Source organism: Sus scrofa, chromosome 9, assembly GCF_000003025.6.
Source record: "Sus scrofa isolate TJ Tabasco breed Duroc chromosome 9, Sscrofa11.1, whole genome shotgun sequence".
Taxonomy (NCBI): domain Eukaryota; kingdom Metazoa; phylum Chordata; class Mammalia; order Artiodactyla; family Suidae; genus Sus; species Sus scrofa.
In genome coordinates this window covers 2,178,955-2,467,312 of record NC_010451.4, presented here as the reverse complement: position 1 = coordinate 2,467,312, position 288,358 = coordinate 2,178,955, and the positions used below count along the sequence as shown (strand labels likewise).

The 288,358-nt window shown below is 47.2% G+C and overlaps 1 protein-coding gene across 7 annotated transcripts; it reads left to right on the top strand.

Moving 5' to 3' along the window:
* On the top strand, window positions 72,156-275,556 carry SYT9 (synaptotagmin 9). 7 transcript variants are annotated; one of them, XM_021062309.1, is made up of 8 exons: window positions 72,156-72,259; window positions 73,622-73,758; window positions 138,432-138,783; window positions 148,507-149,053; window positions 221,453-221,624; window positions 223,298-223,469; window positions 225,428-225,557; window positions 230,399-231,557. In XM_021062309.1, the coding sequence occupies exons 2-8, from the start codon at window positions 73,668-73,670 to the stop codon at window positions 230,411-230,413; spliced, it is 1,479 nt and encodes a 492-aa protein (XP_020917968.1). In that variant the 5' UTR covers window positions 72,156-72,259; window positions 73,622-73,667; the 3' UTR covers window positions 230,414-231,557. The 7 variants fall into 7 exon arrangements, 6 of the variants coding, with proteins under 6 accessions (XP_020917968.1, XP_020917969.1, XP_013854400.1 ...); XM_021062310.1 differs by lacking the exon at window positions 72,156-72,259 and having other exon boundaries at window positions 73,110-73,758; XR_002335511.1 differs by lacking the exons at window positions 72,156-72,259; window positions 73,622-73,758; window positions 230,399-231,557 and adding exons at window positions 75,301-75,735; window positions 273,423-275,556 and having other exon boundaries at window positions 225,433-225,557.

The window sequence follows — 288,358 nt, the reverse complement described above, 5'->3', positions numbered from 1 at the left end:
GTGGTTTCACGCGTGCTGAGCTTTTCTGCCCTAAGCGTGTCGTTAGCATACTACCTAGAAGTTTTGAAAAAGGAATCTCATTTCATTTCTTCTTCAAGGGAAATGCAATGTTTTATTAATGAAATAAAACTTTAGGTATGGGGTGGACATTTTGAAGATGATTTTTGGGAAACATTTCCATTGTGATTTTGTTGCTGAAAATGTTGTGTCACCCTTAAAACTCTCCTTATGCGTATCTTAAAAATGTAGGAACAGTTTTCTAATATTCAAAAAGTGTTCTAAGGGTTTTCAGTTTGTTTTAAACTCGGCTGTTTGAAATAGATAAATGTAGCACTTTGTCCTTCATTTCCAAGACCAGCTAAGGATTTTTTCCTCTCAAATTTATATGAAAGCCTCTGTCGATAGTGGAGAGGATGGGAAAATTAATTATTTATTACGTTTAACCGAAGAAACTTGTTCCCTTTGAAAGAGTTATGCCATTTAGATCTCTGTAGTATTGTGAGGTATAATTTTCATTTATGAATGTCATTAAGAACTAAAGATCAAAATACGTGGAACTTAAAACCAAACTGCTGACTCGATAAATTCCAGCGTGTTAAACAAAAGTTTTTAAAAAGCTATTACTCTCACTACAATTTACTCCTAACATTAATACAGTATAGTTCCAGTAACATTGCATTAAAATATTATTAATTTTATAAGGGAAAAAAATGCCTTGTATCTTTAAGGAACAAAACAGAATGTCCGGACATTATTCCTTATTTCATCTTTACTACATGTTTTTAAAACAGCTTTATTGAGACGTAATTGACATACTGTACAGTTCATTCACGCAAAGTGTACAGGTCAGCGTTTTGGAACAGTCATGGTCACATTCAGTTTCAGGACGTTTTCATCACCCCCAGAGGAAACCCCATACCAACGAGCAACTGTGCCTCATTTCTTCCCCAAACCCCCAGCTCTAAGCAACCATTGGCCTAATTCCTATCGCTGTAGACTTGTCTATTTGGGAAATTTTATGTAAATGGAATCCCATAATATATGTCTTTTTCATACAGCACCGTGTTTTCAAGGCTTTTTTGTATCGTGACGTGTAATGACCGAGCACTAGTCCACTGTGGTGGCCGTCGCACCGCTGGTTTATCCATTTTCCTCTGGTGGTTATTTGGGTTGTTTCTGCTTTGGGCTGTTGTAACTACTGCTGCCATGAATATGCATATACAAGTCTTTTTTTTGAACACTGGTTTTCAGTTCTTTTAGTTACATACCTAGGAGTAGAATTGCTGGATCTTACGGTAATTTTATATTTAACTTTTTGAGGAATTGCCAAACTACTTTCCATAGTGGCTGCAACACTTTAAATTCCCACCAGCAATGAATGAGGCTTCCGTAAATCTACTTGCATGCCAAACGTCTTATATTCTGATTTTTCTTTAAATTATAGTAATCCTAGTGGGTATGAAGTACTATCTGCCTCATTTGTGGTTTTTAAGTTTTACGGGGGTGTGGTTGATGTACCGTGTTATGTTAGCTTCAGGTTTACAGCAAAGGGAATCAGTTGCACATACACCTCTATCCATCCCTTTTCCCATAAGGGGTATTGCAGACACTGAGGAGACATCCCTGTGCTGTACGGATCTTTGTGAGTTATCTGACTTATGTACAGCAGTGTGTATATGCTAATACCCCTCCCCCCAGTATTTTCCCTTTAGTAACCATAAGTTTGATTTTGTAATCTGTTAAGTATGTTTCTGTTTTATAAATAAATTCTTCTGTCTCATTTTTATTAGATTTCACATATAAGTGATAGCCTGTGATATTTGTCTTTCTGTCTGACTTCACTTAGTATGAGAGTCTCTAGGTCCATCCATATCACTGCAAATGGCATTATTTCATTCTTTTTTTTTTCTTTTTGTCTTTTGTGCTTTTATGGCCACACCCATGGCATATGGAGGTTCCCAGGCTAGGAGTCTAATCGGAGCTGTAGCTGCCAGCCTAAACCACAGTCACAGCAACGCCAAATCCGAGCTGCCTCTGTGACCTACGCCACAGCTCATGGCAACACCGGATCCTTCACCCACTGAGCGCGGCCAGGGATCGAACCCGAAACCTCATGGTTCCTAGTTGGATTCATTTTCACTGTGCCACGACAGGGATGCCTCATTCTTTTTTTTATAGCTATTCTACTGTGTATATGTACCACATCTTCTTTACCCATTTCCCTGTCGATGGGCATTGAGGTTGCTTCTGTGTCTTGGCTATTGTGACTAGAGCTGCAGTGAACATTGGGGTGCATGTATCTTTTTGAATTATGGATAGATGCCCAGGAGTGGGATTGCTGGGTCATGTTGCAGTTGTGCAGTTAACTTTTGAGGAAGCTACATACTGTTCTCAGTAGCAGCTGTATAATTTGCCTTTCCACTGACAGTGTACGTGTTCCACACCCTCTCCGGCGTGTACGGTTTGTACGTTTTTTGATGACGGCTGTTTTGATTGGTGTGAGGTGGTACCTCCTTGTCGTTTTTATTTGCATTTCTCTGATGATTTGCACTTCATTAGTGAGGCGGAGCATATTTGCACGTGCTTTTTGGCCATCTCATCGTGTTTTTGATGTGCATTTCCTTAAGGACTAATAATGTTGAGCATCTAGTCAAGTACTTACTGGTTGTTTTGTAAATCTTCTTGTCCAAAGGACAGATGATGTCCTTTGCCTGTTTTTAATTGAGCAGTTTGTCTTTTTGTCATTGAGTTAAAGGCGGTTTTTATGTATTCTGGATACTAGACCTGTCCAGTGTATGTTTCACAAATACTTTCTCCCGTTCTGGGGGTTGTCTCTTCGCTTTTTTGATCATTTCTTTTGATATACAAAAGTTTTTAATTTTGACGAATCAGTTTGTCTATTTGTTCTTTGGTGTCATAGCTCAGAAATCATTGCCATATCTGAGGTCCTAACGACCTCATTTTTTCCCCATGTCTTCTTCTGAGAGTTAATTTTTGTGAATAGTATATGGCAAGATGCAACATCATTCTTCTGCATCTGGTTATCCAGCTGACCCAGCATTCTTTGTTGAAAAGACTGTCCTTCTGCCATCGGATTGTGTTGGCACCATTGTCAAAAATTAGTTGACCTTAGATACATAAGCTTATTTCCAGACTCTCAGTTTCACCATTGATATCTATGTCTGTCCTATTACTGTCTTGATTACTGTTGCTTTGCATAAGTTTTGAAACCTGGAAGTATGAGTCTTCCTGCTTTTGTTCATCTTTTTCAAAATTGTTGGCTATCTGAAAATGCCATGTACTATATTCCATTTATATACCATTCTGGAATGGCAAAACTATAAAGAGAGTAAGAAGATTGCTAGGGGAGGGTTGAATAAGTGAAACAGAGAGGATTTTGGGGGTGATCTAACTATTCTGTGTGAAACTGTATTGATGGATATGTGACACTCTGCATTTGTCAAAATCCATAGAACTTTAGAGCAACAGAGTGAACCTCAAAGTGTGCAAATTAAAAAAATTGTTTAGGAGGGGATCCCAAGATAGAATGCAGACTTTGACAAAAGACTCTAATTGCATTACAGTTGTGTTACAGCCTAATCATAGTACAGTTGTATTGCAAAGGGGGCTCCTTATAAAATTCTCCTTATTTTGTGAATATTAGAAAATTGTATTCTGCTTTGTAAGAGTGGATGAAAATTTAAAAACATTGTTTGTAGTGTATTGTGCAGGATGTTTATTAATGAATATCCTCGGAATCAACACCTGGGGAAGAGAGGTGAAGGAAGTAGGAATGCGTGGAGGGGGACGTCAAGCTGCAGTGCAGGCCCTGTCGCAGGGGAGCTCAGGAGCCAGAATGGCTCTTTGGACATGAAGCCCAAGAATGGATGAGGCATTCAGCACTGCCGCTCTCTGCAGGCTCTCAGGGGGCCGACAGGTGAAGGCTGTCACCTGTCAGCACTCCAGGCAGCTGGCACAGCAGGTCCTTCCTTGAAATGGACCTGAGCAGGGCCTCGTGGGGTCCACCGCAGAGGGAAACCTGGTCACACAGATGCAGGAGGTCAGGGTGAACCCGGCTCCGTAACCGATGTGAGAGAAGAGCCGTGGGGCGGCTCTAAGATCAGGCAGATCTGGAAGTCCAGGGGGTGTACGAGAGCGTGGTCCATGCCCTGGCCAGTCAGAGGGAAGGAGCAATCCGAAAGCCAAAGAAGCAAACAGCAAAGGCTCCACAGTGCCTCAGAAGGTAGCCAGCTTATAGCCTAGCGAGAAGATGACCCCCTAAAGGCCAAGAGCCAGCGGTTGGCGCCGGCAATGGGAAGGAGGAAGGAAGAAGCGGAAGCTAAGAGCTTTGAGTTCCATAACTTGGGGAAAATTCCGTGCTCATCCTGCTTAGTGATAATACTGAGCCACTGCCTGACAGGAGGGGAAATGCTTTAACTGGTGGCCAAGCCTCTTTCCATCTGAATCTCTACGTAACCCTAAAAGACCTCTCATAGATTCGTAGAGGGCGCAGAAGCAAACGCCCGTTCGCTGCGCCTTCTCATTCTTTGCTGGTGAAATCCAGCCCCGTCTCCTGAAATCCAGGGAGGTCTTAGCCCATGTACTCCTCATTCCTGGGTTCATAGAGGCATGAGGTCTGAAGAGCCATGTCCATTTTTCTTTGTGTTGCTGTATTTAAAACTCCCATTTCCAGTGGAAACCTGGAGCATCCATAATTTGTTTTCCAGATCTTTTCCCATTCCCAGAAGTTCCTTGTTGCTAAAAGTGAAAGACTCCAGTCAGTTCCCTTCCTTTGTGGATACTGCTGGTCACCCCATACTGGATGCTTCGTTTCTATCCAGCAGCCTCCTTGTATCTTGCATCTTTCACTGGGACACTGCCTCTGAGTGACAGATGTTTCAGGTCACCAGGCAGATCCCAGTGACTAAGCCAATAACACCTGGGTCTTCAGCTCCTTGTGCCAAATGACTCACTTGGGCTGTCTGTCTTACTGACTTGTAGGTAACATTTCTCAGTGTCATGACGTTGTGTCTAGATGGATAGGATTTTGCACAACATCAATGGAGAAAACTTGACGTCTAACTGTAGGGAACTCACCCCTTTTCTGTATCACCCCTTCCTTAATATTGCCTGTTACCTGCTGGCCAGGCATAGATGCCAACTCTCCTTCTCTTATGTGGTTATCAGCTGGAAAGACCTGCCCTGGTTAGTTCTTCCATTATCTGCACTTGGTCTCTCAGGCTGCTTTGCCAGGAATGTCTTGCTTTGTCTCCTAAGCCTGTGGCCAAGCAATGACTTGTATTTCTCAATGGCCATTTCTCATTTGAGTTTTTTATGCTATACTTTTTTATTTCTTATCAAGGAAATGTATTTTAAAAGAAATATTCCAAAGGAATATTTGACTTCCTTAAATTTTCATTTCAGTTAATAGAGATTTGTAGAAAGATGCTCTACAGAAGGCTTCCCGGCAGGAGTCCACCTCTGACTGAGATGTCTCTCTCCTTCACATTTCTGTAGCGTTAGCGTGCAGTTTGCATAGAGGGATGGATAAATAGGTAGATAGATAGACTGGCTCATTCAAATTCACAATCATCTATAAGAACGGAGTCTCTCTTTCTATAGATTAGATATTTTATCATATTCTGTGCAGAAGGGAAGGCGTTCCCTCCCCATGTAATTTGCCGTCTGTTTTCTAAGCTATGTGACAGGTTGGGACGGGGCGGGGCTGGTGACCTGGGGAATGACGGGCCTGCATTCCAGGCAGTGGGACGCTGACACCCAAGCCTCAGAGGAGCCGGGAGGCCAGGAGTGGCGAGGAGGCTGGGCCTGGGAGGAGGCTGGGCCTGGGAGGAGGCTGGGCCGGCTGGGGCTGGAGCGCAGCGAGGGAGCGGAACGTGGTCAGGACCAGAAGTTGCGGTGCTGGGGTCAGGTGAGGGCGGGAAGTGCAGAGACCACGGTCCGCACGCGGGACGTTTTTGCTGACCTGTTCTCCCTCGTCTCTCCTTTCTTTCTTTTTTTTCTCCCAAATACTTTTATTTTCAGTTTTGCCGATTCTTTAAATTGGGGCAAAGTGCATACAACATAAAGCTCACTCTCTTAACCATCTGAAGTGTATAGTTCAGTGATTTTTTATATTTATTTATTTAGTTAGTTAGTTACTCATTGAATTTGTTAAATTTATAGCTGTTCAGTGATCATCACAATCCAATTTTATGGGATTTCCATCCCACACCCCCAGCGCACCCCCCCACCCCCCACACTGTCTCCTTCGGAAACCGTAAGTTTTCAGAGTTGTAGTTCAGTGATGTCGGGTGCGCTCATATTGTTGTGTGACCGTCACCCCACCACCTCCGGAACTCATTTCATCCTGCGGAACTAAAACTCTGCACCCATCAGCAGTAGCTCCCATGATTGCCTCCCCCAAGCTTTGACAACCATCATTCTACTTTCTTTCTTCTTCTTCTTCTTCTTTTTAATCTCCCCCTTTCCCCAGGGCTCCAGCTCTGGTAACACTACTCTGCTCTCTGTTACTACAAGGTCAACATTTTTATTTTTAATTCCAAATGTGAGATCATGCAACGTTTGTCTTTCTGTATCGGCTTTATTTTGCTTAGCATAATGGCCTCCAGTGTCATGCACTTTTTCAGAAATAGTGGGATCTCCTTTGTTAAGGCTGGATAGTAATCGTGTGTGTGTGTGTGTGTGTGTGTGTGTGTGTGTCTCAGCTTATTCTTCCATTCACCCACCATTCACCGCAATACTCAGGTTGTTTTCATATCTTGGCTACTGTGAATGACGCTGCAGTGAGCACAGGAGTGCACACACCTCCTCAAGAAAGTGGTTTTATTTCCCTCTGATAGAACACCCAGAAGTGGAATTGCTGGATCAGATGGAGCTGTTTACTATTTTAATGAAACTTCGTAGTGTTTCCTCCACAGGGACTGCACCCCACACACAGGGCACAAGAGTAAGGGTTCCTTTTTCTCCACATCCTCACCGATACCTCTCTTTTAGGCGACAGCCATTCTGATTGGTGGAGGTGATATCTCATTGTGGTTTTGATTTGTGTTTCCCTCATAGTTAGTGATGTGGAGCATCTTTTCATACACCCCTGGGCCATTTGTACGTCTCATTTGGAAACGTCTATTCAGGTCCTCTGCCCATTTAAAAATGGAATTATCTGGGTTTTTTTTATATTGAGTTGTATAGATTCCTTATATATTTTGGGTATTAACCCATTGTCAGACATATAGTTTGCAAATAATTTCTCCATTCCATAGGTTACCTTTTCATTTTGTTAATAGTTTATTTTGCTATGTAGAAGCTTCTGAGTTTGATACAGTCTCATTGTTCATTTTTACTTTTATTGCTTATGCTTTAGGTATCATATCTAAAAAGTCTTTGCCAAGATCAATGTCAAGGAGTTTCCCCTATGTTTTCTTCTAGGAGTTTTATGGCTTGGGATCTTATATTTAAGTCTTTAATCCATTTTGAGATCATTTTTGTGAACAGCATAAAATAGAGGTCCAACTTCATTCTTTTGCAGGTGACTCTCGAATTTTTCCAGCACCGTTTATTGAAGAGATTATCCTTTCCCCGTTGAGTATTCTGGGCTCCCTTGTCAAATATCAGCTGACCATATATGTATGAGTTATTTGCTTCCAGTCAGTAGTTTGCCTTTTCATTGCTGCAAATGAATTTATATTCCCAGCTCCATTCACTAACTGTATATAGATGGTCCGTCCACAACTTACAATGGTTTGACTTAGGACTTACCAGCTTTATGATGGTGTGAAAGCAATATGTATTCAGTAGAAACTATGCTTTGAATTTGAAATTTTGATCTTTTCCCAGCTGAGTGATATGTGGTAGGATATTCTCTCATGAAGCCAGGCATCATCAGTGAGCAGAGCTCCTAGTCGGCCACGTAATCGGGAGGGGAAACAACCAATATAACCATTTTATACCCATAAAAACATTCCATTTTTACTTTCAGTGCAATATTCAACATTTTACATGAGACAGTCAGTACAATGCTTATTATGAAGTAGGCTTTGTGTTAGATGGTTTTACCCAACCGTAGACTAATGGAAGTGTCCTGAACACATTTAAAGCAGGCTGGGCCGTGCTGTGACCTGTGGTGGGTTAGGTCTATTACACGCATTTGCTGTGGATGATATTTTCAATTTATGATGAACTCGTCAAGACTTAACCCTGGCTAAGTCATGGAAGATTTGTAATGTGTGAGTTGTCCACTAAGGCTAATCGCCACTAGGATATGGAAGTTATTCTGTTTTTCCTACGTCTTACCTCTAATATTAAACCCTGGCAATACTCTTTGTAAACAACCCTCCAGTCTCTCACCTCCTCGCAGTTCCCAGGATCCCTGCGTGGTGCAGGTTATTGTTATGATAACGCTACTGAAAGGGACTAGACTGATCTGGGCCAGTGAAGGAGCGTGGCCCTTCCTTCCCTAAACCTTCACTGCACGATCACCGCAAACATGTTGCTTTACAGCAGTGGACATGCTTGTCCACTCACTGATGTCCTCTTATGGCCATGAGAGGAGAAAGTTCAGAGAGATTAACCGTGTCTGTGGGTCCAGAAGTAGGCGACGTAAGCAGTGATCCAAGTAAAAATAAGACAGAGCTTGTTGTTTGTACACAAGTAAAGAAGGTCTCGTGTGTAACCGTCAAAGAGAAGCAGAGCTGGGCGGTCATTAAGGTGGTGAATCATTGCGGTAAAGTAAAAGACGCCTCTGGGCTGAGTTGTGCGCAGTCCCGAATACAACGAAGACGGCCAGGGATTTACAGTCACCAGGCCAAATGGGGGTCAGCGGATGGGACGAGGTAGGAAGAAACCTCAAAGGTGGGGGTTGTTGCTCAGCCGACTTGGCAGGAGTCCTGCTCAAGGCAGAACGGGGTAATCGGACCCCAAGGCTAGTAGCGATTCTCTCTAAACTTACCCAGCAGGATTCTAACTAGAACTGGGCTCTGAAGGCACCCCCAAGTATGGGGCCAAGGTTGAGGTCTCGTCTGAAAGAGGGCCCAGTGGAGCCCAGGCAAAGTTAGGTCCTGGAGAGTGTCTTTGTTAATATACAGACTGTCAGTAATGTGACTGTATCCACATTCGACACATTTCCCATCAAACGAATCCCAACATCAGTAGAACGCCGAACAGGGATTTGGCCTGTTTCAGAAATAAATTGTTTTAGGCTCTGTTTGAACAAATTAAAGGATGTCGTCTTCCATTTTTTAAAAAAATCCTTTTTACCGGTTCATGATGTACAGGGGGAAAGCCAGGCTGTCTTGTCATGTCAAATCCATTAAGATTTCGCCATGGGTATCTTTCCACTCTCATTTTCAGCCTCTTTTCAACATGCTTGTGAGTTGTAGGCAAGCCACATTATATGTAACCTTTTTCCTTTATGTGATCTTTCTTAAATTCCAGACTGCTCAGCACGTTCCTTCTTTTTAGCGTGGCTTTGTCAGCTTGGTAAACTCCAGGTATTACCTTTCAGGTCTCTCTTCCGCGTCACCTGCTCCAAAAGGCTTTCTCTTGCCTTCCGAGTCACGTTTAAAAGTGCTCTCCTTGTTATCCCCTAGGGTCCTGTCTGCGTGGTTAGAACACCCATAACATCATGCTGCCGTTACGAGTTTCACGCTTACCTGTCCCCAAAGACCCTAAGTCCAAGGTGCTGTGTTGCTTCGGTCCTCGCTGTGCACCCACATCTGTCTCAGTGCCCAGCGCCAAGTGGGTGCACAGGACAGCTTGGCTGAATGAGTGAATAAACAAGGATTTTGCTGCTGGCTGACTTAACCTGCCACCTGGCAGTCGGTAGAAATAACTGTTGGAATAAACTCGAAGTCTCTATTTCTTGCATATGCAGTGAGGAAGAGGCTTCTGCAGGGGCAGCTCTGCAGGACCTAGAATCACAGACAGAAATGGGCCACTGCCAGGCATTAATCCCGGTGGGTCTCTGGCAGGCATCGTCATGGCCCAAACTCCTTCCAGCGTTTTCTATATAAGTTAAGGTTTTCTAACTCAGAGCTTTATCTCATCAAGCACCCAACCCATTATGCTCTTGGGGCAAAGAGAAAAGAGGATATGCAGACAGAACTGGGCTCAGGGTTTTGTTTGTTTGTTTGTTTGTTTGTTTTTAACAGGGGCCAGAAGCAATTATTTTCAAAAAGCTGTTCACAGTTACAGCTCCTTTCCTTCCCCAACAACCCGGCCAGCTGACGGACTAACGGGGTAGGATCTGCCATCCCAGCTTTAGGTCTAAAGGTGGAGTCCAGGGAAAGGGGGTGGAGAATATTCTTCAACAGGCACGAATACAGACAGGAAAAAGAAAACAGCATCTGTGCAAACTTTGGTCACAAACAAAGAAATAAATAAATAGAGCGTGTATAATTATGGATGTAAAAATATGCATGAAAACCTACTCCAGAAAGTAGATAAAAGTTTTGGAAAACAACTATCTTGCATGTTCAAGAAATTAAAGAGATTTCGAAGCTATGATAACAAAGACCATAAAGATTTGAAAACCAGAGACAGAAGATAGCAGGAAAAGCTAGAGAGGAAAGGAAGGGGGGGAGAGAACCTATTTTAAAATAGGTGAAGAAACATAGAAGATGGATTTAGAAGCAACAAAGAACAGAAACGTTATAGACTATTATACTAGAGGAAGAAAGGCTTGAGATAAAAGTTGCAGGGATTAAAAGCTTTTTTATTCTTTACTGTCATTTTAATAGGTTTTAGGAAGGAGAGAAGGTAAAAAGCTGTGGTCGAAGAACCACCTTTAATTAGAAGTCCCCGTCTTTACTTTTGAGGAAGAAAATTGGACTGTTGGAAGAGAAAAATAGGACATGAGCCATTAGTAAGGGCTAATGAGCCCTAAAAACACTGGCTGGCTGTGTGTGAAAAGGAATATTTCTAATCGAGACCACAGACAACTTTTCCATTTTATCAGAAACCCTTGGCGGGATACTGTATGGCTCAGAAACTCTGCTTGAGGGTCTTAAACATTTTCTTGAACTTGTCTCATACATGTGTCATCAGCTGCTCAAAATCTGCTGCACTCTGATACCTGATGGCTTTGTATGTGACTTCCTTCTTCTTTAAGAAGGCGCTCGTCTTTCTTGTCAGCATCCTGAAATTTTGCGGTCATGTTCTTTAGCTTGAGATGTCTTTCAGCTCTTGTCCTGTGCACTTTGTGGGCCTTTTGGTCCGGACATTCATGTCTTTCAGTTCATGGAAACGTTCTCGGGTTAATTCCTTGATAACTTATTTCCTCCCTTGCCTCTGTTTTCTCTTTCTGGAGCTATTATTAATCAGATTCGAGGGGCCCTCTTTTTTGTTCTCTGAACAAAAGAAAATTCAGAGAATTGTGTACCCTCTATTCTTGTTTCATAAATATAATATATTCTTTCATCTATTTCAGGATGTTAGTTACATTTTGAAAACATCCCTTCTGGTCTCTGCATTGTTCTTACTCCTTCTTGAGTCCCCTTTTTGCTTGGGTTTATGTCATTCCTGCTAGAAGCTCTCCTTAGGCGTCTTGCAGTCGATGGCTGTCCATTCATGTGCAGGGACAGCGCGGTGCTGATCGGAAGCTTTGCGTGCAGAGGGCTGTTTTAGACGCTTGGCTCTTTCAATTGAGTGAACAGGGACGTGCAAATCTGTTCATCGGGGGACCACCAAGGGTCGATGCCCAGATGTTTGCTCTTGACCAGGTGTTTACCCATAAACCAACCCTCAGTCTCCTTTGGTTATGTGTGGGAGGGGCGTGATTTTGTTTGTCACCAGTCAGGAAGCTGAGACGTCAGAAGGGGTTGGGAGGGTCTTGTTTAATTTCATTGTCCAGCTTTCACTGTGGAACGCCAGCTGTCATGTGGGCTGGGTGTCCGCATGTCAAATCCCTCTAGTGTATCGTCTTCACACACTGATTTCCAGTCTTCTGCTGAGGAGGAAGGCCAGGCCGCCATCTGTGGAAGGTCAGAGAGGGGATGTGGACACCTAATTGCTTCTTTTGGGAATCTTTCTTTTCGAAGCCGTGTTCTGTATCACACACAACTCTAGAGCCTTTCTGGAGTTTGGGGGCGTTAGCCAGTTTACTTTTGAGGTTCCCTCATTTCTGGATGTGGTTGCAGATTTCTTTTTCCAATTGGCAAAATCAGTTGTTTTCCAGGCCCCTAAGTTCTGCTGCTGTCACCTCCAATCATTAGCTCTTCCTCCCTGTGAATTCTGTCCCTCTTCTAGCATTGGAAGCCGCGTGGAAGAGAGGCGAGCTGGGTGCGTTTAGGCAATCACTAGAAGGTCCTAATCAATGCTTGCTCCCAACTTTCTGTTTGAAAAACCAAACATACATGAAAGTTGGAAGAATAGTAAAACGAACACCCATATACCCTTAGCTCAGATTTTCCAGGTGTTAGCCTTTTGCCATAATTGTTTTTCTCTGTTTTTTTTTTTTTTTTCTCCTGCTTTGTAGTAAGGTGACTCTTCTGGAGAACCCAAAACATTTACCGAGTTCTTTTAGTTTGTCACCGTTTGAACGCCAAACTTTGCCTCCCACGAAGATGCTGAAATTCCTGCTCAGCTCTTAGCCTTCTGCCGCTTTCTGCTTCTGTTGGACTCTTGCCTTGTGCCTGCACAGCTGAAGAGACAGTCGAGGATTTGCAAAGAGCTGCACGCGGATTCTGAGACCCTTGCCTTTAGCTCCCTCTGTGCTAGGATTTCTTCTCTTACTTTCCCATCACTCCAGCAGCCCCAAACGCTGACTCTGAATCCTTGCCCAGCAAGCCTGCTGCTCTCTTCCTGAGCTCTGTTCCTGCGTGCAGCACTGAATTAGGGGAGCCCTTAGGTGCGAAGTCAGTACGTGTAAATTAAGCCCGTGCGTTGCCTTTCTTTCAAGGCTCATGTGCCCTGTGATGTTTGGCTGCACTGGGTCAATCTTGGGTCAGAGTTGATGACCATTACTAGGCAGAGATCATTAGAAGGTCATTCTGATACAACCTATTCTACCACTCCTGGAAATGGAACCTCTAATTTGCTAATATTGCTTGGAATTTTGCATTTATCTTTATTAATGAAAATGGCCTATAATTTTCTTTTCTTATAATGTCTTTGCTAAGCTTGGGGGTCAAATTTATTCTGGCCTCCTCAAGCATAGAGGGAAGTGTGCCCCCTTTTTTCAATTCTCTGGAAGAGCTTCCACTGCTTTGGCTTTATTTCTTCCTGACATTTGGATAGAATTGATTCACTAAGACATTTAGGCTCACATTTTTGCCTTTAGAAAACTTTCATATTACAGATCAAATTTACTGAATTGTTGCAATACTATTCAGATTTTTCTCTTTCTTCATAAGTCAGTCTTATTAGGTTTTACTTCCTCTCGCTTTCTGTCTGTCTCTCTGTCTCTGGTCTTGGTCTCTCTCTGGCTAAATTTTGGACGGTTTGAGCATTAAAAACATAATAATCTATTTTTACTGATCCATTTGAAAGTAAGTTGCGAATGCCATGGACTCCACCCCAAAATCCACACATAGCCTTAAGTATCCGAAGAACAAAGAAATCCTCCTATGTAAGTACAATATCATTGCCACACCTTAAAAAACTAAAAATAATCTACAGCATCCCCTAATATCCGGACCATGTTCACCTGACCCCAACTGAGCTAGAAAGCTTGTATGTGGAATCATTAGTTCATATTAATATTTCCCATTAAGATTTAACATGTGAACCAGTTTATTAGATTTGCTTATATCCTGTTTTTGTTTCTTTTTTGTTACAGTGCAAACCTTGGTACCTACATATTCTCAATACTAATATTACTACTAAAAACCAAGTATTGTAAATAGCTCGGGATTTCTTTGCAGTTCATTCTTTTCCTCAGAGTAGATGCTACTAGAGGAGGAAAGCCAGTGCTATGTTGAAAGTCTTTCGAAAAAAATTCCGTTTCCCACCAACTTCGTTTAGTTAGATTTATTTCCTTAACCTTATATTCAATTTAGGTGTTTTCCTTTTAGATACTTGTTATTTAGTTTTATTTTTGAATGTAAAAAGCATTCACATTTTTTAAAAAATCAAAGCTGTATAAAAATGTATACTCAAATAAAGGTAAAGTATGTGAAAGGTGTCTTTAACTAAAGACACCCTTAGGTACTAGCTCCTTAGGTGCTGGCTCCTTAGGTACTAGCTCCTTAGGTACTGGCTCCTTAGGTGCTGGCTCCTTAGGTGCTGGCTCCTTAGGTACTGGCTCCTTAGGTACTAGCTCCCAGCCTCATCTCCTCTTCTCTGCTCCCACACTCCGCACAACTATTGAAATGAGCCCTCATCTTAGGTAACTGCGGTCAGTAGTTTCTGGTTTATCCTTCTCGTGTTTCTTTTTGTAAAAGTAGGCATGTATTTATAGTTTTATTTTTTCTTCTTTCTTATACAAAAGGAAGCATTCTCTGTATACGTTCTTTTGCACCTTTTAAAATCTTAAATATGGAAACTAAAACAGAAATGACTCCATATGTCAATTCATATAAATCTTTCTAATTATTTTTTAGCTGCATAATATTCTATTAGGTGGATGTAGCTTGTTTAACCGTGTTCCTACTAACAGGAATTTGTATTCTCTCACCTTTCAGTAGATTTTGCTGTGATAAAAATGCTTCGCTGAATAACCTTGTGCCTTTGTCGTATGATGTTTGCAGAGATGTAGGTGAAGGGGAGATTCTAGAACTGAGATTTCTCAGCCGAAGGGTAACTACATGAATATTTCTTTAGTCTTCTCCACAGAGAGCTAATTAACTTTTAAAAAAATCTAAGCTTCATACCTAAATATGTTTATTTAATTTCGATGTCTTTTAATAAATAGTTTAAAATATTTGCATATACCCTTTGCAAACATTAACTGAAAATGAATCACAGATCTAAAAGTAAAACATAGGAGTTCCTGTCATGGCTCAGAGGTTAACGAACCCAGCTAGCATCCGTGAGGATGCAGGTTCGATCACTGGCCTCTCTCAGTAGGTTAAGGATTCAGTGTTGCTGTGAACTGTGGTGTAGGTCATAGACGTGGCTTGGATCCCACGTTGCTTTGGCTGTGCTGTAGGCTGGCAGCTACAGCTCCAATTCGACCTCTAGCTTGGGGACCTTCGTGTGCCGTGGGTGTGGCCCTAAAAAAATAAATAAAAGTAAAACGTAATACAGTAAAACTCCTAGAAGATAGGAATGGCGCAAACCTAGATAATCTTGGGATGAGGATAACTTTTTAGATACAACAGCAAATACATGGTCTATGAAAGAAATAATTGATAAGGTGGACTTCAGTAAAATTAAAAGCTTCTGCTCTTCCACAGACAATATCAAGAGAATGTGAGTCCAGGCCACCAACTGAGAGTAAATATTTCCAAGAGACACATATGGTAAAGAACTGTTATCCATGATATACAAAGAGCTCTTAAAATTAAATAAGAAAACAAATAACCCAATTTAAAATATGTCAAAGACTTTAACAGGTGCCTCATCAAAAAATACATATATGGATGATGAATAAGCGTATGGAAAGATGCTCCACATCATATATCATCGGGGAAATGCAAATTAAAACAGCCAGATACCCCTATACACCTATTAGAAGAGCTGAAATCTGGAACACTGAGAGCAGCAAATACTGGCAAAGATGTGAGCAGCAGGAACCCATGTCTATTGCTGGTGGGGATGCAAAGTGATGGACCCACTTTAGAAGTCAGTTTGGTGATTTCTTACAAAACTAAGCACAGCCTTACCGTATGATCCACAGTTGTACTCCTTGGTATTTACCCAGAGGAGTTGAAAAGGTATGTCCACGCAAAAACCTGCACAACAGGTGTTTGTTACAGTCTTATTCATAATTGCCCAAACTGGGAAGCAACTAAGATGTCCTTCCGTAGGTCAGTGGGCAAGTAAACTGTGGACCCTCCAGACAATGGAGTATCATTCAGTGCTTAAAAAAATGAGCTATCAAGCTGAGAAACTATGAAGGAGACTTGACTGTTTACCACCAAGTGAAAGAAGCCAGACTGCGAAGGCTCTATACTATGGGATTCCAACCGTACGGTGTTCTGGAAGAGTGAAAAGGTCAGTGGTTGGCACGTGTTGGGACAATGAGTAGACAGAGAGCATGGAGTATTTTTAGGGCAGTGAAAATACTGTGTGACCCTGTAATGATCGGTACATGTTTTCATACGTTGGTCCAAACCCATAGAATGTAAACCCCAAGAGTGGATTACAATGTAAAGGATGGACTTTGGGTGTTGTGACATATCAGTGTAGTTTCATCGTTTGTAACAAATGCTCTGTTGAGATATTGATAATGGAAAGTGGGGTGGGTTATGCATGTGTGGGGCAGGGGCTATATGAGAAATCTCTGTCCCTTTGCCCTCAGTTTTTCTGTGAACCTTGTATTTCTCTAAATATATAGTCTTACTTAAAAAAAGAGTCATTGCATGGTCTTCGGGAGAACTAGAGTTTGTTTTATTTCATTTTCATTTTATTTGACTAATTTAGTTCTTTTTCCTTTACTGCACACTTACCCACCTGTACCTAATCTTCCTTGTAATTTCTCAATAATCTTGAAACCATTTATGGCCCCATTTCTGAGGCCCCGAGGTGAGCAGAGTGTATTTTGCACGTCACAGTGGCCCGTTAGCCCCCGGGTCAGGATGGTGGCCATTGTCCCCCCGCCCCCATGATCCTCTCCGTAAAACCAGCTCAGCGCATCATTGGGTATTCGCTGGAGGCAGGGACTTTTCTCTTATTGTGATTTTGGAAATGCTTTCTTCCTTCAAAGAGAACAGCAACTTAGCAAGGTAATTGATCTGTGATGAAAAAACACATCCCATGAGTGTTGTCTAAGTCTCTTCATCCTCTAATCTTTAAATTATAAAAGGAAAGATTTTCTTTTCTTCCCACCTTTGAATGTCAGGTCTCCTCTCATCTGAGGTGCCTGAATTTCAGGTTCTTTGCATTTGTTGTCTGAAACCTAAGTAGCGTGTTAGTAACTCTCTCTTCCTTTGCGTTAGTGAGGGAGACAACGCTGAATCTCCAACTCTAGGACACACACTTTCATCAATGCAAGAGCCTTATTTTAGGTTGGTGTCTTAGTTTCATAATTGTGGCTTATTTTCGCTTTCCCCCATGTCTCCTCCGATACCACAGTTGTGCGCAGATTAGGTTTATACCTGTGATCCTCCTCAGGTTTTATTTTCAACGGGCCGTCCGTGGTTAATGTCCGTTTAAATGGTGGCGTTTACTGTGGTTGGTTGGTACCCAATCCACGCAGCTGTCAAGTGTTTTGACATCTCCCTGGTGTGATGTCCTTACACGGGTCAGTGGACCCGCCAGACCCTGATGAGGTGCGCATTTATCTCTGGCTAATTTAGAAATACCAGGGCAATAAAGTGAGTTCCTGATGAAGAGGAGGGTTTTAATTTATAAAACTCTTCTTTACTCATAGCCTGTGCCATTCCTAAAGTTTTGGTTACGAAATGTTTTTTTTCTCCTATGAACAAGTGGTCATTTTTTAAAACATTCTTCTTTTTTTTCTCCTATGAACAAATGCTAATTTTTTAAAACAGTCTATGTCAGTCCTTAAAAATTTTTAAAGGAGGAATAAACCAGTTTTTTAAATTCTAAGGTCTGGGAAATTCTAAACCTTTGCTTTCTAAGTTAATGTTTAGACTTGCTAGTTGTTCTTTATGTCATTTCTGTAGGATTGAGGTTTGAGATTTCACTTTATCCTTAACTGACTCTTTGCCTTCTTCTTTGCTATTTCCAGGAAATCTGTCGTTCTTCATTTTTAGCTCTCACTGAAACGGTTCCATTCTTGTGTATTTTCATAGTTGATGTCTGCTTTACTTCCTCTGGTCACAAAGGGCATATCATAATAAACGGGACCTAGGAATAAACTAGATTTTTTGGGCTCTGGTCTTCACCTTCCATGTGTATTTCCCACACTGAAAATTCTCTTACTATTTCTAGAGGTCCTCAGTGAGCATCTTAGTCCGTGATTGCATGTACCTCCATAGCCTCCATCACTGAGCAAGGTGCTTTGTCGTCACCCACAGCACCAAAGCTCACTCTTGTGGGTGTGATGTCTGGACAGTGATGCTGTGCCCTGTGCTCCCATAGATGAGGACAACAAGCACTGGAGAGGATGAAGCAGTGTTTTATCATCTGTAGGTAGAGCCCATATACTTAGAACCCTTCCGAGAATTGCTAAAAACTAATAGCAGTAATGTTTGAATGGAGAAGACATGTCAGTTTTAAGACAGAAGACATCAGTAATATTTTAATCTAGTAATAATAAATGGAAAGGCAAGAGGAAGGACCTGCCCTCCGTATAACACACACCCACACACCTACACACACAAAAGCACTGTGATAAAAATAGCAAGACATAGATTCATAATAAAAATAACAAAATATTGATAAGTATAAATGTTTTGCACAAACATAGTAAGGTGCATCAGTACCTGGGAGGGTAAACATCTTCCGGCTCTGGCTGGAGTTCTGGGGTCTAGAGCTGGAAGAGGAAGACAGGGGAGTAAGATAATCGCATCAAAGCAGTAGAAAAAAATGGCACCTATTAGGGCCCCAGTTGGAAATTAAGCAACATGTCAAAAGGATGTGATGTGAACGATAAAAAGGGAAGTGAAGGAAAAAGAATAAGGTTCAAGGCCAAAGTCTACACGAAAGCATATTCCAACCAGCTAGAGAGTGGCCTGGAGGAGGTGGCAGGGAGGGAATGTGGGGGCCCGGGGAGACACATGGTCAGGCAGAGCCTAAAGGGCTTCCCATAAACACTGACTCGAATCCCCATTTCCTAGTGTAGGCGGAGGCATGTGCACAGGTGTTACAAATGATAAAGTAATTCAATAATAACTTTCAACAGCCAGTTTAGAAGTTATGCATAATTCAGATTGAATTCCAACAAGATTTTCCTCTCAGAAAGCCACAAAATGCTTCTGTATTTCATAAGAAAAAATGAGTAAGTCGCACAGTCACAGAACTTACGCGGGAGCAGTGGCAGTACCAGTTCTGCCAAGTCTTAGAGCGTGGCAGAGACTGAAGTGCTTGGCTTCCATTTCTGCCGTGGAAAATAGGAGATCATTGGAGTGGGACAGAGCTCAAAAAACTATATAATCAGACAATCGGTGTCACAAAAGAACTGAAAAGGAGCATTTATTAGCCGTACATAATTCAAGAAACTAGTAATTGAAATCCAACACACACTAAATATATATCTCTTACCAAAATGAATTCTGGAAATATAACTGCATAAACATTTAGTAATGTCAGCTCATAGAATAACCAAATGAAGATGTGCAAGATTTCATTTGGACATTTCCCTTGCACGTGTACAAGATTCTTTTAAGGATTTAAATCATTAAAAAAAAACCAGGCTCAATATATCACATTTCTTTAAAAAAAAAACAAACAATTTTTTTGGCTATGCCCCACAGCATGTGGAAGTTTCTGGGCCAGAGATTGAACCCGAGCCACAGCAGTGACCCACGCTGCTGGAGTGACAAGGCCGGATCCTTAACCCGCTGAGCCACAAGGAAACTCCAGGGTCTCACCTTTCACATTTGACCCTTTTTGACCTCTCTGTCTCTGGCCACGGTTCCTCCTGTGATTGATTCTCACATGTCTACATCTCGTTTAGGATTTTGAACTTCTAGAAGAATTGATATCAAACATACCAAACAAAAATAGCAGGAACTCTAAAGTAAATGAAACATTTACAATCAGCTGTATAACATTTTTATTTGTGAAGACAAGATACGTACATGTATTTGTGTATAAATATGCTTTTGCTTTTATAAGCCTGGGGGGAAAGCAAGACACCTAAGAAATCACACATACGTTTACCCCGGAGAGCAGGATTACTCTAGGATAGTGATTAGGATGCTTTTAAACCTTCAAAATTACCGAGGACCCCAAGGAGCTTTGTTTCTGTGAGTTGTACCTATAGGCAGTTACTGTATCCGAAGTAAAAACTGAGAGCTTTAAAAATATATTTATCTATTTTTCATTTTAAATTACAACAATGAACCCATAAAGAAGATGTTTATATTTTAAAAGCCACATCTTCCAAGATTAAAAAAAAGTAGTGAGAAGATAACATTGTTTTACCTTTTGTAACTCTTTTTTAATATCTGGATGAATAGAGACAGGTGAATTTTTATTCTGCTTCTGAATGCAATTAGGCATATCCTATACTCCTTAGAGAATTAGAATAAAAAAGGAAAATAAAATCTTAGTATTAATATGAAAATACTATTGACCTAGATCCCCAGACGACACTTTGAGAACTCGTTCTGTAGAAGAGATTTTTGTTTTCACGATAGATACTGTATTTAATAGTTCTCTGAGCCTTATCTTTTAATTTGGAAAAATAATACTGCTTTGTAGAATCTTTGTGAGGAATATGTATAATGTGCTTAGAAGAGAAATAAACACATTTCAGGCAAGTAATAAATGATAGATGTTATTATAATAATTATTTATTATGGTGATGGTTACATTTAAAGCCAGGATGAAAACTTGCGAATTAAATCCAGTGCTCTTTTCACTGAAGCCACAATATGGCTTAGAGGCTGTGGACAGGAATTCTAGGTCTTATATATAAGACCTAGGGGTAGAGTGGGGTAGGAAACAGTGGGGTAGGAGGCAGACAAAGCCCTGTTTGTGAGTGGGGAAAATGCCGAAGCCATTCTTGGACACAGATAGGCCTTAGAACACTAAGGCTCTCGGACAAAATGGAGCAGAAAGGCTGCCCGACCTCCGAAGAGGAGGGAAGCCAGGGAGGGCATGAGTAGGGAAACGAAGCCAAGGCCATCAGTTAATCAATCAATCAATCAATCAATCAGGGCCCCGTCTATGAAGGACACCCAGGGCAGGACTGAGCAGAGCCCAGAAAGATGCTGGGGCTGGTAGCCTAAGAAGCGACGGTTGCTATGGTAATGTTGACAAGCAAAATGGACCAGAGCACAGACATTGTTAGGGCCGTGGCAGAGCAGGGGCGAGCTCCCCAAATTTCACCTGCTCCCCCACATTCTCTGTATGCTTGTGGTTAACTGGGGCCACCATGACTGGCTTTGGACGATGGACAGTAGAAAGGGATAAAGAATTTAATGTATACAGTGTGAAATGACAGTTAAAAGCATGAAGACGTCTAAAAACCTAATGGAGGACATGAAAGATAAATATCAGAGCGGGTAAAAATTGAAAATTTTGGAGCCAATATGCGTCTTTAGATTGAAAGTATACTCCTAGTAGAATCAGACCGGATACGGTAATGCACTACACGTAGACATTTCTATGTGTGGTGAACCTGCAGCGCATCAAAGATAGAATCTTTAGTACTATTAGAGAGAAAATACAGGTTGCACATAGGACAGTGATATCTTGACAGTAGACCTCTCAGTAACAACAGATGGCAGAAGATAAAAGAGTAATATTGAATGATAAATTTTAATTGACCACAAGAAAAATAAAAATATTTTCAGCTTTTCTTTAGCAAGGCAAAAGACTGGAGGAAAAGAATTTTGACTGAGGTTAATATTAACCTGAGGCCGTACTACTAGACCCTACAGGCATCAAAAGCCAGGAAACTTGGAACACAGCTAAGCTACCAGATTCTGTCACCACATCTGCCAAATCCCCAATATCACAGTGAAGCAGCAAGTGAAAGAGTCATTAAAAGGCCCTGTACTAGACCAGAGAACTGGAGAGACGCAATCAGAAAAAGTAAGAACAAAGGAAAGGGATAAAATAAGAGGGGAAAAAATCCTTAACATTCGCAATGGAGCTTGCAAACCCAAATTCAAATATGTGGAGAGATTTAATGTTAAGAGAACAGGTGTAAAATCAACAAGCGAGAAATCAAATCCTTATAGGTGATGCTATATTTCTAGAACAGATGTTATAAAGTAGTGTATTAAATGTATTTGAAGTGGTAAATGAAGACAGACCTCCCCTTATAAAAATAAATGGGGCACTGGATATTTGGAAGAGTTGAATTTGAACCTCATCCAGAACACAGCCCAGAAAGACAAGAGACCCAGAAATTAAAAAGTACATTTGTTAACCAGGAGACGAGGAGACAAGAAAACGACGCCAGTTTTTGTCATTTCTTTTCAGCATTATACCAAAGGTTCTAGCCTGGGAAATAAGGCAAGAAAGAAAAACAAAAGACATCCAGATTTCAAAGGGAGAAGTACAGCTACCACTCTCTACAGATGGCATGATCTAGTATATTGAAAATCTTAAGGAATTCACACACACATAACTATCAGAGCTAATGGACAAATTCAGCAAGGTTGCAAGATGCAATAGACAAAAATGAATTGTATTTCTATACACTAGTAATGTAAAAAATGAAAAGGAAATTAAGAAAACCGTTTCATTCACAATGGCATAAAAAAGTGAAATACTTAGGAATAAATACAACAAAAATATAAGACTTGTTACATTGAGAAGGACGTAACATCATAAGACCATGTGATACTGATGGGGGGTAAACATAAACATCCCTAGACTAGAATGGAAAGTCCAGAAATAAATCCATATGTGTACAGGCAGTGTTCAGCAGGGTAGCACGACCATCCAGTGGGGGAAGAAGAGTCTTTTCAGCAAATGAAGCTTGGACAGGCAGGTTGCCACACACACAAGAATGAATTTGGACCCCTACCTATACCATATTACAAACAATGAACTCAAAACCAAAGGCCTACATGTAAGAACTAAACTATAAAACTCTTGGATAAAAACATAACAGTAAATCTCTCTGACCTCGCGTGAGGCCCTGTTTTCTTAGACATGACACCTAAAAGCACAAGCAACCAAAGACAAAATAGATGAACTGGATTTCATTGAAGCAAAGGATTTATATGTGTTTCAAAAGGCACTATGAGAAAGTGAACAGACAAGCGAAGAAATGAGGGAAATATCTGCAGATTGGGTCACGGAAGGTTCTGGCATCTCGGTCACGTGCCGGTGGAGAGGATGATGTTGACACTGGGTTCCCGTCAGCATCACAGACTGCAGGAAGCCCTCTTCCTAAGGGGGGGACCTTGGAAGCTTGCTCTTTTAAGACAGAGCAGAAGATGCTGCATGTGCTCATGAAGAGGAAAATGCATTCCAACTCCATCTATTAATTCAGTGAAATTTCCGTTAAAACAACTACAGAACGTTTTTACAGACGTTACTAAGCTAATTAAGGGCCAAAAATAAAAAAGCCATTTTCAGAAAAAAGCAGGAGAAAGATCCGACTTATCATGGTGAGATTACTTTATGTCCAAATGATGTCTATGGAGAAAGAGGAATAAATACTGTTATTTAAATTAGTTTATCTTCCAATTTATTAATCATATGAATCTAGAATTCATTAACTATTAATAACATCCCACTGAATATTTACAGAACTTGTATATAAACTGATAAATGAAATATGGGCTTAAACAGATTAAATTTCCCCAAACATTTAAGTGCTGATTGCAAACTTAATCAAACACTTCTAAACCTTTAATTAGAATCCCTTTGAGTATATGAGTCTCTTGGATGCTCTAAAATTTCAAAAAGCTGTCAAAATGCCCATGCAGTATAACTATTATGAAACAGATAATCAGATAATCCCCAGAAAACCTGCGTGTAAGGTGTTTAAAACAGGGTTTTTAAATTATTTCTTTGTTAACTCCATTATTATGCCTATTTCTTACTGGAGTTCCCTTCAAGTTGAAGTCCAATATTCTTTTTACACTTTCTTAAATTTTCATTAAATTTTCAGACCCAAAAGAAAGGAGGTACTATATGAGAAATACTAAGTTATGGAATCTGGATAGGAACTAAAACAGATGAACTTGAGTCCTTTATGGTAAAGCTTTCTTTGTTACGTCGTGACATTTTTCCATTCTTCGTCTATCATGTCGATACTGACTTCTGACCCTTGATATCGTTGCCAGAATGATGCATATTCTTTAAGTTTCAGAGGGCCAACAGTGTGGTCCATTGTCCTGTTCTCACGATGTGTATGATAGATCTGGCCTAAGATTTTCTATTCACAATGAGAACTCTAAGGCACAAAGGCACGACACTGACCAAGAGATCAGAACAGACAGCCCACGAATAGAGCAAATAACACATGGAAACTTTATGGGACATGTGGCCATAATCGCTGGAGAGAGTGAATGGCTGACTGACTGCCTGACGCTGGGATGCTTGGTTACCCGCTTATAAACGGGATCTTAGCCCACAGTATGCGTAACACAAGTTCTTGGTGCATTAAAATGTAAATGCTAAAAACAAAGCTACTATTCGGAGAAGAAAATACAGGAGAATAGCGGTGACGTTGGGCTAGGAAAGAATTTCGTAACACACTGCACAGAAACAAATATAATAAATATTATGGACATATTGTACTTTGTTAAAACTTCTCCACGACATAGGCAGACTTTCATTTTATTGAATGAGCTGGACTTCACAGAGGGACTTTCATATTCCTCAGTGAAATTTCAGTGAGTTCTCCTCCTGGGGTTTGATTACTCTCAGGGAATAAAGTAAATCTTTTCTTATTTTTGGCATTTAAAATACCAGTTCTCAGGAGTTCCTGTTGTGGCTCAGCAGGTTACAAATCCGACTAGTATCCATGAGGATGCAGGTTTGATCCCTGGCCTCGCTCAGTGGGTCAGGGATCCAGCATTGCCGTGAGCTGTGGTGTAGGTTGCAGACGAGGCTTGGATCTGGTGTTGCTATGGCTGGCAGCTGTAGCTCCGATTTGACACCTAGCCTGGGAGCTTGTATATGCTGCAGGTGCAGCCCTAAAAAGCAAAAATAAATAAATAAAATGCCAGTTCTCTGTACTATGAACTATAAACTCCTATTAAATACAGTTTTTCTTGGCGTTCCTGTTGTGGCGCTGCGGAAATGAATCTGACTAGGAACCATGAGGTTGCGGATTCAATCCCTGTCCTCGCTCAGTGGGTTAAGGATCCGTCGTTGCCGTGAGCTGTGGTATAGGTCGCAGATGAGGCTCGTATCTGGTGTTGCTGTGGCTGTGGTGTAGGCCGGCAGCTGCAGCTCCGATTGGACCCCTAGCCTGGGAACCTCCATATGCTGTGGGTGTGGCCCTAAAAAGAAAAAAAAAAAAGTAGTTTTTTTTTTTTTTTTTTTTATTTTCCCACTGTACAGCAAGGGAGTTTTCCTTCTCATTCTCAACTTGAGCTTTGTTTCAGACTTGGAACCCTGAGTAGTGGGGTGCGTATCTGATTTCTCTCGTCCCTCTCTCTTCCTCTTCCTTTCTTGATTCTCAGATGATGTCTGTGGCCTTTCCAGGGTGGAGTGAGAAATAATGAAACTTAGAAAATTATAAGATTTTACCAAAGTACATAAATAAATAAATCCATATTGCTTTAGGATAGAAAGACTTAGTGTATGAAGAAGGAGGTCAGTATCTGATGTCTTGTACATAGATTCAATGCAGTTCTGGTAAAATTCCAACAGAATCTTTTGACCTTTACAAAACAATTATGAAGTTATAGACATGAATGTGCTAAAAAAAAGAAAGAAAAAAGTCTGAGACGAGAATTAGAGCAGCTTGCTTCTGTAGATATTAAAATGCGTTGTAGGAGTTTCTGTCGTGGCTCAGCAGAAACAAATATGACTAGCATCCGTGAGGATGCAGGTTTGATCCCTGGCCTTGCCCAGTGAGTTAAGGATCTGGTGTTGCTGTGGCTCTGGTGTAGGCCAGCGGCTACAGCTCTGACTTGACCCCTGGCCTGGGAACCTCCATATGCAGTGGGTGCAGCCCTAAAAAGACAATAAAATAAAATAAAGTTAAAGCGATTAGAAATATATATTACTGGTACAAAGACACAAAGAACAATGGGAAGAATGCAATTCCAGACTTGGGACTAATGGTACATGGGAGTTTATGTTTGATAAAGGTAGCTTTTTAAATTAGTAGGGAAAACAAAGATTCGTGAATGATGTTACAGTTAGCTAGCTGTTAAAAGAAAATCTGTGTTCTTGCCTCACTGACTGTACTAAAATAAATCCTCACTGAAACCATAAATACTGAACCATTGGTGAATATTTTTATAATCTTGGGTTGGGGAAGGCCTAAGTTTGCCTTAGCGTCAGAAAACACAATAGGAAAGTTTGGTAAATTTGACTACTTAAAAAATGACACTTCTGTGTAAAAATAAACACCATAAAAAGTTGAAAGGTTGAAAGCAAATTGGAAAAGTATTTGCAAAATGTTGGACAGAGAATCAATATCCCAGGTAAATTGAGAGCTCTTAAAAATCAATAAGGAAAATATTTAATGTTTTAATGGAAAATGGGCAAAATCCTCTGGGGTAAGTTACCAAAGAAACACCAAAGCATATGATAAATGTGTAGCTCATGAATAATCAAAGAAATGTTATTAAAAATGTGAATAAAGTTTTCCCCTCATCAAATTGGCAAAGAATTAACATTGTCGTCAAACTCAAATGTGCAGTCGTGAGGGGTAGCAGGTCTTCTCCAGCTGTGGAGAGTAGAGAACAGCCGTGTCACCTGCGGAAAGGAATCCAGCAGTATCTGTTGGGTTGTGGAATTTACCCTAAGGGGAGAGGAAGGCGGATTTCTGCTCCACTGACAATATTGAGACCGTCCATCACTAAAGGATGGTCAGGTAAATTATGATACAGGAGTGTCATACAGCTCTAGAAGTGGATTCTATATGTATGGACTGGAAAGACCTTACTGGATGGAAAACGAAGGTATCAACAAAACGAGAAGTCACTTTTGATGGGCTCTGGGCTAGTGTGCCGTCTAGAGTGCTTACGAGTAGCGCTGCTGGGAACACTCTTGTGCGTGTCTTTGGGGAATCATGCACGTGCTTGTCTGTTGACTATAAGCCAGAGAGTGGGATACTGGGTCATAGAATATGCTTTTCAGCTTTGTATGCTCTTCGAAGACATTTTCCAAAGCCCGTTTGCATTCTTTGTGATGGTTAAATTTAGGTGTCACCTTCGCTAGGGAACAGTATCCAGATATTTAATCAAACGTTATTCTAGATGTTTCTTGGAAGGTTCATTTTAAGTGAGACTAACATTTAAATCAGTAGACTGTGAGTGAAGCAGAATACCTTCCTCGAGCAGGGGGTGGTGGCAGGGGGGATGCCTCATCTCTATATGCATGTCTGGTTGGTCCTATTTCTCTACATACTCCTACGAGCCAGGGATTGAGAATTGCTTTTCCTCCTCCACATTCTCCCTAAACTTGGTATCTGATGTCCTTGATTTTAGCAGTCGGGTGGATACAGTACCGCTTGTTACAGGTATGTGGACAGCATTGCACTCATATTTGACTTTAAGGACTGTCGCTCTTCCATTTGATACATACATAGGTGTACATATATATAGTATATACACACACGTACGTGTAGCCTCCTAATAATGGATATTTACATTACTTCTAGTTTTTTGTTATTATACATAATTTAAACCTTAAAATTTTTAAAAATGTTATGAACGTTTCTCTCAGCTACATTCCTGGAACTGAAAATTTGGACCATGAATACATGTATTTAAAATGATGGCCAATAGTTCAAAAATGGTCTCCAAATATACACCAGTATGTATTCCTACCAGTGACAAATACGAATGCCTGATTCTCCATATCATTTCTAAGTAAGATGTATTTTTAAGGCCTATCTGATGTTCCTTTTTTATTTTATTTGCATTTCTTTGTTTATTTGGTATGTTGACTTTTTAAAAAATGTTTTAGTTGTTGTATATTCCTTTTATGATTTTTCTGTTTAATCTATTTTGCTTTTGAATCAGTTTGTGTCTTTTTAAACTATGTATGAGTTCTGTAGGCATTATAGATTTTATTGCATTGAATATTTGCTGCAAATATTTTTCCTTTTTTTGGTATTAAGGAGGCAATGTAGTATGCTTATTAAGCAGATAGGTTTTGGAATCCAAACTGTGTTTAGAAATCTCAGCTTTGTCACATAGTGACACTTATGAGGAAGGCTATTTAAACCCTCCCAAAACCTCAGCTTTTATAGTTGCAGAGTAGAGGAAGTAGTACTTTTCCTCGTGGTGGGATTGTTATAAGAATTCAATACTGCGTGGAAAATGTAAACACCTAGCCGTTATCTGTCATTCAAAATGCTTCTTATTGTTACTACGATTATTGTCTAACACCTTTGTGTGTGATTTCTTGAGCAGTTGAGACCGTTTTCATTTCTGTGCGAGTCAGTCTTCTTCCTGGCTTCTAGGTCTTATGTCATCTTCTCTCTAAGATAATAAGATGTTACTCTTTGGTTCTTCTAGTGTTCACATAATATTCTTTTAGGTGTTCCAGCCATATGGAAATTATTTGTATGTTATAGAGACTTCCCCTCATCCTCTCCCAAATAGAGAGCCAGACACCAAATGCCATTTTTCTAATAATCAATCATTTCCTCATAGACTTTATTTTTTTTGGTCCAAAATTTATTTATTTATTTATTTATTTTTCTATATAATGATTTTTATTTTTTCCCATTATAGCTGGTTTACATTGTTCTGTCAATTTTCTACTGTACAGCATGATAACCAGTTACACATACATGTACACATTCTATTTTTGCACATTGTCATGCTCCATCATAAGTGACTAGACAGTTCCCAGGGCTACACAGCAGGATCTCATTGCTCATCCATTCCAAAGGCAACAGTCTGCATCTCTGAACCCTGAGCTCCCCGTCCATCCCACTCCCTCCCCCTCCCCTTTGGTAACCACAAGTCTATTCTCCAAGTCCATGATTTTCTTTTTTTGTGGAAAGGTTCCTTTGTGCTATATATTAGATTCCAGATTTTTTTTTGTTTTTTTGCTTTTTTTTTAACTTTTGGCCACCCTGTGGCATATGGAGCTCCTGGGGCCAGGGATCAGATCCAGGCCACAATCTTGACCTAAACTGCAGCTGCGGCAACGCCAGGTATTGTACCTACTAGGCTGGGCTGGGGATTCAACTCCCATCGCAGCGCTCCCAAGATGCTGCTGATCCCATTGCACCACAGCGAGAGCTCCTAGATCTCTGTTTTCATGAGAAAATAATATTTGTACTTGAATGTGTTTTGGACTCTCTTTTCTGTTCCCATTGGTCTAGTTCCTTATTTTTACACTGGTACCACATTGTTTAATTTTTAGTTTTATGGCAGTTTTTTGTAATTTCTGCTCAAGTCAGCTTTTCTTTCTCTTCTTTACAGCAGGTTCTCAGTGATTATTGTAGATTTATGCTTTCAAATAGAATGTAGAATCGATCAGCCAAGTCCACCTCCTCTGGCGTGACCCCACTCCTCCTTGCTGTTGTTTTTTTTAATCTTATTGATTATTTAATGTCTCCGTTGACGTTTGATTTAAAAAGTACATCCTCTTTAATTTCTCTGAGAATGTAGAAATTTCACTTCAGGTTTTTCTTTTTTGTAGTTTCTATGCATGTGTTTCATGTTATCTCCTTTCTGCAAAGCATCATCTGGAGTGGGAGAGGGAGCCGCCGTTTATAGCTGTCTCGTTCTGTCCTCCACGCTCAAGGGGAGCTTTCCATAGAGGCAGTGCAGCTCGGCCCCTGGAAAAACAACCTCCCTCCTCAAAGTCGAGAGTTCTGTTTTATTCGGGGACCTTACTGAGAATGACAGGCTGGGAAACCTCGCAGATAGCTCTCAGAAACAGTTCCAAAGAGGTGTGGGGGGGAGTCAGGAGATGTAGCCGCTTTTGCTGGAAAGCAAAACAAACAAAACCTAAAAATATGTAGTCAAACATCAAAAATTACAATAATCACAAACCGCCCAGACTTCTCAAGTTAGTTTTAGTACTTTTCTACGTTTGGAAGAAGCAAGACTCTGGGCTCATTGAAATCATTCCTTTGACGTGCATCTTTTTTTTTTCTTTTAATTTTTTTTAATTATAGGTAATTTACAATGTTCTGATAATTTCTGCTGTATAGCACAGTGACCCAGTCATACATATATATATACTCATTCTTTTTCTCACATTATCTCCTACCATGTTCTACAAGTGATTGGATATAGTTCCCTGTGCTATACAGCAGGACCTCATTGTTTATCCATTCTGATTTTTTTATTTTATTTTATTTTTTTTCCCACTGTACAGCAAGGGGATCAAGTTATCCTTACATGTATGCATTTTTCCCCCCACCCTTTGTTCTGTTGGAACATGAGTATCTAGACAAAGTTCTCAATGCTACTCAGCAGGATCTCCTTGTAAATCTATTTAAGTTGTGTCTGATAAGCCCAAGCTCCCGATCCCTCCCACTCCCTCCCCTCCCATCAGGCAGCCACAAGTCTCTTCTCCAAGTCCATGATTTTCTTTTCTGTGGAAATGTTCATTTGTGCTGGATATTCGATTCCAGTTATAAGTGATATCACATGGTATTTGCCTTTGTCTTTCTGACTCATTTCACTCAGTATGAGATTCTCTAGTTCCATCCCTGTTGCTGCAAATGGCATTATGTCATTCTTTTTTATGGCTGAGTAGTATTCCATTGTGTATATATACCACTTCTTCCAAATCCAATCATCTGTCGATGGACATTTGGGTTGTTTCCATGTCCTGGCTATTGTGAATAGGCTGCAATGAACATGCGGGTGCATGTGTCTCTTTTAAGTAGAGTTTTGTCCGGATGGATGCCCAAGAGTGGGACTGCTGGGTCATATGGAAGTTCTATGTATAGATTTCTAAGGTATCTCCAAACTGTTCTCCATCGTGGCTGTACCAGTTTACATTCCCACCAACAGTGCAGGAGGGTTCCCTTTTCTCCACAGCCCCTCCAGCACTTGTTATTTGTGGACTTATTAATGATGGCCATTCTGACTGGTGTGAGGAAAGCAATCTACAGGTTCAATGCAATCCCTATCAAATTACCCATGACATTTTTCACAGAACTAGAACAAACAATCCAAAATTTATATGGAACAACAAAAGACCCAGAATCGCCAAAGCAATCCTGAGAAACGAAAACCAAGCAGGAGGCATAACTCTCCCAGACTTCAAGAAATACTACAAAGCCACAGTCATCAAAACAGTGTGGTATTGGTATCAAAACAGACAGACAGACCAATGGAACAGGATAGAGAACCTGAAATAAACCCTGACACCTAGGGTCAATTAGACTTTGACAAGGGAGGCAAGAACATAAAATGGGGAAAAGAAAGTCTGTTGACGTGCATCTTAACTCTCTAGGGCCAGCATCCTCTTTTTCCTCCTCCTGACTTCCCCTCAGAGGGCACACTCAGGGCGGCTGCGCGGGCTGATGGCTTGAGGTCAGGCGGCATTCCTGGTGTACTGAAGTGGCTGGCAATATTCTGCGTCCACAGATCTGGCAAGGTTGACACAGCAGCCTCAGGCCAGTTGTGTGGGTCTTCTATTTACTCAGGAACAGCACATATTTATTCTCCTTGAACCTCCTTCCAGGAACCTGGACACAGTTTTAATTGTGCCAGTGTAAACTGAGCTAGAGAATCATTTGGGTCACAGCTTGTATCTCTAAACAGTATTTCAGTTGTTGTCAGCGGTCAGGAGGCAAGACTTGGAATAGCCAAGTACTGAGGCAGACTCTCCTGAGGAAGGCTGGGTCACAGCGCTGCTCAGAGACCTGATGAGCACACACACCTGCTCTATGCTGCCAGCTCCCATTGACACTAGGTGTGACCACGTGACACACGCTCACCAAGGGAAAGTGAGCTCAGGTCATAGGTGTCGAGGCCGAGATGAAGTGGTAACAAGGCCGATAGGCCTTCTCCACTTAGTGTAAGGAAATACGCATATGACCAGCTGTTCCGGCACAGATTCCTAAAACCGTGGGAATCACCTGCGTGAGAAGTGTGTTTTTGGTAGACTAATGAAATGATTCCTGGCCAGCAGGGCTGGGAAGGCTAGATGGTTTCAGGATAGGGGCTGGTGGCGTGTATTCGGAAGTCACAAATGCAACACATTAATTCTCAATACTTAAACGCAGCGCGTAATTGCCAATTCTAAACTGGACTCTTCTGCAGTTGGGACAGTGGAGAAAACTGAAACGGTATCTGAGGCTGAGACGATGTCAGAGCACCGCCTGGTCCCCTGGCCTGGACGCGCAGGCCGTGGTTACTCAGACGATGTCCTTGCTTGTAGGAAACACCGAAATGTTGGGGGAGAAAGAGGCATCAAGGCAGCAGCTCACTCTCAGTTTTCCGAACTGTACACACTGCCTTTCTCTGAGTTTGGAGTCATTTCAGGGTGCAAAGTATATGCCGACCAAAGACTAAAATGGTGCGTGGACTCTCTGTCGCCGTTACATCAACCACAGAGCATCCACACCCAGTCCGAAGTAGGGTCTCCCACGGTGCGTGCTCAGCTCCTTTCTTCAGCGGCTCCCAGGCGTGAGCACACTCAGCCCTCCCACCTCCTGAGAGGCAGGTAAAAATTAATAAACAGAAACCTCAGTATGAACGAGTTGGGCCAGAAGGGGGAGCGCTCATGATCTATGACCACAGCGGAACCACGAGGAAGAAGAAAGATTCCTTTTCTTGCCTGGCGAGAGCTCAGGCAGAGACCGTCGCTAAGTCAGTCAGTGACAAGCGCTCTCCTGCAGCATCTCGATTCCTCCGGTAGACTCTGTGCTTATGACAGCCCTGCCCTGCAAGAGGGGTCCCCTCTTCTTCTCGGGTGGGACTTGCATTGCGGACTTGCAGTTGGAATTCGTTGCTGATCCCCAGTAACCCATTCTTGCTGGAGAAATAACCGGCAGCCTGCTGGTTTAAGGTCCACAGGGGTAAGTGCCTCAGGCACATTGCACGCATCCTGCGTTCTTGAGGTGAACACGGAGACGTGAGGTCAGGTTGTCAGAGCCCTCAGTAGACAGGATGTTATAATGCATGGTTTTATCCCATGACATGATATTGGGTCTCATGGAAACCTCTATTTATTATGTAAACCAAATGATGTCGCATTATGTATTTTATCACAAAAACTCAGCCCATAAAAGTGTACATATGTAAAAATGTCTTCTATTATTTTATTTTGATAATGGAAATATTTGAAAATTATCAATAATGTCTTTAAAATTTGCAAATATATTGAACCTTAAGAAGTGAAAGATAAATGTTGCTATGTATTGATGTAAACATAATATATTCTGTCTGTAGGAAACCAAATTACGTGTCAGTGAAAACACAATATGTTTATAGCCATCTGCCTAAATAAGTAAATATGTATATAAATGAGGCAACTGAAGGAAAAATGAAAAGCCAGAGATATTCTCCCCTTATGTATTACGGGAAGAGTATAATTGCTCAATTTGGGGGTCCTTCTCTGGAATGAAGGGACTTATGTACCTTCGAACTCAACTTGAACGGAATGTAATTCTTATTAGCACTCTGTGGTTGTTTCATGTAGGAGCTAGAAGTATACATCACTAGGCATAAAGTAGGAAACTCATTTGGCTCCCTTATTTGTCACTGTAATGCACTTGCATGTGTCAGCCTGTTACATGGTGACATCACAGATGACACTAAAGCAGCCCACTATGATTGCCCACGTATCCCGTGATGGCCTCACCTATACCACGTCCGCCCAAAGCATCACACACTGCAGCAGCCCCCACCCGTCCGTCTGCATGAACTGTGACAACCAAGCGTCTGTATGACAGCATAACACCCATTAGCTTGTGGGCACCCTGAGGGCATTTTACACCTGGAAGGACAGGTGTGCATCAGTCTCGTCTCCTGCGATGGGCTGGTGTTTGATGTAACAGCTCGGAGTAGGTTGGGATGTATGTGTCACGACGGCATAAACTGCGATGGTTCAGAACAGTTGGCCGGCAGGCACTGTGACAGCCTTCTGCCTTGAGAGCTCAGCAGGCAGGTGACAGCCCTGCAAGAACCACAGTAGCCGTTTTACATGAGGCGCCAGGCATTTTGTGTCAGTCTCCATGTATCGTGACCGCCCAGGAGGTGTTCTAACACCTCAGCAGACCAGAATGCCACATGACAGCCCAGCAGTTGTCAGCCTGCTTGTATCCTGGCAGTTCGTATACACTGTGACCGTGCCTCGTGCATCGGCCTGAATGCCCCACGGCGGGCACGCGTGTTATGAACAAGCCATGTTGCCTGTGCGGTAGCAGATAGAGACTGTGGCCATCCAGCGAGCAGAAGTCCTTGTGGACCAGAATGATCCCGGCATACCGGGACACCTGAAGGTGTGTCCAGCCTTTCATTCTAGCAGCGCAGTTTGGCGTGGTGTCTGCGTGCGGCACACACAGGTCTGCACTTTATTTACCTGCACCAGCTCTCACTGCGTGCATTTCCATCACCTTGGCTTATCTCCTGCTCCCATTTCCTCCAGGTGGCTGTGTCGTGTTTTCTCGAACGTCTCTCAGCATGTGTCTTCCTCACTCCAGAACGCTGCCGCAGCTCACGGACCTCTTAAAGTCTTCTTTTGAACTCGGGTGCAATATAAATAAGTAAGTAAATAAGGTCATTTGGGTGGATGACGAATTTTACGTGCTGGCCTCCTTTGCTCTCCTCCGTCATCTCCAGCTGCAGTCGCCGCCAGCGTCACCATCGTGGCACATACACACCGGCACGCAGGAGCACATCCATCCCATCCTTAAAAACCCTCACGCTTGCCCAGTGCCGTCACCTCCCGTGTTTTCCTTCACCTTTTCACTTCAACCCACTTTGCATCATGCTCTGCCCCGTTCTGTGAACTACCCCTCACTTCCCGTGTCCGCCCCGTGGTCTTCCCTGTGCCCTCTCGGTACAACGTACATCTCCGAACACTTCCTTATAAGCTTGGGATCCCCTTTCACTGACTCCCATACCTGGGTGCCTTACAGGAGAATCATATTTCACTAAAAGAATCGAGCTCCCATGAAGCCTTTGGTTGTAATTGCGAGGGATTTTAGAGCTAAATCAGTCCCGCACAATTTCCTCTAATAGGTGGCATATCCCCTTCCATCTTCAGGTTCAAAAGGGAAGATTTCTCTGTTTGAGTTCATCTGTTAACCAGGAACTGTTCTGAGGGGGATATGCATGAGGTACCACCTTGAGTTTCATTAGCATGTAAGAGGAAGAGAACGAGTGGTCACACCTATTCTGTATCATTGGAGTCAGTTTTTACAACTTCCCGACCCTTTGGAAGAAATCACTATTATTCACAAGTATTGGAGTTCCCGTCGTGGCGCAGTGGTTAACGAATCTGACTAGGAACCATGAGGTTTCAGGTTCGATCCCTGGCCTTGCTCAGTGGGTTAAGGACACGGCGTTGCCGTGAGCTGTGGTGTAGGTTGCAGACTTGGCTCGGATTATGAGTTGCTGTGACTCTGGCGTAGGCCAGCAGCTACAGCTGTGATTAGATCCCTAGCCTGGGAACCTCCATATGACACGGGAGCCTAGAAAAGGCAAAATAAATAAATAAACAAACACCAGTATTGTGTATAACTAATATTTTGTTTAAGTAATAAAAGATCTAGCTGTTATAATCTGGGGCTCATAATTTAAAGACGTTCAGACACTCATGGTAATTTTCAGTGTTCTATTCAGCATACTAACGAATTTGAATTCTAGCTCCACTGCTTAATAGCTCTTTGAATGTAGGCCAGATAATATATCTAAGCCTCAGTCTCTTCATTTGTAGCATAAGGAATTTGATAATACCCATCTCATAGTGTCGTGAGAATTAAATGCGATCATTTATTCACCCAATGAATATTATCAAAAACCTGCTACATGCCAGTAACTGTGCTTAGTACTGGGGATATATTGATATACAAAATAAGAAAAAAAATTCCCTGCCCTAAAGAAACTCGCATTTCTAGTTAACAGTGATAGTTATAGTACACTGGAAATACAGTGGAGACACAGCCAAGTTTTAGAGAGACTACGAGTTGTAAGTCGGAGGTGAGGGAAGAGAAAGTAACATTTCATCCAAGTTCAGAAAAATGCGTTGGAGCAACCCAGACAGACACTTGCAGGGAGTGGGGACCAGCCTCTGCAATGCCTTAAGGTCAAGGAGCCTTGAGCCTATTGAGGAACGGCAAGGAGCCCGGTGTGGCTGGAGAGGAGTGTGCAGGCGGTAAAATCACAGAGGCAGCAGGGCCCCAGGTCATGTGGGGCTTATTAGTCACTTGGCTCCAACCCGAATGAGACGAACGGCGGGTAGAGATTTTCGTGCATCGACATTTTAACGGATTCCATTGGCTCCTGTGTTGAGAATGAAGACTAGAGGAACAGCGTGGAAGCAGGGAGCCCAGCTAGAACGCTCGGCCGTGAGAGAGGCCGCAGTAAAAGTGAATGGAGAGAAGCGGTCAGAGTCCAGGTGTGTCTGGAACACAGAGATCAGAGGACTCACCAGGGGAAGACGTAAAACGCGAGGCAAAGAGGAGGATCAGTGAGAACTGCAGCATTGGGCCTGAGCAGCGAGGGGCTGCCCTTAGCTGGGCTGGCCTGGAATCCAGAGAAGCACAGTGAGGCTGGGCGAGAGCAGAAGCTCAGCCTAGACAGGATAAATCGGAGGTGCCTATTTGACATTCAAGTGTGGCTGTCGAGAAAGCAATTGGATGTATGAGTCTGGAGTTCAGAGGAGAGACATAAATTTAGGAGCTGTCCTTTTGTAGGTGATATATAAAGCCATGAGACAAGTCCCCAAGAGAGGGAGTGCAAATAGAGAAAGAAGTCTGGACTGAGCCCTGAGCTATCCCAGCGCTGGGAAATCAAGACTGGAGGAAGAGCCAATACCGGATGCTAAGCGGTGGTCAGCAGGGTGGAGAGAGACCGGGAGACGCTGGAAGCGAGGCTCCCACACTGTTGATTAGAAGTAACATGAGGTCATGGAATTCAATTTGGATGGAATGGATTTTAAATTTGGAATTAAACTTTGGATTATTTGATTTAGCCACAATGAGGTTATTATTGATCTTGAAAAGAGTTATTTCAGTGGAACGGTAGAGGCAGAGTCTGAGTTTGAGTTGGAGTAGGAGGAGAGCTACATGGAGCACGTGTTTGCCACTCCTCACATTTTGTTTTTGTAGAGGGGTCAGAATAAGGGTGTGGGAGCCGAAAACAGAACTAGGGTTCAGAGGGGGTTTTTTAGTAGGAGAAATAGTAGTATGTTCGCAGGCTGATAAGGACGTTCCAGAAGAGGGAGTTATTTCAGGAACAAAAGGGAACTGCCAAGAGTGCGTTCCTTGCGACAAGAAGGTATGTAGTCTTCCAGGTGCAGTAGGATCCTTGAGCAGCTCATTTGGGCTCACAAAAGCAGATCACGAGCGTTTTTTCCCAAATCCAAGTTCAGTGACGTCATCTGGCAGCTTGAAATAGGCCAAAGTGGAACTGCTTATACCTCAGAAACCAGCGGATGCTGCACATCTGGGCTTCTTGCTCCAGGAAGATAGGGTGTTAAACACGTATGAGCGTCTGTCACCGAGTCCATCCGTGGTGTTAAACACGTATGAGCGTCTGTCACCGGGTCCATCCGTGGTGTTAAACACGTATGAGCGTCTGTCACCGGGTCCATCCGTGGTGTTAAACACGTATGAGCATCTATCACCGAGTGAGTCCATCCGTGGAGCAGATGGCATTAGCTCAGCACCCTCCTCATCTCCGCAAGAGAAAGAAGAGAAGGAACGAAGGTGCGGAATCTCACAGGGAGGCGTGTGTAACAAGTTTGTCCTAATGACTCGCACACGGTCAGTGATTAATTACGACGTGTGTCAGTTCATGCAGTTCATGCAGTCCTCCCACGTGGCCTCTGGCTCGAGCGATGCTTCCAGGATGTGCGGCACTGCAATATGTCTTTGAAAGGAGGAAGACAAAATATTCAGTCTCTGCAGACTAAAACTTTAAGCTCATTGATTTACTAATGTATTCATTCAGGAAACGTCTCTTGAGTATCTATCAGGTGCTCCAAATTATGTCTTAGATTTAATGAAATAAACCAGCAAAGATTTAATAAGAAATGACAACAGGCAAAATATTTTAGTGGGCACAAGGAAAGAGCAAAGGTGAATCCTAGGGAAAAAAACCCTTAAATTTATGTTTAAGTTGTAAATAAGTTACATATAAATAAATAATAAAGTTTATATAGAAGTTGTGCATGTATGAGGTGAACATGTATGACAAATCAGTAGTCAAAGTGCTTATCCAGAAATAAGTCTGTTACGTAAAATTTTACCAGTTTTAGGCAGAGGAGAAGCACCACTTAGAAATACACATTTAATAAATATAATAATTCACTGAGAATCTAATTCTACCCAATGTGGGAATAGAAACTTCTGAAGACACCTAGGAGCCAGGAGAACGTTTCACACAGGTGGTTGTTTTCTAATCCTTATCGTATTGGACTTGTCTATAGCATGTGTCCTGTTAGGAAATGCTATTACTCCATTTCTGGAGCCCTCTCACTTGGTTTCTGTAATCACACCTTATTTTGGTTCTTCTGTATCACCAACCTCTGTTTTGAAGGGTCCTCTTTCTCTGACCCCTCCTATTTTTTTTTTTTTTAAATCCTAAGAATATGGCCTTTCTTGACCTCTTTTCTTTGCATGACGTCCCTGGGCCAGTGCAGTTTCCAGTATGATCTGTATGAGGCGAAGGGTATCAGGGTCTTCCACTTTGTGAGTCCCAACCAGCCACTTGCAACCCCCCTCAAGACGTTCCTTAGGCATCTCAGACTCGGTACGTTCACCTCCTAGAAACCAGGGAAGCACCTCACCTCCTCCTCTCTCTCCCTGCCACGTCTGCCTACGCATTCCAGCCGTTACCCTCCCTTTAATGTCCATTGTCCCTGCTACTTCCTTAGTCCAGTAATGATTATCTTGTCTGGGTTGTTGCTCATAGTCTCCTATTTTGTTTACCTATTTCCAAGTCTTTTCCCCTTTTATCAGAATTATATTTCTAAGATATTGAACTGGTGAGATTACATTCCTTCTTAAAATTCTGCAACTGTATCCTCAGGATATAGTGTAAATTTAACACGAATGTAAATGCATTACGAACGTGTAAATCAGAATGTGATATTAGGGAAGAATGGAAATGACCTAAATTTTCAGTAATAAGGGAATAGGTAAGTTGACCGTAATGTGTCCATTGTATGGAATATGCAGCCACCAAAATTAATAATTTTCTGCAAAACTAGAGCAGACTACATCTCAGGGATGCGTATTGGAGCTGGTGCAAATTTATGTTCTGATTTTCCTAGAATCTGCACACACTTATCATGATTGAATACTGCAAGAATGTCACTTCCTGCCCATGAAGGTCATATGCAGCCTCGTTAGGTCTCAGAAACTGCAGATTTTATCCCAGTTACTCTTTAAGCAGTTTTATAAAGGCTGTCACCAAACTTTCATACCTGTTGCTCTCGTTTTCTTCGTCACTTATTCCTGTCTGTTGGCTCCTTGCCCCAGATTTATTATCCAATTCTAGTCCCATTGGGTTTTCACAGATTTAGGAGATCCCTCTGACTCTCGTCATAGTTCCTGTTCCCACATGGGCTTCATGAGATCCCTCTGACTCTCGTCATAGTTCCTGTTCCCACATGGGCTTCATGTGTGCCTGTGGTTTGGGGGCCCTCTGCCTCTATTTTGTTGTTGTTGTTGTTTGAGCTAAGATTTCCTGGCTCGAACTCCTGGTTCTACATCATGGAGTCCATCTTCAGAATTTATACGTGAATTCCGGATTCCCGGTCGTCGGACAGCAGCTGATGAGGAATGGTGGCTGTGCCATTTCTGCAAAAGAGAGCAGAGCGCAACTGCCTGAGAAGGCGAAGTTATGCAGACAGGAGACTGCTGTCTGTCGCCACGTAATGGACCACTATGGAGTTTAAATTCATGGTGGAACGTGCACAAGAACTGCAAGAGAAGATGTTCCTGGAGTTCCCGTCGTGGCGCAGCGGTTAACGAATCCGACTAGGAACCATGAGGTTGCGGGTTGGATCCCTGGCCTTGCTCAGTGGGTTAAGGATCCGGCGTTGCCGTGAGCTGTGGTGTAGGTTGCAGACATGGCTCGGATCCTGGGTTGCTGTGGCTCTGGCGTAGGCCGGTGGCTACAGCTCCGATTCGACCCCTAGCCTGGGAACCTCCATATGCCGCGGGAGTGGCCCAAGAAATAGCAAAAAGACAAAAAGACAAAAAGACAAAAAAAAAAAAAAAAAAAAAAAAGATGTTCCTGGGAGGGGAAGGCATGTCTAGAGGAAATGCCCAGACTTTCTCTGACGTAAGTGACCTGTAGTTTGTAGGGAGCCCTGAAAGAGAGGCTTTTCTTGCTGGCTGCTTATCTAAGGAGGATGAGGAGTAAGTGGGTGGCCTGTACCGCCAGCAAAGGGAGGTTCCTTTTAATAGGATGCATGGGATTCTGAAACCTGGTGTGTAGTTGACATCCTATGTCCCATATATCCCATGTGAATCCTCTATATCCTATATTCAGGACATACTGAATGCTGGTAAGATAAACATAGCTCTCTGGCGAGGTAAAGAAAGAAATTACATCCCAGCATTTATCCTGCTGATTTAACATCTAGAAAGAAACCTCTCTCTCTTGTGGGTTGAGAAAAGACTTCATTTTTTTCATGGTTTAGGCAATAAGACCACATGGGGAAGGGAGTGCATATTCTTTTTGCTTTAAATTGGAATATAGCTGATTTACAATATTATATTAGTTCCAGGTGTACAGCGCAGTGATTCAGTATTTTTGCAGACTATACTCCATTGTAAGTTATTAGGAGAACGGCCATAATCCCTGCACTGTGCAATATATCCCTATTGCTTATCTTTTATACATAATAATTCGTATCTGTTAATCCCATAACCTGAATTTCTCTCTCCCCTCTTCCATCTGGTCTTTGGGAACCACAAGTTGTTTCCTGTATCTGTGAGTCTTTTTCTGTTTTGCACATACATTCATTTGTAGTATTTTTAAAATCGCACATTTAAGTGATATCAGACAGTGTTTGTTTTCCCTGTCTGAACAATTCTCTAGGTTCATTCCTGTTGCCGCAGTGGCACAATTTCATTTTTTTAATGGCTGAGTTAATATGCCATTGTGCACACACACACACACACACGCGCGCGCGCACACACCCCACATCTTAATTTGTTGATGGGCACTTGGCTTGTTTCTGTGTCTGGGCTGTTATAAACAGTGCTGCTGTGAGCATTTGGGTGCAGGTATCTTTCTGAGTTAGAGTTTTCCTTTTTTCCAGATGTATACCCAGGAATAGAACGACTGTGTCGTATTCCTGCAGACTACGGAAGGTAGTTCTGTTTTCAGTCTTTGGAGGAAACCCTCATGGTATTTTCCACCATGGCCGCGCCAATTTACCTTCCCAGCACGAGTGTCCTGGTGTCCCCTTTGGGAAGACACAGCCTCCTCACCACTGCATTCCCAGAGCCTAGCCCAGCATCTGGCGCAGACGTGTGCGAGAGCATTGGCTGAATGGCGCAGTGATGGTCTCTTTGCCCCGGGCCCTGTGTCCTATTCTCAGAGTGTCGTTTCTGTCTCTGCGCAGAGACAGCAACATCCTTCCCCGACTGTAGCATTTCCCAGGTAACGTTATTAAGTCTAACCATCCGATTCTCCATCCTGCCGGGGTTCCAGTCGACTCTTCAGTCTATTGTAACAGAACTGGTTTTCAGCAAGTTACCAGTGATTTGCGAGTGGCTGAATCAAACTATTTGTATCAGATCTTTCTAACGTACGTTACCCTGGCCTCTTTCTTGAGATCCTCTCATGCTTTAACTGTATCTCTGAATTTCCCATATTCAAAAATATATGCCCTGATCCAGGTCTATCTCTTAAATTGAGTCCCAAGTATCTGACCAACTGTCCAAGAAGTCTCTCAAATTCAGTATGTCCAAAATTTGGGTTATAATCACCCCCTCAGACAGGCTCCCTGTCCTCTATGTGTCATCTTGGTTAATTCACTGGATTAATTAATTAGTGTTTGTTCCCTTTATCTCAGTTGATTTCAAAGTCCTATAACCTGTTTCAAGTTTTCTACTGGTTTGTTTAATTTAAATAAACATTTTGAACCTCTGTTATTCCCTAGTGGTATTAATAATACAATAGTAACTGTGTTTCTGCCCCTCACTGATATAATAGTAATAACAGCAATGATGATGGTAGATGCTGTTTATTAAGCACCTACTATACGCTGAACTCTCTTCTCAGCCCTTTATATGTACTAATTTATTTATTCTTCACAACAACCCTATGAAGCAGATGCTATTATCAATCCTATTAAATCAAGGCACAAGAGGTTAAATTATTTGCTCTTGATTAGAAGAGCTAGAAAGTGATAGAAGCAGCAGTTAAGCTTGAGAATTGGCACACTTGAATTTATTCTTACACTGTAATTCATTTTTTACATTATGTTTTTGCTATTTCAAGAATTGTTAACAGTTCTCACATATTTCAGGACCGTAGTACCAACTGTTACTTAGATTGAATTACCACTAGTCTCACTGATTGCTACTGTTTCTTGAATATTAAATTTTCACCATCTTGAGGTCTTTATGCTAATGCAATTTTCATTTGGCTAGAGTACTTTATGAATATCTTTTTTAAGAAAGAAAACGTGGATGTAATACTTTCTAAGTGCTTGTTGCATGTCTGAAAATTCCTTGCCATCCCGAACAAAATCTGATTGGTTCCTGTCTTCTCAGAATTGTAAATATCCTTCATGCTTTATTTTTCCTAACTTCAATTTTGATGTGATGGTCATACGTTTCTTTATCTCTAGGAATTGACCGTAATCTCCATTCATCTTTTCCTCTCCAATCACATGTGGCATAGAATGGTTGGGTGAAACCTGCTGTCAATGAAAAACTGAGAAAGAATTGGAAATTTTATTTGAGTCAAGGTTGAGAATTATAATCCAGGAAGAGCATCTTAGACATCTCAGACCTGTCCTGCCCGTTGGGAATCAAAGCGCAGTTATGTACGTCTCTTGAGACAGAGGCTCTACATCCAACGGCATGTTCTTGACGGTTGTGTGACCCAGATTCAAGCATCATCCTGATGGGTGACTTACCAGATCAAGAAGGAATGTTCTCTTCTAAGGGTGTCTGCCGGTGCTGGGAGAGTGGTGCTCTGTGTGCTGAAGCAGGTACTTCTGCCAGCGGGGGAGGTTTGGCCGACACATAAAGCAGACACACAGTGCACAGCAGGGGAGGGAGGAGCCAAAGGGCAGAGGAGAATTTTTATGTTTAAATTTTTCTTGTCTTGCCGTAAAATATGAATTTCCTTTCGCATTACCTCCTGGCCCTCACCTCTATACCTCTTCTCCTTGGACAGTGTGACCAGGTGAGAAATGCTAGGAACACATAACTCACTTCTGAAAAATCTCCATGTGTGAGAAAAGATGTTCCAACCGAATCAGCAGAAACAAGGCATGGGGGTATGAGAGACATGACAGATTCTGGAAGTCACGCGAGATCGGTCCGGTCTACAGTGGAGGGTGGGAAAGATGAGGCTAGAGAGCTGGGAGGCGCCAGGTCGCGAGGTTTCTGAAATGCCACGGCGAAGAGGGTGACGGTATCCAGAAGGCAATCGGAAGTTGAAAGCTTCTAAGGAAGGGAGCAATAAGATTAGATGTGTGTTTTAAGCAGATCATTCTGGTAGCAGTGAGGAAAATGAGTCGGATGAGGGGAGAATGGAGTGAGGAAACCCATTATGAAGCTATTACATAGGTATAGTGAGAATTTATGAGGCCTCAGCTGAGCCAGTGGACATGGAGACCAGAGAGAGATTCAGAAGCTGCTTAGCAAGTAGAATGGGCAGACTTGGTGTTTGATTAGATGCAGAGCAAAGAGAAGCCAGAGCCTAGCGTGGCTGCGTGATGGGTGTGCCTCGTGATACCATTACTCCAGGCAGGGAGTAGAGGAGGAGAATTCGGGTTGTTGGGAAAAAGGGCATATTGTATGTAACTTGTCTAAGATATTTGTCTGTAAGTGTCCAAATACGTCCACTGCGTCCACCCACACGTCACGCACACACAGCCTTCTTATTCCCTAAGGACGCACGAGCCAGATTTAAAGATATGGGCATCAACAGCATATGGTCCATGTGGAAAGACAGAATAATACCGGCAAATACAATTTGGGGGTTATTGCTCTAGCTGAGATACTATTCTGGTGCTTTAGGGATAGACAGAAAAGAGGAACCTAGACTCTCAGAGGTAAGATCAGGTAAACGAGTATAAAGAGAAATGGGGAAGGAGAGAAGGGAGTTTCCAGGTGTAACATAAAGGCATTTTCCAGAGACGCCAAACAAGCAGACGGCGTGCCTTTGACAGTCAGAAGTTCCTGAAATTCTTTTTTTCTTATTTTTTTAATTATTATTTAAAAATTTTTTTAATTTTTTTTATTACGCAATGAATTTATTACATTTGTAGTTGTACAATGACCATCACCTGACATTCCAAGGGAAGAACAGACAAGGGTTTGTAGCCATCCCGTCTCTGCCCTTAGAGCTGTGTTTGACTTTGACGGGTCACCTTTTGGAAGGTTTTGGAGGCAGTGCCTGAGGTTGGAAGGATGTCTCCAAGAAGAAAACGCACACTCGTGGCTGCCGATTGTGAGAAGTGAATCAAGCCACATTCCTGGAGGCGAGAGAAGCGACGAGACAAATCCTCTCCCCAGAGAGCAGCTAGAGGCAGATGAGCTAAATCCCCTCAGTGTTGTGTCACAGCCACCGGACCTGTGGGTCGGAAGGGCTGGCCAAGGCTGGGAGCCCTGAGTAGGCTGGACCTAGAGGAAGGGAGGTCAGTGCTCTGGTTCTGAGGCCGCTCGTCTAAGACCCGCTTCCAGGAGCGAGGCGCTCTTTTTTCTAGTTGTCAGGAAGGTTGAGTGCGAGCGGCGCATGGCTGGGTCCCCTGTAGAAATTATCCTTGTTGGTGGTTAGGCTTCCTCCCGGGGGCAGCCTGCAGTCACTGGCCGATTGCTGCAAAGATTTCAGAACCCAGTCCCCTTGCCTCTGTAGGACACCTCTGTGGGGCCTACAGAGGCAAGGGGACATCCTTCCAACCTCAGTCCCAACTTCAGTGCTGTGAGAAGATTGCCTGTAACCTCCGTGCAATCACATGCCACTCCAACCTCTTTCTTGGCCGAGCCCAGCTTCTCTTACTTGTCAGCAGGTACTGTTCTCAAGAATGGTCGTTGGTAAACCTGCGGCATCAATGTTGATTGCAGTCTGTTTCTGGGGAGCCCAGCCTGAGCGAGTGGGTATATGTGTTTTAATCAGCTTTATATCTCCCAGATTTGGGACTGACTGGCAAGAACAGTTTTGATTTCTTCCTTTAGAGAGCTGATGGAAATCCTCAGCAGTGAGAAGCTACCTTGGCATCATCCATGGAGTAGGCCTCACCTGAGAGCGGAGGCTGGAAAGGACATGCCCACAGCCGTGCCCGTCTGTGGCCTGGGTACCGTTCTCCCCCAAATTCTGGACCCACACGGATCCCAAGACCTCCTGGAGGAACACTCTTCTAATACTACAGACCTGTCTGCACACAGCGGTGGACGTGTTCCTGGCGGGTTTATTTCCGCTCTGGATGGAAAAGTCCAGTTGAGAGAGAGAGAGGTTGTGAAAACAGGAGACGGAAGAAATAATTAACAGAAGGAACACGTTGCCTGAAAAGACCCGATACCAACTGAGACCTGTAAAATTTTCTGCAGTGGTTGCACCTTCACACTCAATGCTGAGCTCTTTCTGCATATGCAGAATCCGAGTTCCCGTTTCCAAACCACCTACACCTCTAAGATTGGAAGTTGGTGGTATTTGATGGGAACTTCCAATGTTTTTCTTCTTTTTTCTTAATAACGAAGAGAAAATAGCCTTAGGTATTTATTGCCGTTTTTATGGGCTCTCTTAAATTGAGGTACAATTTCAACATTAAATTGTACACATGACATTATATTCGCTTCAGGTGCACAACTTAATGATTCGATAACTGTGTACATTGCAAGTCGATCATCACAACCTGTATAGTTCGTATCGGTCAGCGTGCACAGTTACCAAAAATGTTTTTCTCGGGGGGAGGACTCTTAAGGTCCACTCTCTTGCAGCTTTCCAATATGCAACACCATGTCATTGACTGTGCTTTATATCCCATCACCATGCCCTCTTTATTTCACAATGGGAAGTTTGTACCTTTTGACTGCCTTCAGCCCATTTGACCCATTTCTAGCTGACCCGGTCACATGTCTGCCGGAGGTCATCACGAGACCGGCAGGGGCAGCCTCTTGGGAGACCTGTTTTGACTCTCCGTCCTTCTGGCTGACAGATTTCCTGGTGGTCTGGGTAGTTTCGCAGTGGTCGTCCTTCCCCTTGAATCACAACCCAAAGGTTAACAAGTCCCTTGCTCTTTAACAGCTGGTATAAACTGTACTTGCAGTGGCTCAGGACTGGGAGTCCAGGTGAATGCTCTTCCCATGTAAGGACGTGTGTGTGCAGAGGGGGCTGGTGATAAGGCCCCCCCCCCCCGCCCCCGTGGCTAGAACTCGCTCCTGCATGTTGACACCTGGCTCTGAGTTTAAGGGGGAGAATCCGCTGGATGGGAGTAAAGGGTCAGGACACGTAAGAGGAGAAAGAACATTTTCAAAGACGTCAGACAAGTCACAGGTTGAAGGTTGAATCTTTTTTTTTTTTTTTACTGCTTCAGGAGATGGAAGCAAATTTCCTTGGTAAGAAATGATTGCCTTATAGGATCGGCTTGGGAGCTATTAGCAAGCTCTGGCCCAAGTGCAGCATTCCCCAGAGGTCATAAAGATGATTATAGGCAGGGAGTGATCATTAGAAAAATGATTAAGACTTATTAACGCATTACTCAATTACTTATTAATTACTTTAAAACGTGGCTAAAAAGGAGGCAGTGAGGGGTTCACAATTTTAATGGGTATTTGAACTCACAGAGGTTGAGTTGATGAGCGCCAGCTGCTGCGACCTTTTGCCTGGTGATGAGCTACTGAGGGACAGGCTGGGGAGCCGCGCTCTAGAATCTCTCTCTTCACAGCACGGCCCCACTGCGGGAGGGCAGGCGCTCCCCCGGGAGAGTAGAGGAGCGCTCGCACCTGCATTCGGCTGGAGAGCCATGAAGTCAGGATCAGGCCAAGGCCGGCAGCCCTGGTGGAAGGCGGGAGGAGAGCTGTGCTTGGCGTTTCCCATAGTGGACACCGGATCTAAGGCTGCACCAGGACAAGTGAGATGAATTCAACATGAAACTTCTGGAACAAGCGGGTTCGTAGCTAGCCAGGCACAGTATAAACACCAGTGATACAGCCTTCAGGCCTTCTTGCTTGGTGAGAGTAGGAGGGCGGCCACTCAAGACACCCCCATCCCTCATTCAGACCTTGAGAGGCCTTTTGGTGTCTTTTGAACATGTGTCCATCCGCTCTGTGATCCGGAAAGTGCCCCCTTCTCTGCATTCCCAGAGGTTTCTTTCTCCAGGGAGCTGTCTTTATGGTGTCACATATGTCCTGCTGTTGTTTGCTCATCTTTCTGGTGTCCTCATAGATGTTTTTAATCATACCCTCTGAAACAGGAGGAACAATTCGCATTATATCATAGCTACGGAGCGTTTGTTTTCTCATGTTCAGTAACTGAGGCAAAATGATGACAGCTTTTCCCAAGAAGAGTAGAGTTATCTTTTTTAACCAAAAAGGACTTTGGTTTTTATGGGAAAATACAGACTATTGCGGAAAGAAGCATGTCAGAAAGGAGAAGAGGGCATAGAACGTAAAGAGTGAAAGAACAAAAAAGGAGCAGAGCAGAGTGAGAAGGAGAGTGAGACGGTGGGAAGCTTCTGAGCTGTGCTCCCCGAACAATCTCAGGCATGTAGAAGCAGGGCAGCTACCTCCCTGTGCCCATCTGCGGTGGCTGATCTCAGGTCCGCTTGGGTCAGAGGGTGCTCAGACCTCTGGTCAGACATTGTTCTGGGTGCGTCTGTGAAGGCGTCTCTGGGTGAGACTCTTAGACTGAGTAAGCCGACTGCCCTCCGCAGGGCGGGCGGGCCTCGCCCGTGGCACAGATGTGTGTGTATTGCCTATGTCTCCCGAATCGTGTTTCCATGGCCACCCTGAGGGTGTCTCTACCAGCCCAGAGCTCGTCCTTCCCTGTGTGTTGAGGGAAGAAGGCATTTGTCTCACGTGGACTCCTGGGCCAGTTCAGATGAAGACCTCCTGTTGTCACCTCGTGTCTCTTAGCGGCTCTCATAGAGTCCTCAGGCCTTAGGCGTCCACCTGCTCTGCTGGGGGCCGGCCCCTGGAGCTTTGGAGCCTCCCTCCTGCATTATGTTGGTCTCGCTACCACCACATCGGCCTCCACAGAAGGGTGATTCAGGGAAGGCCGTCATTCCTCAAAGGCCCCTATAAATTCTCCAGAGGAGTCCTAGTCATGGAAAGTTTAGGGAGAAGAAGAAAGAGTTTTGAGTAAACTTGCACCTGCCAGTTGTGCTGACCAGCTTTCCTCTTGGTCCAGGAGCGGCACCCCTCTTTTGGGGAAACCACTACTTTTCCCTCCACCTGGTTCCAGTAGGATATCATCTCTTCATGGCAACAGTACTTGGTCCACAGAATAGACACAAGACCTGAACAAGGAGGTCAGAATGCTTCCTTGGGATTGAATATGGACACTGAGAGAAAGCGTCTGTCTTTCTCCTGGGCTTATGAAGCTCAGACAGTATAACCTTGGAGCAGCTAATAATCTGTCTTCCCTAACTGCATAGAAAAAGTCCATCTATCGAGGGAGAAAATGAGGCCGACACAGATTAGCAGAACCAGAAAGCGAGCAAGTGGAGGAGGAGGAGGAATCTAATTCAAGTGTGCAAGATGCTGGGTCAAGCCATGCCTGAAAGAGCCACTAACCCCTGGATTTTCCAGGTGTATGAGCCAGTGTACTTCATTTCGATTCAAGGTGGTTTGATTTGAGGTTCTGTTATCCATAGTATAAAGCCTTGTAGTTAATACCACAAGCGGGTTGGCGGGTTACAGGTGACAGACTTGTAATTGCAGACCTTGTGGTTGTAGACTTGTAATTGGGTCCCGGGTAGTGAGTGGGGCCTGTGCTGAGAAGCTGATGATCTTAGTGAGTGATTGTCAGCTACACTGCTGTCTGCTGGGCCTTTGAATCAGATTCTGTGCCTACCCTGCAGGGGAAAAGAGGGGCCACATAATCAAAAGTCTTTTGAAAATGCCAAAGCTTAATTATCTGCCTCTACCACGTCAGGGAAGCGGGCAAAAGTGGGAAACACGAATGGCATCTGAGAAATTTAGTGTATCTTGTGGGATTTCTGCTTCCTTCCTTCAAACAGGAAGAAAGATGGCCTTTTCCTGAGGATGGAAAGATCCTTGGGGCCTCTTTCCTAAAATATTGTGCTTTTTAAGATAAGGAAAAACACAAGGAATAACATGGCAAGTGCCAGTTCTCCACGACCCAGAATGAATGCTGGTTAATTGCTTCTAGACATAGGTAACCTATATATGGTTCAAAAATGTTATGTATTGTAGAGTATTTCATGACATGATTATAAACATAAATTTTGTCTATTTCCTTTATAGTAGATATTCATGTTGTCCGCTTTATAGGACAACGGACTAGTCATTTCCCTGACATATGTTTTGTTGTACATATGTGTGAGAATATTTTCTAGCTTGTACGTCTTGGAATGGACTACTGGAGCATAAAGTTTACATGGTTTTAATTTTGCGAGCCACCGTCAATTGTTTTCTGAAATGGTTATGCCAATTTTTATTCTTACCAGTGCTGTGTGAAGATTCCATTGTCCCCAGTTTTTTGCAAATAATTGACAGTGTCAGACTTTCTAGGGTTTGCAGGTCTGATGAGACAGGACCGCATTATGTTGCTGCTCTGCTTTGCATTTTTGCAGGGTCCAGGTGAGGGCGAACATCTTTTTTGTCCGTTCAGATTTCTCCTTCCATGGTGATAAGCTGCGGTGGTTCTTCTGTGTGTCTCTTCTTCATTGGTGGGAGTTCTGCATGTATTCTGCCGACGAATCCTTTGGTGGTAGAATATTGGCTTTGACCCAAGCTGCCTGTGTTTGAGTTCTAATTTGTCACCAATCCAGTAAATGACTTGTTTCCTCTGTGCTTCAGTTCTATTAGCTGTAAACTAGAGCTGTTGATAGTTTCTTACGCATGGTGTTATCCTGAAGCTTTACTGAATGCATGTTCATAAAAGGGATTTCGGACAGTACTAGATAACTTATCAGAATGTGGAGGGATAAAAACAAAGAGAAAAATGCAAGGAGCTCACATTCTTTCCAGTTCTTTTACAGCAACAGAAACAAGACAACCATCAGTCGGTCAATAAATTATCCCAGTACACTTTATGGCAGTCTTGCTGAGTTTCTTAATTTGTCAGATGGCCCTTCTTTGCCTGAGCCTATTTTGTGTGCCTTTCAAGCTTCTCTACATCTTTGCAAATTTAGCGTAAATAGTGTCTACTTAAGAGAATTTATGACATGGTCTCTCTTTTGGTTCCCAGTGCTCCTTAAACAAACCTTGAACATAACCCTTAGCTCACAGCGTTGTAATATTCTCTACACTCAGTTCAACCCTGTAAGGGAGATAAAGGCAGACTGCCTCATTCATCTCCATGTCCCCAGTGGCTAGGGTCGGTAGCGCCACTGAGAAGGGATTCAGGAGATGTTGATTGACTGCCTGACAAAAGCTGTTTCCACCTGGAGGGAAAAGATGCTTTAAAATCCTGCCCAGCTAATCAGTAATTAAAAGGGCAGTAGTGTTGGTGAAGGTGAATTTTGGAGTCATTTTTAAATGCATTTCCATAAATTCCAAAGTTTCATTTGGGGACTGGAGGACATACGGATTATGAGTATGGCACACCTGTGCACTAACTAGCGCATCGTGTAAACACACGTACACACTATAGTGTGGAGAGAACAGTGAAATCTGGGAGGAAACGTAGCTCTTCCTAAACCCATCTTGAGCTTGTTTAAAAGAAACAGTTCATTCCTTTAGAGACCTCAGCGCAGAACTCTGCTAAACGGAGCTCCGGGGCTGATAACACATCGCAGAGAAAGGAAGGTGTCATTTGGCAATTTGGCTGCTGCTGCTGACAGTCATCTTTCAGGATAAAAAGTTAGCTCCAGGGGAGGGCCGCCTAGGAGAGCAACAGGATCAGAAGTTAAGAGAATTGGTTGCTAGGTTTTCTTTGCAGGAAAGCAAGCTTTTTTTTTTTTTTTTTTTTTTTTGCTGAGTATACGAAAAATGCAACCCATTTGACTGAGATAATGCTAGAGAAGAAAAGGCTGAAAACTAGAAACACACATCTTCAGGGGCACAGGCACTGCAAGGTCATTGGGAGAAGGAGGCATGCCTATTTCGTTGATCCTTTGTATAACGGGGACTCGACACAGCGTCTGGCACAAGTAGACGCTTGGTAAATATTTGTGCCGTGAGTATATGAATGAATGTCTCCTAGATTTTAGGAGCAATCCCTTATCCTTCATCTCAAAATTAAATTATAAAACTGTAATACTGGATGAAGGTAGCTAGGAGGTACAAACCTCCAGTCGTGAGATAAATGAGTACCAGTGATGTAATGGACAACATAATGAATGCAATTAGCACGGCTGTATGTTACAGATGAATATTGTCAAGAGAGCAAATCCTAGGATTTCTCTTTGCAAGGGAAAAATGGGTTCTTTTTTGTTTTAATTTTTTACCTATATGAGATGATATTCACTAAACTTGTGGTGATCTTTTTTTTTTTTTTTTCTTTTTAGGAAATTCCTAGGCTTGGGGTTGAATCAGAGCTACAGCTGCCAGCCTGCACCCCAGCCACAGCAACACGGGATCCAAGCCACATCTATGACCTGCATACACGTTCACTCACAGCAATGCCAGATCCTCTAACCACTGAGTGAGGCCAGGGATGGAACCCGCATCTTCATGGATGCTAGGCAGGTTCATTACTGCTGAGCCATACGGGAGCTCCCAAACTTGTGGCAAGCATCTTATGATGTACAGAAGTCAAATCAGTATGCCGTACACCTTAAACATATGCAGCACCATATGTCAATTATGTCTCCTTAAAACTGGCAGGAAGAATTATGTAAGATCCTCAGTGTTTAAACAATTACAAAAAACAAAGAAATTAAAAGACATTCAGAATCTGCCCATAAAGATAAAATTAGGCTTTGAATATTTTCCATAGTCATTTTTATGTATGCACGTGTGTTGGTATTTGCTTGTGTGTGTGCACAGATATACACAAATTTGTCATTATGGTTTATAAGCTATTTGTCATTTCCATTGTCACTATTTTTCAATGTTATGACATAGTTTCATTGAAGATATGATTTATACTTGCTGAAAAAAATTATTATTAATCTGTCAATATTTAATGATTCTTCCCTATTGCTAGATAATTAAGCTGTTTTAAAATAGCTTCTATTTTAGAAACATAAATTCCAATTAATGAGTCTACTTAAGTCAGAGGACATTAATATTTATCTGTTTTGGTATATACTGCCCCAAAATCATTTTCTCTATGACCTAATGCTACTATAAGCCCTACAGCAACAGTGAGTATGACAGCTTAACATTTTTTGTTTCAAATTCGAAATCAGGAAAACATTGTTTCATTGTTATTTGAACCCATGTTTCTTTCATAACTAAGAAGATCAAACTATTTTTTTCTATCTTTTGGTTTCTTATGCTTTTTGATGAATTATCTGTCCATGTCCTTTATCCATTATTATCTATTGAGGTAACATTGTGCTTATTCTTGGTTTCACAGCAATGAAAAAACATACGTTAAGAAGACTAAGTCTTTGCTTACAAATAATTTCCCAGGATGTCGAATTTTGTTTTAGTTTTATTTTGTGCTAACTTATTAGAAAAAGATTTTAGATTTTTAGGTAATTAAAGCTGCTGTTTTTTGCTTATTTGGTCAGTTTTTGCTTTGTGATTTCTTCTATATCATTTATTATTAGAAAAAATTTCCTCTTCCTGGGACTGACAACATGTGCTTTATAGTTTATGCTATAGCTTAGTTCACTTCACTTTGCTTTAGTTTCATTGTGTCTTAATTTCAGCACATCACTAAGATGTTTCAATTTAGCTTTGTTTTTCCCCAAATACCTAACCATGGTATTTAATACTCTTCCCTTTACATACTGATTTATGATAGAAATTTAACTATGAATTAAATTATGAGTGTTAGTTTCTGAAGTGTTTCTATTACTCCATGGGTCAAACTGTCAATTCTTGCCCTAATACACAGCATCTTGCTAACTGAAGGTCTATTGTATGTAGTCTTTACAATCTTGTAAGACAAATCTCTACATCTCTATGCATCTCATTTTGTTTTATATTTTTGCAACTTTCTTACTATTTAAAACTATATACTTTTTAAAATGAGCCATATTTCATTATCATTTTATCAAGTAAAATTTAGAAGAGCTCTGGAAAATTTTTATTAGAATCACATTAAAGCTTTAAATTATTTGAGAAGAATTAAATAATCACCTTTATAATATTTAGTATTCCTATTCAGGAACATGGTATGTCTCTCTGTTTATTCTCCTATTATAGCTCTCCATATATTTCTAATTCTCTTCATAGATAACATAATTTTCTGAATGTTTTTCTCTGATTCTTATTAGTTATTTATAAAATTGCCTAATTATTTCTTTTTTCCTTATATATGTTTTTAATTTTTATTACAGCTGATTTACAATGTCCGTCAATTTTTGTTATACACCAAAGTGGCCCAGTTATACATACATACATATATGTGTATATAAATATATTTATATATTCTCTTTCTCACGTTATCCTCCATCATGTTCCATCACAAGCGACTAGACATAGTTCCCAGTGCTACACAGCAGGATCTCATTGCTGATCCCTTCCAAAGGCCATAGTCTGCATCTATTAACCCCAAGTTCCCAGACCATCCCACTCCCTCCCCCTTCCCCTTGGCAACCACAAGTCGGTTCTCCATGTCTATGAGTCTGTTTCTGTTCTGTAGTTAGGTTCGTTTGTGCCCTATATTAGATTCCAGACATAAGTGATATCGTTTGGTATTTGTCTTTCTCTTTCTGACTTACTTCACTTAGTATGAGAGTCTCTAGTTCCATCCATGTTGCTGCGAATGGCATCATTTTGTTCTTTTTCATAGTTGAGTAGTATTCCATTGTGTATCTGTACCACATCTTCTCAGTCCATTCATCTGTCGATGGACATTTGGGTTGTTTCCATGTCTTGGCTCTTGTGAATAGTGCTGCAGTGAACATAGGGTTTGCATGTATCTTTCATCTGGAAAGTTTTGTCCAGATATATGCCCAGGAGTGGGATTGCTGGGTTGTATGGTAGTTGTATATTTAATTTTTAAGGAACCTCCATTCTGTTTTCCATAGTGGTTGTACCAATTTACATTCCCACAAACACTGAAGGAGGGCTCCCTTTTCTCCACACCCTCTCCAGTATGCTATCTGTGGACTTATTAATGATGGCCATTCTGACCCGTGTGAGGTGGTACCTCATAGTAGTTTTGATTTGCATTTCTCTAATAATTAGTGATGTTGAGCATTTTTTCATGTGCCTGTTGGCTAGCTGTATGTCTTCTTTGCAGAGATGTCTGTTTAGGTGTTCTGACCATTTTTCATTTGGGTTGTTTGGGTTTTTTTTTTTTTTTTTTTTTTTTTTGCTGTTGAGCTGTATGAGTTGTTTGCATAGTTTGGAGATTAAGCTGCTACCTGTAGCCTCGTCTCCCATTGCCCCGCCCTCTGAGAGCCCCTACATGCGCAGGGAAAGAGATTCCTGTGGCGGTCCACCCCTCCTCCTCTCGCCCTCCCAGCAATGCTGCCTTGCTTCTCCTGCAGGGCCCAGACCTCCTCCAGGTTCCCTCGGCTGTGGCTTTCTGCTCCCCGGCCCATGGCGCACTGCTCCCTAGCCCCCCAGGCTGAATCCACACAGCCAGCCGTAGTCCTCGGACCAGAACTGACCCCAGAGGAGCCTGAGTCTCAGCATCCACCCCCTCTCCCGCCCCCAGCATCTCAGGCTGTGGTGTCCAGGGCGGGGGTGCAGATGATCTGTGCCGCTCTCACTCGGCTCTGCCCTCCTCAGTCCAGCGGCCGCGTTTTCTCAGTGACTTTGAGGTCCCTCCATCTCGGCCGACCTCCCCGTTGGTTAGGTGGCTTCCCAGGGTGGGTTCCTTTCCTCTTTCAGGGCTCCCTCTGGGGAACACAAGTCCCGTCCTGATCCCTTTCTCTCTTTTTTTTTTTTTCCCCTGTTGTTCTACCCAGTTATGTGGAGGGTTTCTTGCCCCTTTTGGAAGTTTAAGGTCTTCTGCCAGTGCTCAGTAGATGTTCTGTGTGAATCTTTCTGTTTGTAGATGGGTTTTTTGTGTGTGTTTGTGGGAGAAGGTGAGCGACACGTCTCACTCCTCCGCCCTCTTGCTCCCTCCTCTGCCTAATTATTTCTTATGACACAGAATAAAATAATTTCCCCATCATAATTTTGACTAAATTACTACCGGTAAGAAGAAATAACTATTCATATTTTATGTTTATGTTTGCATCTGGACATTTTCCTAACTTATCTAATTAGTTGGAGTGATTTTTGTTAAAACTTCTTGAGTCTTCTAGGTCAACAAATCAATAATTTGTAGACTATTTTTCTCCTTATTTTAATAGCTATAGCTTATTTCCCTTTAGCTTTATTGTTGTTTTGCAGATTTGCTAAGTAATGTTAAATAATAATTAAAACACAAAGGAAATTTTCGTGTCCTTGAATTTTAAAATAGATATTTCTGATGTTTCAGCCTTTATTTTTTTATTTTTATTTTTATTTATTTTTTTTGTCTTTTTGCTATTTCTTTGGGCCGCACCCACGGCATATGGAGGTTCCCAGGCTAGGGGTCGAATTGGAGCTGTAGCCACTGGCCTACGCCAGAGCCACAGCAACGCGGGATCCGAGCCACGTCTGCAACCTACACCACAGCTCACAGCAACGCCGGATCGTTAACCCACTGAGCAAGGGCAGGGACCGAACCCGCAACCTCATGGTTCCTAGTCGGATTCCTTAACCACTGCGCCACGACGGGAACTCCTGTTTCAGCCTTTAGAACGTTGCCTCTAGATTCTGCTAGTCATTCAAATGTTAAGGAAATTTCCTCCCTTGTTTATTTTCTAAGACTTTCTCAGAAATGTACTATTAATAAGTGACTCTTAGAATAAAATCTGCATACTCTTCTGGTAATACTGTTTTTCAAATGGACTATTACTTTCATTGGTTTATTTAAGATTTTTCCATCTATCTCTGAAATGTCATCCTCTAGATGCCTCTTATCAGAAATCTCTCTTTTTGTAAATGGGACTAGCTAGCATACTAGGTACCTAAAATGAAAGTTCTGTAAGAGCAGAGGTCTTTGTTTTATTTGCTAATGATGCTTAAAATTGTGCCTGACATACAACTGGTATTCAATAAATATTTGATGAGCGGATTAATGAATTCTCTTTTTTGTTGATATTTACATCCTTCTTCAGCTGTTTTATACTTGAATTGCACATTCTTTGATTCTTTGAGTCTTTACCTCAGCAGCTGGAATAAAACATAGAGTACATGCATCACACACACACACACACACATACACACACACACACACACATTTTCTTTCCTTGTGAGTATGAGCATAGTGTACTTTCTTAGCCTTTGAATATTAGAGGATATCTTCCTGTTACTACCATGAGTGGAAAAAAAAGCTGGAGACAAAATTCTTTTTTTAACTCAGTGAATTTTATTACATTTATAGCTGTAAAACAATCATCACAACCAAATTTTACAGCATTTCCATCCCAAACCCCCAGTATATACCTCACCCCCCAACCTGTCTCAGTTGGAAACCATAAGTTTTTTAAAGTCTGTCAGTATCTGTTCTGCAAAGAAGTTCACTGTGTCCTTTTTTAAGACTCCACATATCACTGAAAGCATTTGATGTTGGTGTCTCATTGTCTGGCTGACTTCACTTAGCATGATAATTTCTAGGTCCATCCATGTTGCTAAAAATGCCGGTATTTCATTCCTGTTAATGGCTGAGTCATATTCCATTGTGTCTATGTACCACATCTTCTTTAGCCACTTCTCTGTCGATGGACATTTATTTAGGTTGTCTTGGCTATTGTAAATAGTGCCACAGTGAACATTGGAGAACATGTGTCTTTGTGAGTCGTGGTTTTCTCTGGGTAGATGCCCAGGAGTGGGATTTCTGGATCCAGTGGGAGTTCTATGTTTAGTTTTCTGAGGCATCTCCATACTGCTTTCCACAGTGGTTGCACCAATTTACAATCCCACCAACAGTGTAATAGGGTTCCCTTTTCTCTTCACCCTCTCCAGCACTTATTGTTTGTAGAGTTTTTGATTTGCATTCTCTAATAATGAGTGATGTTGAACATCTTTTCATGTATTTTTTGGCCATCCATAGGTCTTCTTTGGAAAATTGTCTGTTTAGCTCTTCTGCCCATTTTTGATGGTGTTGTTTTTTGGGTTTTTTTTTTTTTTTTTTTTTTGGTGTTGCACTGCTAGAGGTGTTTATAAATTTTGGAGATTAATCCCTTTTCAGTCGCATCATTTGCAAATATCTCCTCCCATTCCGTGGATTGTCTTTTCGTTTTGTTTAGGGTTTCCTTTGCTGTGCAGAAACTTTTAAGTTTAATTAGGTCCCATTTGTTTCTTTTTATTTTTATCGTCATTACTCTATGAGGTGGGTCTAAGAAGATATTGCTGTGGTTTATGTTGGAGAGTGTCTGGCCTATGTTTTCCCAAAATTCTTCTCACATACTTTTTTCCATCAAAACTATAACCGACCATTCCATTATTTTCTGGTGCTCAGCATTGCCGAGGAGTATTATGAAGTGGCATTTGTTTCTCTGTCTACAGCTTTTTGTTTAATTCCAGGATGCTTTATTCCTAAATACAGAGACAAAAGTAATACAGATTATTTTTTAAAAACAGATATACATATATCTATACAAAGTAAAAATCCCTCTTACGACGTAGTCATTCTTATTCCTTCTCCCACAAAACTCCTTCAACATACCCTTGCTCCTCAGATGTAACTTCCTAACAGTTGGTTGTGTTTTTCTCCTAGGATTGTTTTATATTTTTATATAAACATGGACTTTCTTCTTTCTGAAATGAGATGACACTCTTGTGACAGGGTGCCTGTAAGAGAACCTTGAGAATGTTTTAGAATAGAAGCTACCAACTGTCTTTGTCTAGATAAACACAGAAATTCACATCAAAGCAAATTTTTTTGACATATTGCTTGAATGGCACCATAGGCACTTCTGTGTCTTTTCTAAAGCTGCCTTTTCTCAGTGCCCCAGATGTGTAGTCATGTCTCGTCTTTGAGTGGAAAGTGGAACGTTTTACATAGGCCTCATGAAGCCACCACAGGAGATGAATGGACGCGCCAGCCCCTTCCCATTCAAGAGTCAACACTACTAAAATCTCAGAGGTGAATTAGAATGGCCCCACCTAGCACAAGCGTATCGAAGTAAACAGACGAAGAAGAAATTTTGAGTTTCAGAAAGAGGAGGAAATAGAGATTGTGTAACAAGCTGGAGAGGGAAAAAGCCCCAGCGGCAGGTCAGAGGGGTAAGACGGTGCAGAGGCTCCCAGGCCGCAGACGTTCTAACGCTGGAGAACGACCAGTGCATTTCTAGGAGCTGCGATGTTTCTGCTTCTGTTGAGGGCGTCTTCTGTATTGACTGTAATTACTTCCTCTTAGCTCTAAAACTTCAGTGGACGTCTGTTATATAAAATAACCCAGCAGCAGCGGTGCTTTGTGGATATGAAAGAAGAGGAAAAGAGGCTGCAGACCCAAAAGTGGAGAAAATCTGCCAGGAGCAGGCCGTGATGAGGAAGCAGGATTCAGATGGCCTCGCTCATCTGAAATAAGACCCCCCGGCCATCGGAGGGTTACTCCAGATGCAGAGGTAATAACCCCTCCCCCGGCCATCGAGAGTTACTCCAGATGCAGAGGTAATAACCCCCCCCCCCGGCCATCGAGAGTTACTCCAGATGCAGAGGTAATAACCCCCCCCCGGCCATCGAGAGTTACTCCAGATGCAGAGGTAATAACCCCCCCCCCGGCCGTCGGAGGGTTACTCCAGATGCAGAGGTAATAAACCCCCCCCCGGCCATCGGAGGGTTACTCCAGATGCAGAGGTGGATTTACTCTGCACAGTATTGGGACTATCTTACCTGATGTTATAAAGAGGGTAGGACTCAAAAGATGGAGGAGTTTCCATATGGCTCAGTGGTAATGAACCCAACTAGTATCCATAAGGATGTGGGTTTGATCCCTGGCCTTGCTCAGTGGGTTAAGGATCCAGTGTCGCCACGAGCTGTGGTGTAGGTCACAGACACAGCTCGGATCCCACATTGCTGTGGCTGTAGCATAGACCTGCAGCTGCAGCTCCAATTCAACCCGTAGCCTGAGAATTTCCATATGCCATGGGTGCAGCCTTAAACACACACACACACACACACCCAAAAGAGGGAGAATTTGGGGAGTGCTAGTTTACAAATACTTGAGCAGAAATAATCCTCACCTTTAGATTCGTTGAGTGATAATAATAATAAAAAAAGAAAGAAGTCTCGCCGTTGAAATGACTTTGTCCCGGTGGCTGTGGTGAACAGCCTCCAGGAGGGTCCCAGTAATCCCACCTCCCGATAGTCATTTGTGTAGGCCCCTCCCCTCCCCTTGATTGTGGGCTAGATTCAGTGATTCGCTTCGAGCACATAAAATGCAGCAGAGATGATGAAACGTCACATCCAAGATTAGGTTATAGAAGGACGGTGGGTTTCATTTTAGGCATTTTCTCTTATGCAGCAAAAAGCAAGCTGCTATGTTGTGAGGTGCCCAGTCGAGAGACGCACGTGGCAAGGAATTGAGGGAGGTTTCCAGCTAACAGCTAACGAGAAACTAAGGCTCTCAGTTCAACAGCCAACAACCACGAGTGAGCTTCGAAGGGCTTCTCCTCCTGTCAGACCTCCCGATGAGAACACAGCCCGTTTATAGCTTGACTACAACCATGTGAGAAATATTGAGCAAATACCCAGCTAAGTAGGAGTTCCTGTCGTGGCTCAGTGGTTAACAAATCCAACTAGGAACCATAAGGTTGCGGGTTCGATCCCTGGCCTTGCTCACTGGGTTTAGGATCCGGCATTGCTGTGAGCTGTGGTGTAGATTGCAGACGCGGCTAGGATCCTGTGTTGCTGTGGCTACAGCTCTGATTAGACCCCTAGCCTGGGATCCTCCATATGCCATGGGAGTGGCCCAAGAAATGCTGAAAAAAAAAAAAGAAATACCCAGCTAAGTAACACCTGTATTCCTGACTCACAGAGACCAGGAGAAAGTGAACGTCTGTTGCTTTAAGTTGTGCGTCACAAATGGTTGCTATATTTGGGCGGGGACTTTGATTTTGGATTCTGCATGGAATCAAATGTTTGATTAAGTCATAGTGTAGGAAATAAACTATGTTCAAGGATGCATCAGAGAAAGCATCATGCCTCAGGCTGTTATACCAAACCATCCATTTCCGTGTTCCCTGGTCTGTTGAGACCCGTGTGCGGATCCGTTTTAGAAGGAAAGGCTCCAGTAGAGCCTCGTAAGACGATGCCGACTTGCCCTCCTTCCCTCCCAATCGCGTCCAATGAAAACCTGAAGTTACACAGGACTATTAGTCAAAAATCCAGTAGATCCTAAGGAAAGCCACCACAGAATATAGAGGGGCCTGAAATGAGAAGCACGCCCAGTGGTCCAGGGCTTTCACCTCCCAAGGGCTGCAGGAGAGCCACTGTCCATACACCCCTGCCCCCCAACCACATACAGCAGTCTCCTCATTGATAAGTGAGGCTCCTCTCTCTGCATGCGTTTAGGGAATTCAGTTCCCAGGGTTCCACAGAGCTGAGGGCATATGTGAACAGACGGCAGGCAGTATATCCAGAGATACCCAGTTGATAGTACAAAGAAGTAGAGGCAGAAGAAACACCAAAGCCTCCTTGCTCTGATCAGTACTTTTTTTTTTTCTTATAGCCATGGGCTCCTACAAGAAATTCTCAATGTTTTTCATCATTATATTTGTCTTGCTATAATCCTAAAAATTAATCCATCTATAAATACATAATTGCAAAATTCTATTCTATTTTAAACTATGATTTTATGCAATATTCACATTACAAATCTATTTCTAGAACCCGCCTACCACGGGGGCCTGGTCAGTCGGATGATGTGGTGTTGCAGTTTATAAAGCCAGTTGTAGGTTCTGGACCGCCTGGGTTCATACGCCAGCTCCCCTGCTCACTGGCTCTGCCACCTTGGGCAAGTGGCTTAATCTCTCCGGGATTCAGCCTCCTTATGTTTAAGATGGAGGTAATAATAGCACTTACCTGATAGCATTATGTTGAGGCTTCAGTGAATTATTCCTTGTTAAAGTGCTTAGAACAGCAATAGTTCCCCAGATGGCTTTGCTATGTTAGCCATTAGTTTCGTCACAGAACAGCAGATGCCGGGGGAGAGTCAGATCGTTGGTGGACCAGAAAAGAAACCTTGAACTTCCCCAGTACAGAAAAGTTCCTTTGCCTCAGGAGTCCGCCTGACCCAGAAACAGTGTTCGTGCTGTGGCCTAAAGCTGTTTCGCATTCCCTAAAAACCCCAGATTAATATTAATGCTCATGAGACGGTCTCTGGAGGAGACTCGGACCTGCTGCCGCCTTAGCCCTGTTGGGCCTTCATTCACGCATAGTCACTCAGACAGGTATGGCTCACGTTGGGGGGAAAATCAGCTTATTCGGCCTTTGCTTTTTGTTTTGTGGTTGTGTCTTTTCTTTTGGAAAACAAACGATTTATGCTCTTGCCCCTCTGGGAGCAGAGCAGGTCATAAACTGAAAACAACTGTCTGTGGAAAAAAACTTTGCAGACAGCAGTTCTAATGGAACATCATCTATTCAGTAGGAAAACCAGGCTTGCTTGCTAGCTGTTTTTTTTTTTTTTTAATACTCTAAAAACAAACACAAGAGCCCCTGATACTGGTAGATTTTCCACGGTGGCCTTTATCTCAAGCTTTGCAATGAGTAGAATCCTCGCCCCCCAGGAGTAGAGATGGGGCCCCAGTCCTGACGAGGAAGAGGCATGCCCCCCACCCCCCACCCCCCCACCGGCTTGTTCTCTGCTCCCTTAGAGGAGGGCCTCCAGGCGGAGGCTGGGCTGAGAGTTCTGCGGAGCCCAGCACACTCTTGCTTCCCTGGAGCCGTCAGCACACACTCGCGTGCACACACTGCTACACTCCCCAGGTCCTCTCACAGTTTGTGTATTTGCACGCACACACACACTCTGCTCTCCCGTAAGTACTTGCGTCTTTGAGATATGTTCACACAGACAGGCAAGCGGTGGGCCCGATCCACAGGGTTAAGAGTCGGAGAAAATCGTGGAGGGGAGAGAGGCTCGCGCCAGTTCAGAAAAGGAAGCTTTTTGGTAGATTGCTGCCAAAGCAGAGCTGGCACCCAGCCCTTCTCAAGCCCTTTGGCAGGACTCAGAGGGTACAGTGCTAAGCCAGGAAGAGCTCCTTCAGGTATTTAAAACTGATCTTTTTGAAGTCAGTTTGAGGCAGGGAATTCTACCTGATGCTGAGATGTAAGAATAGGAGAGGACGATGAATTTCAGTCACCAGCCAATCAGCACGCACTTAACTGATGCCTGCAGCGGAGCCAGGAGGGAGAGGCGACTGAGGCCCAATTTTTACCCCATTGAGGTTTAATGGGGGCAGTGAGACAGACACACATGAAGCGGACTAATCCAAGGTCATCGTCACACTGTCACTGCCAAAAGACCGTGTCTTGTCCGACATACTCATTTCGGCAATGGATTGTTGATATCCAGAGTCACTTTCTTATGGCCACACAGCCAGATAATAAACAAATGCTTCTTGATAGAATTACTCTCTCCATCCTTCGACACTGCTTTGTAATTCTACGGAAAACCTTACCATGACGCTGTGTTTTAACCAGATCCACCGTCTGTCCCCACACGCGGACTGCGAGGTCCCCCAGGGTAGATACCTGAGGCCATACATTTTCAAAGCTCGCAGGACTGACAGGGTCATAATTGTCGAGAAGGTGCTGAGTTACCAGCCTAACGTAAGCTGAAATAGGCTGGGTGATTCTGCTCTTGGCCCAGGCTCCATTCCTTACACAAGGAAGCAAGAGTGAAAGACTAAATCCTGGATACAAACTCAAGGACAAATATGTCACCCGTGTCATAAAAATTACAGACATGTTTCCAAGTCCTTTTGCTTTCTTATCCATTTTGACCTCAGCTCTTGTATAATTTTGCAGACAAAGGCAATGCATTTTCATTTCAGCCCGCAGGAAAAGGTCAGATTCCTCGGGTGCATTTGACCCTTCCTATTCGCAGACAGAATCATGGAAAGGTTTGGATGTATTTCTCTTAAGGGTTTTTTGAAATTCTACCAGGCCAGCCAATCATCAAACATTTATTTCAATAAGAATTTTTAAAAATAATCTGCTCTGTGCCAAATACTGGACAGACAATTGGCCACAGACTTGCCTGGCTGAATTATTGAACATTTATTTTATGCCCAGAAAAAAAAAAATAACAGCAGTTGCATTATTTTCCTGGGGCTGCTATAACAAATTACCACCACTTTGGTGGCTTAAAACAACAGAAATTTATTGTCTCACAATTCTGGAGGCCAGAAGTCCGAGATCAAGATGTTGCAGGCCACACTCCTGGAAGCTCTAGGAAGATTCCTCCCTGCCTTCTCCTAGCTCCGGTGGCTCTTGGCGGTTCCAGGCACAGTGCTTGGGTCTCCGCCTCTGTCCGCTCTGTACACCCCTCTGTCCTCTCCTCTTCTAGGGGGAGCCCACCCCACATCCAGGATGGTTTCCTCTCCAGATCTTAACTGATCCATCTGCAAAGACCAAACAAGGTTCTGGTGGACAGGACTTTGGGGGGACCCTGCGGGACAGCCATCATTGCACTTTGCTGGCGGGGGTCTGCCTTGATGGAACTGGCATCCCAAGCGAGATGACGGCAGAGGGGGCTTGGTTTGTTTCCTGAATGAGTTCCTGCTGTCTTTCTCCCGGTTCTCCCCGGTCCTCCGCCTGTCTTGAACTTATCCAGACCCAGGCTGCTCCCTTGGGTACTGAGCCCCAGACTCACGTGACTCTCACCAAGGATGCTGGTTCTTGTGTGTCTGCCAAGCTATGGTTCATGCTCTCACGAGTACCCCGGCCCATGTGGGCCCTTTGTTATCTGCATCCTCTCGTTCAGATGATACTCACTGGACGCTTCCAGTGTCAGGCACTTTCTTGGATTGTGGGTTCTCAGCAATGACAGATGAGGAGTGAGGGGTGGGAATGAACACAAAGCAAAGAGACAGGTCCTTGGTCCCCGGAACGGTGTCTGGCACAGAGTAAGTCTTCTATAAATATTTGTGCTTTGACAGTGAGCAGGAAAGATTCAGGCTGTAATAGCGACATGAAGGAGCTGGCTTAATGTGAACTAGAACATAGGGAAGGTTCCTCTAGGAAGATGGTGATTAGACTGAAATGTGAAGGGCAGGACGGAGCCGGCCGAGGAGGTATCTCTAAGGTAGAGGCGAGAACAAGGGAGACGTCACTGAGCTGAGAACAAATGGATTGTTTGGGGGACAGAAAGACAGCAATGTGACAGAGGCAAACGGAGCAAGGAGGCGACTAATCCGAGGTGGTGTCAGAAGGGTGGAGGAACGCCCACGTCTACACGGTGGACCCGAGGAGTTTGGGTTTAACCTCCAGGGCAACTGGAAGCCACTTGAGGTTTAAAGAATGAATCAGTGCAATTTAATTCATGCCTCAAAAGGTCGTCGTAAGTGCTCTGAGGAGAAAGGATTGTGGGAGACAGGATTTGAAGGAGGAAGGCTGCTTAGGATGTTTTCACACGTCGCCAAGTCATAGGTATAAAAGATGCGGACCCTTCAGGCCCTAGTGTAACCAGGAGAGGACAGGGCTGGCCCGGCTGCGAATAGACCCAACCATCGAACTGAAAAAAGAGCGTCACGTTCCACGGGAGAAGCGCGGAAAGCACGTCTCTGAAGAACGTTGTTTATGCTTTCTGGCCTCCAGGCTCCCTTCACCTTCTCCCTGTGTGTTTGGAGCATTCCCCACTGTGGTGACCAGCCTCGGAGGTGTCCTTCCCTGATCTCCGCACCCTGCTGTTCTTTCGCCCGGTGTGGCGCTTCCCACGTGGTACCAGGGTTTAGTTGGTGTAAATAACAGAACGAGCCCCTTCGAAGATTAGCTTGCGAAAGAATACGGTTATGTCTTGGCCTCTCTCTTGGATCATTCGCTCCAGGCAGCCAGCTGCCTTGTCCAGAGATACCCAGGCGTCCCTGTGGAGGCCTCATGGCACATGAACCGAGACTTACAGTCAATGGCCAACCAGCCAGCCTTCTGGAAAGCAGCCCTGGTCAAGCCTTCAGGTGGAATAGCTCTGGCCAGCAACTTGACTGCATCTCAGGAGAGACCAGCTAAGGCGCCCTCAGACTCCTGAGCTCAGAAACTGTGAAATAACAAATGCCCGTTAAGTTGCTCAATTTGGGGCTGATCTGTCACACAGCAGTAGGTGACATACTTCCCCTTTTGAGCCCTGCCACCCCAAGGTGGGAGCCCAGACTCCAAGTGTCCCTTGCAGCTAGAGTGAAGGCAGATGGCCTGAGCCTTGCCATTTTGGCCCATGTGGCTGTGACTTGATTCAGGAGATGATGACAGGAAGAAGGGGGTGCTGCAGAGAACTGATTCGGGCCAGGTGGTGGAGGGGGTTCGGGTTTCAGGGGGGCAGAAGTGAAGTTAATCGTGGAAAACCTCACACCCAGCCCCCTTCACTGTGGACGGCTGGGCCTGCCCCCCAGTGGTGGCAGGAGTGGTGAGGTCTCCACTGGGGGCTGTCTGCTCATCCAACACGAATTTGTTCCTAGACTCTAAAGCTGATTCACTTCTGGACGTTCTTTCGCACATTGTGTTGAAACTGTCTAGTGGGTTTTGTTGTTGGCAGCTGGGAATTTGGACACAGAAGCCTCTGAAATCAAGAAAACATTGCCTCAAAGTGGCTTAAATAATATGAAAATAAACTCCCTTCTGTAACAAGAGGCACAGAGGGAGGAGTCCGCAGAGGTGTGCCCTGAAGCCCCTGGGTCCACTGTCTTTCCTAGGCTCTCGGGGCTGTGCCTTCTCTCTGTGAGTTCCATCCTCTTCTGGCTGGTTGTGGTTTGGCTGTGGCCGTTCCGGGCATCAGATTAAACATGACAATGTCCAGAGGTAGACGGAGGCTCTATATTCCTTGTATCCCTTTGTAAGGGGGGGAACGAGCCATACTCAGGCTTCTCGGTCACCTTTCCATCATGTCTCATTGGCCATAATCTGATCAGGTGCGCCTTCCTAAAGCAGTCGCTGGTAAGGGGAATGCTGTCACACTGTTGCCTTGGATTAATTAGGTTCTACCTCTGGGATCCGGGGATGGAGCCAGACTCCCCTGAAGCACCTGGCCAGAAGGATGAAGGCGGCTACAAGAAAAACATTAAGCTTTTCCTAGAGATTCATGGATTCTGGGTAAGTAACCAATGGTCTGCTTCTGGAGGTTATGGCAGTGGCCTGGCAGGAGATAACAGTGGTTTATATTAGGGTAATAGAGGGGGAGCAGAGAGAAGAAAACAGGCTGGGATATATTACATATCTAAAAGCAACAAGATTTGCTGGTGGATTGAATCAGGCAGGCGAGCAATGGGGACAGATAAAGAGACCGATGCATTGGTTTAATCTGAACATTTCAGTGACTAACTTACTTCAACGAGGAAGGTGGGGAGAAACAGGTGAGAATGAAGTTACTCATTTAAGCGATTAGCAGGTAGACAGTTTCACGTGTGAATCTGGAGCTAAGAGGGAAATCATGGGTGGAGGTCTGATGTGACAGCCATCAGTATGTGGGGGGAATTCGAGACCCCGGAGCCAAAGGAAATGCCTCAGGGGAGCACAGCGCAGGAGCACCGAGAACCCAGCTCGGGGCATCCGAGAGGTGGAGGTCAGGTCCAAGAGGAGACGCCAGTAGAGAAAAATGAGATCGAGAAGCCTGAGGGAAAGAAAACCAAGATAGAGCTCAGAGGACGGGAAATGGTTCAGGTTGTCCTGCAGCCTCACCTGTCCTGATGCTGCCCCACCTCCCCCACTCCATCCCCAGATGTCTTTGTTTGCAGGTAACAACTTCTGGGTTTTAACTTGTATGTGTGCTTGAAGTTTCATGTAACAGCTTTGACTCTCTCCCCCAGTTGAGCCTAAATATCACTGGAGATGGAAGGAAAATCAGAAGGTAATTGAGGAAAAAACATTTTGGAAAATGTGGCTTCTTCTGTCTTGAATAATATATGCAAGACGTTTTTCTTATAAATGGCATGGTAAAGGCTAAACAGTAAACCCACAAAACAAGCTTGAAGGGAGTTCCCGTTGTGGCTCAGTGGTAACAAACCCGACTAGGATCCATGAGGATGGGGGTTCGATCCCTGGCCTTGCTCAGTGGGTTAAGGATCCATCATTGCAATGAGCTGTAGTATAGGACACAGACAAGGGTCAGATCTGGCATTGCCGTGGCTATGGTTGCTGTGGTGTAGGTCCGGCAGCTGTAGCTAATTCGACCTCTAGCCTGGGAATTTCCATATTCCTCAGGTGCAGCCTAAAAAAGCAAAAAAAAAAACCCAAACGAACTTTGAATATATTTTTTAATACCTTGAACATTTACAATTTTTTAAAAAAAATGAACAAGACCACCTCTTACCACTTTATTGAGGCGTATCCTTAAAAGTAGGAATTATTTTGCAGTTACTGAATGGGAGGAAAACCTGTGTCCAGTTAGTGGAAATTCTACAAAATCCCAGCTCTAGTGGGTGCACCCAGAGACGCTGAGTTCTCTGTGTTGGAGGAAGGCACTTCTAATGCCTGCACAAAAGGCCTAAGTGCAGAAGAAAAATAGCAAAAGAACGCAAACCACATGGCATTCCCACTGTGGTGCAACGGGATGGGTGGCATTTCCGAAGCAGCAGGTTTGATCCGTCCCCAGCCTGGCCCAGAGGGTTAAAGGATCTGGCCTTGCCGTGGGGCCCTGGGAACGCCACGTGCTGCAGGGCAGCTGGAAAAGAGAAACAAAATGCAAACCAAGAGCAGGCAGTGGAGAGGATCCCGACCACAGTGGGAGCTGACTTCTTACTCAGGGGGACTGAGTGAGCAAAATAATAGGCGCACAGGGCGTTTTGCCCGTCGTTTGTCATATAATCACCTGGGCTTTAATCAATTCTTTAGTAAGCTTATATAATTTATCTTAGAGTGTGGATGTGGTTTTCCTGCAGTTACTCGGGGGGTTCATAAGAGGTTCTAAGAATGTATATAAAACTGGAAAAATCCTGTCTGGCAATTCTGATGTGAAATTCACGGGGAGGTATTTGTATGATAGTTACATTCCAGTCTTTGGAGTTTCTTTAGCCTGGATTTAAATCTTCGTTGCATCACTTGCTAGCTGCATGACCTCGGGCAGTAGTGTTTCAGTGTTCCCATCTAAAATCAGGGTTGAAAACAGCCTAAATGTCCACCAACAGGTGTGTAGATAAAGATGTGGTGTGTGTGTGTACACACACCCACATAGTGGAATATTACTTAGCCATCAAAAAGAATGAAAAGTGCCACTGGCAGCAGCATGGATGGACCTAGAGATTATTATTACTAACTGAAGTACGTCAGAAGGAGGAAGACAAATACCTCCTTATATGATATCACTTATATGTGGAATCTAAAATATGACACAAATCAACTTATCTACAAAACAAAATCAGACTTGCAGACATAGAGAACAGAGTTTTGGTTGCCAAGGAGTGGGTAGGGGATGGAAGGACTGGGAGTTGGGAATTAGCAGAGGCACACTATTATATATCGGTTGGATAAACAAGTCCTGGTGTTCCTGTAGGGGCTCAGCAGGTTAAGAACCCAACGCTGTCTCCACGAGGATGCAGGTTCAATCCCTGGCCTCGATCAGTGGGTTAAGAATCTGGCGTTGCCGCATGCTGGAGCACAGGTCACAGATGTGGCTGGGACTGGTGTTGCTGTGGCTGTGGCATAGGCCTGCAGCTGCGGCTCCAATTTGACCCCTAGCTCGTGAACGTCCATATGCCACAGGTGTGCCCATAAAAAGAAAAAGGAAAAAAAAAAGTCCTATCGTAGAGCACTGGGAACTATATTCAATACCTTGTGATAAACTATAATGGAAAAAATACATATGTAAAATATATTGTCACTTTTCTGAACAGCAGATATCAACACAACAGTGTCCATCAACTGTACTTCAATAGAATTTTTTTAAAATTAAAAAAATTCAAAGATAAAAGGGTGATGTCACACTCTCTCTCCGATGGCTGATTCCGTTAAACTAAGCGTGGAAAGCACAGCAGACTTTATGTAGTGCAAGCAGTTGCTCGGCTGGTGTTGGCTGGAAATGGCCCGTCTGGAAAGACCGCATGGGCTGCAAATTGATCAGGCCCTGCCCATCCTCATATGCAGAGAACAAAATCAAGGTGTCGATCTGATTGCGTCCACTGGAGGTGGTAAAAGCACAATGCCAGCGCTGCTCCTCGGGCCAGTGGGCAATTCAGCTTCAGCACGGGGGCTCTGTGCTCTCCCGGGACCCACCTGCAGAGGAGCGCCCTGCTGCTAAGGAGTCACACAGCCCATCGCTACCCCCGACTAGCGGGGTGACCTTAGAAAGGCCACTCAGTGTCGATGCTCGTGTTACCTCTGTCGAAAAGGGGAAGACAGTTAATAAAAATACCCTCTTCATAGGGCTGTTATGGGGATTTTAGGAGCTCTTCTATTTAGAGCATTTTTAGAGTATCTGGCACACAGCATGAGCTCAAAAACTATAGTGAAAACCATTGGAATATGATAATAATGACTTTGAAATAGACCTCTAAAATTCTGAAGTCTACTTTGCTTCCTGACAAAAGCTTTGCAGAATGGATTTATGGGGAGGAAAAAAAATAAGAGCAGTTCGGTTAGAGGTGGGAAAGAAAAGTCAAACAAATTTTGCAGTGAGGATAAGTCAAAGTACAAGCAATACTAAAAGGATGACGTTTTAATTAATGAATGCAAGCTAGAAGAAGAAAGCTTAAAATATGGAGATTTAGTATTCAACCCAGAAGTTGTATCAAAAAACCCTTGCGTTGAGTCCTCAACAGACATTTGATGAATTGATTGGTTAATTAAATGTGATTAAGTACTAAACTCTTGAGCTGATAACCTGAAGCCTGGTTCTTGAGACAGAGCTAGGGCTGAGAAAAGCATGTGGTCTGCTTGCCATCTTCTGAACAAGGCTAGAGGCAATGGCAGTGAAAGGGGAAGGATGCTTCTCCGACTCCTTGTGTGTGTGTGTGTGTGTGTGTGTGTGTGTGTGTGTGTCTGTGTTCTCGGGTTTTTGTCAAAGCCATTTGTCACTAAGCAAAAAGATCAAGAAGGGGGTTGTTGGAAAATGCTCACTCCCTTCATATCATCGTCCACACACACGCACATGAGCTGCTTCTCTCCATAAACTGGCACCTGAGCGCAGGGCAGCCTGCTCTGGATCTGTTTTCAGCACTGAGGGGGGCGGGAAGCTTGCCGTGGAAGAGGAGGGAAGGAGAGGGTTGTTTGGAATCTGATCTTCCGGCCCCTCTTCAGCTAGTCGGCCGCTCCCTGACCACCGTGTCAGAGCCTGGCCCATGCGGGGCTCCATCCTCTCCTCCTCCCCGCATCCGTCCATCATGACTCCAGCCAGTGCCCAGACCTGGACAGGGCGCATGGCATCAGCCACTTTGAAAAGCAGCTCTAGGGACACAGTAATTTTTAAAAAGTTATTTGGTGATGGGGGCCTACTGAGTCCAAATTTCTCTCAGTCAGTGGAAATCTGACCTCTCTCTTCTCTGGCCTTGTTCTAAAAAGATGAGCAAGTGGAGAACCGAGAGTTATCTACTAAGAAGAGAAGAGTGCCCGGTCTTCTCACCTGGAGCATCGTCTTCTGTCCTTGCAGTAAATCCTTTTACGTCCATCGGTTCAACAGAAAGCTAGTCAACCTCTACCTTCTTTAAACTCAAAGAGGTTGGAATTATGACTTTGTCATTGGCAGCCATAAACTGGGAAGGAACCCACACAGCCCAGAAAGGAAGGCTAAAGAGAAAGCAGAGCGACCTGCTTCTTGGTTCAGTGATAATAGGCAGGTGGGCAGAGTGACGTTACCCAATCCAAAATTGGCTTTTCTTCCATCTTTCAAGAAAAACTGACTACAAACATGGACGAACCAAGCTTACAGGAGATCGAGGCCCAAGAGGAGAGCTCCGTTGTCACAGGACACGACCTCAGTTCTTGTCTGCTGGTCCAGTGGTTTTACTTCAGGCTTGGGAGCAAGAGTGAGGACAAATAGGATAGTTAAACAGGAGGCTGACTGCATCATGGGAGCACCCCTCGCTTGGAGAGAGCGTGGGTTCACCAGGAACGAGTCATGCCAGTCGAATCTTTTTTTTTTTTTTTTTTTTTGTCTTTTTAGGGCTGCACCCTGGGCACACGAAAGTTCCCAGGCTAGGGGTTGAATTGGAGCCACAGCCGCCCGCCTACACCAAAGCCACAGCAACACGGGATCTGAGCTGCATCTGCAACCTACACCATAGCTCATGGCGGTGACGGATCCTTAACCCACTGCGCGAGGCCAGGGATCAAACCCGGGTCCTCATGGACCTTGGTCGAATTCGTTAACCACTGAGGCATGACGGGAACTCCATGCCAGTCAGATCTTACTCTCTTTTTCTAAAGGCCACTGCCTGGCAAGGAACCGAATCAAACAGAATGCCTATTAACACCGGGTTCTGCCGTCGAGAATCCCAGCCACTTCCCAAGCACGGAATCTAGATCTTGGGAGTAGGGTCAGGATATGGTCTACGAGCAGCTGAAAGACCCGTGGGACTTTTTTTATTATTTTTTCCAGCTTTATTGAGGAATACGTGACACATAAAATTGCATATATTTCAAATGTGCATGACGGCGTGAGTCCATGTGCGTCTCGAAGTGACGACCAAGATCAAGGTCAAGGTAATTATCACACCCATCACTTTCTATTAGCCTTTTTGTGGTGAGAGTGCCTGAGAGCTCCTCTCTGCAAAGTTCGAATACACGGTATTCTAGCATTAACTCCAGTCAGCGTCACCATCACCGTACGTGCCTCGGGTCCTTACACCTGAGAATTTGAACCCCTGCATCTTCCCATGTTACCTGCCCCTAATGCCTGACAACCATCACTTTACTCTGTTTCTATGAGGAGCATTTTTTTTTAGGTTCTGCATGTGACACTGTACAGTACTTTTCTTTGTCTGAATTATTTCACTAGCATGATGTCTTCTGGGTTTATCCATGTTGTCGTAAATGGCAGTATTTTCTTCTTCTCAAGGCTGCATAATATTCCATTATGTGTGAGTGTGTGTGTAATTGTATAAATACACACATTTTCTCTATCCATTCATACAGTCCCGGACACCCAGGTTACTCCCATGTCTTGGCTGTTGGGAATATGCTGCAATGAACACAGAGGCACAGATGTTTCAGGTAGTGATTTCATTTCCTTCAGTTAAATACCCAGAAGTGCGATAGCTGGATCATATGGTGGTTCCGGTTCTGAATATTGGAGGAATGTCCGTCCTGTTTGGTGTAGCTGCTGCCCTGTTTACGTACCTACCAGCAGGGCTTCGGGGTTCCTTTTCTCCACCTTCTGACACGGGCATAGCACTTGCACACGTTTCACTGGTTAAAGTAAATCACAGATCAGCCCAGATTCAGGGGGAAGGGAAACAGCCTCGGTCGGCTTCTGCTGGAGGGAGAGGTGAAGTCGTTGCCAGCGGCTGGGCCGCATGGGAAGGCTGCCTGTGGCTGTCTCTGGGAGCAGTTTGTCCTCGGGAAAATGATTGAACCACCTGATCTTACTTTCTTCACCTGTCAAACAGGAAATAACATCATCTACCACTTAGGGATGTTCTAAGTCATGAATTAAGTGGTGCGTGTAGCCCCCAGCCGGTTGCGTTAGATTTGCAGCGGCAACAACAAAAGTCCATCCCCTCGTTGCGCCTGTACTGTGTGCTGAGACTATTCGAAGCATTTTATGTCATCTTCCTAACAACCCAGCCCTGCACATAGCGGTATATCTGATTAGAAGCCCTGGGTGCCAGAATGTTCGCTTCCACACGTTGGGTGCACAGTAACTAGTCTCTCTAAACCACGACACTCTTACTGTCCGCTGCATCCAAAGGGCACGTCTTAGGTTTTCCTTTTCAGATTCTGTTGACAGTGGATGCTGTTGACTGACTCTGTGACTCCCCTCTGCCTGATCTTCCTCTTCTCTGGTTGCTCTCAGTCTCCTTGTTAAGCTACATCCTGAACGGCAAATTCCCATTTTTTTTCCAGCTTTTCTTTCCTGGAGGAACGCATCCACTGTGGCAGCTACCTTTCCATGGATGAGGGCCCGTCTCTCCTGTCCTCTCTCCTGAAACTCTGGGCTTGCAGTTCTAAGCATCATCAGGGACTTGCCACATCTGACCCAGGTTCGTTTGGGGAACTTTTACGGCTTTCATTCTTTCTCATTCCATGAGTTGCAATCTTGTCAATTCAAACTTGAAACGTCTTGCCAATTTGGATATTCCTGGCCATCAAGCAAGGCTTTTGGCCTGATCTAGGCCTTCATAATATCTTGCCTGGCTTCTCAAAGTAATTTCTTAACCGAACTTACTGCTTGCAGTTCCTCTCCGGTGTAGCCCTGTCCGTGTCACTGTTTTCTCATGCTTTACCCCAGGCCCCAGCATCCACACTCTGGTGCCACCTCCACTGTCACACCATCTTTCCCTGCTTCTCCAAGAGTTCGCACCTTTCAAAGACCAGCTTCTGCCCAACCGCCTCCAAAGGCTGTCTCTCGGTAAACCTATTTTCCCTGCTGATTTTCCTAAGGCAGAGAGAGTCTACTTGCCTTTCCACCGCTCTCTGACGATAGCTTTGCCTTTCCAGCTCTGCGTTTTCTCTGCTCTCCTGATAGAAAGTCCTTGAGGGCCCAGCATCTTTCACAGCAATATGCCAAAGCGTATCTGTTGGGTGACCACTCTGTGGCATCCTGAAGTACCTTTCTGCACAGCACAATTTGCTCTGAGATGCCCCTAGCAACAGCACAACCTTATGGCTAAGCGCGCCCGCTGTACAGATCCCACAGTTTATAGAGTCGCACACTGGTATTAAGGAAAGTTGAGAAAAAAGTCATGATTACCCTGCCTCCCCGTGTATGACCTTGGGCAGGTGCTACTTTCCCAAGTCGCAGGTTTGTCATCGGTAAAACGGGGTTAACAGTTACGGAGACTTTGTTGGGCCATCGAGGGAATTAAATGAGATTTTCTAGCTAACAGACCTGTGGCACAGTGCTCGACACACACACACACACACAGTCACACACACGCACGTTCTAGGCTTATTGCCTAGAAGAGGTGGGTATGAAAGATGTCCTGTGTTGCACACCAAACATCCCAGCTGCCCTGATACTCTTCCTTGGTGGACGTTCCCATCGGTTGCTTAGAAAACCGGCCACAACCTACGAAGCTCCGGGTAAGTCCCAGCGTCTTTCTCAGGAGCCGTTTATTTGACCTTAGTTCTGATCTGAGAGCCTCCACGGTGCCAGAAAATGTCCTGTGCTTGAGAAATCTTCCCTTTGGTGGTGAACCTTGGGCCCAGACCCCGCGTTGGGGCGTCTAGCGTCTTTAGGCCCGCGGTTTGTGCCCAGACGGCGCTTTTCAAGTTCACAACCGCCGGGACCCGGTTCTCCAGTCCCGGTGTGGTTCAGACATCACCTTTGGCGCCACGCACCCAAGATCGTGCTTTGAACTTCGGCGGCGGGGGGCGGCGGGGGCGGCGGGACTTTGCTTCAGGACGGAGCGCGCACCCGCTCCGCTCGCCGAACCTGGGCGCGGCCGCTCTGGGCGCGAGGTCCCGAGCCGAGTGCCGCGCTGCTCCAGGGGCCGGCGAGCGCCCCGGGGCCGCCGCGATCCACCCCGCGGCGCGCACCCCGACCCGCCCCGCCTCCCGGCGGCCGCGAGTGGCGGGCGGAGCGCGAGCCGAGAGGCGCGCGGGGCTGTGCGGCGCCGCCTCTCCTCGGTGCCGGGGGAGGGACGGAGGGGCCGGGCGGGAGAGAGAGACAGCCCGACCGGCCGACCGGCTGGCCCAGCGCCGCATGCAACCGGTGGGAGGCCGGGCCGGCTGGGGCTGCGGCTCGGACCGTTTCTCGGCGGGTCCCTGGCGGCGAGCGCGGACGGCCCGGAGGCAGCGGCGCTGAGCTGGCAGGCGGAGGGTTGTCTCCCGCGCCCGCCTGCCCGGCGCGGTCCGAGGATGCGGGGGGGCGATGCCCGGGGCCAGGGACGCGCTCTGTCACCAGGCGCTGCAGCTGCTGGCCGAGCTCTGTGCCCGCGGGGCCCTGGAGCACGACAGCTGCCAGGATTTCATCTACCACCTGCGGGACCGCGCCAGACCCAGGCTCCGCGACCCAGGTGAGCACCGCCGCCGCCGCTGCCGGGCGCGACCGGAGGGCCCTGGGCTGGGAGTTGGCGTCGCACCGGGGCCTGGGGCTGGAGAGCGGCGCGGGCTGGAGCGGGGAGGGCGGGTGACCACCGACCTAGGGGCGGGGATCGGGAAGCAGCGCCCCGTGGCCTGATGCTGGCCCCGGGCGGGGACCCCCGCTGAGGCTGCTGCGCGGAGGCCGAGTCGGGGTGGGCTGGCGCGGGCTTGGAGGGACCACGCCCGTCACCTGCGCTCGGGTCGCCCGGGCTCCTGGGGGCGGCACCCGAGCTCCGAGCTCCGCGCTCCACTTCCCCGGGCTCTGCGCTCCAGGCGAGGGGAGGCCGCGGCGGCCTCGCGAGCCGTGGGAAGGGGGACGCGACCACAGGAAACTCTGGGAAGTTGGGAGTTGGGGACGGCCCCGGGCTTGGGCTCAGTCCCACCAGGCGCTCCCATCCTCTCCCCCGAGCGCCCCTTTCCTTTCCTGGGTCTGGGGTGAGGAGGGCGGGGCGGGAGCCGGCGTTGGGCCGGGCACTGGGCGCTCTGGGTCCTGGGCCGCCGGGCCGGAGCCGGTCCCCTGCGGGTCTCTGGGCGTGGAGGCGGCCTGGGCCCGGGCGGCCGGCGCCACCAGCTCCCGCCGCCGGGCACAGCGAGGTCGAGGGGCTGGCGGGTCATGGCTTGTGCACCTGCACGTCTTCCTCGTGAAAGTTTGGAAGCTCCTAACTTTGGAAAGTTCATTTATTTTGGCCTTTGACCAATTCAGGTTGGAGGAGGGCGTTTTAGTGCAGCCGTTTTTTTCCCCCCCGAGGGTCCTGGGCCTCGCTCCCAGGTCTCATCATCCAGCGCTGGCTCCTGGAAGATTCCTTCCACATGTTTACTTGAGATTCTTCTCGCCTTGAGGAGTCATTTTCTCGAATAGTCTCTGAACCTGAGTACTTAGGGAAAAAAGCATATTGTGGCTGAAGTGTTAAAGATGGGATAAGAAAATGGCCTTTCCCCAGGACGTGTCGCTCTCTGTATGAATATTGCAAACGAGCTATTGCCCTGCAGATTATCTGGTGTGATTTTGCCTCATTTTAAGCCAGTCTATTCTATAAAAATCCATAGACCCAAAGGATCAATTAGAGAATTATTTGATTCATAAAGAGGTATACAGCAGGCTGATTTAAATAGCATCTCCTTGGTAGGATATTTTAAATGGGTCTGTGGAGTGAGGTCATCTATTAAAAGTTTATATCATCTTTTTCTACTCAAAGGCTTTTTTTTTTTAATTGAAAAAGAAAGATTATTGTTCCCCATTGGCTGTGGTTACATTAATTAAGCTTGTGGGCTGATCACTAATGTGGCCCTTCAAAGTGGAGAATTAAGTCCAGAAATAGTGTTGATTTCAAGTGGTTTCCCCAGAGGCGTAAAGCCCAGCCTTTGTGTGACTCCATGCTGGCTCCACGTGCGGTGCAGACTGCAAACACAAATGAGGGCACCTCATCTGCTCAGCTGGGGGCCCAGGGTGATGTCCGAAGAGGGAAAGGCTCTGTCTTTAAGTGGCAGGAACAAGAAGATTGTCTAGCTTGCTTCAGCCAGAGCAAGTGTTCGTTGTTGAAACGCGCCACTTCTTCGCCTGTGACTGTGCCAGGGGTTCCCTTTGTTATCTGGAATAGCAAGAGAAGATGGATGAGGCCTCGTGGAGTTGCATGCTTAACCCTCCACGTCTTTTGGGCTCATTTTGTGCTTCTGCTCCTTTTAGTCCACGAGCTAGGTGCCGTGTTCTTAGGTTTTCCTCATCCTCTGCACTGGGAAGCCCTTGAGGAAGAATCACTCACCGGGAAGACTGCTTATTAAAAGACACATCTGAGTCCTTGGCTGAGAAAAAGCCACAGATAATGAGTGTGCTGTGCTCTTCTTTGAATTCCTGAAAGCACTGCTTTGCTTTCTTAAACTACAGCACGGTGCTTTTGAGGTAACCCCGCGACCCTCTGGATTCTTAGTTTGGATCAGGAAGTCGCCTGTCCACGAGGCAGGCATGGGGAGGGGGCTGTGGTACAGGGTCGGAGGCGCTGAGCCTGTAGCCAACGCGCAGAGTGCCCTCTTCCAGGGCGTCTCACCTCAGGCCAGAATCTCTCCACTTCCCTCCCTCCTCTTCTGGCCCATTATTAACTCTTACATCAGATGCATTTATCTCCATCCCTCTGAAGCCGTTTGGTTGTCCAAGCCAAGAGTGCCTTTAATTTCTGAGCCCTAAAAGCCGAGTGGTTAGAGTAGCTGCACTGCCCAGTGCTGCTGCTGTGTAGTGGGAATCAGAGCAACGATGCCCAGCGGCAGCCCGGGGATGCGGGTCCCTGGAGAGGGCCATCTCTGTAAGTGGGTGACGTCCTTGTCTGTAAAGGAACCCGCCTGAATGCCGTGTTTCGGCTTTCTCTCTCCGTTGTCCATCCCTGGCTAACCCTTGGCAGCTAGGTTTTCTCAAGCTCAGCTGAGGAACTTTGGTTTTAAAAGGAGAAAACAGCCCAGTGACTCTGCATCTAGGATGTTACTCACTTTTTTTCAGGGGCGGGACAAGCCTGGGATAAGCCTGACCATGGGGTATGAGCAGGGTTACTTTCTGCCCAGGCAGGCGCGGTGCTCTGAGGTGGGAGTACAGCCCCCTGTCTTCCCCTGACTTAGAATTAGAGAGGATCTGATGAAAGTGTGGTTTCAAAAAATGCAGCTAGGTCATAAATTGGAACTAGAATGCCTCACCCCATCCTTCATCTGTACCAGCTATGGAGAGTGATGTGCTGAGGGTGAGCAGTTTTCGGTAGAGAGCAATAGGCGTCATTGTATTGTTTCAGGGTTGGCACTGTTGGGCATACGCATGTGAATCTCAGCACACAGCCCTCACAGCAGAGGAGAGAGCAAGTGCAAAGGTCCTGAGACGCATGCCCTTGATGTGACTCAAGGGACAGTTGAGTTCAAGGGTGGCTGGTGCAGAATGAGTAAGAGAGAGAATAAGAAATATGGCTCATAGGAGGGGAAGGTCATGCAGGGCCTCTCTAAACCATCGTAAGGACTCCGGTTTTTACTCTGAATGAGAAGGGCTTGAGCAGAGAAGCAGCAACGTTCCGCCTGCTGTGCTAAGAAAGTACGGTTGAAGATCAAGGGCAAAGAGAGGGAAGCTTGTGAGCAGGCTCCTGTAGTACTTCAGACAGAGGCCATGGTGGACAGTTTGAAGAGTCAGTGCTCGGGTTTGTGGGTAGAATGGTTGTGAGGGTGAGAGGAGTGAAAGGTGATTCCAGAGCCCTTTGACCTAAGCAGGGCTCTCTACTGCATGGGGCAAGACTTGAGGAGGAGCACAGTTGGCGTGGGGAGGAACACAATGAGGTTTTTGTTTTATTTAAAAAACGAATCTGTACGTACTAGACGTAGCGTGTCTCTTAGGTCGACAGCGACCTAAAGCGTGGAAGCTTCTGCAACGTCGTCTGTTGGTCCGCGCTCGGAGTTTTAACTGGGGGCTTAGCCCTCTCTGGGGAGAGTCAGAGGATTGCAGGGCAGCATGACCATCAGCAGGTTTTGCTGGTGTGGAACGAAAAGCCCTGACTTCCACTCGGTGACCTTGGTGCTGCCTTTCGCACTCAGAAAAGAGTGAGTCTCCTCTGCCTTGGGCTCTTGGAGGGGAGTGGTTGTCACTTTTCTCATCCGTTGTCTCCACATCTGGAAAAGGGGACTGGGTGAAGGTATTTCTAGGTCTGAATCATGTCTTAGTATTCTCCTCATCCGTCTTGTCTTCGGGAGGGCGCCAGCCGCATCTGCAGGCACTTTACGTAGGTCATCCCACCTAATCCTCTTGATGACTTCTAAGACCTTGCTGCTCAAGGAATTCAGCTGCGCACCAGCAGCATCGGGAGCAGCTGGGAGCTCATTAGGCATACAGACTCTGGGGCCCACCCCAGACCTACTGATGTGACTCTGTGCCTTAAGGAGAGCCTCAGGTGGTTCCTAGGCACCTCAGGGCTTGAGAAGCGTGACTGCAGAGCCTGGCGCATAGGAATACATTGAAGTGCAGAGAGCTACACTAGCCTAAGCCCATGGGTTCCACTTTTAAAAAGAGTTGAGTCTGAGAGCAGCTTCTAGGTAAACACATCAAGTATTCTAAGAATTTAGGAGTCACTGTCCATAAAAAATTTCCTAGGTTTATTGCATTTAGATGTCCTTTCTCTATTCTGCGTTTCTGTAATGGATTTAATCTCTAGGCGCAGGTTAAATTCTATGCATTTACAATGTCATGTTAGTTTCAGATGTACACACACACACACACACACACACACTCATTTTTAGTGAGTGTTTGCACTATAGGTTGTTACAGATGTCGACTCTAGTTCCCGATGCTGTACAGTAGATCCTTGCTGTTCATCTGTTTTATGTCTAATAGTGTATATCTGTTAATCCCAGTCTCATAATTTATCTTCCCCTCTTTGGTAAGGTGTGTTTTCTATGTCTGTGTCTGTAAGTCTATTTCTGTTTCATAAATAAGTTCATTTGTGTCATTGTTTTAAGTTCCACATATACGTGCTGTCATCTGACATTGGTCATTCTCTGTATGACTTCATTTAGGTCCATCTGTGTTGCTGCAAATGGCATTATTTTGTTCTTTATATGGCTGAGTAATATTCCATTATATCTATATATAAAGAGAAAGATACCACATCTTCTTTGTTCCTTCATCTGTCAATGGACCTGGCTCAGAATTTTCGTTGTGAATTCTTTATTCAGGCCCTTGATTTTCCACTGCCATTGCAGCTTTATATTTCTTGAGACTTTTGTTGTCATTTCTGATGGACTAGGGAAGGTGTACCTGCCTGGCCAGGGTGTACGACACATCAGTGATGGTCCTTCTTGCTAAGTGGACATTAACCCTGTTCAGAAAAGGCAGGAAAGACTTTTCTAGACCATTGGTTTTCAACTTGGCATCACATTAGAAACATTTAGAGAGCTCAAACAAACAAACAAAAGTGAAACAAACAGGAAACTACCCATGAGCTCCACCCTGAACGATTAAATCAGAATCTCTGGGGATGGGGCCTGGTTCAGTTTATTTTACACGAGTTCGTCGGCTGGTTCTAATGGGCATCGAGTGAAGGCAACCATCGAGGCCAGCAAGTGAAGGAAGGACCTCACTCAGCTCAGCTCACGTTTCTTTTCTGCAAAATTAGCAAAGCTGTTCACGTGTCACCTTGACTGTTAAACCTTGTTCAGTTACAGCCCAAATAACTAGCTGATCCGTACCTTTCTGTTAACAATATTACCCCCGATTTTTATTTTGAGGACTCTTTAAATATATCCTGGGAATCTATTTTATCCACTCAACTTGGGGGAAAAAAAGAACAAATTGAGAAAATCATGTCCGGAGTGTTTGATTAAAAGGCTGTAATATGACTAGAGTCAGCTTATATTGATTTAGAGTGAAGTAACTTATTCAAATATACACATGTAAAATCATCATTAAATACAGGTTCTGAGGAAAAATTTCTAAAATAATCGAGACTGAACATCAACCCAAATTCAGATTTTCAAAGAAAGTCAAAAGAAAAATCAGCCCTAAACCGCTCGATTTTTGTGAATAGACTTGGGTGTGATCATGCACAATGGGACTCATTTTTAAAAATTAATGCTACTTCCTTTCAGCAAGGAGCGCGTCTTCTAAGGAGTGAGTGGTATGTTGGATGCGCAATATGTGAAGGTCGGATTTGCATTTACTTCAGGGACATTTTAGGGCTTCTTCATAAATATTTTATTTAAACAAGTGTGTTTTCATCTCTGTGGGATTCCTCTCCATGGACCCGTGAGTGGTTCAGTCGTGCGGTAACGACCCAGAGGGACAAGCAAAAGCCAGCTGTGGGAAAGGCAACGCCGGCAGCCCCGTGGCCAGCTGCCACTTTCAGAGTAAACAAAAGCACACACTTTCTGACGTGGGCGGCACTCGCAGGGAAGACTTGGACTGACACCTAAGGGAAACCAGCCCAGCGTCCCCCGGTGTGTGTGTGGCAGAAGCACGCCTTTGGCACTTTTGTGTTTGTGTGTGCGCATTCTCAGGTGATTGGCTTAAACACAGTCACAGTCCCCTCCTCGGTGACTTGCTTGAGGGCATCAGAGGTTGCCATGTTTAAATGCATGGAGGAAGGGGGGAGCTGAGTGAGAGGTAGCCACGGGGCCGTCGTCTCACTTTCAAAATGTTAGGTGTGGAGCCTGTATTTCTCCTTCCTCAGTGAAATCACAATGTAACCCATAACTGCTCATAAATTCTCTTTTAAGAAGTTGGGTTAGCCCAAAGCATGGCTTTAAACCAAGGCAAAGTCAAAAGCCGAGGTCTTGCAGATCTGCTTGAGATAGTCATGTGTCCTCGAGCATGTATTTTATCACACAAAACGTGTATACCAGCACTGATAAGAGTTCTGGAGTCCTAATGTGCAGCACATGGTTTTTGTTGACAATAATGTGGTATATTGAATCTTGCCAAGAGAGTAGACCTCAAATGTCCTCAAAGAAATAAATGGTAATGATGGGGGGAAAAGGAATATACATATGCGATAAATACTTGTGTGTGTGTGTGTCTTTTTGCCATTTCTAGGGCTGCTCCTGCGGCATATGGAGGTCCCCAGGCTAGGGGTCCAATTGGAGCTGTAGCCACCGGCCTACACCACAGCCACAGCCATGTGGGATCCGAGCCGCGTCTGCAACCTACACCACAGCTCACGGCAACGTCGGATCCTTAACCCACTGAGCAACGCCAGTGATTGAACCCGCAACCTCATGATTCCTACTCAGATTCGTTAACCACGGAATGGGAACTCCTACAATAAATACTTAATGGATTAATTTTTTAAAAAAGAGAACTACCCTCGAAAGAAAAAAAAAAATCTTACCCAAGAAATCAGGATGACAAAATGGAATAAGCAGGAACTTTGGAGTCAGACTCTGATTCTGACCTTCTAGCTTTATAGCCTTGAGCAAAATAGTTAACGCTTTACTTCATTCACCTGTAAAATGGGAGTGGACGGCTGAGGCAGCCCAGCGCCCAGAGTAAGTCCTCAAGGATTGCTCAGCAGATGGATGTTGTGGTGGTCGTACCACCTGTCCAGCCTTCCCCCACCTGTGAGCCGTTGGCACGCACATGCTTACACAGGCACACCTTCAATTTACAGCAGCTTTGGTTCCCGACCACGACAGCAAAGTGACACGTGAATTCTGTGGTTTCCCAGGGCACATAAAAGTTGTGTTTACATCATACTGTGGTCTCTTAAGCGTACAGTAACATTATGCTTGAAGAAAAAGTACATTACTTAATTTAAAAATACTGTATGGCAAAAAAAATTCCAACCACTGTCTCAGCCTTCATGAGTTGTGATTTTTTGCAATAGTAACTCAAAGATCACAGATCACTGTAACAAATATCATAATAATGAAAAAGTTTGAAATATCGGGAGAATGATCAAAACACGACACAGAGACGTGCTTGAGCAAGTGCGGTGAGAAAAATAACCCACTAGGAGTTCCCTTGTGGTGCAGTGGATTAAGGATCTGGCATTTCCACTGCAGTGGCTTCGGTTGCTGCTATGGCATGGGTTCAGTCTCTGGCCCAGGAACTTCTTCATGCCACAGGTACAGCTGAAAAAAAGAAAAATGACCCCGTAGACTTGCTTCATAACAGGGTTGCCACAAACTTTCAGTTTGCAATAAATAAAAAAAGCAGTGTCTGTGAAGGGAAATTAAGTGAAATACAGTAAAATGAGGTATGCTTATAATCATTCAAAGACAGAATTTACTATTCTACTTTTTTTGTAAACTTAGCATTTTATCACCACTTTTTAGCTGTATGACCCTGGAAAGTTATTTAATCTCTGTGTCTTAGTTTTCTCATTAGTAAAATGGAGTGCTGTTATCCAAATAAAATACAAGATGCCCAGTTCAATTTGAATTTCAGATAAACAATGGGTATATCTGTTGAACTCTGCCTCTTATATATTTATTTGCTGAATCTGGCAACATTACATTAAGATGTATCGTAATGCATGTGAAATACTTATCATAGCACTGGACATAGAGAAACTGCTCAATAAGTATTGCCATTATTACTGTTATTATTATAATTTCTGATGATACAGTTATTGCAATGACTATATCCCAAAGGGTAGATGAATCTTGTTTTACTCAACATTTATTTTTGGGGGCATTTGTAGTAATTTTTCATTTCTATAAAAAATTTATAGCCAAGTTCCCACTCCCCTTTGGGAAAATTTCTTAGTAATTAATTATTGCCAACGGGTTCCAATCATTTTCCGTTATATCTATGCCAGTTAGTCCTGCTACTTGTCAACAGTCAGTCTACTACTGTTAGGTGGTGTAACGTGAAGAAAAGGTTACTAATTTAAAAGTTTTTAAGGGGCCTGGTTGCTGTTTCAACCTGTACTTTTTTGTTGGTCGTACTGAATGTTTTTAATGTTTTAAACCAGTTTATATTTCCTGCTATGTGAATCTTTTATGTTTTTTCCTACCATGTACAAATTTATTTTTTGAGAATCTTAATGTTTTTCTTACCAGTATACATTAGTTGGACCATAAACAGTCTGTCAAATTAGCTTATAGAAGGAGCACTGTATAGTCAGTGGACTCACGTTGTCTGACGGTAATCAACCCGTTATACCAGACTGCCTTCTGAAATGCTAGGAGTGCATCCAGAAATAGGAATTCAGGAATTGCTGTTGCCTTCCTGTATGCATGAGGATGCGGGTTTGATCCCTGGTCTTGCGCAGTGGGTTAAGGATCCAGCGTTGCCGTGAGCTGTGGTGTAGGTCACAGATGCAGCTCGGATCTGGCACTGTCGTGGCTGTGGTGTAGGCTGGCAGCTGCAGCTCTGATTCGATCCCTAACCTGGGAACTTCCATATGCTGCAGGTGCAAGCTTTGAAAGAAAGAAAGAGGAATTCACTGTAACATTCTTTCCAGTGCACAGTGCTTGCTGCCTTAATTTATGTGAAATATGAAAAACAGGGTTGTTGTAGAATTTGGATCTCTTTTTCTTTGTTTCCTTTCCCTCTTTCCAACTCCCATCCCCTCCTAGCACTTTATTGTAGTAGCCACACTGATCTGATCACTCTTCTAATTATAATTAAATTAAATTCAAAAAAACATCCATTGAGTGCCTCTTAAGTGCCAGGTACTAGGTTAGGCATCACTGACTCCAAGATACATTAGACGTGGCTACTGCCCCTGTGGAACAGAGATTAAACAGTAATTGCAATTAATAACATAAAGATCGAAGGGAGATATGTACTGGATGCAGTGCAAGAAAATAGGAGAGAAGTAATTAGCCGCTTTGAGTGGATCTCAGTAGAGGACTGCTGGAGAAATTGGTGCTTGGGTGGTGCCCTTTGCCTGGAGTGTGTGTTTGGGAAGGACATTTTAGGAATTTACACATGTTCTAAGATAGGAGACAGTGGCTCTTTGGTCGTAGCTGGTGGGCATCACTGGGAATGTTGAGAGACGAGTCTGCTCCAGGAGACATGGGTCTTCCAGTCGTGGAAGCCCTAGTTTGCTGTGGTCGACGTCCACTAGGACTTGGGGCTGGAGGACTTGGTGCAGAAATCTCGAAGGAAGTGCAGTTTCCTGCGATGAGCCCAGAGGCTCACCATCATTCTCAGCAGTGTGGTCCAGGAGACTCTTCGGGAAGGGGAAGCTCTGTGAGTGTTCTTCCAGGGCTTCCTGGTTCCTCAAGGGAAGGAGCTCACGTTGCTGGCGGTGTTCTTCCTGACAGACGGGAATCACTGCACACGAGATTACCTGTTCAGATCCCCAGTCATGTCACCCTGAAACTCGAGTGTAATTACCCCGCACAGCTGTAAAACTGCCTTTGGCACGTTTAGTCATCTGGTTCAAACATCTGGGTTCCAGACAGAATTTCAGACTATGCCAGCAGTGACCTCGTGCTTCCTTGCCTGTTTATTTAATAATGAGAAAGCAACGTGTTTGGTTGCATCGCAGCTACGTAGCTTGAAGACATGCACAGTATGTTTTCTCTGATGCTATAGGGCCAGGAGGAAATGAGCATGGGAGGCCTGCCCCGTGCCCACCAAGCCGTGCTGTGGGGTGGTGGTTGATTCTGTATACAGGGGCTGCCAAGTGGCCAGTACAGCTCTTTCAAGTAATCGAGTCAAATGCCTATAGGCAAGTCTTACACTTTTCACTGTTCATGTCTGCTTCCCCCCCCACACACACACACACATAAACTTTTCTTATCACATTTGGGGCTATGCCCGGCCACTAGAGACATTGCACTTTGCATCACCTATGGCACTGCAGCCCCACCGAAGGGCTTTAAACTAAAAAAAATCAAGCAGGCAGATTTGTCTCTTAATCAGATGGCTCTGAAGGCAGGGCGGAGGTAGACTGGAGAGATTATGATTAGAGATGCCATTCACTCACTCATCCAAGGCTTATTGACCCTCTCCCGTGTTCCAGGCTCTGTTCTGGGTATCAGACAGACCTAGGTACCTGGATACAGTCGAGAACCAAACAAAACATAAAAAGCTTGCCCTTGTGGAGCGTCCATGTTGGCAAGAGGAGGATGATAATATGTAATTTAATTAACTACCGAGTACGTTAGCGATTAGTGGTAAGGAGGACGACAAAGCACGGAAAGAGAGTAGACGTGGAAAGTAAAACGGCATCACTGAGAAACTGACCTGTGAGTGAAGGTCAGAGATGTGGGAGGACGAGGTGGACAGAGCACTCTGGGGGGCGGGGCAGCAGGTGTAAATGTCCCGAGGCAGGCACATGTTTGATGCGTGTAGGGTTAGCCAGGGGCAGGGGCAGTGGGACTGTGGAGGCGTTGGGGAAGCAGATGAGGTCAGAGAGCTTATGGCAGGCTGACTGGAAGGCCCTAGAAGCCATTGTCACTTGTACTCAGAGAAGCATGGGAAGCCATCAGAAAGTTTTAAGCAGAGAGGTAATAATAGACTTAGGAATAGCAAGGATCCCTCTGGCCAGCATATAGAAAACAGACTGTAGGAGGGAAGGGTGGAATCAGGGAGAGCAGTGACACGGCTGGTGTGGGAGTTGACGGTGGCTTGGACCAGACTGATAGCAGTGGAGGCAATGAGAAGTGGTCACTTTCTGGGCTGCGTGAAGGTAGAGCCAACAGTATTGACCAACGGACAGATGTAGAGGGTAAAAGACAGAGAGGAATCAAGATTTGGGCCCGAGCGAGAGAATCGAGGAGAAGTTTGAAGGGAATAATTAGGGGCTTAGTTGGAACTGCTTATTAGTGAGTCAAGAGGGGAACAGACCAGGAAGCTGGACATATGAGTCTGGAGTTTGGGAAGGATGGCTGGACTAGAGATACAAACGCGAGAGTTGGAGGCATGGAGGTGCTATTTAAAAGGAGTCTGTCGGAAATGGTCTAGGAAGGAGATGTTGACGAGAGGGGTGAAGAGGACCAGGATGAGCTGGGAACTCTCCGAAACTAACAGGATGGCGAGAAAGTGAGGAACCAGCAAGGGAAGTTTCGTAAAGATAGATCAGAGAATTCAAGCCAGAGAGTTGACCTGAAAGCCAAGATGGAGAAGAAGGTGTGAGAAAGAGGAGAGAATAAACAGCTGGGTCAGATGCTCCCAAGAGATGGAGGAGAATGAGTGCCGACCGCGAACCGGAGCAGCTAGGTAAGGCGGGGCTCATTGGAAGTGATGCTGACAAGCCATTTAGGTAGAACGGTGGTAACAAGAGCCTGATCAGAGTGGCCTTATAAGAAGTTGGCAGGAAAGGAGTCATGGGCTCTTTCAAGAGTTAAGGACTCTTTGAAGTTATTCTGCAGGTGAGGACAGAGAAATGAGTTAGGCACCAGTTAGGGAAATGAGATCAGGTTGTTTTTTTTTTTTTTAATTTTGTTTAAGGTGTAAGAAATGACAGCACTTAGTTGGTGAGAGTGACCTGGTTGAGAACATAAATTCATGGTGTGAGATAATGAGGGGAGGCTTGCTGGAGGGATTTTCTTGAGTGGGCTCTTGGATGTGCATCCTGGAGTTCAAGGACAAGGTCGAGTCTGCAGGTGTACATTTGGAAGCCATCAGCATAAAGATTATATTTCAAGCCAAGAAACTAGATGAACTTACCAAGGAGTGACTGTAGGTAAAAGAAGTCAAACAATGAGTCAGAGATGAGGGAGATGGGAACGAAGCAACCAAGGAGACTGACTCTGACCTCTCATCTGAGCAAAGAGTCAAGTGGACACGTGGGGGGTCAGGGATGGTGAAGAGGTGGTAGCATCAGTGGACCGTAGGTGCTCTGGGGTGGGGTAATTACTGGGGGTTCTGGGAGGAGGAGGGGACCAGAGAGGACGGAGGAGCTGCCATTGCTGGATGACTGGATCTAGGCTGTGATCGTGGGAGTGAGGCCGAAAGGTAGGGTGGAAAATAAGTGATGGAAGGAAACAGGGAAAAGAATGGAAAGGCCAGAGTTTGGCAAGTACTGAGTTAACCAAAGTTAAGACAGAAGTAGTGTTGGGGGAGGGACAGCAGGCCGGGAAGGGGGCAAGTGACCTGAGGAAAGTGGGGCGAGGCGGGATGGTGACAGTGTCGAGGTGCAGTCGGGAGACTGGAGAGTCAGAGCTGACGGCACCAGGAGTAGTGGACTCTTAGCATTTATCCAGGCAGAAGTGTTTTAAGGCAATGGAGTTGGGGATGTGAGGAGAAATATAAAGAAACACTCAGAGGTAAAATAGTTGGTACCTTGATAGGAAGCAGAGGGATGCGAATTCCCACACTTCTGGCAAAGGTGCCTGGGAGGAAGGTTTACTGCAGAATGGCCACCATGTTTTGTGGGAAAATAATACGATTAATTTTAAATGCCTTAAGTCCAAGGATGTATATGAGATCTGATGCCGATGTGAGGGCAGGAGGCTGGTGGATCCTCAGAGAGAAGTTAGTGGAAATAAAAGGTGAGGAAAGCTTGAATTCTAAGGCCCCTTTAGGAACTTGAAGGGTATCGGAAAGTGATTCTCAATTCCAGTTATGCATCAGAATTCATCAGGGAACTTGCAAAGACACAACTCCCCAGCCTGGCTAAACCAGAACCTTCAATATCTCTATACCTGAGTCTGGTTTACAGCCAAGGATGCAAATGGCACGTATTTATGGCCTTTATGGATTGAAGTTACTTTTTACAGCCCCATTGTCAAAATAAATGCTCTAACCACCTGTATAAACCCCTCATAAAATATTAGGGAAGGAAATCTAAGCATGAGAGTGCATTTACTACCACCATTGATCTTTTTTTTTCTTACCACAGTGGGAGTCCTCTCCAGTTATTAGTAAGTACAGCTGCCCTGGGTGCAATTAATAATAAACTCTGTAAAAAACAATTAGCCACGGGAGGTAACTGTAGCATCCTGGAGCTAACTAAAATCGTGGTCTTCCTTATTGCTAGGCAAGTAATACGGTTATCACTTATTTTTGATGTAGGGTAACCACAGTGTACATAAACTCTGTAAAAAATCTAACCAGGCTCCGAGCTTTAAGGATATGGTGGCTCGAGTACTTCTTGCCAACATGTTCACCTCCTGTCAGAAAAACCTGGGAAACAAGGAGGAAGACGCATGAATGAGGGGACACGTTAGAGCAGCTTGTCCCACTTTAGTCAGAAGATCTCAGTGTATGTGTTTTCAGTTCTGATGGTTTTGAATAGTGTGGATGTCAGTTGACAGCACAGCTGAGCTAGCTCTAAAGCCTCCCCAAATTATTTCAGAGGGCAGGAGAAAACTGTTGTTTGCGCTTCTCTCATCTATTCCACTGTGACTTAGATTTAATGTCACCGTACTATCCCGAGTTTATAGGTCATCCTTCTGCCAGGGCTTTGGAAGTGCTTTGTGGGTAGTACTTTAATTTTGAGGGAGCTGAAATTCGTCATGTTCCGGAATCTATTTCAGAGAACTCTCCCAAAGTGTTTCTTTTTTACTTCCAAACGCTGTGGATAGAAGCCTCCATTGAGTCTGTCTCCACGCTGCTTTAGAGGCCATTTATGTGTGGATTCCTGAAGGCTCCTGGGGGAGTCTAATCCCCACAGGCTCTGTTCGAGAGGATCCACTCTGCAGCTGATAATGATTAAAGCTGCAGCTCTTTTCCATTACATTGGTTTTCTGATCTTTTAATTTTTATACTGTCCCACGCCTCAGTGACTCAATCACATCCATCTTCCAGTACCTCAGAATGTGGGAACTGGGAAGTCAATTGGGCAGATTCACAAAAAGCTTGAGAGCTTGTGCCTTGACAGTAAAAGGTGATGCTTTAGGGCAACAGACAGTCATCGGATTTGGTCCAGGGAAGCACATGCAGAGAAATGGATATTACATAGTGCCCTTAATGATGCAGCTTAGAGCACCGGGATGAGAAGTGGCCATACACGACGTGGTTCTTAAATGTTCAGGAAATAGTTTCATTAACTACATTAAAATAACAAGCACAAAATATCCGTGGATTTTACATTGTCTTTACCTGCTCTTTTTTCAAAGCCTCATGCTAATTAAACTATCATTCCTATAATAAACATACTGGATGTGACCTAAAAGTCATTAAATAAGACTTGTTTTAGGCTGATAAATGGTACAGACTAAGTAGGCATAAATTTTTACTTTTAATGAATGAAGGAGTAGTTAAATATATAGAACCAAGTTTGTTAAAACATCAGATGTTAGGAAAATTAGAAGTAGAGTGGGAGTCTACCATACTTTGCTAATAATTTGACACATAAAATAAAAAATGAATAACTTGGAGGCTAGAATAATGTAGTTAAAACTTTGATTTATACGAAATACTTATGGAATTTTCTACTTACCAAGAGAAAAATAATGTTCATGGAACACTTCAAAAAAATTGATCACTATGTGACTAGACCATAAAAAAGGAGTGTTAGTTCCAGAAGATCAAAATTGTATAGACCACATTTATGGATGGTAATGCAATAAAACTATCAATGAGTGAATAGCAAGTAACAACACCACCACAACCCTAAACACCCAAGAAGAGAACTCTTTCTGAGGTTCTTGAGTAAAAAAAAAAAAAAAAGCAAAAATGGAAACTGCAATTATCGACCTTGAAAATGGAAATGAAAGCACATATATCCAGATGGCCCCAGCCAAAGCTATATTTAAAGGAAAATTCGTAACTTTTATCTTGTGATAGGAAATAAACAGAAAACAAACCAGTGTTATACTTAAGAACTAGAAATATAAAAATAAACCAAAAATATAGGAACAAAGCATCAGTAAAGCCAAAAGGAGAAATTCATAATTAGGAAGTGAAAAATAGAAAACAAAACCAACTTATATAATATCATACAGCAACTATAGCTTAAAACAAACAAACAAGGAGTTCCTGTGGTGGCACAGCGGTAACGAACCTGACTAGTATCCATGAGGATGTGGGTTCGATCCTGGCCTCATTCAGTGGATGTGAGCTGTGGTGTAGGTTGCAGACACGGCTCAGATCCTGCACTGCTGTGGCAGAGACTGGCAGCTACAGCTCTGATTTGACACCTAGCCTGGGAACTTCCATATGCCATGGGTGCAGCCCTAAAAAGACAAAAAAAAAGGTGGTATTAATAAACAAAAAAAGGAGTTCCCGTCGTGGCGCAGTGGTTAACGAAACCGACTAGGAACCACGAGGTTGCGGGTTCGGTCCCTGGCCTTGCTCAGTGGGTTAATGAGCTGTGGTGTGGGTTGCAGATGTGGCTCGGATCTGGCATTGCTGTGGCTGTGGTGTAGGCCGGCAGCTACAGCTCCAGTTTGACCCTAGCCTGGGAACCTCCATATGCCGTGGGAGTGGCCCAAGAAAAGACAAAGAGACTAAATAAATAAATAAAAATAAACAAAAAAAAGAGATGAGTTTCTTTGAATTATAAATAAGTAAATACTTTGCTTTTTTGACCAAGAAAAGTTTATGAGAATACATGAATATAAAGCAAGGGGAAAGGGGGGATTTAATAATACGTAGAACAGATTTTTAAAAAACATAAGAAAATGCTGTATATGCCAATGACGTGGTGATACAGATTGAGAGGAAGATACAAACATCTCAGAGCAGGTATAAAAATATTTAGAGGACACTGAAAGGTAATCCAAGAACTATTCCCCACAACATTTTAGGGCCAGATAATTGTATAGGTCGGGTCTATCAGACTATCAAGTAATGCATCTTCCTTTAATTTGCTGGAACTGTGGTAGTCATTGCAAGGTTGTTTTAAATTCTCATTGCAAAAAGTAAAAATCAAAAAGAAAAACATTTTAAATGAGCCCAGGAATTAGGTATAGGTCACCAGCATTCCGCTACCCAGAAATAATCACTGCTACTATTTTTTTTAAGAAAACTTTCTAGATCCAGGTTTATGCACATTAAATATTTTGGTACAAAAGTATCAAATTGTCCTCTGAAGAGGCTTAATAATTCATATGCTTATAGAACTATTCCGTAGCATAGACAAAAGATAAAAAGCATTCCGGTTCATTTTAGGAGACTAGTATCATACTGATATAAAATCTGACAAAGATAATGGAAAAAAATTCAGGCCAATCTCAGTTAAGAACATACACTCATGAATTCTATGTTATGTAATAGTAAAGGAAATACAGTTTTGTGTTTAAAATACGGTATACTACAACATAGCAGAGTTGATTTCAAGAATACAAGAATGGTAAAGCTATTATCACCCTAGTGGATTTGTTACTATTGTTTATAATTTATAAAAGTTTTGACTATGTTTACGCAAAATTAGTAACATAAGCTTCACATATTTTCCTCAGTGTATCTCTACTCATTCCCTCATTTAAACAACTTTATTGAGGTATATTTTATATGCCTGTAACTCAGCCCCTTTAAGTGATGATGATGTAGTGAATGGATGAAGTTGCACAGGCATCACTATCATCACTAGCGTTTCCATCACCCCAGTAAGATCCGTCATCCATGCACGGTTAATCCCGGTTCCAAGAGGTCACTAATCTACCTTCTGTCTCTATAAATTGGCCTTCTCTGGACATTGCATATAAATGGAATTTATAATATACAGCCTCCTTTTTAAAAAAAATGCAGTCACTTTTGTAACTGGATCCTCTCATTTAGCATACTGTTTTTGCTGTCCAGTCATATTATAGTATGTATTATTCTCTCCTTTTTATTACTTATTAGTATTCCATTGTGTGGATATACCACAGTGTATTTATCCATCAGTTTATGGGCATTTGGATGGTTTTCAGTTTAGGGCTATTATGAATAATGCTGCTAAAAACATTTGGGTGCAGTTTTTGCACAGGTACATGCTTTCATTTTTCTTAGTTATATACCTGCAAGTGGAGTCACTGGGTCATAGGGTAACTGTAATGCTGAGCTTTTTGAAGAGCTGCTGGACTGTTTTCCAAAATGACGCACTCTTCTACATGCCCATCAGCTTCCTGTTTCTTTACGTCCTTGCCAACCTTTGTCATTATCTGTCTTTTCTATCACAGCCATTCTATGGGGTGTGCAATTGTGTCTCATTCACAAGACATTTTTGGAGAAACAACCATAATCACCTCAAGTGATACCAAAAAGCATGTGATACAGTTTGGCATTATTCCTGCCAATACCTTGGGGAACCCAAAGTCACTATCTTAATATGTGAAGACTGATGATGATGACAAGAACTGTTGCATTATAACTAGTATTACTAATGAATAATAATAATGGTAATATGTAATAGAAGATGATGCCAGATACGATGTTAAGCTTTTTACATAATAACTCACCTAACACAGCAGCCTCGAGGCAGTTCTCGTGTCCTCTCTGCATTTTACAGAAGACAGATCCAAAGCATGGACAGACTAAGGGATTGTCTGACTCCACTCAGCTAGGAAGTCTGCTGTTGGGAGTGGAACCAGGCCTTCTGGTTGCAGAATCCTCCCTGATAATCCGTATGTTCTAATCTGGAGATTCCAGTGTGCTTCTTGCTGGTCCTTCCCTGGCCTTAAACCCCTGCCTTCCTCTCCCCCAGGCACCTCCCCCTGCTCTCGGCTTTCTGCAGGTAACTGTGCTTCCCACTTCCCAGAGGAAACAAAGACTCTACAAGAACCAAAGTAGCATGGCTGCATGGGATTGGGTAAAGGCGGCCTTTCAAATCAGTGGAGGAGAGACTGGTTTGTTTTGTGAATGCTTTTGGAATCATTGACTATTGATTGAGAAATAACACTGCATTCCTGCTCCATTCCCAAACATTTTCCTGTGGATTAAATTTTACACAAAATAAAATCATTAAAATTCTAAAGGAAATTATAAGGTAGGTCTTTTTCATCAGGATGTTCTAGATATGACAGAAAAACAACAACGTAGCTTAAACATAGATGGTAAATTTAAAACTCCTCTTATGCACAGAGATCCAGAGGCAGACTGCCCAGGTCTGGGGGGCTCCAGGGAGTCTTCGCACAGAGGTTTCTTCTCTATTTTGCCTTCCTGAGTACATGGCTTCGGACACAAGGTCACTGCACGGGCTAACACGGCTGCTGGAGTTCCAGAACTCACATTTGCATTCCTGGGAAAGACAAAAGACAAAAGACTCCAACCTGAGTGGGCTCTTTTTCAGCAAATCTCTCTGGAAGTGCCACTCCACATTCGTGCTCTCACCTCATTGATGAGGATTTACTCAGTGTGGCCCAGCTGCAAGGAGAGCTGGGAAACGTTGTCTTCTGACTTGGTGCGTTGTCATTCTGACACAACCGAAGTTCTGTTTCTTTGGAAGAAGGAGAAAATAGATGGCAGCTACCAGTTGTTGTCATATTTTAGGTAGATGAAAGCTTCCTTAGCCTGACCCCAAGGTCAGCAACTGTAAAAGACAAGCTTGATGGATTTTGACAGACACATCAGAGGTCTTCGTTTTTCCTTTATCAAAAGGCATTGGAAAAAAAAACAACAACAACACATCACAAAGTGGACCAAAATAATTGCAGTGAATAACATACAATTAATATTCTGAAGATGTAAAAAATGGGTCAGAAACTTGATTTCCTGTGCCTTTTGGAGAGAGGGTATCAATTCTTTGGTTCTTTTTTAAATGTACAGAAATGCGTTATAGACAGTGTTTAATTTTATGTATACTTTTGGCCTTTCAGCAAGAGGGAGCATGTTTTGCTTTGCATGTCTTCATTTTAATTGGTGCGCGTTCTAGGCTCATCTATCAGATGCTACCCTGTATGAATATGTATATAGTGACGGACATTTGATTTAGGACAGATTCGGCTAGATTACCTGAATGCTCCATTAACTGCCATGGTGAAAATCATTTGCTTTCAGATTGATAAGAAGATCAAATCAGTAGCCATTCTCAGTTTGGTGCTTCATCAGGAAGTGAAGTAAAGTGAAACCATTAGCGGTCATTTTTCTAAATACTAATCGCTGAATTTCAAATCCTGGGAAAAGCTTTGCATGTTCTTAGCAGTTATTAGAGACTGAAATGTTTTTAGCTGAGATCAGGACTTGGGGATGTTGGGAGGGACTTGGTTCTTGCCAGAACATTTAGACGGCCACAATTCTCCACCGTTTTCTGTTCATTTCTCTTGATTAACAAGCAAGTTGGAGCCAAGTGATTTTGGCTAGTTGGTATCCTTGGTAACCACTGTTAGATGATGAGTTGAATCAGTTAAAATTAATTTCTTGTAAAAATCTGCTTCCATGAGAAAATATTGACTTCGATGTTTAGGTGCCCAAGAAATCCATTTATATAAGTGTCATCAGATGTGGAGAATATCTGTGGATAAAAATCTCCGAAGCCTAGTAAATTCAAAGGGCGGGAAAGATGAGAGAAGGCTGCGGGGCTCTGCCCTTAGGGACCCTGCTTCTGCCCGAGAGGAAGCTTCCGGAATGAAGCGAAGAGCCCCGTGTGTGCTTTAGCGCAGTAGAGGAAGAGCCGTCCTTCCCTTGCATCTGGGGGCGCTGTCCTGACAAAGCTATTTGCTTGCTGTGGAAGTTGGGGAAAGATGAAGAACACCTTTTTCCCCCCTAATATAAAATGATAATAGGTATTCCTTTCTTTTTTTTTTTTTTTTTTTTTTTGTCTTTTTAGGGCTGTACCCACGGCATACGGAAGTTCCCAGGCTAGGGCTGGAATTGGAGCTGCAGCTGCCGGCCTACACCACAGCCACAGCAGTGGCAGGATCCAAGCTGCATCTTCGACCTACGCCACAGCTCATGGCAATGCTGGATCCTTAACCCACTACGCGAGGCCAGGAATCAAACCCGCGTCCTCATGGATGCTAGTCAGGTTCGTTAACTGCTGAGCTATGACCGGAACGCCTCCAGGCCCATTTTTAATGTCAGTTTAGGAAATGTTTCCCTTTGGTCCTGGTAGGTGCCTTAACTGAGGCTCGGATGGGCTACAAACCACACATTTCCGGAAATTAACATTTGAGGGTTATTACTAGAAAGTGGAAAGGCCAGCGCTGGCCTGGGTGGCCTGGGCCAGGACTGCAGTGAAGGGTGGGCTGGGGCGGCCGTGGCGCACACAGAAGGTGGCCCTGCAGGCCACCCCTTCTCCGGGGAGCCTGAGATGGGGTGGACAGTCTGGATTTCAGTCGACACAGGGTTTTGTCTGTTGCGGATGCCACACATTCTCCTTGCTCTCAGAGGAGCTGTAGCGACAGGAATTTAAAGGGAAAAATGCAGGCGCTGAGCTCTAACAAGGTAAATCCCAGCTTCATTGATAAGGTTAGGTGCTTCGAGCCTTTTTAACCGTCAGATCTGCCTGTTCACAGTTCCGTTGTTCCTAAATGCACACTCCAGGAAAAGCACACATCCTGAGCAGTCCGTGCGAGCTGAGTGCCAAGACTGCTTCACCACGTACCCGCCGTGTAACGTGGGGTCAGACACCTAACTTCTTGGTGTCTCAGTTTTCTTATCTGCAAAATGAGGCCATCGTGTCGACAGGTAATGTTGGAGGTGTAGACGAGATCGTGGATCCAGGACAGGGCCTGGGTGGGACCTCGTCCGCGCCCGCCCGCATTGCTCTTCTTGGGAAACGCCTTTCTGAGTTTCTCCGCAATCCGCAATCCGCTCCGCCTTTATTTTTGCTTTCTTTTACTTCTTCATTGATCTCTCTCTTCGTATCCCACCCACCTTCCGGGGGCCCAACGCCATTGCTGGTTTCTCTTCTTTCTTCATCTTATCCCCTTTTTGATTCATTTTATCCTTCAAACTTGTGGTTGGCTCTTTTCGCTGCTCTTTATAACTGAGCGTGCAATGTAGCTAGCTGTTACATTACCAAACGATCACATGCTGAAGCTCTGCTTGGCGCTTAACTTCTCGGGAAGGAGAAGCCGCAGTCCTGTCCTCAGGAGATACCTTCCAGGGGAGGGTGTGGACAAGCGCAGTGGGCCCTTAATATCTGCAGGTTCTGCATCCATGGATTCAACCAACTCAGGATGGCAAGTATTTTTTTTTTTAATTCCAGGAGGTTTCAAAAAGCAAAATTCGAATTTGCTGTGTGCCGGTAATGATAGACATAGCATTTACATTGTGTTAAGTATTATGAGCAATTTAGAGCTGTTTTAAAGTACCTGAGAGGATTGCATAGGTTCTATGCATAACACTACACCATTTTTATAAGGGACTTGAACGTCCATGGGTTTTTGTATCTGTAGGGGGCTCATAGAACCAATCGCTCTTGGACACCCGGGGCGACGGTAGACAGGCAGTTACACAACAGCGCATTACGGTAAAGTGTGGTGTGTCGTGGAAGCACACAGGAGGGCATGGAACTCAGCCTTGGTAGGAATGGTGTCAAAAACAGCCTCCCCAGAGAAGAAATAAAGCTTCTCCGTGTTACGGAAGTGAGCGTTTAAGCAAAGCATTCAGAGGGATAGATTTTAGCAAAGCAAGTCTGGGCAAAGGCTCGAGTACTGGAAGTGGGTGGGTGACCTCGAGGAGCCTGAGTGAGTTTAAGGTTGATGGAGCGGACTTTGGGACTTGGAGTGGAGGGCGTTTATGTGATGAGAGAGAAAGTCAGAAAAGCACATGGAGAGCTTGGTAAGAATCTGAATTTTATTCTGATGGTAATCATGCTCTAATTATGCCAGGACCCGTAGGGCATGCGTACAGCTGGAGGGAGGCGTGAGGAAGCCTTTGGCTTCTGACTGAGACCGCAGACTGCACATGGCAGAGAGGGAGCAGGTTGAGGATGACAGAGACTGAACCGGGTTTTAGAGGTGCTGTTTCTTAAGTGCGGTCATTGTAAACATGGGCCCAAATGAAAAAGCAATTTCAAATCTTATTTTGCAATTATGATGGTGATTGCTTCTGTTATTCCCAACTGTTTTCTTGTGTTTTGGCATGACTCTGGTCCTTCTGCCTGTCCTTACATGGTCCTGTGCATGGTTGGGTAATGATGGCTCGATTATATGCATCCAAGAGGGATCAAAGTATAAGAAGAAAGCAGCTGCAGTGGAGGAGAGAACCCAGTGTGCCCTTCCTGTGAAGGCAATTAGAGTAAAAGAGAGTGCTCAGCCTTTGGTATCACAGCAATTGTTTACAGGAACTTGGAGGCTGGCTTCTTTCCCAGAAGCAGAAGTGCCGTTCCAAGAGAGTCTATGGTCAGAAACATGGGCCGAGGGCGGTCCCAAGGGAACTGTATGAATACGTGACGACACATCCTGCCTAAACGCCATCTCCACCATGCGAGAGGTCTCCAGATCAGCTCATCGCATTTAGGAGACAGCCGTGGTTTTGTTACTGCTCAATTTATCTGAAAATGTGTGGAGTCACTTTTTAATTCTGGCCTCTCTGCCCCTTGAGAGAAAGTCCTATGATAAGTTTATTACCTGCTGGGCTATGCAGAGCCGCCTGTCATTGGTCAAAGCCTGACCTCTTTTTTGCTTCCAGTGGAGCCTCTCATTCTGATATTTCAGGATCTGTTGACCAAGTCTTTGTTTCTGTAGAGTTTACACAGTCATGTCTATATAATCTGTGATCATTTCTCTCCGAAGTTCATATTTTCGTGCTGTCTGGTTGGTTGGTTGGTTTCTCCCCGCACAGTTGGGCTCTCGTCTGTCACTCCTCGGCTTTTCCCTTCTTCCCCTCTCACTTCCCACCTGATGTGAGATGTTCTGGCAGAACATCTGACTTTGAACAGGACCTGACTTTGAACTTCTGGGCCTGGTGCTCCATGATATGAATGGGAGAATGAGGGTTTTCCCTCGAAGGATGCGGCAGCCACATGTAAGGTCACCTTCTCAGCAGACCCTGCAGAGGCTTCGCGACCCCTTCTCCTCGGGCAGGCCCGTCAGTTGACAAACAGCATTTGTCAAGTCACCACTGCGCCTGGGCCCTCACACAGGCCCAGGAGAGCTTCCTAAAGGCTCTTGCCGTGCCCTGGAGTGAGGAGTGCTGGGTGGTCTGCCAGCTCCATCCTGGCCCAGTGAAGGTCACGGGCTGGAATTAGTTCTTGGGAGACAAGACCGCACAAAACCAGCTGGCAGCAGGTACCTGGCCTCTGCTGGCGTTCAGGGCATGGCCCTGGCCTGCCAGCCCTGCTCCAGCTGACCTCTTCCGTCTTGCCAGCTGCTGGACGTTGCCAGGGTGGATGTTCTCGCTGCTGCCCGTCCCGTCCCCTACCAGCCTCTCTTCACGGCCACGCTTCTCGGATGGTGCCTTCTACTGGCTGGGTTTCCTCCGCATCCTGTTCAAGCTGCTGTCCTCCAGTTCCCACACCTCCCATTCCTCCGAGGCTGCTGTCACTGCAGTCATCAGTGACCTGCTAATTGCCCCTCCCTGCGGCCACACGGCAGCTCTGGGAACACCGCTGCTGCTTCCTCCTCCCTTGAAATTTGCAACACTGACTCTCATTCTTTTTCCCCTTCATGGGCTTTGTTCTTCTACTTGCCCTTTCAATGTTGGTGTGTCTTAATGAAGCCGTTTGGCCGCGGCTTTTCTTACTTCTGCATTTTTCCCAAGTTGTCTCCTCCACTCTCAAGATTCACGAGCCTCCAATAAACCGATGGTTCCAGTATGTTCAACTGGTTTCTGAATGTCTCCATCTGGATAGACAGACGTCACCTCAAATTCAACGTGTCCAAAACGGGAGTCACTCCTCTGGCCTTTGCTCTTGTTCTCCCTCCAGAAATGCTCCTCCCGGTGCCCCCCACAGTTCGGCACTCTCTTCACTGATGGGTCTCTCTGCTCAGTCAGCACCTTCTCAGAGAGGCCCCTTCTGCACCTGTTTTTCCCCCGGCTTAACTGTTCTTCAGAGGACATATACTTGAGTTTGCATGATGAATTTGTTTTAGTTGTTTAGTTGTTTGCCTCCCTCCGTGAGAAGGTAGGCTCAGTCTGTAGCCCCTGGACCAGTTTCAAATAGTAAGTGAATGAAGACCTCGTCCCCCACCCCCAGGCCCAGGCCGGTTTCTGTACTTTTTTCCTGGGTGGGTGACACTGCCCACCCAGTCACTCAGGTCAGGAACTTGAGTGTCGTTCCAGAAACATCGGTCAATGGCACCACATCCGTGCCTCCCTTCCTCCAACAGTCACCAGTTCCAGCCCGTTTTCTCTCATAACGGCCTCTCAGATCTGCCTGCCAGCTCCGTTCCTGTGATTACCCGTCATCTCAGGCCCTCACACCTCTCCTTGGGAAAAGGAGATCTTTGTACACTGTGCTGAGAATGTCAACAGATGCAGCCACTGGTCCTGATCCTGGAAAACAGGATGGAGGTGCCTCAGAAAGGAAAAATAGTGCCCTGGTGGCTCAGTGGGTTAAGGATCCGGTGTTGTCACGGCTGTGGCTCTGGTTACGACTGTGGCGTGGGTTTAGTCCCTGGCCCAGGAACTGCCACATGCTGCAGGTGCAGCCAAAAAAAAGCTAAAAGCAGAAATACTATCTGATCCACCAGTTCCACTCCTAGGTATATAGCCAAAGAAAACAAAAACACTAATCAAAAAGATATATACACACACACACACACACACCCCAGTATTCATTGCAGCATTACTTAATTTACAAAAGCTGAGATATGGAAGCAGTCTGTAAAAATCCATTAACAGATGAATGGATAAAGAAGATATAGTATACAGTGCAATACTACTCAACCGCAGAAAAGAATGAAATGTTGCCATTTGCAGCCGCATAGATGGACCTAGTGGGTATCATGCTTAGTGAAATTAGTCGGATAAAGACAAATGCTCCATGTTATCACTCATATGTGGAATTTTTAAAAAATGGATGTTTATAACAAAACAGAAACAGGCTCACAGATACAGAGATCAAACTAGTGGCTACTAGTGAGGAGAGGGGAGGGGCAGTATAGGGGTCGGGGACTGAGAGATGCAAACTATTAGGTATAAAATAGATAAGCAACAAGGATACGTAATGGCACAGCACGGGGAACTATAGCCCATTATTTTGTGATAACTGTAAGTGGAATATAGTCTATAAAAATATTGAACCATGATATTGTATACCTGAAGCGAATATAATATTGTATATCAACTATACTTCAATTAAAAAAAAAAAAGCTGTCTCCAGTATTATTGGAGCTTCTAATGCACTTCCTGCCTCTGTTTGTAACCACCCAAATTGATCCTGCACCGAAGCCAGAGCGGTTTTTCTAAAGAGCAGGTCCGCCCCTGCTGCTTTCTTTTGTAAAACTCTCAGCGTGCCCATCGGCCAGAAGATCCAATCCAGGCTCCTCAGTGACATACGAGAGACTAATGAAGTCACGTAACGTGCCATCCCCTGCTTTGCGCTAAAAGTGGGGGTGACCTGCAGAGCTTGCCTCCCAGCCGAAACTGTCCTCCAGCCTTGAATGACTCATCTCCCCCTCCCCCGCCGCCCCCATTCCAGTGGATTCTTTCTGATCACCTGGGGGTCTCTTTGCCCTGGATTCTTGGCGTCTTCTCGCTATTACTGCGCCTACACTTGAAACACTACCTGTCCAGGCACCTGCCTCCATTGCTTGGCTGTGAACGCTTTGATGGCAGGCTTGTTTTAGTCACCCTCCTATTCCCCTGATGGCATAAAAAGTACTTGAAAATGTTTGCACAGACAAAAGAGTGGACGAACAAGCTGTCTAGATGGATGTTTCTGGCTGAACTATGGTCATTGTCATCATGTTATGACACCGAACTGCAACTGTGTTTCCCAAACCTGAAGACATCAGTGGGATCCGTGTGCTCTGCGCCCTCCTTACACTCATCAGAAAGTGCCGTGTCCAGCCTTCCAGTGTCCTTTTAAAGCCAACTTAACAGTAACAGAAAAGAAAAAAAAAAGGAAATTAAAAAACGCTCTTTGGAAGACTGCATCCATTGGCTCCTGAATCTTATGACTCTGTGGGTTTTCCCAAACAAAAATGGGACATTTTTTATTACAGCCAAGTAACTGTGTTGTAGTATAATATGCATCATGTCGGCCACATGGACAGTGCGGCTTAGTGGATAGCGCCTTAGGGATTAGAGTGCGCTGAGTTAGAAGACGCCACTCCTTCCTCCAGGGTGCACCCTGGATTTGCGCTTTCAATGTGAAAGCACATGTTTCTGTTGCAGAACTTTGTCATCAGCTTGTTGAAATTCCTGCCCAGAATATTTTGAATTGAGCATTTCTGTCTCAGTGGCATGTAAAGATTCGCTAAGAAAGGCGCTGTGCCAGTGATGCTGGAAACTCGTTAAAAGCTGGAAAGGCTGCACATTACTTAAATGGCAGAGGAAGGCCTGTCCCAAACCGAGGTACGTTCCTGAATCTCCACAGAGGCGTTACTGTGTTACTGAGCTCTGAGACTCTGCCACACCGCCCGGCTACACTCGAACTTAGGAGGTGCAACTGAAGCTGTACCTCATTCCCAGTGGAACCAGAGCAGCAGCACTGGTATCTGGTTAATAGAGGGTGATTCTTTATCATGTCATTTCACTTCATATTAATATCTGACTTGAACAGGAAAAGTTTTAAGTATAATTTCATGCAGGCAGGTTCCAGAGAGTTCAAGAGGAATGAAAAACATTCAGAATCGTTCAGATGCTCACATTCTAGCTCCTAGAGGTGGAGAGAGGAAGGAAACCACGCCTCCTTGTAAACTAGTGCCAACGAGAGCAATTTAGAGCGTTAGGAGCACACCAACAGGGCCAGGCGAGTATGGATCCAGGAACTTTCAACTTCAAGGCCGAAAGTGTTTTCAGGAATGCTGATGGCAAGAATCGCTTCAGCGGAAACATCCTAATCAGAATGTATTATTTTAACTTATGCTCAGGCCGAGAGGAAAGACAACTCCCTGCCTGGAGAGAGGTGGTGATAGCAGGTGCCGGGAGCCATCCAACAGAGCAGGAGCAGTGCCAGCAGGTGCAGCTGGGCAGGTGGCCCAGTCCTCACAGTGGAGGATATGTGGCATCTAGAAATTCAAGGCGTATGCTCTTGGTGTCCATCCCTGGCCAAGTCCTGTGCCAGTGTAGCAGATGGCCTGTGAGCACCTAGAGAAGAGAGGGGCCCAGAGAGGCAGAGCCATCTTCCTGTGCTTTTATTATTGGCTGTCAACTTCACCTGCAGCAAGATTTCTCATGAGGCTGCTTAGGATAACCTACTCCTTTTTTTTCACTGGGAACAAAGAAATGGATGAAGTGAGAGGGTTGGTGAGATGAGGGTCATATCAGTTGAAGAGAAAAACCAGGGAGCCAATAAGTTGTTTCCTTGTTTCCAGCTTGTTGGAGCCGGTCAGAGTCTGCTTAAGGAGTGGAAGCTTAGGAGAGTTACTTTGTTCATGTTTGAAGTGTCTCAATGATACTGCATTTCTCAGTCTGACCATGAGCCACCTGCCTTCCGAGATCCTTGGGGGTGTTTATTTAAAGTGGAGCTTCCTGGGTCTCACCTAGAACCAGGCCCTCTGGAGGCACAGCCTAGGAATCTATGCATCTAACAAGGCTCCCTGGCACTTATCAGCCACACGTAAATTTCAGAACTACTGCTTTAAAGATAAGCTCATTTGCTGTGAAGAAAGTTACCCAGTTAGAGGAGTATAGGAATTCTTTGGTTTTTTTTTTTATAAGCAGTCTTTTTATATGATTGTGACCCAGAAATTTCTGATCTTCCTCTGTGTCTAATTGCCCAGGGTCAAGCCCAACTCTTACCATCTGGTGACAGCCACTTATGCTGTAAAAGCAGGACGTGTGAGGCAGATCTGTTGAGCACACAATGGTAATTCTGCATCAGGTCAAGCCCTTCTGCAAAGAGCAGTGGGGCATATTTAAAGAACCTTCATTCTGCACAGATTCCTGAGGAAGCTAGGCTGCATGCTGCCTGAATTGAGGACAGCAGTGCACTGCTACCTGTGGGACCACCAGTTCTCCAGAGTTAAAAATGTGTGCATTAATTAAGATATACGCACAAGTTTATTACAAATTTTACTGACATAGAGGATGTGCACAATACAATTCAGAAAAAAATTACACTGTACAGTTTATTGATTACATTACAATTGATTCTTAGAGAATGTCTGCCTTGATGTTTGTCCACCTTCTGTATCCATGGCAACCTTTGGTTGCAATTGACAGATGAGCAGAGGTCCACCACGCACCGAGGTTGATGGCTTCATTTACGTGAACGAGTCAGATGCAAGTGAAGCAACAGCGACACATGCCGTGACGTCACCCATTGTCAGCAACTGTGAGCAGCTTCTTTGCTGAATTAGATAAGAGTGCTCAGAATACTGGAAGAATTAATTTTCAGTCTTTTGTGCTCTTCACAATGTAATCGCTACAGACACGACACACTTTTAATCTGTGTTACTGACATTTTCTCCATCACTTTCTTAAGACAAGTTCAACAGAATAATAAATCAAGCCACACTGTGCGGTGTTTGAAATTTCCTTAATCTAAATGTTCCCACCACGGCCCCTTTTCTCTCCACCGATGCGGGGCTGGGAAGGGACAAGGGACGCAGAGCACCCCATCACTATGGAGTTACTTCTATCCTACAGATTCGATAGACATAGGTCACCCTGAGAACACAGATACTAGTAAAATGTGGTCAGACGAATAGGACATGGGGACTTTTGAATGCTTATTACCTTTGTTTTCAATATAATTTGTATAATTGTAGGTTTGTATAATTTAAGGTTTCAGTAATGGCTGTGTTTAATACCCAGCTCTCAAAATTCCTGAAAATGTAGCAGTTGGTTCTTTTGAGCTGCTCTGAGCTGGCTCTAGCCCTGTCCTGAGCAGGGGTTGGTTTTCTGCGCTTGCAGATGTGTAACCGAGTACATTCCTGCTTTTACACAGGAGCACGGATGTTAAATATTCAGGCATGTTTTCATATTTGCATAAAACGCAGCTCTTCTAAACTAGCGCAGGGCGGGAACATGCCTGACAAACGTGTCCGGCCCCTGGGCCTCAGAGTGAAGAGGAATTCCTAAACAGATGAGGTCAGATCCAATGGAACAGGTTTCCCCTGCCACGTCTGGGAAACTATTTATGACTCATGCTCTTCTGCCAGCTCTGTTTTGCATCAGTAGACATCCTGACATGGAAAGGTGCTGCTCTTGTGTTGCAGCCTCCTGATTTCGGCAGAACCGTCTCTGATGCTTCGGCACTCAGTCCAGAAGCCCTTTCGAATGCAATGATGCTGTCATATTCTTATTTCTCACTTTTCCATTTTCTCGCACACCAGTTGTGATTAAAATCTGATGGCAGCCCAGCTGGGGCCACCAGAGTAGATTTTTGGATTCATTTGCTAAGAGCCAGATACAGAATTTATTTGCAGTTTGTAAGTTCTTGGAGCTGGAAGTTCAAGGCTATGTGCCATGCTCAAAGCCATCAGGATTTGAGCCACACGTCTCTGTAAACACTTATTGAAACTGACAGTGCTTTGGAGGTTGTGTCTTTGACAGGCGTTTGGACAGGCTGGGCAGTAACCGTAAGTAAGATGCCTCCAGCACACTCTTTCTTTCCTTGCATTTTCTCGCGGTTGTGCTTACAAGCCAATTGTGCATTTCATTTCATTCTGCGCTCTGAGAGCATTTCCTGAGGTGTGCTTGAATTTCCCACCGGAGGGACCTAGGCTCTATCAATATTTTCTGTACTGACCCTTGTAATTATGGCAAAGGGACCTAGGTAAACAGAACTTTGCTTACCTAATGAATATAAATACAAAATTGCTCTAAGTAACTAATTGTCCTTTCCTACTGTGGATATTGGCTGTGTGATCCAGCAATCTGACTGCCATTTCCATCACAAGCGATCATCTGTCTACAGGCTCTCAAATACTTCCTCAGGTTAAAATCTGTAGCGTCTACAGACTCTTAATTGCCGTAAGAAAGCCTCTCTCCTAATACTGTTATAAGAATATACATTTATAAAATGGAAAAACAACTTTTTTTCGTAATATAAAAAACAAAGTGGAACCAAGCAATCTCTTGGCTGGACGGAGACCCCACACCCGTTTCACAGCGTCGCTGCATCTTTCTGTTTTTCTTCTCACGCCAAGTCCACGTACAGAGACGCTCTCTTAGGGTATGGGCAGCAGCTTGCCAGGTTCAGGTTCAGGGCAAAAAATGGATCCGTGATGGAGAGCGTGCCTACAAAATGCCCTTCGGCCAGGTAGGTATCGGAGTGCGAGTTCCCCGAGGCAGGCAGGTAGACAGGTGGCGGGCTAGGCACCCGGGTCTTCACGTGCCCATGACAGGCGGCGCCTCAGCGCTTGCTCCCCGAGCCCCTCCCGGGGGCTCTGTGCGCAGGCGCAGACCCAGGGACTGGGGCGTGGGTGGCACCTGTTCCTCCCCGCAGGGCAGCTCCTAGGCAGCGTGGGGAGTTTGTCCGCGCAGAAACCCTCCCAGGTGCTTTGGGTATTTTTTGACAACTGTTTCAGTTGAGACTGTTACTGATCCTCTTTAACCCATGTTGGGAATGTTTCAGCTTCATAATTTAAAGCATATTTTCTTTCCTTATGTTTCATTTAACATCTCTTTTTATTTATAATTGTAATTACTATTATCTAGGTTATATATATATATATATATATATATAAAATTGTAATTACTATTATCCAGGTTTTATATATATATATATATATATATGTAAAATGTTTAAAAATTCACACTATACTTTAAAAAAAAGTTTACCTATAGGTCCACTCTCAGAGGTATCTATTTTCATTTAATCTTTTTTTAGTTTATATTGCTGGTAATTATCTCCATACTGTAATAATTTGTACTTCAGTTTTTTATTTACCAACGTTAGACTATTTGTAAACAAGATGAGGAATTTTCTCATCCCCAGTCTTTATTCATTGTTAAGTTCTTTTTTTTTTATCAGTTATGTTTTAGACTCCAAAAATATTTTTTAAACTTCTATTTCCTATTGTATCAACCTTAGACAACCTGGATCTTCTACTTTTAAAAATGAGGCTATTAGTTGCTTCTTATGCTGTTTTTATACTGGGATGACAAAATTTTTACATTCTGTATTAGAATTTTAAAGTCATCCATGTTTTATAAGTTGATTCTAAACATTACAAATCAACAAACTGTGTTTTATGGTTCAGTGAAGCGTTCGTAACCAACTTCCAATTAGCCGACTAGTCGTAATTATTAGAGCTTTTAATTTCTTCTAGGAAACATTTTAGGACAGGCTGAGTGCTCACAGATCGCAGGCGGTTCGCTACTATGCCTGTTTATTCCTGCTCCCATAAATTAAGCTCAGTGCTTACTACGAAGCAGATATTTTTGTTCAAAAACTTGTTTATTCTAGTTGTACTTATTGCGATTATGTAATTTAATTCAATATTATGTATACTGATGAAATATGAATACTAAAAGAGGCTTTTTTTTTTTTTTTTTTTTGCTTTTTTAGGGCTGCACCCACGGCATATGGAGGTTCCCAGATCCGGGTCAAATAGGAGCTACACCAGAGCCACAGCCACGCCAGACCCAAGCAGCATCTGCAACTGACACCACTGCTCACGACAACGCTGAATCCTTAACCCACTGAGCGAAGCCAGGGATCGAACCCACATCCTCACGGATACCAGTTGGGTTCCTTACCACTGAGCCATGACGGGAACTCCAGAGACTTGTCGTTTCTATGAAAACTGAATTAAAAACTTCCCAAGACTCAGCAAAGGCAAGTTACCTTTTCCAGTGGTGCTGACAGCGTGGTGTGTAGAATGACTGGCCACTGGAGACCTGCCGTACAGCACACGGAGCTCTGCTCATGATTCTGTGGTAACCGACACGGGAAAAGACCCGGAAAAGAATGCGTGTGTGTATGTGCACAACTGAGCCACTGTGTTGTGCAGCAGAAATGACCACAACACTGTAAACCACTCTACGTCAATAAAACTGAAAAATAGGACGGCGCTAAATTGGGTGTAGAGAAACCACTGTGAAAGATCCGAGACGATGGAAAAACCTGGAGGGAGTCTCTCAGGTTGCGTCGCAAACACCTTTAGCTGCTTCTGCTTCAAACAAACTCACATTGAACACAAGTGCTGTTGTGGGTGTTTCCACGGTCAGAGAGACAGCGCAGAACTGTAGACAAAAGACTCATGGTCAGAAGGACTTCAGCCTACACCAAAGGTTTGGTGAATTAATATTTTTGGGTTAAAACAGAAATTGTACACTCGAAGAAAATATTTAAGGGGGTAGGTTTTTTTCTGTTTTTTTTCCTTTGAGTGACTTTTTCAGTTAACTGGTGCCAACCACATGAGCTAAGGATGCTCTTAGCGCCTAATGGTGGAGTGTGGTGATGAGCAGCAGCATCCAGCAGCTTTCTGTCCCTGGGTTTCCTCATCTGCTACGTTGTGCTCATCACAGGGTGTCACAAGGGTCAGCGAATTCCAACATGAGGGATGCTTGTGGCAGCTCCCTGTTCTCTGTTAGGCCCTCAACGGTAGAGCTGTTGTTGTTGCTATCACAATGCCGCGACTTTGTAAAAATTAGTAACCCCTAAGCCGTGGTGACTTATAGGACTCTTGGCAAAGGAAGCACAGCTTTATGTGGTTCATTTTGTGCCACGCGAAGGACTCCATTCGTGTATCCGGTGTCCTCAGGTATGTGCCGTCATCAATTATTCACATCTGCTCATATTTTCATTGGCTTGACATTTGGCTGTCAGTTTCTTTTGTGTTCCTCACACTATTTTATAATTTTTTTTTTTATCGTAAACTACTTAACATACTTTGTAGACCAGAGGATCGTGTTTCTGGGTCACGAAATATTCTCAGTGTCTCCATCGCACGCTCGGTGTATTGGGAACTCCCTCTCTTCCTGACAGCTTCCTCCCAGGAAATATTCCCTAACTGACGCAGAGATGGCGTCCAGGACCCCGTGTCCCTGGCACCTGAATGTGCAGTACGCTTTTATCAGTTTCTCTGCTTTCTCTTTCTTCAGTTCCTTTTTTTAGCATCCCTTTAGCTGGGGGACATCCAGTAAAATTTTCAGAAGATGGACATAGGATATAAATATCCAGTTCTTGCATTTCTAAAAATGCTTTTATTTTGCCCTCATTTTTAGAGATGAATTGGCTGAGCATAGATGCTATAATGAAAGTCATTTTTTCTTGGAATTTTAAAAGTACTGTCCCATGGTCGTCTTGCATTACAGAACTGCTTAAAAGAAGTCCAGCGACAGCCTGCGCCTGTGGTGTTCTCTCTCTGGCCTTCGAGTTTTGAAATTTCGCTGCCGTGGGTCTCTCCGTATGCCTTTGTTCATTCATCTTGCTCAGCACTTCTTGGGACATCTTATCAAAAGCTGTATGATGCACCCTCTGGGAAATGTTATTTTTTCGAGGATTTCTTCCCCTCCATTTTCTCAGTTTTATTTTTTGGGGTCCTCCTAGGTTAATCCCCTGAGTTCCCTGGCTTCTCCACAGCTTTTTGTCTCTGCTCTTTACCCAGCTTTCTCTTTAGGCAAACGTTCACCACAGATGCTTTAGTCTGAGTGAATTCTTCGATCCCTCCTCCAGTTTTTCATACTTTTTCCTCTCTACACAACCCCCACCAGCATCCCCCCCCCCATCTGGCAATGGAGTTTGAATGTTAAGAAACAAAAAGATAACACAGGGTGAGTTTACTCAGGCCATTGGGTTTTATTTCTATGCCCCAATCCCCCGCCCCGGGACCAAGCTGTTTTAGTCTGTTTGGGTGGCTATAAACAAACTACCATAGACTAGGTGGTTTATAAGCAACAGAAATTCATTACCCAGGATTCTGGAGGCTGGGAAGTTCAAGATCAAGGTGCAGGCAGATGTGGTGTCTGGCGATGGCCCACTTTCTCATGGATGTGCCTTCTCTCTGTGTTCTCATGTGAGTGAAGGGATGAAGGAACTCTCCTGGGCCTCTTTTATTGATTTGTTCATTTTTCATTTTTTTTTTATGGACGCACCTGCTGCTTATGGAAGATCCTGGGCTAGGGGTCAAATTGGAGCTGCAGCTGCCAACCTGCGCCACAGCCACAGCAGTGCTGGTTCCCAGCCGCATCTGTGACCTACACCTAAGCTTGAGACAACACCAGATCCTTAACCTACAGAGTGAGGCCAGGGTTTGAACCTGCATCTTCGCAGACACTGTGTTGGGTTCTTCCCTTGCTGAGCCACATCGGGAACTCCTTGGGCCTGTTTTATAAGGGAACCAGTCCCATTCGTGAGGGCTTCACCACCTAACACCATCACATGAGGTGTTCATAGAATTTAACCTATGAACTTGGTGCGGCAGGGGCCACAGACACTCAGTCTATGGCACAGGCTATCCCCAGACCTCTTTTAGGAGAATTTTGACTAAAGATTGGGTGGGGGTCTCTCTCCTTTCAATGCTTATATTAATTTAATGGTTCTTTTTGTCAAGTTCACAAGTGCAAGCTTCAGAACTCCATGCCCAGCTCATGTCAGAAGGGATTTTTGGCCGGGCCCCCTAATTTCTTCTCATGACGACGTGAAGCAGTAACTGGCTGTCATCATCCACACTGGCTTCTCAGTTCACTGTGTTGTGGTCTCTGTCCTTGCCTGTTCAAAGGTCTGAGCAGAAGTCGACTCACTCCCTGTCTTCGAAAGAGGTCGGTGCCTCACTCATAACCTTCGTTACCTAAGATCCTCAGCATCCTTATTTCATACCTAACTTGACTAATAGGGATGACATCTAATTGCAGCTTTTTCTTTCTCATTTTGGGATAACGAGAAAGGGGCTCCCTTCTAGTTAACTAATAAATCATAAAGCAGAAAACATCCAGAAATTGCCAAGATAAGTATGCAAGTTATAAAGACAATCAGACACCTTATGTTTTCATCCTGTTTCCTTGTGCATTTGTTAATAAGTTCTGTATGGAAGTGGAATTGTTTCAGCTCTGATGTGCCACGCCTTTCAAGTGACACACAGCAGTCAGTGTGTTTACAGTAGAAAGAAGCATCATGAAAGCATGGTGCATGGCAGAGATGCTCCGTTGACTTAGTTCTGCGGGGCCGTGAGTCTTTGATGCAGACTCCCAGAGTCGCAGCGGAGGGAATCAGTATGTGACTTTCAGGCCCTGGAAAACCCTGGACGGAACTCCGAGCTCTCTGGAGGTGGTACTGCATTCCAAGTACTCTGGCGGAAGGGTTGAAATGCGCTTTGCCCCTGCCTAGTACTTGTATTTAGTGAAGCTATGGAGTTGTGTGTATCTGGTAAATGTAACTCTTCATCCGTCTTCTCCTTGCTTCGTAATTCTCTCGTATTTTCACGATAATGTGTTATCCTCTCTAGTAGTTTCAAAACGTCTTGAGTCTTACTTCCTTTATCATTCATCCAAGCATCTCCCTGAGTATCCCCAACTCATGGGCCTGGGTGGGTCTCTTCAGCGTTTTTCTGTGCAGGCTTTGCGGCATCTTCATTGCTGACCTGTCAGGGGATGGTAAGGGCCTGGCATCCACTTCGGGCATTTCCTGTGCGTCTCCCATGGGCACCATGATGGAGACAACATCCCACATCCCATGAGCCACTTCCTGGGGCTTTGCTGTCTGTGAGCCGGGCCTCCTGCCCTGATCTGTGCCCGCGGTTACTGTCATCTTGCTGCTCTGATGCTGTCCTGGTTCTCCGCGCCCTGGCTTCCTGCTAATCTCCACTCTGTCCACAGGCTCCTTGTTAAAGTGTGTATTCCTGAGCCCAACCTTCTGAGATTCTCATTCGAGAGACCTGGGGTGGGCCCCAGGAATCTTAATTTTTGATAAGCTCCCCGAGTGATTTCAGTGTCCCTGGTCTTGGACCCACACTTTGCGAGACAGTGACTAAGGTCAGGATGGTGCAACACCTAAAATAAAGATGCTATGTTTCCCAATTTTACTGAATATCCTGCCTGATCTGCCGTGAGTCGTCGAGCCCCCCATAAGCTTGAGAACCTCGCCCTCTCTGTGTTGTGAATTGGAGTCTTCATCACGCCTGTGTCCAGGGCCCGCATTTGGGTCTTTAGGAAAACGCTTTTCCCACCTCAAGCCCAGTGTGTGGGGAGAGCGCCTCGTGGCCGTGCCGCCTGGAGTCCTGCAGGTGCAGGACGCTGATGAGCGCCCAGAAGGGTGGAAGAAGTTCCGTGCACCCTTGGGAGGGTGCATTTCCATCCAGGGGCGGGCGAGATGGTCAGAAGGGCCCCTGTGTGTGGCCCTGTGTTCCTACCTCGGTCTCCAGAGCATCATTTGGGATGGGCCCCGGACTCCCTCCCCCCGCCTTGTTTGTGTAGCAGCCCGCCTGTGCTTTCTGGCTGGAGTCACCGCCTGCCTGTGCTTTCTGGCTGGAGTCCCCTCCGCTTCTCTATGCACTTTTGGGAGGCGAAGGGCCTGGCTTGTGACCAGCTTTCCTGAAAATGAAGCAAACTCCTTGGTTTATCATGGGATAGGAAGCAGAAGAGCGGCTGCCAGAAGCTGGGGGCGAGGGGAGAGGGAAGGGTTGGTGCTTGCTTATAGGTGTCGCGTTTCAATGTGGGACCATGACAGAGCTCTACCGACGGATGGTGACGATGGCCACACGACAGTGCGGTGGTTCTTATGGCGCAGAACTGTACACCCCAAAATGGTTAAAATGATCAGGTCTATACTGTGTATATTTTTCTGCAGGAAAAGGAAACCTACCTGGCTTAAAGGGAAGAGAGGATTGCAGACGTGTCTTAGGAAGAGCCGTCCGTTCCTGCTCATAGCTGCGGCTTTGTCCATGGCCATTACGGAGAATTTCTGTGACTCGTGGGGCGGGGGGGTCTTAAAGAGAACACTGCTGGGAACGGTTGGTGTCCTTGTGTCTCCCGGTTACAGTTAAGAGTAGCTTGTGTTGAAATCTAGGGTTTTTCCCTTTACTGCCAGCGCTCTTCGGAACAGTGGCGCCCTTTCTTGGTTACATGCCAGCGCTGTTCATCGTTCTGACGAGTAAATGCCAGTTCCCGGGCATGACCACCGATGAGGAGGAGCCGCTGAGAGGAAACCATCTTCTAGGCACCGTGACATAGTTGCTGAAAGGAAATTGACTTAAAAACGTCGTTTTTAGAAAATTGACAATTGAATGCAGAGACGCAGGAGCCCATGCCTTAAATCGGTTGCTGATAGTCCACGCTTGGTCGTGTTCTTAGCACTGGGAGTGCTTGAGGATTTCACGCGTAGAAGGCCAAGCTCGTAAGGGAGAGGCTGTACGCTGGAAGAGAGTCTGTCTTTAGTCATGGTTCCAGGTTCAAGCCAGACAGAAGGGAAAGAAAAAATGGGGCAGAGTGTGAACCAGCAGTCCACTTTCTGTGCTGACTTTAGGCGGCCTTGTGACTGGAGCCGGTTCTCAGGAGAGGTGTTTCTAGGGTTAATATTGGCCGTGAAAGCAAGACTATGTGGAGCCATCATCTGGCTGTGAGGCCGTCTCCTGAAAATTCAGTTTGTCTGGCGCACTCTGGATGTATTACTCTCCTCCCAAATGCATATCTTCATAAAGGCAGCTCAATGTGATGTGAAGTTAATTTAATAATGAGGCCTGTCTCCAGAGCCCATGTGCCGCCTTTTTTTTTTTTTTTTTTTTTTCTCTGTCTTTTTAGGGCCACACCCATGGCACACGGAGGTTCCCAGGCTAAGAGTTGAATCAGAGCTGTAGTTGCCGGGCTACACCACAGCCACAGCAACGCGGGATCTGAGCCGCATCTGCAACCTACACCACAGCTCATGGCAACACTGGATTGTTAACCCACTGAGCGAGGCCAGGGATTGAACCTGTGTCTTCATGGGTGGCCAGTCAGATTCATTTCCGCTGAGCCGCGATGGGAACTCCACATGCTCCTTCTAGTACACAGCCCTGCCTCTACAGAGTCTTAAATGTCCAGAGAAGCAGGAAATATTATTTTCAATCATGATGAAAAGATTGTCTCAACGCTCATCCTATAGATTCTTAAACACATGGCTTCTTTGGCATTTTCTTTCCCTAAAGCACATTTTTAATGGCTATAAAGAGGGAAATCACACATAGCTTAGCACTGTATCATTCATCAAACATCCAGTGCCTCCTGTGTGTTAGACATCCTGCTAGGTTGTAGAAGATACTTTGGATGTGAAATTTCTCAGTTCCGGAAGATGAGATCTGATGGAGAAAACAAGCTGGTGGGTGTGGTGGGGGGACGATGCAGAGGTGGTGGAGTGAGAGGTACAAGGTACTGAGTGTAAGACAGACCCAAGGATGCTCGCACCACACAGGGAATATAGGCAGGATTTTGTACTAGCTGTAAATGGAAAGTAACCTGTAAAAACTGTATTTTTAATTTTTTAAAAAAACATGAGCTCCGAAAGACTCCTTCCATCTCATCGCAAGTCATGTCGTGTGCTAGGAAACTCAGGCCCAGATACGAGTTCGTTTTCCCCAAGGTTGCACAAGTGGGCTGTGCAGGAGGGAGTAGAGGGAAGACCCGCAATATAGAACAAGTCATCCTGCAGAGAGTCAGTCTGGGTCCCAGTGGAAACGTGCAGCAGGGTCGCCTTCGGTTCTTTGAGAAAAGGGCTGGGTACAGGGACTTTTCGCAAAGGCATCGTTACGATTCAGGGACACCAGCCTGGGGCAGCACGCTCCTCCAGGGCTCATCGCACTGGGGCGCCAGGGCCGCCCCCAGACCCGGGAGAGGCCGGACAGGGCTGTGGATCTTCGTAGAGGAGCACCTGGGACGGGGTGGCCCAGCAGGAGGCAATCCGGAGGAAGGGTTTCGTAATTTCCCTCTCCTCCCACTCGTGATTTCCCACAAGGGCCTCCCAGTGGGCGACTCCGACAAGGCGCAGGCAATGGATGTGGCCCCTGCAGGTCGGCCCGCGTGGCCAGAGCAGGGCGGGGCGGGAGGAGAGCGGATCTGGAGTGGCACGTGGAGGGCGCGTGACACAGACCTCCCTCGTGGAAGACAGGCTGCATCAGGTGCCCAGAGGTAGGGACGTGGCTTCCTCAGATCCTGGGAAACGGTCTTTGACTGTCTTACGTGACGGTGTCACGTGCAAACACAGCATCCTTCGGGTGTAGCTTTTTTAAAGTTTCTAATTTGAAAGAGAAAATCCTGTTTTAGAATCATGGAATCCTACTGACCGAAATGCCTATAACTCAGCAGCCTGAAGAAACGCAAAATGCCTCTGTCCATTGCCTCTGACAGTCACCAGGGCTCACCAGGGCCGCTGCTCCTTCTTCCAGGAGTTATTGGGAGGCTCTAGGCTAGAGTGTCTCATGCGTGGTTAAGAACAAGTCTACACCAAGACCCCAAGTCCTCTCCTTCCTCCTGCTTTTGTCTCTTGCTGAGCTGTTGGGCGATGGAAAAAACGTCACCTGTGTGACTCCCTTCCTGCTCGTGGCAGCCTGGCAGCCCTCTGCCCTGACCTGAATAGACACAGCTAGCAGAGAGCATGTGCCCAGGTCTGCTCCCTGCCTGCAGGTGTCCAGCTGTGCCTGAGGAAGACCCAGAAGAGAGCGTGTGTCTAATTAGGGGCCCGGAGCCGTAGCCGACTTCCAGTACCGCACGATGCCCTGCACGTGTGGACAGACACCACATAGAAGCGTGAAGTGGGGCTCCCCTGAGCTGCCCAGTTGAATAACCCACTTCTGCTCAGAATGGAGCAGGAAGAGGTGGGAGAAGTGACCAGGAGCTTTGGGGGAAGTCGCTCCTCATGGGAGCTGAGACTGGGAAGAAGCACTCCCACAAATGTTACCTTGTTTCGTGAGCTTTTTTGAAATACTGTTCACAAAGATGGCTGTTAGCAACCTTTTGATCTTGTTCCACGGAGTAGATGATAGGTTTAAACACTAATTGGATCGAAGCAAGAGCAGATAACCCGGGAAATAACTGACCGAATTTGGAAAGGGCTCCCAGTGGGAGGTGTGAATTCTTAGGCCAGTGCAGCAGTGCTAAGTGGGAAAAGAACTTCAGGCAACATGTCTTGAAAGCACTGTGACAGGTGCACCGAATTCGTATAAGATCCAGGCGGGGAGGAACCCCTCTGTTCCATTTCAGAGGTGAGAAATGGCTTCTAAAGAGTAGAAGTTGCAGACAGCCAGGGTGTCAAAGAAAATAATCGGGCTGGACACCGGGTTCCAAGTGCCTACTCCTGTCCCTCCACTGCCCGGAGGTGGGACTCACTTCCCACTCACACACCAAGGAAGGTTGCTGGGCCTGTGTGTCTCCCCACGTGTTCTTGAGATTTGTTTTGTGGTGTTCTTTTCAGGCAAAAAGTCCACATCATCTAAAACCCTACGCATCAGGTTTTCTGTTATTTCTCAAGAATCCGAGCACTTCTGAGTGTTTTCCTTTGCTCTGCACAGGCCAGAATCCTATGAGACAGAAAGCAGTGTCAATTTCGCAGGCACTTCCAAAGCTGCAGTGGGTGGTAGAGCATTTTCTTAAGTGGGTTTTTTCCAAATAAATAATTTCTCTAGAGAATTTTTTTTTTTTTTTTTTTTTGTTGTCATTTTATTTTATTTTTTTTTTTTTTAATTTTATTTTCCCACTGTACAGCAAGGGGGTCAGGTTATCCTTACATGTATACATTACAATTACAGTTTTTCCCCCACCATTTCTTCTGTTGCAACATGAGTATCTAGACATAGTTCTCAATGCTATTCAGCGGGATCTCCTTGTAAATCTATTCTACGTTGTGACTGATAAGCCCAAGCTCCCAATCCCTCCCACTCCCTCCCCCTCCCATCAGGCAACCACAAGTCTCTTCTCCCAAGTCCATGATTGATTTTCTTTTCTGAGGAGATGTTCATTTGTGCTGGATATTAGATTCCAGTTATAAGTGATGTCATATGGTATTTGTCTTTGTCTTTCTGGCTCATTTCACTCAGTATGAGATTCTCTAGTTCCATCCATGTTGCTGCAAATGGCATGATGTCATCCTTTTTTATGGCTGAGTAGTATTCCATCGTGTATATATACCACATCTTCCGAATCCAATCCTCTGTCGATGGACATTTGGATTGTTTCCATGTCCTGGCTATTGTGAATAGTGCTGCAATGAACATGCGGGTGCATGTGTCTCTTTTAAGTAGAGCTTTGTCCGGATAGATGCCCAAGAGTGGGATTGCAGGGTCATATGGAAGTTCTATGTATAGATTTCTAAGGTATCTCCAAACTGTTCTCCATAGTGGCTGTACCAGTTTACATTCCCACCAGCAGTGCAGGAGGGTTCCCTTTTCTCCACAGCCCCTCCAGCACTTGTTATTTGTGGATTTATGAATGATGGCCATTCTGACTGGTGTGAGGTGGTATCTCATGGTAGTTTTGATTTGCATTTCTCTTATAATCAGCGATGTTGAGCATTTTTTCATGTGTTTGTTGGCCATCTGTATATCTTCCTTGGAGAAATGTCTATTCAGGTCTTTTGCCCATTTTTCCATTGATTGATTGGTTTTTTTGCTGTTGAGTTGTATAAGTTGCTTGTATATTCTAGAGATTAAGCCCTTGTCAGTTGCATCATTTGAAACTATTTTCTCCCATTCTGTAAGTTGTCTTTTTGTTTTCTTTTGGGTTTCCTTTGCTGTGCAAAAGCTTTTCAGTTTGATGAGGTCCCATGGGTTTATTTTTGCTCTAGTTTCTATTGCTTTGGGAGACTGACCTGAGAAAATATTCATGATGTTGATGTCAGAGAGTGTTTTGCCTATGTTTTCTTCTAGGAGTTTGATGGTGTCCTGTCGTATATTTAAGTCTTTCAGCCATTTGGAGTTTATTTTTGTGCATGGTGTGAGGGTGTGTTCTAGTTTCATTGCTTTGCATGCAGCTGTCCAGGTTTCCCAGCAATGCTTGCTGAATAGACTTTCCTTTTCCCATTTGATGTTCTTGCCTCCCTTGTCAAAGATTAATTGACCATAGGTGTCAGGGTTAATTTCCAGATTCTCTATTCTGTTCCATTGGTCTGTCTGTCTGTTTTGATACCAGTACCACACTGTTTTGATGACTGTGGCTTTGTAGTATTTCTTGAAGTCTGGGAGAGTTATGCCTCCTGCTTGGTTTTTGTTTCTCAGGATTGCTTTGGCGATTCTGGGTCTTTTGTTGTTCCATATAAATGTTTGGATTGTTTGTTCTAGTTCTGTGAAAAATGTCATGGGTAATTTGATAGGGATTGCATTGAATCTGTAGATTGCTTTGGGTAGGATGGCCATTTTCACAATATTGATTTTTCCAATCCAGGAACATGGAATATCTTTCCATTTTTTTACATCTTCTTTGATTTCTTTGATTAAGGTTTTATAGTTCTCGGCATATAGGTCCTTTACCTCTTTGGTTAGGTGTATTCCGAGGTATTTGATTTTGTGAGGTACAATTTTAAAAGGTATCGTATTTTTGTATTCCTTTTCTAATGCTTCATTGCTGGTATACAGAAATGCAACTGACTTCTGAATGTTAATCTTATATCCTGCCACTTTGCTGAATTTATTAATCAGTTCAAGGAGTTTTGGGGTTGAGTCCTTAGGGTTTTCTAGGTATAGAATCATGTCATCTGCATACAGTGACAGTTTGATCTCTTCTCTTCCTATATGGATGCCTTTGATTTCTTTTGTTTGTCTAATTGCTGTGGCTAAGACTTCCAAAACTATGTTGAAGAGCAGTGGTGAGAGTGGGCATCCCTGTCTTGTTCCAGATTTGAGTGAGAAGGCTTTCAGTTTTTCCCCATTGAGGATTATATTTGCTGTGGGTTTATCATAAATGGCTTTGATTATATTCAGGAATGTTCCCTCTATACCCACTTTGGCGAGGGTCTTGATCATGAATGGATGTTGAACTTTGTCAAATGCTTTTTCTGCATCTATTGAGATGATCATATGATTTTTGACTTTTTTCTTGTTAATGTGGTGTATGATGTTGATTGATTTGCGTATGTTGAACCATCCTTGTGAACCTGGGATGAACCCAACCTGGTCATGGTGTATAATTTTTTTGATATGTTGTTGGATTCGGTTGGCTAAGATTTTGTTGAGAAGTTTTGCATCTATATTCATCAATGATATTGGGCGATAGTTTTCTTTTTTGGTGGTATCTCTGCCTGGTTTTGGAATGAGGGTGATGGTGGCCTCATAGAATGTCTTTGGGAGTATTCCTTCTTCTTCAACCTTTTGAAAGAGTTTCAGGAGGATGGGCACCAATTCCTCTTTATATGTTTGATAGAATTCACCTGTGAAGCCATCTGGTCCTGGGCTTTTATTTGTAGGGAGTGATTTTATGACCTCTTCAATTTCATTTCTAGTGATTGGTCTGTTCAGTTGGTCTGTTTCTGCTTGATTCAGTTTTGGCAGGCTGTAAGATTCTAGAAAATTGTCCATTTCTTCCAGATTGTCAAACTTATTGCCATATAGTTGTTCATAGTATTCTCTTATGGTTTTTTGAATTTCTGCTGTATCCGTTGTGATTTCTCCTTTTCATTTATAATTTTGGTGATTTGGGTTCTTTCTCTCCTCTTTTTAGTGAGTCTGGCCAGGGGTTTATCAATTTTGTTCACCTTTTCAAAGAACCAGCTCTTGGTTTTATTAATTTTCTCTATTGTTTTTTGAGTCTCTATTTTATTGATTTCTTCTTTGATCTTTACAATTTCCTTCCTTCTGCTGACTTTAGGACTTCTTTGTTCTTCTTTTTCTAATTCATTTAGGTGGAGGGTTAAGTTGTCAATTTGGGATCTTTCTTCTTTTTTGAGAAAGGCCTGGATTGCTATAAATTTCCCTCTGAGCACTGCTTTCGCAGCATCCCATAGATTTTGAGAGGTTGTGTCTTCATTATCATTTGTTTCAAGATAGTTTTTAATTTCCTTCTTGATTTCCTCATTGACCCATTGGTTTTTTAGTAGCATGTTGTTTAGTCTCCATGGAGTAGGTTTTTTCTCTTTCCTTTTCCCATGGTTGATTTCTAATTTCATGGCATTGTGGTCAGAGAAGATACTTGAGATAATTTCTATGCTCCTAAATTTATTGAGATTCGCTTTATGTCCCAATATGTGGTCGATTCTTGAGAATGTTCCATGAGCATTTGAGAAGAATGTGTATTCTGATTTTTTTGGATGTAGTGTCCTGAAGATATCAATTAAGTCTAACTTTTCTATTGTTTCCTTTAGGATCTCTGTTGCTTTATTGGTTTTCTGTCTAGAGGATCTGTCCATTGATGTGAGGGGGGTATTTAGGTCTCCTACTATGATTGTATTCTCATCAATATCTCCCTTTATGTCTGTTAATATTTGTTGTATGTATCTGGGTGCTCCTATGTTTGGGGCATATATGTTGATGATAGTAACATCCTCTCCTTGGATGGATCCCTTAATCATTAAATAGTGTCCTTCTTTGTCTTTCTTTATGTCTTTTGTTTTAAAGTCTATTTTGTCTGATATGAGCGTTGCAACTCCTGCTTTTCTGTCATGTCTATTGGCATGAAATACTTTTCCCCAGCCTTTCACTTTCAATCTATATGTATCTTTTGTCCTAAGGTGAGTTTCTTGTAGGCAGCATATTGAAGGTTTTTGCCGTTTTATCCACTCAGCCATTCTGTGTCTTTTGATTGGGGCATTCAGTCCATTGACATTTAAGGTGATAATTGATAGATGATTATTTATTGCCATTTGATCCTCGTGTTCCAGTTGATTCTATGGTTCTCCATTCTTCTTTTTTTTTTTTTTTTTTTTGGTTGGATGGTCTCCTGTTATTATCTGCTTGAGTGTATTTTTTTTTTTCATTTTTTGCAAATGCAATATTTGGTTTTGGCTTGTGGTTGCCCTGTTTTTTAAGTATGCTAACCCCTTCCCATAATTGTGTGTTTTAGCCTGATGGTCCTGTAAGTTCAAACACTTCATTATTATATTAAAATTAAGAAGAGAGACATACATACAAACAAAAAGGATTATTTACCTCCTAACATCCCTTGCCCACATTTTATGGTTTTGATGACTCTTTTATTTTTTTCTTTTTAATTTTATTTTGTTTGAAGCATGTTCATGATTAAATCTGTATGCTGGCTTATTTGAGTGACTGCTCTCTGATTGTATCTTCCTCAGTCCTAGTTCTTCCTCTTCTTCTTCTTCTTCTTTTTTTTTTTTTTCTTTTCTTTTTTCTTCCCTTTCCTTCCTTTCTTTTTGGTTTAGAGAAGCCCTTTCAATATTTCCTTTAACCTGGGTTTTGTGTTGCTGTATTCTTTAAGTTTTGTTTGTTGGGAAAAATTTTTATTTCCCCTTCTATTTTAAATGATATTCTTGCTGGATAAAGTATTCTAGGTTGCATATTTTTTCCTTTGAGCACTTTAAATATCTCTTGCCATTCCCTCCTGGCCTGTAGTGTTTCTGTAGAGAAATCAGCTGATATTCTTATGGGGGTTCCCTTGTAGGTAACATTCTGTTTTTCTCTTGCTGCCTTTAGGATCCTCTCTTTATCACTAACTTTTGCCATTTTTATTATGATGTGTCTTGGTGTGGGTCTGTTTGGGTTCAGTTTGTTTGGGGCCCTCTGTGCTTCTTGTATCTTGAATCCAGTATCCTTTAGATTTGGGAAGTTTCCAGCGATAATTTCTTCAAATATATTTTCCATTCCTTTATCTTTTTCTACTCCTTCTGGAATTCCTATTATGCGTAGATTGGCCCGTTTTATATTATCCCATAGGTCTCTTATATTGCTTTCCAGTTTTTTGATTCGGTTTTCTGTCTGTTGACCAGATTGAGTGATTTCCATTATTCTATCTTCCATATCACTGATTCGTTCTTCTGCATTATTCATTCTGGTTTTACTGCCCCTAGTTCAGTTTGCATCTCTGCAAATGAATGTTCTAGTTTTTCTTGGCTCCTCCTTATATTTTCTAGCTCCTTTCTGAGGGTATCTGCATTGCTGTTCATATCTTCTCTTAATTCCTTCAGTATTTTCACTATTTCTCTTTTGAACTCCAGGTCTGTCAGACTGCAGAGATCAGTTTCATTGTTGACTGTTTTAGGTGAGTTCTCCTGTTGGTTTGACTGGGGGTGGTTTCTCAGCTTCTTCATCTTGCTTGTTGTCTTCTTTCTCCTGAGGGAGTTGTACTCTCCGTTATCGGGTAGTGTTTGCCTTGTCACTGCCCTGGAATATTTCCTGAGGGCTGTCGTTGTTGGTCAATCTTTTTTTGAGGCAGTGTGGCTTTTCTGGAGTGTTGATGGGACTAACAGTGTTTCTTTGAAGCAAAGGAGGACTTCCTGAGGGCAGACAGGACTGGGAGGTCCACCCCACGATGGTAGCAGATTTCACTTGGTTCTCAGCACCCCCTGGGGTCTTGGGCGGGTAGCAGGGCCCTTGGAGACTCAAGAGGTTCCTCCCCAGGGCAGCCCGACTCAGAAAGACCGTCTGAGATCTTTTCCCGATTCCGCCAGGCTTGTTGTAGCTTTTCTGGGCTGCAGGGGGTCCTGCCTGGAGCTGGCAGTCCTATGCAGCTGGTCCACTAGGTCTCAGCACCCCTTGGGGTCTTGGGCGGGTAGCAGGGCCTTTGGAGACTCAAGAGGCTCCTCCCCAGAACAGCCCGACTCAGAAAGACCGTCTGAGATCTTTTCCCAAGTCGGCCAGGCTTGTTGCAGCTTTTCTGGGCTGCAGGGGGTCCTGCCTGGAGCTGGCAGTCCTATGCAGCTGGTCCACTAGGTCTCAGCACCCCCTGGGGTCTTGGGCGGGTAGCAGGGCCCTTGGAGGCTCAAGAGGCTCCTCCCCAGGACAGCCCGACTCAGAAAGACCGTCTGAGATCTTTTCCCAAGTCGGCCAGTCTTGTTGCAGCTTTTCTGGGCTGCAGGGGGTCCTGCCTGGAGCTGGCAGTCCTATGCAGCTGGTCCACTAGGTCTCAGCACCCCTTGGGGTCTTGGGCGGGTAGCAGGGCCCTTGGAGGCTCAAGAGGCTCCTCCCCAGGGCAGCCCGACTCAGAAAGACCGTCTGAGATCTTTTCCCAAGTCGGCCAGGCTTGTTGCAGCTTTTCTGGGTTGCAGGGGGTCCTGCCTGGAGCTGGCAGTCCTATGCAGCTGGTCCACTAGGTCTCAGCACCCCCTGGGGTCTTGGGCGGGTAGCAGGGCCCTTGGAGGCTCAAGAGGCTCCTCCCCAGGACAGCCCGACTCAGAAAGACCGTCTGAGATCTTTTCCCAAGTCGGCCAGGCTTGTTGCAGCTTTTCTGGGCTGCAGGGGGTCCTGCCTGGAGCTGGCAGTCCTATGCAGCTGGTCCACTAGGTCTCAGCACCCCCTGGGGTCTTGGGCGTGTAGCAGGGCCCTTGGAGACTCAAGAGGCTCCTCCCCAGGACAGCCCGACTCAGAAAGACCGTCTGAGATCTTTTCCCGATTCGGCCAGGCTTGTTGCAGCTTTTCTGGGCTGCAGGGGGTCCTGCCTGGAGCTGGCAGTCCTATGCAGCTGGTCCACTAGGTCTCAGCACCCCTTGGGGTCTTGGGCGGGTAGCAGGGCCCTTGGAGACTCAAGAGGCTCCTCCCCAGGACAGCCCGACTCAGAAAGACCGTCTGAGATCTTTTCCCAATTCGGCCAGGCTTGTTGCAGCTTTTCTGGGCTGCAGGGGGTCCTGCCTGGAGCTGGCAGTCCTATGCAGCTGGTCCACTAGGTCTTAGCACCCCCTGGGGTCTTGGGCGTGTAGCAAGGCCCTTGGAGACTCAAGAGGCTCCTCCCCGGGGGAGCCCGTCTCAGAAAAACCGTCGGAGAATTAGGTCGATCTATTCACGGCCTGGCTAGGCTTGTTCTAGCTTTTCTGGGCTGCAGGCCTTTTCTAGGGGGCTGGTGGTGTTTGGTGCTGCTCTGTGGAAGTGTAGCCCCTCCAAAGGGCAAGCAGGCCTGTGCAGGGAGAGCCCCTGCGGTGGTAGGCTTCAGGCAATTGTTGAGGCCAGCCCTCCTGGATGGCAGGCAGCCCCAGGTTCAGCGAGAGCATAGGGGGTGGCGGGGTGGGGGGAGGGAATGCACTGGGAAGCACAGCTTTCTGCTAGCTAGCGGGCCTGTAAGCTTGCTGTGGCGTGGGGGGTATTCTATGGGGACCCACCCCTTCTTCTCTCCCCTCCCCAGCACGGGCGCAGACCAGGCTCTTCTCCCAGGTTCCCTCTGCGGCGGCTTTCCACTTCCCCGCCCCTAGAGTATTGCTCCCTTCCTCTGCGACAGCTTTGTTTTCTAGTCTCCCAGGCAGTCTCTGCCCCGTCAAATGGTTTAGAGACCTCCCAAGCAGTTTCCGCTCTTCCCCGCCCCCCTAGCCCGGGGACTAATCTCTGGAGCCGAGGTCTCGGTGCCCAGCCCCCCCATCAGGCGTCCCCCGGCCCTTTCTTGGGGACTAACCTTCGGAGGCGAGGTCTCGGTGCCCAGCCCCAACCCAGGCGTCCCCCGGCCCCCTCTCGGGGACCAACCTTCAGAGCTGAGGTCTCGGTGCCCAGCCCCCACCCAGGCGTCCCCCTGCCCTTTCCCGGGGACTAACCTCTGGAGCCGAGGATTCGGTGCCCAGCCCCCACCCAGGCGTCTCAATTTTTGGTGACTGTGCCCGTAGTTCCGATGGTCCGTTGGGTTCTTGATCTTTTTTCCGTACTCCGACTTACTGCTACACTCTTCTCTGCATCTGGAGATTCCTCCGGTTCGTTTGATCTTTCCCCCGGTAGGAGACTTTCCAGGGTGCGGGATCCCTTTCTCCTCCGCAGTTCCCTTTCAGGAGCGCCCGTCCCGCTCGGATTCACCTTCTCTCACTCTCCTCTTTTCTCCCGTTCTGCCCAATAATGTCACGAACTTCTTGCCGTTATTGGAGTTTAGGTTCCTCTGCCAGCGATTGGTTGTTGTTCTGTGCGAGTCATTTCTTCTGTAGATGTGCTTTTTTTGTTGTGTTTGTGGGAGAGGGCGAGCGTGTCCCCCTACTCCTCCGCCATCTTGTCCTCTATCTCTCTAGAGAATTAAAGAGACTGGAAACCCCATAGCAAACCTGCTCATAGTTCCTGAGCTTCCCTAGTGTGCGGACAGCAGGGCCCCGGGTGCAGCAGGATGGGGAGGCCAGGGATTAGTGACACAGGAGCCAAGACCCCTGCTCTTAGTGTTTGCAGCTCCCGTCAGTGTGCAGGGCTGCGGCCCCTGCCCCATCTGGCTAAGGCGGAGGGGGCAAGGCCGTGTGAAGAGGCGGTGCGGCTGGTCACACCGATGAGGCTGCACTTTGCAAATAGGAGGTGCGACAGCAGGTGTTCTTGCAATGCTAATTTTAGGTCAGCGGCTTCCTGCGTCCTTAACAAGGGCAGGATCGCCTGGGCGCCTTCTGGGGGCCCGTGGGGTCAGGCCATTCAGGATGGCTGCTCTCTGTACACCCCCTCCTGGACCAGTTCCTGCTTCACCTGTGCCCTGCTCACCTGACTGACCTTCCTGTGTGCTTGTCCATCAAAGGGGCAGTGAGGGGCGTGCCCCTCTGCTGGTCCCCCTGGTAACTGATGTGCCAACCTGACCTGAGTTCCCCCATCGCTGGTAACCTTCCCCGCCCCCAGGAGCCAAGCCTGCCACCACGTCCTGTCCTGCAGTCTGCTGCACACGGTGGGGGCGTCCCTTCCAGACCCTGCCTCAGACATGTAAGCTCCCCCATCCGGTAAACCATTGATTTCTCTGTCGCCGACTCTGGACTCCTCCTTCGAGGAGCAAGTACTTGACACTGGCAGGTGCAGCTTTGTCGGCCTGAGGCTGCAGCCCAGCACGGCCGGAGGGCAGTCCTCTGAGATGCGTCCTTCCCTCTATGCCACGCGCAGGGGAGTGCAGTTGATGCCAGTTTCCATGCCGTGATTCTCTTTGCCAGTCTGCTGGCTTCTTAGAGTCAAGGCAGTCAAGTGCTCTGTTTACCTGTTTTAGTACCTTACGGATGGTATGGCCCCCGCAGGCCCAAGTTAATGCTCCTTAATCCTTTCGGTTTGTACCATGAGCCAATATTGTTCCGTGAGCTCCGAGAACCTCAGGTCTGCTGCAAAAATGAAGAGCAAGAATGGCCCTAACACAGCCCATTGGAGAGCACCCACTGGCTTGTGGTCACTAATAGGAATTATTACAATGGCTTTGGCCCTAGTGGACGTTGCCTTGAACTCAAGGCCATTTGGCAAGTTCACAAGAACCACAGAATGTGAGAGCTGTGCCCAGGCCTTTTATGACAGATGAGTAAGACCTAGCGGGGCAGTGACTTAACTAAGGTCACAGCATGTAAATGAGAGCAACGCTGGTCCTGGAGCCCGTGGAGCAGGCCAGCTCTCTCCTGGCCTCCATGTAGAGCTGAGTAGGCTGTGCTCTTTGCAACCCGGGGCTGTGTGCAGAAGCCCTGGCCTTCCCTTTCTCCTGGGGAAGTTCTGACCAGGTGCCCAAGTGAGCTGGCCTGGCCTTCGTGTAAGAGAGGTGATTATCACGGCACTTGCCTCACGCCTGCTTTGTGGGGGGCCCTCTCTGTATCCGAGCCAGGGTTACATAGCCCTCACTTCGGGGTTTCATTACTCAAAGGACTAGAGTCTCGTCTTATTTATCTTGTACCCCTGGTTTGGTCCTTAATGAATATCAGGTGCTCAATAGGAGCTCCTCTTGTCCTCAGATTCGGCTCCCTAAGCACCATTTGGCGCCTAATGTTTGCTTGTTGCCAGCCCATTTCATAAAGCTGCAGGAAGCCTCAATAGTCATCAACCAGAGTGACTGCTTCTTGACAGTAAGAATAGGTCTAGGTACGTAGTCACTGAATTCTGAGACACCTCATGGAAAAACAGACAAAGCAGTAGCCTAATTCATTGAGTGCCAGGACCCGCGTAAGCACCCAGTCCCACCCCAGGAGGAAAATAGGGTTGCCATCCCAGTGTTGCTGGGAGAAAACGAGGTCCCGAGCTCTCCCCGTGTCGCAGAGCTGGTGTTGGGCTGCACACCTCGACCCTGTGGTTCTAGAACCTGCGTTCCCAATACTGTGCCTCAGCGAACTAAAGACCCAGGTCTCTGCAAGATCACATTTCCCAGACAACTTCAGTTCGGTCATTTAAACACCAAGGCATCTAAAGCCTCAGATTTATTAACGTGTCTTATGCAAGATAAGGGTCACCATTCAGAACCCTCTGGCCTATTGGGGTGTATATGGGCTAAGTCCCTTTTCCTGGATAACCCCAGAATTCTTTGATTTTTTTTTTTATTTTTTATTTTCCCACTGTACAGCAAGGGGGTCAGGTTATCCTTACATGTATACATTACAATTACATTTTTTCCCCCACCCTTTGTTCTGTTGGAACATGAGTATCTAGACAAAGTTCTCAATGCTATTCAGCAGGATCTCCTTGTAAATCTATTCTAAGTTGTGTCTGAGAAGCCCAAGCTCCCGATCCCTCCCACTCCCTCCCCCTCCCATCAGGCAGCCACAAGTCTCTTCTCCAAGTCCATGATTTTCTTTTCTGAGAATGCAGCAATTTCATTATTATCATCATTATTCCCTTTTAAAATTGTAAGGTAAAACATGTTCAGTGGATTGAGTTTTAAAAATACAGAAATTATTCAGTTGAAGGCGTCGTGGTCACGGGGAAGGGTTATTGATGACGGAATTCTGACGTAGACCGTTCTGGATGATCCCTGAGGTTTCCACACTGGTTCAGTTCCCTGCAACCCCTGACCTCTCATCAGCGCTGTCTGGTCTCGGCCGCTTCCTCCGTCTAGTTGCAGTACCACGTCCCTGCAAGCACCAGGTGGTATCTTCAAGCTCTTTCTGTGGCTCGATTGTCTCACCAAACATCCCAGCGTTCTCTTTATCAGGCCCCCAGACACAGTTGTTTAGAATTAGGAAGCATCTTCCTAATTCTAGGAACCGCTGTGCGTGTGTGCGACGTTGACTCAACGTCTATAGACCATCAGCATCAGATTGTCCGAGATCTGAGATGCTTGTGATAACATAATAAATCCCACATACTCATTATTCAGTTTCAACAATTATTACCCCATAGTCAGTCTTGTTTCATCTATAATTTGAAGCAAATTCCGGACATCATTTCATTTGAATGTTTCCATTGGAATCTATATCACATAACCACAACACAGTTATCATAGTTAAAAGCAATTAACAATAACCTCTAATATCGTTACAGTTCTAGTCCAGATTTTCTGTGTTTCACAAGTATTTCTTGATTCCGTAGTGTTCTAGGTGCTAAATCCTGTCATTGGTTGTTTCTTTTCTATGACAAGTGGGATGTTGGAAGCGAATTCTGTAGCCACTTCTGGCAACTTTACGAAACCTCATGCGTGCATTTTGGGCTATTTACCTTACCCCTGACCTCATCTTCATTTTACTGTTATTTTTCTTTGGCCCCAATTTCCTCACAGAGTTTCTCCTGCTGTGCCTCATTATATTTTCAAAGCTGCCTCAAATCCTTTTGCAAAAAGGTAAGCCATGTGTCAGTGAATGGATCACTGATCTTGAGCCAGTTGCCTTTCTTCATTTCGACTTCTTGAATTCAAACCACTTCCTGTCATCCCGGCTTCTGACCATGAGCTTCCCCTGCTGTTCCATGCCCCATCTGCCTCACTTTCTTTTTTCTTTGTTTCTTTTTAGGGCCACACCTGCAGCATATGGAAGTTCCCGGGCTAGGGGTTGAACACAGGATCCAAGCCACATCTGTGACGTACACCGCAGCTCGGGGCAACTTGGTTCCTTAACCCACTAAGAGAGTCCAGGGATCAGACCTGTGTCTTCTTGGGTACTAATCGGGTTCTCAACCCGCTGAGCCTTGATTCCTTCTGAGCGTCCGCACCAAGTCCTCTGGACCATCACCCTGGGTCACTTGTGTCGATGCAAGGACTAGACGCAGACACGAAATCTTCAGGTTCCCTTTGAAAATTCCAGTCTTCTGGGATAAAACGAGCTTGGGAGATCATTGAAGGGGGAGCGCTCAGGACAGGAAGACTGGAGGGGGATCAGAAGTGCCCTCCGTTTTCCTGTTTTTCCCTGAGCTGTACTGTTGCTGTGAGAAGTAGAGATGGGGCGGGACTGACAGTCAAGGGACTGGCGCCGTGGTTCCCAAACTCTGATGCCTTGTTTTTCCAGGACAAAGTCCTCACAACTGGGTGGCAAAGTGACAAAATAAGGACAGTATAATGGGTTTATTCATAAAGCTCAGTATTGTGTATGTTGGTGTTTTAAGGGAGTGCCGTTTGTTTTTGATGTTAAAATGTCCTTTCTTGTATGCGGTGGGCATGGCAGAGAAGTGTCGCATGCTTTAAAACGGGTATTAGCGGAGTAAATAGTGAATCACCTATATCAGTATCCTCATGTTTTGTTCGTGAATCTCAAAGTCTGAACAGAGAAGAGCTGGCAAGAGGAGGCGTCTTTATCTGTTTGACGCGGAAGGGAAAGCGTGGCGGGAAACCGAGATTGTCATTATTGTAAACAATGTCGTAACTGTCATTCCTCCGTTCCTTGTAAACCACATGGTTAAATAGGACAGTTTTCAGAAAGGTTTGGGGGTCACAGATCCAAGTGCATCTGATGCTAAGCCGCATACACTTCATATCCTACAGCAGTTTCAAAAGCGCTTCCCATTTTTTCCTCAATACTCCTTGCTGTTCGCAACAAGTTAATGCAGAAGTGAAAGTCCCTTCTAATCCCAACAGAAATAGCTTTGCTATGTTTCCATATGGTTTTCAAGGTATAAATAATTTTAGCCTAAGACATCAATATGTAGAGTATAATCTTGAAAAATATTGAATCACTTTGCTATTACCTGAAACTAATACTGTAAATCATCTATACGTCAATTAAAAACCATTAATATACATATATTATTTATCAACTATAGACAGTATCTCTCGTTCCCTCAGTTTGGAAGGCAACCTGTAACCTTCCCTTCAGCTTATTTCCTCTTTCTACTTATTAATTTTTGACTTTTCTGCTAGTTTTTTTTTTTTTCTTTTTTGGCCACCCTGTAGCACATGTAGTCCCCAGCCAGGGATCAGTTGCAGCCTACCCTGCAGGTGCAGCAACACCTGATCCTTTAACCCGTGGTGCCGGGCAGGGCACTGAACTTGTGTCCTGGCACAGCAGCGATGCCACTGACCCTGTGGCACCACACGGGAAGGCCTCTATTAGTTTTTAATTCTCAAAGTTGGAAACATTTCCATTCTGTTCTGCAGCCATACTTAGGGCCTCCGTGCCTCGTCTGTTGCTTGATTCTGAGGGTTGAGAATCAGTAAGTGGTGTCTGTGTTGCTAGGAACATAAAATTTCAGTTAATACAAAACCAAGACCTATACTATGTTGAGAAGTATATGTGAAAAATAATACTGTGATAATTTTTCCTTTTTTAAAAAGATCTCCTCCTGGAATTCCTAATTTTTCTCTTTTTTCTATACTAGTTGAAGACAGTTAATGTTATTAAAAATGAAACTCTCCATCTTGTCCTCGATGTCTTTTCCGACCCTCTTTGTGGGGAGCTCTTGTGCTCCTGCTCCGGGCTGGCCGGGCTCCTCTCTAGGCTGCTCAGAGCCCTTTCGCTGAGACTTCCCCACACAGGGCTTCTGAGAAGAGAGGGATTTTCCCTGTACGCTGTGCACGCTCCTGTCTCATTTTAATTTCATACATTCATCCTCAAGAAACTTCACGTGGTCAGTGCCTGCAGAGTGATCTCCTGACTTCTTGTGAGTCTGAAAACAGCTTTGTTGGTCCTCACACTTCGTTGATAGTGTGGTTGGGTATAGAATTCTAACTTGATCTAATTTGTCCCTAGAAGTTTGCAGTGCTCTTGCTTCCTTCCTTCCTTTTTCTTTTCTTTTCTTTTCTCTTTTCTTTTCTTTTCTTTTCTTTTCTTTCTTTCTTTCTTTCTTTCTTTTTCTTTCCTTTTCTTTCTTCTTTCTTTCTTTCTTTTTCTTTCTTTCTTTCTTTCTTTCTTTCTTTTTCTTTCTTTCTTTCTTTCTTTCTTTCTTTCTTTCTTTCTTTCTTTCTTTCTTTCTTTCTTTCTTTCTCTTCCTTCCTTCCTTCCTTCCTTCCTTTCTCTCTCTCTCTCTCTCTCTCTCTCTCTCTCTCTCTCTCTCTCTCTTTCTTTCTTTATGCTTTTTAGGACCATGCCAGGGGCTAAAGCTACAGCTGCCAGCCTATGCTACAGCCACAACAATGCCAGATCTTTAACCCACTGAGCGGTGAGGCTGGAGATCAAACCTGCCCGGGGATACTAGTTGGGTTTGTAACCTGCTGAGCCACAACTGGAACTCCCTTCTAGTGCTTTTTTAAGTGGTTTTCATAGGTCTGTGACAAATAATTTCTCTGTGTTTGTATTATTTTTGTCTCTGAGGCTTTTGTGATTTTCTCTAATTTTTATGTTTGGAAATTTCACAATCCTGTGCCTAAGTTAGGGTTATTGTATTATAAATGCTCCGTTGACCCCTATCAATTTATCCTTCAATTCTAGGGAATTAAATTTTTTTTGTGTTTTGTCTTTTTAGGGCCACAGTCGTGGCATATGGAGGTTCCCAGGCTAGGGGTCTAATCGGAGCTGCAGCCGATGGCCTACACCACAGCCACAGCAACACCAGATCCAAGCTGTGTATGTAATCCACACCACAGCTCATGGCAACACTGGATCCTCAGCCCACTGAGAGAGGCCAGGGATCGAACCTGCAACCTCATGGTTCTAGTCAAATTCGTTTCCACTGTGCCACGACGGGAACTCCAGGAATTAATTTTTAATGACTTTTACATTTATTTTCCTGTCCTAACCTTCTGAAAAACTTCGATACCAGAAGTTCCCATCGTGGCTCAGTGGAAATGAATCTGACTGGTATCCATGAGGACGCAGGTTTGATCGGTCCCTGGCCTCGCTCAGTGGGTTAAGGATCCAGCATTGCCGTGAGCTGTGGTGTAGGCCACAGACGTGGCTCAGATCCCATGTTGCTGTGGCTGTGGCGTAGGCCTGCAGCTGCAGCTCTGATTTGACCCCTAGCCTGGGAACGTCCATATGCCTGGGTGCAGCCCTAAAAAGACAAAAGAAAAAAAAAAAGAAAAACTTAAATATTAAACCTCCTGGATATGTACTCTATAGCTCATTTTGCTGTTTTTTTCCGCTTAAATTTTCTGAATCTTTGGTTCACATTTACATAGATATGCCCTGATTTTGCCCTCTTTTGCATCTTTCATTTGTTTTAGCAATCATGTTGGCTTCTTTTCCTAAGATTTTCTTATTTCGCTCTCTGTTCCATCTCCTAGTGGGCTATTCTTGTGGAGAAAATACATGGAAATTCCCTCAAAAATTTCCAATATGGAAATTTCCTGGAATGAGATGTTTGAAAAGTTCCTGTTTCCTTCTCGATGTATCTCTATTTTCTCTGGGAACACTTTTGTTGTTGTTGCTGCTGCTGCAGCTTCTATGTGTTGGTGGTGCCGTAAGATTTCTCTGTAACATGGGTGATTCTTTGCAGCTTAGTCCCATTTAAGGAGGAGGCAGCAGAAAAGCCGACCATAAGGCTTTCGTCCATGAATGTGATTTTAACAGTCAGGGTTTACCCACGTCTAAGGGGATTCCGTTATTACCAGGGGCCCCATTTTTTGCAAGAAGGAGGATTCTGCTCGTGGGGACTCCTCCTACGTCTCCTCTTGCCTTCTCCCCAGACAGACAGGAAAATCCTGGGGAGGATTTTCAGTCACTGAGCGTCTTCGTCTTAGCTGCCGTCTGCCTGAAAAATGTCGGTGTCCTGAGCCTGTGTGAGTGGAGTGGGCCAGGTTGCGGACCCCTCCGGGGTGTGCCCCTCTGCATTTGGGAGGGGGGCTCTGACAAACCCTATCACCCCTTCATCCGTATGCTGTCCTCCAGGAAAAACATTTCACGGATTTTTTTCTATCACAGTAGAGTTGATTTACAGTGCTGTGCCAGTGTCTGCTGTACAGCATAGCGACCCCGTCATACACGTATACATTCTCTTTCTCACATCATCCATCAGCACCGTCTGTCCCCAGAGGCTGAACACCCTTCCCTGGGCTCCAGGTAGGACCTCATCACTGACCCATTCTAAATGTAACAGAAAAAAAAAAAGAAAAGAAACCTTGTCTGCTGCTCAGCCCTGCTGTTTTCTTTGTGGTTGTGAGTTTATACTTTGTATTTGTTTCGTGGTGTTTAAGGGGTGTCAGGAAGGAGAGGATGGTGTGCCTAACTCTGTGCACATGCACCACCATGGGTCCCAGTCTCTCTAAATATTTCACGTACTTACTGGCACCCATGTTTCCTCAGCAACTTCAAGTTGAAGCAGCCGTCCTCTCTTCCTGCCAACAGCGTAGGACATTTAAGTTGTTTTTATACCATTCCTTTTTCCATCTCCCGAGTTTTGTGGCAATTGTTGGAATTTAAATATATTTAGTTACCATATCTTTGCTCTTTTAAGTGTTTTTTTCTTAACAGTTTCATTGAACTTCATAGTCTCAAAACCAGCAATTATTCAGGTTTAATACACTTTTTGCTGTTTTCTTTGCTTATCACTAGTTCTCGTGGTACATCGTATCTGTCTTCCTTTCTTGGGTTCTCTATTATGACATCAATTTCTGTTCATTAGAATTTCCACAGATTTGTTGCAGGAAAGGGTACATACATAGTCTATTTTCTGGGTCATTGATGACTTAAAGTGCTTTTCCGTTTTCCTCTTGTGATCACGTGGCTCGCTGTGAAATGCTAGGGCTGCCATCTCCTTTTCTTAGTTAGATCAGGTGCAATCTCAAGGGCCTGCGATTCCCGTTACTGCTGCAGCCATTCTTCTCTGTCTTAACCATTAGCGTAAGCATCTCCCTGGGTATATGAATTAATTTGCCTCTTGCATTAATTTGTTTTGCGTCACATGTCATTTAGTCTGATGGCTCAGCTTGATTGGCATCTTCCAAGTTGCTCATTTGGCCCATGTTGTTGTTGTTGTTGCTGTCGTCTTTTTGTGTAAATTATTCTCCCTGTCCCTTCACAGTTCAGCAGGGCAGTTATTGTCCCTCTGCCCACAGGCAGGGCAGGCGCTCAAGCTTTGTTCTCATTGGGCAATAATATGTCATTCTAAACCAAGTCTCCAGGTTTGCAGGGACCCCTTGGAACTGCAGGTGTCCAGCTGGGAGGTCTGCCGGGTCGAGGGGCGTCATGGGTCTCGTGTTCAGAGTCCAGGGGTGCTGATGCAGTACAGCGTGGCCTGCGGTGAGGCTAACAGCCAGCAGAAGAGGGTCCTGATGATCAGGCCTGATTAGCGGGCACCCCACTCCCTATCTTCCCTGGAAGGATGCCCTCCGTGGCGGCTCTGGGCACAGTGCACACACAGTCACCCCAACCAGCAACACCCCCCGGGATCTGGATCAGAACCACATTACCCTTTGCTTCCTTTTATTCCTGAATCCCCAGCTGGTTATTCTCTTGACTCTTGGACAGAGGACCAATTACACTTTTCTATTCTTCAGAAAATTATACCATAAGTGCCAAAGAATATACATCGAATACATGTAACTTCAAGATCAATAATGAAAGAAATGGCCATGCATTACCTAGCATGTAACTAAGCAGTAACTCCTTTCTAAAATAAAGTGGAGTTCCTGTTGTGGCTCAGTGGGTTATGAACCCAACTAGTATCCATGAGGATGCAGGCTCGATCCCTGGCCTCGCTCAGTGGGTTAAGAATCCGGTATTGCGGAAAGCTGTGGCGTAGGTCACAGATGTGGCTTGGGTCCGGTGTTGCCGTGGCTGTGGCATGGGCCTCAACTGCAGCTCCAATTCAACCCGTAGCCTGGGAGCTGCCACGTGCCACGGGTGAGGCCATAAAATGTATAAACAAATAAATAAAATAAAGCTATTTCGTGATTCCAAGTGGACTCTCCCGTCCCTTTCCTGAGGCCGTGGATCTGAGATGTGTGTATATGTGGCCTGAGCACACTTTTCAGAGGGAAAGAGGTGACGTCAAAAATCACCCTGGATGGTGGTGTTTATTGGCCATCGTTTTGCCGTGATAGCAACCACTGTTGAGATCTTCGTGACTTAAAGAAAACATCGAGTGTTGAGGTTTTACTCGTGGACCTGTGGATCAGGTGGTGCTCCGCCCCAGTGTGTGCCAGGCTTAAGTGTGCTCCTCACTCTAGGCTTTGGCCTGCGGGTCTTCGCTCGTGGCCCCGGGGCCGAAACACAGCCCTTATTTAAGACCCCTTCTTCTCGGCAGAAGGTGGGTGCCCAAGAGTCCTCATGGGCCGTATCTACTCATTTCATGGACCAGAGCAAGTCATGTGGCCAAAGGCCAACAGAAGGTGATTGGGACTTAGGCTGTTCTTGGAATTAGCACATCACCCTCCTATGTGGAATCTAAAATAAGGCACAAATGAACCTAACTTCAGAACAGAAAGAAACTCACTCATGGACAAAGAGAACAGACTGGTGGTTGCCAAGGGGGAGGGGGAAGGAGTGGGAGGGACTGGGACTTTGGGGTGAATAGATGCAAACTATTGCTTGTGGAGCGGATGAGCAGTGAGGTCCTGCTGTGCAGCACAGGGACCTCCATCCCATCACTTGTGATGGGACATGATGGAAACTATTACAAGAAAGAATGTATCGATATGTATAACTGGGTCACTTTCCTGTACAGCAGAAAGTGACAGAATATTGTAAATCAACCATAATAAAAATTTTTTTAAAATAAATGTTAATAAATAAATAAATAAACAAACGCTACTGCCTTCCGGTGTCCTTCTGCTCCAGCCTCTGTCAGCGGTCCCCTGGTGGCATCTGTGTCAGGACGGTGCTGCAGTGATTAACAGGATGCAGGGATGGGTTTGGGATTACAAAATGCATTAAGGGATTTCAGTGTGTGGTGGAGCTTGTTTTGCTTTCAGATTTTGTTGGAGGGGGTGGGGGTTGATGTCTGCTCTGGCAGCCTGATTAACTGGGAGGGGGTCTCCTCCTTCCCTGAGCCCTCCTGCTCCCACCTATCAGAAAAGTTTCACCAGCACATTTTCCACCGTGCCGGCGAGCCTGTGGCCAGGCCATGCCCTCGGCTAGCCGATGGTGGGGCTCTGGGAGGCGTGACGTCTAGTGCCCCTCGCTCTGCACCCCGACTCCGCTCCCTAGCCCCCATCCCTGCCCTTTTGCTCTGCACCTGGGATTTTTACCTCTTCTTTAACCTTCGGCGCCCCTTCATTTGCTGGTGTTAAATGTTCAGCCCTGACTGCCTTCCCTTTAACGCAAGCCCAGAAATTTCTCAGCGTTGCTGGGTGCTGATGGATGGATGGTACCTGTCCTTGTTTTCCCCAGTTGCACAGGTTGCTGGTCCCAGGTCAGTGTTTCGTGAGGGGAGAAGTGGGATAAGCCAAGATTTTGAGCTTGGCTGCCCACAGTGAAGCTGAAACTCCCGTGTTTCCAAGCAGAGACATGCTGTTGTCCCAACACAAGGGCAGAGGTTCATCGGGAGGCATAGACGAGGTCCATTAGATCCATCACCAGCCCTGGCAGCTGGCTTTCTGTCAAGAGCAATTTTTCATGCAGAAATTGCTTTATTATTTCATAAGACTCATCAAGTGCCTTCAGAGTCATGTTGCCAAGCCTGTGGACTGCAGGTGGTCAGCTTGACTTGGTAGGTAAGTGACTCATGGGAGGGGCTCACGTGCCTGTCTCGGCAGAGATGCCGATGGCTCGTGTCGTGGGTTGTTGGTGTGCTCTGGATGCTGAAACTGTGACTCTTCAGTAGCTGCCTCCGAAGTCTCCCCTCGCTAGTGTGTGAGTCTGTGGAGGTGCGTCTGTGTCTCTCGCCTCCTCCACTGTATCTCCGAAGCCTGGCGCAGTCGCTGGCATGTAATAAACATCCAGAGAACTTTGGCTGAAGCATTGAAAACGTTCATGATGGACAGGAAAGGCGGAGTCTGGGGGGGGGTCCTTGGGGCTCCTGGGTGTAATGGAGCCCCATAAAGGGGTGTCCTTTAAAGAGAGGAGTTCATAGCGCCACAGTGCCAGGACATGAGTCCAGGCTGATGCCTCACCCTCTACTGTACGGGTGGGGTGGGGTGGTGGACTGTGTTCTGAGAGTGAGGACGCAGCCGCTGGACACTGTACTGCCACGGACCCTCTCTGAGGCCAGGGGGCCAAGGGCCATGTAGCAGATGATGCTGTTGCCTGCATAGCCCCTCTCCCTGCCCTCAGATCCTGCCTGCTGACCGCCAAGGCCAGCCCCTGTGTTTATTTATTTGCATGGGAATTTTCTGGCTATGGCACCTCTTTGCCACCCATACTACAGGTTGGAAATGCCGCTTAGAGCTGCTCTCAAATCAGTGACTGAAGAGGGTTGATGTTATAAACAGCCTGGCCCCGGCCCCTGGTGTGTGCAGCTTCCCCAGCAAGTTAACCTCTGGTCCCCCTGGTGGCAGCTGGCTTGATAAAGTCCCCGTTACTGGATGCTATCCTACTCCCCTGGATCAGCACCCCACTTCCCTACCTGGGTCATTTCCCCACCCCCCAGCTGGATCAGGTCCCCTCTCCCCTACCTGGACCGCTTCCCTACCCCCAGCTGGATCAGGTCCCCTCTCCCCTACCTGGACCGCTTCCCTACCCCCAGCTGGATCATTTCCCCTCTCCCCTACCTGGACCGCTTCCCTACCCCCAGCTGGATCATTTCCCCTCTCCCCTACCTGGACCGCTTCCCTACCCCCTACCTGTAGCACTTACCTTCCACCCTGCCTGGATCACATCCCCTCCCCCCTACCTCGTTCGCTCCCCTGCGCCTCTCCCTGTGTTTTCTTTACCTTCTGAATAAACGTCTTGCCCTTGAGTACTGCTCTCAGCTATGCCACTAGCGAAACCCAAACTGTGCCAGTCGTCCTTGGGTCCTGGGCACCTGACCACTGGGTGGTGGGTATTCTTCGGGCTTGAGGGAGGACTTGATCTTCATTCTGCTTGGACCTCTGGTCTGACAAAGCTGTTATTTAAATATTCCCAAATTACATCACTCAGCTCTCTGAGATGGCCAAGGAATTTTCAAGGACAGTTGGAACTGTCCAGCTGCCGGAGTGTAAATGATTTGTATTGCCAGGGGACGATCCCTGGTTCCCTGAATATACCCTATCTCTTGCTGGTGCAGGCTGCTTGTTGTTTCTAAACTGCCTTCACGTTGCCTCCTCTGAGCCTGCGTCTGAGTCCTCACTGTTCCTGCCTCAGGGTCGGGTGACTCCGGGGCGTCTCCAGCCTGGCCGTCCGCAGTGGCTCCAGGGATGCGTGGATGAGAGGGCCGTTCTGCCCCTGCGCGCAGGGGGAGGGCCCAGGGGGAGCCGCCCCGCTGACCTGTGACCTTTGCTTCTCTGCAGATATCTCGGTGAGCCTGCTGACGCTTGTGGTCACTGCCTGTGGCCTCGCCCTCTTCGGCGTGTCTCTCTTCGTGTCTTGGAAGCTCTGCTGGGTTCCGTGGCGAGAACGCGGCCTGTTCTCGGGTAGCAAAGACAACAACCAGGAGCCTCTTAACGACACAGACACGGAGACCAATGAGCAGGAGAACAGCGAGGGCCTCCCAGACCCTCCCACCCCCTGTCCAGACTCCTCCATGAAGATCAGCCACACGTCCCCCGACATCCCCCTCTCGACCCAGCCGGGGGACCAGGAGAACTGTGCCCATGGTGTCCGAGTCCAGCGCCAAGTCACAGAGCCCACCTCCTCAGCTCGGTCAGTACCAACCCCTTCCCTTCGCGGGCAAGCCGCACCCCCCCCCCCTTCTCCGGGCGGCCGTGGCCTTGATCAGCCCAGGAGCTTGTGCTCCTTCTCGTGTCCCTTGGTATCAGTGACATGGCTTTGGGAGACCCTGACCGATGCTCTCCGTGCTTGAGTTAGGCTCCTGAGCACGGCTTAGTCTCTGCTGAGCTCCCGATACCGAGCGTTAGCAGGGCTAAGACTCAGCGTTTCCTCTACCGCCTAAGAACTTGCACCATTTTATTATCACTCAAACTTTATGTGAGCTGGAGTCCATTAGCATTTTCATCTCACAGAAGAAGCAAAACCGAAGTCGAGGAGATTAAAGAGACAAAGTCGTAGACTGGTCCACACCCAGCTCGGGGTTTGAACCCTGGTTAGACAATACCAGAGCCTGGGTGTTGACCCAGTCTTCTGTGCTGCTACAGAATTCACTCCCTGTGCCTCAGACCTCGCCTAGCTGTCACACAGGCTCTCTGTAGATGCCATGCAGTGGCTGGAGGTCCTTGTCCATGTCCAGCCTTTTCAAGGCCTCCAGAGTTCCCTGGCCTGGGGTCCCTCTCATCCCGCGGGCTGGATGCTTTGTGCTCTTCTGCAGTGAGAAACAGCAAGGGCTCTGGGGTCCAGCGAGCAGTCTTCACCTAGAAGCGTGAGACTGGGCTCCTCTCTTTCTTCTTCCTGTCGTGTGAAAGAGGAATCGTGATGGAGTTTTGTTTTTTTTTTTTGTCTTTTGTCTTTTTAGGGCCGCACCCATGGCATATGGAGGTTCCCAGGCTAGGGGTTGAATCGGAACTGCAGCTGCCAGCTTATACCACAGTCACAGCAACGCCTGATCCGAGCCATGTCTGCTCACACCAATGCCAGATCCTTAACCCACTAAGCAAGGCCAGGAAGTGAACCTGCGTCCTCATGGATGCTAATCAGATTCCTTTCCACTGAGCCACGATGGAAGTCCAGGAATGGGGATGGGTTTTAAGAATGAGATGCTAACCTGTGCACGCAGGCTTTGCACAGGCCCACACCCAGTGCGGACTCCACCCCATCAGCTGCCATTTCGCCTTCAGTCCTGCTGTCCTCCTCCTCGTCGCTGAGGCCACCTCTCCCACGACACAGATGCATAAAGGTGGCTTTATGGTTCAGCTGCCAATTGTGCATCACTGGATGGAAAAATTCACTCTCAGTAAGTAAGGACTTAAGGAAAAGAGACTCTGGAAGCAGCTTTGTCTCATTCCTTTAAATGAAATTATTTGGGAGCTCTCTTGGGGCACAGCAGGTTAAGCATCCAGTGTTGTCACTGCAGCGGCTTGTGTCACTGCCTTCGAACGGGTTCAGTCCCTGGCCCAGGAACTTCCACATGCCATGGGCGTGGCTCAAAACAAAACAAAAATAATTAAATAAAATGAAAATATTTGCTTGAGTGATAGCTGGAGGAATAACACGTGCTGTCCTTTGGAAAGTACAAGCACGGTTTCAGTTATTTTTTTTTAATCTTTTTTTATTCTCTAGAAACAGAAATAAGATTTGACCCTTTTTTATGTTAATCGAGTTTATCCTGGAGGCTCTGCTTATTCACATTGAGTGGGATGGAACATGACAGTTTATAATTTCATTTTTTCAGAAACCTTTTTTAGCATCATTTTCAATTCTGAATCAAAGAGCTTTACCTAAAATAATTCCTCTGTGAGGAAATGGATGGTTGTTTGCCATTTGATTTAGAAGAAATCCTCAGATTTTATCATGGGCATTTCTCTTCAGATTTAAGACATAAACATAACTGGATGCTGCCCTGGAGTTTATGCAGCGGTGCAGACTCCTGATAAAAGCCTCCGGTGCTTCAATAACTAGGGCCTTCGGATGGAGTTGCCCTTAAATGGTCCCTATTTGGTTTTACTCTTACATGTTAATTTTTCGGATCGGGGTTCCATCCGTACACAGAGATGGGCTCTGTTTTTATTAGATGATAGTGCTGAGAACTCTGCCGTAATTCTCATGAATGGATAGCAGTCGTATCCCTCTAATTGATCACAGGGTTTATGCTAGAAAAATGTGCATACCAAGAAACAGATTGCGTTGGGAACTCTACCAGCCAAGGATATCCTCACCACTGAGTTGTAGAAGTTGGGTAGATGAGGAAAAATAAAAGAGCGAGTCAAGGAATTATCCCTGTAAAATGCATTTTACATCTAGATGTATTTTAGTCTCGGAGTCGTGCGATTAAATTCTCTCTTCTGGTGCCCAAATCAACCTTCGTAATAGTTGCCTGCCGTAAAGCCCTGACTTTCCAGCTGCATGTGCCCTCATGCTGATCGTTTGCCTCATTATTGCATCTCAGACATTCTTATCTAAGTTCCTGCTGACCTCGTTTTATGCGCTATGCCTGGAAGCACACATCTTTGGCTCCTGTTCTTACTGTAATGAGAAGGGCGTGGTCTCCTGATGTTTTAGGGTTATGTTGTCTCTCTCACACACGCACACACACCCTTTTTACTGACAAAGTGGGGAAATGAATGAAATTTCCCTCAACACGCCAGCACCGTTTTAACCTTCTTTTTTAAGGAACAGTTTTGATGCCGTATCTGGGAGGGAGAAGGTATTTTTTGCTGAGATGGAGCTGAACCGTCTGCTCTGCTGGTTATTATTTTTGCTCCCTTCTTTCTCATTGTGTTCTTTACTTTCTCACCACCACCAGTTTCTTTCCTGCTGCTTCCTTCTTGCGTCTTGTTAATCACGGGTCCCAAAGGTCCCGGGACACCTGTGGGCCTGAGCACACAAAGCTGAGGCTCCCAGTCGAGGGCCTCCTCCCGTCTCGGTGGTTGGCACAGCTTCTGCCCGGGCATGTGAACCAGAAGTCTCGCCCTTGGAGTTCCCGCCGTGGCACAGTGGTTAACGAATCTGACTAGGAACCATGAGGTTGCGGGTTCGATCCCTGCACTTGCTCAGTGGGTTAACGATCTGGCGTTGCCGCGAGCTGTGGTGTAGGTTGCAGACGCGGCTCGGATCCCGCATTGCTGTGGCTCTGGTGTAGGCCGGTGGCTGCAGCTCCGATTCGACCCCTAGCCTGGGAACCTCCATATGCCGCGGGAGCGGCCCAAGAAATAGCAACAACAACAACAACAACAACAACAACAAAAAAGACAAAAAGACAAAAAAAAAAAAAAAGAAGTCTCGCCCTCAGCTGGCCTCTGCAGCTGGGATTTGCTTGACTCCCACCACCGCCTTCTGGAACGTTCTAAAGGGGAGCTCAGGTCCATCTTCTAAGAGCGTTTCTGGTCAGGGTGACTTTCTCTTGGTCTTCTGAGACCAAGCGCCTTGGCATTCTGTTCCTAGTTAGCTCAGTTCCTGGTAGAACCCTCCAGAATTCCTCTTCATTCCTTTTTATATGAAAGCCCTTTTGTGTCATGACCTACTATCCTGGGAACGTGGATCGTTTTGTTCAGAATTTGTCGATACCGGAACATTTTAAAAGTCTCTACTCCAAATATATGAAAATCCCTGGTCCCTCAAAATAGAGGGAACCTTGAAAGGCCAGCTAATCTGCCTCCTGCTTCGTGTCCCAGGAGGAAAGTCCCATCTCTCTAAGACTTCTCACATTTCCTTTGCAAAAGTGTCCGTGACCACACCGCAAACTCCTGATCCAGCCTGGTAAGGCCTGTGCGCTGTGCCACAGGCCTCTCCTGCCCGCCTCGGCCTCACCTCCAGGCCAGGGCCAGCCCCAGCACTGAGACCGATGCTCCCATGCACTCGGGGAAGAGGCTTGACCCGGACAGGCTCGTCACACTGCAGCTCCACCGGCCTCTCCGCAGCCCTTGTTCTTTGCCGTGCCGGGCTCCGTGGCCGCCTTAATGTCCCAGCGAAAAGGTCCCCTCCTGGGAAGAGCCTCCTTGGCCCCTGCCAAAGCACGTGTCTGCCCTCCGTGCCCTCCGCCCTGCATCCTCCCCCGCGTTGTTTTCCTGTCTCTTCTTCCCAGGGTTAAAATCTACTTCTACCCGTGCGATTGCTCAATTGCTGCCTGTGTCTCCCTCCGTATCCCGAGTTCCGTGAGCGCGAGGACCACGGCTGCTTTGTTTCTGCTTCTCGTTCGAACTCCCGGTGCAGCTCCTGGCACAGAGCGGAATTTCTCCATTTATGGTTGACAGGGTGCATTCGTCAGTCTCAGGCCACTTGTCTCGGGTTTCTGCTGACAAAAATGGCAAAGCACCAAACTGTCCCCGAGCAGCGGCTGCAGTAGCGCTGCTGTCCCCGAGCAGCGGCTGCAATGGTGAGAAGCGGGCGGAAGGTCGCTTGCCCTGGTGGCACATACGTTAGGAGCCCTACCTTCAGACTTTTGACCTTGTCTCTGAACTAAACACCCTGTAGCGTCCCAGGGACCGTGCGACAGCATCGACAGCAGACCCTCTGCGTCTTCCAAATTCGAGTCCCGTTCGTTACGGGCCCTTAACTCTGGGAAGCAGGAACGTAGGATTCAGTGTGGTGATTACTCTGAATAGCACAGTTGTATGAGGCCATATTTTTCATGGTGCTGAGAGCACTGGTTAGATGTAGGCATTTAAAACATACTCTCTTAGTTATTCAGATTTTAATAAATGGACAGATTCAAAAACAGACATGGCCCAGACCCCTTTCAACTTCGAAGACGTCCTGAAACCAGATGCGAATGTGTGTTTCCTCTGCTGGGGTCTCAGGATGGGAAACGCTGACGTCCGTGGCATCCTTGTCCTCACTCTGGACACATGTACCAGGCGTTTGCCACGCGCAGAGCTCTGTACTCTGTGCTGGTAATAAAGAGGAGCCAGGACCCACCTCAGCCTTGGAAGGGGAAATACGTGACAGCACCGCTGGTCACACACACCGAAGGGCTCGAGGCTTCTGTGGGGACGAATCTGGCAAGATCGTATAAGACGCGTGGGACCGAGTGAAGACCGGATCCGGGGTCCGGTTCATGCCTGTGACAGTGAGGACCTGACGTCAGTGGGAAGCAGTGGGAATGGGAAGAGACAGGAGATTGAGCTGCCTGAGAGAAGGTGTTGCTGGACGGAGGCTCACGTTAGCAGTGGGGACAAAATACTGGAAGATGCCAGCGAGGTTTCCTGTCTGACTTAGGACGGGGTGGGAGAAGCCAGGCTTGCTTTGCTGGCCAACGCCCCTCCACTGGCCACGGCCTGGTGCCTCCATCCGCCTTAGCTCCCTCCCCCGGGAGCCTCTGAATCCCAGAATAAAGCCTCAGATGCCGTCTCCTCCTGCCCGCGTAGTCATTGTCCATCTGCTTCCTGCCTTCTGTGTCGCTCACAGTTCAGCAGAACCCAGCTCTCTCCTCTCCATCACCGGGGAAGATTCCAAGAAGGCAAAGAGCCCCCATTTCTGCTCTTTCCAAACTTCCCTGTCCTGACTTGGACTCGTAAAGAAACCCAGGAGAGTTCTGAGGTCTCAGTCCGCCCCTCTGTGTTCTCTGGACCCCAACGCCTTGTTAACACCGGTGACTTAGAACCAGGGAAGGGAGCACACCCGGCCTCTCTGTCTCGGAGTTGAGAGAGGGCCGAGCGGGTGTCCTTTTCTGTGTTGCACAGGAAACCCAGTGATGGGGGGGATGCTGGCCATTCTGAGCTCTGGTTCTCACCCAGGGCCTGGGATGTCGGATGTGAACACATGTGAGGTGAAAGCTGCTGGGGCAGAAGAGCTGATGGGTCCCATCCTGCTGGAGAGCTGGGCGCCACGAGGAGAACTCAGCCGATTTCCCTCGGAGCTCCGGAGCATCAGCCGGAGGCTGAGGAGCAGGAGGCCGGGTGGAGGAGGCAGGCTCGGCCCCCGCACCATCGCATCTGGGACAGGTTCCCAAGCCAGAGGGCTTCTTTCACCCTCTGTCTAACCCTGGTCAGTCCCTACCCCCCCTGCCCTGGTTTATAGCTAGTGTACAACCATCTCTTCACTCCTGGCCAGTCCTTTCCTTGAAGGCGGCGGCTGGGCTTTGTCTCTCTGTGCCTTCCAGTCTGGCTAATGCCTTGCTTTTTCCGCACATTCGAATTTGCTGGATTGCAGTCATGTCTTCTTTCTTAAGATGCAGTGGAGGAGGCTGGCTTCGGGGGCTGTGGTTCAGGAACTGAACTTTATTTGGGGGCTCAAAGTGGGACCCTGGAACAGGTTGATTTAAATTTGAGGAGAGGAGGAGCCGCCTGTGGGCACCTGGCTCTCCTGGCCCTTGGCTGCAGCTTGGCGAGGCTCAGATTCCTTCAGGCATGAAGGTGTGGTTTTGAGCTTATGCGAAATCTGCTTTCCAGTCTGGTTGGTCGTCTTGGAAGTTAGTTCTTCTCCAGGCCCAGCCTCTGGTCCTCCAGCCCAGCCAGCTCCAGTCCTGCTGCCGTCTTCCTTGCCTGTTTCACGAAAGGAAAATGGCCTCTGCCCCCCACCCCCGACGGGGCTAGGAAGCGGGGACAGAGGCTCAGTTCCGGGCAGCTTCTGTGGGACAGTGTTACGGTGGGACTGTCCCCCTTCTCAGCACGTGCCCTGGGGGACCACCTCTCCCTCTGTTCATGGAACACAGTAAGTCCTGAAAACACCGAAACAGAGGCCCCCCCAAACCTACGCGGAGGCCTGGCTGCTTCATACTCAGCTCCCTCCTTGCCCCACTCAGGGTCCACGTTAGAACTCCAGACCCTCAGGCTGAGGGCCATCCAGTGGCCAGCGTTCGAGGCCACCTCCAGGGACCATTCTGGACCCCCATTCCAGGGAGGGGGGCTCAGGCCATCCCATCCTGCGGTTTTCTCCCTCTTGCTTGTGACCTGTCTCCTCGTCCGTCCTGGGAGAGCTGCAGGATGCTGATTTTCCATTTCCCCATCTCACCTTCTCCCTCGTGGCCCTGGGGCAGCCTCCCTGCCCTCCTTTCTTGGTGCTCAGCCCGGAGAGCAGCACAGGTTATGGAGGGGGGGGCAGGGGGGTAACAGGTGACCCCAGTTCTCTGGCTGCTCGGAGCTTCTCTGACCCATGCCTCCAACTCCAGTCCCCACTAACTCGCTCCTGCAAGGAAATTGGAATCGACTGAAAGGGGACCCCAGGGAGGGAGACCTGTCGTGGTCTGTCAGGGTCTTTGGCATCTGCTGAAGCCACGGCCTTACGGTTGGATTCAGCTGGTTTCCTGGTGTGATTCTGGCTGGTGGAGAGAAACCAGTCATGCCGAACATTTGGGTAGATGATAGGATTCATATCTGTGCTTGATTTTTTAGAAAGAACCTTCAGCTCTGCTGGAATTTTGAATGGAGGCCTCCTGTGCAGTTGGGTTGTGAGGGATGGGGAGCTTCTCTTTGGTCTTTGAAGTACAGACCTCTCCGTGGTGCCCTCCCCAGCCCACCCCCTGGACCTCCCCCGCCCCCGGCGGTCCTTTGTGGTTAGAAGATCAGGGCACGTTGGACTTCTTTCCAGATTTCATGTCTAAGAAAATGTGCAAGGAAAAGAGAATATGTTCCATTGCTAAGCAGCCACGTTCGTATACTTAAACTTGACCCGGCAGCTCCGTCCTGTTGATAAGGGAAAGAGAGACTGCTGCTGTGGTGAGTCTAAAGCCAGGACTCTAGAGCTGCAAAGGGAGGTTGTTGCACACGGAGTCTGCCAGAGCCACTTGGGGACAAAGGTTGGTGTCCGTCACAGATGCATCTAGTGGAACTGCGTGGTGCACTCTTAGTGTTTAGACTGTGCCGCTACCAAGGCAGATCCCTGAATGGTCCATTGTAGATGGAAACTGAATCCACACGCAAGTAGGACCCTTGTTTGAATCCAGTTTTTTCTGAAAAGTTGGTGGCATGGGAAACACGAGCTGGTGCCAGCCACTAATGGCCTCTGAATAGGGCAGTATACCCACTCTCCCCTGCCAGACACCCCCCCCTCCGCCCCCTCCCAGACCTTCCTGCCCAGAGATCCCAATGGAGCAGGACTAAAGCTCTACTCTGCACTGGAGAGATTCAACTGTAGGCAAGGGACCAACCCGGCTGACCTGGCCGTACTAGTTCAGAGAGCTGGTTTTACTTCCTTTTTTCTTTCTTTTTTTTTTTTTCTTTCCTCTTTTTATTACAGTTGATTATAATGTTCTGTCGATTTCTGCTGTACAGCAGAGTGAGCCAGTTATACATATATACGCATTCTTTTTCTCATATTATCCTCCATCATGTTCCATCACAGGTGTTTGGATACAGTTCCCTGTAGGGGACCCCGTAGGACCCCGTTTTTATCCATTCTAAATGGAATAGGGCTGAGAGCCGATTTGAGGCGCCTGACGTGGTCCCCTGACTCTCCCCCCTCCTTAAAAAAATCAAAGGATACAGAGAAAACTAAAGATGGTGGGTTTTCAGTAAGAAATTAAAATCTCGCAGGAGACGCTTGCAGACCACACGGTTTCTGCACACATGGGAACCTGTGTGCCTGGGTGTGCCCCTTGCGGTGGACTGTGTTGTCTGTGACAGGCGCAGGTGACAGCTCCGTGTACCTTTTGGGTGACCCGTAATCAGGAGGGTATTTTAGGGTGAAGAGAAGTATTCAGCGCAGCAGCGTCTGTATGACAAGGGAGAATCATTTCAGACGTGTTTCGGGTCCCGTTAATCCTGTCGTTAACATCTTTATTTCATAAAGTACTCTTCAGAAAGGAAAAGACGACAAACTCAAATATTTACTCTGCCTTGACGACGATTTACCAACCCCCCAGAGTCAGCTTTCACCTTCTGGTGGAGGAGGCTATTTTAATTAAGGTTATTGAGAGACTGCGCAAAATCCAGTGTAATGGCTCTGAACTCTGAGCTAAAAGCAAACACAAAGACCCTTGAAGACAGCTTTGCAGGCAATAAAGACTCCTCTCAGTTTGTGAGGATCCACGCAGACGAGGCAGGTTTCAAAGAGCATTTCAGGGAAACTTTTAACCCAAACCAATTGGCTTACAGGGTGAAGAGCAGATTCCGTTAGCAGATATTTCATTTGTAAATATCAGCATCCAGGCTTCCCTCGCTGAGTCCCTTATCCGTTTAGGGTAGCTTACTTTCCATTTTTATCCCCTCCGTGTTAGAAATACAGCCCTTGCGCCTTATTGCTCATCCCTCCGTGGTCCAGCAGAGGCACAGTCACAGAGCTGGCACCTGCACTGTCAGAGTCCACGCAGTCCCCTGCACGCAGACACGTCCTGACGCGTGCATTTCCAAAAGAGCAAGGACTGTGTTCCTGGGATGATGTGATTTTACTTCACCCAGTAAGAGTGTGCAACCTTAGTGGGCTCAAGGCCAGTGATGGGAAATGCTGTGTAATTGAGAGAAAGGTCCATTCTTTTTAAGTCACCACGTAGCTAACTGTTTCCTCTTTGGGATGCTACTGTGTCTCAAGGTGAGTCATTTTGCATTAAAACGAGTGTGTACAAATCTTTACATCCCACCAGCTGAATAAGCTTCTTGAACCGCATCTTAGGCAGTTTAGAAAGTACATGGAACCTTCCAAGCTCCCGGGTCACACGTTAGTAATTCGTTTCCTGATGCCAGACCTCAATTGCAAGCTTCTAGCCTTGGGGAGCAGCTTACTTGCATTGATGAGCATTTTGAATTTAGGCCAAAAAAAAAAAAAAACAAAGGGCCCACACATCTGAGCCTTTAACAGTCTGCCTACATCCCAGGCCCGCGTTTCCGAAAGACCCGGAGCCAATGAGGTTATGACTTTGTTCTTTCTCGCTCTTCACTCAAGGCATAATTCAATCCGAAGACAGCTCAACCTGTCACACCCAGAGTTCAACATCCAGCAGCTTCAGAAACAGGAGCAGTTGACTGGAATTGGCCGGATTAAGCCGGAGCTGTATAAGCAGAGGTCCCTGGATAACGACGATGGGAGAAGGAGTCACAGCAAGGCCTGTGGGAGGCTGAACTTCATGCTGAAATACGACTGCGACTTGGAGCAGCTCATAGTGAAGATTCACAAAGCCGTCAACCTGCCTGCCAAGGACTTTTCCGGGACTTCAGATCCTTACGTCAAGATCTATTTGCTTCCTGATCGGAAAACCAAGCACCAGACTAAAGTTCACAGGAAGACCCTGAACCCCGTGTTTGACGAGGTGTTTTTGTTCCCGCTGCCTTACAACGACCTGGCCGCCCGGAAGCTCCACTTCTCCGTCTATGACTTCGACCGGTTCTCGCGCCACGACCTAATCGGCCAGGTGGTGGTGGAGCACTTCCTGGACCTGGCCGACTTCCCCAGGGAGTGCGTCCTTTGGAAGGACATCGAATACGTCACCAACGTGAGTCTGACGTTCCTTCCTTTGCGGGCGCGGTGGGGGCGTCTTGGTCAGCAGATTACTTACTGCTGACAGAGAGATTTCTTACGCCTTTTCTATTTGAGGGGCAGAGCGTAAAATTCTCGTTAGTGTACATAGAGCTGTTGCTTCAAACCTCTTTTCCTTTCCAGCAACGAGTCTTTCACGATATTCATTTGGCGCTGTCCAAGAATTACTCACGGAAGCAATAGAAAAGCACAGCAATCTCTCTGTTCTTCTTTCTAATTCGTAGCTGTCCCCTCATAAACCTGAGGTATCACCTGCCCTCCTCACCACCTTTTCTTTCGAGTTTTCTTCGGCTGTTTGTGCCAGGTGGGTCCTGGCAGCCTCTTAACTCTGATCTGCAGTGGAGACGCTGTGGCCTGGCCCTCTGAAAGCATTAAGTCCTTGCCGTTGCTCAGCTCAGCCCTGCGGCATTTCCCATGATCAGATCTTCAGCTTTCATCCCAGAGCGGAGAAGGACTGAGAGGAGTTCGTACCACATTTTAAAATATGGAATCGAAGGTACAGGGGGGTCCGTCTGAAAAGATCTACAGATATTGGCAAAACTAATCTACACAATCACAGCTAACTACACAAGGTCAGATCTAGTTGGCACCAGGAGAGGGGGCAGACGTGCTTTGTAGGGATGCCGTGTTTACACTGAGGTACAAGATTGCAGTGCCGATGTTTTCATCCCACTGGCAGCCTTCCTTTCACTGTCCTGAAATAGAAGAGAGAGCGTTCTTAGGGGACTCTGGTATTTGAAGGCCACTCGCTCTATTTCCCTGTCCACCTTCAGGCAGCTTTGTTAGCACATCTTCTGAGGGCAAAGCCTTCTCTTCCTCTGCCTTGGCGTCTGCAGACACCAAGCAGCGAAATCCTTACTCGGCTCGGATGATGACCCCGGCTTGAGTTTGCAGCCCATTTAGTGAAAGGCTCTCACTCTGCTCAGGAAGAGACCCCACAGAATCTCTGCCCCACGGCCACATACCCACGTGGTGCCTGTTCTCTCGTCTCAGCCACGTTTGTGAACTGGACTCGCGTTCCCAGGGACAGCTTCTCTTCACGTGCTGTGTGACACCAGAGCCAGCTCTGCCCTGCTACTCAGATGAGAAAAGTAGAATGTGGTGCTTTGCTGGTCTTTATTTATCACAATGACCAGGACAGAAACGGAGCTGGAGAAGGTCCAGAGAACGTCGGGTGATGAAACCAAGGTGATTTGGGAATTGGGGAAGGAAAAGGCCTCTTTGGACTTGAAAGGTAGCGATGTCTATAAACCCCCAGATGCTCTGGGAGGCAAGGACCGTGTCCCAAATCCCAGTCACCAAGGTCAGGAAGCAGCGTTAGAGCTTTAAAGAAACAGGATGAGCAGGCTGCTGATGGTCAAGGGCGAAGCCTCTCCCTGGATCGTCTGCCAGGTCCCCTTGGGTAGAAGCTGAGCCCTGCGGGCTGACAGTGCGTGATAGATGGAGGTTGGTCACATGGCCTAGTGTGACGTGTTGTATTTCTTGACTAATGGCTTCTGTAGAATAACTGGAATGGTTGTTAGATATCCTAGCAGGGGTCCCGCTCTGCGTTGCCTTCTGGAGACTTTAGGGGGAGTAGAAACGGGTGCACGGTGGCGGCTAAGAATCTGGATGAGGCTGATCCCCGGTGGGTGGGTCACCTAGGGCGGGTTCCTGTGGGGCCAGAATGCAGGGCGCAGCCTGCCGAGACCTCTGAGCCCCAGATCGCTGCCGTCTCAGCACTGGCCCGTGGCGGAGATTTCTGCCCACGGATGGAGAATCCGGGTTTTCCGTAGAGTTGAGGAGAACGTGAAATTACTGATCAAGGAGGAAAACGGAGAAGTTAAAAGGCCTCGGCATTCTCAGTTGTTTCCTGAGCAGACAACACATGTTCTGAGCACTGATCTAGGCCTCTGGATGGCCAGCAGCCCAGAGGAGGTCCTGAGAAGGGAATTACAGCTTGTTTCATAGTTGGCCATTTTAAAAAAATTCCGTTTAGAAAAGGACTGTTGGGGGCTGTTTTGACTGTGCTTTTTTGAACGTGCATCTGTACAGACTGAGCATGAACGTTTGAGATTTGCCAAGGTTTCACTTTTGCGGTGCAGCATGTGTGTGGTGCAGCGTATATAAAACACGCGTACAGATTAAGGAGAGGGTAAGGCCAGAAAACCGCCACGTGCCTGGGTACCCGCAGCCTGTTCGCCTCCACCACGTGCTCCCAGCCCATTCCCACCAAGGGGAAATCTGTCCTGAATTGTGTTTGGAAGACTGTCCATTGTTCTGTCCATTTCTGCTTTGGGTTTTTGGTCAGTCCCTTTGTCTCTGACCTTCAGCAACTGAGATGAATGGAGCTGGGTTTTCATTACTGTGTGAAATTCTCTTGTGTTCTGTGTACAGATGAGCTTTCTTGTATTGATGATGTTTGGGCGGTTGTTAGTTTTTATGATTCTGAACAACGCTGCAGACAACATTTTTGGGCACATCTCCTGGTTCCCCCATAACTTCTCTAGGGGTATCCCCGAGAGAGGTAGGCACTCGGCCTTCAGGCTCTCTAGGCAGGGCCCAGTGTGTTCTTCCACTGTTGGCCCCCCCCACTGGAGGGACCAGCATTCCTAAGGCGTCACATTCTCACCAACTCCTGCAGTTGCCACCCTGTCTGTGTGTGTGTGTGTGCGTGTGCGTGTGTGCACATAAAGTGAGGTGATTTGTATATTCTCGGCTGCCAAGGTCAGCCGTCTTTTGAAAGGCTTGTTGGTCATTCACATTTCCTTCCTTGTTAAACCTTTGTTAGCACTTTTTAACTGTCGTCTATCGTTTTCTTTTCTTACTGATTCATTCGTGTCCTCCACAGTCGAATGCAAACCCTCAGACGGTGGAGGGTTTTACAAACAGCAGCTCTCAGTTCGTGGCTGTCTTTATACTCATTGGATGGTATCTTTGGATCAGCGGAGGTTCGTATGTTTGACGTGGTGAAATATATCAATTTTTCTATTGTAAGTTACTGTGTTTTTGTCTTGTTTGAGATCCTTCCTTGCACTCTGTCATAAAGCTATTCTTCCCATGTTTTCTATCAGGAATTATAAAGTTTTGCCTTTGCGGATTTTGATGTTGATCCACCCAGAATGAAAGTGTTTGTGTGGTGTAATCTAGGCAGCCTGTATTAGCTTCGGTTGCCGTGACAGAATTCTGTAGACTAAAACCTATGGGAATGTGTTTCTAGCAGTTCTGGAGCTGAGAAGTCCAAGATCAAGGTGCCAGCACATGCGGCTCCTGCTAAGAGCCGTCTTCCCGGCTTGCAGGTGGCTGCCCTCTCGATGTCCCTCACGTGGGGACAGAGGGAAGCTTTGGTCTCTCTTCCTCTCCTTGTAAGGACGTGAATCTCATCATGGAGGCCTCGCCCCCCGTGACTCATTGATACCCATGTCCAGATACCAACACCTGGGGCTGAAGGGGGACACAGACATTCAGTCCGCAAGGCAGCTCCCGTTCTTTTTCTATATGGAGAACCAATTTTCTGGCACATTTTCCCAATACTCTGCAGTGCATTGCTCTGTCTTATGTAGGTTTCTGTATATGCAGAGTTTGTTTCTGGGCTCTAGTCTCTATCCGTGGTTCGATTTGAGTATCTCTACAAGTAGCCCGATTTGTAAATGGCTGTCATTCTGTGAAAAACTTTTAACATCTGCAAGAGCACGTCATCCAGCCTGCTTTTTCTTCAGTTCCGTCTTGGCTAAGACTTGCCTTTTCTCATAAATGTTAGAATCCGATAGTCACATTAAAATTTCTTTCCCATATATCTTTGGACTTCTGTGAAGCCTATAGATAAATTCGGGAGCAGTTTACGTCCTTTGTGGTAGTGAGTTTCCTCTTTGTAATCGTGGTGTACCTTCCGCTTAGTTAGTTTTCCTCTAGTCTTGCATCCAGGGCTTCTAATTTTCTGCATGAGCATGTCCTTTATGTCTGGTTAGTTTTATTGCCAGGTACCTTACTTTTTAAATAGTATCTTTTCTAAAATTGCATTTTCTAACTATTGTATGGTAATGCAGTTTCAATTTTGTATATTTATCTTCTATTTGGCAATTTTGTAAAAACTCTTATTACTCTTGTGATTTTTAGACTCTTCTGAATTTCTTTGTAGAGAATGAGTCATGTAAATTATGATAGTTTTGTTTCTAATATATATATACTCTTTTTGTTCTTTTTGGTCACACCCATGGCATGTGGAAGCTCCCAGGCCAGGAATTGAACCCACAACACAGCAGTGACAACACCAGGTCCTTAACCCTCTGAGCCACAGAGAAACTCCCCTTTTATTTTATTTAAAAAACATTTATTATAGTTGATTTACAATGTTCTGTCAATTTCTGCTGCACAGCAAAATGACCCAGCTATGCATCCATGTGCATTCTTTTTCTCACATTATCCTCCGTCATGCTCCGTCACAAGTGACTGGGTATAGTTCCCAGGACTCTAGAGCAGGACCTCATTGCTGATCCACTCCAAATGCAATAGTTGGCATCTACTAACATCAGCCTCCCAGTCCATCCCACTCCCTCCCCCTCCCCCTTGGCCAGCGCAAGTCCTTCTCCATGTCCATGAGTTTCTTTTCTGTGGAAAGGTTCATTTGTGTGGTATATTAGATTCCAGATGTAAGTGATGTCATATGGTATTTGTCTTTCTCTTTCTGACTTACTTCACTCAGGATGAGAGTCTCTAGTTCCATCCATGCTGCTGTGAATGGCAGTATTTTGTTCTTTTTTATGACTGAGTAGTATTCCATTGTGTATATGTACCACCTCTTCCGAATCCAAACGTCTGTCGATGGACATTTGGGTTGTTTCCATGTCTCGGCTACTGTGAATGGTGCTCAATGAACACAGGGTGCATGTGTCTTTTTGAATTACACTTTTGTCCAGATATATGCTCAGGAATGGGATTGCTGGGTCATATGGTAGTTCTATATTTAGTTTTCTGAGCTACCCACATGCTGTTTTCCATAGTGGTTGCACCAATTTACATTCCCACCAGCAGTGGAGGAGGGTTCCCTTTTCTCCACATCCTCTCTGGAATTTGTTACTTGTGGACTTATTAATGATGGCCTTTCTGACCAGTGTGGGGCAGTACCTCATTGTAGTTTTGATTTGCATTTCTTTAATCATCAGGGATGTCAAGCGTTTTTTCAGGTGCCTCTTGGGCATCCATATGTCTTCTTTGGAGAAATGTCTGTTCAGGTCTTCTGCTTATTTTTCATTTGGGTTGTTTGTTTTTTGCTGTTGAGTTGTAAGAGTTGTTTGTATATTTTAGAGATTAAGCCCTTGTCAGTTGTATCGTTTGAAACTATTTTCTCACATTCTGTGGGTTATCTTTTTTGGTTTTTTTTTTTTTATGTTTTCCTTTGCTGTGAAAAATCTTGTGAGTTTGATCAGATACTATTGGTATATTTTTGTTTTTATTTCTGCTGCCTCGGAAGACTATCCCAAGAAAACATTTGTAGAGTTGATTTCATAGAATGCTTTGCCTATGTTCTCTTGGAGGAGTTTTATGGTGTTTTGTTTTATGTTTAAGTCTTTAAGCCATGTTGAGTGTTTTTGTGAATGGTGTGATCTACTTTTATTTTTAATTTAGTGCATAGACTAGGATTTCCCATTCAGTGCTGAGTAATAATTACGGTACTAGTAATCCTTGACTTATTCTTTCTTTTAAATGGACTATCTTTAATGTTTCCATTGAGTATGATTTTGCTATAGATGCACTGTGGTTGTTTTATCATATTCAGAATGTATTCCTATATTCCTAGTTGTAAACATTTTATTAAATTGAAGTATAGTTTATTTACAATGTTGTGTTAATTTCAGGTATACAGCAAAATGATTCAATTTTTTTCCGATTATATTCCATTCTAGGTTATTATAAGATATTGAATATAATTCCCTGTGCTACATAATTCCCTAAAGAGCTTTGTTGCTTTTCTGTTTTATGCATAATATCTGTATCTGTTAATCTCGTATTCTTAATTTGACCCTCCCCCTTTTTCCTTTGGTAACCGTAAATTTGTCTGTGACTGTGAATCTGTTTCTGTTTTGTATATCAATTCATTTGTATTGTTTTTTGTAGATTCCATATATAAGTGATAATCATACAGTATTTTGTCATTCTCTATATGACTTCACTAAGTATAATACTCTTTAAGTCCATCCATGTTGCTGCAAATGGCAATATTTCATTACTTTTTGTGACTGGGTAATAATTCCATTGTAAATATAGCACATCTTAAGTCATCTGTTTTGTTTTGTTTTTGTCTTTTTGTATTTTTAGGGCCATACCTGCGGTATATGGAGGTTCCCAGGCTAGGGGTCTAATTGGAGCTGTAGCCACCGGCCTACACCACAGCCACAACAACGTCAGATCTGAGCTGCATCTGCAACCTACACCACAGCTCACGGCAACGCCAGATCCTTAACCCACTGAGCAAGGCCAGGGATCGAACCTGCAACCTCACTGTTCCTAGTCGGATTTGTTTCCGCTGCTCTATGACGGGAACTCTGCATGTATCTTTTTGCATTAGAGTTTTCGCTTATTCTGGGTAAATGCCTAGGAGTGGGATTGCTGGGTCATGTGGTAGCTCTATTTTCAGAGGTTTTCTTTTTTTTTAAAGTTGTTTATGGAACCTCTATACAGTTTTCTATAGAGGCTGCTCAGTTTACCTTCTCCCATCAGTGTACAGGTGGTCCCTTTGACTAATCAATCTTTTATCACAAACATTCATTTGGTCAAATGCTCTGACCTTATATTTTTTTTTCAATTTAATCTGTTATTTTGGTTAATTACATTGGATCACGTTTCTAATTTTGAGCCAATCTTGCATTCTTTTTTTTAATGTTTTTAAGGCCGCACCCACGGCATATGGAAGTTCCCAGGCCAGGGGTCGAATCAGAGCTACAGCTGCCGGCCTCCACCACAGCCACGGCAACTCCAGATCTGAGCCTTGTCTGGGACCTACACCCCAGCTCATGGCAGTGCCAGATCCTTACCCGCTGAGCAAGGCCAGGGCTCACACCCAAGTCCTCGTGGATACTAGTCGGGCTTGTTACCCCTGAGCCACGGCGGGAGCTCCCCATCTTGTATTCTTAGTGTGGTCCTGACTAGGCTTGACGGACTGCCTCTTTTGTACATTGCTGGATTCAGTTCTCTAATATTTTGTTTAGCATTTTTTTACATCTGTGCTCATGAATGATAACATGTAATTTATCTTCTTGTACGGCCCTTATCTGGGTTGGAATCAAGGCAATTTTTTTTTTAAGGCTGCAGATGCAGCATATAGAAGTTCCCAGGCTAGGGCCTGAATCAGAGCTACAGCTGCTCGCCTACGCCACAGTCAGACCCGAGCCACGTCTGTGACCTACAGCTTGCAGCAATGCCAGATCCTTAACCCACTGAGCAAGGCCAGGGATTGAACTCATACTCTTGTGGATACTAGTCAGGTTTGCTGACTGCCAAGCCATAGTGGGAACTCCTAGGGTAATTCTTGATTACCTTAATTAGTTGGAGAATTATTTTGGATCCCTCCCTTTTATTCCTCTTCAGGACCCCTGAAGGCTTTGGGTTCTTTATTTTTCTTCAACCTGAAAAGGACTCCCTTAGTCTCTGGCTTGTGGTTAGGTTCAGAAAATAAGAAGAGTAAGCTAAGGATATTAAGTCCCCTAGATGCCTTCCTTGGAGCATGCATAGGCTGGCAGCAACCTTTGGCTGCAAGCCTTAGTCCTGAATATGTCTTTATTTTGCTGTTGTTCTTAGAAGATCATTTTTATGGGCATAAAAACTCAGATGTTCCCTTCGTGGCTCAGCAGTTAATGAACCCGACTAGCATCCATGAGGTTGCAGGTTCGATCCCTGGCCTTGCTTAGTAGGTTAAGGATCTGGCCTTGCCATGAGCTGTGGTGTAGGTTACAGATGTGGCTTGGATCCCACGTTGCTGTGGCTGTGGTGTAGGCCAGCAAATGTAGCTCCGATTCAACCCCTAGCCTGGGAACTTCCACATGCCGCAGGTGTGGCTCTGAAAACTCAGTTACCCTGATTTTGTCATTGTAAAACTGTCATTCTGTGGTTTTCTGGCCTTCATTTCCTTTAAAGAAGTCAGCATTTAGTCTAATGTTCCTTTGTATGTAATTTTTCTTTTCTTTCTTGCTGCTTTCAAGACCTTGCCTTCCTGCTTCGTGTTCTGTAGTTTAACGGTAATGTTGCTAAATGCACATTTGTTTTTATTTATCCTGACTGGGGTTTACTGGATTCCTGTATCTGAGATTATTTCCTTCTGTCGGTTCTGGAAAATGCTCAGCCATTTACCTCTTTTCATTTGTACAAGTATTATGTGCTGTTTTTTCACATTTGCCTCATATATGAAACTCTCCCTTTTTTTACATACTTTGAGTTCTTCCATTCTTTGCATTCTTTTGTCATTTCATACCCAGGTATTTTTGTATTGTGCTGCTCATCATTCCGATCGCTATAAATCTTTGCAGCGCTTGTTCTCTTGTCTGACGTTCCATCAGCGCTTCCTCATCCTGCCTTGTTGACTCAAGGATTTGGTTACGTGTGATTGTGAGCTCATTTAGCTTAGAACTTCACTAGTAGAAATTTCCAAGCTTTGGATTTAAAGTGCGTCCCTTCAGAGATGATTTGCGATTGCTTCTCCCAGGTACCTAGATGAACTACCAACATGGACTAACTCTAAATTTTGAGCCTGAGGGTTTTTTGGACCACAAGGTAGAGTGAATATAGACTCCAGCCATTTAAGAACAGGCTTGTATTAAAGGTTAGAAATGGGGTGCGGGGTGGGGGGACTCTTGCTTTACCTAGATTAGGTCCGAGACACGCTGTGTTTCCAGTGTCTACTTGTGTGGGGCAGAAGTTTTCAGGATGTGACCCTTAGTCTTTGGGACTCCAGCCTTTATGCAGAATTCTCCCGTGGTACTTTAAACCCAGGCATTAAGCCACCTGAGATGCGCATTCGCCTCCGTTCGAACTCCACCTCTACAACTTGTCTACCTCATTTTTTCTGGCACCGAAAAATTCGTTGTCGGTCCCATCAGCTCTGGTGCGCATTGAAAAGGATTTTGTAATGGAGAATGTTTCGTTGAAGGAGTTTGTGCGAACATCCATCCTGTATTGGAAACACTGTGTGCTGAACTACTCAAGGCCTGTTCAGGAGGGCAGTTTTTCTGGTACCAAGGAAACAACCATCTGTGTTTATATGTGCCTGTTATTTCCTAACATAAACAATAATATATGTTAAGTGCCTTGCAATCAAATAGCCCAAAAGAGCCTTAAGAGGCCCTGTAATCTAAAATCCTCCTTTAGCCCATGCAACCGAACTGCAAGGCCGTTAAGAGACTCAGCCAAGGTCACAGAGGTCAGAAGGGTTTAGGACTAAGTTCTTCAACAGCCGTGTCAGTCTGTTTGTGAAAAGATGTCTCGGAATTACCACATATGCTGGTTTACTTGTCTCTCCCTGGTTAACTTGTTAACTCATACTAAGCTTTTAGATCCCAGCTTCAATTCCATTTCCTTGGAAAGCTCTTAAAGGAGCCCCGGCCTACGATAGGTTTTTCTGGTATATGCTTCCATGATATCCTGTACTTCTGTCGTGACTTGTGTCTTTTTTCACATGTAAGACTTTAAAATGGCAGCTTATTGGATTTTACGTTATTGTTCTGAGTGATGTATGTTTTATTCAGAATTTTTAATTGAAGTATAATTGACAAATAACATTATATTACTTGCAGGTGTACAACCTGATGATCTGTACTTGTATATATTGCAAAATGAGCAACATAGTTAATATCCATCACCATACACAATTATAATTTTTTCTGGTGTCATTATACTTTCTTTTATGGATTTGTTCAGGTTTCTTTCTTCGCTGTTATACAGTTTGGTGAGTGCCAAGAGCTTATCCAGCTAGTTCACTGCTGGGTGCCAGCCTAGAATTATGTCTAGAAGTGATAATGACGAATAAGCACCTGCTGAATAAAATGAAGTTCCTCCGGAGGGGCTCATTTGCTGATGCTCTCGGGACGGGTGTGGTTGGGGGGGATGTTGCGTGGAGCTGCATCCATCAACTCATCTTTTTATTGTTATTCTTTATTGCTCTGAGGGGATCATGAGTTTTATAGTTGTTAGCACTCAGAAATCCTAACACTTTCCTATGAAGGAACAAAGAGGCAGTTATTGAGGGTAAAAGTGATAGTTTAATTAAACCTCTCAACTGTTGAAGCCAGATCATCAATGGCATCACGCTTTTTGTGAGCTGTGCATGGGTCCGCAGGAGAGGAGATAGTCTCTGGGGGAAGGTGTCGGTTGTGAGGGCCCGCGTGTAGGTCTGGGCGACTGTTGGGTGTTGTGCCTGGGCTCCTGGTGGCCCTGGTGTCCCCGCTTGTCACTGCTCCTGGAGGCTAGCACTGAGCACTTCAGGAGTCTCCCTCTCTCTGGTTTGGAGGAGATGCTCTGTGACCCCAGTTCATAAAAGGGGAAGGTACCGTTTACAGGAGCATAGACTGTCTTTCAGTGTCATGAATTTAAAAACCTTACATTTCCACCAAAACTGGACTCTCTGTGGTTGCAAGGTCAAATATTTTGCAGTGGCTGACTTAGGAATGTTCCTGTTCTGTCTGTCAAGGCCCTGGGGCTGTTTCGAGACCTGATCGAGGTGGAACCTGGAACCGCTCAGGGGACGACAAAAGTATTCAGGGAAGCCCAGGGTCCTGGCTCCTAACAGTTAAGTGCAAATGGGGCAGACATTCTCTGTACTTGAAGAAACTTATTAATTTAATCCTGTTTCATGCCATTACACCGGGAGTCCTAAGTTGTTATCATATGATTCTGTGGCCTTGTCACATCCGGTGGTGTCCCAGTGGACGTGTTAGCTGGTCGGGGTGGAGGATCAGAAGGGGACTCCCGTTGTAGCCTCTGCCCCTTTCCATGGTGTAAATACTCCAGCAGGGCTGATTTTAGGCTGCAGGGTGATATTGCTGAGGGTGGAGTCTGCAGAAGATGCTCACGATGACTCTGGCAAGCTGGTGTCAGCTGATAGGATGCTCCTGCCTGAGTAGGGAAACACTAGGGCTGGATGGCTAACTGATCCTGAGCGACCAGCAGTTTGAAAAACCCCAGGGAAAGCCCTGGTTTCCAGCTGACAACTGAGAAGGCAAGTTCTTTCAGTGACGTGAATGGGGGTGGCGCTCAGCCAGCCCTGGGGTCTGACGAGCTGCCTTCACGAGCACCCACGGACCCCCACCTGCCGTTTTTCCCAGTCTTGCTCCCTTAGATGCGTTACCCCCTCAACGTCTAGATTATTCAGAGGGAGTGAAAAGGGGCAGAGCTGCAGAACAGAACCTCTGAAGGAAGGAATTGATAAAGCTACAGGCCTCTGACAAATTGACGTCAATAGCGTTTATTGTAGTCTAGGTGCCAGGACAAAACATTTGCTTTTTTAAATGAAATATATGACCCAAGAGTTACTAAACCAGACTTGGTTCCACTTGACTGATGCACAGTAAAGCCGATCTGTTGACCCTGGATTGTGGTGAAGGAAAGTATTTATTATAAGCACTTATTATAAAGCCTCCAACATGTACAGCCAAGTAAGGAGAACTGGCAGCTCAGGTTCGAAAGACCGTAACTCCCCGATAGCTTTTAGGGAAGTTTTTTAAAAGGCACATTAGGGGTGAGGGTTGCAGGTGCCTGATCAGCTCTTGAACGTTCTTCTGACTGGTTGGTGGTGGGGTAACAGGGTAGTATTCCTGGAGTTAACATCATCAGCCTGGTTCCAACCTGCCTAGGGTCTCTGTGCATGGGGTCAGCATGCAGATAACTTCTATATGGTGGGAGTTTTAGTATCTACAAATAGCTCAAGTATGTGGCTGAAAATATTGTATATCATCCTTAAAGAGGAAATGAAGGTCCTCGACTTTGTTTTATGGCTAAACTATTATGGCTTTTTCTTGTTTTCCTTTGTTGCTTCATTTTCTCACTTCTCTGATTAAATTTGCTCTTTGGAGCTTGGGGAAGGCCTAAGAGGCTAAAGCTTTTCTACAAAAAAGAGGTGGAAAGTTTCCATTGTGGCTCAGCAGGTTACGAACCTGACCAATATCGGTGAGGATGCAGGTTTGATCCCTGGCCCCATTGCCCCATCCGGCAATGCCAGATCCTTTAACTCATCATGCCAGGCCAGGGATCTAACCTGTACTGACATCGCAGAGACACACCGCTCCCATTGTACCACGGCAGGAACTCCCAGTAAATGTTTTTTAAAACACTTTTTTGAGGTATGGTTGACATGTAAGAAGCTGTGTATCTTTAATGACAGCAACTTGATACATTTGGGGATAAATATAACCTCATGAAGCCATCACAGCCATTAAAGCCATGGAGATATCCATGACCTCCCAAAGTCTCCTCCTACCCCCTTTGTTGTTGCTGTCGTTGTTAGTATCATCATCATCAACCTGGTGTGGAAAGGACAGTAACACAGGTCTACTGGCAAGCTTTAAGTGAGCAGTAGAGTGTTGTTAGCTACAGGCACAATGCTGTATAGTAGATCTCTGGGAATTACTGGTCTTGCACAATTGAAACTTTAAATATGCATAGAAGGCTATAAATTGTCCTTAAAGTACTGCTTTAGCTGTATGTCAGCATAGTTTGCTCTTTATTATTTTCATTTCATTCTGATCCAAGTGTTTTCTATTATTATAAATTTAATTTTTCCACAAGCATGTATATAAATATTTATAGCAGCTTTATTCATAATTACAAAAAACTAGAAACAACCTAATTGTCCTTCAAAGGGGAAATAGGTAACCTATTTCATCTATACAATGGGACACTATTCAGCAATGAAAGGAACTCTGTGTGCCTAATGTACACAGAATAACACTAATGAATCTTAGGTGCATTATGCTGAGTGAAAGAAGCTAGACTTAAAAGGCTACCTACTGTATGACTCTATTTACATGATATTATGAAGAAGGAAGAATTATAGGGACAGAGAGCAAATTACTGGTTGCCAGGAGTTGGGGATGGGGAGTTGGTGGGCTACAAAGGGGCAACATGTGAGGGAATTTTGGAGGAATGGTGGAACTGTTCTCTGTTATAATTATTTTAATTATAGTGTGGGTCCATGGCTGTATGCATTTGTCAAAATTCATAGAACCATAACAAAACAGTGCATTTTGCTGTATGTAAATTAAATAAATACACGTTCAAAATTATTTTTGAAGGGGAAAATAAAGGCAATTAAATGGAAAAAAATTCTGGTGAAAAGAGTCTGTGATGGTAGAGTTTGAAGAATGGATATAAAGGGTAGGGTAAACAATAGCAAAACTTCCCTGAAAAGGTGTGAGATGGGATCTAAACCTCAGGTAGAGTGACTGGCTTCAGATGAACAAAGAGACAACATTTGCATTGTTACAGGAATTCATGAGAAAAACGTGGGAGCAGATGCAGGTAAGGTTGTGGATTTGGACATGTGTAGTTGAAGAGAAAGCATAAAAACATATGTGCAAAAGCGATGGCAAGGCAAAAAGAGCTTTCGTCTTGAGGACCAGCTCTAATCAGGCAGTGGTGGCCACTGGTGGCCGTGTTAAGGGTCCAGAGCGGTATCGGGACTCAGCAGGTGGAAGACCAGGACCCAGGAGCTATGTCTGCCCCCAGTTTTGGACGCCACCTCCCTCTGTCATGGCAGCGGGTCCCCACTAGCTGCTCAGTCGTGCATTTGTTCTGAGCACCCACCGCTCTCTGTCTGCAGGGACCTTTGCCCCACTCCTCTTTGCTGTTGACCTGAATGTTCGTCATCTTAGACGTCCCCTTGTGCTTACTCAACACCCTATCAAGCAAGCGCCCCCCGCCATCCACCCAGAACAGAGCACGTGTCCTTTGTGTGCTCTTAAAGTTGCCTCTCTGCGCATCTCACAGCAGTTATCACACTTGACAGTGAGCATCTACTCATCCTCGCCTGTCCCACTAGCCCAGATGCTCCTTCAGGGCAGTCCAAGGCTCTGTCTTCAGTACTTAAGCTAAGAGATGGGTGTTAAATGTATTTCGAGGGAGTGAGGGAGGGAGTGAATGAGTGAATGAAAGAAAATAGCTCCAATATAGTGTGTGTGCCTTAAGAAGAATTCCCTAGAATCAGAAGCGGAGAGGATTTGTGCAGGGATTTGTTGAGAGACTGCTCTTGAGTAAGGAAGCAAGGAGAGCAGGAGGGATAAGATGCGGTTCAGCTGAGCCTCTGCCGGAGCCTGGTCCTGCAGGGAGCTGTGGGACATGCAAGGCACCACAGAGCTTTCCCGCCTTTTGACCCTGTCCTAGCTTGTCACTGGCTGTAGGCGTCCCTGGGTAGAGCATACAGCTTGCCGGTCCTTTGTAAGGTGGCTCCCATCAGCTGAGGGGAGTTCTCCCAAGAAGGATATAGCGATGAGCTGAGGGCAGCCGACACTCACAGCTGCTAAGGGTGGGGTGCACCCGCCTGGTAGCGGGGAGTTCGGCAGGATGCAGCAGGGTCTACTCCAGCGCCGTGGAACAGAACAATGCGAACAGGGTTATGGGCACACGGGAGAGATGCTGACTCATGTGACGTCTGAGATGAGGGGAAGGAAGAAAGAGAGAAGGGACCCTCTTCGCCCCACCCAATCTGATCCTTGCCCAGCCAGGAGTCTGCTTGCTGCCTCGGCGTGGGGTCCAAAGACGGGCGTCTGCAGAGTCAGCTCAAGTGCTGCTGAGGGGGAGGCTGGCTGTGCAGGGAGCCAGGGTGGGCTTTCACGGGCCCCCCGGCATAGTCAGCCCCCTGCAGCTGAATACCTGGGAACACCCCAGTTCAGTGAGAAGATCTGCAAACCTGGAATACCTGGAGGAGAACTTAATAGCGCTGTCAAGGACAGCAGTTTCATCTCCCAAGAAAGGTGAGGCTGCTCAGGTAGAGGGTCTCCCAGGACCGCTGTGAGGGATCTTCTACCTGTGGAAGCATCCTTGTCCAAAACAGAGAGCCAGCTCCCAGCCAGAAAGCCGTGTCCCGTGGATTGGCATGTGCCTGCTCGGAAGATGAGCTTTGAGCCTTGGGAGAGTTGAAGTCATCGGTGGTATTTACAGTACCGCCTTACTGTCCGGTAGCTGAGTGGAGTCTAATTCTGACAGATGGCTCTCAAGGGAAATTTTCTTTCAGATTGGATTATGCTTCCATGCTGAAATGCTCTAATTAAGGGGAGTCTATAAACATGGGGCGGGTGGGAAGGAGGGGACGGTAGGCTGTTTCTCAGGAAGCTGTTCTAGAAAATGGCCATGTTTGCAGAGCCTTTATCCTCCCAGTGCCACGTACCTCAGCTACACCGAGAATCTAGGCCATCACTTTGCTAAAAGCGTGGTAGTGCTGGATCAATGGTCAGCTTTCAGCAAGGAAGGCAGGAAAGCTTCCCTTCAGTTCCTGTCGGGTCCTGCCCTCCAGCCTCATCTCCGACTAGTTTCGTCCTTTGTTAACTGTGTTGTGAACTACCTTTTAACTGTCTTGGGGTGTAGTTTCCAGAATAAATGGACTCACATTAAATGAACATGACTGATTTTTTCAAAAACCCCAATTGAACTGGCAATTCAGGTGTGTTAAACATTGCAAACCGTCCTTTCAGAAGTCTAGCACTTTGGCCTTTAAAGTATTTAATCCTTAAGATTCCACCCTATTAACCTTCTGAATTCATACCCATTTGAGATCCCAGAGGCTGTAGGAGGAGCTACTAAGATAGGATGGTCTGCGTCCTGTGGTATGTGCGTGTTTACCTTCTTAAGAAACTGCCAAACTCTTCACCAAACCGTTAGACTGTTTTACACCCACAGCAGCAGTAATGAAAGTCCTTCTTGCCCCACATTCTCGCCAGCACTTGGCAAAGCTCAGCCTGGGCTTTCAGACGTTCTGAGGGGTGTAATATGGGCTCTCGTGTTTCCCTGATGACTCAGGAGGTCCAGCATCTTTTCATGGGCTTGTTTACCATCTGCTTATGTCCTTTGCTGAAGCGTCTGTTCAAGTCTTTTGTCCGTTTTTAAATTGGGTCATTTGCTTTTTTAGCCTGAGCTGTGAGTAGTCTTTATATCTTTTCAATGGCAGTTATTTATCCATATACATGAAGTGCAAGTATTTTCTTCCAAGCTATGGTTTGTTTTTCCATCTTCTTAACATTGTCTTTTGAGAGGAAGACGTTCTTAATTTTGCTCATCCATTTTCTGAGTCTGATCTCTTACAGAATGTGTGTTTAGTGACATACCAAAGGATTCTTTGCCTCATCCAAATTTATTCAGTAGGATTTTCCCATTTTAGAAGTTTTATACTTTTAGGTCACACTTTTATGAGTATGATCCACTTGGATTACTTTTTTTTGGCCATACCTGCAGCATGCGGAAGTTCCCAGGCCAGGGATCGAATCCAAACCACAGCAGTGACAGTGCTGGAGCCTTCATCCACTGTGCCACTGGGGGACTCCTGTTTTGATTCATTTTAGTAGGCAGCATGAGGTATGGATTGGAGTTTCTGGTGTCCATATTCTTTTGTTTGCTTTTTATTATTATTTTTTTTGCATATGGTATCCAGTTGTTCCAGCAACATTGTTATAAACACCATACTTTATCTATATAACTGTCCTTTGAACTTCTGAAGAAAATCAGTTGATCAATTGATCGTATTTCTAGACTCTATTCTTTTCCATTGCTCTGTTTGTCTCTTCTTGTTCTAATACCACACTGAATTATTGTCGATTTATAGTAAGTCCTGAAATAAGGTATGGTAAGTGTCCCAGCTTTGTCCTGCTTTTTCAGAGTGGTTTTGGTTATTCTAGAGCCTTCAGATTTCCGTTTGAACTTTATAGTCAGTTTATCTATTTGCACACGCACGTTCTGTTGGAATTTCGATGACGGTTGCATTGACTACTCGATCAATTTAGAAGGAGTGCGTGTCTTGAACATACCACGTCTTCCCCACCAGTGTGTAGCTCTCCATTTAATGCACCTGCTTTAACCCATTCAGCAGCGTTTGGTAGCGAGGTCTCTGCAGAGCTCCGTGCTCACCTCTCTCCTCTCTGGCGCTCTGCCCTCTAAACGCCAGCTGGAATGGACCTTCCAGACTCCCAGGTCCACTTCCTCAATGCAGGTCCCACTGGGCTGTGTGTGGATTCTCATTTCTGTGCCGTGTCTTGACAGGTATCTCCATGAGGACATGGGTTCGATCCCTGACCTCGCTCAGTAGGTTAAGGATCCGGCATTGCCGCGAGCTGTGGTGCAGGTCGCAGACGTGGTTCAGATCTGGTGTTGCTGTGCCTGTGCTGTAGGCCGGCAGCTATAGCTCCAGTTCGTCCCCTAGTCTGGAAACTTCCATATGCTGCACCTGCACCCTAAAAAGCAAAAATAAAATAAAAAATAATAGAATAAAAAACCAGAAGGGTGGCTAATCCTGTCTACAAAGTCCCCTGTAATCCCTGTGCCCAGAGGCAGGCACTGTTAACCTGTGGCTGTGTCTTTCCTGTACAGTTGGTCCACGACTCTTCATTCGCCAGTTTTTTATGCCTCTGCCAAGATTTGGCCTGTTTCTTTGCTTTCCTCGTTTACGGGAAGAAGCAGAGCACACGGCTGTGTCTCCCAGAGGACCCTCTCTGGGGGGAGGTGGCCCCCGAGACAGAGCTGTGTGCTGAGAGCACGAAACAGCCCTCCCCCTCCTCAGCAGCTGGACTCGGTCCTGTGTGTCTGTGTTTCCTGAGGTCGGGACTTTGCCCACAGCCAGGCAGCCCTGGGCAAACACACATCACGGACGGCCTTGGGAGGAAGCCGGTCTGGCTGCTTCTGTCTTTGGAGGCTGAGGGGTCACAGAGCATCCGAAAGAGAAGGTGTCACTGATCGGTTAGCCACTGCTCCGTTCAGACAGCCTCCTGAAAACATTCGGATCAAACAAGGCAGGGTGGTGCTTAAGGGCCACTGTCTGGGGGTCTCAGGGGCAGCGTCAAGGACCTTAGGACCGGCACCTGTCACAGGATGCTGCTGGCCCTGGGGAGTCAGGAAGTGTGCGGACATGCAGTGCTTCCCTTAGGCCTGGAGAGGGGGTCTCGGACATGCAAGCAGCTTGTCGGGACCGGAGGCCGAAGGCAGGAGACGGTGGAGTGGTGCCGTGTCAGGACGGCAGCAGCTCAGTGAGAGCAGGGCGTGTGAGGGCGGGCAGGGCCCAGAGAAGCACGGCGTCTTTGAGGAGACGCCGTGAGTCAGGCTCGGCACTGGGATGCCCACAGAAGTGGAAGGAGGCGCCCACACGCTGCCAGGGGCTGCCTCTGTGGCATCAGCGCAGGAAGCAGTTCCAGGGGGAAACAGCTCATCCCCTCTCACCCTGGAAGAGTGACGGGGTGAGGAGGGAGAGCATCTCCTGATGAGGGGACTTGCCTGAGTCCCGAGCTAAGCCCCACGTTCTAGATGCTTCCGGGACGAAGAGGAACACGTGCAGCACAGGAGCGCCCTGTCAGGCCCCTGTAAACTAATGCAGTTTAACCACCCTCTGACGGAAAAAAATAGGGGATCTCCCCTCCCCGCTTTAAAGACGTACGTGGACTCCAGGAAGCCACCTGAGAGTTGTGTGCTGGCCTCTGCACCCGCCCCGGCACCCTCCCCAGTCTCCGTTAATCTGTTCCCAGAAAGAAATGTCACCAGATGGCCCTGCACATGTCACCTGGCCATCAGCATGGCTTCACCCCTAACAGGGGGGCGTTGGCGAACCTAAGCCGTAGCTCATTTCCTCCATTTCGAGGCAGTTTTGGACCCTTTACTGGGCATCTGATGCTTTCCTAACACACTGGGCTGGCAGAAAGGCCCGTCATCGAACTGTTATTCAGAACACGGCTTTCACGTCTCATGGGGGTGTCGAGTGACTCACAGATCCTGAGCATTTCGAAGGAGCGCCTCTCTGCCAGCGTTCACTGCCCTCTGCTTGAGGGATGGTGCCCTCCCGCAGCAGTCACAGTACCTTGAGCTATTTTGGGCATGTAATCCCTTCCAGATGGCAGAGCCGTCAGTCTGCCTCTCCTTTTTTTCCCTTTTTTTTTTTTTTTTTTTTTTTTTGGTGAAGAAGAGAATCCTTCTGTATTTTCAGATAGTGGATGGGTGGCTTTTAGGAATTAAGCTGGCCCTGTTGAGAAATGGCCTTTTCTTTTGCTGTCTCTTAGGTTTCACAGCCAGGCATGGGCATCAGGTCTGCCCTGGCTCTGGTCTGTGTATTTCTCCGGAGTAGCAGGTATAGAAAAGTGGCAGAGGTGACTGACCCTGGAGAAAGAAGGGAAGCTGAACTCTCAGAGAAGCACCCCGCTTTGTTTGAGACGTGGCCCCAGCAGGGATGGTGGGCACCCTCAGCTCCCAGAGACCTGGGCCATCCCCCCCAACACCTGTCCTAACCCAGTTTATTCCACTTTCTTCCCCTGTTTCTCACCATCCCTACACGAGGTTCTCTTCTGAGTACTAAATACACCCATTGGAAATACAGAACAATTTGTTTTTTATTTTAAATGATTTTTATTTTTTCCATCATAGCTGGTTTACAGGGTTCTGTCAGTTTTTTACTGTACAGCAAGGCAACCCAGTCACACATACATGTATACATTCCTTTTTCTCACATTGTCATGCTCCATCATAAGTGACTAGATGTAGTTCCCAGCGCTACACAGCAGGATCTCATTGCTGATCCCTTCCAAAGGCCATAGTCTGCATCTATTAACCCCAAGTTCCCAACCCATCCCACTCCCTCCCCCTTCCCCTTGGCAATCACAAGTCTGTTCTCCAAGTCCATGAATTTCTTTTCTGTGGAAAGGTTCACTTGTGCCACATATTAGATTTCAGATATAGGTGATATCACATGGTACTTGTCTTTCTCTTGCTGACTTACTTCACTTAGTATGAGAGTCTCTAGTTCCATCCATGTTGCTGCAAGTGGCATTCTTTTGTTCTTTTTCTATGGCTGAGTAGCATCAAAACAGTTTTTAAAGGAATGTTCTTTTCTCGTAAATCGTCAGTGTCTCGTCGAGGCTGGCTGTACTGTGCTTGACCCCTTCCGGGTCTGGGTGCCTCTGGGGCTGGAGTCCCAGACCGCTCCCACTGGAGGGAAGGGGACCTGAGAGTGCCACACGCCTCTGAGGTGCCAGGCCCTGGAGCAGTGCCTTTATGTGTGTCCCAACTAATTTTCACAAAGGTGAAATAGGTAGTATGCCCACTTTACAGATGAGGAAATTAATTAAGGAATGGATTCATTAATGGCCCAAGGCCACACAGGTAATAAGAGGGAAAAAGGAGTTTGAATTAAGCCTATTTAGAGTCCGGGTTCTGAACCTATGTTTTTTTCACTATACCACACTTCAGACAGTCTGTCCTAGCATAAAAATATGCTTTAGGGAGTTCCCGTCACAGCTCATTGGAAACAAATCCAGCTAGTATCCTTGAGGACACGGGTTCGATCCCTGGCCTCGCTCAGTGGCTCAAAGGATCTAGTGTTGCCCTGAGCTGTGGTGTAGGTCACAGACGCAGCTCAGATCCTGCGTCGCTGTGGCTGTGGCTGTGGCGTAGGCTGGCAGCCGTAGCTCCGATTTGACCCCTAGCCTGGGAACCTCCATATGCTTCAGATGCAGCCCTGAAAAAAAGAAAAAAAAATACATATATATGCTTTGAACAATGCCTTCGTCAACTCTGGAGTTAGAATGAGTTTGCATCAGCGGTTTGTGTCTGGAACACTGACGGTGTTGTCACCATAGAGCCCTCCACAGTGCGAGGCTCCCAGGCCCCTGGGACCCACTCACGATGCTTTGTCCCCCAGTGTAGGTTTCAGTGACTGGATGATACCCCAGAGCCTGAATAAGGAACAGGCTGGCTAGGTGGTTGTCCAGAAAACTAACCAGTGAAGGGTGCTAAAGCGCTGAGGCGGCGGAGGCTACTAGTCATGATTTCTCTCCCAGAGACTATCCCATACAGATGGAAATTACACTTTAATAAGCCCCCGAGGGAGGACAGGGACATTGGCAAACAGCGCAGGCTGCAGTGAGCGCTCACTGACCTGCCTTCTGAAGATGCGCTCCCGTGAACTGCCAGCTTCAGGCTTGACCGCTGAGACGAGAGGGGGACGACCGCTCAGTCTCCCTGACACACGTCCAACAGGAATGTAAGCGATACCAGTTTGAAGGACAGCGTGGCCAGCTCCTGCCTGAGCTGCCCGCTGCACTGGTCTGTCCTGCAGGTGCCAAGCCTGCTGCCCTGCCTCAGCCCACTTCAGCCCCGTGCCTCCAGTAGGCAGGCCTGCGGCCCCGCTGGCCTCCTTCCCCTCCTTATCTCAGGTTGCTGAGGCCTCGCGCTCTCTTCCCCAGGCCTGTCCTCTTGTGGCGCCCACCCCCAGGCCCCCCCTCTCGTGGCTGGCTCTACCATTGCTGCCCCTACCAGCTTGTAGCCTGAGGGAGTGCTTTTCCAAGAAGGTAAGAGGGTGGGGCAAGAGGAGGAAAAGAGATGCTACGTGCATTTTGATACGGCCCCAAACGAACGAATGTCCAGCTTTTACAGACGTTTCCAAACAGTGTGTAAAATCACCGTTTGCAGCAGACCTCTGACCCTGACCCCATCACTGACCCTTATCCTATTTGGGAGTGCTGGCCCTCATGGAGTGGTGAGCACTGCCTCGGTAACAAAACCAGTGCTTTTTAGGATGTGATGCTCGTATCTTACCAACAACCAGCCACCTTAAACTTTTCTGCTTCCCGGGGTTCCCACTGTGGCTCAACAGGTTAGGAACCCGACACGGTCTCTGTAAGGATGCAGGTTTGATCCCTGGCCTCCGTCAGTGGCTGAAAGTCTGGTGTTCCCACAAGCTACAGCATAGGTCACAGATGCGGCTCAGATCCAGCGTCGCTGTGGCTGTGGTGTCGGCCGGCAGCTGCAGCTCTGATTTGACCCCTAGCCTGGGAACCTCCATATGCTGCAAGTGTGGCATAAAAAGGAAAAAAAAAGTTCTGCTTCCATATGAACAGCGATGGTTTTAAAAATAACCTTTTTGGCCACACCCATGGCATGTAGAAGTTTCTGGGCTAGAGATCGAACCCATACTGTAGCAGTGGCCTGAGCCACAGTAGTAACACCAGATCCGTAACCATTAGACCACCAGGGAACTCCCAAGAATAATCTTTAATGACTTTTTTTTTTTTTTTTTTTTTGCACCTTGAAACAAAGTGGTATGCATTGCCTATTTCTTAACAGTTGAGTCTCATGACCTTTGGTGGGGAAAGGAACTAATAGCTCAGTAGTTCCTAAGATCTTTAGTACAAGTGAAATATCAACTGTCATTTGGGGCAGTGGTTACATTTTCAGGAGTCTGCCATCTGTGCTCATTTGCCAGGATGTGGCTAGTCCAGGTCAAGCCCCTGCAGTCAGTGCAAGAGCCCTGAGGCTCTGGGCAGCTTGGGTAATGGCAGTCACCCAAGGCAGGATGCAGCGGGGAAGCTGGCCGACGTTGGGGAGCAGCTCCTGAGTGGCCGGGGGGCCCCCCCACGTGGGAGCCGGGTGTGGACTGGAGCTCCAGACTGCTCGTTCCCTGCCTGGTGCCTGAGCCTGTCATCATTGATTTTATGGGGGAAGAAAGCCTTTGCTTTCGTAAGTGCCACACCAGCACCTTCAATACGATGATGTAGTGGAATTAATGATGCACTTCTCAGAATCCCCATCGATTCTGAAGATGGAACAGAAACTTGAGATGAGGCTAAGCTATGTTTTGTCAACATTTGGCCACTCTTTTAAGCAAAGGATCCACAGGCAAACAGTGGGCTTCCTTGACAGATATGCTAGTATTTGAGTACCTGGGCTGGGAAGAGTCTGCCTGTGTTACAGACACCACCAGGAGTGTGGCTGCCAGGCCTGAGGGGAAGGGAAAAGGAAGAAATATTAATGAGTGGCCAGGGACTCAATGCCAGAACCTGCTGGATGGATGAGCTGGTGGTGACTGGCTTATGAATTTGTTTTCCAGGAAGTAAACCCCACGGGAGTCGGGGGGGGGGCACAGGACGGGGGTGAAGGGGGCAGAGGCACCCCCAGGCCTGGCTTTCCTTTGCAGGTCTAGGTCTGCCGTCTGCCAGGGAAGGGCCAAGTGGTGAGCAGTGGTGGTGGTCTTTGACCCGATCCCAAACGGCTTCACAGCCCATCCCGGAGGGGCCGGAAAACACGTGTGTTTGTGAAATGCTGTCAACAGGTTACAGAGCAGAGCAATTTCCACACTTGTGACATGAGTTGTTTTAAAGGAAGTGAGCTTTGTCCTTCCTAAAGAAGCATAAACTCAGTCTTAGGAACTCAGGAGTTTCTATTCAGCTTTTGTCTGCATCAGAGACGGAGAAGAGATAAATGTCTCTCCAGGCAGCTGGGTGAGCACAGCCCCACGTTGGGCGCCTGCGCTGCGACTGAGGGCGGGCTTCCGTACGAGGCCGGAAATCGTACAACAGACGTGCAAGCCGACACCAGTGAATGCGTGTAATGAAGTGGTCACGTGCCTCGTATCCCCGGATGAGGTGTGTTAGATCGTAGGACCCAGCGATCTGGAGTTTCAAGTTTGGAAACATAATAAAGAACAGTGATGGGTTTGGTAAGTGTGGATGTGATTTCAGAATAATTGGTGATGCTGGTTGGGTTCATGGCATAGCTCGTGGTGATGGTTTCACAGGCGTATCTTCAGACTCGTCAGGTTGTGTATCCATTACACGTGCACAGCTTTGTGTATGTCGACTACACACCAGTCAGGTGTCTTTTTCAAGAACAGTCAGTGGATTAACCATCAGCAGGTCTGTGGTGACTGCGAGTTTTTGCCTCGTGCTGTGGAAAATACCATAGAATGATGTGTCACCTAGAGCGGTCGGGAAAGATAAGCTGTGCCTGGGAAACACAGAGGCTGCTGTGAGCTAGGAAGGTGGTAGAACACCACAGCTAAGTGGTTTGGCCGTGGGTCCCGACAGGTTTGACTGGGAGGAGTCATCTCCAGAGCGAGAGTGGGAGAAGCAGACCCTGAGGTGTAGGAGTAAGATTACAACTTCTGGGTGTAATATCTCATCTCTGGTATCCTCTTTTTTGCATGTGTTTATTATACATCACTAGAATTTTCTACCTGTATATAAGTTATAAGTAAATAAATATACATATGTAGGGGCTCTCTCCCTCCGACATTTTTATACTACATGTGTCAGTTGTAACTGTGTTTCCTCTCCGCTGCAAATTCAGCCTTCATTGCCTGCTCTGGAAAAAGAAGAGTTGGGACCTGTGAGTGGTTTTCCTGTGCTGGGGGCGCAGTGGTGAGCATGGTCAGTAGAGGGCGCTGGAGGGCAACGATAGAGGAAGGGCTCCTCTTCCCAGGTCTAGTGTGTCCACCTGTCTCAGGCTCCCACAGAAGGCCAGCCGCTGGTACCCAGGTCCCGCAGCACAGGTGGCTTCCCCGGGCCCTGCCTGCAGTGTGGGTGGTGGCTCTGTAACACAGGTGGCCTCTGCGGTGCGCAGGTGTCTGCAGCTCCCTGGGCACTCCTTCAGGTGGTTTTGCAGCCGAGTGCCCCGGGGGAGACACCCTCCCGTGAACAGCTCTTCCTGCACCCGGATGGCAGAGGCTGGATTTCCAGGAAGTTCTGCCAGTGCGGTACTCAGGCAACGGCTCTCATTCTGGAAGTGACAGCTGTGCCCTCTCCAGCATGTCTGGGGCTCAGCCTCAAAAGCAGGGAGGCCCATGTTCTTGGCTGTTCTGTCTCAGCCCAAGGGAAATGGCTGCTCTTTCTGTGGGCTGTTCCCGTGGTCCTCAGAGTTCTGTGACTTCTTGCTCAGTCCTCTGTTACAGTTAATGATTCTTCATGTCAATTCGTATCAAATCTGAATTACTGGATGGTTTCTCTTTTTTGTTTGGACCCAAACAGATACAGTGTGTTTCTTTTAGCAAAACAAAAAAGTTCAGTATATGCATTGCCAACATTTACATTTTCATATTTCTCAAGTGTATGTACTGCTTTACGAATTTTAATGAATATGTTAAAACACACGTGAAAAATTTAGACGATGGTGAAATATTCTGCATTCGAAATATGTTAAACTATCTTCTTGATTGTAACAGCTTTATGCTGTCATTAGCAGATATTTCAAATGACAATATAAACCAAGTATGAGGAATCCCTAATACTAGTAAAGGAATATCCACATTTCAAATGTTTTGATTGGGATTGAGTGAGGCCCCCTGTGTCCATCCTTATATTAAGTATGAATAGATCTTATTTTTAAAATAAATAAAGATAAAGAGAAGTTATTTCCTTACTCTGCTTATGGGTAGGGTCCCATTTTATACCTCTCTGGGGTATATAAACATGAACCTCAGTCTAAAGGGTACCGATTTTTCCCTCAGCTTCCTGGGATACAAAGTGGGCTCCCCTCACCTCCAGCCTTACCTCCTCTCCTCACTGGTTTGCCCCAGTGTGTACCATAAAAATAAGGCTATGTTTGCCACAGTATAAAATATTAGGGAGACAGGATACTATATATAGGAAACCCCAAGGACTCAACCCAAAAACCACTTGAACTGATCAACAAATTCAGCAAAGTAGCAGGATATAAGATTAACATTCAGAAACCAGTCGCATTTCTGTATACCAACAATGAAATATTAGAAAAGGAATACAAAAACACAGTACCTTTTAAAATTGCACCCCAAAAAAATCAAATACCTGGGAATACACATGGCCAAGGAGATAAAAGACTTATATTATGAGAACTATAAAACATTAAGCAAGGAAATGAAAGAAGATGGAAAGAAATGGAAAGATATTCCATGCTCCTGGGTTGGAAAAATTAATATTTTAAGAATGGCCGTAGTACTCAAAGCAATCTACAGATTCAGTGCAATCCCTATCAAATGACCCATGACATTTTCCATAGAACTAGAACAAACAATCCAAAAATGTATATGGAACCACAAATACCCAGAATTTCCAAAGCAATTCTGAGGAACAAAAACCAAGCAGGAGGCATAACTCTCCCAGACTTTAGACAATATTACAAAGCCACAGTCATTAAGACAGTGTGTTACTGATACCAAAACAGACAAACAGACCAATGGAATAGAAGAGAGAACCCAGAAATAAACCCTGACACCTATGGACAATTAATCTTTGACAAGGGAGGCAAGAACATAAAATGGGAAAAGGACAGTCTTTTCAGCAAGGATTGCTGGGAAACCTGGGCAGCTGCATGCAAAGCAATGAAACTAGAACACACCCTCACACCATGCACCAAAATAAACTCTAAGTGGCTGAAAGACTTCAGTAGAACACAAGACACCATCAAACTCCTGGAAGAGAACACAGGCAAAACATTCTCTGACATCAACCTTCAAATGTTTTCTCAGGTCAGTCTCCCAAGGCAACAGAAATAAAAGCAAAAATAAACCAATGGGACCTCATCAAACTGACAAGCTTTTGCACAGCAAAGGAAACCAAAAAGAAAACAAAAAGAGAACTTGCAGAATGGGAGAAAATCATTTCAAATGATGCAACTGACAAAGGCTTAATCTCTAAAATATACAAACAACTTATACAACTCAACATCAAAAAGCCAACAACCCAATTGAAAAATGGGCAGAAGACCTGAATAGACATTCCTCCAAAGAAGACATACAAATGGCCAACAAGCACATGAAAAAACGCTCAACATCCCTGATTATTAGATAAATGCAAATCAAAACTACCATGAGATACCACCTCACACCAGTCAGAATGGCCATCATTAAGAAGTCCACAAATAACAAGTGCTGGAGGGGTGTGGAGAAAAGGGAGCCCTCCCACACTGTTGGTGGGAATGTAAGCTGGTACAACCACTATGGAAAACAGTATGGAGATACCTTAGAAATGTATACATAGAACTACTATGTGACCCAGCAATCCCACTCTTGGGCATATATCCGGACAAAACTCTCCTTGAAAAAGACACATGAACCCGCATGTTCATTGCAGCTCTGTTCACAACAGCCAAGACATGGAAACAACCCAAATGTCCATCGACAGGTGATTGGATTAGGAAGATGTGATATATATACGTAATACTACATAAAAAAGAATGACATAATGCCATTTGCAGCAACATGGATGAAACTAGAGACTCTCATCCTGAGTGAAGTAAGTCAGAAAGAGAAAGACAAACAGGAGTTCCCGTCGTGGCTCAGTGGTTAATGAATCTGACCAGGAACCATGAGGTTGCGGGTTTGGTCCCTGGCCTTGCTCAGTGGGTTGAGGATCCGGCGTTGCCGTGAGCTGTGGTGTAGGTTGCAGACGCAGCTCGGATCCCGAGTTGCTGTGTCTGTGGTGTAGGTCGGCGGCTACAGCTCTGATTCGACCCCTAGCCTGGGAACCTCCATATGCCGTGAGAGCAGCCCAAGAAATGGCAAAAAGACAAAAAAGAAAAAGAGAAAGAAAGACAAACAGCATATGATGTCACTTATATCTGGAGTATAATATACAGCACAAAGGAACCTTTCCACAGAAAAGAAAATCATGGACTTGGAGAATAGACTTGTGGATGCCAAGGGGGAGGGGGAGGCAGTGGGGTGGATTGGGAGCTCGGGGTTAATAGATGCAGACTATTGCCTTTGGAATGGATTAGCAAGGAGATCCTGCTGTGTAGCACTGGGAACCATGTCTGGTCACTTATGATGGAGAATGATAATGAAAGAGAAAAGAAGGTATACGTGTATGCGTAACTGGGTCACCATGCTGTACAGGAGAAAATTGATAAAACACTGTAACCAGTTATAATGGAAAAAAATAAAAACCATTATGCAAAAGAAAAAATAATAATAGAAAAATAAATAAAATAATTGGGAACTGCCGTGTTAGAGCTGCCTTTTACCCTTCCTCTCCTGCCTCTTCTGTTGACCTTTCTGGCCTCAACTCAAATCCCACCTTTCCCTTAAATTCTTCCCTGCCTTCCTTCGTCAGATGGAATAGAAGCATCCATCTGAGGCAGGCTATCCTATCTGCTCCATATTCCTCTGCAGTTTTTGTCTGATCATGTATTAGACCATTGAACAGAGACTCGGCCTCTGCTTTGGGACACCATTTATGTGCTGTTACTGGGATAAAGAATGAGGAAGGGACAGTGTGGTCGATGGGAGTTGACCTGCGAGATCTTCGGGTGAAACGATAACAGAGACAGAGGAAAGAGCCTCATCGGGGTTAAATGGGTCTCTCGGAGCTGGAGTTGGAGCTCCAGAATTCTCATAACTGGTCCGTGATTGTGCTATTTTCATTTCTCATGCGGTACCTTCTCTCCCCAGTTATTCCAGGAGCTTCCTTGTTGCCTCGTGTCTGCCGTAGTGAGCCTGGCCCAGTGCCTTGTGCAAATAGGAGCTCGTGAAACATTCCTTATTTGAACCTGATTGGCCACACTCAAGGCTCTTCCTTGGATTTCATTTGGGAACCAAACCTAAATTATTCCGGTGGGTTGATGGTTTCTGTTATGGTCATTGACTGTCTCGGGTCTAGGCTGAGATAACTGGTGATGTGTTTGCGCCTGTCTAGGAACTGAGATTTGTCACTGAGTTTCAAGTCAGCAAATGTAATGAGTCCATCATTGCATGGAAGACAGTTTCCAGAGGCTATCCAGGCCCCACTTACACTCTAGCCAGAGAGGAAGACTGAAATGTTTCAGGAGTCTACGGTCTGCCTGCCTCTTCAAACTTGAGTCGTCTTTCCAGTTCTTGGCATTTAATTTTAAAATCTTTTTTGAAAGTCTCTCATTCAGCATCCAGATCCTTCCTTGGAAGAAATGGCCACTTCTGTCTTTCCACGTGGTCAGTGTGGCCAGTTAGCATCAAGGCCGTGGCCTAAGCAACCCCGGCCTGGCTTGGGGGCTTTGCCTCTTCTGCTCTTTCTCTCCTCTGCCCACCAGCCTGACTTTGACTCCTTGAAATGCAGCCTCCCAGAGAGGGAGAAAGTAGAGGCTCCCCGTGGTGCATGGCCAATCTCTTCTCCACTAGTGCTCCTTTTCCTTGTAAATGTAATCATTTACACCTCTGTTTTGAGAGCATTTGATGTAGTGAGAAAAACCACTTTGGGACTCTTGGAATAAATGAGTCCTTTACAGACAACTGTCACTTTTTACAGCAGATCCCATTAAAGGCAGTTGTGACCATCAGCAGCTGACAGTCCACATGCAGATTCTGTTACGGGGAGAAGAATTATTTATCCTTCACTTTTTTCTAGTTGTAATTTTTTCTTTTTTGTCTTTTTGTCTTTTTGCCATTTCTTGGGCCGCTCCAGTGGCATATGGAGGTTCCCAGGCTAGGGGTCGAATCGGAGCTGTAGCCGCCGGCCTACACCAGAGCCACAGCAACGCGGGATCCGAGCCGCGTCTGCAACCTACACCACAGCTCACGGCAATGCCGGATCGTTAACCCACTGAGCAAGGTCAGGGATCGAACCCGCAACCTCATGGTTCCTAGTCATATTCGTTAACCACTGCACCACGACGGGAACTCCTCTAGTTGTAATGTTAAAGCATGCTCATTCATGCATGCTCTAGTTCCGTGTTGGGTATTTACATGCCAAGGACTGTGCTTCTGGGTCCTAGGAAGGGAGGCAGATATTCAACAAATAATTACATTGATGTTTATATGATTAAAATTATGAGAACTGGCGTAAGACAAAATACCAGGTACCCCCAATAAGCTGTAGCAATAGGGCAGAACTTGGTCAGAGGAATCAGGGCAAGTTTTCCCAAAGAAGTAGTGTTTGTGCTGAGGCCCAAAGTATGGCTAGAAGGTGATAGAAGAGCTGCAAAGAACGTCTCACTGGGGAAGAACCAGCCGCATGGAGTACTTGGGATTTTTTCCCCCTTAAGCAGCAGTGGGAACCTACTGAAGGAGTCTTGGGAAGAGAGCGACATGAAATGAAATTATTTGCATTTTAAAAATAACCCTCAGTTCTGTTATGTGGAGGAGATTGTAAGGTGTCTGGGGAAATTGTCAAGGACTATTTTGGTATTGTCTTAGGTTTAGAGATTAGGAAAAGGCAGCCAACGTCTGGATGTTTGGAAATACAGAACACAGATACCAGCGTAAGACAAAGATAATACTAAGTTTACACTGGTCTTCAAGACTTGACAATAAAAATGCTTTAAATTATTAGTATTACTAAACTGTCTTCCCTTTTATCTCCAAAATAATGTACATAAAACAGTTATAATTGGACCCTAGCACTGAGAACGCTGTAAAGATAGAAAGGCAAATGAGAAGTAAACTCCTGATGTAATAATCTGCAGATAAATGGGTGACACGGACCCCAAACGTACTCCTCCTGCTTTTCCTAATGGGGGCCTTGGTTGGAAGCTCACACAGTCGGGACACAATCCGGGAAGAGCTGTGGCTTATCTGTCACCGTCCGTACCCATCTTGAAAAAACACACCCGATTTAAAAGCTCTTCCTCCCTGGGAGCGGAGATGGGTGAGTTGTCAGAAGAGCAGGATGGGGGGACGACGGGTGGCCAGGGCTGCTCATTCCTTCCACTTTCTTGTTTAGTTGTCTGATTCTCAATATTTTAACATATGGAAAAATGCAGAAAATGTAGCAGCAGATGCTCATATGTTAACATTTTGTCGTAATGTTAAATTTCTTTTTTTTGTCTTTTTGTCTTTTCTAGGGCCACACCTGTGGCACATGGAGGTTCCCAGCCTAGGGGTCGAATTGGAGCTGTAGCCACCCGGCATACACCACAGCCACAGCAACGTGGGATCCGAGCTGCGACTGCGACCTACACCATAGCTCACAGCAATGCCGGATCCTTAACCCACGGAGCGAGGCCAGGGATCGAACCCGAAACCTCATGGTTCCTAGTCAGATTCGTTAACCACTGAGCCACGGTGGGAGCTCCTAAATATTTTTATAAATATGTAAAATTGTGCAGACATAGTCAAAGCCGCTCCAATCCCCTGAATAATTGCTGAAGTTTGTGTGTCTTTTCCATGCAAATGTTTAATACGTATGGTGTTATCCATAGGCAAAATGTAATACTGCTTCACGTGTGCTGAAATGTTTTATAAGTAGCATCACAGTTTACATCCTTTTGAAACTTTGGTTTTTTTTCTTTTAATATTATTTTCTCAAGGTTTATCTACACTCGTACATATAAGTCATCTCCTTTCCTTGTTTAGAATTCCATTCTGTGAGAAATACGAATATGAGCTATGGGTTGGGTAATAATATTGTATCTGTATTAAGTTTTCTTATTTTGTTAACTACAATGTTTAGGTAAAATAAGGTTTCCACTCTTAGGGGAAAAATACTTAAGCATTTAGCAGGGAAAGGACAGGTTGTCTCCACCTTAGTCTCAAAGAGTCCACGAAAGAGATCCTACAGATAAATGATGGATGGATACATATATATATATAGATAGATGATAGCTAGCTACCTATGGATAGATGCCTGATACATAATACATAGAATAAATATTTCAGACTGAATGTAGACTATTGCTGGATCTGATTAAAAAGTTAATGGGGAGTTCCCGTCGTGGCGCAGTGGTTAACGAATCCGACTAGGAACCATGAGGTTGCGGGTTCGGTCCCTGCCCTTGGTCAGTGGGTTAATGATTCGGCGTTGCCGTGAGCTGTGGTGTAGGTTGTAGATGCAGCTCGGATCTGGTGTTGCTGTGGCTGGGGTGTAGGCCGGCAGCTGTAGCTCTGATTCGACCCCTAGCCTGGGAACCTCCATATGCCGCAGGAGCGGCCCAAAAAATAGCAAAAAAAGACAAAAAAAAAAAAAATTAAAAAAAAAAAAGTTAATGGTAGTTCTTTGAACCACTTTTGCCACTTTTCTGCAAATATGACATTGTACCAGATTAAAAATTTGTTAAGGGAATTCTTGTTGTGGGCACAGTGGAAACAAATCCAACCAGTATCCATGAGGACGTGGGTTCCATCCCTGGCCTCGGTCTGTGGCTCCGGGATCTGGCGTTGCCATGAGCTGTGGTGTAGGTCCCAGACTTGGCTCAGATTCCCACGTTGCTGTGGCTGGGGTGTAGGCGGGCAGCTACAGCTCCGATTCGACCCCTAGCCTGGGAACCCCCATGTGCCATGGGTGTGGCCCTAAAAAATGCAAAAAAAAAAATTCCATTCTGTGAATAAGTTCATTTATCCAGTCTCATGATGATGGGTCGTTACATGAATTCTACTCTCTGCAAAAAAAGAAATGCGAAAGGAACACCCTCGTGCATACAGCGCTTTGGAGCGTTACTGGGAAGAAAGTGCTAGGCCTGGAGCACGGGCCTAGGCAGTTTCATCATGTATTTACTCACTGCTTTCCCAAGTAGTTATGTCCATTTATACGCCCGGCAGAAGCGTGTGGGCCTAAATCGCTGTGCTTATTCCCTGAAGCTTGGTTACTTAGTTAACTTCGACAACCAGACGGGTATTCAGTCCTGCCACACTACCCAGTAGGCTTTCTTCTGGGTTACCTGACCGTCTACTTGGGCCATTTTTCTCTAGGGTTAATTTTTTTGTTAATTGTCGGGATTTCTCTACTTTCTAATTATAAATCACTTTTCAGTTATACATGTTCGTACGTCTCTCAGTTTAGAGCTTGACTTTCAATGTCGTGTGCTGTCTCTTCTGTAATATGGAGGCCTTCACTTTCAGTCTGTTCACAAATGTCTGTTCATTCTTGAGGTCTGCATGTTAGACGCCTCGAGAAGTCTTTTCTTACCCCAGCGTCATAAAAAGAGGCTCCTAGACTATCTTCTAAAACTTTGCATTTTACAGTTAATTCTCTGGTCTGTCTGGATTCGTTTTTATGTGTACAGTGTGTGTGAGAGACCCCCCTTCCGTAAGGATGTCAGCATCACTCATCTGTGGCCACAGTCGTGAGACGTGTCACATGACCACAAAACCTCAGGGCCTTGGATGTTTTGCTCTCAAGCGAAGCTGTTCTGCTGATCTGAGTGGGGCCTCGTGCGCCTCACTCTCAGGTCTGTTGTCAGCTGATCTTGGCAGGACACTTCACACAGCTGGGCCTGTTGTGGGGACAGCCACGCTTAGCTCTGCTCCACGCAGTTTCCCAGGCTCATTCTCGCCGCACAGGCTCAGGAGAAGGAGAGAGAGTGGAAGCCAGGGGCCTGTCGAAGCCTAGGTTAGGCACTGACACGCGCTGCAGCAGCATCTCATTGTGCGGAGCAAGTGCAAGGCGCCCAGATTCCAGGTGTGGAAAATAGACCACCTCTCTATTGGAAGGACCGCAGCCTCCTGATGCAAAGAACGTGTACAGAGAAGGGTGAGAACTGCAGCCATCTTGCAGTCAATCAACCATAATTGTCCCAACACCGTCCATGTATAGTCTACTCTTTCTCCTTGAACTTGTAGGTCAACTTTTGACATAGGACAAGTTCTGAGAGATGCATTTATTTTTCTGGGCATTCTTTTCTGTTCCATCAATTTCCATATTACTTTAGTAATTGTCGAATCTGGTAGTGCGAGTGTTCTCCCACTTAAATCCGTTCACATCTTTCCTTTCTTCTTTCTCATATCAATTGGCTATTTTTAGCCCCTCTTATTCCTTAAGAACTTTAGGGTCGGTGTATCCAATTTCATAAAAAACAGTGTAGACACTTTTATCCAAACTGCATGGAATTTATATATGAATTTGACTAGAATTCACATATTTATAATATTGCTATTTTTCTATCCATAGACAGTTTATTAATTTAGATGTTCATCAACTCAGAAAAAGTATTTACTGGCCATGCTCGGTGTCAGGCACCATTCCAGAGAATGTTATCCAGCAGAGAATGAAAGCAGAAAAAGTAACAGCTTTGAGGACTTTATAGTCTATGGGGGAAAAGAGACAATAAACCAAAAAAATGTAAATGTTAGAAGGTGCTAAGTAATAAGAAAAATGGTGTTCAAAGGGATTGAAAAATGACGGATTAGTGCTATGGTTTTACACAGAGTGCTCTTTATTTGTCATTCAATAATAATGTTCTCCTTAAATTTTTTATAGCCTTTCAGCATTTATGTCTTAATATAACATAGTTTTTGATGCCGCTGTGAACATTGTCTTCTAAAATTACAAGATTTTTGGCTGGTGAATAAAAATGCTATTGATTTTGGTTTCGTTTGGCCGTGCCCATGGCACACAGAAGTTCCAGGCCAGGCATCGATCCAGGGCCACAGCAGCGACAACACTGGATCCCTAACCCCTAGGCCACCAGGGAATTCCAGAAACTGCTATTGATTTTTGACCACTGAACCGATACCCAGCAGACATTGGCAACTGGATATGGTTCCATTAGTGTGCAGATTCTCTTGAAGACTGTTATTTTTAACAAAATGCAGTTTTGATTCTCTCTCCCCCCCTGCCCGTTGCTGTTTTTCTCATCGAGACACAACAAAGCCCTTAAGCATGACCGTCCCTGTGAGTATTGAGTAGACACGTTTTATCAGAGTAGAGATTCATAGTTTGCTAAGCATCTTGTTTATGAATGAGTGTAAGAATTTAGCAGGTTTTTTTTCTGTGCCTATTAAGATGGTAATGGTGTTTCCATTTCCAACTCCGTCATGTCATGTGATGGGTCATAATTTACGTCGTCTACTGTTAAACTGTCTCTGAGTGCTGCTGATGAACCCTGTTGTGTCATGGTGTATTTTTTTCACATATTGCTTTGTTTTGCTTTAAGATTTCTTTAGCATTTTTGCAGCTGTGTTCCTAAAGGCAGTTGGCCTATAATGTTCCTCTCTTGTACTCTCTGTGTAGTTATATCAGGGTTATAGTAGCTTCATAAAACAAATTGGAGAAAGCTCTTTTTGAAAATCTACTCTGGGTGTTCCCTCGTGGCTCAGCAGTTAATGAACCCGACTAGTATCCACAAGGACACGAGTTCAATCCTTGGCCTCACTCAGCGGGTTAAGGATCCAGCATTGTGGTGTAGGTCACAGATAAGGCTCGGATCCTGAATTGCTGTGGCTGTGGTGTAGGCTGGCAGCTGCAGCTCTGACTGGACTCCTAGCCTGGGAACCTGCATATGCTGCAGGTGAGGTCCTAAAAGAAAAAATAAAAATCTGCTCTCTAGAAAATTTTGTGTAAGATAGAAAATGTTGGTTCTTTGAAGATTTGATCGAATTTATCTGTCGAATTATCTGTTTTATATGGCTTTTTTTTTTAAGGGCTGCACCTGAAGCATATGCAAGTTCTCAGGTTGGGGGTCTACTTGGAGCTATAGCTGCCGGCCTATACCACAGCCACAGCAATGCCAGATCTGAGTCACATCTGCGACCTACACCTCTGCTCATGGCAATACTGGATCCTTTAACCCACTGAGCGAGGCCAGGGGTTGAACCCACGTCCTCAAGGATACTAGCCGAGTTCATTACCACTGAGCCACAATGGGAACTCCTAGAGGGCTTTTTGAGGTAGCTTTTAAATCACTGATTTGTTTGACTCAATGGTTATAATTTTCAAGTTACCTATTCTTGATGTGAAAGCTGATAATTATATTTTTCTAGGTAATTTTCTGTTTTGTTAGGTTTTCAAATGTCTTGGTGTTGGTCATTGATCTTCTCTAACAGAGGCATAATTATGGCTTCTTTGTCATTTATCGCATAGTTTATTCTTTATCTCTTTTTCTCTTGATCAGCTTTGTCAAAGAGTTAATTTGTCAGCCTTTCAAAGAATCAGCTTCTGTATTGTTAATCCTTTTGTCTCTATTTATGATATTTTCCCTTTTTTCCTTCTTTTTTTGTTTTGTGCTTCTTTTTTTGGTGTTATTAGCCTGTTGCACTTTTTCTAACTTTTTGGTGTAGGTTTTTTGCCTCATCCTATGAGTCATACAGTTCTAAGTAGCTTCTAGTTCCTGCTATAATCCCTATTTTGACTAGTGAATTATTTAGAAGTATGCTTTTTAATTTCCACATTTGTGAGCTTGTTTGGCTGTTTATCATTGATTTATAATCTTACTGCATTCTGCTCAGAGAATGTGATCTGAAGGATATCATTGTTTTGGATTTACTGAGACTTCCTTCGCAGCCATATATGTGACAGGCTTTTACAACTGTTTCATAGTTCCCCAAGAAGAACGTGTTTTTGACTTATGGTTTCCTGTTTTCATGTGAGGGGCTTGGAACCTGCTGCTCCATCCTAACAACAAGTAAAAAGCTGAGCAGACTGAGAAACCATCAACTCTCTTAGATTCAGAAAGATGTGAGGTCACAGGCAAACCCCCAAGAGTGGAGAGACCTATAGATGAATTCAGAGAATAATGGCTCCTTGGAGTAGAGACTCGTGAATAGAAACCATCTCTGGAATCAGTGCTAGGGACTGCTGAGTCTCCGTGTAGACAACCCTGAGAAAGTGAAACCCAGTCACAGTGGACCCCCACAGTTTTGTGAGATTTACCTCAGGAGCTCCACCAGGTTTTCACAGTAAAATCAGAGAAAAATCCTTTTCTCCTTCTGGCAGGCAGAGGGGAAAAACCATTTTGAAGTGGACCAGAGCACTCTGTTCTTCTTATCAAAGCTGCCTGTGGGAGAATTATTTAACCAGAGCCTAACCTGTTGGAGCAGTATCAGAGCCTAACTGATGCAACTCCAGTCAGCTCTAGCTATCTTCTCCCACCTAGAGAAAGGAGAAAAAAAATCTTAAAACCACTCATAGAGTTTACAGTCCAGAGGCACAGGTGCCCTAAAAGACTGAGACCTAATTTTAAGACTTTAGAACACTTCCCCTCCCCCTGCAGCTCACACCCCATTACCAACTCCCACTCACTGCCCCATGACAAGGGTCTGCTTGAAGATGTTCCTTTTTCCTGGTACTTCATGTCCAGCTACCAAGAAAAAGATTAGGAGGTATATCAAAAGGCAAAAAACCAGTTTGAGGAGACAAGCAAGCATCAGACAGAGACATGGCAGGATGCTGGGGTTATCAAATCAGGAATTTAAAACATCTGTGATTAATTTTCTAAGGTCTCTGGTGGATAAAATAGTATGTAAGAACAGATGGGCAGTGTAAGCAGAAAGATGGAAATCCTAAGAAGGAACCAAAAAAAAAAAAAAAAAAAAGTCTAAAGGTAAGAAAACACCATAACAGAAACGATGAATGCCTTTGATGGGCTTGTGAGTAGACTGAACATGGCTGAGGGAAGAATCTCTGTGCTTGAAGGTGTCTCAACAGAAACCTCCTGAACTGAAAAGCAAAGAGAACAAAGCCTAAAACAAATCAGAACAGAATATCTAGTGTCTTTGGGGCACCTGCCAAAGATATAACACACACAAAATGAAAATACCAAAAAGAGAAGAAGGAAAGGAACAGAAGAAATATTTGAAACAATGAAAACTGAGAATTTTCCCCAAATTAATGTTAGATATTAAACCACAGATCCAGGAAGCTCGGGGAACACCAAACAGGATAAACACCCCCCAGAACTACACATAGGCAAATAATTCTCAAATTAGAGATAATCAAAGAAAAAAATCTAAAAGAAGAAAGTAAAAAACATCTAACCTGTAGAAGGACAAATAATTACATCTGACTTCTCTTCAGAAACTATACAAGTAAGAAGAGAATGGAATGAAATATCTAAAGTGTTAAGAGAAAAAAAAATCATCAACCAAAAATTCTGTACCCTGTGAGATTATCCTTCAAAAGTGAAGGAGAAATAAAGACTTTATGAGACAAACAAAAACTGAGGGAATTTGTTGCTAGTAGACTTGCCTTGCAAAAAAATATTAAAAGAAATTCTTTTGAAGGAAGGAAAATAGTACAGTTCAGAAACTTGGATTCATAGAACAAAAAGCATCAAAGAATTAAGTGAAGGTAAAATGAAAACTTTTATTTTTCTTATTCCTAGTTGATTTAACAGATAATAATTTGTTCAAAATAATCATAGCAACAATATATTTGACTATGTATATTTGTATATAAAAAAGAGAATATGTTTTTCTCCTATTATTGAACCTCCAGCAACTACTTGGCATTACATATAAGAAGATGATAGATGGTTAAAAGGCAAAAGTCATGTGTCCAACTAAGAGTGCTCCTTAATATCAGGAAAATAAATAATAGCCCCTGAGAAATACCACACAGTAGATTTCCACAAGAGATTCTAGGCCAGAAATGGTCACTGATCATCCCTTGTAGCAAGAGTTCCCAAAACTGAGTATTTTTACTGGGCCCATTGCTGCATCAAAAAAATTGGGGTTCACAGAGAATATAGCCAATATTTTATAATAACAATGGAATATAACCTTTACAAATTGTGAATCACTATGTTGCACAACTTAAATGTATATAATATCATAAATCAGCTATAACTCAGTAAAAAAATTTGGAATTCCGTTAGTGAGGAACTGGAGAGATTGAATATTGGGTAGAAAACCAATAGAGTATAGCATACTTATTTTATCCCTATTCATGTTTTTTTAACCATAGACACCATTTGTTCATTATATGAACTTTTAGTATTTACCTAATTTATATTTTTCATTTCTTTACTTCCAACATTAATGTGTTTTTATATTTTAGGAGTGTCTCATGTAAATAGCATAAAACTAGATTTTAACTGAAAATTTAATCTGTGTGCATATTTTGCCATTGTGTGTATGTGTGTGTAATATGTATGTATGTATACAGATAAATGGATTTGTTTCTTATTTTTTTTCACTTTCCAGTTAACATGGTTGATTTTTTTTTTTTGCCTCTTCTGTCTTTTTTCTTGTTGTTTATAGAATTGGCTGCATTTTTGTTGTTGTTCATGCTATTTTTTTTCCCACCAGTTATTTATATTAGGAACTCTGAGTGGCTCTCCCATATCCTTCTCTTGCTTATCTCTTGAACCTCCACTACTACGGCCTTGGTTTAAGCTATTATCATTTCTCTGTTGGATATTTTGCATAGCCTCCTAATTAGCCTCCCAGAATCCACTCTTGCTGCTACTTCTGAATGATGACTTCATTGAACTAGAGAAATCAGTAAGAAAACAACTAACCTAAATTTTCTTAGACTCATCCACAAGGTCCAATCAAATTGAGCACTTTCAACATTGAGAAATCATAAAAGGAAAATGAAGGTGCTCAAGCTTCCCACATTAGCATCTAGGTGGATGGCGATGCCTTTTACTGGCTTAGATGGAATTTAGTTGTGTATATTGCGAATGTGAGGGGACTGTGGGTCATCCAAGTGGAGGAGGCCTAATCTCCGAAATATACAAACAATCATAGAGCTCTACAGCAAAAAAAAAAAAAAATAAGCACCCCAATTCAAAAGTGGGCGAAGACCTGAATAGACATTTCTCCTAAGAAGACGTACGATGGCCAACAGGCACATGAAAACATGCTCAACATCGCTAATTATTAGAGAAACACAAATCAAAACCACAATGAGGTACCACTTCACACCAGTCAGAATGGCCACCATTAACAAGTCAACAAATAACAAACACTGGAGAGGGTGTGGAGAAAGGGAACTCTCCTTCACTGTTGGTGGGAATGTAGATTGGTGCAACCACTATGAAAACAGTATGGAAATACCTCAGAAAACTAAATATAGAACTACCATGTGACCCAGCAATCCCACTCCTGGGCATCTATTTGTACAAAACATTCATTCAAAAAGATACATGCATCCCTGTGCTCATTGCAGAACTATTCACAATAGCCAAGACATGGAAACAACCTAAATGTCCATTGATGGATGAATGGATTAAGAAGAGGTACATTTACATGATGGAATACTATGCAGCCATGGAAAAGAACAAAAGAATATCATTTGCAGCAACATGGATGGAACTAGAGATTCTCATACTAAGAGAAGTAAGTAAGAAAGAAAAAGACAAATACCATATGATATCCCTTATTTGTGGAATCTAAACTATGGCACATATGATCCTATCTACAAAGCAGAAACAGATCAAGGCCAAAGAGAGCAGACTTGTGGTTACCCAGGGGAAGGAGGCATGCAAGGGAGTGGGATGGACAGTGGTTTGGGGTTGCTGGATGCAAACTGTAACATTTGGAATGGATGGGCAATGGGCTTCTAATGTACAGCACAGGGAACTCTGTGTGATTGGGTCACCTTGCTGTACAACAGAAATTGAAGAAACACTGTAAATCAACTATACTTTAATAATAAAAAAATAAAATTCTGAGAAAATGTTTAAATATTGATAAGTAGGATCCATTGGAGAGGCTAATCCATGAAGCTGCTGAGAGGCCCTAAAGGGTAGAATGTCCATCTCACTTGCTAGGATGAGGAGCATCCTTCAGTGCAGGGAGAGGACAGAGATATAGGCATCTTTGTAAGGATGTCTGGCCAGCAAGTTGTGGGGGCTCCTCTTCATGAAATAAAAAGCAAGACATATGCACCCGCATGTTCATTGCAGCACTATTCACAATAGCCAAGACATGGAAACAACCCAAATGTCCATCAGCAGATGATTGGATTGGGAAGATGTGCTATATATACACAATGGAATACTACTCAGCCATAAAAAAGAACAAAATCATGCCATTTACAACAACATGGATGGAACTAGAGACTCTCATATTGAGTGAAGTAAGTCAGAAAGAGAAAGACAAATACCATATGATATCACTTATATCTGAAGTCTAATATATGGCACAAAGGAACCTTTCCACAGAAAAGAAAATCATGGACTTGGAGAATAGACTTGTGGTTGCCAAGGGGGATGGGGAGCTTGGGGTTAATAGATGCAGACTATTGCCTTTGGAATGGATTAGCAAGGAGATCCTGCTGTGTAGTACTGGGAACTATGTCCAGTCACTTGCGATGGAGCATGATAATGTGCGAAAAAAGAATGTATACATGAATAAAGAATAAAAAAATAAATAAATAAATAAAGAGTAGTTTCTCTCTCTGAAAAAAAAAAAAAGAATGTATACATGTATGTGTGACTGGGTCACCATGCTGTACAGTAAAAAAAAAAAAATGTATTGGGGAAATAACAATTTTAAAAAAAGAAAAAGAATGAGATAAAAAGCAAAGTTCTTTGCTGATGTTGAGGTAAAGGTAAAGATGAGAGGCTGGAGAGCTAAGGAGGCCGAGTGGTTGGTGTGTAATAGATACACTTTGTTGTATTTCTAGTGTCGGGGACCTGTATTATTTCTCATAATCACAAAAACCTTAGTAAATCCTGTTATCCTCACTCTACAGAATGGAAACAAATGTTAAATAATTTGCCCAAGTTCATACAGCTGGTGGATGGCACAGTTGAAGTGGAACCACAGATCTTTTGGGGTTTAAACTGACGATTTTCCTTTTTCCAGGGCCGCACCCACGTCATATGGAAGTTCCCAGGGTAGGGGTTGAATCGGAGCTGCAGCTGCCAGCTGCAGCATCAGATCTGAGCCGCGTTTGCGACCTACACCACAGCTCAGAGCAGCGCTGGGGCCTTAACCTGCGGAGCGAGGCCAGGGGCCTCACTCACATCCTCACACACTCGTCAGATGCGTTCCCACTGAGCCAAGACACGAACTCCTAAACTGCACTTTCATTCGAAGCACTGGGAGGGCGTGGGAAAGGCAAAACTTATCTCCTCCAGTTTTCCGCGGGCTTGTTGGACTTCTCTGCCGTCGCTTCACTGGCTTCCCCCAGTGCATCTGGCTTTGAAGATCCGCGGTGACCCAGTTGCAAACTGTAACCTGCACAAGCAGAGTGAGTCGTCTTCGGGGTTACATTTATTTCTCTTAAATGTAAGGCATCGCCAAGACTAAAATAGAACTTGGGGTCAGATTCCTTCATGGCCGGAAAACTCTGCAGCTCTGACAGATGGATGGGGGAGCAAATGCCAGAGGGAGAAAGGAAAGGAAAAACAAACCTCTGTCCTAAGCTGAACCTTCTGTCCAGGGAAGGCGGGCCTTTGGAGCCAGAAGGGGTTTTCTGGATTGCTGGGGGTCCTTGGGCTGCCCTCTTCAGGCGTCCAGGGCCCCCTCCCAGGCCCGTGGCACCCTAATCCCACCCTCACTCCTCCAGTTAACCTTTCAGTTTCCAAGGAAATGGAAAACTGTAATAGCGGAGTGGAGGTGGTTTTGGTTTCACATCTGTGAAGAGGAAACAAGCCTGAAGAAACGACTTAGAAGCCCTCAAGGTGAGGGCAGAGGAATGGGCGCCGATACCGCATCCGGAACACACACACTCCCGCCTAAAAAGTACATCTTTTATTCTCCTCCCATTTATTCAGAAAAGCACGTTTCATATTTTCTTCTCGGCCAGGAAGGAAAAAACATTTTCTTGTTTCCATTTCTCTTTCTCCCCCTTTGCAAGCCTAAAAACACACTACAGATTTTCTGGTAGGCTGTGTTCGGGGAATGTGTGCGTGACGTTCAGCTGCGGCTGGTGTGTTATTTGCCCTCCGAGCCAGCTGGGTCGGAGCTCCGCCGGGTCCGGGGTGCTCGCCCCCCTTGGCTCACCCGGAACTTTAGCACCTCGTGCCAAGCCTGACATCTCGTGGGTGGCACCTTTTCTTTAAAGGAATGAATGAATGCGCTCGTTAGGCTGTCCTCACCGCGTAGTCCCCCCACGGCTCAGCCCTCTGGTTCCAGGTGCTTTCTCCTTACTGACCTTTTCAGGGACTCGCTCACCTGGTTTACTTTTTGCTTCTCCCAGTTCAGTTATTGTTTTCGATGGTGTAAATACTACAGCTCATTTCCGTGATCATGATTTTATTGTCCTCTAACTTAATGGGCAAAACACAGCTTGAGGAGGTGTGTGTCTCACGATCTTTTTGTACGCGTCGTGGCAATTTGTTTTTCTTCTTCTGAGACCCTTTCTTTCTTCTGCGGGCTTGTGTTCGTTTTTTCTAAGTCGTGCTGCGGTCTCTTTGAGATGAGAGGTGTGAGTCTCTGTTTGCTTTTCGACATCCTTCAATATCTATATCCTCACACAAGGATGCTGTTCCGTTGGGGATTCTGCTCTTGGAACCATGCCCCCCCACCTCCCCCACCTCCACCCGCACCCTGGAGGTGACAAAAATCATCCGTATTGACACCAGCGACATCGAAGACCAGCATTTGCAGACGGCTTAACGGTTGGGCAGACCTTGCTCTGAGAGCGTGGTGTGTGCACTTTGCGTTCCCCCCGAAACCCCCGTGAGGCATTTGATCTCATAACTCCCTTTACAGGTGAAGAGACCAAGGCCCAAGAAGGTGACCTGACTTGGTGGAGGTCGTGTCGTGAGTGGTGAGACTGGAATCCAGTCCGGCTAATCTGACCCCGGAGGCCACCATCTAACCTGTAATCTCTGCAGTACAGCTTGAATCTATTCGGACGACTTCGGTGTACCTGCGTGCCAGTGATCTTGACTCATTTTTCCCAAATAATCAGTTACCTCAAGCCCGCCTGAGTAAGCTTACCAGCACTTCCTAAGCTCCCGACATTGTCATGTAACAAGCGCTGCTATTTTTAAGGCTTGTGCAGTCTGCACATTGAGCCTTGTAGATTGACCTCACTGAGCCTCCTTTTATAACCCAGATTTGACATTTGATGCATCAGCTGAGAAAGCTCTTGAAGACTGTCCAGTGACATTGCTGAAATGGGTCAGTTTCAGCAGTATTTTCACTTTCATTTGATTAGTGGTTTTTATATAATTGTTTAACAATTGTGCTTCATCTTGCCCTTATTTTGGAGCAAGACACAATAGCACCCATACTGAAATGGCGAGTGACTGCAAATAGTATGAGGTGGCTTTTTAGGTGATGAAAATGCTCTAAAATTAGATGGTGATGATGGTTGTAAAATTCTGCAAACGTACTAGTGTTCACTGAATTTTTATACTTAAACAGGTGAATTTTACAGGGTATGAGTTATATCTGAGCAAAGCAATTTTGAAAAAAGCAAAACCCTATACCCTGCCCACACACATGCACACACACATACACACACGTGCACACATAACACGCATACAGGCACACACACAGACGAGATTGGAAGTTCAAAAATGCTGATATCGGTCATAAAGTAGAAGCATAAAAATGTGCTAAAGTTGGGAAAACGTGGCAAGGATGAGGATTTGAACCTGTTCGATGTTATCCTCAGGCAGATGCTGTCTTACGCTTCGTCGCTTGGCCTGCTTCTGGGACCCACCGTGAGTGAAAGAAACTGTCCCGACGCCACTAAAGTAATGTGTGACGAGGGTTTTCATAGAACTTTTAGTTCTTAGGAATTAGAAACCCTTGTATGACATCTAAGTGTTTTTCACTTGTTTTTTCTAATGATTTTTCTTTGTTCCATTATAGCTGGTTTACAATTTTTTCAGTTTTGTGCACTTATGTTTGGTGTGTTTTTATGAGGTAATTAGGTACCAAAGTAGGGAACTGCCTGTTTTTGTACCTTGGCGGGGGGGGTTTCATTCATCTTTTCACTTTTCTGGTAGCAGTATTCTGGTCTTGAAATCATGGCCTCTTCATAATACATCTTACTATCTGGTGAGATGTATCTTCCATCATTCTTATAAACGAGAAGAGATTGGTGGTGTCACCCGTTTAATCTTACAGGTAAACCTTTGTATTGTTTAGGAATGATGTTTCAAAATGAACTGTGCCCCTGCTCTGGGATTTCCCTAAATTTCCATGCAATTTGGGTGTGATGAACGCCTTTCCCATATTAAATATTACCTTCTGGAGTTGGTAATTCCCGTATTAAATATCACCAACTGGAGCATCTCCAGTTACTCCAGTCTTTTTTTTTTTTTTTTTGCCATTTCTTGGGCCACTCCCGCGGCATATGGAGGTTCCCAGGCTAGGGGTCCAATCGGAGCTGTAGCCGCCAGGCCTATGCCAGAGCCACAGCAACACAGGATCTGAGCCGCGTCTGCAACCTACACCACAGCTCACGGCAACGCAGGATCCTCAACCCACTGAGCAAGGGCAGGGACCGAACCCGCAACCTCATGGTTCCTAGTCGGATTCGTTAACCACTGCGCCACGACGGGAACTCCTACTCCAGTCTTTTTAAAAAGTCATTTATTTAGTAACATTGTGTAAAATTTCTTTATCTGGATTCATGACATGCCTCTTTAAGATTTTTTTCCTGTGTACTTTATATTTTTTTCTGCCTTTGAGAATGGGGTATTTTTTACTTTTAAAACCTGTTTTAGTCACTGGCATATGTAGAAAGGACTTTTTAAGTTGGGGTGTAATGTACCTTTGCTAAAGCGCGTAGATCCTAAGTGCTCAGCGTGAAAAGTTTTGACCCCTGTCTTCACTCGTGTGGTCACGTCCACAGCAAGATTCAGGGCGGCCCCATCACCCTCAGGTTCATCACGTGCCCTCCCCGTCAGTCCGCCCCCCCATCCCCGAGCAGCCCGTCTCTGACTGACGTCACCCTGATTTCTTGCTCTTGTACCTCACACTTTTTTTTTGGAGGGGGGGGTCTTTTGTTCAGCATCATGTTTTTGATATTCAGCAGTATCGCAGAGTGTATCCGTAATGCTTTCTTTCTTTTTTTTACTGAGTAAAATTGCAGTATATGAGTACACCAAACTTATTTATCCATTTTTCTGCTTTTGGACATTTGGGTTGTTTCTAATCTTGGGTGTTTTTTTCCTTTGTTTGCTTTTGGTTTGGGCACATATGAATACAGCTGTTGTAACGTTCTTTCGTAAGTCTATGTATGGACATATGTTTCTGTTTCTCTTGGGCAAATTCCTAGGTCATATCGTAGATATACGTTTACAAGAAATGCACGTAGTTTTTCAATGTGGCTGTGCTATGTTACCTACCCAGTGGCACTGCCATGAGTTCCAGCTGCTTCATATCCCTGCCAGTGTTTAGTGTTATCACCTTTTAACTTGAACTATTCTAGGGATGGCATTTCATCATGGTTTTCCTTTTTGATTAGTGACGCCAGGCACTTTTTTCTTGCTTTTCATGTATCTTCTTCTATAAAATTTATGTTTTAGCTTTTTGCCCATTTTCATTGGATTATCTTCTGATTTGTAGGTGTTCTTTATTTGTCCTTTTTTTAAAATCAGATACCTGTTTTGTTAGTTTCAGTAGTTATCCACTTGTTTATCTTTGATTCTCAACTAAACAATGTTATCTTCTGTGGAGAATCATAGGTTTCCTCCTTTTCTGTAATAATTTTCCTTTTAAGTATCTCCTTATTTTATGGCATTGGCCAGAACTCCTCAGACTGTTAAATAAGAGGAGTGATAGCAAGAAATCTGGTCTTGGCCTTGAATTTAATGATGATGCTCTTAGTGTTGCATTGTTGTTTTATCAGGAATGGATGTTGAATTTTCTCTAGTATCTTTTCTGTTGAGGTGTTTGCATGATTTTTCTTCTTCAGTCCACCAATGTCCTTTACTAATTTTGAAACATCCATGCATCTTGGAATAAACCCTTCTTGGTCAAGATACATTGTTAATACAAATAGATTTTATTTGATAAAACATAGGAATTTTTCAACTATGCTCATGTAAGAACTGGTTTACAGTTTTGCTTATTTGCTTGTTTGTGATTGTTTTGGTGGTGGCGCTTCCTTCTTCCCTGCATCTTCGCCAAATGCTAGTTTCAGGCTTATACGAAACTCAGCATGAGTTAATGTATTCTCCTCTGAAGTGTATTTTAAGTAAGTCAGTTACGTGTGCCACCCCTTCATTCCCACTCCCCCGTCCATTCTCCCCTTGGATGATTCCCTTCATCTCACACCTCCCCTTTCCTTACTGTCATCTGCCCACACGGAGCTCCAGAGCATCCCAAGCCCCCTGCTTAGGCTCACAGTCCCACTGCTGCCGTTATAGGCTTTGTCGGCCTCCTCGGCTGTCCTGAGTTGTGAGCGTTGCATTTTATTTTGGGAAGGGTTCTCATGTACTAAATTGGAGGGCATCTAATGAGAACGTCTAGGACAGCAAAGGCTCTGCCCACACTGACCCTGAGCCCTGAAACAGATTGCACGGTAAGCAGTCACTGATAGTCCTCCAGTTGTGACCTGTGGGAACAGCAGCGTCACGTCATTCACCTATATACTTGGACTCTCTCCCAGAGTCTGGAGCACCTGCAGGCTGGGGAAGCCTTCACTTTCTTCTCTTTTGGGGGCCCTGGAGGGAGATACTTGTGTAGGTGTGACTGGGGCCCTGGCGCCAGGGCACGGCTTCCTGATGAGCATTTTTAACAGTCTATTTACGTTTTTCTAGATTGCCCTAAGGGCTTTTGCTCTGATACCCCAGAGCTCCTGAGGAAAGTACTGAGTTAAGCCCCAGTTGTAAACTTTCCCAAACAAAAGGACACCCTACATACGTTAGAGGACCTGACTGGATGAGTAGCAGAAATGTGTCTATGGTGGAGGCAACAGCTAATGCAATGACCAGTTAAAACACTCATTGATGATTAAGGAGACCTTTTAAAATCCAAAACAGTCTTAAGAAATTACGTAAAAGCCAGGGGTACTTGGGTAGCATAGGTTGCAGGTGTACTGAACAGTCTCCTACTTGGTCATCCTGATCCTGCTTCCTCCCCGCTCAGTCTGTCCTCTACGCAGAAGCTAGACCAATCCCTTCAACTGCTAGGTGGATTCTTACTATTTTTGCCCCAGATCATCGGATACTCCCCATTTCATCACAGTGAAAGCCAGAGCCCCTTCCCCCATCCCCTCTGACCTGGTTCCCCCACCACCCCCAACGCGTTCTCCACTCTGCCCACAGGGCCCTCTCTTGTGATGTTCAGATGCGCCCCCAGCTCGGCACCACATTCTCCCCGGAACCGCTTCCCTCAAGTGGCCACACGCCTTTGCTTCCTCACTTCCTTCAGGTCTTCTTTTCCATGTCGTCATCTCTGAGGTCTCCTTTGACCTTCTTATCTAAAACTATATTTCCTTCTATGACCTCCTGCATCCCTGTGATGTTGGAAGGACCCTTTTTATCATTTAACATGGGATATAGTTTACTCAGGTAATTGATTATTGTCGGAGCTCTAGAATGTTAGCTGCAATGGAAGCTCCATTACTGCAAGGGCTCACATCCTTTTTCCTCCTTTATATTCTCAGCACCTAGTGCAGTGCCTGTTACAGGATAGAGGTTCAACAAATCCTTGTTGAATAGATGAATGAATAAATTTAAAAGATGCCCATGCTCACCACTTTTATTCAACATGGTGTTGGAAGTCCTAGCCACAGCAATCAGACAAACAAAAGAAATAAAAGAGATCCAATTTGGAAGAGAAGAAGTAAAATTGTCACCCTGTGCAGATGACATGATGCTATATATAGAAAACCCTAGGGACTCCACACAAAGACTATTCAGACTGATCAGTGAATTCAGCAAAGTTGCAGGATAACAAGATTAACATTCAGATATCAGTTGCATTTCTGAAATATTAGAAAAGGAATATAAAAATACAATACCTTTTAAAATTGTACCCCCCAAAATTAAATACCTAGGAATAAACCTGACCAAGGAGGTGAGAGACTTATATGCTGAAAACTATAAAACATTAAGCAAGGAAATTACAGAGGATCCAAAGAAATGGAAAGATTTTCCATGCTACTGGATTGGAAGAATTAATGGTGTTAAAATGGCCATCCTACCCAAAGCAATCTACAGATTCAATGCAGTCCCTATCATATTACCTATGACATTTCCCACAGAACTAGAACAAACAATCCAGAAATTTATATGGAACCACAAAAGACCCAGAATTGCCAAAGCAATCCTGAGGAACAAACACCAAGCAGGAGGCATAACTCTCCCAGACTACAGACAATACTACAAAGCCACAGTCATCAAGACAGTGTGGTACTGGTACCAAAACAGACATACAGACCCATGGAACAGAACAGAGAACTCAGAAATAAACCCAGACACCTATGGTCAATTAACCTTCAACACAGGAGGCAAGAATATAAAATGGGAAAAAGACAATCTCTTCAGTAAGTGGTGCTGGGAAACCTGGACAGCTGCATATAAATCCATGAAACTGGAACACACCCTCACACCATGCACAAAATAAACTCAACATGGCTTGAAGACTTAAACATAAAATAGGAAACCATAAAACTCCTAGGAGAGGATGTAGGCAAAACATTCTCTGACATCAACTGTACAAGTGTTAATTCTTAAATCAGTCTCCCAAGGCAATAGAAATAAAAAATAAAACAGTGGGACCTAATCAGACTTACAAGTTTTTGCACAGCAAAAGACACCATGAAGAAAAAAAAAAAAAAAGACAAGCTATGGAATGGGAGAAAATAGTTGCAAATGGTGCAATTGACAAGGGTTTAATCTCCAAAATATACAAACAGCTCTTACAACTCAACAGCAAAGAAACAAACAAACAAGCCAAATGAAAACTGAGCAGAAGACCTGAATAGACAGTTCTTCAAAGAAGACATGCAGATGGCCAACCGACACAGGAAAAAAATACTCAACATCACTGATTATTAGAGAAATGCAGATCAAAACTACATTGAGGTACCACCTCACACCAGTCAGAATGCCCATCATTAATAAGTTAACGAATAACAAATGCTGGAGGGGCTGTGGAGAAAAGGGAACCCTCCTGCACCGTTAGTGGGAATGTAAATTGGTACAACCACTGTGGAAAACATTATGGAGGTACTCAGAAAGCTAAAAATAGAACTACCATATGATCCAGCAGTCCCACTCCTGGGCATATATCTGGACGAAACTTTCTCTGAAAAAGATACATGCACTCCTGTATTCATTGAAGCACTATTCACAATAGCCAAGATGTGAAAACAAGTTAAATGATTAAGAAGCTGTGGTATATACACAATGGAATACTACCCAGCCATACAGGAGAACAAAATAATGCCATTGGCAGCCACATGGATGGAACTAGAGGCTCTCATCCTGAGTGAAGTCAGTCAGAAAGTTGAAGACAAATACCATATGATACCACTTATATCTGGAATCTAAATATGGCACAAATGAATCTATCTACAGAAAATAAACTCATGGACCTGAGGAACAGACTTGTGGTTGCCAAGGAAGATGGGGAGGAAGTGGGGTGGATGGGAGTTTGGGGTTAATAGATGCAAACTATTGCATTTGGAGTGGATAAGCAATGAGATTCTGTTGTGTAGTCCAGGGAACTATGCCTAGTCACTTGTGATGGAACATGATGGAGGATAATGTGAGAAAAAGAATGTGTGTGTATATGACTGAGTCACTTTGCTGTACAGCAGAAATTGACAGAACATTGTAAATCAACTATAATTAAAAAATTTTTAGGAGTTCCCGGCATGGCTGAGTGGTTAATGGATCTGACTAGGTACCATGAGGTTGCGGGTTTGATCCCTGCCCTTGCTCAGTGGGTTATGGATCCGGCATTGCTGTGAGCTATGGTGTAGGTCGCAGACGCGGCTCGGATCTGGCGTTGCTGTGGCTGTGGTGTAGGCCAGTGACTATGGCTCCAATTCAACTCCTAGCCTGGGAACTTCCATGTGTTGCAGGTGCAGCCCTAGAAAAAACAAAACAAAACAAAATTTTAAATAAAAGCCTTATACCTAAAAGTAAAAGGTATACCTAAAAATAAACAAATGAATTTAAAGGGAAGACCTTTTTAAACATGGCCAGGTTCTCCCAGGCTCCCTCATAGCTACCTTTGTTCTCTTTCCGTGCGAATGCGAGCTATGTCTTTTGAGAGAAGAGAGAATTCCTCCACAACACAGATTAAGACAGGACTCCAGGGAGTCGGGGAATTCTGCAGATGGTCAGGGCCACCTTGGGACCCATGTTTGTCACCTAATCAGCCCAGCATGTGGAATGGCTTCAGGCCATTACCAAGAGGTAGACTCCTCTTAGAAGTTGACTTGTTCTTCCCAGAAGTTCCCATGAGTCTCCAATGGAGCATTGGGTGGAGAAAGCTGCAGATCCTCTGATGAGTCCTGGGCGTTGGAGTAGGAGGTCTGCTCTGACATTCTAATAGGATTGTTTGGCACCTTCGAAAACCATCGCATTTCAATGAAGACTTAGAGCCAGAGAAAGCACGTGGAGGTGGAAAGACCTGTTCCTGACACTCTGTAACCGTGACGGTTGACTGCTCTGCTGGTGTCTGATCCCCTTTGTAGCGACCGGGGCCATACCACTGCAGCAGGATGTGCAGTGCGTTTCTTTGTTGAACTTCCTAAGTAATTCTCCCCATAGCCTAGGAAATTCTCGTAGCATCTGTGTGTCTCCTGTATCCAGCATGCAGATCAGGCTGTGAGAGTGTCTTCAAATGTGGGTCGAGCTGATGGAGCGGAGTCCTTGCTCTATGTTCCCATCAATCTATCGTTCCTTTCCTGAGAAACGACTGCTATTCATTCACTGATGCAGTGCGTTTAATAATTATGGACCCATCCTGTGCGAGGCCTGTTTTAAGAGGAGCAACACAGATGAGTTAACACTGATGTTTCGGATGCTGTGCTAAATGCTTTACATGTATATTTAGCTGACTTAATTCTTGGAAAAGAGGGGGAGACCCTTGCTCTTGTCCTCATGGAAGTGCATCTGAGATGCCCCTGATTGCACCTGCTCTACCTAGTACCCTAAAGGGTAGTAGACAATTGTAGTGGACATGGAGGGACTGTCTAATGCTTGTGTGTGAAAGGAAGGCAGATCCTCTTTTGCTAAAGCCCCGTTTGCCCTAGTTCTCTAATGGGATCCAGTCAAGGTAGCTTCCTTCTCTTTCTTTTCCTTTCCACCTGCCAAGGCAGAAGCAGGTTCCTGTTGAAGGGCGTGAGGTCAGCCCTGAGCGGAGGGTCTGAGGCCTGTGTTCCCAGCTCAGGCCTCCTCAAATCCCCACACAGAAGAAGCTGGCCGCCTTCCCTTCCCATCCCCTATGTTCTCTTGGGCTACGCAAGGACTGCCCACTTGGGAGCGCTCTGGGTTCTGCAATCAAGCTGCCTACTCAGGGTGTGGCTCCAGACTAACTAGCTGTGCAACCTGGGGAAGTTTACCCAACCTCTCTGAGCCAGGGCTGTCTGTCTGGAGAGAGCTTCCCAGGTCTGTGCCGAGGTCCACATTGTCTGTGCCTGCAAGAGCGTCCTGATAAGTGAGTCACATGACCCAAGACAAGAGAGGAAGTGAGGTTAGTCTAGGATCACCTGTTTTTAACAAACCCGTGAAGACTCAGTGATGTTTTTAGGGCCTTGCATCCGTACTTTTAAAGTAATCGATCCTGACACCAGTGTCTGAGGTGAGCACCGTGCTTCCTCTCCCAGGAAAAGGCTCTGCCTTTGCTCTGGGGCCGTGGGCTTCCTCTGTGCCTGTTGGCCTGCTGAGCACGGCCTGGGCTGAAGGGCTGCCTTGTCGTCCTGGGCGATCAGCTTCTATGGGGCACAACCAGTCACCAAGCTTTCCCTTTGCCCTCGGAGCTGAGACCAGCTGAGCACCAAGCATGCCCTCGGTGAGACATGGTTGGCTGGGTTTGTCCCAGAAGAACGTGCCTGCCAAACCCCTCCCTTTCCCTGGCTGGGTCTGGGGGCAGCGTTTGCGAAGATGAAAGACTCCAAGAGCAGCTGGGTCCAGTCGCCATCCTGTCATTCAGGACCACTGGCTTTTTACAGGAAGGCAAAGAGGTTGCTTCTATTGAGCTGTTAGCCTTCGTGTCATCATCAGCATCCCATCTGCCGCTGCCGCTCTAGGAGACAGCCGCCGGCTTCCTGTGGGACGGAGGTGTGCGGGGCTCTCCGGCCCCTGCCACACTCTTAGGAGCCTCCAGGGGAAGCTCCGGTCGTGTGGGGAGGTCGGGAACCGCGATGTCCCCTCCAGGGGTGGAGCCCGTCCTCTGCGCCCTGGTCCAGCCTGGGAAGCCCAGTCGCAGGCGCACCGAGGGGAAGCACGCGGATAGGCGCGAGCCCCAGAGGCCGCCTTCCGGTTGGGCACCCTGTGCTACGAGCTGTCCCAGCAGCCACCCTGTGCCCAGTGGCACTCCTTTTGCCTTCATGGTTGTGCAGCAGTTACGTGAGTCAGGTGACGGCACTTTGGAATAGGGTAGCAGCACAGAGAAGGAGAAAATCGGGCAGACTCTAGATATTTTTGGAGGGAGAAATAACATGACTTGCAGGTGTGGGAGGGTGAGAGGAGAGGAGGAATAGAAATCTGATGACTCCCAGATTTGGGGCGCTTCTGGGAGCATGTGTTTACCAAACTGAGATGAAGGCAACTTGAACAGGAAGGCTGGGGGCAGGAGAGGGAAATGAGCTCCCTTTTTGAGATATTAAGATTGAGATGCCTCTCAGACAAGTAGCTAGGCATCCATCTAAAGAAAGCATTTGGGTGTATGCGTTTATAAATACAGGGAAGAGGCTGGGATGGAGATGTAATTTTTTTAATCTTTTTATGGCTGTAACTGCAGCATAGGGACGTTCCCAAGCTAGAGGGTGAATCGGAGCTGTAGCTGCCAACCTGTGCCCCAGCCACAGCAGCACCAGATCCGAGCCGCGTCTGTGACCTGCACCACAGCTCAGGGCAACACCAGATCCTTAACCCACTGAGCGAGGCCAGGGAAGGAACTCACATCCTCACAGACACTGTGTCAGGGTCTCCACCTGCTGAGCCTCCGCGGGAACTCCTGGAGATACAAATGTTGGCGTCATCCAGACGTAAGCGACGTTTTAAACCAGATCAGATCAGGTCGCGAGGGACACGTTTGTGGTCAGCCTGGAAGTGTTGACACGATGTGACGTTAGTGTCCCGTGCATCCCCCCCCCCTTTTTTTTTTTTTCTCTTTAGGGCTGCATCCACTGCATGTGGAGGTTCCCAGGCTAGGGGTCGAATCGGAGCTACAGCTGCCGGCCTACACCACAGTCACAGCAACACCAGATCCGAGCCGCATCTGCAACCTACACCACAGTTCACAGCAACGCCGGATGCTTAACCCACCAAGCGAGGCCAGGGATCGAACCCGCAACCTCATGGTTCCCAGTCAGATTCATTACCCACTGAGCCATGACAGAAACTCCGTCTTGTGCATTCCTGGCTGAGCTAATTCGAGTCCTGCTTTCCACCGTGGGGCCAGTCTATAGCATATTAGACCTGGGGGGAGCAGTTGGGGGCAGGAAGAGAGTGGGCTGATGGCAGTCCTCTCCCTGTGCCCTGTGGGGGCTGCTGAGTTCACTCCGGCCACCCCAGCTCCCAGAGTGTCATCCTCCAGGAGCGCTTCCAGTGCAGCTCATCATGTCAATATCCATAAATAAAGTGCCATCAACAGCTACGTTAACAGTGCATGCTAATTACTGGTAGGAGCCGTCACTGACAAGGGGTGGTTTTTGCCAATTTTGTCATGTCTGGGGCAAGTGTCAGGAATGTGGTTGGGGTTTCTGAGCAAACTGAATGATCAAATCATTCCCATCTTCTGTGTTGCGGGGGCGGGGGGGGGCAGGTTTCCAGGTTTGGACCAACAGCGGGAATCCGTGACCCTGGAGGAAGACGTTGCCCTGGGGTTTCCTCTCCACTTGCTAGTTTCTTGCTGCTTTCTTTTGCAAGCGTTTTTGTTTTTGTAAGAAACGTTCTAAGAGCAGGATCTCTCGTGAGTCAGTGGTGCTGGGGACTATCGGGTGAGTGGTAACCAGATGTCCCCTAGCAGGATGGCTTGAGCCAGCGTCTCCAGGCAGTGAGGCCCCGGGGCTGCCACGGAATCCAGAACCCTCGCGTGTCCTCTTCATGGGTGCATCTGTTCCGAAGCTTTGCCTAAGCTGCTCCTCAGTGCCAGCCACTGGGGGAGGTGGCCAAGTGGGACTCCCCTGGAAGAATGCATGGCCAGTGGGAGCGAGAAACGAATAGGCCAAGTGTGAAGCTAAAATGGCCACCTCCTAGTTAGCATTTACTGCAGACTCATGCTTTCTCAATCTTTTTAACAACCCTGTGCTCCTCGAGATACTCCTCCCAGTTTTGAAAGGAAGAATCTGAGGACAGAGAACGGTTCTGTGGTACTGTGTGTCCAGGCTTCAGGGGTTTTATTTGTTTTCATTTTTTATTTTTTTATTTTTTTTTTGTCTTTTTAGGGCCAAACCCACAGCATGTGGAGGCTCCCAGGCTAAGGGTTGAATTGGAGCTGCAGCTGCCGGCCTGCACCACAGCCATAGCAACCTGGGATCCGAGCCTGATCTTTGACCTACACCACAGCTCATGGCAATGCTGGATCCTTAACCCACTGAGCCAGGCCGGGGATCGAACCCACATCCTCAGGGATACTGGTTGGGTTCGTTATCTCTGAGCCACCACAGGAACTCCCAGGGTTTTAAATACCAAGTCCTCATTATGTTTATACCCGTAGCCTCAATACTCGATACTTTCAGCTGTTTATTTCAAAATATGCTTCCATGTTTTAAATGCTCTATTTTATTTTTAGATTACTGTTGAATTTTATTATGGAAGATGAGGATTTAGCTCACGAGTGCACACACACACCCCCTCCCTCTTCCATCTTCTCAAAAATAGTCATATTGTAAATTCGTGGCAATAATTGTTCCTGTCGGTATCATTATTATGTAAACTGAGTTTATAGCTGAACACGTCGTGGTTACATTTTGCTCCCTCCAGGAGCCGGTCTTTTTCTCTCTTACCTGGCCCTTCCCCAGCCTCCGAACTTACCTGATGGGCAGCCTGACAGCCCCTTTGGGATCACACATTTCCCTTTTGCTGAACTGAGTCTTCAGTCCCTCTCGTAGCCCAGAGTCTTCTCCCTCTTAATTACGAGTTAATGACGATTCTACCTTTTCACTACCTCAGGCCCCAAATACTGGAATCCTTTGTAACTACTCCCTTTCTGTCATTTAATCTATGAGAAGTCCTGCTGTGTCATCTTCCAGCCTCGCCGGCCTCTCACCACCTCCCTGCCTTCTCCGGAGTCGTCTGCTGCAGTCCCCTCCTGCCTGAGGGCCCTGCCGCTGCCCTTGTCCCCACAGACTGATCTCAACACAGCAGCCTGCGTGATCCTGTTAGAATAAAGTCACTGCTTTTCTGCTCAATCCCTTTAACGGCTTCCGTTCCCACGCAGGGCGTCAGGCAGAGTTCTTTGGAGAACCTGCGTGGTCCGGTCCCTCACCGCCTCTCTCACCTCGCCGTTCCCACTCTCCTCCTCTCACTGTCCCCTTTCCCTGCGTCAGACATAGCAGGTGCCTCCCACCGCAGGACACCTGCCCTTGCTCCTTGGTCATGTACAATTTTTCCCAGGTAACCGCATCATAAGCCATCTCACCTCACTTCTCCAGGCCTCCACTCAAAAAAGCACTTTCTTTCCTTGTACAACTACAAATGTAATAAATCCATTGAGTTATTAAGAAAAAAAAAAAAAGAAGCACGTTCTGGAATTCCCAGTGTGGTGCAAGGGAATTGGCAGCATCTTGGGAGCGCTGGGACGCGGGTTCGATCCCAGGTCAGACACAGTGGGTGAAGGATATAGCATTGCCACAGCTGCAGCTTAGGCTGCAACGGTGGCGTGGATCTGGCCCCTGGCCCAGGAACTCCGTACGCTGAGGGGTAGCCAAAAAAGAGAAGAAACAAAAGCGCTTTCTCCTGCTGCTTTCCCTGCTTAGCATCATGTTTAACTTCCACACTCCACACTGCTTAACCTCATTTCTCTACTTTTTTCTTCTCTGCATTTTATCATATGTGTGTGTATTATATGTGTATTTGTGTATATTATATACGTGTGTATATGTGTATGTATGTGTCTATATATAATTTATTTTTCTCATTGTCAGGCTTCATGCACAAGAAATAATAAGCCTTGGAGTTCCCCTTGTGGCACAGCGTAAAGGAATCCGACTAGGAACCGTGAGGTTGCAGGTTCGATCCCTGGCCTTACTCAGTGGGTTAAGGATCCGGCGTTGCTGTGGCTCTGGCATAGGCCGGCGGCTACAGCTCCGATTTGACCCCTAACCTGGGAACCTCCATATGCCACAGGAGCGGCCCAAGAAAATGGCAAAAAGACAGAGGAAAAATGAAATTTAGGAGTTCCCACTGTGGATGAGAGATTATGAACCCGACTAGTGTCCATGAGGATGTGGGTTTGATCCCTGGCCTCGCTCAGTGGGTTAAGGATCCAGTGTTGCCTTGAGCTGTAGTGTAGGTCACAGACGTGGCTCAGATCCCGTGTTACTGAGACTGTGGCATAGGCCAGCAGGTGTAGCTCCAATTCAACCACTAGCCTGGGAACTTCTATGTGCTGCAGGTACAGCCCTAAAAAGAAAAAAAAAAGGCAAGCCAAAAAAAAATTATTTTCTTTCATTTTTATTGAAGTATAGTTGATTTACAATGTTGTGTTAGTTTCAGATGTATGACAAACTGATTCGATTATACATATACACATAGCCATTCTTTCACAGATTCCTTACCCGCATATATTACAGATATTGGATAAAGTACCTGTGCTGTACTGTAGGTCCTTGTTAATTATCCATTTTTATATATACGAGCGTGTATATGTTGATCTCAAACACCTAATGTATCCCTAACCCTCCACCTTTCCTCTTTGGTAACCATAAGTTTGTTTCCAAAGTCTGTTCGTCTGTTTCTGTTTCATAAATAAATTCACTTGAATTGTTTTTTAAATTCCACCTGAGTGATGTCCAATATTTATCCTTTTCCTTCTGACTTCTTTCACTAAACATGGTAATCTCTAGGTCCATCCATGTTGCTGCAAGTGGCACTAATTTTTTCTTTTTTATGACTGATATTCCATTGTCTGTATGTACCACATCTTTATCCATTCCTTCGTCAGGGGACATTTAGGTTGCTTCCTTGTCTTGGCTATTGTAAGTAGTGCTACAGTGAACATTGGGGTGTATGTATCTCTTTGAGTTATAGTTTTCTCCAGATATATGACCGTGAGTCGGATTGCCAGATCATAGAATAGTTCTATGTTTAGTTTTTTAAGGAATCTTTTACTGTTCTCCATAGTGGTTGTACCAATTTATATTCCCGCCAACAGTGTTGGAGGGTTTCTTTTTCTCCATACCCTCTCCAGCATTTATTGTTCATAGACTTTTTGATGATGGCTATTCTGACCAGTGTGAGGTGGTACCTCAGTGTAGTTTTGATTTGCGTTTCTCTAATAATTAGCAATGATGAGCATCTATTCGTGTGCCTATTAGCCATCTGTATGTCTTCTTTGGAGAAATGTCTATTTAGGTCTTCTGACCTTTTCTTTGATTGGGTTGTTTGTTTTTTTGATATAGAGCTGCATGAGCTGTTTGTATATTTTGGAGATTAATCCCTTGTTAGTAACTTCATTTGCAAATATTTTATCCCATTCTGTGGGCTGTCTTTTGTTTTGCTTATAGTTTCCTTTGTTGTGCAAAAGCTTTTAACTTTAATTAGGTCTTGTTTGTTTATTTTTACTTTCATTACTGAAGGAAGTACATCAAAAAAGTTATTGCTGCAATTTATGTCAAAGAGAGTGTTCTGCCTATGTTTTCCTCTTAAGAGTGTTATAGTATCTGGTCTTACATTTAGGTCTTTAATCCAATTTGAGTCATTTTTGTGTATGATGTTAGAGAGTGTTCCAATTTCATTCTTTTACATGTAGCTGTGCAATTTTTCCAACACCACTGGTTGAAGAGACTGTCTTTTCTCTGTTGCATATTCTTGCCTCTTTTGTTGTAGATTAATAGACCGTAGGTGCTTGGGTTTATTTCTGGGCTCTCTGTCATGTCCTGCTGATCTATATTTCTGGTTTTGTCCCAATATCATACTGTTTTGATGACTGTAGCTTTGTAATATAGTCGAAAGTCAGGGTGCCTGATTCCTCCATCGCTGTTTCTCTTTCTCAGGATTTCTTTGGCTATTCACTGTCTTTTGTCTTTCCATATAAATTTAAAAAAAAAATGTCCAGTTCTGTGAAAAATGCTGCCATTGTTAATTTGATAGGGATTGCTTTGAATCTGTAGATTGCCTTGCATAGTGTAGTCATTTTGACAATATTGATTCTTCTAATCAAGAACATGGTATATCTTTCCTATTTGTGTTGTCTTTGATTTCTTTCATCAATGTCTTAAATAGTGGTCAGCATATAGGTCTTTTGCCTCCTCAGGAAGATTTATTCCTAAATATTTTATTCTTTTTATATGATGGTAAATATGATTGTTTCCTTAATTTCTTTTTCTGACCTTTCATTGTTAGCATATGGAATGCAAGAAGTTTCAGTGTATTAATTTTATATTTTGTGGAGTTCCCATCGTGGCACGGTGGTTAACAAATCTGACTAGGAACCATGAGGTTGCAGGTTTGATCCCTGGCCCTGCTCGGTGGGTTAAGGATCTGGTGTTTCCACGAGCTGTGTAGGTGTAGGTCACAGACACGGCTCGGATCTGGCATTACTGTGGCTCTGGTGTAGGCTGGCGACTACAGCTCTGATTTGACCCCTAGCCTGGGAACCTCCTTTTGCTGCAGGTGCAGCCCTAGAAAAGACAAAAAGACAAATATCTCTATATCTCTAGCAAATTTACTGAATGCATCAATGAGCTTTAGCAGTTTTCTGGTACCATCTTTAGGATTTTTTATGTATAGGGTTATGTCATCTGCAAACAATAACAGTTTTACTTCTTCTTTTCCAATTTGGATTCCTTTTTTTCTCTTCTCTGACTGCCATGGCTAGGGCTTTCAAAACTATGTTGAATACAAGTGGTGAAAGTGGGCATCCTTGTCTTCCTCCTGATCTTGGAGGGAATGCTTTCAGCTTTTCACCATTGTGTGTGATGTAAGCTGTGGACGGTCATATACTATCTTTATTATGCTGAGGGAAACTCCCTCCATGCCTGCTCTCTGGGAAGTTTTCATCATAAATGGGTATTAAATTTTGTCAGAAGCTTTTTCTCCCTCTATTGAGATGATCCTATGGTCTGTATTCTTCAATTTGTTAATATAGTATATACCATGGACTGGCTTGCACAATACTTTTCACATTTCACCAGTAAGCACTCCAGTGCTGTAGCCTTGTTTCTAGATGCCTTCCACAAGATATGCAGATTCCTCTTCCATATCTGGTTCAATAAAAACTTTTATCATAAATAGATGGTGATTTTATCATATTATTCTACATTCATTTAGATAATTATATGATTTTTCTTCCTTATTCTGTTACTATATGGACAGTTATATTTTTAATTTCATATGTTAAATTAAGCTTGTATACATCAAATAAAACATATCAGCAATGTATTATCATTTTCACGTATTCTGCATTCAGTGTTCTGATGTTTTCATTCTTTAAATCTCATTTAATGAACGAAATTGGTCTGTAGTTTTGCCTTCCTTGTGATGGCTGCCTCAGACTTTGGTACCCAAAACATGATATCTTCAAAAAATAAATTAGGGCATATTCTCTCTTTTTCTGTTCTCTGAAAGTGTTTATATAATATTGATTTTATTTCTCCCATAAAATTTTAATAGAATTCACCAGTGAAGCCAACTGAACCTGAAATTTTCTTTATGGTGAGATATTTAATTACGAATTCTATTTATTTATTTATTTGTTTATTTATTTATTTATTTTGTCTTTTCTAGGGCCACTCCCATGGCATATGGAAGTTCCCAGGCTAGGGGTCTAATCAGAGCTGTAGCCTCTAGCCTATGCCAGAGCCACAGCAACATGGGATCCGAGCCAAGTCTGTGACCTACACCACAGCTCACGGCAACGCCAGATCCTCAACCCACTGAGCAAGGCCAGGGATTGAACCCTCAACCTCATGGTTCCTAGTCGGATTCATTAACCACTGAGCCACAACAGGAACTCCCAGATTCAATTTATTTAATGGATAATTTGAATCTGTTAAGTTTTGTGTTTTGAAAAATTCACACATTTTGTCTGATTTTTAAACTCTGTCGGTATAAAATTGTTTATAAAATCCTCGTATTATCTTTTTAATGCTTTTAGTAACAATCCTTAGTGGTACTGCATTCCAACCTAACATGGTTATTTACAGTGCCTTTCTGCCCAACACCCTTTTCTATCTGTTTTGACAATAAGAGTTATTGGAGTTCCCATTGTGGCTCAGTGGTTAACGAATCTGACTAGGAACCATGAGGTTGCAGGTTCGATCCCTGGCCTCACTTGGTGGGTTAAGGATCCGGCATTGCAGTAAGCCGTGGTGTAGGCTGCAGACTCGGCTTGGATCCCACATTGCTGTGGCTCCGGCGTAGGCCAGTGGCTATAGCTCCAATTAGACCCCTAGCCTGGGAACCTCCATGTGCTGCAGGAACAGCCCTAGAAAAGGCAAAAAGATAAAACAAACAAACAAACAAAAACGATTATTAGAAATTTTTATTACCCTTTCTCAAGCTCACTTTGGGCTTTGTTGATTTTCTATAAATATATTTGTTTTCTATTTCATTCATTTCTGCTCTTAAATGTATTTCCTTCCTGCTACTTACTTTGGGTTTAATTTGTTCTTTTTCCAAATTCTTGAGATAGATGTTATGATCGCTATTAATCAGCTTTATTTTATTCCAAGTTATGTATTTAAAGCTAAAAACTTCCCCTTAGTCTGATTTTTCTTCATTTGTGTGGGAAGCAACCTACCATTCTCTTTCTATGTGTTTCTCTCTTACTCCCAGACGCCTGCCACCTTCATGACCCTTCTGACACCAAGCATGTCAGGTGTTTGGTGTCAGCAAGCAATTCTGTGAGACCAGCTGCATGTGCTAGAATTTAACTTGGTTCTGACACTGCCTACCTGGAGAGAGTGTCAGATCCCACAAGTTAAGGGCTTAGTCCCATGAGACTCCCCCTGGCCTCAGATGCAGGAACAATAGGCAGGTCCCCAGGTTACCCTCAGCCTCTGTCCGACTTGGCCACAAATTGGAGGTTCCCTGGACCTCCTCCTTGGATTTGATTATTTGCGAGAACAACTCATACGACTCAGGGAAACACTTACTTACTCTTACCAGCCTGTTAGAAGATGGTTTGAAGGATGCAGATAAACGGAGATACATAGGCTGGGGTCTGGGAGGGTCCTGAGCACAGGCGCTTCTGTCCCCGTGGAGTGGGGGGTGTCACCCTCCTGGTACATGGGCGTATTCACCAACCAGGAGGCTCTTCAGAAACAATACTCTTGGTATTGGGGGGCTTTCTCATGTAGGTATGTTCAGTTATTAAAGTCATTTATAGCCCCCTGTCCTCTCTGGAGAATAGGAGCTGGGGCTGAAAATTTCAAGCTTCTAATTATGGCTTCGTCCTTTTTGGTGGTCAGCTCCCATCCACAAGCCATCCAGGAACCTGCCCTCAGCTCCCTGCCTAGAACAAAAGAGGCTTCTAGTGCTTTTATCACTCAGGCATTTACAAGGGCTTCAGGAGCCCTGAGTCAGAGTCAAGGACAAAGACCAAATAAAAATATTGTAATTACAAATCACAATATTTACAGCATGTTATGTATTTTAAAATGTAGAATTTTTATTGTATTCCAGTTTAATATATTTCTAGTTTTCATTGTGATTTTTACTTGGACCCATGTTTATTCGGAAGTGTATTTCTTAGTTTCCAAACATATGGAAACATTCTAGTTACCTTTGTATTACAGATTTCTAGCTTAATTAATTGCATTATGGTCACTGCTCATCCTACCTGATATCTTTGCCAGGCCCCGATGGTAACTGCTCTCCTTCCAGAAATGTCTTCCACCACATCAGATGTTGATCTCTGGGTTAGAATGTGTGATGGTTGGGTACACAAGCTTAGGGACTACCACTGCTTCGCTCCCGTTTTCTTTTTCTTTCTTTCTTTCTTTCTTTTTTTTTTTTTTTGGTCTTTTATCTTTTGGGGTCCGCACCCACAGCATATGGAGGTTCCCAGGCTAGGGGTCCAATCAGAGCTTAATATATTTCTAGTTTTCTTTGCGATTCACTGTGGCCTACACCACAGCTACAGCAACACAGGATCCAAGCTGTGTCTGCGACCTACACCACTGCCCACGGCAGTGCTGGATCCTTAACCCACTGAGTGAGGCCAGGGATCTGACCTGAGACCTCATGGACGCTAGCTGGTTCGTTAGCCACTGAGCCATGATGGGAACTCCACTTGTCCGTTTTTCGGTCCGGGAAAATAGGTGTGAAAAGACAAGTTGAAATGAAGGCATTGTATGTGTGTAGTAAAGGATTGACTCACCATGCCTGGGGTACCTGAACCCTGTGCATTCTAAAGAAAGGGCTAGTCCTTGACTGAAAGATACCTCCAAGCCCTTAGAGCATCCTGACCAATGAGAGTTCTGGGCCATCCCAGATGTTTTATGCTCATGATGGGATCCATGGTAGACACTTGCTTTTGTTCCCCCAGGGCCCTGAGCTATGCCAATGCCCCTCCGGTGAAGGGAGAAAAGACTGATGAGCTAAGTTAGTCGTGTAAGGAGTGGGGACACCTTACAACCCACAGGTAGAACCTTCAGCATCAAGGTTTGCGTGAGCTCCCCTGGCTGGCGATATTCTGTACGTGTCATCACGCATCACTGCTGGGAGGATTCAGGGCTCTCTGTGACTCTCTTGGGAAAGAGCAACTGGAAGCTCATGCCTGGTTTCTCCTGGACTCCACCCTATGTCATTTTGTCCTTGCTGATCTAAATCCGTGTCCTTTTATTGTAGTAAGCCGTGATTATGATGTAACGGGCTTTCTGGATCCTGCGAGTTCTTCTAGGGAGCCACCACACCTGAGGGTGGCCTTCGGGACCCCAGCACAGGGGTGCTTTAAAAGCATTGAGGACACTAGGGTTTCAAAAGTCTGTTGACTGTGATTCTCCTTGCCTAACTCTGTAACCTACTGTAAAACCAAAGTTCAACGGTTTGACGAAATTAATATCATGCGGTGGTATTAGAGAATAATTCTTCAGGAATTCCCTGGTGGCTCAGTGGGTTAAGGATCCAGCTCTTATCACTGCTATGGCCCTGGTCCCTCCTATGGCATAGGTTCAAGTCCTGCCCCGGGAACTTCCACATACCACAGGTGTGGCAACACAAACCAACAAACAAAAAACACCTCTTCAGAATTTCCAGTTATATACATCAGATGAAAACATGAGATTGCCTCACTCCCTTCTGAGGCTTCTCCTAAAATGATGAGCAGTAAGACTTTTGCTTTGCCCCTTCACTTATAAATGCAGACACCTAGAGATGTCCTAGAATCTTAGGAAAACCAAGCATCATTAAAGAAAATGTCCAAAATAAACAGATCATTGGGTCACTGGAGAAAAAGAGATTAAAGCGAGAGAAAAAAATTCTAATTAACAGCCATCCCTGAGGACCAAGCAAAATCAGTGAAAACAAGGTCTCTAAACACCTTTTGGGGACGTTTCAGAAGGTACAACTACAAGGTACAAGTACAAAGAGATGATCTTAAAACCTCCTTGAGGGGAAAACTCTACAAGAGAACAGCATCCAACACTCCGGCTGGAACATGAGGTCCTAGAAGACATTGTGACTTTTAAATAAAAGATTCTAAGATAAAATAATTTTATCCTAAACTCTGTCAACTATCTTTAAGAATTAAAGCGCAATAAAGATTAGTTTAAGTACCTGTGAACCTTCACTGGGAAAAAAGTACTCAAGGACATACTCAAGCAAAACGAGAAATGCATCTAGGAAGTTCCGGTTGTGGCTCAGTGGTAATGAACCTGACTAGGATCCATGAGGCTGCGGGTTCGATCCCTGGCCTTGCTCAGTGGGTTAAGGATCCGGCGTTGCCGTGAACTGTGGTGTAGGCCAGGGATTGAACCCTCATCCTCATGGCTACTAATTAGGTTCATTGCACCACAACGGGAACTCCCCAAGATAATTTTTAATATTCCTTGTGATTTTTTTCTTTGACCTATAGGTAATTCAGAAAAGTATTGTTTAATTCCAAATATTTGGAGATTTTCCAGGTATCTACGATTGAATTCTTAGTTTAATTTTATCATTGTTAAAGAACATGCTTTTCTTTGTTGGACAGCAGAAATTGGTAGAGCGTTATAAATCAATGGTGATAGAATAAAAATCTTAAAATGTGAAATACAAAATAAAAAAGAACGTACTTTTATGATTTCATTCATTCACCTTGAATTTAATGAGAATTTTTTTTCTTTTTTCTTTTCTTTTTTTTTGTCTTTTTGCCATTTCTTGGGCCGCTCCCGCAGCATATGGAGGTTCCCAGGCTAGGGATCTAATCAGAGCTGTAGCCACCGGCCCACACCACAGCCACAGCAACGCCGGATCCGAGCCGCGTCTGCAACCTACACCACAGCTCACGGCAACGCAGGATCCTCAACCCACTGAGCAAGGGCAGGGACCGAACCCGCAACCTCATGGTTCCTAGTCAGATTCATCAACCACTGCACTGCCACGACGGGAACTCCTAATGAGAATTTTTTAAAGGACCCAGAATATGCCTTATCTTACGGAGTGCGTTTGGCGTGTATTTGAGGAGAATGTGCATTTCGCTGTTGTTTGACCAAGTGTCAGTAGGCAGAGTAGGTAAACACCAAGTACATCAGGTTGGCTGGCGGTCTTGTTCACGTCTTTACATCCTTCTTTTCCGCTTTGCCTATTCAGTGACTTGCTGACAGAGCAGTGTTGGAATCTCTAACTCCCCTTCGGGTTTGTATTTCTCCTCTTAGTTCCCTCAGATTTGTTCAATATATTTGGAAGATCTGTATTAGAAGCATACACATTTTGGGTTTTTTGTCTTTTTAGGGCCGTACCCATGGCGCATGGAAGTTCCCAGGCAAGGGGTAGAATCAGAGCTGCAGCTGCCAGCCTACACCACAGCCACAGCAATGCAGGATCCAAGCCACATCTGTGACCTCGCCTTATCTGTGACCTACTCCGGCAGTGCCGGATCCTTAACCCACTGAGTGAGGCTAGGGATCGAACCCGCATCCTCGTGGACACTAGTTGGGTCCACAACCTGCTGAACCACATGGAAATTCCTTCCTACCTTTTTTAGAACTGAATATTTTTGTGGTTACAGTTTATCTCTAGTAATGGCTTATTACATGTATGCGATGGTTCTTTTAGGGGCTACTCTGTTGTTTAAAATATACATCTTTACATTGTTTTATCTAATCTTTATTATTTTCTTTCTTCTGCTTATTTTGCTTTTTATTTGTTTTTACTTTTCTGGTTTCTTGAAGCGCTGAAGTCAGTGATTGGTTATTTTTCTTCTTGTATAATATAAGCATTGTAGTGGTACAAATTTCCCTCTGAGTCCTACTTTTGCTGCATCCACAAATTTTAGTGTATCGTATCTCCATTTCAGTTCAGTTCAAAATATTTTCTAATTTCTCCTTTGATTTCTCCTCTGATCCATAGGTTATTTAGAAGTGTGTTATTTTAGTTCCCAAGTATTTAGAGATTTCCCAGATATCTTTTTTATTGTTGATTTCCAATTCATTTCCATTGCAACCAGAAAATGTACTTTGAATCTTCTCAGATTTAATTGAGACGTTTTTATGGCCCAGAATATGGGCTGTCTTGTTCAGTGTTCTGGGTACACTTGAAGAGTATGTATTCTATTGCTGTTTGGTAGAACGTTTTATTAATGACTAGTTAGGTCAAGTTTGTTGATTGTGTTGTTCCAGTATTTTTGCCTCATGTGTTTTGAGTGTGCTAGCAGGTGCATAAAAATTTAGAACTGCTGTGTGTTTTTTATGAATCGATCCCTTTATCATAATGAAACGACCTTCTTTGATCCTGGTAATATTCATTGTTCTGCCTCATACTTTGTCTGATACTAATTTAACCACTCCAGATTTCTTTTTATTAGTGTTAGGGTGGGATATCTTTTTTAATCTTTTGCTTTTAATGTACTTACATCTTTAAAATAGATTTCTTATAGAGAACATACTATTTTCTTGCTATTTTATTGAATCAGATAATCTTTGCCTTTTTTTTCTTTTCTCTCTCTCCCTTTTTATTTATTTATTTTTTTTAATTTTTATTTTTCCCACTGTACAGCATGGGGATCAAGTTATTCTTACATGTATACATTTTCCCCCACCCTTTGTTCTGTTGCAATATGAGTATCTAGATGTAGTTCTCAATGCTACTCAGTAGGATCTCCTTATAAATCTATTCTAAGTTGTATCTGGTAACCCCAAGCTCCTGATCTTTCCCACTCCCTCCCTCTCCCATCAGGAAGCCACAAGTCTCTTCTCCAAGTCCATGATTTTCTTTTCTGTGGAGATGTTCATTTGTGCTGGATATTAGATTCCAGTTATATGTGATATCATATGGTATTTGTCTTTCTCTTTCTTACTCATTTCACTCAGTATGAGAGTCTCTAGTTCCATCCATGTTGCTGCAAATGGCATGATGTCATTCTTTTTTATGGCTGAGTAGTATTCCATTGTGTATATATACCACATCTTCCGAATCCAATCATCTGCTGATGGACATTTGGGTTGTTTCCAAGTCCTGGCTGTTGTGAATAGTGCTGCAATGAACATGCGGGTGCATGTATCTCTTTTAAGTAGAGTTTTGTCTGGATAGATGCCCAAGAGTGGGATTGCGGGGTCATATGGAAGTTCTATGTATAGATTTCTAAGGTATCTCCAAACTGTTCTCCATAGTGGTTGTACCAGTTTACATTCCCACCAACAGTGCAGGAGGGTTCCCTTTTCTCCACAGCCCCTCCAGCACTTGCTATTTGTGGACTTATTAATGATGGCCATTCTGACTGGTGTGAGGTGGTATCTCATGGTAGTTTTGATTTGCATTTCTCTTATAATCAGTGATGTTGCGCATGTTTTCATGTGTTTGCTGGCCATCTGTATATCTTCTTTGGAGAAATGTCTATTCAGGTCTTTTGCCCATTTTTCCATTGATTGATTGGCTTTTTTGCTGTTGGGTTGTATAAGTTGTTTATATATTCTAGAGATTAATCCCTTGTTGGTCGCATCATTTGAAACTATTTTCTCCCATTCTGAAAGTTGTCTTTTCGATTTCTTTTGAGTTTCCTTTGCTGTGCAAAAGCTTTTCAGTTTGATGAGGTCCCACGGGTTTATTTTTGCTCTAATTTCTATTGCTTTTGGAGACTGACCTGAGAAAATATTCATGATGTTGATGTCAGAGAGTGTTTTGCCTATGTTCTCTTCTAAGAGTTTGATGGTGTCTTGTCGTATATTTAAGTCTTTCAGCCATTGGAGTTTATTTTTGTGCATGGTGTGAGGGTGTGTTCTAGTTTCATTGCTTTGCATGCAGCTGTCCAGGTTTCCCAGCAATGCTTGCTGAATAGACATTCCTTTTCCCATTTGATGTTCCTGCCTCCCTTGTCAAAGATTAATTGACCATAGGTGTCAGGGTATCTTTGCCTTTTATTTGGATGCTTAGATATTTTGTATTTAATGTAATTATTGGAATAGTTGAGTTTGAATTTACCATATTACTATCTGTTTTCTATTTCTATCCTACTTGTCTCTTCTGGTCTTATTCCGTTTTCCTTTTCTCTGCCTTCCTTTGGATTAATATTTTAAAGCATATATTTTCTATTTTGTTGGCTTATTAACTATCAGTGCTTGTTGTTCTATTTTAGTCATTTCTTCTTCTTCTTCTTCTTCTTTTTTTTTTTGCTTTTTAGGGCCACACTCATGGCATATGGCAGTTCCTAGACTAGGCATCGAATCAGAGCCACAGCTTCCGGCATACAGCACAGCCACAGCAACACAGGATCCAAGCCGTGTCTGCCACCTACACCACAGCTCATGGCAATGCCAAATCCCTGACCCACTGAGCAAGGTCAGGGCTCAAACCCACGTCCTCACAGATACTAGTTGGGTTCATTTCCTCTGCACCATAACAGGACCTCCATCAGTCATCTCTTTTGAGTTTATGGCATGCATTTTTAATATCCACGGCCTACCTTAAAGTAATATTGTACTACTTGTAATACATATGGTACAGAAATGCTAACAGCAATTCTAGTTTCATATCTTCCCAGTGGATAACCACAGTAAAATGAAAATTCTCTGCCTTCATGTTGATTTTTCAGTCCCAGGGAACACTCTAAATCTCCCTGCTTGGGTTACTTACTCATCCCTGAACAGACAGCAGTGGACAAGGGGCATGACTATTTTGGTCAGTCTGAATTCCTGCAGCAATCCTTCTAGAACTTTATGGAATTGACAATGGCCTCAGCAGAAGAACCCAAGAAGAGAAAGGCGAATGTGAACTGGTTAGACAGGAATCTGAGCTCCCGTAGACCAGTACAGGCAAGCCTAGCACAGAGAGAGCTGACCAGCATGGCAGGCCTAGCACAGAGTGAGCTGCCAGGGAGAGAATTCACACACACTTGCCCTCATTCCTAGTGTATCTTCCCAATGATACTGCACTTGGCCACACAAAGCAGGAGAAAATGGAGCATCTCTTTGTGTGACAGTTCCCTGCCCCCTGTACCCCCAGGGTGCTCGGCCACCAGCAGCACTTCTACATATCTGATTTCTGTCAAGCCGGAAAAGAAGCCAAATACTCCATGACTCTCTTTTTTATATTTGACTTCTATCAGCATTCTGGGAAAATTTTGGCTAATGATACAAACACTTCGCCATAAGGCAGAGTGTCTCGGCCTTGGCACTGTTGGCGCTTGGAGTCAGGTAACTCATTGTATTGAGGAGCTGCCTGTGCCTTGTCGGGTGTTTAGTAGCAACCCTGGATCCGACCTCCCAGACAGACATCAGCAGACCTGCCTCCCGGCCATGACAACTAAAACCTTAGCTAGACGATGTCAGCTGTCCCCTTGGGGAGCAAAATTGAGAACCCTGATTTAAGGGAAGGTTTGCAAACATCAGCCTCTACAGATTCTTGACCCCAAATCAGCATCCGCTGATGGGGAGAGAAGTTAGCACAAGGTACCCTCCACTCCTGTTCCACACCCCTGCAAGCCCATCCCCTCTTAAAGGAGCACGACCGTTGTTCACCGCTGCAGAAACGCCCCCCAGCGCCTGGAAGGGCAGGGCTCAAAGCCACAGCACGTGTTAGAAGAGTAGGGGGTAAATGGGTGGCGGGGGAGGGGTGCAGTGTGTATCACGATGCACAGCCTTGCTCCGGGACAGTGGTGACATAAGTGGCATGTACACAAGGAAAGGGGATATTTGACTGGTTTACTTAGGTATTTTCATATTTGCATTTTATCATTTTTACTGTCACAGTTTATATAATTTTACATAATTGATTTTTAAAGCACTTGGAAATCAAACCAAGCATTTTCTCTTTGATAGGTACTTCTTTAATTTGCCACTTTTTTTTAAAGTACAAATGTAGACTTCAGCCCAGTTCACATTCTGAATACATAACCAAACCTGAAGCTTAATTTTCTCTTTTGACTCGTGAGCTAACAACTACATAATATAAATATGTGAGAATGAAGTCTGTGTGGGAAAGACATGTACTCAGTGCAAACGTACCTCGACACATTGGGTTCAGTCGGGAGCACGGGCCTTGAGGGCGGGCCCCGGAGTGGATGTCTGGTCACACCTTGAACCCACGGAGCTTGCGCAGTGTGGGCCCGCAGGAACCGGATGCTGAAAAAATGATGCTGAAGCTTTGTAGGCACGGTTTTGGTTATTCCTGTTTTACTTTCGTCAAACCAAGACTCTCAGGATGGATGCGAGGAAAGGAGGCATGAACAGTGAAAAGTCCTCTGAGAGAACAGGTGTCGACGCCTCTCTGCCTAAGGCGGGCAGGAGAGGGCCAGTGACAAAGGACGATGCCAGGCAGTATGGACGGAAAAAAGATAATTTATGGGGACAGCTGTTGCTTCTCTTCCTCCTCTGGTCCCAGCAGGAAGCTGGGTCAGCCCCTTCAGTGAGAGCAGGCCTCCTCCATAGCGTGGAACCCTGTAGCACCAAGCGGTCCAGCCCCTGCCCTGTGGGACACCCCCTGCTTGTGTAGAACTCTCATCTTTCCCTCCCTCCACTCCAGAGGGAGAGACCCAGCTGCCTGAGTCTCCTGCTGTCCAGGCTCCAGGAATGAGAAGAACCTGGCACGCTTGGGAGGGGAGGCCATTTATTTACATGCAGCAGGCGATGCTGGAGGATGCAGAGCAGTCCATCTGCCTCAGCGACCAAAGAGATTCCCTTTGCCGCATCCTCCTGCAGAAGCGGTCAAGGAGGGAGGCTGGGCGAGGTGACCTTCCAGAGCAGCATCTGTGATTCTAAAAGTAGAAGCATCCTTGGAGAATCAAGAAGGGGCGGGGAGACTCTGGATGTTGACAGCAAAAACTGGACTCCCCAGAGCATTGTCATATGAAACTATTAATGAGACACAGACACCCAGCTCCATAACCTCAGGTATCACAGAAATTGAAACTAAATGAACTGGCTTTTTTTTCCCTTTCTGGTTATACCTCCCCTGGGCTAAGAAGGAAGAGAATGGTGTCTTCTGAGCTATTTGAATGGCTGCCCGCTGCCCGCGGAGATGTTTTCCCAGCAGAGGGAAATGGGCTTATTGGAGACGTGCTGAGAGGAGGCGAGGGGACCCTGAGGTCAGCAGTCAGGGCCTGCGGGGCCTGGGTCTCTGCCCACCTCTCCCGGCCTGGACCTCGCACAGGGCCTGGCAAGGGTCCGGGTGCGTCCAGGACTGTGGACGGGTGGGGTCTCGGGCTGCTGCTCTCAGGCTGCTGCAGCTCCTTGTCAAGAGCCGGGGAGGAACAAGGGGTTCGCAGGGTCCAGCAGAGACGCTCGCTCTTCTCCCTGCACAGGTTGCATGTGACCAGGTTGGGTGCAGTGCTCTGACCAGGGGAGGGTGTGGGTGTGTGTTGCAGCAGAGGGATGTTTGCAGGAGGCATTGCAGCAAACTGGGGTTGGGGCTCCGTAGGGGGGTGGGGGGCTGCAGGGCGAGGATGCACACGGACAGAAACTATTTGAAGAACTTTGTGGGCCTGGGTGGGAGATGCTATTGTAGGAAATGGGGCATCTCCGAGGGGCTATATGGAGACCTGTGGGAGAGAGCAGAGCTGGTCTGGGCTGCCGGTGGGCAGCCCAGCACTGCAGGCCCCTCTTTGTGGGCTTTGGGTGCGTTGTGGGGGATGTGAGTGGCGCCACATGGGGGACTCCATGCAGATGGTTAAGGCTGGGGGGCTTCTGTTCCTGGAGATGGTTAAGGCTGGGGGGCTTCTATCCAGCTGCAGGTGGATGGATAGAAGGTGGCAGAGCCCTGGATGGCCTCGGCGGCTTGGCCGTCTGAAGATGAGTGTGGTTCTGTAGGGTGGGGGCTCCCCGAGTGTGGGGGTTTCTTCTCCTTCACGTGATTGATGATGTCATGAAGGGGGGACACGGGGGACCCTGGAGACGAGCAGAAGGAGCAGTGCATCCCTTGCGGCGCTGCCCACCCCTGCGTCTTCCGTGCAGCAGACCCAAGACGCTTTCTAACGCTTGGGTTTGTGCTTTCTCACCAGGACAACGTGGATCTCGGAGAGCTGATGTTCTCCCTCTGCTACCTTCCAACGGCGGGCAGGCTGACCATCACCGTCATAAAAGCAAGGAACCTGAAGGCGATGGACATCACGGGAGCGTCAGGTGGGGCTGTGTCCACGGCGGCTCTCCTCCCACGGTTCTCGCGCGTACCTTGTGAGTCTCCCGCGGAGAAGACGTGGTGGACTTTGGCACCAAAGCGCCCGGGGTTTCATGCTAGGACCTAGACCTAGGACATCACTGTGTGGCCTCGGGCAAGTCGCTGAACCGCTTAACGGGTCTGGGCTTCGGATTCCCCGTCTGTAAAAAGGAGGGTAACCGTGGCATCTGGCTCGCTGGTGCTGCCGGGAGTGAGCGAGTCCTAAGAAGCCCTCTCAGTGGTCCTCAGAGTTCGCGCCATCAGTGTCGTCATCCTTAGGTCCTCTTCGCGCGATGGTGAACCTGACCCCGAGCGGGCGCTGCCGATGAAGCGCAGCTGAGTCTTTCCTCAGCTGTAAGCAGGATCCCCTCGGGCCTTTCACAGATGGGTAACCCAATATCCTTGCATCAAAGGCTAGCAGAGAACTCGGCGGTTGGGTTTCCCAGTGAATCAGTGTCCCCTTAAACTCTAGGACCCAACAGAAAATCCCCGCTGGGCATTTCCCTTTTACACAAGTTCACAAGCCAGCTCTGCACGGGCTCCCGAAATGCGGTTGCAGAATGCCCGGTCCACGGGCTTTGGGTCACTGAAATAAAAAATGCAGGACTTCCCGTGGTGGCGCAGTGGTTAACGAATCCGACTAGGAACCATGAGGTTGCGGGTTCGGTCCCTGCCCTTGCTCAGTGGGTTAACGATCCGGCGTTGCCGTGAGCTGTGGTGTAGGTTGCAGATGCGGCTCGGATCCCGCGTTGCTGTGGCTCTGGCGTAGGCCAGTGGCTGCGGCTCCGATTCAACCCCTAGCCTGGGAACCTCCATATGCCACGGGAGAGGCCCAAGAAATAGCAACAACAACAACAACAACGAAAGACAAAAAGACAAAAGACAAAAAAAAAAAAAAAAAAATGCAGTATATTCTGCTTCCCGGACGTCAGTGTCTTTTTCAAGCAGAAAAAGGATGTGGCCCCTTCTGGCCTTTGCCGGATGGTGTCTAGGTGTCAGGGCTTCACCTGGTCAGGCAGCTGAAGCGAGAAGGACTCCCACTGAACTCCCGGGAGACTAGGGAGGTGAAAGCAGGGTGTCCCACCTGAAGCAGAGACCAGCTCTGTCACCTGTCACCCCCTCCCAGCATGGCACCCGAGCAGACCTGTGTCCTTTCTCTCCTTGACCTGCTGACCTCCCCTCTCCCCCGCCTTGGCCCCCCGCTGCAGGCTGCTCTGGGGCCTGAGGCCCCCACACTGAAGGAAATCCACCCCCAGCCCACGCCCAGGTCCCCCCTGTCCTCCAGGGACTCAGCTTCTCCGTTTCCTAAAGTCCTGGCGTTCGGAAAAGGTCCCCAGGGTGGCTCTGGGCCGGGCCTGCAGCCGGTCTCCCAGGCGTGGGCAGTGCTTTTGCGTGGCCCCTGCTGTGGCAGCCAGGCAGGTCCTGGACCTTGGCCAGGATGTTTCTACCCTATCTTTAAATACCACGCATTTTGAGGAGAAAGTGTCCTGTGCTTTTTCCCGAATGAGTGGCTTAATGATCCCAACTCCAGTCGCTGCCCAGACATCGTATTAATGAAAATCTCCCAACGCCAGTCCTCAGGCAGGGAACGGGTTCTGCAGACCGTGGTCCTTGAGACTCTGCCGCGGGGACCCTGCCGGCCTGCATCCGCACTCATCCTCACGTACCCCTGCTTCTCCGGCCTCCGCAGACCCCTACGTGAAGGTCTCGCTGATGTGTGAGGGCAGACGACTGAAGAAGAGGAAGACGTCCACCAAGAGAAACACCCTGAACCCCGTTTACAACGAAGCCATAGTCTTCGACGTCCCTCCCGAGAACATCGACCAGATCCACCTGTCCATCGCGGTCATGGACTACGACCGGTGAGATGCCTGGAGCTCTTTCTCGGGGCAGGTCCGCTGTGCCCAGGGCTGGGGAGGGAGTCTTAGCTGGTGTCTGGGTGCAGCCACAGGAAAGGCGTCTGTGAGCAGCACGCCCAGAGCTCTGACGAGGAGTCGCCTTCTGGGCAGATTTCCAGGGTGCCCCGAACGCTCTCCCACTTCCTCCCCGCTCCCCACTTCTCCTCTCCATCTTCTTGCGCCCTAGAATCTCAGCTTGGAGACCAGATCTCGCTCTGCCCATCCTCCCAGGCAACCCCGCCTTTTAGGAAAGCGCCCCTCGAAGCCGCAGAAGGATTACCTTCGCCAGACCGTCAGCAGTTCCAACACGTCACTTCCTTCTCTTCTTCCTTCCTTCCCCCGACGTGTTAATAAAAATCACGCCCGTCTCCTTAAGTCTGAAAGCACACACACACCTATCCTCTTGAAAATGCTAGCATCGGTGTGGATGACAGGGCACATTAAAATGTATAAGATGCTCGACTTTCTAATTATTACAGCGCAGCAGAGATATTTATAGCCTGCATTGTAGCCAATTGTGTATTTAAAGGACAGATTTGAGAAACAGTCATTTTAATATGCAAAGGAAGTACCAACAGGGAATTATACATGTTAAACCCGTCATTAGACTGAAATGCAAAGTCTCCTTCTAATTGGAAACCTTCTCGTGATCTGGGCACAATTATTAAAATTAAAAAAAATTCTGACTTCTAATATCTTACAATATTATTTGCAGCTAAAAATTTTCCCACAGACCCTGAAATGTCAGGAAGGCCCTGAGCTCTTTCGAGCAGACGCCTGGGTGCAGCACAGCTGTCTTCCAACCCCAGGAACACGTGGGTTGGCTCAGCCCATGGGTGTGACAATCCCGCTGTCGCCTCTGGATGGCACCCAGCACCAGTAGTGTCTGGCCACGGGAGGGGACGTTGCCCACCAGCCGTGGGAGGCTGGGCCAGTATTTTTCAAGCTATTGCCAAGTTTCCTGCATCGGCAAATCTGATTATGTGAGCTCTGCTTCAGTTTAATTCTCAGTGAACTCATGAATCTGGCCTGGAAAAATCCATGGCAGAATTCATGGGGCTTCTGCCTGCTACTGATTTTAATGAGCATAGAATCCAATATCCTTCACACAGCTTCCCCACCTCGTCTCCCCCTTGCTCCCTACGCACGGATAGGAGGAAAAAAGTCTTTGCAGGAAGGAAAAAGGAGAGAACACGTCCATGCATTTGGATCTCAAAGAGTTAAAGGACGGGCCATGTCATTCTGCTTATGCACAAAAGATTGTTACCCAGAACCCGTCAGGGCAGAAAGAAGCGATTCAGGGCAGGGCCTGTCCAGGGATGTTGCAGAAACACTAGCTAAGTATTGAGAGAGCTAAATATCTTTCTGCCGAAGGGAACTCAAGTTAGGTCAACGATGCAGGTCTGGGCTTGGAAGGAAGGAAGGAAGAGCCTGAGAAGACAATGTGTCCTCCAAGGAGAGGGTTGCAGGAAGACCCAGGGCCTCCTCCACTCTGCCCCTTTTGGGAGCTGAAGGCCGCAGCTGCCACTCAGAGCTTCTCCCTTAGCTGTACTTGGCTCCCACTTGCAGGAATGGAGTAGCCGTTAATGCAAGAAACTCCTTCCGCATGGCCCCCTGTCACTACATGGATTTGGAGGCCTGAGCTCAACCTTATTCCAGAACCCGAGTGGCATTCTTTGTGTGCATCACAAAGTTCTTCCAACACAGGGTTCCTGGAAACCAGCGAGGCCATGGCAGTGTTACAACGGCTGAGGTGTATGAGGGCCAGACTCCATGTCCTCGTGGCTGTTAAACTTGGCCTCGCGTTTTAAGTCGGGGAATAAAAAGGCCCACCCCTTCCCTATTCCTCTAGCAGTTTGAGTGGTTGCTGCTCTTACATACCAAAATTTTAGGAAAAAAACTATTGTGGACCGTTTTCACAGTGTAGGTCACAATGAGATCATCGGCGTATGTCAAGTAGGCAACGACGCCGAGAGGCTGGGCAGAGACCACTGGAGTGAGATGCTGTCGTACCCACGCAAGCCCATCGCACACTGGCACGCCCTGGTGGAGGTAAGGCCCTGCTCCCCTCGCGCCCCGCTTCGCACAAGGGGAGCGGCTTGACTGTGAAATGCAGGAGCCACCAGAACTGTGAGTGTAGGTCTGGGGTCAGTGTTGGGGTCCCCCGGTTGCATTTCGGGGGGCGTCCTTTGGGAACTGCATCCAATGCGAAGTTGAGTCTGGGCTCCCTGCCACTCAGGGATTATCCTCCACTTGGATTGTTTTCAAAAAAGGTCAAGAATCTGTTGTCTCATGTTACGCTTTGGGTTGACCTTCGGAGGGCATCTGCAGGACCTGGGTGAGTGCAGAGGTCCAGGCCATCACAGAGTGACTTAACTTGGCCTCAGGAACAACTGGACACTGGGAGAGAGGGTTCTCAGACTGGCTCTAGCGTGAACCTGTGATTCTGGACAAACTGGTTAGATTCAGATTCAGATACATATGACGAAAAACAGCAAACCACAAAATACAAGTGAAATGGAGATGTATGTCTTTTTTACATTAAAAAGACACACAGGGAAGCTATTTAGGATGTTATAGACGCTCTGTGATTAAGGAGATCTTGCTGCCTCCCTCTCTCAGTGTGGGGTGTTTTGTTTTGCTGATGTCTCCTCATTGCACAACATGGCTGCTAAGTTTCAACCATCACGTATCTTCCAGGCAGTAGAAAGGTGGGAGGAGACAAGAGCCCCAAGCCCACATCTTCCTTTTTAAAGGATTTTCCTTGATGTCCTGTGCAACACTGCTGCTTATGTTTAATTAGTCTCAGAGCTTAGTTACAGAGACATGTCTAGTTTCAAGGGAGGGTGGGAAGTATATCCTTTTCGTTGCGCGGCAGCATGTCTGCTAAAAGCAGGGTTCTGTTTCAGGGTAGAAGAGGTGGCCATGGACCGTGCTTCTGCCTCCCACCCTCATTCATTCACTCACTCCCACCTCATTTCCTTCTCATTCCCCCCACCCCCCACCCTTTATCCTTACTCGGTGACTCACCTTTTTTTTGGTTTTATAATTTCTTAACTTATTTTAAAAATTATTTTCTTATTCACTCCCTTTCTTGTTTTTCTGGGTTTTGGGTTTTTTTTTTAAGGAAAGTGTAGTTGATTTATAATGCTTCTTCAATGTCTGTTGTACAGCAGAGTGACCCAGTCACACCCAGGTCCCTGTGCTGTAGAGGAGGGCCCCATTGCCCGTCCGTTCCAAATGTTACAGTTTGCATCCACCAACCCCGAACTCCCCATCCTTCACACTCCCTCCCCCCTACCCTCTGGCAACCAGAAGTCTTCTCTCCATGTCCATGACCTTTCTCTGTTTTGTAGATAAGATCATCTGTGCCATAGTTTAGATTCCACATACAAGTGATATCATGTGATATTTGTCTTTCCCTTTAAGACTTATTTCACTTAATATGAGAATCTCTAGTTCCATCCATGTTGCTGCAAATGATATTATCTTGTCCTTGTTTGTGGCTCAGTAGTATTCCACTGTACATATATACCACATCTTCTTTATCCACTCTTCTGTTGATGGACATTCAGTTTGTTTCAATGTCTTAGCTATTGCATATAGTGCTGCTCTGGACATAGGGGTGCATATATCTTTTTGTCTGGATAGATGCCCAGGAGTGGGATTGCTGGGTCATATGGTAGTTCTATGTTTGGTTTTCTGAGCACCTCCATACTGTATTCCATAGCGGTTGTTCCAATTTACATTCCCACCCACAGTGTAAGAGGGTTCCCTTTTCTCTATACCCTCTCCAGCATTTCTTATTTGTAGACTTACTAATGATGGCCGTTCTAACCAGTGTGAGGTGGTACCTCATCACAGTTTTGATTTGCGTTTCTCTAATAATTAGTGATGTTGAGCATTTTTTCATGTGCCTGTTGGCTGTCTGAATGTCTTCTTCAGAGAAATGTCTATTTTAGGCCTTCTGCCCATTTTTCAATTGGGTTGTTTGTTTTTTTGTTATTGAGTTGTTTATATATTTTGGATATTAGGCCTTCATTGCATCATTTGCAAAGATTTTCTCCCATTCTGTGGACTGTCTTTTCATTTTTTTAATGGTTTCCTTTGCCGTGCCAAAGCTTTTGAGTTTAATTAGTTCCCATTGGTTTATTTTTGTTTTTGTTGGCCTTATTCTAGGAGGTGGATCAAATAAGACGTTGCTGTGATTTATGTTGAATAGTGTTCTGCCTGTGTTTTCCTCTAAGAGTTTTATAGTATCAGGTCTTATATCTAGGTCTTTAATCCATTTTGGGTTTGTTTTTGTGTATGGTGTTAGGGAGTGTTCTAATTTCATTCTTTTACATGTGGCTGTCCAGTTTTCCCAGCACCACGTATTAAAGAGACTATCTTTCTTCTACTATATGTTCTTACCTCCTTTGTGATATATTAATTGACCCTAGGTGCTTGGGTTTACTTCTGGGCTTTTTATCCTGTTCCACTGGTCTATATTTGTTTTTTTTTTTTTTTTTTTTTTGTTCAGTAACACATTGTTTTGATAACCATACCTTTGAAATATTGGCTGAAGTCAGGGAACCTAATTCGTCCATTTCCATTTTTCTTTTTCAAAATTGCTTTGGCTATTCAGGGTCTTTTGTGTTTCCATACAAATTTTAAAATACTTTGTTATAATTCTGTGAAGAACATCTTTGGTAATTTGATAGGGATTATTTTGAATCTGTAGATTGCCTTGGGCAGTACAGTTATTTTGACAATATTGATTCTTCCCATCCAAGAGCATGGTATATCTTTCCATCTGTGTCATCTTTGATTTCTTTCATCAGCATCTTATATTTGTCAGAGAATAGGTCTTTTGTCTCTTTAGCTAGGTTTATTCTTAGGTATTTTATTCTTTTTGATGTGATGATAAATATGGTGGTTTCTCTGATTTCTCTTTCTGATCTTTCATGGTTGGTATATAGAAATGCAGTGGAGTTCTGTGTATTAATTTTGCATCCTGAAACTTTGCCAAATTCATTGATGAGTTCTAACAGTTTTCTGGTAGTTTCTTTAGGGTTCTCCAAGTATAGTATCATGTCTTGTGCAAACAGTAATAGTTTTACTTCTTTTCCAATTTGGATTCCTTTTATTTCTTTTTCTTCTATGATTTCTTTTTCTTCTCCTATCGCTAGGACTTCCAAAACTGTGTTGACTAGTAGCGGTGAAAGTGGACATCCTTGTCTTGTTCCTGATCTTAGTGGAAATGTTTTCAGTTTTTCACCATTGTGGATTCGTCATATATGGCTTTTATTATGTTGAGGTAGGTTTCCTCTCGGCTTGCTTTCTGGAGTTTTTGTTTGTTGGTTTGTTTGTTTGTTTTTAACTAACTCATTCTCAAAAATAAATTGGAGTTCCCTTTGTGGGTCAGTGAGTTAAGAACCCAACTAGTATCCATGAGGATGCAGGTTCGATCCCTGGCCTCACTCAGTGGGTTAAGGATCTGGCATTGCCATGAGCTGCAGTGTTGGTTGCAGATGCGGCTCAGATCCCGTGTTGCTGTGGCTGTGGTGTAGGCCGGCAGCTGCAGCTCCAATTTGACCCCTAGCCTGGGAACCTCCATGTGCTGTAGGTGTAGCCCTAAAATGAAAAAAATATTAAAAAATTGCCTCACTAGGTGACATTTCTGTGGGTGAAATGCCATATTAGATAGAGAACATGCTGGCATAGGGAACCTTTCCTTCCTTTGAAGAGCTTACAGAGCAGGAGCGGGAAAGGACAGCATGTGAACGAATTGTAAATCACCAGTCACGAGCCTTGTCCTCCACGTCAGGAGCTACAGGGGCGCAGTGGAGGAGGCCCTCATCACGCTGGGACAAGCTCGTCCGTCGAGCGTCAGTCCCGCCTGCTCCTGGGAAGCAAAGAGAAGTGAGCCCCTGGGAACAGGGATACCAGGGAGCGTGGGTTCCAGGTGAGAACTCCCTCTTACTCTGTTCGCTGCAAAGCCGTCCTGAGAGCCCAAGACCAGAGCCTCGCCCAGGGTGGGTTCTGCAGCCGCAGACAGTCAGTCAGTCTAAGTGACATGCAGGGCAGCCATGGAGAGGCAAGAAGGCCCCCGGGGACGGAGGGAGCCTTCCTTTGTTGGAGATGCTGCTGGAGGGAAGAGCAGGATAGGATCTGTGGACTGATTCTAAGCGTCAGGGCCTCCAGGAGGTATAGTCACAGAGTGCCCAGGGCCCCCTATTTTGCAGGTCCTTGAGGATGCTTCTGTCCTTGGGCCTTAGAAGCAAAGACTCTTTCTTTCCACACTCAGAATTGGTCCCTAAGGGAGACCTGTGGAACCCGTGAAGCACTTGAGAAGGAGCTGAGGGACTGGGGCTGACGACGGAGCCCCTGGTGGAACGGTCAAAGGCGTGAAATTGCCAGAGTTGTCACTAGCAGTGGTGGTTAGAGCACCGGTAACAGACTTTTTGCTCTGTTACAGGTTGCTGCTGGCTTTAATGCTTATTTGTAACATGGGGCGTCAAAGAGCACAGGAAGTGGGGCACAGGAAGTGGGGAGGGACACGGGTGTGGCCTGTGGCTGAGCCGTGAGCCCTGATTCTGTGCACAGGCACTTTGGTCTCAGTGACCTACCCAGGGAGTGACCGTAGGTGGCGCTCTGGGCACAGCCAAGCAGCCACGTGTGCACCTGGCATGCAGGAATGTGGAGTAGGCGGCCCGGGAGAAAGTGCAGCATGACTGGCCGCTTGGGAGACCTTCCGTAAACCTGAGCCCTTGGCTTATGGCAAATCTGTGTTTGACAGCTACTTAAGTGTGAGAGAGAAGTGTTCTGAGGGTTAAACCACTAAAACGTGGGAGTCGTTTGCTACAGCAGCTGCAAACACCTCGGGGAACACAGTGGCCTTTTTTCGACAGTTGCCGCAGAACTAAGGAAGAGAAATGTCTCTTGCGTGAAAAGGCAAACCTGAGATGCCATCCCGCCCTGTTGCTTCCTGTCTCTTTGAAGTACATGCCCCGGACTTCAGATCCATGGGGGGGAGGGGGACAGTTCTTCCTCTTTTAAGAAGAAACATGTGAGGAGCAGAATCGGGGCAGTGACACCAGCTGAGCTGTGTGGGAGGGCGGGGCCCCATGCTTTGCTGTTGGGATGGAGGCGGCCGTGGGCAGAGTGGATGCAGGCGCTCCCTTTGGACTTGGCTGGACTTGGAGTCACATCCCTGTGCTGCCCCTCAGTTGTTGGTGCTCCCCTTTCGGAAGCTCAGCTTCCTCCCCGTGACGTGCCCGTCGTGGCGCCCGTCCCACAAGGGGGGCTGTGAGGAGGTACGGGAGGCACCGCCGCTGCCACCTGGTAAAAGCTCCTGACATCCTTGCTGTGCGTACCCCACACTCAGAGGGTCTGCTGGGGTGCTTACGGGGCTGTGGCATCTGACGTGGAGGGAGGAGGAAAGGGGCCGTCCTCCACCCCCCGTGTGCCAGTCGGCTGTGACCTCACACCGGGAGAGGGGTCATTTGGGACTTGGCTGGAAGTAGATACACTCATTTACGTTCTGTTCTCTCTCCTTTCTGCCTTGGCTGTAAAGATAGGTTGCACTTTTGCTGAGAACCTTTAAAATTTCTGCTTTAAAACAAAACAGCAATGACGTCCCAGTTCTCTGGGTGTGAGTGCGTGTGTGTAAGAATGCATGGCAGAGGGGGGAGGAGAGAGGACGCGTGGTGGTTGGGATCTAGTACGAAGGAGGCTGGCCTGGCAGAAGCTCTTTGCCATGGGCGCTGGGACCGGGTCAGGCCTGTGCTCTGAGCCCCGCAGAGATCTGGCAGCCGGCGTGGGACCGCCTCCAGCATGTCCTGACGTCGCCAAGGCTGGTGGCAGATGGCCTTTCCAAAGCCAATGAGTTCAAAACCCGTTTCTCTCTGAGGGGTTCTGGATGGCTTCGCCGCACATCCAAAGGTCAGCCACTGCCGCTCCCTTTCCTCTGCCCGATGACAGAGGTTCCAAAAACTGGGTAAAGTCCCTCAGAGCAGCTGCCTGGGACCTGGGGACAGGAGCCTCCCCTGCAGGGGCCTCCCTACAGCCCCTCCCCTGTGTGTCCCAGAGAAGATGTGTGCCTGGTGCCCCCCCACCAGCCTGCACGCGGTGCTGGCCACGCCCTGAGCTGAGAAGCGGTCGGAGCAACAGAAGTGGTTCCAGGCTTCTGCCTCTTCTGTGCCCGCTGGATTAGCAAGTAGGGAATCTGCTTGGCCGGGAAAACCAGGCCACAGGCACCACTGAGTTGAATCCGTGTTTTTTTTTGTTTGTTTGTTTTTGTTTTTGTTTTTTTCTTTTTTTTTTTCCTCAAAGAGATGGAATCCAATCAGAATAGACAGGGAAGGTTCCCAGCATCCCCTGATGGACAGACATGTGCGATTCTAAACCCCAGGGTCCCAACCGGGGTGCTCAGGTCTGCAAGCTCCCCCTTTTCTCCGAGCCCCTGGTTTGTCTGACTGTCTGCAGGGCCCCCTCGACAAGCCTGAAGCCCCCTGCAACTCAGGGTCCTGCAATTCCATGTGTAGCTGGGGCGCGTGGGGCACAGCACACCCCGCGTGAACGGAGCCGGCATCGGCTGCCCTCTGCCTCCTGAAGGGTGTAGACTGAGCTGTGTAACGTACGCAGACTCGACTGGGAGTTACACAGCTTACACGGGTTTACCCTTTCGACCAGCTCCGGTATCCTCCATCACGTGCCCAGCAGGGCCCACCCGGAGTCTTCGAGGGTCGCCCAGGTTGGGTTGAGTGTCCACCCCTGGTCCAGTTTGCTGCAGGTCAGAGCTCATGGAAATGTGAGCCGGCCACACTCCAGCAGGACTGGGGAGGGCAGACTTCCCAAGAAGCACCCCCGCCGGCAGGACGGGTGGACCCCAGTGACCCCCGCCCCTCCCAGGAGAATCTGCAGGGAGGGAGGGAGGGCTCCAGCATTCCAGGCCAGGCACCCTTCGCAGCGGGTTGACAGGAGGAGGGGCTGACTGGCAGAAGCCAAGCAGATCACCTTCCCCTCAGGGAGCTTGAGTCCTGCGGGCGGGGTTGGGTCCTGGTGAGACTAGGCCAGCAGAGAAGGCAGCTCAGACCAGGAAAACAAGGCTGACCCGAGGCACAGGACGGGAGAGCCCACGGGGAGCTGCCGCTGGCAAGCAGGAGATGTTCGGGGTGCTCACGGGCACCCCGGATCGTAGGGTTTGGGGACACTATGCTCCAGTCCCTGGCGGTAGAGCTGGCCTGAGGCAGCAGCCACATGTCCTGCCCTCTGAAGGCGCAGCTCGAGGACAGGGTCTGTGAGCCCAATGTGTACGCAGGTCGGGGGGCAGTGGGGGGTGAGCGTGGGGACCCGCGGCCGTCTGTCTCAGCACGCTCCCCCCGCCAACACGGAGTCCAGCAGGAGGTCTCAGCATCTCCAAGAACAAAATGTCTGTTCTGGTTGGAAACTGAGACACCCGGAAACACGTAGGTACATTCCGACAGCAAGAACATGTATTCGTTTATTCTTTAAAAGGGAAGCCCTCCCGGCGAGGCGCAGGAAGGGAACAAAATCAGTTTGATTTTGCCGCTGAATGTTTCTCAGTCTTTTCCAGGTTAGCTCGGCCTCTTAGGAATAATCAATCGGTCAGACGTAATGTTCCGATTCCTCCTAGGATCCGCTTCTACCCGGCGGCCTCCTCCGTCCTTCCGCTGCCCCAGCGGGCGCCCAGGTGAGGGAAGCTCAAAGACTGGGCCTGTGGTCCTGCTCGTCCGCGGCCCTCAGATGCTGCCGTCCCTGCCTGGGCTGCTTGGACGCCCCCGCGGCTCCTGGCCGCTGGCAGATCTCAGGCCTCCCAGTGGGTGCCTGGCCCAAGCGAGAGGTCTTCTCCGCAGCCTTTGGTACAGGGGTCACTTCCCCACATGCTGGAACCACCCCCCAAACCCCGTCGGCCAGTGTTGTCCCCTCCTTTCCGCATCCCCCAAGCGTTCAGGGACACGCGGGAGCTGCACAGACTCGGTGCCAATTCGGGCGCCTTCCTCGTGCCCAGAGAGTTACACGGCCACTTCTCCGCTGTTCCTCTAGCCTCCCGTGGGCATATCTGCCTTCAGCTGCCTCCTCGACCCCCCTGACGCCAGAGGCGTCAAGCCTGACGGGGCGAGCCGGCACCTCCCGTGCATCCCCTCCCTCTCTCCTGCCAGAGGCTCTCACTCGCTCGGCCGCTGGTGGAAACGTCTTTATGTCAGGGCGTGATTTCCTTCAACCTGTGACCTGTGTTGGGGTCTCAGGTTTCCTCACAGCGTCGAAGGGCGTGTGTCTCTTTTCTCTTGACAAGGCCTGGCTGCTGAGACTCCCGTTTCCAGGACGGTCCGTCTGTCCACTGACCTGGGCTTGTTTGTGCTCAGTTTGCAGGGCCGTGTAGCCCTGATTCCTTTGCATGGAAGAGCATGACTTACAGAGACTAGCAATACTCTCCCTGTGGCTTAGGTATTGAACTAATATTTGGGGAATGAACGCAAGAATGAATGAATAAGACACATAATGGAAGCATTTGGGTTCCTTTAGTTTTTTTTTTTTTTCCGTTTTTGAAGCTTTGTTGAGGATTCCTTTTTGTTTGTTTGTTTGTTTTTTTCTGGTTTTTGTTGTTGTTGTTGAGAATTCCTTTAGTTCTCATGTTCCACAATTTCCCGCCAGTAGAAGTCAGTTTGGTGCAACATGTAAAAGGTATTGAAAGGACCATAGGCTTTTCCAGCAGAGATGGTCCTTCTTTTATTTTTCGTCTTTTTGCCATTTCTTAGGCTGCTCCCGCGGCATTTGGAGGTTCCCAGGCTAGGGGTCGAATCAGAGCTGTAGCCACTGGCCTACACCACAGCCACAGCAACGCCAGATCCGAGCCGCGTCTGTGACCTACAGCACAGCTCACGGCAACGCTGGATCCTTAACCCACTGAACAAGGCCAGGGATCAAACCCGCAACTTCATGGTTCCTAGTCGGATCTGTTAACCACTGCGCCACGACGGGAACTCCCGGAGATGGTCCTTCTTAAGTGCCAAGCTTTGATGACCTTTTCTGCATTTAGGAGAAGGACTGGAGAAGAGGCCGCTTCTCCCCTGGGGCTCCACGAACTTCCCTCTGACGATCGTGGCTTTGCACGTCTCGTGCAGCTGAGAAGTGTCAGGAACGTCAGCTTGGGCACCTTGGTACCTTGTGAGGGTCCCCTGAGCTGGTAGCGCGGCCGGTCCTAGAGTGTTTCAGGGTCCTCCTTCATAGGCGACAGAGGAGGCAGACCCCACCGGAAACGGCAGCCTCTGCGTCCTGAGTGGGGACTGACAGGAGGGTGACAAGGACGTTGGTCCGCGAGCTGGCTTTTCTCACCAGGGAAACCTTTCAGCGGCATTTTTACATCAGGCAAAGCTTTGCTCCATCTACCTGTGAAGATTTAAAAAAGTCAAGAAATGGCACAAAATAAAGGACTTCGAATTGAGACTGTTTTTTTTTTGTTTGTTTTTTTGCAAAAAAATGAACTATTTCTATAGGGGGATTTAGCATGCCACTTTCCATAAACCCTTGCAGGGCCACTGATGCAAAATGAATTGGGAAGAACAGAAAAATGTGCGGCATGTTTGGGAATCTGAAAAGCACGTCGCCTGTTAGAGTCTGTGCCTGTCGACGTGGTAGCTGGCGTGCAGTTTGGACCAGCAGGCGTGGTCACTGTTCACGGGGCCTTGTGTTTCCAGCTGGCAGAGGGGGCGGCAGACAAAGCCAGGCGCGGTCAGTGGGTCAGGGTTTCCCAGGCAAGTCTTCGTCTCGTACAGTCATCAGGTTTATTTTTTTAGAAAAAGCACGCTAAGCATTTTCTCATCTCCAGCCAGGATACAAATGCAGTGGCTCTTCCAGAGGTTGTCGCTACAGCAGTCATCCAAGCCGTGGAAGCGTTAAGATACACACGGGAGACAAGACAGATAATAACAGTGTGTTGGAAACTAACATTTCTGCCCGAACAGAAAGTCACCTGCTTCTTGACGCTCCTCTCTTACCCGTGACCTTGCCTCAGCAGTCGCTGCCCTGGAGTGTTCCTGTGGCACACTTGAATAGCAATTGACTAAGAAGGTGGCTCTCCGTGGGCTTGGGCCTTCAGCAGCCTCATTTCCAGGAAGGGCATTCAGAGGTGACTGCTCATGCTCGGGGCTGTTGGCCGGTTCTCCCCGTCGGTGAAATGCACCAGCATGGATTGTGCCAGCATCTGACTGAACCACTCTCCTCATGATTTTCTAGAGGAAGAAGAGTACCTCCTGGGTTAGGGGTCCTGGGCAAGGGTGGAGCATCCTGGCAAAGGACAGAGGTACTGATATCTGGAAGGCCACTGCTCCTGGAAAGGAGTCTTTCAAGCGATGCCCATTCAGTGGTCTCTCTCAAATATCAGCAGAGCAACCAGTTGATAAGACCAAGCTGAGTTTCATGCGTACCTGCTAATGGAAGGGGAGGGGCAGTCCGATGTATTGCTGTTGGAAGTGCAGTTTAAGGTGGGTCTTTCAGCGCAGCAAGGGGAACGAGACGGAGGCTGGAGAAGCTTGGTTAGAGTTGAGTAAAGATCGCAATGGAATAATTTCGGCGGACACCGCAAGGTGAAGACGTCGAGACTTTAGAGTTACAGAGTTTGGGGGTGTAAACTGTCTGCTGATACTTTTTAAGGAAGAGTTGATGGTGTGGGGGTGTCCTTGTAATGAGCCACAATGTTATCTACACATTTTCTCTCTCTTGGCCAGAGTTTCTGGGAACAGTGCAGGTGGGTTAATGAAGGCAAGAGAATGGAGCACATTCTGTAGGGAGCTGGCTATGTTGGGGGGATGGCTTTAGTTCTCACACCCCAAGAACACGAAGCAGAAGGAGAGCTGCCAAGGAGCCTGCCTCGTTCCGCAGGTACCACGCACACAGCAGGATGTCCCTGACTTTTTGTTTACTTTTTCAAGCATTGTTGACTTACAGTGTTGTGCTACTTTCCGCTGTGTAGCAGAGAGACCCAGTTACCCACATACACGCATTCTCTTTATATTCCTTTCCGTTACCACCCATCCCGGCAGATTGGGTGTAGTTCCTGTGCCACACAGGGGACCTTCCTGTTACCTATTCTAAATGTAATCGTTTTCCTCGACTAACCCAGCCCTCCCCTCCCCTCCCATCTCCGTGACAACCCGCGTCTGTTCTCTGTGCCTCTGAGTCTGTTCCAGTGTATAGTCAGGTGCCTTGTGCATTGTGCCATGTTTCAGATTCCACCTATAAATGATATCATATGGCATTTGTCTTTGACTTAATTCACTTAGTGTGAGAGTCTCTGGTTCCAAATCGCATTTTATGTTCTTTATCATGGCTGAGTATCTATACTTACACATAGATTTGTGTATGTCCCACGTCTTCTTAATCCATTCATCTGTCACTGGACACTTAGGTCGTTTCCACGTCTTGTTTACTGTTGTAAACAGTGCTCCCATGCACATGGGGGTGCGTGTGTGCTTTTAAATTATGGTTTTGTCCGCTATATACCCAGGAGTGGGAGTCTATTTTCAGCTTTCTGAGGAACCTCCATCCTGTTCTCTGTAGCAGCTGCACCAACTTATGTTCCCACCAGCAGTGCAGGAGGGTCCCTCTTCTCCACCCTCTCCGCATGCGTTATTTGTAGATTTATTATTCATGGCCATTCTGACCATGTGTGAGGTGGTATCTCATGGCAGTTTTTTAAAAATTTTTTTATAGTTGGTTTACAATGTTCTGTCAATTTCTGCTATACAGCAAAGTGACCCAGCCATACATATATATACATTCTCCTCCATCCTATTCCTTCACAAATGATTGGATGTAGTTCCCTGTGCTGTACAGCCGGACCTCAGTGCTTATCGACTCCAAATGTAATAGTTTGCATCTACTAACCCCAAACTCCCAGTCCGTCCCACTCCTCATTGCAGTTTTGATTTCCATTTCTCAAATATTTAGTGACGCTGAGCATCTTTTCATGTGCCTACTGGCCATCGTATGTCTTCTTTGGAGAAATGTCTATTTAGGTCATCTGCCCATTTTTCTGTTGAGTGGTCTTTTTGTTATTCATTTGTATGAGCTGTTTGTATATTTTGGAAATTGAGCTCTTGTCAGTTACATCATTTGCAGATATTTCCTCCTATTCCATGGGTTGTCTTTTCAGGGTTTTTTATGGTTTCCTTTGCTGTGCAAAAAAATTGTAAGTCTGATGGGATTCCATTTGTTTATTTTTGTTTTTATATCCCTTGCTGATGGTCATGACTTCTGCTTGGGGATTCTAGGGAACTTGGCTCCATCTTTGGCTCCAGTAATGGAGCTAAGAACTCATCCCAAGCTAAGCTAGTCAAGTTCAGTACTGCATAAGCTGATGCACTGAGTCATTGAGTCTTAGAGAACCTTTGGTGTGAATGCTGTCTCTTCCCTATTGGGTGTAAACAAAGAAGCATGTACCTCAGGAGCGGCTGTAGTCCTCTTGGACCTTTAGAGGACCCAGGGTCAGAGTAGGGCCAACCCCATGGATGGCAGAATAGAGAGAGATAAAGAATCCAGACCTACAATCATATGGTGGAGTTGCTGGATCAAGCCTCTCCTGAACATGATGGCACCTCTGGCCTTTACGAATATGTGAGCATATAAGTTCCCTTTGTTATGTGAGCACCGAGAGGTAGGTTTTCTGTTATTTGAAACAGCAGGTATCTGGGACACAGGCAAACACTCACACATCGTTGTCAATATTTGGTTCATTAGCTTGTGTATTGAAACAGTTGTGGCCAAAAGGGAGACGCTCTGCTCTTAATGACATTCGAATGCTGTGTAAAGTGAGGGGGAACCGCTCTCCTTGCACGTTTATGTTTTATTTTCCCGAAAGGACAGTCCCGTCCTGCGTGGCTCCAGGGACCGTGGGCAGCTCTCCATCTGCCAGGGGCTCCCGGTGCTGCTGAGGCCCCTCGGGAGCGAGGATGGGTCACGTCGCCGTCCTTCCCCATGGTCTCCTACCACGTCCTGCTTTCACTCGTTTAGAATGAAAATTAAGACCCATAGTCTCCTAATAACAGGATCCTAGCAACTCTAACACAGTCTTGTGCTTATCTGTTTTATTTTTATTCACAAGCTGAAGCGCAGTCATGCGTGTAAAGTCTGTGATCTCTGGCGGTAGATTTTGTATCCCACCCCCCACCTCCCCATTTTAAATAGAGTTCAGAACTGCTGGAATGGGATGACACTGATCATTGAAATGCTTAAGAATAAAGGAAAGGGGGTTTATTTATTTATTTTTTTCCGCTGCACAGCATGGCGACCAAGTTACACATACATGTATACATATTTTTCCTCCCATTGTTCTGTTGCGAGGTAAGTATCTAGACATAGTTCTCGATGCTACACAGCAGGATCTCATTGTAAATCCATTCCAAGAGCAATAGTTTGCATCTATTAACCCCACGCTCCCCATCCACCCCACTCCCTCCCCATCCCCCTTGGCAACCACAAGTCTATTCTCCAAGTCTATGATTTTCTTTTCTGTGGAAAGCTTCCTTTGTGCTCGATATTAGATTCCAGTTAGAACTGATATCATATGGTATTTGTCTTTCTCTTTCTGACTGACTTCACTTAGTATGAGAGTCTCTAGTTCCATCCATGATGCTGCAAATGACATTATTTTGGTTTTTTTATGGCTGAGTAGTATTCCATTGTGTATATGTACCACATCTTCCTAATCCAATCATCTGTTGATGGACATTTGGGTTGTTTCCAGCTCTTGGCTATTGTGAATAGTGCTGCAATGAATATGCGGTTTGCATGTGTCTTTTTTAAGGAAAGTTTTGTCCGGATCTATGCCCAAGAGTGGGACTGCTGGGTCATATGGTAATTCTATGTATAGATTTCTAAGGTACCTCCATAGTGGCTGTACCAGCTTACATTCCCACCAACAGTGCAGGAGGGTTCCCTTTTCTCCACAACCCAGGAAAGGGGGTTTCTAAAAAGCAAGGGAAACTTTGCAAATCACTAAGCAATTACATAATGCAATCTTAAAGGATGAGAGTGTGCTATCGAGAGTCTGCTCAGACTGTCAGAAGCAGAAGCAGCTATGAATGAAGAGTCGGAAAACAAAGATGTGTTTTTCTTTCTGTGTCCTACATAGCTGAGGATGTAAATGCAGCTACTTAAATGCTGTACATACTGACAGTGAGTGTCCAGGTTGAAAAACTTGCTAAAGGTCATTAAGCCAATTAAGACAGCAGATGCCGTGGAGAGGGATCAAGATTGATAAAAACTGAACTATGTCAGCGTCCTGAGTTTTCCTTCCTGCTAGGACCACTTGGTGAAATCTCCGAAGGGGGCAGGGAGGTGTGGATCCAGACGGAGAGCTTTTCCTTAGGTCTCGTCTTGTTGACTGGGGTCCCGGCCACCCTGGGGGGCAGAGCGGGAATGCCACAGACAGCACCTACTCTCAAGGCGAAGCTGGGCCCAGGAAGTGGCCTGGGCGCCGAGGGGCCTGCAGAGTCCACTATGAAGATACGGAGACCCAGCATCTGGAGCTCCCATCCTGGTTCTGGAAGCTTCCGTGCAAGGGTAGTGAGTGGGGCCCCCAGTGACAATGACTGTGGCCACAGATCAACCTCTAACAAAGGAACCAAGAGCTGGGCGGGGCTCAGGGTGGGCTTCTGTGTTGAGAGCCTGATGGCAGCGCTCCTTGGGGTGAACTTTCAGCCCTGAGGTAGGATCCGAGCAGGACCCTATCTTGCCGGCTGGGCCCACCTGGTGCTTGGGTGCAGGGCGTGGGAGGTGGCCCACTCTGACCCACAAGGTCCCTTGGCTGTGGAGGATTGTGTCACAGGAGCCCAAACCTGGCAGGCAGGCCAGCCACGGGCCTGCAGCTCGGCCTCTCCTGCAGGGTCAGGTCTTCAGAGGTGGGCAGCTGGGAGGAGATACTCTGATCTTTTACTTGCATTCGAGATCCTGTGTCCTTTAAGGCTGCAGAATGTCCATCCCCAGTCGGAGCACCAGCGGTTCTTACCCTGCTGCTTAAAAACAATGCGACGATGCCATCGCTCTAGAGTATGGAACCAGATCGCTGGCATCGCTGGCATCGTCACTGTCACCCTCCCCCTCGCCACTACCATCCCCCCCCCGCCCTGTCCCCTTCCCCCCATGCTCAGGGACCACTAGGTGGCTTGCATTCCCTTGCGTCCCTCTGAGGCTCTGTATCACTGAGATACACCTGCTGAGACGGGTGGGGTGGGAAGCTGTACGAGGGGCCCTGCCTGCGGCTGAGGACAAGCTGAAGAGGCGTAGGTTTGGGGGACAGAGGTGGTGGGGGGCGGCCAGCCACAGAGAATGGAGTTTCGTGTTGGGGGAAAGAGGCGTGAGAAGACATTTGAATCAGATGTAGCGTCTGTTTCGCTGGCCGGAGACGAGGTCACCTTCACGGCCCCCGGAAGCTGTCGGTAGGACTGATGTGAACTTGCATTTGGACTGTAATAGGAGAACTTGACTGAGTCTGGCTCCCAGACTGGAGGGCCCAGGAAGGCCTTATGCTATTCAAGATTATTTGTGTTCTGCTGTCCACACGCATCTCTAGATGTACACATTTAAGGTCCCTAACTGATTTAAGCACACACCGAAAGGCTTACATTCATCGCTTAAGACCGTGTTGTGCAGCTTTTAGAGGTTGTTTTTTTTTTTTCTGAATTCTTTCCTGAAGTCCTATCTAATTTGGAAACCGAATGAGCAAAACCGATAGATGCAAGAGCTACTGGGTTCGAAGCAGACAAAAATTGAGGAGCGCAACTTCATTGAGTCCGAGAGGAAGCTGTGACCCAGTTAAACTCCCCAGCAGAGTAATCCAGTTGTGCTGCTTTAGCGTCTGAAGGGAGGGAAACCGTTGCCGGCTCCGCCTCTTAGAGCTGCTCTGCCTGAGAATAAGTTTGTTCTTCGTAAAAGGGACCGTGGGTACTTACCTGTACACACCTGTGGTGGTGATTAAGTGACACAGCGGGTGGGAAGGCACCTGCCGGGGGAGACGCTCACTGCGTATTGATGGCACAAGTGGGACAATACAGTGCCGCCCAGCTTCTCAGTCTCCCACGTCTAATGATGCTACCGCAGGACGCAAGAGTTACTTTGGGGGAGTGCTCCAAGCCTGTCATTTCTCTGCCTTGGGGATTCCCGGTGCTTCACAGGGACTTAGATTGTGGGTGTAGCACAACAGTTAAGAAGTTCCCATTATACACGGAATAGAGCGGAGTGCCTCGAATGCTCTTGGCAGTGATTTACAGTAAGAAGGGCATTTCACATCATGACACACACACACAAGTATAAAACTGAAACAAACGTTTCATGAAATAATACACATCCATGTGATGCTTCTTTTTTTTTTTGCTTTTTGGGGCTGCACCTGTGGCATTTGGAGGTTCCCAGGCTAGGGGTCGAATCAGAGCTGTAGCTGCTGGCCTACACCACAACAATGTAGGAGCCAAGCCACATCTGCAAACTACACCACAGCTCACAGCAATGCCAGATCCTTGATCCACTGAGCAAGGCCAGGAATCGAACGTGCATCCTCATGGATGCCAGTCAGACTTGTTAACCACTGAGCCATGACAGGAACTCCCATCTGATGCATTTTTGAGGAAAAAAAAATTATTTCATTAAGAAAAAAGGAGTTCCCGTGTGGCTCAGTGGGTTAAGGACCCAAGTACTCCCCGTGAGGAAGTGGGTTCCATCCCTGGCTTGCTCAGTGGGTTGAGGATCCAGCGTGTCCATGAGCTGTGGTGTAGGTCACAGATGCGGGTTGGATCCTGTGTTGCTGTGTCTGTGGTGTAGACTGGCAGCTGCAGCTCCAATTCAACCCCTGGTCTGGGAATGTCCATCTGCCACAGGTACAGCCTTCAAAGAGAAAAAGAAAAAAGAATACTGGTCACAACCATTAAAGTGACCTCACAGACCCAATGATGGGTCGTGATCTAGACTGAAAAACTGAAAGAAAGGATATGTACTTTCAGAAAAGCCGGGGAAATGCCGACGCCCCTGGGAGCTCTAAGAGGGGAACGTGCAGTCGGAGCCAGCTGCGTGCATTCCCAGAATACGTTTTCTCCAAAAGACCTGAATTCTAGCTTCCCATCACATCTCTTCGTCAGGAAGCCACAGCAGCTCTCGGTTCGAGCTTCTCCGTATAGGATGCTGCACGCCTGCGTTTGTGTTGACACATGGGCATGAGCACAACTAGATTATGTCATCACATAGTTTAACCTTCTGCCCTAGAGCTGTGCTTCGCCTTACAAAGCTTAAACAGCACAGAGACCAACTGTGTGGTTATGATTGAAGAAGAGTGTTGTGTAAAGACACAGGACGGTGTGTGATTCTTGCTGGGCATGTGTGGCTGCTGCGAGTACCCCCTGGGTACTGTCCTAGGTCCTGAGGACACAGCGTCCACCCTGGAGGACTCTGGTCGGAGAGTGTGAGGGTAAATTGTATAATTAGTGTTTTCAGAATTTGTATGTGAGCACAGACAAGAGTTCCGACCACCTTGCGGGGGAGGGCAGGGTGTAGCCAGAGAGACGCAGCGACCTGCTAGGGCAGCCCTGCAGAATGAGTGGGGATCCTCCCAGCAGCAGAGGACGCGGGGACCCAGAGGAGAAAGGGGAACACCTGAAAGGCACGAAGACGTGAAGGAGAAGGGCTGGCGCCAGGGACACAGGGCACACGGGGGAGGGGCGGGGGGTCAGAAAGGGGAGGATGGGCTTGTTCATGCAGAATACCAACTTGAACTTTCTGCTGGGGCAGCAAGGGCGCTGAGCATGCCGACTGGAGGGCATAGGCTGGACTGGCCAGGCTGAGCTATGCCCGGGCCCGTAGCGGGCAGAGAGACAGCAGGTGGGAAAGGATGCCTTTGCGAAGGGTTAGAAGAGGTCATGAGAGGTCAGGTGTTCAGGACGGTGACCCCGCCTCTCTTTTGACCGATGGATGGTCCTGGCATCCACAGAGCTGCAGAGTGGCAGAGAAGGGGCAGAGTGGCAGAGAAGGGGGAGGGGAGGGGCGGGACAAGGAGAGCCCAGAGCAAGGAGGTTCAGTATGTGGCAAGAGCAGCAGAGGCTGACAGACGGCACCAGTCGCTTATCACCTTCTGAGAGCTGCTCTCCTGGAAGAGCCGCTGCGGTTTCACCCTCTACCGGCCTACACGGCGCGCATGCGCACGCTGCTCCTCGCGGCTGCCCTTTCTGAGCTCCCCGCCTGTCCAGTTCTCTTCTGGGCCCTCGGCCGCAGGAAGAAGGCAGATCGGGTCACCCCGTCTTGAAACGAAAATGCCGATGCCCATAATCTGCTGACAAAAGGCTCATGAGCCTGAACTGTAAGCCCCAGCTCCCTCGGGGAAAAGCAAGTCAGAGCGTTCCCTGCACGACGGGAGGCTGCGGGGTTTTCTCGTCCCGGGTCCCGGTCCTAGCGAGTCCACACTCGGCTGGGACCCCGCTGTGAAGAGAGGGACCTGGATGCGGACAGGCCGGCTCTGCTGTTACAGCGCTATTCCTGCTGAGGCGGAGAGCGAGGACTGAAAAGGAAAATTCCGGAACAGCAGCCACGGAGGGCGCTCAGACGGTGCGCGTCCTGCGAGCAAGGAGCGGGCAGGTGGGGGCAGGGGTAGCGAGGCCCGCGAGAGGCGGGGAGATGGTCTCCCCGCCGGATCAGGGACAGTCCCCCCACTGTGCTTCTTGTCTGAAGGGGGAAGGCAGGTCAGGTCAGAGGCTCGAGGGCGGGATGTTCTTTTTCAGAAGCAAGACCTGTGAGCATCTTAAGGGGCTGAGAAGGGGGCCATTAGGGAAGGCCAGGACCAAGCGAGGAGACGACTGACGTGGGGGCTTTAACCTGGAGACTCCGGGCCCTGGGCCCAGCCCAGCTCTTCTCCGCGAGCTCACAGGCTGTCCCTCCCTCTGTCCCCGCCACAGCACAGCTCCATGCCCCCCGTGTGGCCCGTGGAAGCAGTTACTCCACAGGCCGGGGTAGGAGCGGCCTGGGCCAGGGCCCCAGCATCGGCGCCCTGCCCTCACCTCCACCCCAGCGGCCAGAATGGAGGCCAAAGGATCTCCTGCCTCCTCTCTTCCCACATTGCGGGGTCGCCGTCTCCTCCGCCTCCTAACTGCACCCTCCGCTCCCGTGCCCCGAAAGCAGCTCAGCCCTCTGCCCACCTGGCTCAGCCTTGAAAGGGCCTCCTTCTCCACCTGCATCCTGCTGGGCTTTTTTCGCAGCATCCACAGGCTGCTCTTATTCTGTTATCAGCTTTGATCAGATTGTCTGGGGCAGCCCGGTGTCTGTGGTTTGTACCCCCCCCATCAGAGCCCCACTCCTTGTCATCCTGTGCAGCCAGTCTCACCCCTGACACCTGAGTGGACGTGCCACGCCTCTGCCTGGCCCTCGCCTCTGGTCCAGCATCAGCCCTTGGTGCAGAAGCTTCTTCCTGCCGTGTCCTGTCTCCCCAGCTCTGACCCCCACTCCCAGCTCCATTCACTCCCAGCAAGTCCAGCGGCTGCGGTCTCTGAGCATTTATTCTCAAGTCCTGAAAGGCCCAGCGTGACGCAAGAGGCCACCCCTCACCACTCAGAATAAACACTCCCTGTGCCCGTTTTGCTTGAGTCAGACAAGCGCCAAGACGTTGGCAGGGCGGAGCAGCCTAAAAGCCCAGCTGGAGAGAGAGGACAAGGCCCCGGAGAGAACGGAGGGAAGAGGTTGTCCAGGCCTGCACACAGCACAGAAGATGGGACGGCTTCTCTGTTCCAGGAAAAAAAGGAGACAAGGGGGTTCCTTGTTGGAGCTGAAAGCGGGCTGACAGCAAAGAGGAGCGTGGCTGATTTCCAGGAGCTCAGGAACCCGGGGTTCTGCCTGTCAGGGCTGCTGCGGAGGCACCTGACCCCCAGTCACAGTGCTGCCCTCTCCAAACCCCCCACCCCACGTGCACACAGCCCCACCCTCAGTCTGTAGAAGCAGCGGTCCTCAGCACGGAGGTTTGTACCGAGGAGTCCTGGCCACTCCCCGTGGGGTCAGGAGGGACACGTGCTCAGCAGCCAGGCTGTGGGCCACCCAGTGACACACGACAGGGCCTGACACCCCAGGGCGGGGGTGAATTCAATTCTACCGCTGACTTTGGTACATGGCAAGAATGGGAGGCATCGGCAGAACCACGAGATGAAGGGAGACTTTAGGGGTCTGGCCAACCATGAAAAAATCACATTATAGGTACACGGAAATTGAAGTGAGTGGACATATGTGCTTGGTAGCAGATTAAGAAGCCCGGTGGTAAAAAGAGGAGAGAACAGAGAAGTCTCCTTCATAGCAGACCGGTGCCAAGATCCAGTGGTTCCAGGTGTTACCTTGAGCCCAGAACAAAATTCCTGCTGGCCTCTTCATAGGGCCTCTGCTTGCCATGGTTCCTGCTCTTGAAGCTCCCGGAGAATATCCATTTTTCCATTACTGCCCGTGAGCATCCTAGCCACCCTTTTATTGAGCGAGTCTGTCCCCTGCACCCAGAGACTGACCCGGACATGTGTGGACCTGGGATTGCCCAGGGCTTACATTGGGTGGGTGCTGGATTTGGGCCCCTCTGTTTGTTTTCACGTGGTTTGCATAGTGAGCAGTGCTTAAGGTGAAACCTCAAAACAGTGGGAATGCCTCTAAACAGAAAAGAAGCTAGAATGCACAGAACAACACAAGGAGCAATGGCGTTTGTTCCATTGACAGGAGTCCAGAAGTTCTGGAAGAAAAACGTAGATGAGGAAGCAGCCCTGGGAGTTCCCTGGTGGCTCAGCAAGTTAAGGATCTGGCATTGTCACTGCTGTGCATAGGATCACTGCTGTGCTGTGGGTTCGATCCCTGGCCTGGGAACATCCACGTGCTGCGGGCACAGCCTAATGAATAAATAAAGAAGCACATGTGCTTGTTGTACCGTCTTAAAAAAATTATTTTTAAAAAAGAAGCAGCAGCAGCCCTAGGAACATGGGTATGAAGAAAACTGCTTGGGACGTTCCCATTGTAAACACAGCAGAAACAAACCCGACTAGTATCCATGAGGATGCAGGTTCGATCCCTGGCCTTGCTCAGTGAGTTAAAGATCTGGCATTGCCCTGAGCTGTGGTGTAGGTTGCAGACGCAGCTCGGATCTGGCATTGCCGTGGCTGTGGTGTAGGCCAGCGGGGTCTGATTCGACCCCTAGCCTGGGAACCTCCAGATGCCGAGAGTGCAGCCCTAAAAAGCAAAAAAGCAAGCTGCTTGGAGGGAAGCTTGAAAAGACCCTGACTCCCTGTTGTGGGGCGTGGAGCAGATGTGCATGGACCCCCAGGATCCGAGGGGAAGATGCCTCCCGGTGGCGAGTAGAGTGTGACCAGGGCTGAAACTGTGCCGAGTCTCTGCTTCTCTTGGCCGAAGAGAGCCCGCTAGGTGCTGGATGCACCTTCAGACACGCCGATTTTGGGGTGGAAAATGAAGGACGTGAGAACAGCGGGCAGTATTTCCGTCACTTCTTCCCTTCGCCCTCTGGAACCCTGGGAGATGGGGGAACATCGCAGAGGTGACCAGCAGTGGCCTCAGAAGACCGAGCTGACGCTTAGCTGTGGTTGTGAAACCCGACTTAAGGTACCACGAGAAACCACGCCTAGCCAAGAATGCTGAGGATCTTACACAAAAATGTGGGAGACTGCTGAGTGATGAGTTAATCGTTTCAAGAGGATTTAAAAATGAATACCAGGGAGTTCCCACGGTGGCTCAGTGGTTAATGAACCCGACTAGCACCCATGAGGACATGGGTTCGATCCCTGGCCTCGCTCAGTGGGTTAGGGATCTGGCGTTGCTATGAGCTGTGGTGTAGGTTGCAGACGTGGCTCGGATCTAGCATTGCTGAGACTGTGGTGTAGGCCGGCAGCTGCAGCTCTGATTTGACCCCTAGCCTGGGAACCTCCATATGCCGCAGGTGCAGCCCTAAAAGGCCAAAAAACAGTAGAGGGGGGTCAGGGATTGTAGATTGAGGGCGGTGGTGGGTCAAGGACGCCCACCCTGCCAGGCTGCGGGCCATCCTTCCTTTTTCATTCATATTCAGATTTGCAACAAGGGGGATGCCCTGCAAACAGGAAAATCATCAGGGGAAAATGCATTTCCTGAAACTCTCTCCTAGGAGCAAGGGGAGAATTCATGGAGTCCCCTAAAAAGGAATGAATTGCGTGGGCCCAGCAGGTCCAGCCCTGGAGAGGGAGCCCCTTCGCCTGAGACGCCTCGACGCGGGGGCAGAGGTGGAAGCCTGGACAGACGAGGGTTCGCAGGGGAAGAAGGAAATGGGGGGAGAGGGTGCATGATTCACAGTGTTTTTCACAAGACATCTTCTGATAACTGCAGACGGTAAGGGAAAAATACTTTTGATGTTCCCGTTGCAGCTCAGCAGGTTAAGAGCCCAACAGAGTCTCCGTGAGGATGCGGGTTCAATCCCGGCCTCGCTCAGTAGCTTAAGGATCCAGTGTTGCCACAAGCTGCCACGTAGGTCACAGATGCGGCTCGGATCCCTCGTGGCTGTGATGCAGGCCAGCAGCTGCAGCTCCAATTCCGTCCCTAGCCTGGGAAGTTCCATATGCTAAGGGTGCGACCGTCAATAGAAAAAAAAAGAAAAAGAAAAAATATATTAAAATGAGGAGAAGGAGAAAGAAAATGTGCAGCAAAGTAAAGGCTCTTAAGTAACGAGACCCTCAGGAGAACTGCTCTGTCATCAGACCCTGATAGTGAAAGGGTCATGTTTGGTTATGGTCAGATGCTCCCATCAGCTTCAGAATAAAATTTTTCGGAGTTCCTGTCGTGGCACAGTGGTCAACGAATCCGACTAGGAACCATGAGGTTGCGGGTTCGACCCCTGGCCTTGTTCAGTGGGTTAAGGATCCGGCGTTGCTATGAGCTGTGGTGTAGGTCGCAGACGAGGCTTGGATCCCGTGTTGCTGTGGCTGTGGTGTGGGCTGGCACCTGTAGCTCTGATTCGACCCCTAGCCTGGGAATCTCCATGTGCTGTGGGATTGGCCCTAGATAAGGCAAAAAGACAAAAAAAAAAAAAAAAAAAAGATTTTCAAAACCTCCAAAGAAAGAAAAATGAAGGCAGACACTTGCTGTTGCTGGAAGCCTGGCTGGGGAGCCCTGAGATATCTGAAGAGCTCTTTCGAATGCTGCTCTGACCGCAGTCGGAGATGTTGGTTTGGGAGGTACTCGGAGAAACACATGGTGACTGGTATTTTGCGGGGACGTGTACAGAAGACGAAGCGAGACAGTGCGGAAAACGGCCTGGGGCCTCTTCCAGAGCGCCCAGTGTGTCAGCACCGCTCTGCCCTCCAGGGACTTGCACTGTCTCCAAAGGAGACCATTGCCTGTTTCTCCTCTTCCCCAAAAGGGCCCCGCTAGTCCTGAATCTGGGCTCCTGCGCCTCTGTCTGTGCTCAGAAGCCAGGCTTCCTCCAGGAGCCGCGTACTTGAGGCCACAGGCCCTTCACAGCCAGGACACTATGAGCTTCCTATGTGTGTGGGGGTGTGTGTGTGGAGTGTGTGTGTGTCTTTTTAGGGCCACACCTGTGGCATATGGAGGTTCCCAGGCTAGGGGTGAATCGGAGCTACAGCTATGGCAATGCCAGACCCAAGCTGCATCAGCAAACTACACCACAGCTCACAGCAACACCAGATCTGAGCCGTGTCTGTGACCTACACCACAGCTCACAGCAACACTGGATCCTTAATCCACTGAGCAAGGCCAGGGATGGAACCCGCGACCTCCTCATTCCTAGTCAGATTCGTTTCCGCTGCTCCACGAGGGAACTCCTGTGCAGCAATTTCTTTGGTTCAAAGTCCCTGACGGCATGTGGCTCTTCACCTTGGGGCTCAGGACTCCCAAAGCTGCTAACACTCGCCCCAGCCCGAAGGGACGCGTGTCCACCCTCTGGGTTACTGGCCGTGTCCCACGCACCAAGCCCCAGAGCCCTTCCCCAGGTTGGGAGGACGCTGTTTTCCGGCCCAGACAGACTCCCTCCTTCAAGTGACGTCAACACCCCCCACCCCCTGCCCCCTGCCCCCCGGCCTCCAGCTGTATCGGCCTAACCTCCCACCGTGACTGCCCGCCGCTCCCCATGTCTGGGGGCTCCATCATCTGCCCTCCTGGAAACAGCTGTTTGGTGGCCGTTTCCAGGAGGCTCAAGCCAGCGTAGGCGGGCAGGGCAGCAGGTCGTCTGGATCTCGATGCTCGCCGGGCCGGCAGCCCGGGCTGAGCCTCTCCAGGCGAGGGCTGGTCCTGGCCAGGGGGGGACTGTCCTGCTCCCCTCTACCGGCCCCCTCCTGCCTCTGCACGTGGCGCCCTGCAGTCCAGGGGAAGCCCAACGAGAGGAGGAGCCCCTGTTCTAAGCCCCGGGCTCTGCCAGCCCTTAGCCCTGGGGCGGGGGGGAACCCTAAGAGCATCCTTCACAAAACAAGCGCCAGTCTGGTCTCTGGCCTCCTTCCCACGGTTCCCGAGCCCAGACCAGGGTGGAGGACGGTGCGAGGCCCAGCTCTCAGGACGTTTGTCACCTTAAGGAGCAGCAGCCATGCTGGGCGCTCAGCCCAGGGTTTGTGGCTCTCGACCCCGTCGCTCGCCTGCGACCCTGGCGCAGCTCCCCTGCACACAGGCTCCGGCACTGCCCAGCCTCCGTGGCTCCCCTCCTTTGTGATGTGGGCTCCCCCGGGCTTCTGTCGGCACTGCTCTGTCATCGGGTGCCCTCCTGTGATGTTCACTTGGTCACAGGACCCAAGGGATCTTTCCAGGGGCCTCTGCCAGCAGCTCGGCTGCCCTCGCCTGGCCACCGGGGTCCCTGCAGGTGACCCTCAGCACTCTGATGGCTTCTGCGGGCTCATTCTGAAACATTTAGAGCCGTCTGCAGAGTGCAGCGTGTGGACACGGCATCTGGTGGTACGAGTACCCGGTGCTGGCCTCGCACAGGCTGACCGAGCCCTGAGGGCACCAGGATGGAGGAGGGAGGAGGAGGAGAGAATGTGCCCGGTGGGGATGGAGTGGGGAGTCCAGTGGGTCCCGCAGAGGCCCCGACTCGCTCATCACTCCTTGCCCCGCACCTCGGCCTGACGAGACCCCTGGAGTGGAGCACCCCTCCCCCTTTAGGGTGGAAATGGGACCCCTGACCCCCCCCAGTAGGATCATGATGTTTGGTCACAGCTCATTCCCCCCCCCCCGGCATTTGAGGGTTTTCATTTCATAAGCCAGGTATTTTGGAGCAGGTGGCATGCATTCTGCAGGCACTGGGGACACGGTGGGAATCCCGTCCCCCATGGAATTCGCAGTCAGCTAAGGCGATGGGCGTGAGTATATCATTAGGGAGACTGTTCAACAGCAGCTTGGATAAGGGTCACCTGTGCTGTGTTCTGTATCCGTCACGCCGAGGAAGAGCCCGGCCAGAAAAGGACGTGGGCTCTGTGGTTTCGGGTAGAAGGATGAGCCACAGAGGAGCACAGCCTGTGCGCGCAGTAGGCGTCTTAGGAAGTGCCGACTGCATAGACGGGGCTGCAGAGAACCAAGCCTGTTTCCCACGAGCGCGATCAGCAGCTCCTGTGCTCACTGCACCCCGTCCTCTTCTGCCACCTTCCTCCTGTCCCTGCAGATCCAGATGGGCCTCTACCAGGTCCCTGGTCAAGGCTCGGCCAATTCAAGAGCCACAGGTTAGGAGTCCCCGGTGCTGGCAGTTGAGGGTTCAGTGGTGTCACTGCCCTGGCTCTGGTTTGATCCCTGGCCCAGGAACTTCCCAGCACGGCCAAAAAAAGAAAGAAAGAAAGGAGCCACATTCCAGTATTGCAGGGGCTACGTCTGCTCTGTTCACCCGGGTATCCCAGTCCTCCACACAGCACCTGGCCCGCAGGACGTACCCGGCAATTCTGTGGTGGTGGTTAAAGGAATATGTGAATGGTGCATAATTATCCAGGCCGGGGCGTAGCCTCTGCAAGGGATTTAACCACAGTTGGGCCTCCTCTGATCAACAGACACAGCCATTCTGGTTCACTGTAGCCAGAAGTGGATTCATAGCCTAACGTGGCGTACTGGCCACCAACAGGGCGTAGACTCTGGGCTGTGGTGATACGAGTCTGCGTCCAGGGTGGGGGAGCTGAGATTTGAGGGCGTTCCTTTGTTCAGCCGCTCTCGGCCCCAGGGTGACCTGGCCGATCAGAGAAATCTTCCCAGTAAAGACGGAACTGGGAGAAGGATGCCCGCAGCAGGCAGAGAGCGTGTGCGGCGATGGCAGGGCCGGGGTGCAGAGCAGCCGTGGGGACAACGGCCGAGGTCTGGGTGAGGGTCTCTGGGAGCGCCGTGCTTCCCTGGGGGGCCCCGGCTGGGAGGGACCGGCGCTTCCTCCGAGATCCAGGAGGGGCTGCGGCACAGTTTGCTTAAAACTACAGCCGGTTTGTAATTTTGGCCCCAGACAGTAATTACAGCTGCTGGGGCTCCTTGGAGGGATAATTACGGAGAGGATTCAGCACATGCATTTTATCTACACACTTAACCATCAATTAAATCATTACTGTCTAATCCTATTCCAGAGTCTACAAATGTTCTGTGAATATATAATTTTGGAGGCACTGAAGTTTGTTTTCAGATGGTTTTAAGTGAAAAATTGCCCCGTTTCCGAGCCAGCAGATGCCCACGTGGACGCTTGCCCGTGGGGGCAGAGCCGGCGGAGGCTGGGGCTCCTGGTGGCCCCGGCTGGGCTGCAGGAGGACAGGCACTGCAGCCTTGGCCCTTAATGTGCCTGAGGCTTTCAGAGCTGGGCCACCCCCGGGACCTAGAGGAGCCTGCGGGCAGAGGGGAGGGTGGCATTTTGGGCAGGAGGCTTCCAGGAGGGTCCCCCTTGCTGCGGTTTTGCAAGGGCCCTGGGCCACCACCACCCACCAAAGGCAGGGACGAGGTCTTTTCACCGTGGGCACTGGAAGCTTGTGGTATTTCAAGCGCCTGCCCTGGAGTTCCCTCTGTGGCACAATAGGATCAGTGGCATCTTGGGAGCGCTGGGACGAAGGTTCGATCCCTGGTGCAGCATGGTGGGTTAAGGATCTGGCATTGCCATAGCTGTGGCTTAAGTCACAACTATGGCTGAGATCCGATCCCTGACCAGGGAGCTCCATATGCTGCGGGGCAGCCAAAAAAAAAAAAAAAAAAAAAAAAATAGAAACACCGGCCCTGGAGTCAGACCCTGGGCTCACATTTCGGCTCTTCCCATTTCTCTCCCAAGCTGTGTGTCCTTAGGCCAGCCTTTGAACCTCGGCAAGCCCCGAGATGGTACTTAATAGGCCCTGACCAATAGCTGTTGTGGGAGTTGGACTTGAGAAAACCATGGTGGGTGTTCAGCAGCGTCTGGCACGTAGTGGGTGCCGGGTACATTGAATTGTTGGTGTTACTTAGTGTGGGGGCAGGTCCCAAAGTGTCCACAAACGAGCGGCCGTTGAGCCCTAGTGGCCTCTGAGAGTGCGCTTGACAGCCGCTGCCTCTCCGACCTGACCTCACTCTGGGTGACCTGCCGAGGAGCCCCATGCTCAGGGACCCTGTCCTTTCTGATGCTGTCCCCGTGCTTCTCCAGGAACCCCACTGCCCCGCCGGCTCCCCGAGCAGCCCTGTCTCCGTCCTGATCTCTGACAACCCCTTTCTGCCTCTCAGGTGTTTTTCTGGGCTCACAGCTGGGCCCCAGATCTTTGCCTTGGGCTACTTGCTGTTTCTTCTACACATACGCAAAGTGGCTTTTGGGACAGGGGACAGGTGGGGACAAGGGACCCACAGGATTCAGGTGCTTCCCAGCCTCCTGACGCTGTCTTATGCCCCGGCCACACCATACCGGCTACTCTAGGATGTGGAGATGCTGCCCCGAAGTCCCTTTGCTTTTGCACGTGCCGTTCCATCCTCCCGGGACTCCTCCCCAGAACAGGCCTGCTGCCTTCTTAGGATTCAGCCAAGCAGAGCTTCCTGTCTGTAGAAGCAGCATGCGGTAGCTCCCAGCTGTGCTGTACCTTTGTGTTTGTTTTCCTGAATAGATGATGCCATCGCTGGGAGCTGGGCTGAATGTCACATGTCTCTGACTCCCTTGACCCTGGTGCAGGCCCCCGCTCAGGAGCAGGTGCTCGGTCCTGGCTGAAGGAGAGAAGAAGAGCAATGCAGGGAGGCAGGGTCCTGCTTCGCCTATGCTCAGCATGCAGTGCCCAAGCCCCTTTGGTGACCCCAGGCCCGGGAACCCTCGCTCGCACTCAGAGCACCGTTCCAGCAGTTCGCGTGCTCCCACTCCTACCCCTGAAAAGCTGGATGGAAAACCCGCTGAGAGCATCGCGTGCTTTGGCCGACAGCACGAGCTCTCCTGCTCCGGGAGGGCTTTTAGGAAAAGTTGAAACAGGCCGCAAAGACAGAGATACAGCTGGGCTCCAGGGGCCTGTGGACTTTGGGATATTTCACGTTTCTAGATGAGGCTGTAGCTTTGCTTGTTAACCTGAGAAGACATGAGATGGAGAGGCAGCAGAGGGTGAGGACAGAGGGCAGAGGGCAGAGGAGGCTGTGGCCGCCGGCCGGGCTTCAGAGGCACCTGCTTCTGTCTTGACTCTATTCTGCAAGCAGCCTTTGCTGTGCAAGTGAGCTGTGCCCAGGTGGGGACCCCGCCCAGGCTTGCGAGCATTGCCACTGCCTTCGAAGCTGCCCGTGGAGTGAGCACTGTGTACACAGACACCTCGCAGGGTCTTCTAGTCCCTGGGTCCCTACGGTACGTGCTGGCCACATGGCAGAGACCAGGGCAGCAGCACGTCCTCCCTGCTCCCGAGGGGAAAGTGCCCCTCGCGTGTGCTTGTGCCGGCTGCAGCGAGACGACTTGTTTATTGCTTTGACACTGCGACTGTCACTTCAGTCCATGCTGAAAATGCCCACTGGCCCCACTGTCGGGTCGTGCACGAGAGTTTGTCTTCCAGGCTTCACTGAAGTCATTGGATAAAGTGGTAAAACCCCCCCAGCTGCAGAGCACAAAGAATTCCCTCAAAATAACTCACCTTTATATAAATAACACCTCCAAGATGGGTCTGCCGTGGGCACGCTGAGCTGGAGGCTGTGGCTCTACAGCTTTTCCAGCGACCCAAGTAACGGGCCCTCCCCCGCGTCGCTGCCGTGTGCCCAGCTCTGGGGTCGCGGTGGGGTGAGCCGGCGCCCAGTGAGCCGGTTACTGGTGTGGGGCCGTGGCAGGGCTGGGGTGGAGGGAACCCAGGGCTGCACAGGCCTTATTCCTCAGGGAAGGGGGCGGCCTCCGCTGTTCCTGGTGGTCAGGGGCGGAGGGTAGGATGACAGGGAGGTGGAGGAGCAGAGGGATCAGGGGGCAAAGAGACGATGCCAGCCCCCCCCCCGGCCCACGGGCCATTGGAGGGATGGGATGGAACGGGGAGGGCGGCGGTCGTGACTTCGGGGAGAACCAGGACTGACTGGCGGGGAGAGAGAGCTGCGAGGTGAGATGAGGGCGAAGCGTGGAGGAGCCCCCGTCGTGGCACAGCAGAAAGGAGTCCGACACGGAACCATGAGGTCGCGGGTTCGATCCCTGGCCTCGCACAGCGGGTTGAGGATCCAGTGCTGCCGTGAGCTGTGGTGTAGGTGGCAGACGTGGCTCAGATCCTGCGTTGCTGTGGCTGTGGTGTCCGCTGGCACCTGTAGCTCTGATTGGACCCCTAGCCTGGGAACCTCCATATGCCGAGGATGCAGCCCTAAAAAGACAAAAACAAACAAGATGATGCGTGTAGAGGACAGTAGACGGAGAGCCCCTGAGGAGAGAGGGGATGGCTCAAAGAAGGGGTTCCGGGGGGTGAGTACAGGACAGGTTGTGGCGGGGGTGGGGGGAGGCCAGGAGACTGGACAGTGGTGGTGGAAGGTGAGGGGTGGGGCCTGGCAGGTTTGGTCTCTGGGGCAAAGGCTGCCTTACCTGGAGGAGGCAGGTGACCAGGCTGCCCTGGGGGTGGGAAGATAAAGCCACAGGCACTCTTAGCCCAGCTGCCCTCCAAGGGGTGGTGTTTCAGGAGGCCCTGAGCTGGGTCTCACCCCCGCATCCAGGCATTTATCATTCGGCGTTCACGAGCCTGTGATGGGAGGTGCCCCGGTCTTCCCACCACCTAAACCTCGTGGCTCTGACTCTTCTTCTGCCACCCTGGACTGTGCCCATCTAACCTGCCAGTCCTGCGTGCCACCTTCTCCCTAGTGCCTGTCGCTCTGCTCCTGGCATGCAGGGCTGCCTTGCCTGTAACATGAAGCCTCAGATTGATAATAAGACAACGTTGGAGTTCCCTTGTGGCTCAATGGGTTAAGGATCTGGTGTTGTCACTGCAGGGGCACAGGTTCAATCCCTGGCCCAGGAACTTGCTCATGCTGCGGGTGGAGATGCATGTAAGGCAACATGAGCTCTCCTGCGTGGCACAAATACCTCTTCCATCCAGGGCGCTGTGCTCAGTGTGCTGACATGCATCATCTCACGCAACTCTCGTTCTACGAGGTAAATAGGCTTATCTCCCCAGATACGAAAAAGCTGAGGCTTAACTCACGTACCCAGCATCGAGAGGCCAAGGAGTGGTAGAGCTGGCACACGAAGAGGAGGGTGTTGTTTGCCCACTGTCACGTGCCTCTCCACCCTCTCCAAGGGCCTTACACTCAGTGACTTGGCCCCGTGACCTGTGACGTGCTTTTTGTTCCTCGACAGTGGGTGGGATGACAGTTCCAAGTGAAGGCTTTGGGGAGCATCACATATTTTTATTTGACCCCTTGAGCTTTTGGCCTCTCATGGGAATTCCCTGGGTCCTGGAACAAGAAGACACAGAAATTGCGTGTCTGGAGCCAGATGCAGCTAAGCCCATCAGAGCTGCAGCCAACCTGCAAACCCATGAGCAAGGCATAAGTATGGTTGCCACTGAGAGTCGGGGGCTGTTTGTTATTGCCGCGTGAGCTGACTGATACAGATATGAACAGAGAGCTTTCTGAGTCCATACTTTTAAACCCGAGCATTCTTCTGCCCCAGTGCATCTTGGACAGAGATGCCAAGGCTGTTTGGACTGGATCTGCCGGGGGGCCTCTCTCCAGCCGTTTAGGAAAGGCTCCGTCTTCACCACTTCCTCATCAACTGAAGCAGGCCACCTGCTGATTGTTCTCTGTTTTTTCCTTCTTCTTTCTCCCTTTGCCCTCTTCTGAGGGAGGATTTGCACATATCTGCACAACCCAGCTCATCTCTCAGATGTGCCCCCCTGGCAGTCAGGCAGCTTGGGAGGAATTGCCGCTTTATCAATCAGACACAAGCAGTCAGTTTTCCCTTCTGTGCTGTTTAGCACTCAGCTCACTGAAGAATATAAAACTAAAACAACGCCTACGAATTTTCCGGAAAGTTCTTTTGTTTTCATCCTCCTGGCTCTAATTCACTGTTCTTGACCTCACATTCCCAAATGATGTGTCATGTGTGTTTGTTGCTAATTTACTTTCAGCTGTTTTGTTTCTGCTGTTTCTTCCCCCACCGAATCATCTGCTTCCCTGTAACCACAATTTGCAAAACCAGTAGGATGTGCCGAGAACAACATGCAGTAAACTTAACTGAAAGCCCCCTTTAAAACAAACCCTAAAAGCTAATGAAATACTTTTTTATTTTAGAAGCCATGTTATAGGGGAGACTCTCCCCACACACGTGTGTTTCAGTGTTGTATTCTGATGAGACTAAACGTAATAGCTGCAAAGAGCTCTTCCATTAGAACATGATTTTCCCTGGTCATCTTAACGGGAAAAGCTCTAAAGTGAGAACTTAGGATTTTTCGAATGCGCTGTTTCTCCTGGTAACAGAACTGCATTTTCCTTGAGGACCCGCCTACTTCCCTCTGTGCCCATGTGGTTAGGGTTGGCCTCACAGCACCCTCAGCTCCAGGGCTCCGTGTACCCCAGTCTGTGTCCAGCGGGCATGAACAGAAGTTGGTCCTCGGTGGGGATGTGACCTTGTTGGAACCGTCAGGAGGAGTCACATTTTCCGCTGGACCTGGAGCTGTGAGGATGCGAACGTGGAGCAGTCAGCGGCTGTCTTGCCAGCCCTGCAGTCCACCCTTCCCCAGAACGGAGCCAATCAAAGGAGAACAGCGTTGAAGGGTGGGGAAGAGTCCTGAGGAAACAGCTGGGACCCCTGGAGGGACAGAGAGGCCACTAGGCAGACTGAGAGGTGGGAAGGTGGCTTGGGTGGTAACCCTCAGCATCTCCGCACTCAACAGCTGTGCAGCGCAGGGGCACCTGGCCAGCGTCTGAGCAACACAGGAGGGAGGGGAGAGACGTGAGGGTGGGCGTGGGGCTGGCAGCCTCAGAGGGGGGTGCAGGGCAGGGAGACGGGACACTGGCCACAGGGCCCATGCCAGGGATAGGCTTCAAGGCTGGCAGAGCCAGGTGGGCTGGTGGACCTCCACCAAACTTGGGGGTGCAGAAGCCGTGGCGCAGGGCTGGGGCCAGGAAGCGAGACCTGTTAGGACCTGGGTGGCACTGGGACCTGCAGTTGACAACTCTGCCCAGCTCCAGGGGCCGCAGGAATGACTCCAGCCCTCCTAGGGTAGGCTCAGGCTTCTGCGGCACCTCTGACGCCAGAGGCACCTGAGCTCGGGCACGTGGGGTGTGGCAGGCCACCTGTGCCCAGGACCCCCTCTTTTAGTTCATTGCAGATAATAGAAATGGAATGGAACTAGCTTGGGGCTCTGTGTAAGAAATGGGGGGAGTCTCTTGGAATTCAGCAGCGGAAATATATCTCGGTTCCAGGAAGCTCTGGGGCTGAAGCTGGAAACTTGGGAAACCAGATCTGTGTTTATTCTTCTTTTAACGCTGCTCCCTCCTTCCCTCACTGCTACCCGCCTCTCTCTCTCTCTCTCTCTCTCTCTCTCTCTCTGTCTCTTCTCCACGGCTCATTTCCATCTCTTTTTTTCTCTTTTGTCTCCTTTCCCGTGGAAGGACCTCTCACTTGCCCCCTTGGCTCCGGTGCCCACGCTTGGTCCCAGCAGCTGAGACGGTGGGGTTGGGTGGAGAGGGGGTGAAGAGAGAGCAAGCATAACTTCCAGGGATGCCCTGCTGGGGGTGGGGGCGTTGCAGGTGATGGAGGGGGGCTGCCGTCAGGGGAGCTGGGGTCCTATAACCGCGGGGGCCGGCCTTTGGCATTTTGCCATCGGTTCCCACTGGACCATCAGCTGCTCTGACCTCTGCGCTCCCCCGTGTACGCAGCCGTATTCACTACACATGCGCTGCTCTTCCAGACGCGCAGAGCACCCGGGAGGTGGCTGGCGCCCTGGCACCTGCATTCTGGTGAAGGAGACAGATCCCAGACTCACAAACAGAGAAACCAGTGCTGATAAGTTGGAGGCTGGACATGCAGGGGAGAAGTGTGACGGGAGTGGGTGGGAGCTAGCTTTGCTTTAGGTGCCTGGAGAGGTGACACGTGGCAGAGGCCTGGAATGAGACGTGGAGGGCACAGCTGAGACCTGGAAGGATTGGCCAAGAAGTGGTGTGGGTGGGAGGCAGAGTCCCGGGGCTGGCCCTGTGGTTCAGGTGTGCGGCCTGGGCAGGAGAGCAGCAGGAGCTGAGCGCAGCCTCCTTGGCCCAGCCCTCTGCGGCTCCTCTCCTGACAGGCCGGGTGCTCCCAGCATAGCCAGGTGAGCTCAGCCTCCCTGCAGGTAGCACGGATGCCCTGCTCCATTCTGCACAGGCCACTCCTGCCGAGCCTCGCCTCACTCCCGGTCACTTTTCTCCCTTATCGCGGTATTTGCAGCCCCTCGAGCAAAGCCCATGGCCCTCGGGTTCCGTCTGACCTGACTTCTGCCTGTATCTGCCCTCAGCTGACTCCCTCTGCCCCCTTGGCTCAGCCAGTCCCTGAAGCACCTTTGTCCATGTGTCTCACAAGTCAGACTGGGCCTTCCCCCTCCACTCCCTGCAGCGCCTGGGTCTCAGGACCCCTGCTTCCAGCCGCCAGCCTCCCCTGCCCGCTTTCCCCGGCGAGGACCCCCCTCCTCCGGTCCCCAGAGCATAGCTGGGGCCGGGCTGGAGCAGTGACTGAAACTTACCAAAGGCTTGGGGACAACCCGAGTGACTGCACGACGGAACAGGTCATGTGAAACGGATAATTCTGTGCTATGGAAAGAAACATCCCCTAATATTCCCTGTCATAGGGAACCGCCAGCAAGGACCACGCCTTGTGTCATTATGCAGAATAATACATACATCAGGCTGCGTCTCAGGCCGAGACCGGCGCTGGGCTCTACTTCGATCATCTGAGCCCCCCAACCCCGCCTCCCAACAGGAGCCTCTCCGGGGCCACGCAGAGTGCTCTGCAAGTGGATCCGGGCCGACTGATGTGCCTGGGGAGGGACGCCTGTCTCTAATTCGCGCAAAGCCCGCAGGTGAATAGCACTGCGGGGAGACACGTCCCAGGGCCAACTCTGAGCCCTGGTTCTTAGCAGATTCCCAAGTAAGAGAAAAGTAATTGTGCTGATACGGTTTCCTGACACCATGAGACTGTCTGAGCTGAAAAGCTAGTGGTAGTCCTACCGGACAGCTCAGGGAACTCTATCCAGACTCCTGGGATAGACCGTGAGGGAAGATTATATGAGAAAGGACATGTATGTATATGTGGGACTGGGTCACTTTGCTGTACAGCAGAAATTGACACAACACTGTAAATCAACTGTAATTTTTCAAAAAATTTGTAAGGGACATTTAAAAAAACCAATGGCAAGAGCAGTACCAAAACATTATCAATTATTATTAATAATTAATACATATCAATCTAAGCCTCTAAACCTTTGGGGAGGAGAAAGGCTCTTACGTTATCCCCCCTTTTCAAACAACAAACACATTTAAGGGCTGATCGCTCTCTCTCAGAAAAATAAGCTGCAAAACAATCATTTTTGAAATTACCACATATTTAATTAGAACTTTCAAAATGAAGTTCTATTCCCCCTATTAGGTGTGTTTATTCCCCACATCACATCACAGTACTTAAGCTAATTCTTAGAACTTCTTCCAAGTTAAGGAAAAACACAACCATAGTCAGACCTGGAGAAGGAAGGGGGAGCCCGCAGGGCCTGGGAGCTGGGGTGCAGGCCCCTGTTTGGGGTTGCGAGCGTAGGTATTTTATCCCTCTTGATGTCACAGGGGCTGCAGATCCTGCAGCCGCACCTTCGCCGTGTGAACTCTGGGTGTGGGTGACCCCTCCTGGGTCACACCTGCCGCGGTAGGAAAGCATCACCACCCAGCCAGGTGAGGCTGCCCCAGCCGGGCCCAGGCAGGTCCCCCAGAGCCTGTCCTCTCTCCCTCCGGTGGCCTACGGAAGTGATCTCAGCTAGTCCTCCCTAGAAGGAGAAGCGGATTTGATGGGGTTTTTCTCCTGATGCTTCCTCAGCTCGTCCTGCACACTCTCCGTGTAAATCCCACACAGTCCTCGGGGTTCAGTCCAAGGGCTGCCTCCTGTGACCTGCACCCCACTTCACACAAGTACCCCCGTAATAGTTCAGTTGTGACTCACCAACCACTTACCACCTCCGGATTCACAGTGAGGGGCGCCTGTCTTCTCCCCTGCCTGTGACCCCATTGCCGTCTGAGATCATTTCCTTGTTGGGGTGAAAAGTGGGTTCTTTCACCATGCATGGTATGCAGCTGATTGGGGCTCATTGCTGACCTTTGCTGCAGGGGTGGTTTCCTCGTGGTCTGCAGAGAAGTGTCAGCAGGTGATGGTCAGCAGCCGGGAGGGGCCTGGCCAGTGCGACATGCCCAAGGCGCTGCTCACGGTGGGGGGAGGCACCCCAGGGAGAAACGTGCGGCACCCACACCTGCAGCGGCCTGGGTCACCTCCCTCCAGTGTCGGGCAGGTGCGAGCTTGATATCGGGAGTCTTGTTCTTTAGCCAGAAAACGCCTGCCATCCGTAAAGGCCATATGCCCGTTCACAGGTGGACAGCTCCCACTTTGCTCTGCGCTCGTGTTCGGGGTCATTTGCCGCTTGGGGGCAGATAAATGAGTTCTCATTCCTGATAGTTTGGTATCTGTGGCTCTTTATTCCTTCTCAGAGCTCCATTTTCCCTTTTACGGGAAGGGCTGAACTTAACCACTCCAGCCTTGTTTGGGGACCAGTCGAATAGAGCTCTCGGGAGCTGAAGCCCACTGTCCCCTTCCCATCCCCACTGACTGGGCTGACGGGGGCTACCAAGGCTCGGGGTCGGGGTTGGGGGCTTCAGCTGCTCCCACACGGCCACTGGCCCTGGCCTCCTCTCCTCCGTGCCCTCCCGTCCGATCTCTACGCTGCTTCCAGGCGCCCAGTCCTAAAACACAAATCGGCCCGTTACAGTCCTTCAGCACCAGCCCTTTGTCAGAACAAGGTCAAGTCCACTGTCTCTGTTCAAGGTCAAGGTGCCCCTCCCCCAGGTCCTCCACGCGTTGTGTTGAGGCCAGGCCCAGTCACTAGGGCTCCCCCTGTGCTTTCTGTCCACCCCCCGCTCCTGCTCGCTCCTGCCTTCATTTCCTCTTGTGTCTCTGCCGTCCCCCCCCACCCCTCTTTGCTCAGCTCGATCGAGCGCATCTCTTAAGCATCCGATCAGCTGTCCTCTTCTTCAGGAAGCATTCTGAAGGCCCTCCCACTGGGAGTTCGGTGTCTCTTGCCCAAGTGCTCTTCTCCTAGGACCCTGTGCCACCCCTAACGTGACTTTCGTACCCCTCGGTATTATCGTGGATGAGTCACCCACAGCACGTCCAACTGCTCCCTGAGGACAGAGGCTCTGATTCATCATTGTATAACGAGTATCTGGCAAAATGCCTGGCACAGAGGCAGGGTCAGATCATTTCTTGTTGGATAGAATTCCAATTTCTTCTCTCTTACAGCTTGGAAAATGATTGCTGATTTGTTAGAAAGACTCTATATGTCATATTTTCAAACATCCAGGCGTAGCGATTCTATTAATATATAAAGTAAGCCAGGGCTGGCTCTGAAAGCCAAAGAAGCCCTATTTTCTAGAGGCCTGAACGAGGTCTACCTTCCTTCCAGCACCAGCCCTTCATGTGCAAGGCGACACCAGTGACCTTGTCAAGTTCCCGGTCGTGGTCTCAGGTGACATTTGCGGCAACAAAACTGCAGACAGTTCCCGTCGAGGTCTGTGCAAAAGGCCCATCTTGGTTTACTTAAAAGCTCTTTGGGAGATCCGTGGCTGTTTCCTCCAGAAAGCTCAGAATTCCTTCACGGCTGCAACTGCCGTGCTGTCTCCTTGTGTCAGCAGTCTCCCGGGATCCCTCTTTGACCTGCGACATTTATTGTACTGCGGCATTCGGTCCAAGTAATGCTCAACTAGGTTGCCTTGAAAACATCATTTGCAGAGGGAAGTGGACTCAGGCGTTCACTGATTCGTCAGCGAGTATGGATTGAATACCCACTCCGGATATTCACCTTTGAGGAAGAAATAGAGTTTACATTCTAGTAGGAGAAACAGAAAATAAACATTATGGGAGTTCCCATCGTGGCGCAGCGGAAAGGAATCCGACTGGGAACCATGAGGTTGCAGGTTCGATCCCTGGCCTCGCTCAGGGGGTTAAGGATCCAGCGTTGCCGTGAGCTGTGGTGTAGGTCACAGACGTGGCTTGGATCTGGCATTGCTCTGCCTGGGGTGTGGGCTGGCATCTGTAGCTCCGATTGGACCCCTGGCCTGGGACCCTCCATATGCCGTGGGTGCGACCCTAAAAAGCCAAAAGCCAAAAATAAATAAATAAATAAAAATAAACATTATAAATGAGCATAGGATGTAAGTTGTATATAATAGTATGAACTATATTATTATTAGTTATATATAATATATATTACATCACAAGAAAAGATACGATTACAGTGTGAAATGTACAGGGAAGTGAGGAGGAACCAAAAGTGTGGTCATGGATATTTGTTGGTTGGTTGGGTTTTTTTTTTTGGACGGGGATTAATTTTAGTGGAGGTAACAGCAGGCTCCCCAGTGATCAAAACACTTGAGCAAACCCTGGAAGGAGCTGAGGGAGCAGGCGCTGGGGAAATGCAGGCTGAGGGAACCCCGGTCCTGGGGCCTATGGGGAGTTTGCACAAGGAACAGTGAGGGCGATGCAGAGGGAGGGAGGGGGAAGGAGAGGAGTGAGGTCCGGACGGCACTCAGGGTGGGCAGGAGAACCTAGGAGGTCTTCACAGGGGCTTCGGTTCGTGCGCTGAGATGAGCAGCAAAGCCAGGACAGGGCTTTGAACAGAGATGGGACATGGTCTGGGCTCACAGCGGTTCCCCAGGGTTCTGTGCTGGGATGGATTGTGTGAGGGGCACGAGGGAAAGTGGGGAGAACCTTTAGAGTCTGACGCTACCACCTGGATGGAAACAGTAGGGGCTTGGGCCGCGGTAGAAGCCAGGGTGGAGGTGGGGCATGCCTGTGTTCTGGACCTTTTCTGGAAGGAGATCTCGTGGGACCTCCTGATGTGGGTGTTACACAATAGGACCTCCTGATGCAGGTGTTATAGAGAGACCTGAAGGGATGTTGCCAGCACTTGGGGCTGAGCAGCTGGAAGGACCGGGTTGCCATGAAGTGGACTGAGGAAGGCTGCAGTGGGGCACCTGGCAGCCCACCCAGGATTCAGACCTACCTGGTTTGAAGCATCTGTTGGATGCATCTATAGGGAGACCCCAAAGGACGTGAGATGCAGAAATGTGGCATTCCAGAGAAAGGGCTGTAGTTGCAGGGATGGTTGAGATGTAAGCGGAGAAGAGAAGGGGCCCAAAGACTGAAAGTGGGGACCTTCTAACACTTAAAAGTAGGGAAAGAGGAGAAACCAGCAGAGACTAAGAAGGAGAAGCCATTGAGCTGGTGAGAAAAATCAAGAGAATATGCAAAGACAAGAAAGAAAAAAATGTTTCCGGGAGAGGGCGATTATAAGCTCTGTCCGAGGTTGCCAGCAGGTCAAATGAGGTGAGAACTGAGAATTGACCTTGAGTTTATCAATGTGCTGGATGCTGGAGACACGGGATACTGGGGTAAACAGCATCCCACTCCAAATTCCCGTCTAGCTGGAACCGCAGACTGTGACCTTATTTGGAAATAGTTTTTGCATATAGATATTTAGTTAAGTGAAAATGGGGAGGTAGGAGTTCCCCGGTAGCCCAGCAGGCTAAGAGCCCAGCATTGTCACTGCTGTGGCATTGCGGCATGGGTTCAGTCCCTGGCCTGGGAGCTTCTGCATGCCAAAAACAAACAAAAAAAACGGGGCTGGAGTTCCCGTCGTGGCACATTGGTTAATGAATCCGACTAGGAACCATGAGGTTGAGAGTTCAATCCCTGGCCTTGGTCAGTGGGTTAAGGATCCAGCGTTGCCGTGAGTGTGGTGTAGGTTGCAGATGCGGCTCAGATCCCACGTTGCTGTGGCTCTGGCCTAGGCCGGTGGCTACAGCTCTGATTTGACCCCCAGCCTGGGAACCTCCATATGCCACGGGAGCAGCCCAAGAAATGGCAAAAAGATGAAACGGGGCTGTGCTGGTCCTGAAAAGGCGGGCTTGAGATCCAGTGAGTAGTGTCCTTACAAGAAGAGCACGTGAAGACGCAGAGGGACACAGAGGGACAAGGCAAGGTAAGGATGGGGGCAGGAGCCAGAGTGATGCCGCCGGGGAGCCGGCAGCTTCCCACCTCCGGAAGCCGGGAAGAAGCAAGGGGAACTCTTACCCAGAGCCCGCAGAGGGAGCGCGGCCCCACTGACCTGGCGATCTCAGGCATCTGGCCTCCAGAGCTGTGAGAGGGACTGTGTTGACCAAGACACCCAGTTTGTGGGATTTTGTCATGGCAACCCTGGGAAACTAACGTACTTAGTGTCTCAGCTCAGACTGCTGTGACAGAATACCAGAGACTGGCGGCTAAACAACAGAAACTTATTTTCTCCCAGTTCTGGAGACTGGAAGTTGGAGATCAGGGTGCCCGCATGAGTGGGTCCTGGTGCGAGCTCTCTTCTGGCGGCTGCACACGGTGGCTTTCTCACTGTCCTCACATGGCAGGTGGAGAGGAAGCTAAGAGAGGGCAGGAGCCAGGGCTCCTGGTGTCTCCCCTTAAAAGGGCACCGATCCCATCATGAGGGCCTCACCCTCAAGACTTCACCTAACCCTGACTGCCCCCGCGACCCCGTCGTCTAACCCCGACTGCCCCCGTGACCCCGTCGTCTAACCAGACTGTTCCCATGACCCCATCGTCTAACCCTGACTGCCCCCGTGACCCCGTCGTCTAACCAGACTGTTCCCATGACCCCATCGTCTAACCCTGATTGTTCTGTGACCCCGTCGTCTAACCCTGACTGCCCCCGTGACCCCGTCATCTAACCCTGACTGTCCCCGTGACCCCGTCATCTAACCCTGATTGTTCTCTGACCCCGTCTGCAAAGGCGAATTTTGGGGGGTACATAATTAAGTCATGGCCCTTGATAAATCGGTCATTTAACACCTCTGTGCCTCAATGTCCTTATCTATAAAATGGGGATAATAGGGTCCACCTCAGAGAACTGTGGTGAGGAGTGACCTGGGTGATGGACGTACATACCAGCTGCCACCTGGTGTCAACTGTTATGACCATAAATCTGGTCATTTCGTTTTGAAATGAAAATGCTCATTTTTACTTGTCCTTTGCTTAATTCTCAATTAGCTCATTAATTCGACAGATTAAATCTCCCTTGAGGTTTTAATGCCAGTTTCACACTTAATCAAATTCTCTTAAATATTTCAAATTAAAGGGGGAAAACCTTATAAACCTAGCCAAAAAGCCTCCTAATATTTAAGCACTATATATTTTTTTTATTTTATTTTCCCACTGTACAGCAAGGGGGTCAGGTTATCCTTAGATGTATACATTGCAATTACAGTTTTTTCCCCCACCCTTTCTTCTGTTGCAACATGAGTATCTAGACATAGTTCTCAATGCTATTCAGCAGGATCTCCTTGTAAATCTATTCTAGGTTGTGTCTGATAAGCCCAAGCTCCCGATCCCTCCCACTCCCTCCCCCTCCCTATTTAAGCACTATTGAAGCAACTGATTGACTCTTTTCCCTTGAACATTTCAAATTTAAAATGTGATTGTTATCAAACACTTCAATATCTAACACAGTAGGTGTTGAACGAAATTGTTCTCAAGGACTGTGAACTCTTACAATGCTGAGAAATAAAACCGTATATGTTTAGGTTAAGTTACCTTGGGCATGTCAACACCTTAAATCAAATCCATAAATCCGGTACACTGTGTTTTCCTAAGCATTTAAATATTGCTTGTAAATTTAACAAATTCTCCTAAATATATTCACTAAAACCGTAAGTCTAGTAAATTTCTACTATATCATTTCATCAAACACTTTCCTTAAAAACAGAAGCAAAGCAACATCGTGTTGTTACACTCAAAAAAATACTACTTACACAGAAGCATCATACCTCATCCTTTGTACTTCTTACTTGGTAGACCTTTCTGGCATTACACAGCTACTTTTCCAAGATCTCCTGTCGTGGCTCTGCAGTAACAAACCCAGCTAGCATCCACGAGGACTCAGGTTCAATCCCTGGCCTCCCTCAGTGGGTTAAGGATCCAGTGTTGCCATGAGCTATGGTGTAGGTCACAGACACGGCTCAGATCCCGTGGGGGTGGCTGTGGCGTGGGCCAGCAGTTGTAGGTCCAGGTCTGATGCAACCATTAGCCTGGGAACCTCCATATGCTGCAGGTACGCCCCTAAAAAGACAAAAAACAAACAAGTTACTTTTCCAAATAACAGGAATGGAATTATCTGCTCAAGTCCTCTATAGTGACCGAGATTACACAAAACCACTCTGAGATCTGAGTCCCAGGTTGCAAAGGTAGGACTCATGTGCACAGAATGGCGGGGACGGCAAGGGGCCTCCCGGGGTTCCACCAGACCGCTGCACTGACCGGGACGGCCTTTCTGGGGTGGGCGTCGGCTAGCTGCACTGTCAGGGGGAGCCACCCTCAGGCTTTTAACACAGAATTTGAATTTCCTCCCACAATCCACTGCATCAGTATATCCTGCCATCCTCTCAACTTCCACCCTTACCCAATTTTTATCATGACTTTTTTCTTTTTCTTCCCTGATTTGAGTAAATGTGATTACACACACACACACACACACACACACACACACACACACACCACTTAGCACTCAGCATTTACAGGCGAGCTTCCTGATGAGACTCTGTCTATTCTTTTCTTTCTCATCACCCTTGGTTCTCTAGTTATCCGCTGACAACTGTGAGCTAGTCAAGAGGAGGGTGTGCGCTGGTCACCTGTGTGTCTCTAGTCATTAGCGCATTTGCCTGGAGCCCAATAAATGCTGGTTGAATAGATAAACATAGGAGTTCCCATCTGGCCCAGTGGTTAATGAATCTGACTAGGAACCATGAGGTTGCGGGTTCGATCCCTGGCCCCTCGCTCAGTGGGTTAAGGATCCAGCATTGCCGTGAGCTGTGGTGTAGGTTGCAGACACAGCTCGGATCCCATATTGCCGTGGCTGTGGTGTAGGCCGGCAGCTACCACTCCGATTAGACCTCCAGCCTGGGAACCTCCATATGCTGCAGGTGCGGCCCAGGAAAGACAAAAAAATAAACAAAACAACAAAACAAAAAAACCCAACAAATAAACATAAATAAATGCAGTGGCTATAAACTGGGTGCAGCCAACCCCAAATGTCCCCTTCTTAACTTCATCCTGTAGAATCAGTTTTGCTTGCGGTAATCCCCTAACGCCCCTCCATCTGAAACTCCGTGGTGCCCTCTTAGCTTCTGAACAACGCCTCACGTGTAGCCCTGCCTTCTTGCTTGTTTCTGTTGAACCGCTCTCAGTAGCAGCCAACCTGTCACTCGTGTCACCATTCACCACTTTCCCCTCAAGGATGACTTGACAGTGGATCATAACACGCTTTCCTACAAAGTCTGGACAGCTCAGAATTCTTTTCTGAACTGAGACTCCTTTGTGGAAAGGTGCTGTCATGAAGTTGGCATCAGGAGCCACAGTTTGCCATCCTGGGTAGAGTGGTTAAGAGCACACATTTGTATCCGTAAACGCAAGGTGGCCGATCCTGGCTCTGCCGTCTACACTCTGTTGTTTGGCCTTTCTCAGACTCGAGTGGCCTCTGCCAAAAAAATAATTGTACCGTCTCACAGAGGGTCAAGGCAAGAATTGCATGCGACAAGGTATGCAAAGCTCGTGGGATAAAGCGCAGTTCTGGGTGCTCAGTAAATAGCAGTTTTTACCCAAATAGACTCTTTGATGTCCCGTCTTTCGCCCCAATCTCCTGGCTGGAGATGCAGCTCCAGTCACACGGCTTTATGTCTTTAGCACACTGACTCCTCAAGGCAGGGGTGGGGGGGGAAGAGGGGTCGGGCAAAGAGGGTCCTCCTTGGGGAAGTTGAGAAGGGAGGAATCGGATGATAAGAGGGCACGTTTCTTCATATGTTTGCAGAGCTATCGTAAGGAATCAGTAGTCACCGAAATCCCAAGATTTTTACCCTTTTTCAATAAAATTTTAAAATACAGCTTTAACAGTCGTAAGTACAATAATGAGCCACTTCAGTGTTTGACAGGCTTCTTATTTCAGAGCCTTTAGATACTTCCTGTAATCAAACCCCATTTGCCAGTGCACAGGCGGGTATCATCTAATGATCCGCTTAATCTTTTCATGTTCTTAATTTGGGGTCAGTTTCAATGGCCTGTCTCACATCAGCTGTCATCTTTGTGACCAAAATGTCACTTCACATTGCAGTTTTCATTGGGACAGTTCTCATCGTTGGTTTCAATTCAATTTAATTCCAATCAGATCCGTCTGTCTCAGCACAATTGGATTTGCTTAAAATCCCTTCTGTTGAGATAAGACCCTAACCCGTACTTCCTGTGGATGCCACGGAGGTTCCTGGGCGCCAGGATACGACTGCGCCTTTGCCCTGAAATGGGCCTGGCACCCGTGCTGGAACCGCCAGGCACCTGCGGCCCCCAGTGTTGGACCCACACCTGCCGTATCAGTTCCTGAGTCCCCACCTCCTCCCCTCCACCAAGCTCCTGTGGGTCAGGGCCCTGCTAGAGGAAAGTCTTGCCTTACACTCATTGAACAGAACTCATGGCTGAGAAACAGCCTCTTAGGTTACAGGAGTTCGGAAAACATGCTATAATTTGATTTTTTTTTTTTTTTTTTTTTGGTTCGTGTTTTTCCAGTGTCCCCCCCACAAGGTAGACAAAAGGGCCTGTGCCATAGCCCAGCTCACCCGGGCCACACTCAGAACTGCCCTCTCCTGCAACACCTCAGCTGTGCTTCTCCCACCTGCCTTGTTTACCTGACTCCCTGGGAGAAATCGGTTTCCAAGAAGCTTCCCTTGTGAGACGGCCATTCCGCCGGATGCACCGAAACGTCTTCATCCCCGTTGGCCTGGCAGACCCACAGCCTTCTGGGGGCAGAGTAGCACTGTCCAGGGAAGGGGGAAAAAAAGGGTACTGGAACCAGGCAGGGTCAGCACCCCGAAAATGCACCCAGCAGTAGAGGGGCGAGGCCCGTAGGCTCCCCCGGCATTCCCAGGGCTGAGCTTGGTTCAGCTAGCAGCACACAAGGGACTCGCCTGGAGCTGTCCTGTGATGTGGCGGCTGGCAGCGTGGCCTCTGCTGGTGGTATTCCTGGGTGTGGGAGCTGTAAAGTCACAGCCCTGCGTTCTGGGCAGCCCTCGGTAATGCCGTAGCAAACCAGATGCAGAGATGGTCCCGGGGCTGGGCACTTTGGGAGAGGCCTCCCCAGAGTGGTCTGAAGGGACCGCGCAAATGCAGAGATGCGAGCCGAGGCCGTGACGGGCAAGGACGCGGTAGAGGCAGGGCCCCTGGCCGGGGATCCAGAGGACTGGAGTCAGAGGGTGGGAAGCCGTACCTGGGTTAGGCCTGCTTGCTTGGAGTAGGGTTTCTTAAAGCTACTTCATCTGCTGGATTTAGAGTGCTTTGAGGAATGCTGTGTTGAAGCGTAGTTAACTTACAGTGTCGTGTTAGTTTCTGGTGTACAGCAAGGTGACTCAGTTGTGTGTGTATATGTATTCTCTTTTCTTTCATTTTTTTTTTCTTTTTAGGGCCACACCTGCGGCATATGGAAGTTCCTAGGCTAGGGGCTGAAGCGGAGCTGCAGCTGCCAGCCTACACCACAGCCACAGCAACGTGGGACCCGAGCTGTGTCTGCGTCCTACACCACAGCTCATGGCAATGCAGAGATGGTTAACCCACTGAGCCCACTGAGCGAGGCTGGGGATTGAACCCTCATCCTCATGGATGCTAGTCGGGTTTGTTACGGATGAGCCACAAGGGGAACGCCTGCATGTTCTTCTCCGTTGTGGTTGTTATGGGATATTGAATAGGCCCCCTGTGAGGCACAGCAGGCCTCTGATGTTTCTCAGTTCTGTTCATAGTGGTTTGTATCTGCTAATCCCAAACTCCTCATTTATCCCTCCCCAAACGTCCTTTCCGTTTTGGCAACCCTAAGTTCTGTGTCTGTGACCTGTTTCTGTTTTGTAGATCAGTTCCTTTGTGTCCTATTTAGATGCCACATCAAGTGATATCACACGAGGCTTGTCTGTCTGTCCAGGTTTTTCACCTATTTATGGTCCTCTCCAGGTGCATCCATGCCGGTGACCTTATTTCATTCTCTTATGGCTGAGCAGTAGTGCGTGGGCTAGTCACACACCTTCTTTATCCATTCATCTCTTGGTGGATATTTAGGCTGCTTCCATGGTTGGGTGTTGTAAATAGTGTAATGCTTTGTAGTTAGAAGTCTTGGGTTCAAAGCCCAGCTCCGACACTTAGTGTGGATTTGGGCAAACTAATCTCTCTACATCTCCATATCCTTCAGGAAAGAATTTCAGGGGGGAGTTCCCTGGTGGTAGGTACAGTGGTAATGAGCCCAACTGGTATCCATGAGGACACGGGTTCGATCCCTGGCCTCATTCAGTGGGTTAAGGATCTGGCATTGCCATGAGCTGGGGTGTAGGCTGGCTCAGATCTGGCATTGCGGTGGCTGTGGTGTCGGCCGGCAGCTGCAGCCCCAACTTGACCCTTGGCCTGGGAACCTCCCTATGCCACAGATGTGGCCCTAAAATTAAAAAAAAAAAAAAATTAAGAAAAAAAAAGAATTTCAGGGTTCTTGTAGGGATTTATAAAGTTCATATTGTAATATGTAATCAAAAACAGAAAGAACAGGGCCTGAGGCCTCGCTGGCTAATAAATGCACAGTTAATTCCAGACCGCATGGACTTCATTGGTGGGGCCGAGCCTGTGGCCACTTTGCTTTCCTAATAAGAAAAGATTCAGGGCTGGTAAGCTGGCCTGCGGGTGCAGGTCTCACAGCTGGCGGAAGGGGCTCGGGGCAGCAGCGCCTGATGTGGGTGGTGGGTTGGGAAGGGAGCCGCTTGGAGGGCACTCCGGAGCGCCAGCTGCTCTGGAAATGTGATATTTGAGTCGCAGTATTCGGGAAATATCCGCTCACATTTCCCTCCTCCATCCGGAAAAGAACGCCCCTGACCCAGCGGCGTGGGGGCCCCCGCGCATGCACACACTTCAAAGCCCAGGGTGCAATCGGCGTCGGCTTTGCCCCTGCCCGTTACACTCTGGCTCGTATGATTTTCTCGAACCGCCTCCCGTGTGAACGTTTGGCCTTGCATCGCGTCCTCACCTCCCGCCCGAGAACCTTTGCACTTTCCCGCAGTTTCACAGGCGCCCTTTGTGTCCTCCCTGTGTCCTCGCAAGGGACTGGTTTTCTTTCTCTCTGACTGCAGCAGTAACTCCCTTCCTCTGTGGTGCAAGATGCCCTGAGCTTGAATTAAGTTGCATGCTGGGCTGAGTGTGACCCACAGAGACCCTGCCCCGCGGTCTGGGGCTGCAGCAAAAGCGCCCGGCCCTCACGAGGGGGTGGCGGCCCCTCGGCCCCCCGCTCCCGTCCCCAGCTGACCTCCTCCCGCTCCTCAGACCAGACCCCAGCAGCTCCTCCAGCCCCTCTCCAGCCTCTGCTCGGGCTCTCTCCTCCGCTCACGGTGCCCCCCCCTTTCCCCCGTGGTCCCCCTGCTGCTTACATGGCTCAGGACTTCTTCGGGAATCCTCTCTGCTGACGACCTCCGCCCTCTAACTTCGTCCTTCCCTCCTCCTTGCATGTCACACACGGCTCCCTTGCTCATCTTCGCACGTCGTAACCTCCCCCGTCAGCCCCTGAAAGCACGACGTGGGTCTTCCTCGTGGGAGCTGTGTCCTCAGCATCTGTCACAGTGCCTGGCGCCTGTCTGGTGCACATTAAAAATATATGGGCGACGGAGACTAGAAAACACCGACGTTTGCTTCCAAAGGAGAAGGGAGGGCGCAGAGGCATAGCCTCGGAGTTGGGGGCTGACAGACACGCGCTGTGCCTGTAAAACGGATAGACAGCAGGCCCTGCCATACAGCACGGGGAGACAGATTCAACGGCCTGTAATAAGCCGCAATGGAAAAGGACGTATGTCTGTAACTGGATCACTTTGCTGTACACCTGAGACGTAAATCAGAAGAAAATGAAGGAGGCGTTCCCGTTGTGGCTCAGCAGAAACAAGTCTGACTAGTATCCAGGAGGACGCAGGTTCAATCCCTGGCCTTGCTCAGTGCATTAAGGATCCAGCGTTGCCGCGAGCTGTGGTGTAGGTTGCAGACGGGGCTTGGATCTGGCATTGCTCTGGCTGTGGTGTAGGCCTGCAGCTCCAGCTCCGATTCGACCCCTAGCCTGGGAACCTCCATAGGCCGCAGGGGCAGCCCTAAAAAGCGAAAAAAAAGAATGAAAGAAAGAAAAAAAATATACATGGACGAAAGCCACAAAGTGTTCTTTTTGTTTCTTCTTCCTCCAGAAGCGATGACTGTGGGCGAGAGGACCGCCATGCCAAGGACGCAGGAGGACAACCATCTTACCAAGCTCTCCAGTAACCTTTCCCACCCACCGACATCCCGACGACGCCAGGGCCCGAATGCTTAGCCGGAACGCGGCAATAACTGGCCCTCTTTCCAGACTGGGTCTGCCGGACGTGCGCGGCCCGGCTGCCCCTGGGAGGCCTGAGGTGGTATGCTGCAGGGGTGCATGTCTCTTCTGGCCGAGAATCGAGACTGGACCAGGGGAGAAACCATCTAACCCAGTGAGAGTCCTCGGAGTGCCCAGAGTGACTAAATCAGGCCCTGGGTGATGGGGTCACAGCTGCCCTGGCAGTGTCACTCTGGCGTGGCATTGTTGGCTTGAAGGCCCTGGAAGGACAGAATATTCCAAAATCTCTCCAGGTGCTAAATGGGCAGCAGATCTGGGCTTCCACTAAACTGATAACTGTCTCCAGAAAACACTTCACCTGAGCAGTGCTCAGCTTGTAAGGACCAGCCCCGGGGGAGTGGTGGGGAAAGAAGGCACTCACCCTGGGGAAAATCCAGTGCAAAGAGGTCTCGTTCACAGCAGACTCGCTGCCCACTCCCCTGGACGTGGCAGTGAGTACCAGCTGATCCCGGCCCCCAGCTCCGCTGAACCCAGAAATGAGGGCTCAGAATCCCCAGCACTCTTTCGAGGTAGCCAGCAGCCACTTCCTGTCAACTGGTGTTGGCGTTTGAACGCGAGGTCCGTCATCCCTGATGGAGAGGGTGCACCTGGGTGGCGGGAGCGATCTGGAGCCCCTTCTCCCAGGGGCACCTGTCCACGAGGGAACAGCCTCGGAAACAGATGAGTTCCTGCAGAGATGCCACACGTGGCCCCTGACTGAAGGCACGTCTCGGGGCCTTCCGGGCCTGAGTGCCTTGTGGGGTGCTTCCATGTGCAGCAGCCCAGAGGCAGTGCCTCGGGCAGCCCCAGACAGGTTTCCTTTCACTTCCAGACACACACACGTCCCTTTCACAGCACTCGGGGGATGGACGTACCTACACGAGCAAAGGTCAGGGGCTCCCCTGGGCATCCCACTCATTACTCAGCTTCCTTCGTGACCACATCAGCCAGCCCACTGCCAGTGGTGTTCTCATCCCCGCTGCTTCTGCCTCCAGACAAGTGGAGCCAGAGGCCTCAGTGCGCCTGGGGCGGGGGGTTACCCCGTGGTCCTCTGTCTCCCGTGACGGGTGAGGTTCCCCAGCCGTGTTTGCTCCGTCTCCGCTCATGCCGTCCCTCTGCAGTTGGACTGTGGCTCTTCCTGCCCGGGAGGCTCATCACCTTCATTTGAATTAAGGTCTCCAGGGCCGCTGCAGGGCTTCAGAAGGTCCCTGTTGCCACAGCTGCAGGTAGCTTCGGGTGCAAGAACCCACCCTGATGTCAGATCTGAAAAGGATGGAGGCCTTTGGTTGTGCGAGGCTGTGTTACTGCATCCAGCTTCACGTGGTCCCCAGCCTGCCTCATCTCTCTCCATCTCTGGTTGGCTTTCAACCTCCAGCATCCACAGGGAGCCCAAGTTCTGCCTGCGTCCGTGGACGTGAGGGGAATGCGGCTTTCTTTGCCCGACGTTCCCCTCTGCCAGCTCCTCCCTAGTCAGACACCTTCCACCACATACCAGTGTTTAGAACCAAAGCATGACGGACCAGTGCCAGCAGCATGGTCAGCAGAAATGTTATCTCTAGATCCAAGAGCCCAAAAGGATGGTCCCAGAGACACCAGACTGGCCCCCGCAGACACAGGCAGCCGCCCCAGGAGACCCTGAGTTGTCCTTGGCACGGGAGCCAGGGAAGGACAGCTGTGCCTGTTGATTCCACCCTCAAGATCTTCCTGCCCAGAGAACTGGCAGCCCTGGGGTACGAAGGAGCGTGCTACTGGCTTGTCGGGAAGAAGCGGAAGGTGGCTTGTAGGGGACAGCAGGCAAAGAGGCAGGCAGGTGGCTTGTGTCTGGAAAGCTTTGCCTGGCAGTCCAGCTGGGGTCAGAAGCTGGTTATAGGTCTGAACCCCCTGAGCCCATCTGCAACTCTGCCTCTGTTCTCTTGCATTCTGTTTGGTTTCCCTTTAGTTTCCTAGTAAATGTTCCTTTTGAAAAATTCCAACCTTGTTTCATTGAACTTGGGGGGTGTGGGGGGAGGGGGTTCTCACTATCTCTTCCAGGATCGAGAAGGAAATTAAAGACCCTTGAAAAAATGGAAATGACAGTAGAAAGGTTACCCTCTGGTCAGATCTTAGGGAGGGACCTTGGGGGGACCTGGTTCCAAGAGATGGGAGAAACTGGGCATTTCCCTCAGCCCCTGGCATGGACTCTCAGCCCCCTGGCACGGACCCTCAGCCCCTGGCACGAACCCTCAGCCCCCTGGCATGGACCCTCAGCCCCCGGCATGGACCCTCAGCCCCTGGCACAGACCCTCAGCCCCCTGGCACAGACCCTCAGCCTCCTGGCATGGACCCTCAGCCCCTGGCACGGACCCTCAGCCCCTGGCATGGACCCTCAGCCCCCTGGCAGCGACCCTCAGCCCTTTCCTCTTACTGCCTTTGTCTTCAGGGAGATGGCGCTGGATGTGTGTTCCTGCAGAGTCATCTTCCCAGCCAGTGAACTGGGCACATTCAGTAGCGATACGATGTCCAGGAAGCACTGGTACCTGATGGGGGGGAGGCGGGGGGAAAGGGATGGTTTCTACAACCTGGATATTTTCAAACTGCTCCAACCATCCGACTCTCAATGGAATGAATTAGTCCTCGTGGCCATCGATAGACCCACAGTTCCTGTGAAGCTAAGAAAAGCACCCTCACACCTGAGACTGTTGTGGAAACTGAGCCTCTGTCTGCCGGTGCCAAGTAGAAACACAGACCCAGAGTTCTGGGCGAAGGAGAAAAGAAAAATAGCTTTATTGCTCTGCCAGGCAAAGGGGGCCACGAGGCTCATGCCCTAAGGAGCAGTCGTGCCCTCCCCTGGGAGAGAATAGAAAGTGACGTTTGGTCTGGGCTGGGAAATAGGACCACAGATAAGGATCAGGAGAGATGCAAGCTCTCGTTCTTCTTCCGAGTTGGTGTTTAGTGGTCCTGGAATGAAGAATGCTTCAGAAGTCTTTCATTTATTGGGGACTTTAGTTCTGCAGAGGTCAAAGATAGTGTGGAGTTCCCGTCGTGGCGCAGCAGATGTGAATCCAACTAGGGACCATGAGGTTGCGGGTTTGATCCCCAGCCTCGTTCAGTGGGTTAAGGATCTGGCACTGCCCTGAGCTGTGGGGTAGGTCGCAGACTCAGCTCAGATCCTGAGTTGCTGTGGCTGCGGTGTAGGCCAGTGGCTACAGCTCTGATTAGACCCCCAGCCTGGGGACCGCCTTGTGCCTATGCCTTGGGTGTGGCCCTAAAAAGACAAAAGACAAAAAAAGAAAAAAAAGAAGTCAGAGATATTGTTATGTATATTCCTTAAGAACCTAGGACCTGCGCCCAGGCTGCGCTGTTGTCTCCAGTCTGCTCCTCCCTGGTCTCTGATCCCCTCCCTTCCCTGACAGCACCTGTTGGAACCTGCCCTTCGGAGCCCAGGGGAGGTCCCGGAGGCTGCGTGAGGCCTGTTTCCTAAAAACAAGAAATGAGGGGCACGAGGGCATTTGTTTGGGGTTGGTTGGTTGTTTGTTGTTTGTCTTTTGGCCTTTTCTTGAGCCGCTCCCATGGCATATGGAGGTTCCCAGGCTAAGGGTCGAATCGGAGCTGTAGCCACCGGCCTACGCCAGAGCCACAGCAACGCGGGATCCAAGCCACGTCTGCAGCCCACACCATAGCTCCTGGCAACGCCGGATCCCCAACCCACTGAGCAAGGGCAGGGATCGAACCCGCCCTTCGCAGTTCCTAGACGGATTCGTTAACCACTGCCCCACAACGGGAACTCCGGGCATTTGCAACCAGAAGTCCCACAGGGTCCAGGTGGGCTTCAAGAGTGACGAAAGACAGACTGGAAAATGTCTGGCCATCTTCATGGACGTCCTTTCCGGGTCGGTGGGTGCTCCATCACCAGCTCTACCAAGCTCAGTGGATTAAATATAAAGTCATCTCTCATGGGTATTGGGTTCCGGGGCTTAGGTGGCTGCTGTCGGGGGCAGCTGAGGCGGGTACCACCGGCATGCAAGGCTGGCGGGATCCCCGTGACAGCCTGGCCTCAGCACAGATCTGGCTTCTCCCCTGGGAGGGCTGCAATCGCTGGAGGCTACTGGGCACCTCTCTCCTCGGTCCCTCCATGTTAGCTTGTGCTTCTTCCCGGCATGGAGGCCTCAAGGCAGTCAGACGTCACACAGAGCTGCTGGCTTCCCCCAGGGCTGATGCTGGAAGAAGTCCTGTAGAGGCCTCAAGGTTGTCTCGTACATACCCTGGCCGGTCACACAGCCTTTCCCGGCACGTGGCAGCCTAGATTCTGGCGGAAGGGATCGCCTGAGGACGGAACACCAGGAAGTGTGGCTCATCAGGCCCACTTTGGAGGTGATGGGAGTGGGAGTGGAAAGGGAGGTGACCCTGGATCAGAGGGCTTCTGGGTCGCTGTCGCTGTAAAAGCACGTGCAAGGCGTAGCAAGCCCGAGGGTGGGATGAGGGAGGAGGAACGAGGGGCCGAGGGGGCGGGGAAGGCCTGACCTTGAGCAGGGAAAGGGGGCGTCAGCCGAAGCAAAGAGAACACCCTGGAGGCAGCCCGTGATGGCCGTCCTTGCAGGGGCTGCCGGAGAGCTCTAGGTGAACACTCTTGCACTCATCTTTACGCCAAAGGAAGGGCACAGACAAGACATTCCCCCCGTGGTTGGAGATAAAAATGCTAAGTGTGTGAGCAGAGGTGGTCTGTCTCTTTTCAGAAAGAACCATTGCAGTTAATTAAGAGAGGGAACTTGTCACCTCTGGTTTGAAGGAGCATAACCCTGCCAGTTGTCCCTGGGCAGGGGGTCCCCACATTGCAGGTGTTGCCGCGACACCCTCTCCAGCCTGCCCTCCCTCTCCTGCAGCAGCCCTGCCCCGCGGAAGAATCAGGGTCTGTCCCCTGCTCCCCTCACCCTGTCCTCCTCCTAACTCTGCCACCTTGCAAGTAAAAGCAGCCTTACAGAAAGTGACTTAATGAACTGAGAGAAGGACATAACCGAGGGTGTGCCTGTGGCCAAACCAGTGTGTGTGCCACCTGTATGCGACCCTGAGAATTCTGCAGACCACGTAGGCGCCCGTGGCCACCCACCTCATGGAGGGCCCAGGGCTATTGCGAGTGTCCAGCCTGGGCGGGCTCTGCAGTGGCCGCCCCCACTCCAGCCAGAGAGGGTGGCCGCACCTGCTGCTTTACTGCCCCATTCCAGGTCCCTGTGTGGAACAGCATTCCTGAGCTGCTTGCCGAGCACAGCCAGAGGCTGAGCGTGGCTGGTGAGGCCTCTCTGAGAGGGTTTTCTCATCACCAGGACCGTCTGACTTTCCCCTGCAACCCCTTTCAGGGCCAAAGAGAGGCCGCACCCCTTGATGCCTTTAACCATCATCCTCGGGCACTTTCCTAAGCACAGACCCCGGGACACCTGCCCCAGAGGCACTGTTTGGCGCCTTCTCTTCTCAGCCAGAGCTAAGTCCCAGGCAGTGGTCAGAGCCTTCTGACGCGTCTCTGAGACGGCCTTGCCCAGAAGAGGCGCCTGTGAACAGGTGGCTGACGCCATCGCACCTTCTCTCCAACAAGGTATCAAATAGGCTGACCTTCAGGAAGAAGTGAAGAAGTCAAGCCCAGGAAAAGGTAAAAATCAGAAAACAGCCTCCCCGGCTGAGGAAATAACCTGGAGAAGGTGTGCAGGACCCCGAGGAAAATGGGACAAAAGGGGGGCACCGTCATGCTGGGAGCTGCGGGCGGTGCGGACTCGGCCTCCCTCTGAGCGCAGGCGTCAGGAAGGAGGCCCATCTGGGCCTCGGACCTGCCTCCAGCGTTGGCGGTGTCAGGTGTGCAGCTCCCTCTGCTCAGCCTCCCAGGAGAACAGGTGACGGCTCTCCGAGGACCAGGGCAGAACGGCTTCCTCCTTCTTCCGCTCAAGAGACTGACCTGTCCCTTGCTGCCGAGGCTCCCTGGGCTGCAGAATTAAACTGGCAGGAAAATCACTTCTGTCCCCTCACCCCCTGGTGTCTCGCTGTGTCCAGGAGCTCTGGGCATGGGGTGCGCTGCAGTCAAGATTGAAGACGGCCCCCGAGCCCTGCACAGGTCAGCCGAGGATTCTCATGGACCTCCTCCTGGGAGGTCGGAGGAGAGCAGGCCAAGGGGACCTGGGCCACAGAGGCTGTCCCCAAACTCCATCATAAGACAGAGTGCTCTGTAAAGGCTGGCTGAGCTTTGCCAGACAGTTTTTCAAAAAATATACTTATTAATATGAAGATGATCAATGATGATACCACATCTTATAGTTTATAATGCATGGTATCATTTTTATTCATTTTCTTTATTTTTTGACAATTCGACGTATAATTTAAACAGTAAAGGTATTAAAAAAAAAAAAAAGTGAAGTTCCCAGCAGAAATGAATCTGACTAGTAACCATGAGGATGCAGGTTCGATCCCTGGCCTCACTCAGTGGGTTAAGGATCTGGCGTTGCCGTGAGCTGTGATGTAGGTCACAGATACAGCTCAGATCTGGCGTTGCTGTGGCTGTGGTGTAGGCCTGCAGCTTTAGCTCCATTTCAACCCTTTTCTTAGCCTGGGAAGCTCCATATGCCACCAGTGTGACCCTAAAAAAAAAAAAAAAGAAAGAAAAAGTTAATATTGTCTTGGCTTGATACTGAAGTTATTGTAGTTATCATTCCAATAATTATCCATTGCATTAAAGCTATCTCCAAATCAGCATTTGACATAGTAATATAGACGGTTTTCCTATCAAGTAAACGTCTTTGCTGAGACACTGACTTTTTCACAATTTAGATAACATCCTCTGGGCATGGCAACAGGGTTCAGTGAGTTTTCAGACAGATAATTCCTCTCATGCACCAACCTCAAAGCTGGTGGGTGATAATAAACTTGTGTCTTCAAATGCCTGAAGATGCTTGTATTCAAGGCCTCAGAGATGAACGTACAGACTTATAAACTGGTGAATAAATCTTCCGGAAACAAGTTTTAGCTCCATCTCAAAAACTAATTTTAACATAGATCTTTTTCCTCCCGACATGTTGGAACTCACTGAAATTTTGAGCCAGAAGTAGCATCCTTACCTTAAAAGTGCTCTAGAAAGTACAAGCAAGATGGGGACTCGGCCAAGAAGAGCAAGAGCGTTGCCATAAACTGGGCAGCAAATGCGTTCTTCCTGCCTGTGTGTGGACAGCCTCAGACGGGGCTGTGCTCAAGAGCAGGGGCCTGTTGGATCCAGAAAGGCCCACAGACTCTCCTAGACAAGCAGCGCTGTGTCCCAGCATCCTGGTTGGTATTTTCAGATTTCGTTTGCTGCCTGGAAAGAGTGACGACATAATGTCTCATTGAGAACAAGACCCAGGCGGTCCTGCGCTAAGCCCCCTGGAGAGAAATAGGGTGTCTCAGGCGCCACAGAAAATTAAAGAGGAGCAAGTACCAAATGCTGTTTTCCAAAGTAGAACCCCTGGGGTTGGAAGTATTTCAACCAACGTCAATTTTTTCCCTAAACTCTGTATTGATTTCATGTTGTTCTCTGCGGAGTTAAGTGTCACACACTCTCAACAGCACTGATAGGCTGTGAAATAACGGCGTTTGAGTAAAATTAACAAGAGGACATTTCCACTTGGCCTCTGGTGTGTTCCTCACGTGAAATCCACGGAAGCCGCCTGCCCGACCCCGGCCGTCAGCGCCCTCGGCGCCTGCAGCCCTTCGCGGCCACTCCCAGGCCTGACGGGTCGCTGTCCCCCCGTGGTGCCCGGCTCAGCACCGTCCACCACCTTCTGGGTTAAGATCACGCCACTTTGGCAGCAGCGGCTGCTCGGTTTGGAGCCCCCCCCTCCGAAAGGCGGTTCTTTTTTTCCCCAAAAATTCAAAGCCAAGGAAAATGAATCCGTGTCATGAAACAGAATAGAGCAGGGACGACCCCTGGGTGTGCAGGGAAGCGGGGGCGAGGGGATGCCATCGAGCCCAGCCCAAGGGCAGTCGTCTTGATTTTTTTCTACATTTTTAGGTTTAGGGATCTTGAATTTTCAGGGGACATAAAGATAGAATTTCAAAAAAAAAAAAAAAAAAAATAGCAATGGCCTCAACAGAAACCCAAGGGCTATGTCGGTGACGTGGACGAGTCCATGACACCAGGAAAGTTTAGTAAATTGTGCAAACCCCTATTCTCTCTGTAGACCAAATACTGGCATCTGGTTGAATGGCTCCCTTATGTCGATGTCCCCAGCCCACGTAAAGTGGCAGATGCCCTTTTAAAGGACTGTTTCTATGCGTGAAGCTGCAGGGGGACCCTTTCTGGCTTGGAAGAGTAGCGTAGGTACAGGAAGCCCCAGCGCGGTCTTCACGTCTGACGCCTCCATGCCCAGGGCAGGTCCTTGTGGAGAGAGAGGCATTTGTATAAATGGGCAGAACGCGTGACCTTCTTTGACTCCTGGGACAAGGAAAAATCACTAGTTTGGAAAAGGTAGATTTCAGGCTTGAAGCTGTAATTACACAGGGGTCAAGATTAAACAGAGGACAAAGATTCAACTTGTACCTGCCACTTGAAACCATTCTCGTGCATGATCTCACTGCTTTGGGTTCTATCAGAGAGCCTTGGCCTCACGCGGGTAGAAGCAGCAGCGGCAGAGGCCAGCAGGGCTCAAGGAGGCAGGAGGAACGCAAACCGGTCCAGCAGGCAGAGGGCTGGCGGGCTCGTGTCCCCCAGGCAGAGGAGACTGAGGAGAGCGGCCCCAGCCCCCCCAGCTGGAGACCTGACCCCTCCATCTCTTTGCAGCAAGGCGCTCTCCGGGTCTTCCTAGGACCCCCAGTCCTGGCAGCTGTCCCCTCCCATTTTATGCAAGATTCTACATCCAAAACCTGGCCCCTGGCCAGGAAAGGTGTCCCACGGGGTGGCCCCACCTCTCCAGGGCCGTGACGTGCAGCTTCAGGAAAGGCTCGAGTCAGGGGCATCACACAGAGGCTTTGCCGGGGCTGCCGTTTCTGCCGGACTCACATTTTAGCGGGATTGCTGGTCTGAGCAGGGCTGAGCCAAGACAGGAAGCAGCGAGACAGTGGGGAGACCCCTCTCCTGCCTCCCCCTGCGGCCCCCAGCTGCCTCTCACATGAAGAAGGTCGGTCCCCGTGTTCCGTGCTCCTTCTGCCTCTGGTGCCTGTGTGTCCCAAGTCTGAGAAACGGCTCATGTCTGGGAAAGCCGTGCAGCCAGAGGGCACCATGCAGCCCCCGACTCCAGCTGCCTAGAAGCCCAAGTGCAGACCAACTCTGAAGATGTCTTTTGTGGCTTCCGCAGGACTTGGCTCTCTCTCCAGGCTGCTCGTTGTTTCTGAGCTCCATTTTCCACGGGTTTGTATTTTCATCAAATGATCAGAAAGGAATTCGGAGTTGAGAATTTCCTGAAAACACTTTCAATAACCAGTGATGCCCAGTGAGCATCATAGAACCAGAACTGGCATATGCTCAAAGCAGAGGAGAGTGGATTTTGCATTAAAACCAGCACAGATTTGCTCAATACGCCCCAAATTCCTCCTCTCAGTCCCACAGCTCAGCAAAGAGTCCCCGCCAGAAGGGCTTGTGGATGGATTAGGTGTGAGATGACGAAAAGGAAAGCCAGGCTGGCGCCGGTCTTTGTCAGGGGCAGGCAAGAGGGACGAGGCCCACAGGTACCCTCCCGGGCAGCAGCCTATAACCGCTCCCCTCGGGCCGTGAGAGGTTCTTTTCCCGGATGCTCTGGGTTTGTCCACAGCGCTTGCGGCTCAGCCAGGAGCTCCTGATACACGAAGGGCGTCTGGGGCTCCTCCTTCCTTCTCGAAACCGCATAGGTCACGCAAGCCAGAGCTGACCACCCACCAGGCCCAGGAGCGTGCTGCCTGGGGTGTGGCCTTCAGACCACGGAGCATCAGGCCCTAGACACGTTTGAAAATCCAATCACCCCATCCATTCCATCCGTTTAGTCAGTCTGGCTGAGAGTTTCCTTTTATTGCAGGAGGGGGAGGAAAAGCCAGGTTTGTGGGCACTTCTGTAGCTAGATTCCTTCCCATTCAACTATGAAAAGGAGAGAGACTGGGACCCTGGCCATAGGCAGAAAAGCCTCTGCCCTCTAGTGGCAAAGGTTCCACAAATATTTTGCACAACAGTGATTCAGTGTCTGAGCCTGGTACCGAGCTGGCACCACAGGGAGCTGGCACTCTCTGGGGACCGCAGGTGACCCCTCGGGTTTAGGGCTGGGGCTCTGTTCCCAGTGGGCTGACTGCTCACAGGGCCCAGCGGCCTCACCCACTGGGAACCTGCTCAGCAGAGAGACCAAAAGTAGGTCCTACCGGGGGAGACCCAGCCTGGGCAACACACTGACAGCCCCTGGGCCCGACCCAGGACCAGTCGGGAAGGTCATCCTAGGCGGGGGGACGCCAGCCCCGCCCAGCTCGGCTTCTCAGCCGCACCTGCTTCTTAAACCACCCGAGGTCGCCCTCCTCATCCCGGGGCCCCACCGGGAGCCCATCGATGAGCCCCTCCCCCTCAGCTGCCCACCTCGGCTCCCACGCCTGCCCCTCCTCAAGCGGAGCGAACCTGGGCGGGCTTCATCCCTCTGGGCAGAAAGGAAGTTACGGGGCGCTGTAGGAACAGGGGCCCCCGAAAAGGCCACCTGAGCCCCGCCAGCCCCTCCTGCCATGACCAGCATATGACGGGCGCCCCTCAGGACCGAGCCCTGGCCTCCCGGAGAACCAGGTCAGGGGAAAGCACCAGGTGGGTTTCAGAAGCCGCACCAGCGGGATCGCAGGGAGGTTCTGAGCCTTCTGGGGCGTCTGGGGCCTGCTTTTTATTTCAAAGCGCAGCGTGAGGCCGGGACTCTCACCTGGGGCCCACGGGGCAGGCAGGGAACAGCACCACCGCCAGCCCCCGGACGGGATTCTGGCCCCAAGGCGTTCCTGGTAAAGCATGGGGTGGGGGGGGATGCCTAGAACTGAAGTTCTAGGGGCCAAGCTTGGCGTAGACTCAGGCCCAGGAGGTGGGGGGGGGGGGAAGATGGGGAGGGGGCGGGGTCAGGGAGTGTGGTGGGGGGTGGTCTCACTCCTCTGCTGTTCCTGGAAAATGCAGAGATCCGTGACACAGCAGAGGGGGTGAGGGCTACAGGGTACCTCAGGTGTGGCCACTCCGTGGCTGGAGGCTTTGCAAGCACCTGCAGCTGACTGTCACCTCGTGTTACCAGACTCATGGGGCTCCTGGGAGGTTCCTTCCCGACTCCCCGTATTCTCACACACAACAAATCTCTAAGATACTTAATGATTCCCCCAAGTATCTGATTATCCACTGGAAAAATATCAACGTGCTTCAATAACCTTTTACCCCCAATTCTCAGTCAGAACACTTTATTTTATTTATTTTATTTTTTCTTACTGGCTGCACCTGTGGCAAATGGACGTTCCTGGGTGCCGACCGATTCTGAGCCGCAGCTGTAACCTATGCCGAAGCGGCAGTGCTGGATCCTTGAACCCGCTGTGTCCGCCAGGCTAGGGATCAAACCTGCACCTCCACAGCAAACAGAGCCGCTGCCCTTGGAGTCTTAACGCAGCACCCCAGTGGGAACCCCCGGAACACGTCTTAAGGTCTGATTTAAGTTCCTTCTGCAGGCCGTCTGCTCCTTTCCATTCTAGCTCGAAACAGCAGTCAGCCCCTCGGAAATTCCACACGTCCCCTTCTTCCTTTCCACTCGATCCAATGATTTGAAAACATCCCAGCAGCACGTTAACGAGAAAATTAACACATGGCGGGGAAAGCGGCAGAGCTTAAAAGTCTGTTTCAAATCACCTAAGCACCTCGTGTTTACCCACAAACACACCCCATCCTCACAGCTGGATTCTCTGCATGGCCCTCTGATTTCGTGTGTGGGGGGGTGTGAATTATAAGCTCCTTGGGGGCAGGGCCAGGTCCTCTTATTTTCACAGCTCACTGGCTTCAGTAACGGTGCGTAGCCATCACCTGGCCCACTTCCCGTACAAGCTATAAACTCTTCTTACCATTCTTTTTTTGGCACTAAATCCAACCTCCTAAGTGTTGCCAAAACTCGGCCTCTGTCCACCGGTGCCCAGTAGAAACACAGACACAGAGTTTTGGGTGAAGGAGAAAACCATAGCTTTGTTGCTCTGCCAGGCAAAGGTGGCCACAGCAGGCTAATGCCCTGAAGACTGTGCCTGCCTTGGGAGAGTTTAGGAAGTGGTTTTATAGTTTGGGAGCAGAAAATAGGGCCACAGATAAGGATCAGGGTGGATGCGAGCTTCCATCCTCACAGAGGATGGAAACTAACAGTATTAGTGCAGCCTTGGGCAAGGTCCTGGTTCCTGTCAAGGAACACACATAATAGTACCTCTGAGTCCTTCTGCAGAACCCAAACCCCCAGCAAATGAAAGCCAGGGAGGAGGGCCGCCAGGACCAGTCCTGGGGCCACAAACACCAACTTCCTCATGGGTGCTAGTCAGGTTCATTTCTGCTGAGCCACAAGGGGAACTCCTGCCTGTTATTTCTTGACTGCTCCTCCTTGATTAGAATGGCTTATTAAAACAAGTCGTGGCACAGCGGAAATGAATCTGACTAGGAATCATGAGGTTGCGGGTTCAATCCCTGGCCTTGCTCAGTGGGTTAAGGATCTGGCGTTGTCGTGAGCTGCTGTGTAGGTTGCAGACGCGGCTCAGATCTGGTGTTGCTGTGGCTGTTGGTGTAGGCCAGCAGCTGTAACTACGATTGGACCCCTAGCTTGGGAACCTCCATATGCCATGGGTGGGGCCCTAAAAAGAAAAAAAAAAAAAAAGTCATGGTCCCTGGAGACACAGAACAGTTGACTCGTCCACCTAGGGGTCAGCCTCCGATAATCCTGAGGCCCGAGTGTAACCCCAGACTAGGAGTTCCTGCTGTGACTCAGCAGGTTAAGGACCCAAAGTTGTCTCTGTGAGGATGCGGGTTCCATCTCTGGCCTACTCAGTGGGTTAAGGATCTTCAAGCTGCCGTGTAGTTTACAGAGGCAGCTCCCATGCAGTGTTGTCATAGCTGTGGCATAGGTGGCAGCTGCAGCTCCAATTCAACCCCTAGCCCAGGAATGAGGCTATAGCTGGTGCAGCTGTAAAAAACAAAACAAAACAAAAACAGGAAGAAAGGAAAAAAAAGAAACAAAGAAAAAAGATTAAAAGATTATCCCAGATTATTTCACACACTTCTTGGAGGGTACCTGAGAATGAGCCCCCCCCCCTTGCTTTTTGCTTTTTAGGGCCGCGCTCACGGCATATGGAGGTTCCCAGGCTAGGGGGTTGAATCGGAGCTGCCGCTGCCAGCCTACGCCACAGCCACAGCAACACCAGATCCGAGCCGCGTCTGCGACCTACACCACAGCTCACAGCAACACCGGATCCTTAACCCACTGAGCAAGGCCAGGGACTGAACCTGAAACCTCATGGTTCCTAGTCGGATTTGTTAACTGTTGTGCCATGCTGGGAACTCTGAGAACGAGCCCATTTTTTGAAAAGAAAATTATTTTAAGAGAAAATCAAAAGTAGATCCAAAAGCAGATCCGGGAACTAAAAATCCCTAGTTGTCCTCACCCAGTCAGTAGGAAGGCCACTGCCTCGACAGACTTATATTCTCCGAGGGATGCCCGTCCGCAGTACAGCAGCTCATCTTCATCGTCTCATGCCATCAGGAAAACAATAAATGAATGGCTTTTAAAGAGTGAATAGATTTGAAAGACAGTTGGGAAGATTTCCATGAACACATTTCAGGTGAAAAAATGCTTTGACGTTCCCCGGGGGAAGAGGAAAGGCGTACTTTCTGAAAACTGGTTTATGAAGAACGTCTGATCCCCCAGCAAGGATGGAGAAATGGGGGTCACGTCCCCCGCACCGCGTGGCTGGTAAGACTGATGCGTCGGAGAACGAGGTCTTCACAGGCAGGGGTCGTGTCAACCTGCAGTGAATTTCTCTCTCGTCGGCCAGCTTTGCAAGGGGCGGAAGGCGCCGAGCCCTTCAAAAGAACGCAAGGTTTGAGGGCAATGCCAAAACCCATCCAGGGGCCCTGGCGATGGAGCCAAAGTTTGTACAACATCCATGGGGATCGTCAAGTGTCTTTCAGCCCGGCTGCCAGGTGGGGTGGGCACGCTTTAGACCAAGGACCCGTCCTGGAGGCCGTTATGAGCCCAGCCCAGGAGGAGAGGTGCCGCCTTTTCAGGAATCTGTCTAAGGACGGCGGGTGTCTGCGAGGTTCACAAGGTTTGGAGGGCAAACCGAAGCAGAGCCGCAGAAACTGAGCCCCAACCAGGCAGGCTCAACCCTGAGAGGGGGCCTCGCTGGCCAGAGGAGCTTAAAGCACGGCCTGGGCTGCCTCTCACTCACTCCACTCCTGCACCTGCATCTGGCTATAGATGGGCAGGGAGATGAAACTTATTTCAGTGCCCTCCCTGAGCCCGAGGAGTGTCTTGGGGACGAACTGGCAGACAGGCAGGCTCTGAAACAGGGGAACGACGTGGTGAGGCTTGCACACTGACTCGGGCACCCCGGCTGCCGTGCGAACGCTGGACGAGAAGGGGTCAGGGCAGACCCTGGCCATTGACCTTGACGCTTCCCTTTTGCTCCCCTCAGTAGCCAATGTCAGCCAAATCCACATTCTAAATATTTCTCAAAGACATCTGCAGTTCTGATCGCCAATCACAACGTCTGGTTTTTGCCATTCCCGTCGTGGGCTCAGCAGGTTAAGAACCTGAGAACCCCACATGGTCTCCGTGGGGATGCAGGTTCGATCCCTGG

Excerpts from the sequence above, each read along its gene's own strand:
- SYT9 (XM_021062307.1), top strand. The coding sequence starts at position 75,591 with ATGCCCGGGGCCAGGGACGCGCTCTGTCACCAGGCGCTGCAGCTGCTG. Across the intron at positions 221,625-223,297 it reads ACGGTTCTCGCGCGTACCTT|ACCCCTACGTGAAGGTCTCG; the intron begins GTGAGTCTCCCG and ends CGGCCTCCGCAG. Across the intron at positions 223,470-225,427 it reads GCGGTCATGGACTACGACCG|TGTAGGTCACAATGAGATCA; the intron begins GTGAGATGCCTG and ends CCGTTTTCACAG.